General features: G+C 47.7%; 2 protein-coding genes and 2 pseudogenes across 2 annotated transcripts; 2 read left to right on the plus strand and 2 right to left on the minus strand.

Annotated features, from left to right (window-relative positions):
* The first annotated feature begins 44113 nt into the window (after positions 1–44113).
* PRPF6 (pre-mRNA processing factor 6) lies at positions 44114–171560 on the plus strand. The gene is made up of 20 exons (XM_029612461.1): positions 44114–44272; positions 44640–44757; positions 59595–59673; positions 64129–64305; positions 71762–71917; positions 72366–72460; positions 84604–84760; positions 87856–88018; positions 97201–97319; positions 97540–97758; positions 98225–98347; positions 119655–119776; positions 131285–131423; positions 142714–142833; positions 143350–143526; positions 143649–143782; positions 144546–144637; positions 153786–153900; positions 163643–163769; positions 170660–171560. Exons 3-20 carry the CDS (start codon positions 59632–59634, stop codon positions 170810–170812), a joined length of 2430 nt encoding a protein of 809 aa, XP_029468321.1. The 5' UTR covers positions 44114–44272; positions 44640–44757; positions 59595–59631; the 3' UTR covers positions 170813–171560.
* Positions 171561–198716: 27156 nt separating this feature from the next.
* Positions 198717–205255, plus strand: C8H20orf204 (chromosome 8 C20orf204 homolog). Its single transcript, XM_029613157.1, has 4 exons — positions 198717–199010; positions 201187–201261; positions 201480–201632; positions 203539–205255. The coding sequence occupies exons 1-4, from the start codon at positions 198906–198908 to the stop codon at positions 203707–203709; spliced, it is 504 nt and encodes a 167-aa protein (XP_029469017.1). The 5' UTR covers positions 198717–198905; the 3' UTR covers positions 203710–205255.
* Positions 205256–214516: 9261 nt separating this feature from the next.
* Positions 214517–239237, minus strand: LOC115096745 (annotated as a pseudogene).
* A 9705-nt stretch (positions 239238–248942) lies between these two features.
* The window catches only part of LOC115096746, a 36096-nt pseudogene continuing 19899 nt past the window's right edge, over positions 248943–265139 (minus strand).

Below are 265139 nucleotides of genomic sequence, written 5' to 3' on the forward strand. Positions count from 1 at the left end.
TGTGATGTCACTCAGCACAAGATAGAATTTAGAAACCCAGAAACATGACAGCAGAAAAAGCCTCATCACCCATGCAATCGGCACATCCGCCCAATCAATGCAGCATTACAATTCCCAGCACTGCCACAGAGATCCCCTGCATTTATCGGATCCTGGGAGGCCGCTCCCTCTCTCTAAGGAAATATTTCCCAAGATTACTCCTGAGCCTTCCCCCCTTCACCCTCATCCCATCGCCCCTTGTTCTAGAGCCTCCTTTCCATTGAAAGTGGGCACCTCCTGGGCAGGGATACCTTGGAGGTATTTAAAGGTCTCTATCATATCTCCCCCCATCTCACCTTGCCTCTAGGATATTTGTTATTCTTGCACCCACTTTGAGGAACGCGCTACATGGTGAGATGAGGAGGAGTTGAACTCAAGTCTTTTGCTCCTGAGGCTGCCCTGCTTATTTCCCTGATATAAGTCGGTGTCAGTGCGCTCGGCTGGGCTCACTGTGTAACCCTGGCTGAATACATACGGCCGATACAGTAAAGTGTGCTCGGCAGGTCAATCCAGTAAAGTGCGGCCGCGTTTACCCCGCTCCTAACCCGCGTTCTACTCACTTTCCGGCCGCGTTAGCCCTTCCTGCGATCCACAATCCCCTTTAACCTACTTCTATCGCGTCCTTAAACCCCCGGGTAACCCATTCCGCCCGCGGCATGTATATTGCATGCAAACGAGCGAATTAGCTATTCCCTAGCATCCCGTAACCCGCGCCCCGACTATCGCTATCTTTCCCTGCCGTTTTGTCCCCGCGTTTAACCTGCTAACTTACCGCCTACCCTTACCCCTGCGTTAGAGGCAGGGGTAAGGGTAGGCGGCAAACTTTCCCCCAGCCCCCGCTCACCTGCCCCGGCCACGATCATGGGTGCTGGTCTCCGGGGCAGCCCCAGTCCTCTCCCCTCCTCCGAAGCAACAAAAGGGAAAAAAAGCAAAAAAGAAAAAAAAAGCGAAAAAAAAAGTTGCAAGAGAGAGAGGGGAGAGAGGACGGGTAAATCCTATGCTCGGGATTGCCAGTCCTCCCTCCCCTCCTCCCGAAGCAAGGCGCAGGGAGGGGGGAGAGAGGACTGGCAGTGTAAAGCGACGAAGCGACTTACTTTTTTTGCAGCCCCCCTCCGGAGACGGACATCGGCGAGGACGACCGGGCTCAGCTGCCCGCGAAGATGGACGCCTGCACGGGCAAAAGCGGCCCCTGTTCGTGCAATTGGGCCGCTCAAGGCGTGATGTCACGACGTTTGGCGTCACGGCATGTGACGTCACGTCTTGAGCGGCCCAATTGCACGAACAGGGGCCGCTTTCGCCTGTGCGATGCGTCTATCTTTGCGGGCAGCTGGAGGCAGGGGAGGGGAGCCGCGGTCGTCCTCGCCGATGTCCGTCTCCGGAGGGGGGCTGCAAAAAAAGTAAGTCGCTCCCGAAGCAAGGCTGCTTTTTGCGCCTTGCTTCGGGAGGGGGGGGGGGACTGGCAATCCCGAGCGTAGGATTGCCCGTCCTCTCTCCCCTCGCTCTTGCTACTTTTTTTTTTTCGCTTTTTTGATTTTTTTTTTTTTCGCTTTTTTCCGCTTTCGTTGCTTGCTCGGGAGGAGGGGAGGGGGGACTGGCAATCCCGAGCGTAGGATTGCCCAGTCCTCTCTCCCCCTCGCTCTTGCTACTTTTTTTTTTTTCGCTTTTTTCGCTTTTTTTGATTTTTTTTTTTCGCTTTTTTCCGCTTTCGTTGCTTGCTTCGGGAGGAGGGGAGGGGGGACTGGCAATCCCGAGCGTAGGATTGCCCATCCTCTCTCCCCTCGCTCTTGCTACTTTTTTTTTCGCTTTACACTGCCAGTCCCGTCTCCCCTCCTCCCGAAGCAAGGCTGCTTTTCGTGCCTTGCTTCGGGAGGAGGGGAGAGGGCTGACAATCCCGAGAGTCGGAGAACTGGCCACTTCATGGTACCTGTCATTTGAAATGACATTTGAAATGACAGATACCAGCGCACCCAGGTTACTGTACAGGCGCTGTATAGCGCTCTATACAGTAAAATGGGTTGCGCGGGCCTAACGCTTCATGGACGCTTCTTAGACGCAGCTTGCATTTGCAAGCTATTTACATACAGGATCGAGCGGTAGGTGAGCTGCATTGTGCGTGCGGCAACCGCGGGTGCGTCGGGCACTAACGCAGCTCTTCCTACACTCGTTACTGGATTGACCTGTGTGTAACATGCGGTTGGAAGCATGTTTTCCATGCATGTCCAGTACACTTTATACTGTAAGGGGTTTAGCATGTCAAAAATATGAGTGCTATCAGTTTGGGTGTGGTCACTTATGTGTGGTGTGTGTTTACGCGTGAGAAGGTTCCCCTGACTCTGCCTCCTCTCCCCAGCCTTCACTTCCTTTTTTTCTACAAATGCATATTAATGAGGCTATTAGTTATGCACTCAGGACAGTGACAAAAAAAATGAGCAGCCCGAAAAAGTGTACAGAAAAGCAGAACCAAAAATGTAAAAAAAAAAAGTTTTTTTTAAATATGTGCCGGCCGTTCAGGTTAGGAAACGAATGCTCAATTTAACTGGCCCCCGTTTTCTTAACCTGTGGCTGTCAGCGGACTCGGATCACCGACGTTCGTAAAATTGAGCGTGCGTTTCCTGAACCCGCTGACGGCCACCTCTCCTGGGTTTCCGTTATTAAGGAGGCGCTAGGGACACGCTATTGTCCCTAGCGCTTCCTTTTTAGTGCGACCCCTCATTTAAATACAGGATTGCGCGCCCAGGAGGGGTGGCTGGGTGCGCGTTGGGGAGAGCGGGCGTTCAACACGGAGAGCCCCTTCTCCCACGCTTCTTACTGTGTCGGCCATAGAGCTGAGAGGATGCTCTGTCTATCAGAACGTCTCAGCAGCAGGCCATAATGCTGGAAAGAGCAGGCAGAGAGTCTAAGAGGCCCATCGCAGCCCCCTGCTGGCAGGAGGTAGAACTGCCCAACAGGCAAATCTTTGGTTATTCACCCCTGCCCCCATATTATGGATTGTTTTATTAATGCACACATAGAGAATATACAGAGGCATGTAAAGACAGGAGCCTACATTGATATCTGACAGATGAAAAGGCCACTGACCCTGTGCCTGCAATGGTAAGGCCTCTCTGCTAAATGTCTGCAGTAACCTGAAAGTTGTGATTAGGGTAAGAGAGGGGGGGCAGAGATACAACACCTAGGACACTGACAGCTATTGCTCTGAAACCTGTTGGAGGAGAAACTGATGGCCACGCTCTTGCTTTGAGGATTCCCAGATGCAAAATGCTAAACCCTGAAAACTATCAGATAAGAACTTGGAAGCTCCCGACATCAAAACATGACTAGAGTCCTTCTCCATGTTTTCAGGTCACCATCCTTACCCTGCAGCCATGTAAATGTTGTTTTAACTGTAAACCAGAATCAAGGCCTGTGCCAATCCTCACTATATAAAACTTCTAAATAAATATTTCCTGGAATAAATGAAGGCCAGGTGAGGTCAGAAAAGATCTGGGAGCCGTACACAACACCCAGGCATGTAAGAGACCCCAGAGATGGCAGCACCCACAGATCTCCAGAGCCCTTCTGGCTAGGAACGTAAGCTTTCTCTCTTTATATGTATATTTGGGAATTCTCTGTAGCAGGGCTTCATTTGTAGATAAAAAGGAAGGGGAGGCTGGGAAGAGGAGGCGGAGTCAGGGGAACCTTCTCACGCGTAAACACACACACACATAAGTGACTACACCCAGGAGCAAAAGAAGCAGCGGGGCTGGCAGGCATTCCCCTCCTATCTCTTCATCCTATCCCATCCTATCCTATCCCATCCTATCCTATCCCATCCTATCCTATCCCATCCTATCCCATCCTATCCCAAAGAGCCTACCCTGACTCTTAAAACAGTTGTTATCATTATTCTAAGCACTTCGTTCCTTAGTCTTTTTCTTTCCAGCAATCTTTGCTTCCAAGTTTACCTCCCTTGTTGAATGTAACTTTGTTCTTCCTGTTACCTACGGTTTCGTTACAGTTCCCCCCTTTTTGATGTAAACCGACCTGATATGGTCCCTACCATGAAGGTCAGTATAGAAAAGTGTTAAATAAAAAATAAAATCCTCCTTCATGGCCTCCTCAAATGTCCATACCTGGGAACCTTTCACTTCCAGTCACCCTGAGATTACCATGGATTAGTAGGGGGGGGGGGGGGGGGGGGGGGCAACTGCACAGTGGGACCGGATGCTCACAAATGTGCTCTCATAAACTCTCACATGTTCTCTCACATTCTCTCATGTCCATTTACACCTTTACTTCTGCCATTCTCACACCAGCACAAACACACTCACTCATGTCTCTCCCTCTTCCATACACACATGCCCACTCACTTTCACACCCATGCTCTCTTGCACTCAGCTCTCTCCTACTCACCTACATACACTCTCAGATCTCTTCTTCCTACACAAATACACCCTCACTCACTCTCACAGAGACGCTCATTCATTCTCTCTCCTCCTTTCAAAACACACTAACAACAGCAGACTCTGACTTGGGCACCTGGAGGAGCAGCAGCCTCTTCCTTCGCCTCCTGTGCTGCGGATGTGGACGCTGCCTGTTTCTTACTCCTCGTTTGATGCACGGGCAGGAAATCACAATGTCGATTGGCCAAGGCAAACAGGATGGGGTGGGCAAGTGACTGGATACAGGAAACAGGCTGTGCAGGAGCAGGTGGTGTCACGAGGGAGCGAAGTTAAGAGTTAAAAAGGTCCGGAGATGGTAGAAATCACTGTCGAGTTCCTCCTTTTTCCAGCCGTGCGAGACCAGTGATGTTCCTTTCTTCTTTCTGGGTCCAAGCAGATTGGTTTTGCTGCAGCACCCGGAGATTTCCGGTATTGGCCCGGAGACATGGTAATTCTTTTAGCATTCTGGAGTCTCCGGGCTAAATCCGGAGAGTTCCCAGGTATGCAAATGGGCCAGGAAATTGCACAAAATCAAGGCCATGTGCCTGCTTCCATCTCAGGGTAAGCAGCTCTGCTTTTTCTGGGGGCTAGGTAGCTAGAACTGATTTACACCACCAGCTCTACCCTTCTTCAAGTCCTGGAAAAAAGGTGACAGAGCACCCTGAGTAACAGCACAAAACGGGGCGGAATTAGCATAAGCACGAAACCTGAGAGCTAGGCCAGGGTTAAAGGGTTGACAATTGGCACTACTGCTCATAAATTTCAAACCCCTTTTTGTGTCAGTATCACCCTCTTCACCCTCCTGCAGAAGAGGGAAGGGGCTGGATTGGTGAGCAGAGTGGCTCTTCCTTGCTCTGCCTGCTCCAGCTCACCACTTCTTCTCCTCTTCCCTGTAGGTTGCCTGAAAGGGAGGGGCTAGAGCAGAACACCCTGGCTGCTCTGCCTCTTAAATCTGAAAATAAGTGGCGGCACTGCGCTCTGGGCCATTCCCCCACAAATTAAGCCCTGTTCTGTAATAGTTGCTATTATCTGCAAGCAAGCATTTAGTGTTATTTGTACGCTAATAATAATGTTTTAGTATTAAGGGAAGCCCTGTCTGGATCTGTCCTTCCTGTCCTCAGCAGTCCTCCTTTGGAAGTATTGGCTCTGGGACTGGTCCTGCACCCTCTGGACCTCACACTGGCTGTATTTTCCCCTCCCATAATCTAGGCGACCACCTCATTTGCCTGATGGAAGCACCAGCCCTGACCCCAAACAATCCTTCCGGAGATGCACCAGGGAAATAATTCAGCTGGGTTTCTGGCAACAAAAGCACCCAAAAAGAGGAAGCTCGCAGACCCTAAGATGGCAGACAGTCACGGGCAGCTGCAAGCGAGCCAGCAGCCAGTGAAGTGCTGGTGGCAGGGCTGACGCCAGCGCAGTGGTGCAGGCACTGGAAGAAATACACAGAGCACTGGTAAATTCTGGGGAGAGAGTCACCAAGGTGGAGCAGAGAGATGTGTAGGATGAGGCACACATGGTGACTGCTGAGCTAAGTTCAAGGAACCCCTGGGGTGACAGAAAGACAAACTATAGGGGCTAGAAAACAGGTCGCAGAGGAATAATCTGCAATTCCTTGGCCTTCCTGAGAACTTTTTTTTTTTTTTTTTTGCAAAGTACTTTTTATTAAAGCGGCATAAATAAACACACAATATCCATGAACATATCTGATAAAGCATCATAGGAACATATCATTAACAATTTCAGCAAAGCCCAGCACAATAGACAGCATCCTGTTCCCACCTTTAGAGGTCTGGAATGCCACTAAATTCTTATTATTCTCAGGTGTAAATAACTTCTCCCCGATTCCCATTCAAACCATTTCCCTCAAATCCTGCATGCTCTGCAGTCATTCATACCAGTGATGCAGTCTCCTTATTCCTTCAAGGATCTCTGCGGCAGAAACCTTGAGGAGCTGAATCAAGAAAAAGAAAACCAAAAGGAGCAACATTGGCAAGACCACATTTAGCAAATCAGCAGTGATCTATGTACTCTTTCTTTCTTTCTTTCATTAGGTATGACCTGTTCTTCTGCACCTAGACCCCCCTCCCCCCAGTTAACAGAGTACCGTAGAGTGAGAATGTGATTTCATGCATCTATTTTTAATTGTTCAAAAAAGGATATCCATGCTTCTAAAAACTAAAGAGTAGCAAGTCACCTGGACCGGATGGTATGCATCCCAGGGTACTAAAGGAACTCAAAAATGAAATTTCTGATCTATTAGTTAAAATTTGTAACCTATCATTAAAATCATCCATTGTACCTGAAGACTGGAGGGTGGCCAATGTAACCCCAATATTTAAAAAAGGCTCCAGGGGTGATCCGGGTAACTATAGACCAGTGAGCCTAACTTCAGTGCCGGGAAAAATAGTGGAAACTATCCTCAAGATCAAAATTGTAGAGCATATAGAAAGACAAGGTTTAATGGAAAACAGTCAACATGGATTTACCCAAGGGAAGTCTTGCCTAACAAACCTGCTTCATTTTTTTGAAGGGGTTAATAAACATGTGGATAAAGGTGAACCGGTAGATGTAGTGTATTTGGATTTTCAGAAGGCGTTTGACAAAGTCCCTCATGAGAGGCTTCTACGAAAACTAAAAAGTCATGGGATAGGAGGCGATGTCCTTTCGTGGATTACAAACTGGTTAAAAGACAGGAAACAGAGAGTAGGACTAAATGGTCAATTTTCTCAGTGGAAAAGGGTAAACAGTGGAGTGCCTCAGGGATCTGTACTTGGACCGGTGCTTTTCAATATATATATCAATGATCTGGAAAGGAATACGATGAGTGACGTTATCAAATTTGCAGATGATACAAAATTATTCAGAGTAGTTAAATCACAAGCAGACTGTGATACATTACAGGAGGACCTTGCAAGACTGGAAGATTGGGCATCCAAATGGCAGATGAAATTTAATGTGGACAAGTGCAAGGTGTTGCATATAGGGAAAAATAACCCTAGCTGTAGTTACACGATGTTAGGTTCCATATTAGGAGCTACCACCCAAGAAAGAGATCTAGGCGTCATAGTAGATAATACATTGAAATCGTCAGCTCAGTGTGCTGCAGCAGTCAAAAAAGCAAATAAAATGTTAGGAATTATTAGGAAGGGAATGGTTAATAAAACGGAAAATGTCATAATGCCTCTATATCGCTCCATGGTGAGACCACACCTTGAATACTGTGTACAATTCTGGTCGCCGTATCTCAAAAAGATATAGTTGCAATGGAGAAGGTACAGAGAAGGGCAACCAAAATGATAAAGGGGATGGAACAGCTCCCCTATGAGGAAAGGCTGAAGAGGTTAGGGCTGTTCAGCTTGGAGAAGAGACGGCTGAGGGGGGATATCATAGAGGTCTTTAAGATCATGAGAGGTCTTGAACGAGTAGATGTGACTCGGTTATTTACACTTTCGAATAATAGAAGGACTAGGGGGCATTCCATGAAGTTAGCAAGTAGCACATTTAAGACTAATCGGAGAAAATTCTTTTTCACTCAACGCACAATAAATCTCTGGAATTTGTTGCCAGAGGATGTGGTTAGTGCAGTTAGTGTAGCTGGGTTCAAAAAAGGTTTGGATAAGTTCTTGGAAGAGAAGTCCATTAACTGCTATTAATCAAGTTTACTTAGGGAATAGTCACTGCTATTAATTGCATCAGTAGCATGGGATCTTCTAGGTGTTTGGGTAATTGCCAGGTTCTTGTGGCCTGGTTTGGCCTCTGTTGGAAACAGGATGCTGGGCTTGATGGACCCTTGGTCTGACCCAGCATGGCAATTTCTTATGTTCTTATGTTCTTATGATATTGCAACTGGTTAAAACAGGAAACAGAGAGTAGGATTAAATGGACAATTTTCTCAGGGGAAAAGGGTAAACAGTAGAGTGCCTCAGGGATCTGTATTGGGACCCTTACTTTTCAATATATTTATAAATGATCTGGAAAGAAATACGACAAGTGAGGTAATCAAATTTGCAAATGACACAAAATTATTCAGAGTAGTTAAATCACAAGCAGATTGTGATAAATTGCAGGAGGACCTTGCAAGACTGGAAGATTGGGCGTCCACATGGCAGATGAAATTTAGGACAAGTGCAAGGTGTTGCAATGCATATAGGGAAAATAACCCATGCTATAATTACACAATGTTAGGTTCCATATTTCAGCAGAACCAGAGGACACAGGCTGAGGCTCCAGGGAGGAAGACTAAGAACCAATGTCAGGAAGTATTTCTTCACGGAAAGGGTGGTGGATGCCTGGAATGCCCTTCCGGAGGAAGTGGTAAAGTCTAAAACCGTGAACGACTTCAAAGGGGCGTGGGATAAACACTGTGGATCCATCAAGTCTAGAGGGCGTGAATAAAGTGGAGGCACTCAAACACTGCACGGAGCGGCAGTAGCCACAGCGGCATTCAAACACTGCACAGAGCGGCAGTAGCCACAGCGGCATTCAAACACTGCACAGAGCGGCAGTAGCCACAGAGGCATTCACGGAGCGGGATGCCAGTGGCCAGCAGTTGGTGTTCCACCTTCACGGAGCGGAAGGATGGAGGGCTGCTATCTCCAAAAAACCCCAAAAAAACAAAAAACAAACAAAAATAAAAACAGGGGCGGGTAAGAGTATGGGGCAAGGGGGTGGCCTGCTTGTTGCAGTGGTTGCTACCCCCCAATTGAGCTGGATGTTCACTTGGATGCAGATCCGGCGCTGCTCTCTAAATTGGTGGTGGGTGGAGGGGAATTAGGGCTGGAGGGTACTGGAAGCCAATAGTAACAGGTGGGAGAGAGAAAAAGGGGAAAAAAATGGATAAAGTGCGTAGCTTGCTGGGCAGACTGGATGGGCCGTTTGGTCTTCTTCTGCCGTCATTTCTATGTTTCTATGTTTCTATATTAGGAGCTACTACCCAAGAAAGAGATCTAGGCATCATAGTGGATAACACATTGAAATCGTCGGTTCAGTGTGCTGCGGCAGTCAAAAAAGCAAACAGAATGTTGGGAATTATTAGAAAGGGAATGGTGAATAAAAGGGAAAATGTCATAATGCCTCTGTATCGCTCCATGGTGAGACTGCACCTTGAATACTGTGTACAATTCTGGTCGCCGCATCTCAAAAAAGATATAATTGCGATGGAGAAGGTACAGAGAAGGGCTACCAAAATGATAAGGGGAATGGAACAGCTCCCCTATGAGGAAAGACTAAAGAGGTTAGGACTTTTCAGCTTGGAGAAGAGACGACTGAGGGGGGATATGATAGAGGTGTTTAAGATCATGAGAGGTCTTGAATGGGTAGATGTGAATCGGTTATTTACACTTTCAGATAATAGAAAGACTAGGGGGCACTCCATGAAGTTAGCATGGGGCACATTTAAAACTAATCGGAGAAAGTTCTTTTTCACTCAACGGATAATTAAACTCTGGAATTCATTGCCAGAGGATGTGATTAGTGCAAATAGTGTAGCTGGGTTTAAAAAAGGTTTGAATAAGTTCCTAGAGCATAAACTGCTATTAATCAATAAGGATTAGTAGCCTGAAATCTATTCATTTAGGGGTAGATTTTAAAAGGTTGCAGGCGGGTGTAGATGTACGCGCACTATCCGGTGCGCGCACGTGTACACCCGATTATATAACTTGTGCAAGCAGGCATGCGCAAGTTATAAAATTCAGGGTCGACGCACGCAAGAGCGTGCACAATTGTGCACCTTGCATGCGCCGAGCCGCGCTGCCTTCCCCCGTTTCCTCCCAGGCCACTCAAAACTAGGAGTGGCCTGGAAGGGAACTTCCCTTCCCCCTAACCTGACCTTCCCTTCCCATCCCTTCCCCTAACCTTTCCTCCACCAAGCACTACTCTAACACCCCCCAAAACTTTTATTTTACCTTTTGCACCAAGTTGCAATCCTCCGATACAGAGGCAATGGCCGTTCTGTCCGAGGCCTCTGGCCCCGCCCCCTCCCCACCCCTTTTGTAAAGCCCCAGGACTTATGCGCGTCCCGGGGCTTTTCACACGTCGCCAGGCCTTTTTAAAATAGGCCTGGCGCATGTGACCCTTTTAAAATCCGGCCCTTAATGTTTGGGTACTTGCCAGCTACTTGGGACTTGGATTGGCCTCTGTTGGAAACAGGATGCTGGGCTTGATGGACCCTTGGTCTGACCCAGTATGGCATTATGTTCTTAACTTTGTTTTATCACTTTTGTGTCTAACCAGTCCAACTGCATGACTGTTGACATGCTTGATTTCCATTGGTTTATGTTATCCAAATAGAGAAGCTGCACTTAAATGCCAATAACAAAGCCAAATGCATTAAGTAAGGGGATTCCTTGAGACTTAGTTGCCGAAGAAAAACATAACATGGACAAAAGTATTGGCTGGCTGAGAGGTGAATGAGCACATTGAATGGGACTGAGACGAGAATGATTCAAAGCTTATAGTAGTGACTGCAAGGCTCCTACCAGTGGAGATCCCATAAAGGGATTCAAATGGGACTTGAAGGAAATAGAATCCTTATTTTTCTGTTACATGTGGTGCCCGCGGCAGACCCGCGGCGTGGCCCTCACACCTTCTTTCATGGACTCCAGCTCCTGGTTCCTCTTCGCTGGCGGCGGTGAACCGCCAGCTCCGACCTTGGGCTGCCATCGGTGTCTCTGGCTCTGCCATGGTCTCCAGTGTTGCCAGCCAAGATGCCCTTGCTCATTGGGCCTCCTGTGTGGCCCGCAGAGAGATGCCACCATTGGCACCGCACCTCTCCCTAGGCATGCGTGCGCACGCATCGCTAATCCTTTTAAAGGACCCGCGGCAGGAACCTGGCCGCGGGCCTGGATGTTGACGTCAGACTCCTCTGTGTATATAAGCTCAGGCCTCGCTCCATAGCATTGCCTTTGCAAGAGGTCTCCTTGTACTCCGAATACTTGTTGCTGAAAGAGAATCCTCTCTACTTCGTGGTCCTGTCTCCCGTGGTTCCTGGTTCCTGTCTTTCTCGTTCTTGCCCTGTCTATGTGTTGGACTGACTCTCTGCATTTTGACTCTCCTATGCCTGACTACTCTTCAGCCTATCTCCAGTTCCGGACCTCTGCTACGTCTGACTAGTCTTCAGCCTTCTCCGTGCCCTGACCATTGCCTTGATTGACTACGCCTGCCTTCTCCGTGACCTGACCATTGCCTTGATTTATTCTGCTACAGACTTCTCCTTGTCCAGAATTCTTTATTGCTTGCCACGACCTCCACTTGCCGCCGGCCCTGATCCAAGCCTGTCAGTGATGCTTCCTCTAGCCTATTCCCTGGACGTGGACTTACAAGGCTCCGGCCTTTCTTTGCTTGAGCGCCCCCAGTTACTCTCTGTTCCTTTGGCGATTGAATTCCTGTACCGAACCCAGTCCAGGGTACGACTACACCACCTATCGACTGCTGTCTCTGGGCTGAGCCACCTCTCTTCTCAAACCAACCTCGAGGCCCACCTAAGTCCTGCTGGCCCCTGCACCCAAAGGCTCAACCTGCGGGGAATGAGGGCTGGTATAGGTGAAGCTCCAGCGGCCTCTATCTGCAGCCCACTCCACCTGCTGATGGTGGGGACCCATAGGTCCCTACCTAAGGGTTGCATCAACCCTACCTCGGCCCAAGGGTCCACCTCCAACGCAACATTTTCAAGATTACTTGGCAATGCTAAAGACGGAATTCACGTCACTTTGTTCCAAACTGTTCCTGCAGAAGATCAGATTCACTCTGCAATACCCAGTATGCGGTAAATCGATCCTGCTTAATATCCCAGGGGACGCCCAAGCATTTCTGGCTAAAGACAATGGAGACCACAGGAATGAGGAGGAGGTGAGCATATCCTGATCATCTGTAAATAGTTGATCATGAGGCTTCAGCAGGGAGCCATGCTAGAGGATGAATCTGGGAAAGGATTCAAAGGAATACACTCTTGGGAGCAGTGCCATTAGCATTCCAACAGCTTAATGGCCGAGTATGACTTTTCGTATGATGTGAACTTATGAATCAGGAAACAAGATGGATACTGACTTATCTGCTAGAAGGGGCTGCGTGCCAATATAGTTTAATGTCTACAAATGACTGAACAGTGGTCTCCAGATGACTTTATCTGATGAAGAGCAAGCAGGACAGGACAAACTGTTGGTCTAGATGAGAACCTCAGGGGCATCAGAAAATTCCCAAGAAACTTTGTTACATTATCTAGGAAATGGGGTTGAAATGCTGCGGTTTCACAAGGTCCTTTGAATAGGAGGAGAGATTTAAACTAAAAAAGGAGGTAGGGAATTCAAAATCTAAGTGCAAGATAGGGCAGTTCCTCATCACAGAACACTTGAGCACCCTGATATTAAGGAGGGAACAGAGGGGGAGAAGAAGGAGGGTTAAAAGAGGTGGAAGGAGATGGAGGTCCTTGGGATGGGGGAGATTTGGGAAGGTTTGAAACTTGGTTAAAGCTATTCTTGGTTAGGGGCAAGGAGTCTGATATAACTAATATGTGAAGAGATTCTGGGCTAGGAAGGCTTCCTCAGGGTCTTAGCTTGCATACATTTCTGGTCTAAATGTACATTCATAATGAGTAAGGAGTAAGGGGGACCTATAACATGGCTGGTTTGGGTCACCTTTGAAAAGGCACAAGATTTTATTTATTTGATTTATATTCCACTTTTCAGCACTTCAAGGTGGATTACATTCAGGTACTGTCGGTAAATTGCATGCCTTGAACAAGCATAATGCTGATGTAGCCATGCTGCAGGAGACACACTTAAATGACCTTGAACTTGGCAAACTTAAAAGGTGGTGGGTGGCAGAAGCACTAAGGGCATTGTCTGGAACAAGGAAGGCAGCCACTGCAATTGTCCTGGGCAAAAATATGGAGCTCAAAACCAAGGTGTGCTAAAGGATTTGAGAGGTTGACTTATTATAATGAAAGGCAAATTTGTGTTCTTTATAATGTCTATGCCCCTAACATTAACGAAGCAGTATTGAAGTAAAGGCTTGGAGGATACGTCTCGTGCTTTTTAATCCTAGAAGGGGATCGGAACCAGCTCTGGATAAGTGGTATTTGCCTGTCTGGTGAAAGGATCTGTTTGATGCATGAAGGATCCAGCATCCTCATGAGAGAGACCTAGACACGTATGTATCTAAGGCACATGAACCCAATCTTGTGTCTAAACAAATGTTCTCCAAGGTGGCTACTGTACAAATTGGACTTCCCAGATCTTGCATGATGCTTTAATATGGCTAGAACTGAATTGATGGGATGGTGAGGATTCCCTGCATATTTATATGGTGATCTGAGATTTCAGGAATTTTTGATGAAAACGTGGGGAGAGTTTCAAGAAAATAATAAGGGGCATATAGCTGTTCTGGAAGGTGACTAAAGGAGTAGAAAGAGGGCAAGTGATAATGTATCTTATAAAAAGAGAGAGAGAAGCATTGGCCAAGAGCCCTTCTGCTGCAACCAGGGCTAACTCTATTTCCCACAGGTGGCTTTGAACATGCTAATATATCAGATGGCAACAAACTCTATGCTTATCATAAATATAAACTATTCAAACATGGGAATAGATCCAGGAAGATGTTCACCTCTTGTTAAAAACGGGTCAGGGCAAAGATTTTTGGCTGCAGTGAAAGATAAACTAATTTGCTGGCCAGTTCTGGACAGCAAATTAGTAAGATCATCCAAGATTTGTCTGAAGAAAACAGTGATGTCATATCTGGGAGACTTACCCTGAATTAATAAGTCCCAGTGTGCAGCACTTAATGTGCCAATACCTACACAAAATCAACATATGTATCAAACAAGCCAAGCTCAACAAGACCCCAGGACCTGAAGGACTTAGAGTGATCTTACAGGACCACCTGATCACCCCACTGGGAAGATGTTTGAGAATGCTATTGAACCAGGTTTGGTTCCTTATAACGTCAAGAAGGCATTAATCACCATACTGCCTAAAGCGGCTAGAGACCTTCAAAGGCCAGAATCTAGTATAGACCAATATCACTGCCGGAAATATGAGCAAACATCATGGGATACAGGCGTGCCTTAAACTTGCCTGATCTGATTCTTGACAATCAGGCAGAGTTTCTGAGGAAGAGTCATCCAGTATGGTAATTAATTTATGGAAAATTATGACCTTACTCGAGTACTGCAAACATCAACATATCACATTACGTTTAGTCAGCTTCAATCCTGAGAAGGCATTCGACTGAGTGGATTGGAATTAATTTACCCTGGAAAAATGTGGATTAGAGAGGAATATTATTAAAAACAAACAGTGACCCTGTTATTACTCAGATCCTAAAACAAAGGTTTGAACCAATGGCATCAACTCAGAAGAGTTCAGTATTCAGCAGGGCACCCGTTTTGTCATTGCTGTTCCTATCATCTTTACAGCCCCTGCTGAAGAAAGACTAAGGAAATGAGAAAATTGCAGGAGTGCATTGGGGGATCAGGAATTCAAAATGGCAACTTTTGTGGATAATATCTTGGTTCATTTAATGGATCTGCACAATTCTCTAGCATCTCTGATATGGGAATTCTCTTTATTTGGCTCATTTTCAGATTTGAAATTTAATTTGGAAAAATCAGAAGCACTGGCAGTTCATGCAAACATGAGAAAAATATGGAGAAATGAGTTTTCCCTGAGATGAGCTGGTGGCTCATTCCCATACTTGGGTATGACACTTTCTTTGGACTCAAGGTTGTTGTAGAAATTCAACATAACTCTGAGGATTTCAGAAATGAAGATCAGATTACAGCAATGGCAATCCTTTCCACTTTCTCTAAAAGGGTGTTTGGTATTTTATTAAATTAGGAAGGGGACGGATGGAAAAAGGAATGGGACTGTGTGGATCTTATATGCTCAGTCCAGATTTACAGGGAAAAAATGGAAAATAACAAAATGTTTATTTTCTTTTGCTTAAGGAACAAATGTATGCATGCATGCAGTTGTAAACATAAAGCGAGTCTGCTTGCCATAAAGGGTTCTCTGTAGACAGCAGGATGAGTTAGCCATGACAAGAGTGATGTCATTTGAGAGAGCTGAGTGGACCCTTCTCTCCTATCTCACAGAGCTTTTGCACTACTGAGCACGTGCGCTGCCTCGTGAGCCCCTCAGCTGATTGCAGAGCCGAGCTTTAGCTAGGTAGTTGACTCTCTAGGGAGGCAGGTGGGTATTAAGCATGGCTAATTCATCCTGCTGTCTACAGAGAAGCTCACATATGCTTTCTCCATCAACAAGCAGGGCTGAATTAGTCATGTCACTTGGGGAGTCCTAAGCTGAGGGTTGTGTTGCAGAGCACTTACTGAAAAAGCAACCCATGGAGAGTGCACTACTTCTTGACAGCTTGTCTAGACTGTAGTGGGATGCAAAGGTGTACACTGATGACCAAGTTTCAGCTTTGCAAATGTCTTTGATAGGCAAGGCAAGCAGATGAGGCACTGAGGTAGCCACGGCTCTTACTTGTTGAGCACTGACCGTCTGTGATCTGGAAACCAGCCAGAGCATAGTAATGTGTGATAGTCCGCCAGCCACTTAGCAACTGCTCTTCCTAGTCTATTAGGATCATAAGAACTGAAAAGCTTAGAAGCCTAACAATGTGACTGAGTTCTCTTCAGATAATATTCCAGCGAATGGAGCGCCTTCTCCCCTTCATGTACATAAGGTCTTGGAAAGAACAGGGGCCAAACAATGGCTTGTTTCAGATAAAAAGCCAAAACTACTTTAGGCAGAATCTTGGGAAAAACTGCATTTATGGTGAATAATGAATCAATGCCTAAAGCTTACTGACTCTTCTAGCCAATGTCATGGCAACTAGGAACATTGCTTCCCAGGTGAGGAACTTTAAGGAAGCCAACTCGAACAGTTCATAAGGCACCTTTATTACTTGTGCCAATACAATAATGAGATCCCATGGCACTGGTGGTCTCGTATCCCAAAAGCATTTATGGATATTAGTTTTCAATCCACTTTGAACATGGTAAGCTACTGACATACACTTTGACCGATGACGTACTAAGACCTCAAAAATAGAGGGAGAATAAGTAATGAAGTAATGGTCCAGTTTTCCATTTAAAATTGCAAGCTCTTCTTGTTGAAGAGATCCTAGCGGAAATCACAATATCCTCATTGGGCAGTGACTGTGATGAGATTAGTGAGCACTCAACATATATTTATTTATTCTAGATTTTTATATTCCACTTTTGGGACTTTTTCAGCACTTCAAAATGGATTACATTTCAGGTACCTCCCTATCCCCGGAGAGCTTACAATGGAGGGTAAAGTGACTTGCCCAAGGTCACAAGGAGCAACAGTGGGACTTGAACGCTGGTCTCCTGGTTTCTAGCCCACTGCTCTAACCACTAGGCTACTCCTCCACTCCATGCTACCAAGTTGAGAGAAGGAAGGTTCGGATGACATAGACGAGTCTCTTCTTGAGTTAGCAAAGTCAGATCAGATCCAAGTGGGATAGAAGGCCTAAGAATATAAGAAGTTGCCATACTGGGTCAGACCAAGGGTCCATCAAGCCCAGCATCCTGTTTCCAACAGAGGCCAAAAACCACAAGAACCTGGCAATTACCCAAACATTAAGAAGATCCCATGCTACTGATGCCAGTAATAGCAGAGGCCATTCCCTAAGTCAATTTGATTAATAGCAGTTTATGGACTTCTCCTCCAGGAACTTATCCAAACCTTTTTTGAACCCAGCTACACTAACTGCACTAATCACATCCTCCAGCAACAAATTCCAGAGCTTAACTGTGCACTGAGTGAAAAAGAGTTTTCTTTGATTTGTTTTAAATGTACTACTTCAGAGCTTTCCAAACTTTTCATGTTGGTGACACACTTTTTAGACAAACATAATTTCGGAACACAGTAATTCAGTCTACTAGCAAACCTGAGGTTAAAGGTTAAACGAATGAAATGTATTTCGACAATTTATGTATGTTTCCTTAAATATATACATAATAAAATGTTTCATGACACAACCTATCTTGTGAAAACCTTTCATTTATATTAAAAATATATAATATTCCAAGATTAATGTTATTGTTCTAATTTATGAGTAACAATAATAAAACAAAGTTATTGTGTTATTCAATTTACCTCTTTAATGAGATATATGAGCTTGATGGGATGAACACAGATTTGAATATTTGGTGTTAATAAGAAAGTCCAAAGGATCTTCTGCATAATTTTAAAAAGCTGGCCAGTTTCACACTATATAATTATTTGATAGCCTCATTCAACTAATTCTATTTGGCTATGAGAGTGAAGTCTGGAATTTATAGGAAGGGACAGAATGTCAATATAAATCCTGCACCTCCAGTTCTGTAACTCTGTGCATCCACTGAAATTCCCCCAAACAATGGAGCTTGGATGTTTCCCTTACAGCTCATCATAGTAAAAGATATTTTCAAATGCTGGTGTCACCTCACAGTAACAGCAGCACAAACACCTTCCTCTGCCAGGCACATTGTGAACTAAAATAAAACCTCGCAAAAAAGACACTCAAAATCTATACTGCAATCCCATTGTAACATAACAGTAATAACACCAAGGACTCAAACAACAATACCCCTACCTGTGAAAAAGCAAGGGTAAATATTACACTGGGTCCTAGAATACAAATACACCACCTACTGAGGAAACAAAACAAACCCGATTGCTATAGATCCCTATGCTAGCAGAATCTCTCATCATGGTCACACACACACAGAGCAGAGGCAGACCCTCACCAAACACAGAATACAAAATAAAGGAGCACAAATTAAACAAAAACTGAAATGGAAACCCCAAGAAGCCAGACTCTGTGTATTAACAATGGAAAAACAGAACCACCATTCCTCATAAAACAAATAAAATAAAAAAACAAAGCATCAGTTATAATAGTAAAACCATACTAATAAAAGAATATTTTAAAACTACTGATAAATAGAATTTCTATTAATTAAAATCATATACATTTTTTACAATTTCCCAAACACCAATAAAATATTTCAAAACAGCACATATATCAAATAACACCCAATAATTAAAACTAATAAGGATTTTAAAAAGCCCCTGCTGTCCATACGTGGGAGTTCTTGATTTCCAGTCACCCTGATATTGTCCAGGATTAGGAGGTTATCCTCTCTCACACAGACTCACATGTCCATTCTCTCTCACACATACACTGTCACATACATACACATTCATGCTCTTATACCCACCATAACTTCTCGCTCTCACAGACACTGACACACTCTCAGGCTCTAAGACACTCTCTCCCCCTCCACACACAAACTCTTACTCCCCTGGATTTTCTCATACACACTCGCTCTGGCTCCCTCACATACACACACACCCAGGCAAGTTCCCAATCATTCTCACACAAACACACACACCCAGGCAAGCTCCCAGTCATTCTCACACACTGAAACTGACCCCCAGGCAGGCTCCCATTCATTTTCACACCACTCCCTCACCATCCCCCAGGCATGCACACATTCATTCTCACACACACACACACACATACACCACACACAGGCCGGCATCTATTCTCACACATACAAACCCCAGGAAGACACCCATACATTCTCATGCACTGACAAACCCTCAGGCAGGCACCCATGCATTCACACACATACACCCCCAGGCAGACTCCCATTCATACACATGCACACACTAAAGGCAGACCCCCTCTCTTTCTTTTGCCAGCAACCTCGGAGCCTCTCTCATTCCTCTGCTGCCACTGTCACTGCTGCCGCATGGCTATTGGGGAGGCACTGATTGCTGCTATTGGCACTGAAGCCCATTCTGCTGCCTCCTCTGTGCAGGCCCCGTGGGCTTCCACTTCCTCCATGTTGATCTCGTACATTGTGAGATCCGCATGGAGAAAATGCCACTCTTGCACATTACCAAAGATTACATGTGCCAATCAGTAAAAAGTAATTTATTTCTTTTTTTTTACCTTTGCTGTCTGATCTTAGTTTTCTAATCGGTTTTGTCACAGGTTTTTTTTTGTTCCACCTCCCCTTTCTTATTTTTTTGCCAATTCCTTTCATATTGTCTTTTTTTTCTATTTCTTTTCTCTCCATCTATCTTCTTCCCTCATACATTCAGTCAGGTTCTCATTCTCACATGCTTTCTCTCTCTCTCACACACACACACAGGCTCTCACATGCTCTCTCTCATACAATCATTCATACACAAGTCTCTCTCTTGCACATGCTGTCTGACTCTCACACACCCAGGCTCTCTCTCACTCCCTCATACTGTCTTGCTCAAGCACAGGCTCTCACTGTCACATGCTCTCTCATACAATCATTCATACACAAGTCTCTCTCTTGCACATGCTGTCTGACTCTCACACACCCAGGCTCTCTCTCACTCCCACATGCTGTCGTGCTCAAGCACAGGCTCTCACTCCCACATGCTGTCTTTCTCACACACACACACACACACACACACTCACATGCTGTCTCTGCAAAAATTCAGGTCCTCACTCCCACACCCAATCTCTCAATTCACCTCATACAGGCACCCAATCTCTCAACTCACCTCATACACGCACCCAAACTCTCAACGCACCTCATACACGCACACAACTCATCGGGCCCTCAGCCTCTCTCTTACCTCTGGGCCTCCTCTTCACGGGTTGCTGCAGGATGGGCTCTGCAGCGGCCCTGATCTTCTCCAGCCGATCGCGGCGACTCTGATCTTCTCGGGCCGATCCGCGGTGGAGACTCTGCTACCTGGCCTGCTCCTCTTCTGCACGTGGCTGATGCTCCACCTCCTTCCTGCCCGTACGGCTCCGGCAACATTTTTCTTCCGGGGCCGCGCAGGCAGGAAGGAGGCGGAGCACCTGCTCTTCCTGCTTTCTGCCCGCACGGCTCCGGCAACATTTTTCTTCTGGGGCCGCGTGGGCAGGAAGGAGGAGGAGCACCTGCGTGACATTTTTCTTCGGGCCGTGGTGACGTAAGCTCCACCACGGCCCCGCCGATCTTCCTGCTGTGCGTCTCTGGCACACAGCACAGCGATACTTTACTACTCAGCCGCCAGTGGGATGAGGTCCACCGGCGGCCGCATTGGCTCCCACTTGCCGGTGTGTCACGTGCACCGGGCTTGCGCGACACACCGGCACACTGCAGGCGACACACTAAAGTGTCGCGACACACACTTTGGAAAGCTCTGTACTACTTGATAACTTCATGGAGTGCCCCCTAGTCCTTCTATTATCTGAAAGACTAAATAACCAATTCATATTTACTTGTTCAAGTCCTCTCATGATCTTAAACACCTCTATCATATCCCCCCTCAGCCGTCTCTTCTCCAAGCTGAACAGCCCTAACCTCTTCAGCCTTTCCTCATAGGGGAGCTGTTCCATCTCCTTTATCATTTTGGTCGCCCTTCTCTGTACCTTGTCTCCGAAAAGGTTGTCCCCTGAATACATTACATTGGCCAACTTGTCATGAACATCTTCATGCAATCTGCTGGCCTTCAACCAAGCTATCCTGTATGCTCTGATCTTGCTGCAGCATCAAATGCTTCATACACCAAGCAGAAATGATGTTTGCACCGCTCCGTGCTCAGAAGAGTTTGCTGATAGTCTTCTTTTCTCTATCCTGTGATTTTATCAGAGGATTCAGCTTGTTGATACAATTGTGCATGTGCGTGCGCCAGGAAGCGCTGGGTAGCACGCATATGTACGCCCGCACGCAACCTTTTAAAATTTACCCCTAAATGAATAGATACCAAGCTACTAATCCTTATTGATTAATAGCAGTTTATGCTCTAGGAACTTATCAAACCTTTTTTTAAACCCAGTTGCAGTAACTGCACTAATCACATTTGCCGCTGTGTCAGAGGATCGCGTGCCGGCGTGCGCAACTTGCACCTGCCCAGAGGCAGGTGCAAAAGGGAAGACAAAGGTCATGGGGGATTAGAGTAGGGCTGGGGGGGGGGGAAGGTTAGGGGGAACAGGAGAAGGCAGCGCGGCTCAGCGCGCACCCCCTTGTGTGCACCGACCCCCGATTTCATAACATGCGCGCGCCTGCATGCGCATGTTATAAAATCAGGCGTACATGTGTGCGCTGGGTAGCACACGCACATGTACGCCGGCGCGTACCTTTTAAAATCTACCCCTGACAGCACAGGGGCTCAATGCATCGATGGCACTGGGTGCATCAATGGGACTTTGGTGGCCCTGACTGTGCTGCCAGCTCCAATGCTGACGCACGGTGCTTCTTTTTCTTATGCGACGATGAGCCCCGTGGGGCTAGTGAAGGACTCACAGACCCTTGTTTGCAATGCTTTTGTGCCTGTTCCTCTGGGACCTCAGTGACATCTGCCCACAGTCATAGCAGTTAGCTGGCCCCAGACATTTGTAACAAATATCCTAGCCAGCGGTGATGGACATCATTACATGCAATCCTTGAAGCCTTCTTGGAGCCGCACATTCCTCACACTTTTCTTTTGTGGAAACATTGAAAGGTGCTGTTGAGGGGCTGCTGAGGCGGAAAGGTACCACTTCTGTCACATTTTCTCTGCAGATGGATTTCGTGGATTGCAAACTGGCTAAAAGACAGGAAACAGAGAGTAGGATTAAATGGGCAATTTTCTCAGTGGAAGGGAGTGGACAGTGGAGTGCCTCAGGGATCTGTATTGGGACCCTTACTGTTCAATATATTTATAAATGATCTGGAAAGAAATACGACGAGTGAAATAATCAAATTTGCAGATGACACAAAATTGTGCAGAGTAGTTAAATCACAAGCAGATTGTGATAAATTGCAGGAAGACCTTGTGAGACTGGAAAATTGGGCATCCAAATGGCAGATGAAATTTAATGTGGATAAGTGCAAGGTGATGCATATAGGGAAAAATAACCCATGCTATAATTACACGATGTTGGGTTCCATATTAGGTGCTACAACCCAAGAAAGAGATCTAGGTGTCATAGTGGATAACACATTGAAATCGTCGGTTCAGTGTGCTGCGGAAGTCAAAAAAGCAAACAGAATGTTGGGAATTATTAGAAAAGGAATGATGAATAAAACGGAAAATGTCATAATGCCTCTGTATCGCTCCATGGTGAGACCGCACCTTGAATACTGTGTACAATTCTGGTCGCCGCATCTCAAAAAAGATATAATTGCGATGGAGAAGGTACAGAGAAGGGCAACCAAAATGATAAAGGGGTTAGAACAGCTCCCGTATGAGGAAAGGCTAAAGAGGTTAGGACTTTTCAGCTTGGAGAAGAGACGACTGAGGGGGGATATGATAGAGGTGTTTAAAATCATGAGAGGTCTAGAACGGGTAGATGTGAATCGGTTATTTACTCTTTCGGATAGTAGAAGGACTAGGGGACACTCCATGAAGTTAGCATGGGGCACATTTAAAACTAATCGGAGAAAGTTCTTTTTTACTCAACGCACAATTAAACTCTGGAATTTGTTGCCAGAGAATGTGGTTCGTGCAGTTAGTATAGCTGTGTTTAAAAAAGGATTGGATAAGTTCTTGGAGGAGAAGTCCATTACCTGCTATTAAGTTCACTTAGAGAATAGCCACTGCCATTAGCAATGGTTACATGGAATAGACTTAGTTTTTGGGTACTTGCCAGGTTCTTATGGCCTGGATTGGCCACTGTTGGAAACAGGATGCTGGGCTTGATGGACCCTTGGTCTGACCCAGTATGGCATTTTCTTATGTTCTTATGATGTTTAGGATATGTTTAGAAAATGTGAAACACATTCTGCATACCCATAATAACCTTTGTTACAAAGATGGGGCAGCTGCCTCAGAACTGGATTTCTGTGCAAGATTCGCAGAGCAGAGCAAACCACTCTTTTGAAACTCCACTTTATTGGCTACACAGAAAATAGAAAGAACAGTAAAGACTTAGCCTGGTTCTTAGCATAATCAGCATGAATTTTAAATAAATTCCATCTGTTGTTTGTAGAAAATAAGTAAAGTATCAAAATACTATCACCCACACAAACTATTTCCCTGCACGAGAGAAATCAAGATGTTTCTCTCTAGAAGATTTCCGGGATACAGAAGAGAACTTGATAATGATACATCTACACTCGACAAACCTGCCCCCCTGAAACCACACTCAATGAAAAGAAAAAATCTGCACAGTGGTACAACACTCCAAACCCAAAAATGCGAGCTAAGAAAATATAAAAGAAAATGGAGGAAAGACCCATCTCAGACAAACAAAACTCTCTACAATGAAAAACTGACATTATACCAAGAGGCCATCACCACAACAAAGAAATCCTACATCAGCCTCGCAGAGCCCCAGAGAATTATATACCTCTGTCAAGAATATAATCAACCCAAGCTTGACCTCCTCCACTCTTCCTTCCACCACCCCGGGGATGAGCATCTCAGAGACATTCGCCACCCACTTTTCTAACAAAACTGCATCTGTCATCAGCACTTTCAATTCCACCCCAATGAAGCAGACAGCGAACCAAAACTTCAAGGCCCAACCTGGGACATCACTACAATGGATTCATTAATTGCATCAGTAGCATGGGATCTTCTTAGTGTTTGGGTAATTGCCAGGTTCTTGTGGCCTGGTTTGGCCACTGTTGGAAACAGGATGCTGGGCTTGATGGACCCTTGGTCTGACCCAGCATGACAATTTCTTATGTTTTTATGGAGACCACCAAGTTCATTGACAACCTGAAACCCTCGCCCAACCCCCTTAATCGTCTAATCGATGCCATACGTCCTTACTCAAACTGATCAAATTTGCTCAAGCACCTTCAGTCAATCCTCATTCCTTGGTGCTTGGGTTCCTGTACTGGGACCAGTCTAGGATAGAACTACGCCACCTGCTGGCTGCTGTCTCTGGGCTGAACAACCTGCCTTTGACGTCCAATCTCAAGGCCCACCTAAGTCCTGCCGGCCCCGGCACCCAAAGGCTCAACACAAGGGGAACGTGGGCTGGTATAGGTGAAGCTGCAGCGACCTCTGTCTATCAGCCCACTCCACCTGCTGACGGTGGGGACCCGTAGGCTCTTGCCTGTGGGTTGTGTCAACCCCACCTCAGTCCAAGAATCCTCCTCCAGCGCAACACAGTTTTTTACTCGCTTGGAAAAAACTGAGTTAATTTCTGCTGCAGTAGCTAACAGTACGCTAATGCATCGGGAATTTTAAAAAAGCATGCTGAGCTGACATTGTTGTATCTGTGGACCCTTGGCCTGAGGCAGGATTGACTCCCACCGTTAGCAGGCGGACTCAGGCAAAGCAGAGACCATTCAGGAGTTTCACCTATAACAGCCTATGTTCCCCTCGGGTTGAGCCTTTGGGTGCCGGGGCTACCAGGACTTAGGTGGAGTCTCAGCTGTTGACAGAAGGGAAGGTCATAGTAGCTAGGGTCAAAGGCAGGTGGCAGTCTGGTGTATCCAAGGTCCAGGCAAGGGTCAGAGGCAGGCAGCGGTCAGGTGTATCCAGGGTCTAGGCCATGGTCATTGGCAGGCGGTGGTCAGGTGTATCCAGAGTCCAAGCTGAGGTATCCATCCGAGGGTGGAAAAGAGGAATGGCTAGGCAAGGCGCGAGGGCAAAGACAAGTACAAGCGGGCAGCATGGATGGGACAGACGTCTGGAGTGCAGGGAAGCACCGTGCACCGCTAGGAAGTAGCTGGACCTTTTGCTGAGGCAAGTTGCTTCTGGAAAGCTGCCCTTATCTAGGGCTGCGCTGATGGTGTCATCACTAGGGGCCACGGGGACTTTCCTGTCCAGTCCCTTTAAGTAGCAGCAGGTGGTGTGAGTACGCGCCTACGGAAGGCGCGGCGTGTGTAGTCGGCAGCGTCTCGCCAGCGGCCTCTCGCCCCGTTGAGGAGCAGCATCTCGCCACATGGACGGCTGATGGCGTAAGAAGGGCTGGCCCGGCCAGGAGAGGTAAGTGCAGGGGTTCGCAGGAGCAGCCCGCGGGCTGTCAAATGGAACAAAAATAAGATTTATAGCAATAAAACGTTTCCTACATAGAAAAACTTACATCAATTTATTTGATTTATGTTCTGCCTTTGGCACTTTAAAGCAGATTACATTCAGGTATTTCCCTGTCCCCAGAGCGATTACAATCTGAGGCCTCATTTACTAAGTATTTTCCCCTTAGACAGAGACTGGGAGGAAATCCTTAGTAAATCCGGCCTAATTCACCAAGGGGAAAATGCGTTGGGGTTCACTAAAGCCACAATAAGTAACCCAGCAGCTTCGTGACTCATCCTGATGCAGTGACAGTGAAAGAGTGGCAGACCCAGGACCCCCACGCTCTGCCCCGTCCAGGCCCTTGCAAGCCTCCCATGGCTGGAAATACATTTTAAAAACTCATTGAAAGTTTGGTGAGGTCCCGCTCCCCACTCCCACCCCTGGGAGATTGGGAAGACTCCCCCCAGGTCCCAGCTCACGTGCAGGGCTCCTTCCAGACCACCCCCTTATTTGAAATGCAGTCATTGGTGATCCCTGGGGGCCCAGAGCACCCCCTAGGCACCGGGCCTGGGAGAAGGACATTTTCCAAAATGGCACAGCCCAGTCTTTGCTCCTGGGAAGGGGTAAGCTGGGGGGGGGGGTCAGGTTTCTTATGAATAAGTAAGGGTGGGGGGTTTTTATTTACAATGGGTGGCAGATTTGTTTTTATAACACATTTTTATTGGAGTAACCTGTTTATACCGCCACATTTATTCACATAGTCTTATTTATTCACTTTGCTATTCTATTACACTAATTGGCTGAAATGTAAATATTGCTCTGTTCATTCTCTCCCCTCTTCCAATTCCAAGTTAATTTTTCCCTGTTTTATTGTAACTTTCTCACATCCTTTATCTGATTCACTGTATTTAAAGTTCAAGGTTCTTATTGAGAATATTGTTTATTACGTTACGTTATGCTTTACACTCCTTGTTATTTGTAAACCGGGTTGATGTGATGCCTGTCATGAAACTCGGTATAACAAAAACAATAAATAAATAAATAAATAACTGTAATCATACAATTTTAAACCAGTAACAATGCAAGTTGCTCAACAATTTTTTATATTGTTTACCTTACTTTGAGTCCCTCCCGTAGAGAACCTCTGGGGTAAATGCACATTTAGGAAACAACAAGCAACAAAACAGTTGACATTGATTTTCCCTGAATAAGACAGACCACAAACCTTTGTCAGAAGGGCCAGCCCCGATGGGCAGCTTCAAAATTCCCAGCAGTCACCTCCAAACGTTACCACTCACTTTCCCTCCAAGGGAGCAACTCGCTGAACAGTGTGAGATAGAGTCTGGTAAAAGTAGGGCCATATCTCAGGAAATGCCTGTTTTTTCTTAGCGATAAAGCTTTTATACATGGAGCCATGTTCCAACAGGTAAAGTTCCGTAAGTAAGGAGAGCCAGAAGACTTGAGTGGGAGGAGCAGGATCTAACCAGTTGAGCAGAATACATTTTTTGGCAATCAAACAAGCTTTGGATACAAAGCATATGTTCTCCACATTCCAACTTTGGTCTCCAACGTCATTGTTGAGAAGACAAAAGGAGGACGACCATCGGACTTCTGATTGTAAAATTGTAGATAGGCAGCAACGAATAGATTCCCAAAAAGTTTGTATAACTGGACACTCCCACAAACAGTGAATCAAGGTGGCTGTCAACCCAGGACATTTGAGGCATACCGCCGACGATGCACATCCCATGCGATGTGCATGGGCTGGGGAATATATTATGCGATGGAAAATCCTCTGCTGTAACTCTCGAAGGCCAACATTGTTAGTTATTTGGATGGGCGGCAGATTTTTAATTGCTTGGGTGGGGGCGTTCAGGCCACAGGTGCATCGAGATGTGCATTAATATGTTTGCATGCTAATGAGCTCATTTAAATACAGATGGTACCAAGGCTCACTTAAATGGCCTTAACCCAGCTTAGTGAATGAGGGAATAGAGGATGAAGGGACTTGCCCAGACTCACAAGGAATGGCAGGGAGATTTGAATCCTGGCTTCTCTGGTTCTCCACCTGCTGCTCTAACCACTAGGCTCCTCCCCCACTTGAACCCATGTGCCCTTCTCCATTTAAATCCCATGCTAATGAAGGGATTAACTATTACTGCCCCAATGCAGAAAGGTGAGTGGGCTTCTCATGGCTTCTTAATGCTGGAAATGTAACTTCTGCTCAGACCTGGAGTAAAGTTACTCAATCTAAGGGAGCTTATACAGCTGAACCCAGAGCGCATGGTGCAGTGGTCTCGTATGTTGAATTTATGTGCATAAAACACAATTTGTGCACAAATACAATTTTCTGACAATAAAGCTTATTTTTTGTGCACAAATTGCATGGGTACAAAAGTCTGCCTTCAGCTCATCGTATCCTATGTCAAAGCTAAGACAACTGACGGCAATTATTTGTTACCTTAACCACCAAGACTGTAAAAGGATGGAAGGGATCTTTTAGGTAAGAATCCTCTGACTAGGGGAAAGGGTGAAGCCTTCACAACTCAATCCAGGGAATGTCCTGGCTTCCCGTGCTCATGGCTGGACCAGGATATCTGAACCTCCTGGCTCCTGCTTTCCTTTTTCAGTTGAAGAACCTGCTCAGCTTGGCATTTCCATAAGCTGATTTGAAATCCAACCATGGAAGCAGGGGCAGATTGGCCTATCGGGGGATCGGGCATCCCCCCGGTGGGCCGGTCGCTCCAGTCGCGTGGTCTGCCATGGGCGGCCGTGACAGAGCCGCGCTCGGCAGACCATGTGATGTGTCCTGGGCCGGCCTGGGCGGCGAATACCCGGGCCAGTCGTCCTCTGGAATCTGCCGCTGCATGGAAGCACCCCTCTACCTGACCCTAGTAGGGTAAAGCAACAAACAAGGAATGCCACAAAAAATGAGAACAATGAAAAGGACCAAAATTCAAAAGCACCAAAGAACTAAAAAATGAGAAATCAAAAAATAGAAGAAATATGTATTCCTAAAATTAAGGGGTATTCTATGATTCTAATTGATATTGATGTTTTTCTTCTGATGCTTTATGGCTGACCTTTATTTATTCCAATACAGATGAATTTTTATTGTTGACTCTATCCAGACCATCGCTTGAACATTGTTTTCAGATTATTCAGGTACTATCTGCTGATTTTTTGCTCTGTTTTCTTCTATTTATGTATTTATTTATGTATTGGTTTTATGTTTTCTGATGTTTTGATTTTAATTTTTTTTGATTGTAATTTGTTTTAATTATTTATGTTTTATATTTATGTTATTAAACACTTTACATGTTTGTTTGTAGCCCCTGAGGCAGCCACCACATGTGGCGAAACTCGGCCAGAGTCGGGCAATAATTTTTTACGTCTCCTTGATTAAATTTGAGAAAGACACTCTTGTGGCATCCCTTGTTTGTTGCTTACCTACGGTTTCACTGGATCGCCTACCCTGCTGTTTTTTGGGTCCTTCCCTAGTAGGGTAAAGGCCATTTCTGCTAGTTCTTACACTTCAGGGTCTCAAAAGTGTCAGCTCAAAACCTTTGTCTTTATGTCAGTGTTGGCCATATAAGCTGCTGCTAGGTCCTGCAGGGGAATTCCATCCCAGACCAAATCTGACTCTCTTCCCAGGGTAACCGAGGGCTGCTAGTTCCTTCAGTTTGTTCACATCAGCCTAGGACATTCTATTGATTTTCTGGGCTCAGACCTTCAGTCTACACCTGGACCTGTTTGCTCTTCATTAATTTGATTCCTTGCCCTAATTCAGCTGTCCAGGGTCACAACTTCCTTCTTAACCTCTAAAGCTCATGTCTACAGCATAGAGAGACCTTGAAGGAGACTCAAGATCAATTCCCTGCAGGAGGAACTGTGAAAAACCATCTGCTCCTTTTAGCCCCCCTAGAGAGAGGGGAAAAATAGCTTTGCAACCCTGAGTTACTAAATATCTCCAAGGCTGAACTGAGTGAGATGCCTGTGGATCTGTACCTAAGGTACCACATTAGGTCCATTGCCCTGGAGCCTCCACATGCCTGTACCATCCGCTGGAGGCAGAGGAATACTGAAGAGCTGAAGGTAGCACCAGACCTTTAAAGGGGGGGTGATGTCAACTTTGAGCTTTTGTTCTCATCTCCGTCTGATGGCAGAAGGACACAACCTATTCATCTGGACTGGTCTGGCATGGGGATAAGGAATTGTTTGTACATAAATCATGCTTGATGCACAGAAGACAGTTTGCGTGCAAGCTTTTGCTGTGCAAAAGTCCTTGCTGAATCAGGCATAAAGTCTGCACACAAAAAAGTCCTTCCAGATCCCAGATCTGGTGATCAGTCTAAGCCCTTGGTCTGGCCCTTTTCCCAAGAGTCTAACAACATCCCTTTACCACCAACCATTTTCCTCCAAATCAGTGCCCGGTTTTCACTTGTATTTAGTGTTATAGCCACGAGCATGTTCACTAGCAAAACGTTATATATGAATTCATGCTCTTTGAATGAAGACTTCCTTCTTCTGAAGTTGGAGACATCTAGTTCCATTTAGCAGGAGCAAACAGACCAGGCCTAGGGCCCAGTAATGATCACAGCCAAAATGTTTCTTGACACCTAGTGATGAAGACCCGAGAGGATCAGATTCTTCTCATGTGCATTTAGTGGATTCTACAAATTGTGAAACTTTCCACTTTGAGCAGATGCATAACATGGCTGGATCAACTTATAAAGTTAGGGCTGTAGTGGAAAACCCACTGTGATCAAATCCATGTAACAAATCTGTCTCCTGGTGGCAAATATAAAGGATAGCAAACAGGCACATATAGTTTGGAGTGCATGCATGCGGTCATGCGACCACTTCACCCACAAGAAAACAAAACACGTACAGGGAGAATCTGCTTTACGGCAGATTTTATGTTTTTTAGAATGGATCTCTCTACCGGGATCTATATAAACTCTGCTCTTCCCATTTCTATCCGCCACTGACCCACTTCTTTTTCTAAAATAATTTACTTTATTATAGACTTCAACATAATAATGGCCAAACATCACACATTGCTGACTCTACTCCGCTTTCTCGGGTCCCAGAAAAAAAGGTGACAGAACGCTGCTCTGGGTTGTTCTGCCAGAAATGAAGCCCAGTGAGCAGTGAGGCCAGGGCTGAAGCCTTGACAACTGGCACTGCTGCTCACAAGTTTCAAACCCTTTTAGTGTCTGATCTTTGCAGCATCTGCTTTGGATGATTCTGGAGCCGCAAACGGTGGGGGGAGGGGGGAGAGATGCCACCATGCCGCTTTGTCACTGGACTTTGCCAAGCGCACTCAATGCGCCTATATTTAAAGGCCCCACGGCAGGGAAACAGACTGCTGCCACTTACACATGATGTCACGCGGCTGGGTATTTAAACCCAACAGCGCCACCAACACATTGCCTTGGCAACAGGTCTCCTGCCTAGCCTTCATGTGTTGCCTTCCAGCTTGTCTTGCTCCTTTGTCTCTCCTTGTTCTGCTGCCTTGTGCCCTCAGTCCTGCTCCTGTCCACCCTTGCTTGGTCCTGTGTCCATCTTGTCTAGCTCCTCCAGCCTGCCTCCTGTTGTGTTTGGGGCATCTTGTGGACCCTTAGTCGCAGTGGAGATGACTCCTCCCACAGGGAGGGGCCCCATGGGGAACCACAGCGATAGGCTAAACTCAGAGAGCAGACACTTGTAGGTGGAAAGCTTTATTGTACTGCTGTAGATGGTATGAGGCAGGAAGGAAAGGCACTGAAGTCCAGCAAAGTGCCAATACGCTCAGACAATCTCAGATGTAGAAGTCTCACCCAGATGCTCAAGGTAGGTAGGGACCCGCAGTGCGGTGGGTGAAGTAGGAGAACTGGATCACAGAGGTACTCACAGGAGCGTAGTGTGGACGTCTTCCTGGCAAAGGAGATGGTGGGACCGATGGTCCGTGATGCAGGATAAACTGGACTGATAGGCCCTCGAGGAGCGAGTACCAAATAGTGCAGAAGATCCTGAAATGAAATAGAGAAAAGACCCCCCGAGGAGCTGTTGTCTACTTAGTAGAAGCCCCGAGGGGTTGTAGGAAGCGAGAGGCCCCCAAGGAGCGGATGCCTAGAGCTTCATCAGAGAGAGATTCCCCATAGGGTAGAGAAGCGTCTAAGCAGCAGCTTAGAGCAGTCAGAGTAGCTTAAACCAAAGTCCTTGCTAACTCAACATAGGTAGCGTAGTGGAGGCTTAAATACCCAGAGGTATTGACGTCATGCGGTGGGGCCGCCCCCGAGGTTCCCGCCATGATGTGTATTTAGGCGTAGGCAACGTGCGCGTGCACACCCTAGGAGACCACGGGAATGAGCATGGCAGACTGGGACGCCCATGCTGCGTTGGAGACGCCGAGGGTTTCGGCACTCGGCACCGGAGGTAGCCATCTTGCCCACAGAGGAGGAAAAGGGTAGAAAAGAGGTAACAGCCGACTGCGAACGACGGACGTAACACCTCCTGTATTGACTTTTGCTACAGACCTGGACCACTCTCTTGCCTGCAGCCTGGTACTGACCCTTGGCCTGGTCCCGGATACTATCTATTTGCAGCCTGCCCTGACCCTTGGCTTAGACCTGGATACCTGCTACTCATGCCTGCCCTGACCACTGAACATACCTGGACTCTCTGAGACTGTTCTTTAAGGGGCACTTACCTAAGTCATGCTGGCCCCAGGAACCCAAAGGCTCAACCTACGGGGAACAGGACTGGTATAGGTAAAGCTCCAGTTCCAGTTCCGCCAGCTATAGCCATGGGCCTATGGGTTTGCCTACTAGGCAACATCAACTACGCCAGAGCCTAAGGGCTCACAATCGTGACACAATGTATATCATCTCTGCTCCTCTGTGGACACAGAACAGAGCCAGTACTTGCATGGATCATTTATAGCTCCTCAGCCCCTGGAGAAAGCAGAGAACAGAGAGTGTTGGAGCTGCTTACCTGAGAGAAGGGCAAACACATAGCTTTGATTTTCATGCAATTTCTCAGCTCAGTTTAGGAGGCTGTGAAGGACAAAGGCCAAGGTAAACAAAAAAAAAAGAGAGACGGGGTGAGTGCCTGTGAGCCCCATTGCTTCTGACACTCCTGGGTGTGCTGGCTTCCTGCTTATCACACCACCATCCCAGGACTTGCCACCTCTGTTGCTGGTGACACAAGTGAGGATGAAAGGGCCAAAAGAGTGAATGAGGGAATGTGGGGAGGAGGGTGAGTGAATGGATTGGAGGGAAGGGAAGAAGAGTGAGTGATGGGATGAATGGACCAGAAAGGTTGTGTGGGGGAGGGGGAGTGAGTCAGGGGTCAAAGGTGCTACGGGGTGTGAGTGATCAGAGGGATGGAGAAAGGGTGGAGGGGATAGGATTGGGTGTGGTGAGGAGAGAAGAGGGAGAGAGAGCGAGGAGAGAATGTGGCATCTTCTCTTCCTTCCATCCCAAAGAAGGTACAGAGCAGGTCATGCTTTTGAATTCAGGCCCCCACACTCCTGTATTTTACTGGCCGAGGAGGAAGAGGAGGAGAGCTGCTGGAGAGGGTAATTTCCAGGGGGAGGAAGGGCTCAGACTTAGGGGCTTTAGGACCACTGGGTGGGGGATTAGAGAGAAAGAGCCCCATTTTTCTGTCTGCCTCCTCCTCCTTAATCCCGTGATCCTGCATCCCCTACTCCCAGCTGTGTTCATCGAGCGTGATAAGAATGTGAAGAGAGAGAGTGTGAGTGTGTAAGAGTGTTCACACCCATCCTCGGTCCCGCTCCTTTCCACAGGCTCACAAATTAAACCCTGGGAACCATAAAGTAAATGATTTCCCTCTCCAGAACTGGCATTACAGCCCCCCAAATGGAGCAGTCAGTCTTCTGCCCCTTGGATGGCCGACTTCAGGCTGTAAGGGGTCTGGACATAGGCCTCAGGAATAGGGGCGGCCAATTCGAGGGCATAATCCTGTCAAATAATCTCCAGGATCCATGATAATGCAGGTTCACGCTTCATAAAGCTGTGCCAAACGGCTGCCACCTGCTGGAGGTGAAGCGTGGATCCTCATTCAAGCTCCTCCTCCTTGATTTCCTCTTCAGCTCTCCCAAAAGGAGTGGACTGATGTCAGTAGCCTAGATTTCTGAGGGATGACATATCTCATAGTAATGAGCATGAGAGGCTCTCATTGCACCCCTGCCCTGCCCTCTGCATTCCCCCAGGTCCCTTATTAGCTTTTCCAGCTCTTCCCTGAACAACCTGCCTTTGAAGGGTAGCCTACACAGATGGGCTTTGGAGGCCAGTTCCTCAACCATAGCAACCTCCTAGATGATACCATTGGTGCTACCTGTTTGGCCATTGTCCTGATTAAGTCATACAGTGTCCATTAAGAAGGCCGTCCCTGATTCCAGCTTAGCTACCTCATTATCCTGGGTGAGCTAAGGCTCCTCCGTGTCTAGTTACAGCTGCTGAGCCCACCGAATCAACAATCTAGCCATGTACCTCCCGCAGATGCCACCTGTAGGGACAAACTGGCAATTTCAAAGGATCTTTTCAGAGCTGCTTCAATCCTCCTATCTTGGTGGTCCTTTAGGACCATGAACCCTTCTACCAGGATTGTAATCTTTTATGTGAATGCAGCCACCTTTGGCATACGAAACAGGTGGTCCACGTCTACCTGTTGGATTGTCTAGAGTACTGGCATTGCTCTCCTGATCCAAAGGCAGGAGTCCAGGATCTCTCGTTCTGCTGTAATAATTGGACTGCTAGGTGAAGATTGAAGGCTTTAGAGGTTTTCTTACTCCCTGCTAAAATTGGATCTTCTTATGCAGCTGCTTCCCTTTCCTGTATATCTGAAAGTTTCAGAGATTGGATTACTTGGATACAATTGCCCCACGTTCAGCCTTTCTAAAGAGTCTCACCACATCTTTCTCTCCTCCAAGAGATGTCTGCTTCCAAGCCTTCCCCCAATTCCTGTGTCTTTCGTCCTCCCTCCCATGGGTCACTCTGGATGCTGTGGCAGGTCCAAGAGTGGTCCCAAAAGGACCTTTATCCAGTTCCATCCTGAGTCTCTTTAAACTGGAGACTGTTCCGCTCCAGGCTTGGGAAGTAGCTGAGCCTCTGCTAGGCCCTTACCTCCCCTTCTCTTTATTGTTAGTTAGTTAGTTAGTTAGTTATTTATTTATTTATTTATTTATTTAAAGTCTTTTCTATACCGTCGCTAAGTTAAATACCATCGCAACGGTTTACATGTAGGCACATAAGTAAGTTTGGAGTAAGCGTACTATAGTACTTTCTAACCGGTGCCATTCAGTTTCGGTTACATTAAATCATAAAAATACGTATAAATGTTTAGTGATGTAGGTTCTGGCCAGGTGTACCTAGAAGGTACTTTTACAGGTAAAAAAATAAAATAAAATAAAATAAATAAGTCACATTTACTGTGTTATCTTATTACATTCATTGTGTACTCAATATGTTAAAATATTGTAATGCACATTTATGAGAATAGTGCTGTGTGCCGGTGCTCTTCTGTTTATTCCAGTGTATTTTCTATTCTCCGGTCTCTTTATAAAAGGCTTGTTTAAAAAGCCATGTCTTTAGACTTCTCTTGAATGTTTTGGGGTCTCTCTGTAATCTGACCTCCAAAGGCATTGTGTTCCAGAGTGTGGGGCCTGCTAAAGACAATGCCCTCTCTCTAACCTGTGTTAGTCTCGCTGTCTTGACTGAGGGAATGGTTAAGAGAGCTTTGTTTGCCGATCGAAGGTTTCTGTGTGGTACGTATACTCGTAGTGCAGTGTTTAGCCAGTCCACTTTTTCATCATGTATTAGTTTATGTATGGTGTTGCGGTCTCTACCGCTTCCCTCCGCTTAGGGCTCAAACCCGCCTACCTCCGTTTCAGGAATCACCGCATTCCGCCCGCTCTGGACCCCGGGGGCTTCTCTCACTCCACGTGGTGGCCGCCATTACGTGCCTGCTTCTCCTCAGTCTCGCGCACGTGCGAGGACGCCCGTCTTGAGCACTCAACTCCCGGAAGCCTAGCCCCGCCCATGCTGCTGACGTCACGCCTGAGCCCCGATATAACCAGCGTCCAAACTCTCTCTCATCGCCTTGCAATGAGGTTCACAACTCCATAGTTGTACTTAGTTGTGTTCCTGGTGATCTCCACGTTTCCTGCTTCTGACTCTGGTCTGCTTCCGACTCCGCTTCAGCCTGCTGCCTGCCTCTGACTCCGGTTTGCTTCCAACTCCGCTTCAGCCTGCTGCCTGCCTCTGACTCCGCTTCTGCCTGCTGCCTGCCTCTGACTCCGGTTTGCCTCTGACTCCGCTTCAGCCTGCAGCCAGCCTCTGACCCCAGCCTGCTTCCGCTTCAGCCTACAGCCTGCTTCCGCTTCAGCCTACAGCCTGCTTCAGCCTCCGGTTTGCTTCCAACTCCGCTGCCGCCCGCTGCCCTGCCTTCAGCTGGCCCTCGGCCCTGTACAGCCGGTTCCCTGCTTCCCGGGTACCTTGGACTTCCTATCCTTCCTGTTTGCTCTGGTCCCGGTCTAAGCCTATCTCAACCCCTGGACTTTCAGCCTCTGTCCCAAGTCCCAAGGTCCCAGTGCCCTACGGGCTCCTCCCGGGGGGCTCCTGGTTCCCGGGTGAACACCTCCTGCCTGTGGCTCCGCCTCCCGGCCTACCCTGTCACCCTAGGTAGGCCAGCCCAAGGGTCCACTATCTCGCCAGCAGTGTCCAACTGCAACATATGGTAAATAGTGCTTTGTATTTTATCCTTTGTTCTATGGGTAACCAGTGAAGTTTGGCCAGAGTTTGTTATATGGTCTCTTCTTCTTTTTCCAGTTAGTATTCTCGCTGCTGTGTTTTGTAGAATTTGAAGTGGTCTTATTGTATTTGGGAGTCCTAGAAAAAGTGCATTACAGTAATCGGTACTGGCGAAAACTAATGCCTGAAGCACTGTTCTGAAATCTGCAGGAGTTAGTAACAGTTTAAGTTTTCTGAGGATCATGAGTTTAGCATAGCCTTCTTTTACTTTTAGCAATATGTGTTGTTTTAGATTAATTTTGGGGTCCATTATTATTCCTAGGTTCCTTACTTTTTTTGCTAGTTCTATTTTCTGGTTATTTTTGAGTATAATTGGAGTTTGAATGATTTCGATATTTTTTCTTTCTAAGTGTAGAAATTCTGTTTTTTCAATATTGATCACTAGTTCCATTCGGTTTAATTTATTTATTTTATTTTATTTATTTGTTATTTTTATTATACCGAGTTTCATGATAGGAATCACATCAACCCGGTTTACAATTAACAATGTGAGTAAAGGCAGAGAGTAACAAAGTAAAGAACATTTCCCAATACAAGAACAAATATAGTATGAAACTTAACAAATATTATAACAATATTTTGGATGTGAGAAAGTTACAAAAAACATGGAAAAATAACTTGGATATGAAAGGGGAGGAATTATAGAACGACTATAAGCATTTTAACCAGCCTTATCAATTAATAAATATGTATAATATTATAAAATGTAGATGTGTAGCAAAATGATTAGATAATATATTGTTGTGAAGTATAATAAAATGTTGCTGTGACTGCGTGTGAAGTTAGTGGGATTTTTTTTTTTTTTTTTTTTACAGTTCCTAACTTTTGTGTTTATGCTGATGATGAGTGGGGAATTTAATCCAGAACTGGGAAAGCTTTTTTAAAAAGCCAAGTTTTTAGTCTTTTCCTAAAAGTTGGAGCGCATGGTTCTTGTCTTAAGTCCGGTGGGATGGAGTTCCAAAGGATTGGACCTGCTGATGAAAGAGCTCTTGAGCTGTAGGATTTATGATGGTAGGTTTTGGCATGTGGAACCTGTAGTGATTCTTTGTAGTGTTCCCTGATGGGTCTGTCTGATGTGTGTTTTTTAAAAGGGATTTGTAGGTCCAGTTGAGTGTGTTGATGGATGTTCTTGTAGATAATCATGATGGTTTTATACATAATTCTGAAGTGGATCGGTAACCAATGAAGGTCTTTGAGGATGGGGGAGATGTGGTCGATTTTCCTGGAGTTTGTGAGGATTCTGGCTGCTGTGTTCTGTACCATTTGTAGAGGCTTGGTGTAGGAAGCTGGGAGGCCTAGTAGAAGAGAATTGCAATAATCTAGTTTGGAGAAGATTATTGCTTGCAGGATTGATCTAAAGTCATGCGCGTGGAAAAGTGGCTTTATTCTTTTCAGGATATGTAATTTGTGGAAGCAGTCTTTGGTAGTTCTGTTAATGAATGGTTTGAGGCTAAGACGATTATCTAAGAAGGCTCCTAGATCTCTTACATGGGTGGTTTGTAGGAGTGTTGGAGGCTTTGAAAGTGTATTGTTGTTTTCAGGTGCTATAAGGAGATATTCCGTTTTCGACGCATTGAGGACTAGGTTTAGGCTGTTGAGGAGGTGTTTGATTTCTAGTAAGCAATTGTCCCAGTATTCCATTGTTATCGAGATTGATTCTTTTAAAGGGATCACAATCTGTACGTCGTCAGCGAAGAGGAAGTGTTTCAGGTTTAATTTTGTGAGTAATTGACAAAGTGGTAGAAGGTATATATTAAATAGAGTGGGTGACAGGGAAGAACCTTGTGGCACCCCTCTGGTGGAGGGGTGATATTGGGATAGTTGTTAATAGTTGTTTTATGATGTCTAGGTACATGTTAGCTAGGTTTAATGTTTTTTCTATTGAGTCATCGATTGGTAGAATTAATTGAATATCATCTGCGTAGATGTAATGTATGATTCCTAATCCTGCTAGTAGATGGCATAATGGAAGCATGTATATGTTAAAAAAGGTTGCAGATAAGGCTGATCCCTGCGGTACACCTGTTTCAAGATTGAATTTGTCTGATAGTGTGTTGTTGATCTGAACTTGAAAGAACCTGTTTTTTAGATATGAGCAGAACCAGTTTGTTTCGTTGTGTAGTCCAATATCTTCTAGTCTTTTTAGTAGAATTTTATGATTTACTGTGTCAAAGGCTGCTGATAAGTCTAACATTAATAAGCCTTGTAAATAACCAGGACAATTACATGGAAAAGCTGTTCCACCACAGTATCTTGCAGAGATACCCCCAGGGTCGGGGGGCTGCGGTCTTCTCTCCACCTCACTGCTTCCCAGGCATGCCGATGCTACCCCTGCCCAGCCGTCAGCTCCTCTTTCAGATGCCACGGTGGTTATTGCCTCCTCCTGTGGTGCCTGACCAATGGCTGACTCCTCCAGGATCTTGCTGCAGGCCCCCACCCCTCCTCCCTCTCTCCATTGCTCTTCTGAGGGAATCTGCAGCTGTGCTCCTCTTCTCTTCTTTTGCACAACTTTATGCTTCCACTACCAAGTGCAGGTCCTTTGCAGACCAGGCTCAAATGGGAACTGGATTTTCTTTCTCCAGGGAAGGAACAGCAGCCAATCCTGGCTGTCATCCCCTTTTTTTTGGCTTGGTTTAGGCTGTCCCAGGAAGATCAACACTTCAGGCCATTATCCTGGGAGCTTAACAAATAAAAAAATCCTTTTTTTTGCAGTTCTTCCTCTGCTGGAGGCAGAGAACTACTGCTAGCTTTTCCTGCTGCACCGAGCTATTTATTTATAGTTTTTATCTGCCGACATTCGTACGTACATCATGCCAGTTTACATAGGAAAATGAGTTTCTTCCCTGATAATTTTCGTTCCTGTACTACCAGGATCAGTCCAGACTGCTGGGTTGTGCCTCCCCTCCAGCAGATGGAGTCAGAGAAAAGCTGAAAAGCACTCCCTAGATATCCCGGGGTGCCACCTGCGATCCCTCAGTATTTCTCTGACTCCAGCAGATTGAGAGGCATAACCTGCGGTCCTGATCTACTTCTACTAAATTGGTTATCCAGGTTTTTTTCACCTCAGTGATATCCTATCTGACTAGATCAATTAGTACAGTTACTTGTTTGTTGACTGGTTAGGTGATTTGCTGCTGTTATATATATATTTTTTGTGTCTAGCGCAGCGAGAAACAGGGGTGGCAGGCTGAGAAGGGCATCGTCCTCACATCAATTTTTCCCGGACTTGTGGTTTCCCCCCCACATTGGGGCTCCATGCGCGCATTAAAAGAGCGGGCGCTGACTGTTCAGCACCCGCTTTCTACGTGCCTTTATTGCATCGGCCCCTTAGTTATAAGTACCTGGTTAGTAACCAAACATTAAACAGATCCCAAGCTACTAATGCTGATACAAGCAGTGGCTATTCCTTATTGATTAATAGCAGTTTATGGTTTTCTCCTCCAGGAATTATCCAAAATTTTTTTGAACCCAGCTACACTAACTGCACTAACCACATCCTCTGGCAACAAATTCCAGAGCTTTATTGTGCATTGAGTGAAAAAGAACTTTCTCCGATTAGTCTTAAATGTGCCCCATGCTAACTTCATGGAGTGCCCCCTAGTCCTTTAGTATGCCCTATGGCATTCTCTCTGCTCACAATCTCACCCCCTTCTATTCCCCATCTCCCAAAGATGTGAAAGTATTAGAAAAAAACAAGTTATTCTCTTTTTGTAGGTTGCTATACCACATGACCTGTCTGTTTCGCTGTGCACCCCCCACCCCATACCCTCCCTCCCCACTTTGTAATCACCATGGCGCCATGGCGTTCCTGCTTGAGCAGGTAAAAGATACTGTGCACCATTGGAATGTAATAGCAACTTCCCCCTGACCACATAGTGCAGTGCCTTTGCCCACCATCCCCTTTACAGTGCTTGAAGTGATTGCTCCTCCTAGATATAATAGGTTATACTTTCCCAGTTATCTTAATCAAACAACTACTATAACTGTATATTCTGTTAGGTTGCATATAAATTGTTAGCAACCATGTCCAGTCAAGTCTCACAATTATCCTGTTTAATCCAGGTCATCCCGCTTCTTCCTGATCCCTGATTGCAAGCGCTTCATTTCGTCGCAATCTTCGTCCCCGCTTTTCAACCCGTTGCCATCTTGAGGACTCAGGGCGGCCTTTATTCTCCGCTATTGCTGCGTGCTTGATAGGAATGCCTGCTGATTTTAAAATGGCCGCTGCTTCATCCGGGGTAGTGGCACGAGATGTTATGCCTTGTATGCTTATGGCGATCCCTGCCGGGAACAGCCATCGATACTGGATTTTGTCCTTTCGGAGTAAGGAGGTGATCTGCTGGTAGGACTGTTGGCGTTTAAGGGTTCCAGGTTACAAATCTGCGAAGACAGAGGCGTTTTGCCCTTCCCACAACCACGATTGTTGTTTCCTCGTCGCCAGTAATACCTGCTCTTTTTCCGGATATCTCAAATAGCAGGCTATTATATCTCGCGGTCGGTTTCCTTTTCTCGGCCCGAGGGTTCTATGTGCTCTCTCTAGCTCTATCAGGTGATGGGTAGCCTCGTCTGCATTCTCTCCTCCCTGTTCTAAAAAGAAACGGCCTCGGTTTCAGGGACTCCCCGAAAACCGCAGGTTACTCCTGTGATTTCGGTTTTCCAAATCCTCGATTTTTAATAGGAGTTCGTCTCCCTCTTTGGCAATAAGATCGCACTGGGACTGAAGTTTCCCTAGCTTGTGCTCTTGTGATTCCAGCCAGATATCACAATCATCCACTCTGTGTCCAATGTCCCCCATTTCATCCCTCAGTTCTGCAATCCGTTCGAGCAACTCCTTTTTATTCTCTTTTAAGCTCTCCTAAGATCACTAAACCATTGTTGGAATTCAGTGCGAGTGGGGACCTCAGGAATCTGATAGCCTAGTTCTCCGTTTTGGGAGTCAGATTCATCTTCAGATGGAGCAGTCATTTCTGGCTCCGCTCCGTTGCTCAGGCCTTCCGAGTCTCCTCCTGATTTTAAATATGAAAATTTCCTTAGATCGGTCCCCTTTTTTTTATTAGTCATGGCTATATATGTAGAGGAATGTGGATCTCTGCTAATCTCCACAATGGGGATGAGCTGGATGGCGATTTGCTCTATTTAAAACTCGTGGTGCTCAGGAGTTCTCTTTTCAAGCTGCCATTCCATCCGATGACGTCACAGCTCCTCTGTTTCGTGTCTTTTAACCAGTTTGCAATCCACGAAAGGACATCATCACCTATCCCATGACTTTTTCGTTTTCTTAGAAGCCTCTCATGAGGGACTTTGTTAAACATCTTCTGAAAGTCCAAATATATCACATCTACTGGTTCACCTTTATCCACATGTTTATTCACTCCTTCAGTCCACCAGGCCTACCTCTAGTTGCTGTCCAACAGAATCAGCCACCGGCCAATAAGATACGCATTCTTGAGAAGTGGGGCTGCAACACTCTGACTAAGACATAAGGGAGTTTCCAGATTGAATGCAAATAAAGACAGGAGAGGCAGCAATCACACTCCGAAGAATGGAACAGACCAGATTACAAGACTTTACTATGGTCACATCATCTTTGCTATCAGCCTACCTGGCCTGTTCCATGTGCATCATGCAGCTGGGCTGGGGCTTGATGAGGTCATGCTCATCCCTCACTGATTTCCTCCTCCTCCTCCTCCTCTTGGACAGTAAAGGTGCAAGCAGTCTATGGCACTCCTAGCTGGAATTGCCAACTTTTATCTTAAGTCACTAGATCCACTGTGAAAAGTCTGTAGATTGGGTAAAAGTTGCTAGAACATGTTGCTGTACAGTGGTGCCACTATAGCTGGGAAACTTGATCAAGCTGAGTGGTGTACAGTGGCAGAAGAAGGCAGGAGGCAATACACACTTTTGTGGCTCTGAGTCAAACATTCTTGCTCGCTCTGACACACACACATTTTTAGATCCAGGAAACTTTATTGGCACACATAAACACACACACATGTGACACACATATACTCTCTCTCACAGGGCTGTGCATGGGGGGGGACGAATAGGAGTAACTACCCTGGGCCCTGGAGCGCGGTGGCAGCCCCATCCCCAACACTATTATTTCCTGTCTGCTTGGACCCTGATGTGGTTGGTTCACTTGGACCTCCCCGAGTTAGGAAACTTCACTGGAAGCCATTTTTGTGCTGCTGTTCATGTGCTCCCTCAGGACGGGCGAGCATCTTGTGCTGCTGCCACTCCTTCCCCATCCTTTCTGAATACTCACCAGCTCGGCCCCCACAGCCTGCGGCCTCTCACCTGGGCTGAGGGGGTAGGAAGGTTGCAGCTCCTGGGTTTGCTGCCTGTGATTCCTTTCTCCTCCCTGCAGAGAGAGCTCCTGACGTGATCTGATCCGCCAGCACCTCCTGGGGGGTCAGCACGGCCAGGCAGAGGAGATCTCGCCTTCCTGCGTCCAAACATGCTCAGAGGAGAGCACGAGAAAGTCGCGAGATTTGTAGCTAAAATGTTAAAAAACAGATGAATTAACTTTCTGGGACGTTCACAGTTCCGAAATCTCCATCGGATTAAAAAAAAAAAAATCGACAACTTTAAATTAGCAGCGCCATACCCGCGGTAACCATGGAAACCGTGACCTCAGGGGAAGTTCCGGCCGAGGCCACGCCCAGCCCCCCGCACAGTGCCGGCCTCTGCCCGGTAACCATGGAAACACGGGCCTCGCCGGAAGTGCCTGCGCCTGCTTCCTGCCGCGGTGCTTGCCTGGGACAGTGGCCCCAGTTTCCGGTGGGAGTAAGATGGCGGCTAGTGCTCCGGCTGCCAGCGGCTCCGGGGCTGCGGCCCCGGGGAATGCGCCTGTGCCCGGCGGACCCTCGGCACTCACCGCCTCCATTACCGGCACCATGAACAAGAAGAAGAAGCCCTTCCTGGGCATGCCCGCGCCGCTGGGATACGTGCCGGGCCTGGGCAGAGGGTGAGAGCAGGGCCCGGGAGGGACTCGGAACAGAGGGAATCCCGGGGGGAGGGAAAGGGAGAGTGAAGACTTGTTACGAGGAAAAGTGATAAACCAGCAGGAAACGTTCAAGAAATTATTGGCGTGATTTCGCTTAGTTTGGTTTTCTCTTTTGAGAATTTAATAATCTTAATGCATGTCAGTGGCTGGTTCAGGTCTATCCCTTAGAATAGTTTATACCTAAGGCTTCTCCAGTGCAGCATAGCAAGGATCCTGCATGCTCTGGCCCATCTGGTCTCTAACTTCATTGTTACTTATGACATCATTAGGAACTTTGTGTAACATAAGATGAGATACACTTCATTATAAAGCTCTGCTAAAAGTAGTGTATATAAGGTCTCCCAAACCAGTCATACCAGAGGTCAATCTCACCCATTGTCCTGTCTCTGACAGCAGTGAGCAGAAAGTGCTTAGGAGAAACAGGGATGGGGTTATTCATGTGCTATCAAACCCTTCCAGTTTATAGCTGTCAGATTAGAGATGCATTGCATTTGAGATGATATATCTTAAATAACTTCTGATAGGATTAGACAAAATTATGAAATATAAATCATTCTTGAGCTCAGTATTGAAGACATTTTGTTTCCTGCAATTCTGTGGCAGCAGAATCCATCGTTCCCTGTAAATTGCAGGGCCCAGCATTACTGATGCTGGCTGACTGCTATCTCCAGTATCTCCTGTCCTCCTAAAGGCCATCACTCTGTCACCTCTTCTTCAGCCTCCAGCCCTTTGCTGCAATCTTCCTTGTTTTTGCCAGCTGCCTCCATCGTCCTCTTCTGTCCACCACAATCTTTTTTTCCTTCTCCTGTCACTTGTAGAATATAGAATCCTAAAAAATCTTAAATAACAAACAACACTTTGTTCATCCACTTTCTAGTGGCCACTGGTTTTACAACTCGTTCTGATATTGGTCCTGCCCGAGATGCCAATGACCCGGTGGATGATCGCCATGCTCCTCCTGGGAAGAGGACTGTGGGGGACCAGATGAAGAAGAGTCAGGCTGATGATGATGATGAAGATCTAAATGACACCAATTATGATGAGGTATTGTTAATCCAGCAGCCATTAGTGCAGGCTGCTGTGTGGTAACTGGAGTCCCTTTCCCATCTAAGGCATGGAGAAGCCTGAGGATGTAAGGAGCATAGGTGCAGTCCACTTCTCTTTAGGCTTCATTTCATTTTGTTTTGAAATGGAAAAATTTCCAGGGGGACCCAAGTTAGTTTAGTCACAGAATAATGTTTTTTGTGTGTATCATTTTTTTTAAATAGTTTGATTTATTTGTGGGCTGGTAATCTGTCATTTACCTGTGCTGGCCATGTAAATATCCTTTCCATTGTAGCTGTTTTGGTTCTCTTAGTGATGTTTGTACTCCTTGTGATAAGCTCACATTAACATCTTTTGCTTCTCTCAGTTTAACGGGTATGCTGGAAGCCTGTTTTCTAGTGGACCCTATGAGAAGGATGATGAGGAGGCAGATGCCATTTATGCAGCTTTGGACAAACGGATGGATGAAGGAGAAAAGAGAGAAGGTACAGTTGCAGACTGGCTTGCACAGACTTCTTATCACCATCCTCAGTAGGGCTTTGGATGGGGGTTTAGCGGTATCCCTAAATTGGCAGCCAGTTTAAGCAGAGTTAATAGGGAACTGCATAGATCAAGTTAATTATTTTGTTGTAGATCAACTTCTTGAATATTTAAATGGTTGCTGAAAAAATATTGGGATATTCCAACTGGTGACTGCCTCCTTCAGCTTCCCTATGACCTGCAGTAGCACCCATTGAGGGGCACAGATTGTGTCTGGACTCACTGCCATGTTTGGCCTCTGCACTGACCCAGAGGTGAGAGAGTCAGCTTGCTATATATCAATGAGCTATTAAAATGTAAAACAGGGGTTGGGAGTTCAATTTTTAACACTAAGTAACATACCAACCTCTGTTTTACATTTTATAGCTCATTGATGTACAGCAAGCTGGTCTCTAATTATATCATTACCGATTGACCACTTTATATTAGTTATCAATCATAGACATACTTAGAATTGATTCGGTACAATTTTGTTACCATGCCTGTTAACTTGATTAGTTAAGAAATACCAATCCCAGTTTTGATACACAGCGGTTTTTTAATATAATCACTAGTTGACCCCTGCCACACTTATTCTTTCAATCATAGGCAAAGTTGGAATCAGTTCTGCATTCGTCTCACCACACCTGCTAAAATGATGGGTTAATATTTGTTTCATTTATTGTTCAGTCTCTTAATTAATATTGTTTATATATTTTTTTATTATTATGTCATGCATGGTTTTATATGTGTCTATCTATGTTTGTATATTATTTATTTGTTTCTATGTAGCCCCTGAAGCAGCTCAAAATGAGAGTGAAACTTGGCCTGAGTTGGGCTTTTTATTACAAGATATATTAATAAATTCCTTGGTGTTTGCCAAACTCTACCCCTTGCCAGAACAAACCTTTGGAGCTTTTTGCGCTTCCGCAAGTGGATGTGGCGGTTTCCCGCGGTCACTAAGAAGACTACGATTCCGGTGGTGGAGGCCGTGGCACTCAAGGATGGTCAGGATCGGAAGTTGGAGCTTCATCTTAAGAGAATTTTGAGGGGGCAGCCTTGGGGCTCCGGCCCGCCATTTGCTCTGGCTTTATGCGAAGAGCATGTTTACGCTCGGGTGCAGAGTTTCAGGATGGGCAAACGCTACCTGGATCCGACACGATCAAAATCAGATCGTGTGGAGGCGTCTGTTACGTATGTGGCTGATGCTCTTTATGATTTAGTGGTGGTCGCTATCTCGAGTTATGAGTTTCTGAGGTCGCGGCCCGACGTTTGCTGTGGTTCCGTCCCTGGTCTGCGGATGTGTCTTCTAAGGCCCTGTTCCCTGAACGTACCCGGATCAGTCCAGACCATGGGTTAAGCCCCTGTTCCAGCAGGTGGAGACAGACCAGAGTTCTGAGGCTGCCCATATAAGGACGGAACCCACCCAGGAGCCCTCAGTATTTGTCCGTCTCCAGCAGTTGGAACAGCTCACCCTTTGGTTCCCTGTTAGCTTGCCCTCTGGGTTTTTCTTCTTTCTTAGGGGCAAGCTCACGCAAGTACTTTTTTAATTTGCTTCTTATATATTGGAAAAAAAAAAATGTGTATCTCTGACTGTCTGTGTTAGGGCAGATACCTTTGTCTCCCTCGCTCTTGGGGTTCCTAGGGGGGCTTTGCCCCTTGATATTTACGAGGGTAAGTCAGTAAGTAAGCCACAAATCTCTCTACTAAGGTAATAAAACATATATCTGTAATGTTGTCATATTCCATAGATGGCAGCACCTTAGAAGTGCTTATGTACATAAATAGTTATTTAAACTGTGCATGCGCAGGGGCTGTGTACACAAGGAAAATGGCTGCCGTGTTGACAGATTGTACGGTCGAAGAACAACGTGCTGTTGTCTGATTTTTATGGGCTAAGGGCTTAGTGGCAAAAGACATTCATAAAGAAATGTATCCAGTATATGGAGAGAAATGTCTCTCGCGTAAAGCAATTTATAACTGGACCGATAAATTTGCACAAGGAAGTGCCAATGTGAACGACGAAACCAGATCTGGTCGACCTGTAGAAATTGTGACAGAGGCAACTGTGAAGCCGGTTGAAGAGATGGTTCACGCTAACCGGAGGGTAACAATTGACGAAGTTGCCAAAGAAATTGGGTGTTCTCACGGATTAGCATATTCCTTAGTGCACGATGCATTGAACTTTTGCAAAGTCTGTGCAAGATGGGTTCCCAAACAGCTGACCGAAGACAATAAGAACAACCGGATGGGTGTGTGTTTGGAAAATCTCTGCCGTTCTGCAAACGAAGGTGAATCAATGATGGCACGTATTGTTACTGGTGACGAGTCGTGGGTGCACCACTATCAACCAGAAGCGAAACGCGATTCCACGCAGTGAAAGCATCCACTATCACAGACACCGAGAAAGTTCAAGCTTGTGCCTTCTGCAGGAAAGGTGATGTTGACTGTGTTTTGGGACCGAGATGGGATCCTCTTAACCAGTTTTCAGAAGTGTGGTGAATCTGTTAATTCGGCTTCCTACTGTGCTACTCTATTAAAGCTTAAAGAAGCTATTTGTAGAAAACGCTCAGATCTGGAAAAAAGGGGAGTGCTGGTTCTTCACGATAATGCCAGACCACACACTTCGAATGAGACTCGTCAGACAATTGCGAACCTGCACTGGGAAGTTCTTGAACATCCAACCATACAGTCCGGATTTGGCACCCAGCGATTTTCACTTTTTTGGCAAACTGAAAAGCCATTTCAGTGGTAAACATTTCACCAGCGATGAAGAAGTGGAATAAGAGGTGAAGCGCTGGTAATGACGCCAGTCAAAAGACTTTTACACAGTAGGTTTTGATGGATTTTTCAAACGCTGGGACAAATGTATAAATGTTTGCGGCGATTACGTTGAAAAGTAGTTGGTTTTTCCAGAAAAACTGTTTGTGACTATATTCTGTATATTTCACAGTAAATAATTCATCTTTTGCATTTAAATAAATTTCATGAATATTAATCACATGTATGTTTGTAACTTACTTACTGACTTACCCTCGTATCAGCCTAGGTTCCCTTCCCGGTGACCTGTGTGGGTGATACTGATGGTGCCAGTCCCTCTCCCCGCTTTTATGCTGCCGTGCCCCGAGATGCCCATTCCTCGGTTGTGCCTTTCAGGGAAGACTTACATTCCCCTGACTCTGTGAATAAATTAAAATTTGCTCTGAGATTTATTGAATTTTTTTATTTTTACAGTTCTTTCTTTGTTTAAAAAAAAAAAAAGGCAGCAGTTTTATTTAGTGAGGAGAGAGCGGGGTTCAATCTCCCGCCTAACTCCTCGGGGGCTCCCAGCTCAGCTGTTTCTCATTAGTTTCGTGGCTCCTTCCTCATGCCGCGGCCACTTTGCTGTGTTGCTTGTGGAGTCGGCCTTCTGGCTCTCCCGCGATGGGGTTTGTTCTAGGTGCCTTTCAGGGGGTGAAGGCTCCTCTCTTGAATCGCTAGTAATTAAACCGCCTGGTAGGACTCCTCGACGTGCTGCCAAGCCGTTTTCGTCCTGGGATCGCGTGGGAGCGGCGGCCATTTTAGGTTTTTCTGAACATTCTCTTCCTGCTTCTCCGGGAGCAGGGGACTCGATTTCTCCACTTTTCCCCCCCGATTTGAGCCCGGTTTGCTCTCGGGGTGTTGGCTCTGGCGCGCCCCCCCCCCCCCCCCCCATAAAAAATTCGGTCCGGGCCCGTTTTTCCTCAGAATTTGTTCTGTTAATGCATGATTCTTACCTGGCCAGTTTACAGAGGGAGGTGGACCCCCCCCCTATTGTTCCCCCCCCCTTCCAAACCCTCCTAATTTTCCTTTGCCTTCCCCTGAGGATCCTCAGGGCCCTATAAGGGTTCGTGTAGTCCCAGGACCTCCCCCTCCCCTGGTGGACCCCGCTCCCCAGCCTCCTTTGGACCCTTTTGATGTAGGGGATGATGATTCCACTGCCCCCCCCTTAGAGGGCGATGATCCCCATGTCCTGCACTTATTTCGGCGGGAGGAGCTGGAGCCTCTTATTCCCTTCGTTCTTCAAGAATTGGGAATTGATGCCCCCCAGATGATTCTGCGGCGGCGATGACGCCAAACCCGGACCCGGTCCTGGCGGGACTTAGGGCCTTACCGCTTACTTTTCCTTTTCATCCTATGCATCGCTTGCTCCTCCTCAGGGAATGGGAGTCCCAAGAGACGGGTCTTCGCGTTGGAAGAGCTATGGATAAATTATACCCACTCCCTGAGGACTGCCTGGACATGTTAAAAATTCCTATGGTGGATTTTTCTGTCACCGCTGTGACAAAGCGCACTACCATTCCGGTAGTGGGCGCTACCGCATTACGGGATGTACAGAACCGTAAGCTTGAATTTTATTTGAAACGCATTTTTGAAGTCTTAGCTCTTGGTGTCTGGGCGACAATTTGCAGCGGGCACGCCTTAGGTGGATGCAGCAGTTACTCAGCACCCAGGACCTCCCGTCTGCAGAGGCTGAGCAAGCTGAACGTTTGGAGGATGCTATAACCTATGGTGCGGATGCACTATATGATTTGCTTCGGGTCCAAGCTAAAATATGGTTTCAGCGGTATCTGCCAGACGTCTTCTCTGGTTACGCAATTGGTCCGCTGATGCTTCTTCTAAGGCTCAGTTGGGCACTCTTCCTTTTAAGGGCAAGTTGCTTTTTGGTGAGGACCTGGAACAGCTTATTAAGTCCTTGGGGGAAAACAAGGTCCATAAGCTGCCAGAGGACCATCCCAAACAGTCAGTCTTTTTTTTCCCCCAACTCGCACTCTCTTAAGGGGGAATCACCGTTATGTTAACAGGGCCTGTGGATCCTTCCCCAGGGGAGGGGTATCCAGGTCACAGTCTTGGTCCCATTCCTTTCGTGGCCGTCGAGGTTTCCGAGATGGCCATCAGCAGTCCACCACCTCTGTCAGCACCCCAATGAGAATTGGCCGGTCCATTCCTCCGCACGAAACTTAGGTGGGCGTCTTTCTCTGTTTCTCGAGGAGTGGGCCAAAATCACTTCCAACCTCTGGGTCCTCGATGTGATAGAACACGGCTACGCGTTAGAATTTGCCAGACACCTGCCATATCTCTACATTGTCTCCCTTTGCGGCCGTTCCAAGCGGCCTGCGGTTTGTCACACCCTGTTGAAACTTCAGGAATTGGGGGCGATCCTTCCGGTTCCGGTACACGAAAGGGGCGCCGGCCAATATTCAATTTACTTCGTTGTTCCCAAAAGGACGATTCCTTCCGTCCCATTCTGGATCTCAAAAGGGTCAATTTAGGCCCTCAAGGTTCCCCGTTTCAAAATGGAAACCCTGCGAGCAGTAATTGCAGCGGTTCGTCCCGGGGAATTTCTCGCTTCCCTAGATCTGAAGGAGGCTTATTTTCACATCCCCATTCATCAGGAAAATCAGAAGTTCCTTCGTTTTCAGATCCTAGGTCAGCACTTCCAGTTTCGGGCTCTCCCGTTAGGTCTCGCCACTGCTCCCCGCACTTTTACCAAGATCATAGTAGTTGTTGCAGCAGCTCTTCGTCGAGAAGGGATTTTAGTCCATCCTTACCTGGACGATTGGTTGATAAGGGCCAAGTCCGTCTCTCTCTGCGCGCTCGTGGTAGACAGTTTTAGCCCTTCTCACATCTCTCGGTTGGATAATCAACTACTCCAAAAGCACTCTTCAGTCCTCGCAAGAGCTGGAATTTTTGGGTGCATTTTTCAACACTCGGATCGGGAAAGTTTTTTCTTTCAGACCCTCGGACAATCAGTCTGATAGATCAGTTGAACATTTTTGTCTCTCTCCCTCTTCCCACGGCGTAGGATTACCTCCAGATTCTAGGGACCATGGCTTCCATGATCGATCTCGTCCCCTGGGCGTTTTCTCATATGCGTCCTTTACAGAAAGCATTGTTGTCCCGTTGGAAACTGATGTCTGAGCAGTATCAGGAGATTCTCCCTCTCTCCGACTCTACCATCGCCAGCTTACAATGGTGGTTTTCCCCGGCTCACCTTCTCAGGGGAATGCCTCTTTTGACTCCCTCTTGGGTCATAGTAACGACAGACGCCAGCCTCTCCGGATGGGGAGCGGTCTGCCAATCTCAAATGACTCAAGGGTTCTGGTCCTTGTCCCAGTCTCGGTGGCACATCAATCGCCTAGAAGCCCAAGCGGTTCGCCTGGCCCTCAAGTTTTTTCTTCCTCTGATTCGTCACAGAGCTGTCCGGGTGCTATCAGACAATTCCACCATGGTAGCTTACATAAATCGACAGGGAGGAACTCGAAGTCGTCTAATGGCGTTCGAAGCCAGCAAACTTTTTCTCTGGGCAGAAAGGCACTCGGATCGCCTGGCAGCTTCTCACATAGCGGGAAAGGAGAATGTTCAAGCCAACTTCCTCAGTCGTCAATATCTCGATCCCGGCGAGTGGGAGTTATCAGACATAGCGATATATCTAATCGTGCGCAGGTGGGGTCCTCCCCACCTAGACCTCATGGTGACGCTAGCCAACGCCAAATCTCCCCGGTTCTTCAGCCGGTGGAGGGAGCATTGTTCAGAAGGGGTGGACGCGTTGGTTCTTCCCTAGCCCTCCGACGTTCTTCTCTACGTGTTCCCACCGTGGCCGTTAGTGGGGAAGGTTCTTCAGAGAATAGAACTCCATCGCGGTCCGGTCATTCTCGTGGCTCCCGATGGCCGTGGTTCGCAGACCTGGTGAATCTCTCGGTGGACGGACCTCTTCATCTCAGTCATCTGCCCCATCTTCTCCCGTATTTTCCGACCAGGCGGATCGCTTCTGTCTAGCGGCATGGCTTTTGAACGGAGACGTTTGAGACGCAGAGGATATAAAGAGGAAGTTATTGCCACCCTTCTCAGGGCTCGCAAACAATCTACTTCCCTTACTTATGTTAGGGTCTGGAAGGTTTTTGAACATGTCTGTGAAGAGTTGGGTGTTTCGGCTCGCTCGCCTTCTGTTGCGGTTTTACTTTCCTTTCTTCAGCATGGTCTCTCCAAGGGTCTTTCGGTTAGCTCTCTGCGTGTTCAGGTCTCAGCTCTTGGTTCTCTCCTGGGCGCCATTGAAGGTCGGCGGTCGCCTCTCATCTGGATGTCGTTCGTTTTCTCAGAGGCGCTAAGCATTTAAAGCCACCTGTCCGGTCTATTTATCCTTCGTGGAATTTGAATTTGGTGCTTTGAGCTCTTTGTACGGCTCCGTTTCAGCCTGTTCGTCGTGCCACTCTCAAGGACTTGACACTCAAGACTGTTTTCCTGGTTGCTATCTGTTCACCCAGGATAGTGTCTGAGCTTCAAGCTCTATCTTGTAGAGACCCTTTCTTGCATTTTTCGGACTCGGGAGTTTCCCTAAAGACCGTACCTTCTTTCTTACCTAAGGTTGTTTCGTCTTTTCATATTAACCAGTCTGTTGAACTCCCCGCTTTTTCACCAGAGGATATCGCAGTGTCTGGTAATAGTGATCTTCGTCGTCTCTACGTCAAACGAGTCTTATTGCATTATCTTGAGGTCACTAATGATTTTCGGGTTTCTGATCATCTTTTTGTCCTGTGGAGTGGACCCAAAAGGGGGAAGCAAGCTTCTAAGGCTACGATTGCTCGCTGGTTGAAGGAGGCGATTTCTTCAGCCTACATTTGCAAGGGCCGACCAGTTCCTGAAGGCCTAAAAGCTCATTCTTTACGTTCTCAAGCAACTTCTTGGGCGGAGTCCCAATTGGTGTCACCGCAAGAAAAATGTAGGGCGGCTACATGGAAATCTCTTCATACTTTTGCTCGTCATTACCGACTCTATGTTCAGGCTCCAGCCTTTGGTTCCTTTGGTCGGCAGGTGCTTCGAGTGGGACTGTCTGGGTCCCACCCTTTATAGGGAAGCTTTGGGACATCCCATGGTCTGGACTGATCCGGGTACGTACAGGGAAAGGAAAATTAGTTCTTACCTGATAATTTTCGTTCCTGTAGTACCACGGATCAGTCCAGACACCCGCCTGATCGTATTCTGTCCGCTCAAATTCATTCCTGTTATTCTTGTTTTTTGGTTTTTTTCCTTCTTACAGGTTTTTCTCTATTTTTTGTCTCTTGCATCATTTTTCTGGGATTTACTGTTAGGCACCGGAAGCATCTTTGCGATGATCGGGGTAGATATACAAGAGCGTTTAGTTACACAGTTCATTCAATTGTTATGTTATTTTGTTATTTTAAATTAAATTTACTATTTATCCTGGTACTTGCTTGATCTTATACCTTTTCTGCTTTGACAATAGCTATACTGAGGGTTCCTGGGTGGGTTCCGTCCTTATATGGGCTAGCCTCAGAACTCTGGTCTGTCTCCAACTGCTGGAACTGGGGCTTAACCCATGGTCTGGACTGATCCGTGGTATTACAGGAACGAAAATTATCAGGTAAGAACTCATTTTCCTTTAGGTTCCTTGCCCTATAAGGGTAGTCTGTTGTTTGGGGAGCAGCTGATAAAGCAATTGAGTGAAACGAAGGTACACAGGTTGCTGGAGGAAAAGCCTAGGAATCATCAGGCTTTTCAGTCCTGGTCATGTTTTAGGGACAGCAAACGATCTCGTCCTTCTAGAGGTCCCGTGGGGTCGCAGTCACAGAAACCCTTTCAGCCTTGGGGTTTGAATTGGAGTCAGTCCCTTTGTGAAGGCCGAAGATCTTTCAGGGCCCCCTCGGCTGGGGGACCAGCTGGGGTCAAGTCCTCCCAATGAAGCGAGGCCGGTTCACTCCGCCATTCCCTATATAGGGGGCCGTCTGGCAGAGTTTTACAGGGAGTGGACCAAGGTTACACAGGATCAGTGGGTCCTCTCGGTGATGAGAGATGGTTACGTGTTAGAGTTTGCACGTCCCGTTTGCGACCTCTTCTTAGTCTCCCCTTGCAGGTTCTCGGCGAAGCGTCGCGCGGTTCGGGAGACTTTGTGCAGGTTGCGCAAGTTGGGGGCGGTGATCCCAGTACATTCACACGAACGGGGCAGGGGTCATTAAGCCATCTATTTCTTGGTTCCGAAAAAGTAGGGTATGTTTCCACCCACCCTGGACCTCAAGTTGGTCAACGCATCCTTAAAGATACCACGCTTCTGAATGGAGACTTTACATTCAGTAATTGCGGTGGTGCGCTCTCAGGAGATTTTGGCCTTCCTGGATCGTCCAGAGCACCAGCCTTTTCTGAGGTTTGCAATGCTGGCACAGCATTTCCAATTTTAGGCTCTCCCCTTCGGACTGGCCACGGCTCCTCGCATGTTCACCAAGGTAATGGTGGTGGTGGCGGTGGCGGCAGCTCTTCAGCACGAGGGGATGTTGGTGCACCCTTAACTTGACGATTGGCTAATTCGGGAGAAATTGTTGGACTGATGCCATTCTTCGGTTCAGAAAGTTATTTGTCTGCTAGAGTCTCTCGGCTGGGTAGTCAATCGGGCGAAGAGTCATTTGGAACCATCCCAGACACTAGACTAGACTAGAGGGAAGTGGAATAGATGAAAATCCTTTTACAGTAGAAAATGTGTGGGAAGAGCTAAAGAACCTGAAAGTGGACAAAGCCATGGGGCCTGATGGGATACATCCAAGGATATTGAGGGAGCTCAGAGATGGTCTGGCGGGTCCGCTGTGTGACCTGTTCAATAGATCCCTACAAACGGGAGTGGTGCCGAGTGATTGGAGAAGAGCGGTGGTGGTCCCCGCTTCACAAGAGTGGGAACAGGGAGGAGGCTGGCAACTACAGACCGGTTAGCCTCACTTCGGTGGTGGGAAAAGTAATGGAGTCACTGCTGAAAGAGAGAATAGTGAACTATCTACAGTCCGGAGAATTGATGGACCAGAGGCAACATGGATTCACCAGGGGAAGATCCTGTCAGACAAATCTGATTGACTTTTTTGACTGGGTAACCAAGGAATTGGATCGAGGAAGATCGCTCGATATCATATACTTGGATTTCAGCAAAGCTTTTGATACGGTTCCGCACAGGAGACTGGTGAATAAAACGAGAAGCTTGGGAGTGAGTGCCGAGGTGGTGACCTGGATTGCAAATTGGTTGACGGACAGAAGACAATGTGTGATGGTAATTGGAACCTTCTCTGAAGAGAGAGCGGTTTTAAGTGGTGTACCGCAAGGATCGGTGTTGGGACCGGTCCTGTTCAATATCTTTGTGAGCGACATTGCGGACGGGATAGAAGGTAAGGTTTGTCTTTTTGCGGATGACACTAAGATCTGCAACAGAGTGGACACGCCGGAAGGAGTGGAGAGAATGAGACGGGATCTAAGGAAACTGGAAGAGTGGTCGAAGATATGGCAGCTGAGATTCAATGCCAAGAAGTGCAAAGTCATGCATATGGGGAGTGGAAATCCGAATGAACTGTATTCGATGGGGGGGGGGGGGGGGGGGGAAAGGCTGATGTGCACGGAGCAGGAGAGGGACCTTGGGGTGATAGTGTCTAATGATATGAAGTCTGCGAAACAATGCGACAAGGCGATAGCAAAAGCCAGAAGAATGCTGGGCTGCATAGAGAGAGGAATATCGAGTAAGAAAAGGGAAGTGATTATTCCCTTGTACAGGTCCTTGGTGAGGCCTCACCTGGAGTACTGTGTTCAGTTCTGGAGACCGTATCTACAAAAAGACAAAGACAAGATGGAAGCGGTACAGAGAAGGGCGACCAGGAAGGTGGAGGATCTTCATCGGATGACGTACGAGGAGAGATTGAAGAATCTAAATATGTACACCCTGGAGGAAAGGAGGAGCAGAGGTGATATGATACAGACTTTCAGATACTTGAAAGGCTTTAATGATCCAAAGACAACAACAAACCTTTTCCGTAGGAAAAAAATCAGCAGAACCAGGGGTCACGATTTGAAGCTCCAGGGAGGAAGATTCAGAACAAACGTCAGGAAGTATTTCTTCACGGAGAGGGTGGTGGATGCCTGGAATGCCCTTCCGGAGGAAGTGGTGAAGACCAGAACTGTGAAGGACTTCAAAGGGGCGTGGGATAAACACTGTGGATCCATAAATTCAAGAGGCCGCCAATGAAGAGTGGGGGACTTGCCAGAATGATGGCTACTGCCTGGAAACAATACCCTTATTCAATAAACATATACATGGTTACTGTGACTCCAACATCACTCTAAGCTTCAACAGCAAGAGGAAATATGGAAAAAAGGATTTGCACTCACAAAGAGGGGAGTAGCTGGCTTGCTACGGCGGTTACTACCCCAAACCAAATAAGCCTGATACTTCACTTTCAATGCATATCCAGCATAGTTCTCTGCTTCAACGGCAGGGGAGAAGAAAAACTGATACTTCACACATCCAGCAGAGCTCTCCGCTTCAACGGCAGGGGAGAAGAAAAAAGGGTTCGCACTCACAAAGCGGGGAGTAGCTGGCTTGTTACGGCGGTTACTACCCCAAACCAAATGTGCCTGATACTTCACTTTCGATGCATATCCAGCATGACTCTCTGCTTCAACGGCATGGGAAAAGAAAAACAACCAATAAGGGCTGTATAACATAGTCTGGGTAAAACAAATAAGCATGGGTGTAGCTTGCTTATTGCGGCGGTTACTACCCCTACTACCCCTAACTAATCAAGCTAGACATTTCACTTGGATGCAGCTCCATCACTGCTCTCTACATTAATGGTGGGGGTGGAAGGGAAATAGAACCAAGAGCTAAGAGAAACAGATAAGTATGAGAGAAAAAATGTGTGAGGCTTGATGGACAGACTGGATGGGCCGTTTGGTCTTCTTCTGCCGTCATTTCTATGTTTCTATGTTTCTATCTTGGGGCTCGTTTCGACACAAGGCAAGGCAAAGTGTTTCTCACAGAGGACAGAATGATCAAGCTACAGTCACAAGTTCGCTGCTTGTTGGCATTGAAGGTGTCCCGAGCCTTGGATCAATGGCCTCAACGCTGGAATTGGTGCCATGGCCTTCGTGCATATGCGTCCACTTCAGAGGGCCCTGTTGGAGAAGTGGAATCCTCTGTTGCAGGCTTTTCATTTACTGGTCTTGCTGGATGTGACGGCATGGAGCAGCTTCTCGTGGTGGCTACAGTCCAATCTGCAGCGTGGTGTCAATCTCAAGGTTCTGGATTGGGTGGTTCTCACTACCGATGCCAATCTCTCTGGTTGGGGGGTGGCAGTCAGCCCAGGGCACTTGGTCGGCGGTAGGAGCCTCGTGGCCTTTCACTCAGTTGGAGACCAGGGCGGTGTGGCTGGCACTTCGAGCCTTTCTCCCCCTCGTTCAGGGTCGTTCGGTCAGGGTTCTGTCAGACAATGCCACAATGGTAGCTTACATCAATCGTCAGGATGTCACCAAGAGCCAGAGGATGGCCCTGGAAGCCCAGGAGCTGTTTCAATGGGCGGAGCTGTTCTTGGTTCAGTTAGCTGCGTCTCATATTGCGGGTGTCGACAACGTCCAGGCAGATTTTCTCAGTCGTCAGAGCTTAGATCCAGGCGAGTTGGAGTTGGCAGAGTCCGCAATGCGGCTCATTCAGAAGAGATGGGGTTGTCCTCACATCAATTTGATGGCAAGTTGGCTCAATGTGAAAGCTCCTCGGTTTTTCAGTCACAGGAGGGAGTACAGGGCCGAGGGAGTCGACGCTCTGGTAGTGCCTTGGCCTCGGGGGATCTTGCTTTATGTTTTCCTTCCGTGGCCTCTAGTGGGCAAGGAGTTGCGCCGCATAGAGAGGCACCCCGAGAAGGTGATCCTAGTAACTCCGGAATGGATGCTTCGAACGTAGTTCACAGATCTCGTCAATCTAGCGGTGGACGGTCCATTGCACCTCAGTCATCTTCCGGATCTTCTCCATCAAGGTCCTGTACTTTCCGACCAGGCAGATCGCTTTTGTCTAGCAGCTTAGTTTTTGAAAGGCATTGCTTAAGGCGGAGAGGATATCCAGAGCCAGTGATCACTACACTTTTGCAGGCTACTTCCCTCTCATATGTTTGGGTTTGGAAAGTGTTTGAGGCTTGGTTTACCGACCGAGGGATACAGGCAGTTCATGCCTTAGTTTTTCAAGTCTTGTCTTTTCTACAAGAGGGTTTATCTAAAGGCCTTGCTTTTAATTCCCTTAGGGTGCAGGTAGCGGCTCTAGCCTGCTTGCAAGGGAAGATTGAGGGTTATTCCTTATCTTCTCATCCGGACGTACAGAGGTTTCTTCAGGGAGTTAAAAATTTGCATCCTCCAGTGCGGAAGGTCTGTTCTCCCTGGAACCTTAATCTAGTTCTGCGAGTATTGTGTGATGCTCCATTTTAACCAATTCGGAGAGCAGCCCTTAAGGATTTGACTCTCAAGGTTGTGTTCTTGGTGGCCATCTGTTCCTCCAGGAGGATTTCTGAATTGCAGGCCTTGTTGTGTAGGGAGCCATTTCTTCAAATATCTGATTCTGGAATCAAGTTGCGTATGGTTCCTTTCTTTGTCCCGAAGGTGGTCTCTGCCTTTCATGTTAATCAGACTATCGAGCTCCCAGTGTTTACAGAGTTGGAGGATTCTATGCAGCATGCTCGGGAGCTTAAGGTGTTAGATGTCCGCAGGGCCTTGCTTCGCTATCTCAAGGTTACTAATGATTTCAGGAGGTCTGATCATCTTTTTGTTTTATGGAGTGGATCAGAGAAGGATACCCATGCCTCCAAAGCAACTATTGCCAGATGGCTTAAGGAGGCTGTTGGGTCGGCATATATTTTCAAGGGCCATCAAGTCCCTGAGGGTTTGTGGGCCCACTCGACGCGGGCTCAGGCCACTTCTTGGGCGAAGGCTCAGTTGGTGTCCCACAAGAGATTTGCAGGGCGGTGACTTGGAAATCTCTGCATACCTTTGCAAGGCATTACCGATTGGATTTGGGAATTTCTGATTCCCAGTCTTTTGGTGAAGGTGTCTTGCGAGCGGGACTCTCCAGGTCTCACCCTCTCTAGGAAGCTTTGGTACATCCCAGGTACATCCCAGGAGTCAGGGAAAAGAAAATTGGTTCTTACCTGCTAATTTTCGTTCCTGTAGTACCAACGGATCAGTCCAGAACCCACTCGGGTTGGAGGGGGAGAGTCTTCCACTCAGCTTTAATCATTTCTGAATACTTCTGTTCTTGGTTTGTTCATAACTTATGAATTTTTTCAAGTTTTTTGACACGTTTTTTAGTCAGTTTCTTGCAGATAATGTTTCAGCTTGGGTACAGATTAATACTGAACTACTGCAGGTGGCACCAAGGCTTATCAAGCAGTGTCAGCGAGGCTTTTCTCTGTCTCCATCTGCTGGCAGGGAGGAATAAACCCAGGAGTCTGGACTGATCTGTTGGTACTACAGGAACGAAAATTAGCAGGTAAGAACCAATTTTCTTTTTTTCTCCATTTGCTCTAAATAATGTCTCAGTTGCATATAACAGAAAGTCTAATATCTGTAAGTTATATAATTTTTACAGCAGTGTGAAGCTCTGAGCTCCCCTCTGGTCCTGTACCCGGATCATTCTACTTAAACCCTCTTCCTCCCAGTTTTAAAAGATTCATGAGAGCATCACCGGGTAAAAGTCTTTATTATATCTAATCAAGGATAAACGAATACATCATCTTCATTTCCGTATTAATCGGATGTGAAGTGAGTCCCATATTCATGTATATGGTATAAATATGGGTTATTTACGTTCTTAGGTTCCTGATTATCTTATGGCAGCCATAAATAGTATTTGATAGGATTTCCCCCTAGAAATTCTTACTCTGTATTCACCCATTGCTTTGCCTTGCCTTCCACCTGATATCTCAGAAAGAGGTCTTAGTTGAGATACCAAGTAATATGGTAAAACGGCTGCTTTATTTTCCAGGGAGCAGCGTGAGAAAGAAGAGATTGAAAAATACCGTATGGAGCGCCCAAAAATTCAGCAGCAATTTTCTGACTTAAAGGTAGGGACTCAGCATTGTACTTCTTTTATTGATACATTCTGTGGAAATCTTGAAAGGGAAGTTCCCTGTATGTACCCAGATCAGCCCAGACTGTGGGTTATTCCTCCCTTCCAGCAGATGGAGACAGAGAAAAAACTTGAAGGGCACCCCCTCTTAACCTGGTGTGCCTCCTGCATCTCCTCAGTATTTCTCTGTCTCCAGCAGATGGAGGTGGTGCAAACCCTGCAGTCTTGCCCTGATCTTGATTTAAGGCAGTCTCTTCCTTAAAAAAAAAAAAATTCTTTATACAGAAAAGAAATCAAGCAGGACAAAGCATAACCTCCGGGAACAAAATGGCCGCCGTGAGAGAAAGATGCGCTTAGAGCGCTCTCCTGACTCGTCTACACTTTTACTTGCTACTGAAATATGCCGCACACAAAAAGAAAGGGTAAGGTGAGGGAGGTATCCTCAACCCCCCCAGACACCTACCCTACAACAGACGAGAATAAGGGAGTTCTTTACCGCTGCGGGAATAGCTCTGGGAGAGCCGGCTGCAGCATTAGAGGGAGAGCAGGCTCTAGTGCTGCTCGGCGAAACAACTCTGAGCCCCAGAGCTCCGGCAACTCCTTCTCCTCCTGTCCACTCAAGCCCGCTGGGCCCGACCCTAAACCACGGACGGATGTCGTTCAGTGGGGAGGAGGCCGTCGAGGGGGCTCCAGCTGCCTGTCCGGTGGGGCAGACCCAGGGCGGGGATATGTTAGCCGCCCTGTGTGAGGCTAATATCGGAGAATTAAGTAGCGCCAATGGAAGTTTTCCAGTCGGGCCTACGCAAGAAAGGAGCCAGATGGAACACCCCAAGGAAGCCATGGATCAACAAAAAGGTTTGCCTTTAAAGTTACTTGTAAAACCTTCGGTAGTGACTCTGGAGACAGTTTGGAGTGCCCTAACTATGCTTGAAAATGCAATTATGTCTTTAACAACAGTGATTAAAGACTCACAAACACGACTAAACACTGTAAACCCGTTGGTGTTAAGTCACTTAAATAAGATCCAAGAGATGGATTTGCAAATTCAACAGATTAACTCTGTGCAAGCTAATTTAATACAAGGAGGTACAAGCATTGAAAAGCGTATGGAGATGTTGGAAAATAATGTACGTTATAACAACCTACGAGTACTAAATTTTCCGAAATGCAAGTTAATATCCCCTAAAGAGCAGTGTAAAAAGCATCTACAAGATGTACTGTCTTTTCCAGATGGAGAATCTTTGAATATTATAAAATTTATTTCCTAAATGAGCAAAGACAAGATGGTATAATTGTAAATACACAAGTGGAACTGCCTCAGATGGAATCACCAATAAGGGATTTCACAGGCTTCTTGGAAACTACTCAAGAAGAGGAAGTAGAAAAAAGAGGGACTTTAATTGTTAGATTTTTGACCCCTACGGAGCGAGATAGTGTGCTAAGACTGTTTCTCAGAAATCGCAATCAAACCTACTTAGGAGAAAAAATGTGGGTATACCCCGATATAGTGAGAACTACGCTACGTAGAAAATAATTTCTGGCACTATGTCCCAGAGCTCGCCAGATGGGAGCTTTGATAATTATAAGATTTCCCTGCAATTGTTTTATGAAAATAAATGATGAACGTTGTGTTTTTATGGAACCTGATCAGTTAGAAAAATTTTTGAGTTCACGTGGGGATAATGGAGATGGTTCTATTAGAAATGCCAGTGTGTAATAATCTCCGCAATTTCTCTCTTTCCTTAATTTTCTTTTTGAAAATATACATTGCATGATTGCTCTAACTCCACTTTGTTCTCCCTATTACATAGTAATCGCAGGGAAAGTCAAAATATGTGTATACCACTTTCTGGATTGTTTATTGGAAAAATGTATGTAATGATATTCCCTGGAAATTCTCAGACATGTTAATATTGTCTTGTTGTTCATTATAAAAACTAATAAAGATTAAATAAAAAAAAAAAAAGCATAACCTCCGAGGGGGTAGTCAGGTCCTGGTGGGACCATCCCCCCCTGGTAGCAGGTTTGAGGAGCTGGGGTTGGTGACCCCGTGGGGCTCCTGTGAGGTAAGATGCCTAGGGGGGGGATTACCGGTGGTCTGGTCCTTCCCCCCTGGTCCAGTTGTGGAGTGTTTTGTGTATGAGGGTTAGGGCTTTGTACTGGATTCTATAAGGAATGGGTAACCAGTGTAGCTCTTTAAGAATAGGTGTGATGTGGTCCGATCTTTTGCTGTTTGTGAGTGTTCTGGCGGCGGCATTTTGTAATAGTTGGATTGGTCTTAGGGTGGCTGCTAGGAGGCCCAATAGTAGGGCGTTGCAGTAGTCGAGTTTTGAGAAAAGTAGGGCCTGTAGTACAGTTCGATAATCTTGGCTGTATAGGAGCGGTTTAAGTTTTCTTAAGACTTGGAGCTTGTGGTATCAGTCTTATTGCTTAGTGCCTTATTGCTGATAGATGAGTATCCCACAGTTTTAGTGTATTCTCAAGGGAGTTTTTTAGGGGGAGCAGAATTTGAACGTCTGCATATACATAGTAGGATAGTCCTAATCCGTTTAGGGGATTGCATAGGGGCATCATGTATATGTTGAAGAGGGTAGATGATAGGGATGAGCCTTGTGGGACGCCGTGTGGGAGGGGAATCTGTTTGGATTCTGTCACGTTTAGTCCTACTTTGTACGATCTGTTAGATAGGTATGAGTTGAACCAGTTGATGGTAATGTCGCGAAGGCCATGGCCACCGGGGATTCTTCTTTACGTCTTTCTCCCATTGCCACTGCCTGGGCAGAGTGCTACGGCGCATAGAGAGGCACCCAGGCAAAGTGATTCTCGTGGCTCCAAAATGGCTATGTCAGCCATGGTTCGGGGACCTGGTAAACTTGGCAGTGCACTTCATGGTGTATCTAGGGTGATGTCAGCTTTGAAACCTGACTCAGTCTCCATCTGCTGGCAGGGGAGCACATAACCCATTGGTCCTGAGTCCATCTGGCTACATGCTAGGAAAGGTGTGTTTTTTGGTGGAAGAATATCAGAGCTTCAGATGTTGTCTTGTAGAGATCCTTTCTTCAGTTTACAGAGAATGGGTGTCTTTGCAAACGGTGCCCTCATTTCTGCCGAAGGTTGTTTCGGCCTTTCATTTTAGACAAACAGTGGAACTTCCCGCCTGTCCATATTTGGGTTCGCCTGTGCTGCACGTGAAGGAATTTCGTGTGTTGGATATGCAGCAGGGTTGCTAAGGTATCTCTAGGTGACCAATAGTTTCCGGAGACTGGATCATATTTTTGTGGTTTTTTGGAATGGGCCAGGAAAGGGGTGCAGAGCATCCAAGGCTACTCTTGTGAGATGGCTGAAGGACATGATTAGCTCAGAGTATGTTTGTAAAGGTCGTCCAGTCTCGGAGGTTCAAAGGATTCATACGACATGGGCACAGGCAACTTCATAGGCTGAATGTCAGTTGATTTCTTCACAATAAATATGGCTGGTGGCTACTTGGAAGTCGTTACACGCTTTCGCTAGGCATTCCCGGCTTGATGTCCAAGTTCTGTAGATTTTGGAGAGAATGTATTGCGATCAGGTCTATCAAGTTCCCGCCCAATACAGGGGAACTCGGGTACATCCCAGGAGTTTGGACTAATCTGGGGTATGAACAGGAAAGGAAAATTGGTTCTTACCTGCTAAGTTTTATTCTGGCATTACCACAGATCAGTCCAGAACCCCATCTGTACAGTAAAGCCTGCTCCTCATGGCAGTTTGGTTACATCAGCTTCTGCTTAATGTTGTTGGAACGAGTTTTTCATAGAGGCTTTGCCTCCCTTCTGCTCGTTGAGGGTCTCCATTATTATTATAGTTATTCTCATCTTGTTTGGGTACAGATCATACTCGGGGTCTGCAGGTGGCACTCTAGGTTAAGTAGCAGTGTCTATAAAGCTTTTCTTCTCTGCCTCCATCCGCTGGCAGGGAGACAAAACCCAGGAGTCTGGACTGATCTGTGGTATTCCAGAAACTAAAATTAGCAGGTAAGAACCAATTTTCCTATTTGGAGACATTCTCCCAGCTCCCCAGAAAATATAAGTGCGAGCTTTTCCAGTTTATATCTTGTGAGTATGACATACAGATGCTTTTTCTTTTGCTTGTGAAGTTTTAGGCTTTTTACTGTTGAATTGTGGCTGATTAATTTTATAGTCGGTGATGCAGCTTTTAACAATTTGTAAAATTTTGCCAGCGTTCCATTTTGGAGCAGGTGCCTGGCTTCACTTCTCTGGCATGATGCTGTTCTCAGCGCATGCATGTTGTGACAGTAAGCTGCAGTTCTCTTTGTGGTATGCTGTCAAGCCTGCACAGTGCCCTGTCATTCCTCGTACAACGCCTCTCAGGGTTCTGTTAACTGGCGCCAAAGTCTGCTCTGCTAATTTGTGCCATTCTCTTTGTTGTGTTCCCGTGACTTTGCTTCTTTCAGAGGAAACTGGCTGAGGTGACAGAGGAGGAGTGGCTAAGTATTCCTGAAGTTGGTGATGCCAGGAACAAACGGCAGAGGAACCCACGTTATGAGAAACTGACGCCCGTTCCAGACAGCTTCTTTGCAAAACATCTACAGACTGGGGAGAATCACACCTCTGTAGATCCCCGACAGACAGTGAGTTTGACTTGCCTGGCAGGCACAGGAAGAACTGATTTTGGAAAATCTATGGACTCTCTCTCCTGTTGTTGCTGCAGTCGTAGCCAAGATGTGAACTTTACCTAAAGGTGATGGTCCCTGATCCGATGGAGCAGTTGGGCAACAGATAAATTCAGCCTTTTATAACGTTGCCAGTGGTGCCGCCATCGTATAGGGTGAGGGAGGGTGAATGGAGGATCCCACGCTGCTGTAAATTTAGAGCCACCTGCTTGTGGGTAACTTTATAAGAGCCCAAGGAGCCTCAGTGAGGCGGCAAATGTGCACAAGTTACACCAGTTTTCAGAATAGACTTTTCTCACATAAGTCCGTTGTGAAAATGATCCCCCCCCCCCCCCAAGTTACCTGCACATGCTTTCACCTGCACACTGCGCATGGGAAGTTTTATGTTTGAAAATCCAAAAGTATGCACATAAATGCAAACTCTTTTTCAACTTCGTCATCAGGAACACCTCCAGGTATACTTCAATGGAATGGGAAGTATGCCTGGAAGTTTGATGTGCGAGGATTTGAAGAAATCCCTCAGGTTGTGTCAAATTCTGTATACCTGGGGGGGGGGGGGGGCAGTGTGTGTGTGTGTGAATCCTTGCAACCACTATTGTGTCAACTTATGAGAACTGATCACGGATTTATCTACCTTCCCTCCTCTGCCTGTCTGTGTTATTTCTTTTTTTTTTTTGTCTGTTATATTTCTATATAAACAGCAATAATACTCAGAGAGGGTAATTGTAGGTAAAAATTGAATATATTTTTCTTTTAGCTATAATAAGATAATATATTTCTTCTAGCAATAATAAAATAGATTGCAATAGAACATAATATAAAATACAGATAGTTAAGATAGAGAACTAAGCTGAGCTTTGTATAATCGGTGGCAAATTACTTCCTGGAGAAAATCAACTCTAGCAGGCGATCACTGCAGACAGGATCTCTAGGCAGGTAAAGTAACTGCACAGAAACAAGATTCAGGGAAAACCATTGCTGGGAAGTGCCTCACACGACCTGCCATGTCTTCAGTTTTCAGTGGCCATTCTGCACTTGAATTCCTGTCCTTTCTCTCCATCCTTTTATGCAGGCTGGGTGTATCACCCTGTCGCTATGTCTGCTCCTCTTGCGATACAAACTTTTCCGGTCTCTGCCCCTCTTATTGGTGGTGCTATGCAATAATATGCCTCCTTCCCTGTACGTACCTGGATCAGTCCAGACAGTGGGTTATGTCCCCAATCCAGCAGATGGAGTCAGCACAAGCTTTGAGGGGGCGTATCCATATATACTACTACCCCCTCTGCAGGAGTTCTGACTCCAGCAGATGCGAGTAGGGGAATCAGGCTTCCCCTCCTTTTCCTTTTTCTTCACTTTTTTGCTTGATTATGGCTTGTTGTTGTCTTTTTCTGTGGATCAAGTTTGTATCAAGTTTGTATTAAGTTAAAAAAAAAAAAAAAAAGGCAGAGTTCTTTCAACTTCTGGGGAGTGGCTTATCTTCCTTGTCTCTTCTCTGCGGCCTTGCTGTTTATTTCTCATTGCAGCCAGGGGTAAGTTTGTTTTTCCTTTGTAGTTTTTTCCTTCACAGCTCAGCCCCCGGTGCCTGTGAAAGCCGGTGGAGCCGGCCTCTTCGCTCTTTACTCCCTCATCCGCAGCCATTTTACAGCTCCTCATGGGCTGCTGAGCCATTTAGGGAAAGATGTCTGGGGTGGGTCGTGTGGCCGGGAAGGCCCCCCCGCGGCACCCTCCTCTATTTTCGGACAGCGGGCAGTGCGGGCCGACCGGGCCCCCCCGCAGCGGCGCTTTTGTGCGCGTGGCCCCCCCCCGTGGCTTTTTCTTTTCTCCTACAGCGATCCCGATGCCGCGGCCGTCCCGCTGTGCGGCCTGCGGAGACCCGGGGTCCCGGATTTCCCGGGAGGGCATCTGTGCACGATGCCTTCCCGGGGGGGAAGGTACCTCACAGTCCCTGACTGATTTCTCTTTTTTGCCCGGGCGGCGCGGGCCGGCCACTCCGCCATTTTTGGCGGGAACGGCGGCCATTTTACATTCTGAGCGCCCTGAGGCGCAGGCCACGAGGGGGAACGGATCCCTGGAGGCCACGAGGGAGAACGGATCCCTGGAGGACTCTACCAGCGGGGGTGTTCCATCGATTTTGGTGCAGGAACCAAGCACCCAGAGCCAGGGAGCAGGAACCACGCCGCCCCCGAAGCGCACCCGAGCAGGCCGGGGTTCTCTCCGGAGTTTATCCTGCTCATGCATACCGCTTATCTGCAGGGGCTGGAAGCACCTGTGGGACCCCCCCTCCTAAGATCCCTCGGATGTCGCCCTCGACGCCGGCCCCCCCCCGACCCTCCGGGAGTGGGGGCCTCCCGCCTTCCTACCCGGGTCCGATCCACGCCCGCGGCAGTGGGGGCGGTGCCAGACCCAGCGGGACATGGACTTGACCTCCCGGACAAGGGGACGGCACGCAGGAGGGGGATGATCCGCGTACCCTACGCCTCTTCCAGAGGGAAGAGCTGGACGACCTCATCCCGCAGATCATCCAAGAATTAGATTTGGACCCGCCACCAGACCCGCCTGCCCCAGTAGCTCCCGCTGTCGTCACTTCTTCAAGGAAGGGAGATCCTGTCCTGGCGGCACTCCGGCCGAGGGCTCGGGCTTTTCCCATTCATGACTCGTTTTTACAACTTCTCACCAGGGAATGGGACACCCCGGAGGCCTCCCTGAAGAGCAGCCGGGCTATGGAAAAGCTGTACCCGCTCCCCGAAGATTTCTGGACCTCATCAAGGTCCCAAAGGTGGACTCCGCAGTGTCGGCGGTCACGAAGAGGACGACTATCCCAGTGACGGGAGGTGCGGCGTTGCGGGACACACAGGATTGTAAGTTGGAAGTTTTCCTTAAGCGGGTTTTCGAGGTCTCACTCCTCACGTCTCAGAACCTGCCGTCCGATGAGGCTGCCCAGGCAGATCGGCTAGAAGCCGCAGTGGCGTATGGGGCGGACGCCTCGTACGACCTTTTTCGGGTCCTCGCAAGATCCATGGTTTCGGTAGTGGCAGCACGACGACTACTGTGGCTACGCAATTGGGCAGCTGATACGTCCTCTAAGTCGAGTCTGGGCTCTCTTCCCTTCAGGGGCAAGTTCCTCTTCGGGGAGGATTTGGACCAGATCATCAAGTCCCTGGGGGAGAACGCTGTTCATCGGCTGCCGGAGGATAGGTTTCGACCATCCAGAGCATTTTCTTCTTCTCGGACCAGAGCCAGAGCGCAACGGCGCTACAGGGGATACAGACAGGCGGGCTCCTGGTCATCCGCCCCCAGGTCTCAGCCCTGGTCGCGCTCCTTTCGCGGGCGTCGGCCCGCACGCACTACTCCCGGAACCGGGAACCCCTATACCAAGTCTTCACAATGATGCCAGTCTCGCCCACTCCCCTGTCCCCAGGATTGGGGACCGACTAACGTATTTCTACGCGGAGTGGGCACGGATCACCTCGGACCAGTGGGTCCTGGATACCATAAAACACGGCTACGCATTGGAATTTGTCCGCCCCCCCGCAGGGAAGGTTCATCTTTTCCCCCTGTGGCTCGGACCTCAAGAGAGGAGCGGTGCTGCTGACTCTGGACAGACTCCGGGAGATAGGCGCTATTGCGCCCGTGCCCTTCGGAGAGGTGGGCTCGGGCCACTATTCCATCTATTTCGTCGTACCAAAGAAGGACGGTTCCTTCCGGCCTATCCTAGACCTCAAGGAAGTCAACAAATCCCTTCGAGTCGTCCGGTTCCGCATGGAAACGCTCCGGTCAGTGATTGCGGCGGTGCATCGGGGGGAGTTCCTCTCCTCCCTGAACTTAACGGAGGCCTACCTGCACATTCCCATCCGCCCGGACCACCACCGTTTCCTTCGTTTCAAAATTCTGGACCAGCATTTTCAGTTCACGGCTCTCCCGTTCGGATTGGTGACGGCGCCGCGCACCTTCACCAAGATCATGGTAGTCGTGGCGGCAGCTCTCCGGAAGGAGGGCATCCTGGTTCATCCTTATCTGGACGATTGGCTCCTCTGGGCGAAGTCATTCGATCATGGACGCTCAGCGGTGACTCGAGTAGTACGGTTTCTACATTCCCTGGGATGGGTAGTGAACTTCTCCAAGAGCTCCCTCATGCCCTCGCAACGCTTGGGTTTTTTTGGGGGCGACCTTCGAAACCCTACTGGGCAAAGTTTTTCTGCGCCAGGACAAAGCTCAATCCTTGCGGGATCACACACGACGGTTCTCTGCGTTACCAGAGCCCACCTCCTGGGACTACCTGCAACTCCTGGGAGTGATGGGGTCCACCATCGACCTTGTACCTTGGGCTTTCGCGCACATCAGGACCTTACAGTGGGCACTCCGCTCCTGTTGGAAACCAGTATCGCAGGACTACCAGATGATTCTCCCGCTCCCGCAGAATGCCAGGGACAGTCTGGGCTGGTGGTTGGATCCGCCGAACCTGGCCCGTGGCGTGTCCCTCGATCTGCCAAATTGGGTGGTGGTGACCACCGATGCCAGTCTAGCAGGCTGGGGTGCAGTCTGCGATCGAAGCGCCACGCAGGGGACGTGGTCCACGGTGGAGGCGAAGTGGTCAATCAACCGTCTGGAAACCAGAGCGGTCCGGCTAGCTCTGCGACATTTCCTCCCGCTTCTTCGGAACCGGGAAGTCAGAATCCTATCGGACAACGCTACCACCGTGGCCTACATCAACCGACAAGGAGGCACGCGCAGCCCGCAGGTCGCGCTCGAGGCGGCGCTGCTGATGCAATGGGCAGAGCGTCATCTCGTCCGGCTAGCGGCCTCGCACATCGCCGGTGTGGACAACATCCAGGCGGACTTCCTCAGTCGTCAACTGCTGGACCCCGGAGAGTGGTCTCTCTCCGACAAAGCGATGCAACTTCTCGTCCATCGGTGGGGGGCCCCCCACTTGGATCTGATGGCGTCCGCTCTCAACGCCAAGGCTCCACGCTTCTTCAGTTGCCGGAGAGAGCGCGGTGCGGAGGGAGTGGATGCCCTGGTCCTCCCGTGGCCGCCATATCTTTCTTTTCCACCATGGCCCCTGGTGGGCAGGATGCTCCGCAGAATAGAAAGCCATCAGGGGACCGTGGTTTTCGTCACCCCGGAATGGCCCAGGCGACCCTGGTTTGCGGACCTGCTACAGCTGGTGATCGACGGGCCAATCAGGCTGGGGCACCTCCCCCAGCTCCTACATCAGGGCCCGGTATTTTTCGAGCAGGCAGAACTCTTCTGTCTTGCGGCCTGGCTTTTGTGAGGCACCGCCTCCGGCGTCGGGGCTACCCGGAGGCGGTAGTATCCATGCTATTGCGGGCACGAAAGACATCGACGTCGGCGGCCTATGTTCGAGCTGTGGTGTACCAGCCAGGCCACGAGACCCGCTAAGGCTTCTGTACCTCAGATCCTTCAGTTTCTACAGGCGGGGGTGGAAAAAGGGCTCGCCTATAATTCACTACGGGTTCAGGTGGCCGCCCTTGGCTCGCTGTTGAGCGATGGGGGCTCTCTTCTACAGTATCCTGACATTGCTCGTTTTCTCAAGGGTGTCAAGCATATGCGTCCTCCGTTACGGGACCCTTGTCCCTCCTGGAGTCTTAACCTGTGCTTCGCTCCCTGTCGGGACCACCGTTCGAGCCGCTGCGCAGCGCAACGATAAAGGATCTCACTCTCAAGACTGTATTTCTTGTGGCCATCTGTTCCGCTCGACGCATCTCGGAGCTGCAGGCTCTGTCGTGTAGAGAGCCCTATCTCCGTTTCTCCGACTCTGGAGTTTCGCTTCGCACCATTCCCTCCTTCCTTCCGAAGGTGGTTTCTGCATTCCATGTGAACCAGACGGTGGAGTTGCCGTCCTTCTCTTCCTCAGAGCCGAAGTCTCTCCGTCTCTTGAATGTCAAGCGCACTCTGCGCCTCTATCTGGAGGCTACAAATGAGTTCCGGACCTCTGACCTTCTCTTCGTACTCTGGGCCGGTCCTAAGAAGGGGTCTCAGGCCTCGAAGACTACCATTGCCAGATGGCTGAAGGCCGGCATTGCTGCTTCCTACATTGGGTCGGGTCGGACTCCCCCACCCGGAATCATAGCGCATTCTACACGTTCTCAGGCGGCTTCCTGGGCGGAGGTTCGCTCGGTATCCTCGCAGGAAATTTGTAGGGCAGCCACCTGGAAATCGTTACACACGTTCTCGAGGCACTATCGTCTGCACCTCGCCTCTTCAGTCTCTGGACACTTTGGCGAGCAGGTTCTCCGAGCAGGCCTCGCAGGACCCCACCCAGTTTAGGGAAGCTTGGGTACATCCCACTGTCTGGACTGATCCAGGTACGTACAGGGAAAAGAAAATTATTACTTACCTGCTAATTTTCGTTCCTGTAGTACCATGGATCAGTCCAGACGCCCACCGCGTTTGGGTTCTTGATCCTGCTCAGCTCTGCGCTACTTCTTGCTCGCAGTGTTCTGTGTCTTTACAGTCGTTTCTTTTCGCTGTTTTTCACAGCTCCCTACAAGTTGGTAGGATGTTTGCAGTTACTTGTTGCGGTTACAATTGTTTTCATTATCTGTTTCCACAAACTTGATCCTTCGGGGGTTTCTACTCTGGCTTTGATATACTCGATACTGAACTCCTGCAGAGGGGGTAGTAGTATATATGGATACGCCCCCTCAAAGCTTGTGCTGACTCCATCTGCTGGATTGGGGACATAACCCACTGTCTGGACTGATCCATGGTACTACAGGAACGAAAATTAGCAGGTAAGTAATAATTTTCTTTTTTCCTGTCTAGCATTTGCCCCCCACCCCGTCTGCTTTCTATTCCATTTCCTGGCATTGCCATCTTTAACCTCTCCAGTACCGTTATTCACGGTTTACTCTTTTTTACCAACTATGTATATATATATGATCATAGAAGTATGAAAAGATGTTTTCATTTTCCTGCCCCCTTTGTTCACAGTATTAGAAAGTATTTTAAAAAGTGACGCAATGTCATTCCCTGCCATGAGTTTTCACAGACTTACAAAAACAATCAAGAAATTAGCACTAATTATTGTAAACAAAGAAAAGCTCACAGCAGCTTCAAAGACAGATATTGCCTTGCATTAAGCATTTAAACCTTTTGCTCCTCTGTTTGTTATCAAGCATTCTTTAAACACAGCCCCGTCCCTGTATCAAACAATTTAATCCTTTAGGCACTATATCTTTTTCTCTATGAGCTGTGTGCACTACACAACTTGCACATTGGGCAGCATTCCTATTTTACCTACAGAAATACCTTCGAAGTTGCCCTTCCTGTGTTTGTTCTGCAATATTTTGACAGTGCTGAGAGACAGGATTCTGTGTAATGCACCCTCTGTATGATCCAAGCCCTGCACCCTGTGACGGGAGTACTGATTTTCCTTCAACTTATTTTCCAGCAATTTGGTGGCCTGAACACTCCCTTTCCTGGGGGGCTGAACACCCCGTATCCAGGAGGCATGACACCTGGACTGATGACTCCGGGCACTGGTGACCTGGATATGAGGAAGATTGGACAAGCCAGGAATACCTTGATGGACATGAGACTGAGCCAGGTAAGAAAACCGGAATACACAACAGGTTTGAGGTCCACATTGTAGGAAGGTGGAAGACATCAAATCTCCATCCTTGCAAGTTACATGGCAGAGAGAGCATCTGTATGAGATTTCTAGCTTACTAAATGTAGTTAGATGAGTTTCTTCTTTCTCCACGTTCCCCTAAGATTAGATGCAGTCCCATCATTATAAGCTCTGTACAGTTGTAGTATAGATAGTGGACTTCCTCACATACCAGCAATAGGAAATCTGCCTCTGTTTCCCCAGTGAAGCCCTTGCTCTGCGCTGCTGCTGCTTTGGGATCTCACTGGGCATGTGCTGGAGCAGGTTAGGTGTTCTTTGCTGAATAGCGCATATCTAAGGGTACCCAGCAGAGAAATATTAGTGGTCTTAGCTTTCTACTAGTGGTCAATTGTCTCTCTTCTAATGCACTGAGCTTCTGTCCCAGGTGTCGGACTCTGTGAGTGGCCAGACTGTGGTGGATCCCAAAGGTTATTTGACTGACTTAAATTCAATGATCCCAACACATGGTGGAGACATCAAGTAAGTGTCGCTTCCAGAGCCTCTGTTGCTGCTTTTTTAATGGGTGCCAGGGAAATCTTTTGACGCCAAAAGAGCAAGCAAGCAGCTGTTGGCATGTCACATGATGGCTGTGCTGGTAGGTGTGGGTCACAGAACCGCTCCTGCAGTTCTTTGAGTTTTGATAAGATTGGAGGAAACTGGTGCTGGATCCCCTCCTTCGAGGCCAGAGCCCCTGTATTCTCTGTGCATCGTCCTCCCTATTACTGAAGAAACGTTTTCCCAGTCTCATTTATTCAGGAGTTTCTCAAGTATTGGATGGGAACAGCAAATGGGTTTGTAACTTCATAGAGTGAATCCGGAAGGCAAGGCGCTTTTCTAGCAGCTGAATCCACAGTGACTTTTGTACAGACCTTGTTATATTTAGAGATTAGAAGCTTGAAGTGAGGGAGGCTGGCACCTTGTTACAGAATTGGTCAGGTTGAAAGAAGGCTGGTTGTCCATTGAGACTGAATATGTTGCATACGAATAGGCAAAGCAGATCTGACTGTAGCTGAATTGTGTTATGAAAGGTTTCATTGCTTGCAAATGGGATAAACTTTTTGATGTTTTAGTTCCTCTGCACTGTCAGGCCAATCCGCACCAGTGGGTTATACATTCTTACCAGCAGATGGAGATGGAGTAAAACTGACTCGTTGATGTCATGGACACATAGCCCTGCCCAGACATCAGCCCCGCCAGTATTCTCCGTCTCCAGCAGATGGTGCACATGCATCTCCTGTGTGAGGATTGCTTGTGGTTTAAAAAAAAAAAAGACTTAAGAGAAGATTCAGAGGCGCTGCTTGAGCTCCTGAGGTGACACCCGTTTGCTCCCTCCCTCAGTTGAGTACTTTAATTCTGGAAACTTGACCAGGCGTAGACTGAAAAAAAAAAAATCAGAAAAGAGGACAAGGGCTTGTGCTCTCTCCCCCGTAGCCGGGGACCCGATCATGCTGTCAGCCAGGGAGGGCTGAGCTAAGGTTAAAAAAAAAAAAAAAGAGTAGGGAAGTTTTAGGCTCCCTGTTTTTTCCTTACCGGGTCCTTCTTCCCTCGGCTTTTTTCCTCTGCATCTCTTAATCCCATTCCTGTTCATACCCCAGATCAGTCCAGATTCCTGGTTCCCTGTACGTAACCCGAATGAGTCCAGACAGCGGGGTTTTGCCTCCCAGCAGATGGAAACAGTGAAAAACTTCAAGAGCGTCCTCTCTTAACCTGGTGTGCCACCTGCTGCTCCTCAGTATTTCTCTGTCTCCATCAGATGAAGGTGGTGCAAAACCTCTGGTTCTGACCCAAGCTTAAAAAAAAAAACCAACCCAGAAACTCTTGGAACGCAGCGGCCTCCAAGGGAGTTTGTTAGGTCCTGGTGGGGCCAACCTCCCTGGTCGCAGGCAAGGAACGAGCAGGGGTTGGGAACCTCATCTTTAACTCCTTGGGGTGCAGGGGGTGATATCTGGTGGTCCAGTTCACACCCCCCCCCCCCCCCAAAAAAAAACCAAACCCAGAAAGAGCGCTGTCTCTCTAATTCTGCCTGAACTTGTTAGGAAATAGAAAGCGCACAGTGCAGGCGGTCGGAGCGGGCGGCAGTGTTTGCTTGCAGCAGGTCGGCTGCGAGTCTCCAGTCAGCAGTGAGTGTGTTGCCGGCGCCTTCCCCCCTTTCTCCCCGCGGCTCCTCCAACGGCATGCCCCGCTCGAGCCGTTGCTCGCGCTGCGTGCAGTGATTTTCGGGCCCAGATTCGGACTGCTGCACTCATCTCCCTGGTGGGGAGCCTTTTTCAGGCAGGTCTGCGCTGCTTTCCTCAGGCTCTGGCAGAGCTGTAACTGCCGCGGAGGTGCAGGCCGATCCGATCCCTCTCAGCACGGGAATGGTGGCCATTTTGGATACTTTTCGTAGCAACAGAGGCTGGTGCATTAGGGGGAGGGGATTTTCCTCTGGCACTCTCTCCTGCCGTTGAGGCCCGGGGGGCTGTAGGGGGACGTTCTGAGGGGGGACCCCAGTACCCTGGGAGGGTCTCTAGGGGGACAGTCTCTTTTTTTTTTTTCCCCCCGGAATTTATTCTTTTAATGCGCCAGTCTTTTTTGGCCAGTGGTGCTCAGAAGAGGATTTCCCGGGGATCAGTTTCCTGAGGGCCCACCTGGAAAGGTGGCTAGGAAGGAGGATCCGCTGGTGGTGACGCAAATCCGGATTGTTTCACAAATCTGGAATCCCGTGGAACTTCCTGGGAGTCTGAGATGGATAAGTCTGATCAAGAACAGGGTCGGGAGTATCCTCCTCCACCCTCCGATGGCCCGGACCCCGGACGTGAGGCTGGCGCTCTCCCCTTGGTTGAGGGTGACGACCCAAAAGTGGTCTGCCTATTCAGACGGGAGAAGCTGGCTCCCCTTATCCTGTACATTCTGCAAGAATTGGGGATTATGGCAGTTCCTGTGGACCCAGCCCTGGACAAAGTGGATCCCATCTTAGTGGGGCTGCGGGGCCCCACGCAAACTTTTCCTCTCCACTCCATGTTGCTGCAAATGATGGCATGGGAGTGGGACACACCGGAGACTGGGCTTAAGGTTGGCAGAGCAATGGACAAACTCTACCCTCTTCCGGAAGACATTTTGGATCTCTTTCGGGTTCCAAAAATGGATGTGTCCATTTCGGCGGTCACGAAGCCACTGGAAGATCTCCATGACCCCCGTGACCGTTGAAAGATCTCCATGATCGTAAGCTGGAAGGTCACCTCAAGAGGATTTTTGAAGTGTCTGCCCTGGGTATTTGGGCTGCAGTCTGCAGTAGCTACATGCTCAGAACGAGACTCCTCTGGGTGCAGCAGTGGCTCAGCTCCAAGGATTTGGAGCCCCCAGAGGCTAAGCAGGCAGAATGCCTCGAAGCTGCTGTCACTTATGGTGCGGATGCCTTGTGTCACCTGCTTCGCACCTCATCGTGGACAATGGTGTCTGCAGTCTCTGCCAGGAGGCTCTTGTGGCTCCATAACTGGGCTGTGGATGTATCTTCAAAGCCTCAGCTCGGTGCTCTTCCTTTCAAAGGCAGGCTGCTCTTCGGAGAGGACTTGGAACAGCTAATAAAGCAGCTGGCTGATAATAAGGTGCATGAGCTCCCAGAGGATAGGCCGAAGGGGCAGAATATTTTCCCCTCGGCTCGCCCTCGTTTTCTTAGCCAAAGGTGTTTCCGGCAGAGCAGGGCGCAGGCCAAAGACAGACCTCATTGGAAGACGGTGAAATTCCCCCAGGCCTGGAGCCATATCAGACCATGCTATGGTTTTTCCACAGAGATGAATTGCCAGCCCTGGTCTCCCAGACCCTGAAGACTCTGGGAATTTCCCAGCACAGATCCTATGTCGGAACCAATGAGGAATTCCATCCTGGTGTCTCTACGGAAAGCCTCTTGCTGTTTCCAGATGCTGGAAGCGATCCAGGAGTTGATTGACCTGGAGAGAGAAGCCAGTTTTAAAGGAGGTCGGGCCTTGGAGGCCTTGTGCCCTCTGGACCTGGCGGCCAAAGAACGCCTGCATTTCCCAGAAGTGGACACCCTGGTCTGTGCCTTCTTGAAGTGAACAACTATACCAGTAGAGGGAAGAGCGGCCTTGAAAGATGCACACGATAGGCGGTTGGAGTCCATCCTTAAGCAAGCCTTTGATTCGACAGCAGTGGCACTGCAGATTGCTTTCTGTTGTGCCCTGGTGGCTTGTTTGTGTCTGCTTCTCTCGAGAGAGGTAGATAGTTCAGGGGCGCCTCCCAGAGAGGTGATGGAGCCTGCCGCGGCCTTCCTAGAGGATGCAAGCTCTGACCTAGTGCGTATCTCGGCCAGAGGAGTAGCCTCAGTGGTGGTGGCCAGAAGACAGCTATGGCTGTGAAATTGGTCAGTGGACATGACCTCTAAGGCAAACCTCACAAAGATGCCCTTTAAGGGATCCCTCCTGTTCAGAAGTGAATTGGAAAAGCTAGCCAGTAAGTGGGGTGAATCTCCAGTGCCTCAGCTACTGGAAGATAAGAAAAAGAGGTCACAGTGCCCATGAGGGGTCGGGCCAGGGGCTCCCAGCACTTCCAACCCTACAGAAATTCTTCATTTCAGACATCTCAGCCCTTGGGAAGGTCTCAGTCCTTTCGGAGCCGACAACCAAAAAGAGGAACGGTTTTAGGCTCAGGTTCGACCCGAACTTCCTGATGAAGTTTGGCCGACCCATCCACGGGTCGGCCAAACTTCTATCAGAGGTGGGTCGAGATCACGTCAGACAAATGGGTACTGTACATCATATGAGAACAATATGCTCTAGAATTTCACAGCATCCCTCGGGACATGTTCATGATATCACCTTGCCACTCCCAGCACAAAAAACTGACAGCAGAATCCACCTTGATAAGGCTTTTCAGTTTTAGGGCTTTAACCCTGGTACCTACACCCCAGGAAAATATGGGGTGTTATTCCATTGTACCCAAGAAGGTAGGGTTCATTTCACCCCATCCTGGATCTCAAGAGCGTCAGTCGTCATCTGCAGGTAATTCACTACCGCATGGAAACTCTTCGCTCCGTCATAATGGCCGTACAACCAGGAGAGTTCCTAACATCCCTGGACCTCTCGGAGGCCTACTTTCATATCCTAATCCATCAACATCACCAGTGTTTCCTGTGCTTTGTGGTACTGGGCTGCCATTATCAGTTTCTGGCGTTGCCCTTCAGCCTGGCAACCGCCCCCAGAACATTCTCCAAAATTATGGTGGTCATTGCAGCGGCACTGAGTTAAAAAGGGATCTTGGTGCACCTTTACTTAGACGACTGGCTGATTCGGGTGAAATCATTGGAAGAGAGCCTTCAGGTCCCTGCTTCAGGAAGTTGGTTGGGTCGTGAACATGGACAAGAGCAGTCTCAAGCCCTCCCAGTCCTTAGAGAGTATCTGGGAGTCTGGTTCAACATCAAGGAGGACAAGGTCTTCCTCCCTCGATGATAAGGAAACTGATGTGCCAAGTGCATCAGTTGACGACCGCAGTGCGCCCCAGGGTGGTCCTGGTCCTCGGCCTGGGGGTAGTACCCTGGGTGAGGGCACACATGCGGCCACTCCAGCGCTCCTTGCTATCACATTGGAACCCACTGTTTCGAGACTACTCAATTCGCCTCTACCTACCGAAAAAGTATGTTCTTGGTTCCAGTGGTGGCTACAGGAAGTGCTTTAACTCCCTCAGGGTACAGGTAGTGGCCCTAGGCAATCTGGTTGGTAACTCTGTGGCATCACATCCTGATGAGGTACGTTTCCTCAGAGGAGTAAGGCATTTGAAGCCCCCTGTCCATCCGATATGTCCATCATGGAGTCTTAATTTGGTTCTTCGCGGATTGTGTGAACCACCGTTTGAACCCCTTAAGTCAGTGACATTGAAGGACCTCACCTTGAAGACTGTGTTCTTGGTAGCCATATACTCAGCTCGCAGAATTTCTGAGCTGCAGGCTCTCTCCTGTAGAGAACCTTTTTTGAGAATCTCTGACTCGGGGGTTTCTCTTCGAACGGTACCGTCGATTTTGCCCAAAGTGGTATCTTCTTTTCATTTAAGCCAGTCAGTTGAGCTTCCAGCTTTTCCTGATTTATCAAATAACGTACAACACGCAAGAGAGCTTCGTCGGCTGGATGTTCGACGTTCTTCGATCCGTTATTTGGAAATCACAAATTCTTTCAGACTCTCAGATCATTTATTTGGGTTTGGAGCGGTCCCAGGAGAGGTCAAAAGGCTTCTAAGACCATGATTGCTAGATGGTTGAGAGAAACCAATTCGTCTGCATAAATTTGTAAAGGGCAACCTGTTCCTGAGAGCCTGAAGGCCTATTCTGTTCACTCTCAAGCAGCTTCTTGGGCCAAATGCCAGTTGGTATCGCCTCAGGAGATTTGCAGAGCTGCTACTTGGAAGATACTCCATACATTTGCTCGCCACTACCGCTTGGACGTTCAAGCACCTGGAGATTTTGGCAGTGGTGTGTTGCGCGCAGGACTCGCGAGGTCCCACCCGGTTTAGCGAAGCTTAGGTACATCCCATGGTTTGGACTGATCCGGGTACGTACAGGGAAAAGAAAATTGGTTCTTACCTGATAATTTTTGTTCCTGTAGTTCCACGGGATAAGTCCAAACACCCGCCCAAAGACTAGGAGCGGGTAACAGGGAGATCTCTATAGTCCGCGCGCTCATGTTCCAGTTATGTTAAAGAAAGCTACAGTTTACATGTTTATATGTTCATGTTTACAGTTCTGTTCTTGCTTGATTCATTGCTAGTCCTTTTCTGCTTTGATATTCTAAATATTGAAGGGATGCAGGTGGCACACCAGGTTAAGTAAGGGTGCCTTTCAAGTTTTTCTCTGTCTCCATCTGCTGGAAGGGAGGCATAACCCATGGTTTGGACTGATCCGTGGTACTACAGGAACGAAAATTATCAGGAAAGAATCAGTTTCTTATGTCATTGCGAATAGTACCCTCATTTCTACCAAAGGTAGTTTTGGCTTTTCATCTTAGTTAAACAGTAGAACTTCCTGCCTTTTCTTAATTTGTATGTGAGGTGAGCGTTGTTGAGGTATCTCAAGGTGACTAATAGTTTCCGGATATCGGACCATCTCTTTGTACTTGGGAATGCAGCAAGGAATGGGTGCAAAGCATCCAAGGCTACTATTGCATGCTGGCTGTAGAACGTGATTGGCTTGGCGTATATTTGCAGAGGCCGTCCGGTGCCAGAGGGACTAAGGGCTCATTTGACTCGGGCACAGGTGACTCAATGGGCCGAGTGTTAGCTGGTGGTTTCTTGGAAGTCTTTTCACACTTTCGCAAGACATTGCCAATTGGTGGCTCGGGCTGGTTTACATTTCTCTCATGAGATACAAGGAGCGCGGGTATGATGGCAGATCAGTAATGAAACTGGGAGCCACATTCTTGACCAATGCGGGCTGTAACTTTGTGTTTGATCAGCCGCTAGCGAGGTGGTTTCTGTGATAGCAGGTAGGTGCCAATTGAGGCTGCAAAATTGGTTGGCAGACACTATTTTCTTGTCCAATCGAACAAGGTTACCCTTTAAGGGTTCTCTTTTATTTTTAAGTGAGTTGGAGAAGATGGCGAATATCTGGGGTAAATCCAAGGTTCCTCAATTGCCGGAGGATAAGAACACGGTGTTGTGTCCTTTTGGGGCAAAGGGCCACTCCAGGGATTTCTGTTTTGTCCTTACAGAGGAGCAACTGCTCGAAGGTCTTGTCCCTTTGGAAGATCTCAATACTTTCATCCTAAAAAGCCGGAGCACCTCGATCTTCACAGTGAAGGTATGTGGGCTCACCTACTGGATCAGGAGATAGGCGGGCATCTATCTAGCTTTTATCAAAGGTAAGCCCAGATTATGTTGGACCAATGGGTCCTAGAAGTGGTAAGGGATGGCTATGCTCTAGAAATTCTCCAAATTCCTCTGGCTGCATTAATAGTTTTTCTATGCAACTCTCTACAGAAGAAAATATGGAGTGCTATTCCATTTATTTTCTCATTCCCAAGAAGGCAGAGGGGTCCTTTTGGCCTGTCCTGGATCTGAAGGGAGTCAATCAACATTTGCATGTGACTCATTTCATAATGGAAAATTATGTTCCGTAATAATGGCAGTAAAAAAGGAAATTTCTCACATCTCTTGACTTGATAGAGGCCTACCTACATAGTCCCATTCGCCAGGATGCCCGTCGGGCTGGCTATTGTGCCCAGGACCTTCTCCAAGGTCATGGAGGTGGTAGCAGCATCTCTGCGCAAGGAGGGCAATCTGGTTGATTCGGGCCAAACGTGCAGATGAGAGTCACTTGGCATATTGCAAGGTGATCTCCTTGCTTCAGGAGCTAGGCTGGATGGTGAAAATGGCCAAGAGCAGTTTACAGCTGTCTCAGATGCTAGAGTATTTCAGCGTGCAATTGAATACGGAACAGGACAGAGAGGTTCTACCAGAGAGTAACATTCACAAGTTAATTACTCATACTTGGGCCTGAGACAGACTATTCAGCACGTGTTGCTCTCCTGGTGGAATCCACAGACAGCAGTACACAGTGAGACTCCGCTTGACATTGGAGATGAGCGTCCAGTTGCAAGTGTATCGTCTCAGGGGTTTTCTTGGAGACACCGGACTGGTTAGTGCTCACAACAGATGCGAGCTTTCTGGGTTGGAGGGCTCACTGTCAAGAGTTTGTGACACAAGGTCAATGGAATGCCGAGGAGCGGCAATGGACCATCAATCAGTTGGAAGTGCGTGCAGTTCGACTGGCATGCTTGTGGTTTGCGAGCGGCTGGAGGCTCAAGCAGTAAGGATAATGTTGGACAGTGCCATGACAGTGCCCTGTATCAATCATCAAGGCAGAACCAGAAGCCAACAGATATCGGTGGAGATAGATGCACTCATGGTGTGGGTTGAGAGACATCTCCAGGACATATCCGCCTCCCACATTGCTGGGAAGGACAATATACGGGCCAACTTCCTCAACAGGCAAGACTTAGACCCAGGGGAGGGGGAGATAGCAGACAAGGTTTTTCAACTCCTTGTGGCACGCTAGGGTTGCCTGTATCTGGATTTGTTGGCAAGCTCCAACAACACAAAGGTACCACAGTTCTTCAGTTGCAGAAGGGATCCGAAAGCGCTGGGCATCGATGCTTTCATTCAAGATTAGTGCGGAGTGGGGTGTTATATGCCTTCTCATCATGGCCAATGATAGGCAGGGTCATTTGGAAAATTGCTAGTCAGATCGAAACTGTACTTCTGGTGGCTTTGGATTGACTGCAGAGGCTGTGGTATACTGATCTTCAGAGGCTGTTGATGGACAGTCCTGTCGGACTACTACTCAGGAAGCATCTATTGCATCAGGGGCTCATAATGCACAACAATCTGGGTCTGTTTTGTCTTATGGTTTTGCCCTTGAGTGGGTTTGGTTGCTGAAGCATGGTTATTCTTCTTCAGTGATGTCCACTTTGCTCCGGGCCAAGACATTTTCTACATCTCTTGCTTATGTTAGGGATTGGAAAGTGTTTGAGAGCTGGCATGAAAAGCGAGGTTCTGACACTCTCTTAAAGTTGAAATTCCACTAATATTGGATTTTTGCAGGAAAATTTGGTTAAAGGCTTGGCCTTAAACACTCTGATGGTGCAAGTAGCAGCTCTTGTTATAGGGGGCAGATCTATGGTGGACCCTTGTCTTACTATGTAGATGTGTCCAGGATTTTGAAGGGAGTTAAGCATCTACATCCTTCCTTCCGACAGTGGGTGCCTCTTTGGGACCTTAATCTGGTCTTGCGTTTTTTGGCGGGTCCTACATTTTGGCCATTGCATGATCTCTTTGTGGCTGCTCACCTTGAAAAGTTTTTCTGGTAGCAATCTGTTCAGCATGGAGGGTCTTCAAGTTTCAAGCTCTTTCTTGCAACTTGAAGACCCTCAAGTGGAAAAGGGTAAACAGTGGAGTGCCTCAGGGATCTATACTTGGACCAGTGCTTTTCAATATATATATATAAAAACATAGGATAAACATATCCTATGTTTATCCTATGTTTTTATATATATATATATATACATAAAAATATATATATATATATATATATATATATATATATATATATATATATACATAAAAACAAAAAAAAAAAATATATATATATATACATAAAAACATAGGATAAATATATAAAAACATAGGATAAACCTATGTTTTTGTATCTTACAGTTTTTGTTGATTTATATATTTATCTCTCTCTAATTGTTTCTTAGTTTAAACTCTGTACTGTCTTCCATTGCCCAGGTTTTATGCTCCCTGTTTAATGTAACTTTACTTTCTACCTTGATGTTAATTGGTTTCCCCTCAGTTACATTGTAAACCGGTACGATAAGACCTAGTCTTGAGCATCGGTATAGGAAAAGAAATTAAATAAATAAATAAATAAATAAATATATATAAATGATCTAGAAAGGAATACGACGAGTGAGGTTATCAAATTTGCAGATGATACAAAATTATTCAGAGTAGTTAAATTACAAGTGGATTGTGATACATTACAGGAGCACCTTGCAAGACTGGAAGATTGGGCATCCAAATGGCAGACGAAATTTAATGTGGGACAAGTGCAAGGTGTTGCATATAGGGAAAAATAACCCTTGCTATAGTTACACGATGTTAGACTCCATATTAGAAGCTACCACTCAGGAAAAAGATCTAGGCGTCATGGTGGATAATACATTGAAATCGTCTGTTCAGTGTGCTGCAGCAGTCAAAAAAAGCAAACGGAATGTTAGGAATTATTAGGAAGGGAATGGTTAATAAAACGGAAAATGTCAAAATGCCTCTATACCGCACCTTGAATACTGTGTACAATTCTGGTCGCCGCATCTCAAAAAAGATATAGTTGCGATGGAGAAGGTACAGAGAAGGGCAACCAAAATGATAAAGGGGATGGAACCAGCTTCCCTATGAGGAAAGGCTGAAGAGGTTAGGGCTGTTCAGCTTGGAGAAGAGACGACTGAGGGGGGATATGATAGAGGTGTTTAAGATCATGAGAGGTCTTGAACGAGTAGATGTGAATCGTTTATTTACACATTTAAGACTAATCGGAGAAAATTCTTTTTCACTCAACGCACAATAAAGCTCTGGAATTTGTTGCCAGAGGATGTGGTTAGTGCAGTTAGTGTTGCTGGGTTCAAAAAAGGTTTGGATAAGTTCTTGGAGGAGAAGTCCATTAACTGCTATTAATCAAGTTTACTTAGGGAATAGCCACTGCTATTAATTGCATCAGTAGCATGGGATCTTCTTAGTGTTTGGGTAATTGCCAGGTTCTTGTGGCCTGGTTTGGCCTCTGTTAGAAACAAGATGCTGGGCTTGATGGACCCTTGGTCTGACCCAGCATGGCAATTTCTTATGTTCTTTTGAACTATTTCTAAGACTCACTCCGGGGAGGTATAGCTTAGTATTGTACCTTCCTTTTTGCCAAAAGTGGTTTCACAGTTCCATTTGAATCGGTCTATTGCCCTGCCCACGCTGGACAGGGATAGAGTTGAGCATGGTTATTGTCTGTTGCATGCCTTGGATGTCAAGTGGCATCTGGTGCGGCTCTTGAATATTACTAAATCTTTCACAAAGTCTAATTGACCGTGCTGTATGGTGGAGGTAAACAAGGAGAACCAGTGACGTGAGTGACTATAGCCTGTTGGTGAAAGAAATCATCTCGGCCACCTGTGTGAATGCAGATGTCACATTACCTAGACAGGTCAGGGCGCATCCCACTAGAGTTCAGGTGGTTTCGTGGATGGAGCTTCGCTGGTCTCCTATCAAGATTTGCCAAGCAGCGACGTGGTCCTTCTTACATGCTTTCTCCAAGCATTGCCGCTTGGATGTTAGGGCTCAGGAGGACATGGCTTTTGCACGTGCAGTGTTGATGGGATCATGGGCAGCCTTCCGCCCTTTTCAGGAATAGTTTTGGTACATCCCACTGGTGTGGATTGGCCTGCCTGAGTGCAGAGGAAGGAGAAATTACTACTTACCTGATAATTTCCTTTCTTCTAAGGAAAGCAGGTCAGTCCACAACCCGCCCTGGGCTGCCTAATTGCTTTTAGTTCATCCTTTATATGCAAACAATGAAGAGTGTTATTTCTCTTATTTCGTTTGAAGGTTTGATAAGTGACATATCCAGCTCCTAAGATTAGTTGATGTTAACGTTTTTGCTGAGCTCAGTGTTTCCTGGTTGGTTGGAAGCATGAGTGGTTAACTGTTAATAGTCATGTTCAAGTATAATCGGTTTGTGCACAGTTTGGCTTTTCTAGAGATACTGGCAGGCTGATGTCAGGGCAGGGCTATATGTCAGTGACGTCAGCTTTACTCTGTCTCCATCTGCTGGTAGGAGTGCATAACCCAATGTGTGGATTGGCCTGCCTGCCTGCCTTAGAGGAAAGGAAATTATCAGGTAAGAAGTAATTTCTCCTTGTAACTCACCTGGAGCTCTCACTTCTACAGGTGGGAGAGAAGTGCAATAAATGAGAAATATAGGAAAGGGCTGTCTGGCCTGACATGCTTTGGGATGGGGTTATTGTAACATCCTTTTGATCTCAGACTCCTGAGCTTGGCTGTAGCTGCCTCCACTGAAAGCAGAACATTTTCTCCTCCCCTAGTGATATCAAGAAAGCCCGGCTGCTTCTGAAGTCTGTGCGAGAGACCAACCCCCACCACCCTCCGGCGTGGATTGCTTCAGCACGTTTGGAGGAGGTCACTGGCAAACTACAAGTGGCTCGAAATCTCATCATGAAAGGAACTGAAATGTGCCCCAAGGTACAGTGTCCAGCCAGCCGTGAGTCTTCATTCCCAAGCAGCGGGGGTTTGCGAGTGTCATTGACCAGGGAGCACAGATTGCGATACTCACCGGAGAGTGATATGCATGCACCCTGAGTCTGGGCAGAGGTGCCACTAGTAAGCAATGGGTGAGGGTCACGTTCCCCTAGGGGCTGGGAGTTCTGCCTTCCAAACCTACATCAGACTGTTTCTTAATCTTTCTCTTTTTCAGAGGAAGGGGCAGGTGCTTTTCTGAAGTTTAAAAGCAGTTCCTACTTCTACACCACATTCATGTCAGTGCTGGTGCAGGCCTGGGGCTTGCACCGATAGACCCAGGATCAACTTAAATGGGCAGAAGGAGCTGTGCTGTTTGCACAAGAAACTGAAAGGCAGCCTGTCAGACTCTGATTTGACGTCCTGCTGACACTTCATAGGATTGATCACTTTTAGGTATTGGCACACTACAGTCATGAAAACCTGGAAGTGAAACATCCTTGTTTTGCAGTACACCATAGAAACATAACATAGAAATGACGGCAGAAGAAGACCAAACAGCCCAGCAAGCTTTCACACTTTTTTTTCTCTCATACTTCTGTTAGGCTTGGCCCTTTATAATCTTTTGGTTCTATTTCGCTTCCACCCCCGCCATTAATGTAGAGAGCAGTGCTGGAACTGCTTCTAAGTGAAATATCTATGCTTATTTATTTACCCAGACTATGTAATTTGGACTTTGTTGGTTATTGTCTGTATATGGATTCACTTTACTTCATTCGCCCCTGCCGTTGAAGCAGAGAGCTGTGCTGGATATGCATTGAAAGTGAAGCATCAGGCTCGTTTGGTTTGGGATAGTAACCGCCGTAACAAACAAGCTACTCCCCGCATAATTTCTGAATGCAAATCCTTTTTTTTTTCACATTTCCTCTTGCCATTGAAGCTTAGAGCTCTGTCAGAGTCGCATTAACCGCTTGTATGTATATTGAATAAGGGTATTATCTCCAGGCAGTAGCCGTCATTCCCGCAAGCCTCCCTCTCTTCATTCACATCCTCTAGACTTTATGGATCCACAGTGTTTATCCCATGCTCCTTTGAAGTCCTTCACAGTTTTGGTCTTCACCACTTCCTCCGGAAGGGCATTCCAGGCATCTACCACCCTCTCTGTGAAGAAATACTTCCTGACATTGGTTCTGAGTTTCCCCCCTGGAGTTTTAAATTGTGACCCTTGGTTCTGCTAATTTTTTTCCAACGGAAAAGGTTTGTCGTTGTCTTTGGATCATTAAAACCTTTGAAGTATCTGAAAGTCTGTATCATATCACCTCTGCTCCTCCTTTTCTCCTGGGTGTACATATTTAGATTCTTCAATCTCTCCTCGTACGTCATGTGATGAAGATCCTCCACCTTTTTGGTCGCCCTTCTCTGGACCGCCTGCATCTTGTCTCTGTCTTTTTGGAGATACGGTCTCCAGAACTGAACACAGTGCTCCAGGTGAGGCCTCACCAAGGACCTGTACAAGGGGATAATCACTTCCCTTTTCTTACTCGATATTCCTCTCTCTATGCAGCCCAGCATTCTTCTGGCTTTAGCTATCGCCTTGTCACATTGTTTCCCCGACTTCAGATCGTTAGACACTATCACCCCAAGGTCTCTCTCCTGCTCCGTGCACATCAGCCTTTCTCCCCCCATCGAATACATTTCTTTCAGATTTCCACTCCCCATATGCATGACTCTGCACTTCTTGGCATTAAATCTCAGCTGCCATATCTTCGACCACTCTTCCAGCTTCCTTAAATCCCGTCTCATTCTCTCCACTCCTTCCGGCGTGTCCACTCTGTTGCAGATCTTAGTGTCATCCGTAAACAGACAAACCTTACCTTCTATCACTTCTGCGATGTTGCTCACAAAGATATTGAACTGGACCGGTCCCAACACCGACCTTTGCGGCACTCCACTCATCACTGCTCTCTCTTCAGAGTAAGTTCCATTTACCATCACACATTGTCTTCTGTCCGTCAACCAGTTTGCAATCCAGGCCCCCACCTCAGCACTCACTCCTAAGCTTCTCATTTTATTCACCAGTCTCCTGTGCGGGACTGTATCAAAAGCTTTGCTGAAATCCAAGTAGATGACATCGAGTGCTCTTCCTCAATCTAATTCCCTAGTCACTCAGTTGAAAAAGTCGATCAGATTTGTCTGACAGGACCTTCCCCTGGTGAATCCTGCTGCCTCGGGTCCAGCAATTCTCCACACTCTAGATAGTTCACTATCCTTTCCTTCAGCAGAGTCTCTATTCATTTTCCCACCACCGAGGTGAGGGTAACTGGCCTGTAGTTTCCATTCTCTTCTCTGCTCCCAGTCTTGTGAAGCAGGACCACCACCGCTCTTCTCCAATCTCTCGGCACCACTCCCGTTTCTAGGGATCTATTGAACAGGTCACACAGCGGAGCCGCCAGCACATCTCTGAGCTCCCTCAGCATCCTGGGATGAACCTCATCAGGCCCCATGGCTTTGTCCACTTTCAGTTTCCCCAGCTCTTCCCATACATTCTCTTCTGTAAATGGAGTTTCATCTACTCCACTCCCCTCCAGTTTCTTGTTAACTAGTGAGGGTCCTTCTCCAGGGTCCTCTTTAATGAACACCAAACTGAAGTATTTGTTTAATATTTCTGCCATTTCTTCATCTCTCTCCACACATTGATCCTGGTCACCTTTCAGTCTCACTATACCACTTCTGACCTTTCTCTGTATCTGAAAAATGTTTTGTCACCTCGCTTTACCTCTTTGGCAATCCATGAGGTCCATGTTTAGGAAGATGCTGTGCATGTGTGGAAGAATGGGAGCGTGCGTTAGAAGCTGGGCACTGTTAAGGCATTGGTGAGTTCGTTATCTAGACACTCAAACATCAGAAAAGTATCAAAAAATTGAACGCTGGTGTGCTAAAGCTGTCTTGAGGCCAAGCAAGCCCTCCAGCCTCCTGTTGGCGGGGAGCAGTGTTTACCACCAGTCCACAAAGGCAGGCCTCAGACTGCAGAATGGAGGGGTGAGCTGAAATGTCAGGTTAATCATTCCCTCACCCCCCAGACCTGTTTGTGTTTTAAACAGAGTGAAGATGTTTGGTTAGAAGCTGCCCGTCTGCAGCCTGGTGACACAGCTAAAGCTGTGGTAGCCCAAGCAGTGCGTCATCTGCCACAGTCTGTGCGGGTTTATATACGAGCAGCAGAGCTGGAGACCGATATCCGAGCAAAGAAGCACGTGCTGAGGAAAGGTGAGTTAGACGAAGGTGCAGGTGTCTCTTTGGAGCATGAGCTGAAGAGCAGATATGTGCAGCTATAGGACATATTTGTAAGACCTAAATTGTTTTTCTATGGTATAACCAATTTTCAGTTGCACTTTCTAGGACAACAAGATGTTTTGTCAGTATATTGTGTTTAAAAAGTGGTGGAATGAGGAGCAATAGGCAACTTATTGTGGCCTCTTAATGTCTAATGATATGGATGAGATAATCTTTTTATCTCCCGTTCTTGTTCCTAGCCCAGATCAGCCCTGAGTTTTGCCTCCCTGCAGGCAGTTGCAGACATGACCCTGCATGTAACCTAGTGTGGCGCAAGCAGTCCCTCAGTATTTCTCTGTTTCCATTCCTGTTCAAACTCCAGATCAGTCCAGACAACGTGGGTTTTGCAGTCCCTACCAGCAGATGCAGGCTAATGGAACAGCGGCCCTTTTAGAGACACGTGGCAGAAAGCAGTCAGCTTTAAGGGAGTCCAGAGACTCCCCTCTCCCACTGGTGCCGATGGTCCAAACCAGGGAGGTAGGGTAGAATCTGCCAAGGACATGGTGGAGAATGGGTCCAATGATTTTAAGGGCTTCACGGATTTTGTGCTGCTGCTCCACAAGGCCAGTTTGGCCAGGAGGGTAGCAGGGAGTAAGCCACTTCCGGCTGGGTGCAGGAAAAGGGGGTCCTTCCCTCCGGGTAATTCCAAGCCGGGGTGGCCTGTAGGGTGGATGCGCTGTATGTTTTGGTCTGGACGTCTGCCAGGAACATGGTCTCAGCGGTGGCAGCCCGGAGACTCCTGTGGTTGTGTAATTGGGATTTGTGCTCCAACTCACAACTCTGCAATCTTCCCTTTAAAGGGAAACTATTGTTCGGGGGAGGACCTGGAACAACTGATAAAGCATTTTGGGGGAGTTTAAGGGGCATAGGTTGCCAGAGGATAAGAAGAGCAGGAAGAAGGTTTTCCTGGGATATGAGGAGTTTTTGCTCCTGCCCGAATTGTTCAATTTCATTGCAGATGCAGGGCTCAAGAAGGCAGCAAAGAGTCCCCCGGGATCCCTCCAGTCAGGGAGCCGGAGGGGAGAGAGCCTGACAATGAAGTCACACAGATCCTTTCTTCCTTGGAAGCTGTCAGAGGGAGGCGCGCGCTCTCTTACGAGGAGTGCACCAAGATCACGTTGGATCAATGGCTCCTGAAGGTGATAAGAGACAGCTGTGCTTTAGAATTTTCTCAACTGGTCCCATTGCACATCTCGCACCAAACGAGAGGTGGCGTGGGATACGCTGCGATGTCTAGATGTGATTGTGTCAGTTCCACTGGAAGGAGGTACTCTGTTTACTTCGTGGTTCCCAAAAAAGAGGGCATTCTGGATCTCCAGAAGGACAGTGTGGTGCTGTGGGTTCCACGTTTTCAGATGGAGACGTTGCGGACAGTGATATCAGCGGTCCACAAAGGGGAATTTCTTGCGTCATTGGATTTAACAGTGACCTATCTGCATTTCCCTGTATGTACCCGGATCAGTCCAGACTCCTGGGTTTATTCCTCCCTGCCAGCAGATGGAGACAGAGAAAAGCCTCGCTGACACTGCTTGATAAGCCTTGGTGCCACCTGCAGTAGATCCATATTTCTCAACCATTCCCTGTTCGGTTGAGGTGGACCAGCTGAGGTCCAAATTGTTCCGTGGGTTGTAAATCTGATGGTCCAGATCCTTCCCCTCACGAGGCTGGTCTAGAAGCTTTCAGCTTCCTTTTCTTCTTCAGGGTTTTCTTTTCTCTCCTTGTTTGATTGGTGGCTGAACTGAGCTGGACAGCTCCTTTTAGCTTTAGGAGAGGAATTCCCCTGCTATTGTTCTTTTTAGTAAAGTTTAAAAAAAAAAAAAAAAAAGAGGAACAGAGGTTAAGGACAGCTGACTGTTAAGGCTCTGGGTCGACAGCCCCCCTCCCCCTCCCCCCTTGTTGGTCGTGCCAGTTTTTGTTTTTGTTTGCTATTATTCTTTAGTTGTTTTTTCTCTTTGACTTTGACTCGGGGAACATGGTTTGCGGCTCGGCTTGCCGCGCATGTGGGGCAGTCCCGGCGCGTCTTAGGCCGGCCTGTGTTGTCGTGCGTTTCAGGGGGGAAGGGCCCTCCCTTCTCCCGGGGGTCTCAAAACGTCAGCGCTTAGGAAAGCGCGCGGCTGCTGCGGTCGGGCCGGTTTTTGATGCGGCTGCTGGCTCCCTCGAGGCGGGAGTGGTGGCCATTTTGGCGGTGGATTCGCACGTGCTGCCATGTTTGGTGGGGGAGGGGGATTTCCCTCCGCAGCTCTCCCCGGTCCTTCCGAGTCCCCTAGAGGAGCAGGGGGTCTCCGGAGGGGCTATTAGGCAGGTCCCCTTGCCTCAGGGGTCTGGTTTCGGGTTTGTGCCCCTTCTCTCCTGATTTCATTCTCCTGCTTCATCAAGCCTTTGCTTGCACAAGTTGCCGGAGGACAAGCCTCGAAATCATCAGGCTTTTCAGTCAAGGTCGCTTTTTCAGGACGAAGGATGATCTCGTCCTTCTAGAGGTCCCATGGGGTCGCAGTCGCAAAAACCTTTTCAACCTTGAGGCTCGAGTTGGGGTCAGTCCTTTCGGGGCGACCAGAGGCCTTTCAGGGCTCCCATGGGTGGGGGAACCACTGGGATCAAGTCCTCCCAATGAAGCAAGGCCAGTTCACTCCGCCATTCTTTATATAGGGGGCCATCTCGCAGGATTTTACGGGGAGTGGACCAAGATTACGCAGGATCAGTGGGTCCTCACTGTGGTAAAAGATGGTTACACGTTAGAGTTTGCATGTCCCATTCGCGACCTGTTCTTGGTCTCCCCCTGCGGGTTTTCGGCAAAGCGTGGTGCAGTTCAGGAGACTTTGCGCAGGCTGCGCAAGTTGGGGGCGGTAATCCCGGATCTTCTGCACGAACGGGGCAGGGGTCATTACTCCATCTACTTCATAGTGCTGAAGAAAGAGGACACGTTTCGCCACATTCTGGACCTCCAGTCAGTCAATACGTCTTTAAAGATACCGTGGTTTCGCATGGGGACTTTACGTTCAGTGATTGTGGCGGTGCGCACTCAGGAGTTTCTAGCTTCCCTGGATCTGACCGAGGCTTATCTACGTATCCCCGTTCATCCGGATCATCAGCGCTTCCTGAGGTTTGCAGTGCTGGGTCAGCATTTCCAGTTCCAGGCTCTCCCCTTCGGGCTAGCCACAGCTCCTCGCATGTTCACCAAGATAATGGTGGTGGTGGCGGCGGCTTTTCATCGCGAGGGAGTGCTAGTGCACCCTGATCTCGACGATTGGCTGATTCGGGAGAAATCGTTAGACGGCTGCCGTTCTTCGGTACAGAAAGTTATTCGTCTGCTAGAGTCTCTCGGCTGGTGGTCAATCGGGCGAAGAGTCACTTGGAGCCATCTCAGACACTCGACTATCTCTGGGCTCGTTTTGATACAAGGCAAGGCAAAGTGTTTCTCACAGAGGACAGAATGATCAAGTTGCAGTCTCAAATTTGGTGCTTATTGGCATTGAGGGTGCCTCAAGCCTGGGATTTTTTGCAGGTTCTGGGGGTCGATGGCCTCAACGCTGGAATTGGTGCCGTGGGCCTTCGCGCATATGCGTCGCCCGGAAGTCTCTGTCGCAGGCTTTTCATGTACCGGTCTTGCTGGATGCGTCTGCATGGAACAGCCTCTTATGATGGCTACAGTCAATCTGCAGCGTGGTGTCAGTCTCAGAGTTCCAGATTGGGTGGTTCCCACTACCAATGCCAGTCTCTCTGGTTGGGGGGTGGCAGTCAGCCCAGGGCACTTGGTCGGCAGTGGAAGCCTCGTGGCCTATCAATCGGTTGGAGACCAGGGCTGTGCGGCTGGCACTTCAGGCCTGCCTTCCTCTCGTTCAAGGTCGATCGGTCAGGGTTCTGTCGGACAATGCCACAATGGTAGCTTACATCAATCGTCAAGGCGGCACCAAGAGCCAGGGGTGGCCCTGGAGGCTCAGGAGCTATTTCTCTGGGCGGAGCTCTACCTGGTTCAGTTAGCTGCGTCTCATATCGCGGGCGTCGACAACGTCCAGGCCGATTTTCTCAGTCGCACGAATTTGGATCCAGGCGAGTGGGAATTGGCGGAGTCAGCAGTGCAGCTCATCCGAAAGGTGGGGTTCTCCTCGCGTCAATTTGGCAACTCGGCTCAATGCGAAAGCTCCTCGGTTTTTCAGCCGCAGGAGGGAGTATGGAGCCGAGGGGGTCGACGCTCTGGTACTGCCCTGGCCTCTGGGGATCCTGCTCTGTTTTCCCTCTGTGGCCTCTCGTGGGTAAGGTGTTGCGCTACATAGAGAAGCATCCAGGGAAGGTGGTGTTGGTAGCCCCGGAGTGGCTGTGTCGACCATGGTTTGCAGATCTCGTCAGTCTAGCAGTGGACAGTCCGCTGCGCCTCGGTCATCTTCCTGGTCTTCTCCGTCAGGGACCCATATTTTCCGACCAGGGAGATCGCTTTTGTCTAGCAGCTTGGCTTTTGAGAGGCGTCGCTTGAGGCGAAGAGGATACCCAGAGTTGGAGATCGCTACGCTTTTGCAGGCTAGGCAGAAGTCTACCTCCCTCTAGTAGGTTTGGGTTTGGAAAGTGTTTGAGGCTTGGTTTACCGCTCGAGGGATACATACGGTTCAGGCCTCGATTTCTCATGTCTTGTCTTTCCTACAAGAGGGTTTAGCTAAAGGCCATGCTTTTAATTCCCTTAGGGTGCAGGTAGCAGCTCTAGCCTGCTTGCAGGGGAAGATTGAGGGTTACACCTTATCTTCCCATCCGGATGTGCAGAGGTTCCTTCGGGGAGTTAAGAATTTGCGTCCTCTGGTGCGGAAGGTCTGTCCCTCCTGGAACCTTAAGCTAGTTTTACGGGTATTGTGTGATGCTCCATTTGAGCCAATTCAGAGAGCGACCCTTAAGGACTTGACTCTCAAGGTCGTTTTCTTAGTGGCCATCTGTTCCGCCAGGAAGATTTCTGAATTGCAGGCTTTGTCATTCAGGGACGCTTTCCTTCAAATATCTGATTCTGGAATCACGTTGCATACGGTTCCTTCCTTTGTCCCGAAGGTGGTCTCTGCCTTTCATGTTAATCAGACTATCAAGCTCCCAGTGTTTACAGAGTTGGATGATTCTATGCAGCATGCTTGGGAGCTTAAGCTATTGGATGTCCACAGGGCCTTGCTTTGCTATCTCAAGGTTACTAATGATTTCAGGAGGTCTGATCATGTTTTTGTTTTATGGAGCGGATCAATGAAAGGTACCCATGCCTCCAAAGCAACTATTGCAAGGTGGCTTAAGGAGGCTATTGGGTCAGCATACGTTATTAAGGGCAGTTAGGTTCCAGAGGGTTTGCAGGCCCACTCGACTCGGGCTCAGGCAGCTTTGTGGGCAGAGGCTCAGTTGGTGTCTCCGCAGGAGATTTGCAGGGCGGTGACTTGGAAATCGTTGCATACTTTTACGAGGCATTACCGATGGGATTTGGGAGATTCTAGTTCCCGGTCTTTTGGTGAAGGTGTCTTGCGAGCGGAACTCTACAGGTCCCACCCTCTCTAGGAAGCTTTGGCACATCCCAGGAGTCTGGACTGATCCGGGTGTGTACAGGGAAAGGAAAATTGGTTCTTACCTGCTAATTTTTGTTCCTGTAGTACCAACAGATCAGTCCAGAACCCACCCGGGTTGGAGGGGGAGAGTCTTCCGCTCAGCTATAATCCTTTCAGCATACTTCTGTTCTTAGTTTGTTCATACATTACAAGTTTTTAGAATGTTGTTGTCAAGTTTTTGGCACATAGTGTGTTTGACTTGGGTGCAGATTAATACTGATCTACAGCAAGTGGCACCAGGGCTTATCAAGCAGTGTCAGCGAGGCTTTTCTCTGTCTCCATCTGCTGGCAGGGATGAATAAACCCAGGAGTCTGGACTGATCCGTTGGTACTACAGGAACGAAAATTAGCAGGTAAGAACCAATTTTCCTATCCCCATATGCTCACAGTATCAGAAGTTTCTGCGGTTCATGGTGCCAGGGCAGCATTTTCAGTTTCGAGCTCTTCCTTTCGGGTTAGTGACAATGCCACGGACGTTCACAAAGGTGGTGGTGGTGGCTGCAGTACTGAGAAGGGATTCTAATTCACCCTTACTTTTAGATGACTGGCTTATTCAGGTAAAGTCAGAATGGGAGTGTTGGCGGTCAATTCGGTGGGTCATGGAGATATTGCAGTCTGTGGGCTGGGTAGTAAACTTAGCAAAGCAATATCTAGCTCCATCCCAGTCATTGGAGTACCTGGGGGCGTGGTTCGATACCCATCCTGGCAGGGTGTTCCTTACCTCAGAAATGCTGGCGAAGCTGCCAGCACAGGTGACTCGTCTCCTATGGCTTGTGGTGCCCAGGATATGGGATTATTTGCAAATCCTAGATTCTATGGCATCTACACCAGGATTGGTTCCGTGGGCTTTTGCTCACAGACGACTGCTGCAGAAGGCGTTTTTGTCCCGTTGAAATCTGCTGTCAGAGGAGTTTTACCTTCTTTTACCACTTCAGGGGGGTTCCAGATCCAGCCTCTCGTAGTGGCTGTCTCGCCCCAGTTTCGAAAGAGAGGTGAATCTGGGGTTCCGGACTGAGTGGTGGTGACCATGGCTGCCAGTCTTAAAGGGACGGACGGCTCGAGGTCGTGGTGCAAGCGTCCTGGTCTATCAGCTGTTTGGAAACGAGGGCTGTTCGCAGGGTTTGCTTTCCTTCCTTCCACAAGTACAAGACAGGATGATGAGTTTTCTTAGACAGTGCAATGATAATGGTGAATAACAATTGTCAGGGCAGGACGAAAAGTTGCTTTGTGACTCAGGAGGCCCAAGAACTGTTTGTCTGGGCAGAGTGGTATCTGGCTGAGATAGCGGCGACACATGTTGCTGGAGTGGACAGTGTGCAGGCGGATTATCTCAGCAGGCAGAAATTGGACCTGGGGGAATGGGAATTGTCCGCAGAGGCCTTAAACCTCATTTGAACCAGGTGGGACCCCCCCTCTGGATCTGATGGCGTCACGAGGCAATGACAAGGCAGATCTCAGTCACATGTGAGAGTCTGGTCAGAGGGATCAACTCTGTTGCGGTACCTTAAAGTCAGTAACAGTGTTTGCTGTTTGGATCATCTGTTTGTCTGGTTCTGCAGAGCAGAGAAGGATGTAAGGTGTCTAAAGCCACAATTGCTCAGTGGTTGAAAGAAACTATTTTTTACGCCTAGCTCTTCGAGGGTTGGTCAGTTCCAGAGGGGTTGCGTGCGCAGCCTCTTGAGTGAAGTGTCAGCTGGTGTTGCTGCAGGAAAGCTGTAGAGCTTTACACTTTGACCAAATATTACCGATTGGATACTAGGGGGGTTGGAGGAGGTGGCATTTAGGGAGCGTGTGATACGAGCTGATCTTTCGGGTTCCTGCCCAGTGTAGGGGGGCTTGGGTACACCCCACTTGTCTGGACTGATCTGGGGTATGAATAGGAAAGGAAAATTGGATCTTACCTGCTAATTTTTGTTCCTGGAATATCACAGATCAATCCAGAAGCCCATCCACTTGCTTGCAAAAAACCGTGGTTGCTTCAGTATGTTTATAGTGCTGAACTTACTATGTGTATATAAGTAGATCCTATAGGACTGAAAGTTAGAAGTGAGGGCTCTAGTTCAGGGGGCTCCAGTCTTTTGTTCTCTTTTCACTCTGTTTTGGCTTGGGTACTGGTCAATACTGAGGGACTGCAGGTGTCAGTCTGTTTGGTTCTCTGTCTCCATCTGCTGGTAGGCATGCAAAACCCACTTGTCTGGACTGATCTGTGGTACTTCAGGAACGAAAATTAGCAGGTAAGAACCGGTTTTCCTTTTGTTGCCCTCTTTTGTACACCTCCACTTCAGGTGGCTGTGCTGGGCTATAGAGAATTCCCCATGACAACTAAATCTCAGTCCTGCTGCTTTGACCAGCTGTGGTCATCTAAGTAGCCACAATTTCCTTCCCTCCCACCCCAGGGCACCCATGATAGTGGCATTGGGATGAGCTGGATGTGATTCCTGCTACCTCGCACCCACATCACGGAGCAGTCGATGCTGGTCTGTTTGTGATCCTGACAGGTTGCAGAGTGAGCAGGTGTTGCACGTAGGTAGCCGTGTCGTCTGCTGACAGGGCACTTTCCAGCAGGGGTTCAGGACACGAGCGAGGTAACGTGAGCTGAATCCCTACCGGTTGATGTGACAGTGAGATCGTGTTACCATACTGACAGTGGGAGCCCTGCAGAACTCTGGCTTCAGCCCAGAGTTGTGCTATTGAAAATGGTTTCCACAACAGCAATCTTTTTTTCCTGGCTTGGAGATAAATGACTTTGGAAAAGTAAAACTTGTGTCCATTAAAGCTGTCAGCAGGTTCTTAGGAGAGCTCTTCAGTTCTGTGGGAGATGACAATCAGGATATATAGTGTTTAATATCTGTGCTCTGTCAGACCACAAACTTATTATTGTGGGGTATGCAGCATATATCACTGGATCATGATGACAAGGCAAGCCCAAACGCACTTCCCATGGGAGCAGAGAAACAGAAAGCTTTGAGTTTTGCTTTTTCATAAACTTTGATAAATAGTGTTTCAGAGGGGTACTGAGCAGTGAAAGGTTTTGCAATAGTGGAATAATCCATCACAAGATGACTGCTTGCAATTTCGAGGCTAAAACAGAGACCCTCTTTAAGTGATAAGTGATGTTTCAAATTCTTTTTACATGCTAACACAGGAAAGCGAGAAGTGAAAGCCCTCTTCTTGTTATAATAGGATCTGTCTCATTTCCACCGGTATGTTGTTCAGAGCAGAGTAGGAGATGGCAAAGCCTTCCTTATTCTGAGAAGAGTGGCATTTCACTTTTTGTGTGTTATTGACACCTGGGGAGCAGCATCCTGGCATTGCCTTTTTCCCAGGAAGCCCCTATACGTGTCTGAGGTCCTGGGAAGTAACATCTTCAGAGCCTTTTATCTGGGAAAATTGGCCCATGGGGTAATTGCTCTTCTGTAGCCAGCTAACGTGCAAGCACGATCCTCAGAGCTGTTGCCAGGGGTGAGGAAAGGTGCACCGCCTGCGCAGATAACCGCTGCAGAGTGTGCAGAGGCTGCGTGGCTGTTTGAATCCTGTCCTCTTCTCCCCCCCTTACAGCTCTGGAGCATGTTCCCAACTCTGTGCGTCTGTGGAAGGCGGCGGTGGAGCTGGAAGAGCCTGAGGACGCCCGCATCATGCTCAGCAGAGCCGTGGAGTGCTGTCCCACGAGCGTAGAGGTGAGGCGCTGTCTGGAGCTTCCTTTTCTTGCAGCTAGGTATATTAAATGATGGAAGAGTAGGAAGTGTTTGTTTAGACGGGGTATGCATTATACTGCATGCATTTGTGTTGTGTTGTACCTCGCTTTGATGCATTTTTTGAGAAAGACAAGTCGTCAAATTGAATAAATGACATTAACGCAGCTGTGATTAATCTGGCGTTTCCTTGATTATTCTTCAGCTGTGGCTTGCGCTAGCAAGGCTGGAAACTTATGAAAATGCCCGGAAAGTTCTTAACAAAGCTCGAGAAAACATTCCCACAGACCGGCACATCTGGATTACTGCTGCCAAGCTTGAAGAGGCCAATGGAAATACACAGATGGTGGACAAGATTATTGACAGAGCCATAACATCCTTGCGGGCAAATGGAGTAGAAATCAACCGGGAGCAGTGGATCCAGGTACTGCCAGATCTCCCCTCCCGAGGAGCTCCTAGGGCTCTGGACATTTATTCTCCCTTTTACCATGATAAAATTGCTTTACAAAAGTGCAAGTTTGTGGTTTCTTCAAGCCACATGTGGGAGGGAGTTGGGAAGAAAGGATGAGCAGTGGGGTGAATAATTAAAAGAGAGACGAGGTTGTTGTGATGAGTTGACAGAGGGGAGAGTGAGCTGCTGGGTTGGGGTTGTGGAGAGGGGATGGGCTGTCGAATTTAGGGAAGAGCTGGTGGTGAAGTGCGGCATTGAGTTCATGATGTGCAGGAAGAACCCACGGTAAGTCTGGGACCTGGTAGGAGATATCCACAGGACGCTGGAAGTTCCTTGGTACTTGGGTTCCCATTAGCAAGTGTTGGACCTATCTAAGCAGCAGTTGGTATGAGAGCTCCACTGTGCAGTGAGCACCTTGTGTGTGTTTTTTTGTTCCCAGGATGCAGAGGAATGTGATAAAGCTGGCAGCGTGGTGACGTGTCAGGCGATTATCCGAGCTGTGATTGGGATTGGGATTGAGGAGGAGGACAGAAAGCACACCTGGATGGAAGATGCCGACAGTGTGAGTGGACAGAGATTGGGATGTGTTCTACCACACTACTTAGGTTATTTCTGCTTAGCAGGGCACATGGCAGCTTCTGAAGAGTAAACAGAGCTGTGGAAAGTGAAAGTTGCTAAGGAGCACAGAGAGTTAATGGCAGAGTTGGGATTAGAGCTTGGCGGTCTGTTGTGCTTGGAATATGGTTAGTGCTGATTGCAGGACCTTCAGAGTGCTGACACTGTGGTGCGCCTCCTCTGGAAGGTGGTTTGTAAATATCTATGTGCAGGCCAAGCAGGCGACCTCAGAAGCTTCCCTTTGCCATCAAAGCAGCCGTGAGTGTATAATAAGGTTAAGTCACACTGAATGCTGAATAGAATGGGGTTATAACTTATAAAATGTTCTACAGTGGCACAGTAGTTGTAGTCGGCATAAAAGATCCTTATCTGCCCAATTCCCTGTACACGTACCAGGATCAGTCCAGACTCCTGGGTTTTGCCTCCCCACCAGCAGATGGAGACAGAGAAGTTTTGACGGACTCTGTCCTATACACCAAGGTGCCACCCACAGTCTGTCAGTATTTGTCTCCAGCAGATGGTGGAGGTGCAAAATCCCTGCAGTCTGTAGTTAGAGTTTAGTTGTGTAAAAAAAAGAAGAGAGAATAAATTAATTTAATAGTGAGTTAGTTATCATAGGACTATTCTAGCTACTTTGTTTAAAAAAAATAAAATAAAATAAAAAGAGACAGTTTAGGGTGAAGCCTCCCAGGGGGTTGGCAGGTCCTGAAGGGGCCATCCCCCCTGGTATCGAGGCTAGAGGAGGCAGGGGTTGAGGATCCTGCTGAAGCTCCCTCAAGCCGCTGAGGTGATACCGGGGAGCCCGGCTCACTCTCCTCAGGCAGTTCAGGACCCGCGAAGGGGACAGCACTGGCCAGGTTGTACAAAAAAAAAAAAAGTCGCTGGCCGTTTTCCTTTTCTTGCGGCTTTCCTTTTGCTTCGCGCAGTCTTCTTTATTGTCGCAGTGGCTTCTTTTCGGTTGGGTTCCCGTGTCTTAGTTGTCGCATGGTCAGGCTGGCCTTAAATTTGTCCCGATGCCGCGTGATATGGCCTGTCAGGCCTGTGGCGATACGCGCGCTCGCGTGTCCCGCGAAGGTATTTGCTCAGCTTGCCTTCCCGGAGGGGAACATAAGAACTTGCCATGCTGGGTCAGACCAAGGGTCCATCAAGCCCAGCATCCTGTTTCCAACAGAGGCCAAACCAGGCACAAGAACCTGGCAATTACCCAAACACCAAGAAGATCCCATGCTACTGATGCAATTAATAGCAGTGGCTATTTTGGTTCTTTTGGGCTATGAGTGCTTTGAGCGGGACTGTCTCGGTCCCACCCGGGATAGGGAAGCTTGGGTACATCCCAGGTGTCTGGACTGATCCGGGTACGTACAGGGAAAGGAAAATTGGTTCTTACCTGTTCATTTTCGTTCCTGTAGTACCACGGATCAGTCCAGACGCCCTTCCCTGTTTGTCTTTTTCTTACTGTCCTCTCGAAGCTTGTTTCTCTTGCAGATTCACAGACCTTGATACTTCATTTTTGTGCAAGAACACTGGGTAATTGCACCAGAAGCCTTGGTTGTTCCAGCACCAAGTACATGCCAGAGCGCTTAGTCCTACCGTATCTCTCACATTGTTCTGGAGTTGCTCAATTGAACTTTATGGTTACTTGCTTGATCCTATTCTGGTTTTGTTATTTTCTGCTTTGACCATGGTTATACTGAAGGGTTATAGGATAGGCTCTGTCCTCATGAAGGATATCCTTTCAGTTTTAGTCTATCTCCACCTGCTGGAAAGGAGGCTCAACCCACAGTCTGGACTGATCCGTGGTACTACAGGAAAGAAAATTAACAGGTAAGAACTAATTTTCCTTCGGAAAGGACCTGGAGGATATAATTCAATCTTTGGGAGAAAACAAAGTCCATAAACTTCCAGAGGATAAGCCTAAGTCGCAGAGTTCCTTTCCCTCTAGGTCTCGTTCGCGTGGAAATAGAAAATTTCGATCCTCAAGGTAGTCTGGTCCTCTTTTCGTCAAAATTCGAGCAGACAACATTCCTGGTCGCAGTCCTTTCGAGGACGTCGCTTCGGAAGAGAGGGGCTTCTCAGCCTTCAGGAGGACCCAAATCTTCCCAATGATGCCAGCCTGGCCCCTTCCTCAGTCCTGGCTGTAGGGGGCAGGTTGTCCCTGTTCTACGAGGAATGGGTCAAATTAACTTCAGACTAGTGGGTCCTCAGCATCATAAGACAAGGCTACACATTCAATTTTGTACGACGTCCTCACGACCGGTTTCTGGTCTCCCCGTGCTCGTACGCAGAAAAGCGATACAGGACACCTTGCAGCGGCTCCTAGATCTAGACGCAATTTGTCCGGTTCCCTTCGCGGAGTGCCACCGGGGGGCGCTACTCCATTTACTTCGTGGTGCCAAAGAAAGAAGGCATTTTTCGACCCATACTCGATCTCAAAAGGGTCAACAGATGCCTTCAAGTTCCCTGTTTTCGCATGGAGACTTTCAGATCAGTCATTGCATCAGTTCACAGGGGAGAATACCTGGCTTCACTCGATCTCACAGAAGCATACCTGCACATTGGCATCAGGGCCAGCCACCAGAAGTTTCTGTGCTTCTTCATCATGGGAAAGCATTTCCAGTTTCGAGCCCTCCCATTTGGACTAGCCACAGCGCCCAGGACCTTTACCAAAGTTATGATTGTGGTGGCTGATTCGAGCGAAATCAAAATCTTTGCCTGTCTGCAGTGCAACGAGTTGATAAACATGAAGGTAGGCGATCTAAAAAAGCTGTGGGGGCAACACACACAATAGATGCCTGAGAATGTCCGTTGAGAAGGAGACTGGTGCGCCGTTGGATTCAACGTTTTGATTTGATATTCGCATCCTTGCGTGCCGATTAGCCTTGGTGTGCACAAAAGTGCATTGACAAACACTTTCTTTATAAAACTCTGTGCAGAAGACCAGTTTTACATTATTGGTGTCTAAACTTCAATTTAAAACCTTTCAGAAAAAGTAATTGGCAATAAGATCATCCTTATACGCATATGAGATTATCTTATACAGCCCCTGAGGCAGCCCCCATGAGGGGGGCGAAACTCGGCCTGAGTCGGGCATTGTTTGTATTGGATCAACAAGTCTCCTAAATAAAGCATTTTAATGGACATTCTCAGGCATCTATTGTGTGTGTTGCCCCTGCAGTGCAACAAGTACTTCAGCTGTTGCGATCTCTAGGGTGGGTGGTCAATCCCGCCAAGAGTCATCTTATCCCTTCCCAGACGGAGTTTCTGGGAGCCCGCTTCGACATGAGTTGGGGGAGAGTTGTTTTGACGGACGAGCCAATCGTCAAACTATAGGGGCAAGTCCGAGATTTGTTATCCAAACAACTGCCCAAAGTTTTCAATTATTTACGAGTACTGAGGTTGATGGAGTTAGTCCCATGGGCCTTTGCGCATATGAGACCTCTGCAATCAGCATTACTCTCCCATTGGAATCCGGTATCCGAACGCTTTGACCTTCAGCTTCCCCTCACGGACTCGGCACGGCTCAACCTAGACTGGTGGCTCCTCACGTCCAATTTGAACTGCGGGGTTCCCCTGGAGGTTTCCGAATGGGCGGTGGTAACTACGGATGCCAGTCTATCCGGTTGGGGAGCGTTGTGTCAAGAGAAGTCTGTGCAGGGACAGTGGTCGGCAGAAGAGGCTAGATGGTCGATTAATCGCTTGGAAACCAAAGCGGTCCGGTTAGCCTTACAGGCTTTACTCCCTCTCCTGCAGGGGAAGTCTCTCCAAGTTATCTCCGACAACGCAACTGTGGTGGCATACATCAATCGCCAAAGCGGAACTGAGAGTCAGCCGGTTGCGGGGGGGGCGCAACTGTTGATTTGCTGGGCGGAACAGCACCTGCCCAGGATTGCAGCCTCTCACATAGCCGGAGTAGACAATGTTCAGGCCGATCTCCTCAGTCACCGCAAACTAGATCCAGGGGAATGGGAGCTCTCTCCCGAGGCGTTCCAGATCTTTTGCGACAAGTGGTCCATTCCACGGATGGATCTGATGGCAACTTTCCGCAATGCCAAAGCTCCTCATTTCCTCAGTTGACGCAGAGAGCCGGGAGCCGAAGGAGTAGATGCCCTGGTTCTCACCTGGCCAAGAGACATTCTCCTGTACGTGTTTCCGCCGTGGCCTCTCATAGGCAAAGTGCTGCGAAGGATAGAGATTCACCCGTCGGAGGTAATCCTGGTAGCCCCGGTGTGGCCGAGGCGTCCATGGTTCCTGGACCTGGTCAACTTAGTAGTCGAGGGTCCTTTGAGTTTCTGGGTCCTTCCCAACCTTCAACGCCAGGGACCTGAATGTATGGACGAGGCGTATCGCTTTTGTCTCGCAGCATGGCTTTTGAGAGGAAATGTCTAAAGGGCAAAGGATATTCGGACGCTGTGGTCTCTACACTTTTACGGTCACGGAAGCCTTCTACTTCCCTCGCTTATGCTAGGGTGTGGGGGGTTTTTGAGTCTTGGTGTGTCGAACACACAGTGAGACCCTTTCCGGCTTCAGTGTCAGATATCTTGTCATTTTTGCAGGCTGGCTTATCTAAGGGCTTATCAAGCAATTCCTTAAGGGTGCAGGTGTCGGCCCTAAGTTGCTTTCGGGATAAAGTTCAAGGACTACCACTAGCGGCTCATCCGGACGTGGCACGTTTTCTCCGGGGGGGGGGGGTGTGTGAAACATTTGCGCCCACCAGTTTGGAATCCGTGTCCTTCTTGGAACCTTAACCTGTTTCTCAGGGCATTATGTGCGGAGCCATTTGAGCCCCTGAAAAGGGCAACTTTGAAAGACCTTACCCTAAAGATTGTTTTCCTTGTGACTATTTCATTGGTCGCCGGGTGTCGGAGCTTCAGGCGTTATCTTGCAGGGAGCCCTTTTTGAGAATTACGGATTCGGAGGTCTCTTTACGGACGGTTCCCTCATTTCTCCCTAAGGTTGTCTCATCGTTTCAGCTCAACCAGTCGGTGGAGCTCCCATCCTTTCCAGATTTAGATCGTTCCGATCCTAAATCCAGAGAATTGAGAAAGCTGGATGTGCGTCGCGTTCTGTTGCGCTATTTGGAGGCTACTAATTCCTTTCGTGTTTCGGACCATCTGTTTGTGCTTTGGAGTGGTCCTAAGAAGGGTCATAAAGCATCTAGAACAACGATTGCTCGCTGGTTAAAAGAGGCTGTTAGCTCAGCGTACTTATTACAGAGCCATCCGAGTCCAGTGGATGTTCGAGCACATTCTACCCGTTCACAAACAGCTTCGTGGGTGGAATGCCAACTACTGTCATCGCAAGAGATTAGTAGGGCAGCTACTTGGAAGTCCTTGCACACCTTTGCTAGACATTATCGTTTGGATGTCCAGGCCCCAGATTCTGGAGGTTTTGGCGCTGGTGTGATTCGAGCGGCTCTCTCAGGGTCCCACCCAGGTTAAGAGCTCTGGTACTTCCCAGGAGTCTGGACTCATCCTAGTACGTACAGGGAAAGGAAAATTGGTTCTTACCTGCTAATTTTCGTTCCTGTAGTACCATGGATCAGTCCAGAGTCCCGCCTGGGTTGAGAGTCCGCTCGTTCTGATGTATATTACTAGGCAGAGTATTTTCTTACATGTTCAGTAGTTTTCGCTGGTCCTATTCCTTTTGAGGTTTGTGAGTTAAGTGGCGAGGTTTCTCTCCCCCTGGTTGGGGTGGGGGTGTAGTTGTTTGATGCTACTGTTTAAGAGTTATGCTTTGATACATGGAAATACAGACAGACTGTGGGTGGCATCTTGGGGTATAGGGCAGAGTCCTTTAAAACTTCTGTCTCCATCTGCTGGTGGGGAGGCAAAACCCAGGAGTCTGGACTGATCCATGGTTCTACAGGAACGAAAATTAGCAGGTAGGAACCAATTTTCCTTTGCTCCTCCTTACTGTGTCAGTCTCTGCTCATCTCCTTCCTTTACCCTTACTGCCATCGTCTGTATCTGGCCCCACACATTGTTTTGGCTGCATCGCTTCTGGTAAGAGATTCCAGGCACTCACCACGCTCTGTGTAAAGGATTTTCCTAGCGTGTAGCCAGATGGACTCAGGACCAATGGGTTATGCTCCCCTGCCAGCAGACGGAGACAGTCGGATTTCAAAGCAGACGTCACCCTACATACACCCCTGCAGTGACCTCAGTCCTTCAGTATCTCTCCATCTCCAGCAGATGGTAGACGTACTTCTTCCTATGGGGATTGCTGTGCATTTTGGAAGGAGAAATTCTACATTTAAACTGGAGAAAAAATTGAGCCCCGCTCTCCTGCGGTGATACCTAAAGATCCCTCTCCTAGTTGAGAATTCCTGAGACGATTTCCGAGATCCCTCAGATTTGTGCCTTGGTCCGATAGCCGGTTCCCGGCAAGGACTTTGCTGCTTAAGCAGCTGAAAGGCAGCGGGTGCAGGAAGCCGAGCGCGGCGGTAATGGCCGAAGCCCTCTCCCCCTGCAGCCTGAGACAGTCTCTGTACTCAGCCGGTAAACGCTGAGCCCAAGTAAGTAAAAAAATTTCAAAAAGAGAGAAGAGGATTTCCCGTTATGCCGCGTGGTGTGGCGTGCAGGGTTTGCGGGGAAGCGCATGCGATGGTGTGTGCACTCACTGCCTCGGGGGGGGGGGGGGGAGGGTTCGGCGAGTGCAGCTAAGGGAGAGAGATCAAAGAAGCCCTGTGAGCATGGGAGGCTCTCTGCATTGCAGCAGCCCCCGGAGGACCCCTTCCCGCTGGGCGTGGGAGTGGAGGCCATTTTGTCCACATTCAGGGCTGCCGCCTCCATTATTGCCGCAAGCTGGGGCTTCTGGCAGGGGCCGGGTGGCCCATACTGGCTCTGAACCAGGCAACGGAGAGCCTGAGGAGCTCTCTGATCTTCCTCCTCCTCCTCTTCCTTTGCCTCTAATTTCTTGCGCCTCATGCAGAAGGTGTTCAAAGCCAGCAAGTCAGCCAAGCAGCACCGGGGCAAGCCTACTAAGAGGGCAGGAATCCTGTCAAGCACAGGGACCCGAAGCAGCAGCAGATGAGGTCTTCTCTGCTCGCGCTGATAGTGGACACCTCCTTGGAGGGTTCGAAGCTGGATGATCTGCAGGAGCAGGACCCCCGGGACTGGATCCTGTGCTGAGTCCTCAGGATCTGGACAGCGATTCCTCACAGACGGCTGCAGTCGGGGGAGATGATCCCAAGGTGGTCTGACTGTTCCGCAGGGAGGAGCTAAGCCTGCTAATTTCAGCAGTCTTGGAGGAGCTGGGTATTGACAATCCTCCTGAAAGCTCGGAGCTGAGCGCAGTGGACCCAGTTATGGTGGGGCTCCGAGGTCCCACCAGGGTGTTTCCCTTCCATCAGTCTATGACTGCCTTGCTTTTCTGCGAGTGGGATACCCCAGACACAGAGCTGAAGGTCACGCGTGCCATGGTCAAGTTGTATCCGTTTCCGGAGGAAGAGCCTGACCGGTCACTGGCGCAGCCATGCTCAAGGATCTTCAGGATAGAAAGCTGGAGAGTCACCTTAAAAAGATTTGAAGTGTCAGCGCTGGGTGTCCGAGCTGCTATGTGTAGCAGTTTTATGTTGAGAGCGGACCTACGCTGGGTTCAGCAGCTGCAGATGGACAGGTCTTTATCACCTGCGGAGTCCGGTCAGGCTGAGCGGCTGAAAGTTGTCGTGGCCTATAGTGCGGAAGCTCTTTATGTGACCCTCTATGTACGTCTTCCAATCCATGGTAGCAGCAGTGTCAGCTTGCAGACTCCTCTGGTTGAGGAATTGGGCGGCGGATATTTTCTCCAAGACGCAGCTTGGTTTGCTGCCTTTTAAGGGGAGGCTGCTTTTCGGAAAGGAGTTGGAAGAGATGATTAAGTCCCTCGGAGAGAACAAGGTGCATAAATTGCCAGAGGACAAACCGAAGGCTTGAAATTCCTTTCCCTCTTGCCCTTGTTTTCGTGGAAATCAGCAATTCAGGTCCTCCGGGTCCTCTGTGCGGCAAGGTGCCAGTAGGCAGCAGTCGTGGAACCAGTCCTTTCGTGGCCGCCGGCATGGAAGAGATAACTCTTCCCAGGGGCAGGGCAGAGTTAAATCTCAATGAGGCGAGGCCGGCTCACTCCTCAGTGCCCGCAATAAGGGGGCACGTTGGTTCTGTTCTATGAGTGGGTCAAGATCACATCTGACCAGTGGATCTTAAATGTCATAGAAAAAGGCTTTGCTTTAGAATTTGCTCGGCCTCTCTGAGATCGTTTATTGCTTTCCCCATGTTCCTACAAGCAGAAGAGGGTGGCGATTCGGAACACTGTCCTCCGCCTCCGAGACATGGGAGCCATTGTGCCGGTGCCTCTGGCAGAGCGAAGAAGGGGTTGTTACTCCATCTATTTCGTGGTACCAAAAAAGGAAGGTACCTTCCGTCCCATTCTGGATTTAAAAAAGGTGAAAGGTCTCTGCGAATTCCCCGTTTCCGTATGGAGACTCTGCGGTCCGTCATTGCATCAGTTCACAGAAGAGAGAATCTTGCCTCTTTGGACCTGACAGAAGCATATCTGCACATAGGGATACGGCGCGATCACCAGAGATATCTGAGGTTCATAGTTCTGGGGGAGCATTGCGCTCTGCCTTTTGGATTGGCGACAGCTCCCAGGACCTTTACCAAGGTCATGGTCGTGGTGGCAGCAGCTCTCCGCAAGGAGGGGGGTTCTGGTCCACCCCTACTTGGACGACTGGCTGATTCGAGCGAAGTCGGAATCCTCGTGTCAAGCAGCGGTGGATTAAGTTCTCCAGCGCTTGGTGATGTTGGGATGGATTGTCAATCTGGCCAAGAGTCATTTGGTTCCTTCCCAGAGATTGGAGTTCCTGGGGGCACAATTCGACATGAGCATGGGGAAGGTTTCCTCACCGAGGAAAGGATTGTCAAGTTGCAAGCTCAGGTTCAATCGCTGTTAGGCAAATCGTTGCCCCGAGTATGGGACTATTTGCAGGTGCTCTGATTTATGGCATCCACCTTGGACTTGGTACCATGGGCGTTTGCTCATATGAGACCTCTACAGTCTGCCTTACTATCCCGTTGGGATCCGATGTCCGAGCTTTTTCATCTGTCTCTCCCCTTCCCGGACTTGGCAAGATCCAGTCTCTGTGGTGGTGGCTTCAGCTGGACATGTTACGAAGGGGAGTAGACCTGGATGTCACGTCTTAGACAGTTGTTACCACGGATGCCAGCCTTTCCAGTTGGGAAGCGGTCTGTCAGGAGAGATCAGTGCAGGGCCAGTAGTCTCCAGAGGAGGCCTCATGGTCAATCAACCAGTTGGAAACCAGAGCAGTGCGGCTGGCTCTCCAAGCCCTCCTGCCCCTGGTCAGGGGAAGGTCAGTGAGGGTGTTGGACGATGCAACCATGGTGGCATACATCAATTGACAAGGCGGAACGAAGAGCTGTGAGGTGGCCCAGGAGTTGGTCGCCTGGGCCGAGCTCAATCTGGAGAGATTGGCAGCATCCCACATCGCAGGCGTTGACCATTCAAAAGCTGATTTTCTGAGCCATCATCACTTGGATCCTGGGGAGTGGGGTTGTCGGACGAAGCATTTTGACTCATTTGTCTCAGGTGGTTTGCTCCTTGTGTGGATCCGATGACATTCCACAACGCCAAGGCTCCTCGGTTCTTCAGCAGGCGCAGGGAGATGGGTGTGGAAGGAGTGGACGCCTTGGTCCTGCCCTGGCCGGTGCATGTTCTCCTGTATGTCTTCCCGCCATGGTCCTTAGTAGGCAAGGTTGTGCGCCGCATCGAAATCCACCCGGGCGAGGTGGTTCTCATGGCTCTGGTGTGGCTGAGACATCCGTGGTTCACAGATCTGATCAACCTGGTGGTGGACGGGCCCCTGAGGTTGGGGCACCTCTCGAATCTTTTGCATCAAGGCCCCGTTTGTTTCGATCAGGCAGATCGCTTTTATCTAGCAACTTGGCTTTTGAGAGGGAACGTTTGAGGAATGAGGGTTATTCTGATGCAGTGATAACTACCCTGCTCCAGTCTAGGAAGACCTCCACATCTTTGGCGTATGTCAGGGTATGGGGGATTTTTTGAGTCATGGTGGCTTGAGCGCAAAGTGGATCCTCTTCGGGGCTCTGTGGGGGATGTATTGTCCTTTTTACAGGAAGGCCTAGTTAAGGGTTTATCTTTTAATTCCTTAAGGGTTCAGGTGGTGTGGCCCTAGGTTGTTTTCGTGGCAAAGTACAAGGTGTTGCTTTGTCGGCACATCCGGATTTAGCCCGTTTTCTCTGGGGAGTGAAACATCTGAGACCTCGGTTCAGAATCCTTGCCCTTCCTGGAGCTTGAATGTCGTCCTGAAAGCCTTGTATGCTTCCCCGTTTGAGCCTTTGAAGCGGGCGAATTTGAAAGATCTTACTTTGAAGGTGATCTTCCTGGTGGCTATGTCGTCTGCCAGGCGGGTGTCAGAGCTTCAGGCCTTATCCTGCAGGGAGCCCTCTTTGCGAATTTCGGACTCGGGAGTATCCTTGAGAACGGTTCCTCTTTTTTGCCTAAGGTGGTATCATCCTTTCATGTAAATCAGTCGATGGAATTACCTTCTTTTCCAGACTTTCCATCTCAAGAGCTTTAGGTTTTGTTTTTTTTTTGAAACCTTTATTTATTACATTTTCAATAACATGAAACATATCACCAACCATCAGTAAAGCAGGTGTTCAATTTCCCCCCCCCCCCCCCCGTGTTCCCCCCCCTCACCCCGAGCGCTAGTTAGGTTAACAGATAAATAATAATAATAGCACAAACTTCAAATAATAATAGCACAAACTTCAAATTGTGACTTCGTGGATAAACAGAAGAGAATCCTATGCATCTCAACAATAATTGAACATTCGGCATGGGAAATTAAAAGTTCGATATCCCATTAATCATGTTGATCAAATTGATCCTGTGCACCAGAACCAAAGTCCACCTCAGTTCTCCATAGTAGCAGCAGGCCATGCGGTCCCTTGATGGAAGCTTTTGTAGGCAGAAATAGGCAGAGCAAATGGGAGAAACAGACTTTGAAGACTTGAAATTTAGGAGAAAAACTCCAGTGTGACATGGAGAGCACCCGCATAGTCAAACTGAGGAGGCCAGTATTTTACTGCGAGCTCTAGAGTTCAGGGATAATAGATATGGGTTCCATATTTCCAAGTAAAGGTCATAGCGGCGTTGGGATGGCGAAGACTTTGCTGACATATGCTCGAAGATAGCCAGTCTGTGCAGCCTTAACCTCCACTGCGTTAGAGAGGGAGGTTCCTTCGCCAACCACTGAGTGAGGATTGTCTGTGTGGCTAACAAGAAGGCTTTGCATAGGAATTGGCACGTCGAATATTTTGGCGGACTGGCCAGCGTGTTTTTGATGAGATGCAGTAAGCACAGCTGCGGGTGCACAGGCAATGGTAAAGCCAAAAGGCCACTCAGATAATGAAGGAGCTTGGCCCAGAATCTCTGAATTGCCTCACATTCCCAAACATTATGAATCAAGGTCGCATGTTCCGTGCCACATTTAATGCAAGCGGCTGATAGAGTCAATTTCCATTTATAAGCAAGAATAGGCGGAATGTAGAGTCTGTGCAATAGCTTAAACTGGGTTTCCTTAAGCTGTACGTTTTCAACACATTTAGCTATGCTTTTGAACCCATGAGTGATATGAGATGGAGAGATTTGGCAATGCAAGTCTTGAGTCCATAAATCTGCCAGTTTGATAGCCTTATCCGAGATGGTCAAGAGGTTAAGTTTCTTTACCAAAGTAGAGCATTTCCTGGTGATCGATGTAGATGCGAGGAACTGATCTAATGGCTCGTGGAAAAAGGTAGTAGTATGTGTCCGGCTCCTTGTCTGTAGAAAGTGTCGAATTTGTAAGTAAGCAAAAAATGTAGCTGAGGGTAGCTTAAAGCGAGATTGTAAATCCTCAAAGGAGTGGAGATGGTTGCTCACCGGATCCCATAATTGATGCACGTGTTTCAGGCCTGCAACTGCCCATTGTGCAAAAGCTGAAACCTCCCAGCTTGGGGAAAACGCCGGCAAACCCACAATGGTCGCAAAGGTTAAGGTCCCCCAGGTGGTATGAAGTTGTGTGCATAGTCTTTTCCATGCTATTCGACAAGCTGCAAAGTAGGGAAAAGCTTTAATATGCGCAGGTAGTAAAGATTGCGGAGCCACCAGTATATTGCGCAGATCAAAAGGTTTACACCAAGCCTGAAGGAGGGGTCTTGGTATCAAAATCTCCGTGGCAGCAACCCAGTCCTGGAGATGACATAATAACATAGCAACATTATACAAATGTATATTGGGGCACATCAAACCTCCCTCCGACAATGGGCGCATGAGCTGTGGCAGACTGAGCCTGGCCTTTTTCCCTTTCCACAGAAAGCGGCGAAGTGCCTGGTGTAAGTCCGTGATATGTTGACGTTTTATCCATAAGGGCAACATATGTAATATATATAACCATTTTGGGAATTCAATCATTTTGAAAAGTTGTATCCTCCCAGAGAGCGACAGAGGCAGGTCCAGCCAGTCTTTAAGCTTCTGTTTAGTTTTGGCAAGTAGAGGTGGGACGTTGGCATCATAAAGATTGTTAATATCAATCGGAATGTGAATTCCCAAATACTTCATCGTGACCGTCACCCAACGCAGTGGAAAAGCCCCCTTGCCAGCAACTTCACACCTGATTAGTAACATCAATAGCCTCGGATTTGTCTACATTTATTTTTAAACCAGAAAACTGACCAAATAAAATTTGCAGCTCCAGTACCCTGGGTAAGGAGGACAAGGGATTGGTAACAAATATGAGTACATCATCGGCAAATGCCGCGACTTTAAAACAGATTCTTCCCATTTGTAAACCCTCTACCACTGGATCAGAGTTGATAGCCCTGAGAAGGGGATCTAATGTGAGTATGTATAATAAAGGGGAGAGCGGGCAACCCTGTCTGACTCCTCTACTTAACTCAAAAGGGGCAGACAATAATCCATTGGCCACAATGATGGAGTGTGGCTGCTGGTAAAGTTTGGATATATTTTGGACAATCGACCCTTGAAAACCAAATCTTTGTAAAACAGAAAACATGTACTCCCAGTTTACCCGGTCGAAAGCTTTCTCAGCATCAAATCCCACTGCCAGTGCTGGGAGTGCCCGAGTCGTGCAATAAGTCATAGCAGCCCACAAACTTAAAATATGTTTACTGGCTTTCCGGCCTTTAACAAAATCCACTTGGCTAGACGATATGAGAAGGGGTAAGATGGCACTCATCCTGGTGGCAAGAATCCTTGCAAATAGTTTAACATCATAATAGTTTAACACGTCACAATATGGTTTCCGAAAAGAACACAATACGGAAACCCTCCTCACCTCCCTCCTGGATCAACTATATATTGGTTTTGATAAAGGACAGTCATTTCTCTTAGCCCTCCTCGACATCTCTGCGGCTTTTGATACGGTAAATCACAACATCCTCCTAAACCGACTCTCAGACATAGGAATTACAGGCTCAGCCCTCAGATGGTTCGAATCTTTCCTCAGTAATAGAGGCTATAAGGTAAAAATTAAAAACATGGAATCACCTCACACTAATGCTCCTTTTGGCGTCCCCCAGGGCTCCTCCCTATCACCCACCCTGTTTAATATCTACATTCTCCCCCTCTGCCACCTACTTTCAAACCTCAAACTCAAATTTTATATTTACGCAGATGACCTTCAAATTTTAATCCCTATATCCAAATCATTGGACTCAACACTCAGGTTATGGAACTCTCATCTACAAACTATAAACCACTACTTATCCAGCCTCAACCTTGTGCTCAACACTTCTAAAACCGAAATCTTGCTAATTACTCCAGAAGGTAGTCCCATACTTCTCCAATCACAAAATATTCCACATATATCACACGCCAGAGATCTTGGAGTCCTAATCAACAGTCACCTGAACCTAAAGCATTTTATAAAACACACTACTAAGGAGTGCTTTTACAAGTTACAAGTACTCAAAAAGCTCAAACCGCTCCTATTCCACTACGATTTCAGATCCGTCCTCCAAGCCATTCTGTTCTCTAAGATTGACTATTGCAACTCCATTCTGCATGGTCTTCCAGCCTCTACCATTAAACCGCTCCAGCTGCTACAAAATGCAGCGGCAAGGATCCTGACAAACACCAATCGGAGAGAGCATATTTCTCCTATTCTAAAAGATCTCCACTGGCTCCCAGTAAACTTCCGGATCCTCCATAAATCTCTCACAATCATTCATAAAAATATCCACCATCAAACCCCGCTTGATCTGTCTCATCCTCTCAGACTGCACTCGACAGCCAGGCCTTTAAGGGATGCTTACAAGGGATCTTTACACGTTCCTACAATCAAATTAGTGCACCACGCAAACATCAGAGACCGGTCATTCTCTACCGCAGGCCCCTCCATGTGGAACGCCATGCCTCCGGACCTCAGACTGGAGACTTGTCTAACAACTTTTAAAAAGAAACTAAAGACATGGCTGTTCAGCCAAGCCTTCCCCACTACAAACTCCATTCCCTGATCTAGAATTGTACACCACACATCTCTGTAAACAAAATTTTCCAAATTCTCATGCATAATATCCATTAAAGAGAGGTTGGCTCCTTGCCCCCTCCTCTGTATATAGTATTTATTCTATTTTATTGCACTTTATATATTTATTGCTCCGTTCACCCCTTCTTTATTTTCCTACTCCTAGTTAAGGCTTCCTTGTTATAATGTAACTGTATGCTCTGTATCTCTTGTTGATTGGTTAATTGTATATTCTACTTAGTTCATTGTAAACCGAATTGATTTGATTTGTATCAAGAAAGTCGGTATATAAAAAGCCTTAATAAATAAATAAATAAAAATAAATCATAGTTTAAGAGTGAAATTGGGCGGTACGAGGCTGGGCTCAGTGGGTCCTTACCACTTTTTGGAAGTACCGTGATATAAGCCATAGTGGCTTCAGCAGTGAACCCTGCTTGTGCTACCGAAGAGAAATAAAGTTGTAGGGGCCCCGCAACATCGGTTTTCAATAATTTATAATAGTCCGCATTAAGACCATCTGGGCCTGGGGCTTTGTGAGACTGGCTGGCCCCTATCTCATCCCAAATTTCTCTTTCTGTAAATGGGGCGTTCAGGAAATCCAATTGATTCTGAGAAAGAGTAGGCAAGGACAGAGAGCTAAAAAAATTGTCCTCAATTTGCTTCGCTTGGGGCCGTGGTTCCTCTGCAAACAGAGTTTTATAAAATTCCCTGAATAATGCACATATTTTGGGGCCTGACGTGTGTCTAGATCCTTGCGGATCCTTAAGGGCTGCTATAAAAGCTGTTCCCCGATGTGCTCTCACTTGGTTAGCCAACAACTTACCCATCTTATTGCCAAACCTATATAATCTATGGGAATGGAAAAGAATGTCATGCTGTGTTCTCTGATGGATGTAACAATTCAAGGTGGTCGCTAGGTCCCTGTAATTCTGTTTGGATTGGGGAGTGGGATGGGCTATCATGGCCCTTTTCGCCAGGTGAACGGCGTGACCAAGATCAATTAACTGTTTGCTAGCGGCTTTTCGTTGTCTGATAACATAGGCAATTATCTCTCCTCTCATAGTGGCTTTCCCCGCTTCCCATAATAAAGCTGGATTACTTTGATGTTGGGAATTGTGGTACATATAGTTATCCCATTTCTCTTTAAGATATATTTGGAAATCCTTATCCTCAGAGAGATGATCAGGAAAGCGCCATCGCGCCTTAGAAGTTTTTGGGCCCCCAATATATGCCTCTATCCATATTAAAGCATGATCAGAACACTCTGCAGGCCCAATTTCCGCAGTAGCTATTTTGTTAAAGCCATGTGGTGTAGTGAATATATAATCTAGGCGGGACATTGAGTCATGTGCTCGAGCAATGTGCGTGTAGTCTCTCTCTTCTGGGTGTAATATTCGCCAGGGGTCCACTAGGTGCAATTGATTACATAGAAATGGTATCCCTTTTCGGGTGGAGTGCCGAGATTGGGATGATTGATTGGAACGGTCCAGAGTCGGGTCCGCCACTTGATTAAAGTCACCAGCCAATAAGACCAGCCCCCTGCTGTGTTGAGTAATGATTTGGGTTAAACGTGTGAAGAAACTATGTTGGTATACGTTTGGCGCATAAACACTACATAGCGTGACCTCTTCACCGAATAATTTCCCCATAGTGAGCACATAACGGCCCTCCCCATCCGCCAGTACTTGAGTCTCTTCAAACACTACACTCTTCCCCACCAAAATGGCTACCCCTCCTTTTCTGTTCAGTGCAGGAGAATAAAACACCTTTCCCACCCATTCCCGGGACAATTTCTGGCTTTCTGAAGCATTCAGGTGTGTCTCTTGTAGGAAGGCGATTTTTGCCTTGTGCCGCCACAGTGCTTGTAAAACTTTAGCCCTCTTAACGGGCGAACTCAGTCCTGCTACATTCCAAGAGACACAGCGAAGCTTTTCAGCCATAGTTCACCTCTGAGCTGACCATGTAGTGAGTCCTTAGGCCATAAATCAGAGCCGTGGAGCGTACCCCTCCCAGCCTAGAGGTACTGCTACCCGGGTCCCTAAGCCCGTGCTCTGGTACCAACCTAGTCTATGTAACACGTTCCCATATATCCACAAAATATGTAGTGCTATTGCATAACAAGAAAGAGCGCTCCCCCAATATCCCCTCCCCCCCTCTACCCCCCTACCCAACCTTATAGAGGTAAGATCCCCTATCTCCCTCGTAAAACAAAGGACAAAGACCACAATTGTGCCATACCGGCTCCCCCGTCATCCGTCACATATAAAATAATCAACCGGGCCTAAAGCCTAACCAGAAACATACAGAGCTGGAATTCTCTGTTACAAATAGTGTGCAGAGAGAATAATTACAGAAAGTTAAACTGGTAGTTCTTACAGTTCCAGTGTCCCAAAAAATGAGAAGAAAAGTGAGCACTGAAAGAGCAAACGTGCCAGCTTCATTGCGGAGTGGAGTCACTCGCCAGATAATTTTTGGCAGCTTCTACTGAGTCAAAACTTTGCCAGGACCCATTATGTTCCAGCCAGAGTCTGGCCGGATATTGGAGCATAAACCTGATTTTCCTGTTCACCAACTCGGCACACAATGGTGAATACTCTCGGCGTTTGGCAGACACAGCCGCGGAATAATCTTGGAAGATTATAATTTTGCAACCTTCATATGTTAAAGTGGCATTGCGCCGAAAGGCTTGTAGGATCGCGGTTTTATGACAAAAATTTTAAAAAACGTGCAATCACCACCCTAGGCCTCATGGCGTCTGGTTTTTTGATCCCCATTCTGTGCGCTCTTTCCACATTAACACTGCCCAGGAGCTCCGTTAGGCCCAATTCAGTGAGCAACCAGGTTTCCAAAACTTTCGTCAGCTCTCTATCAGGCACCACCTCGGGAAACCCAACAAATCTTAAATTATTTCTTCTGGACCTATTTTCTAAGTCCTCCACTTTATCTTCTAGGGAGTGTACCTGTTTTAGAAGCTTTTCTTGTTTTTGCAGGAGGGTTTGAGTTTCCGTTTCCACATCAGCTATGCGCTGCTGCGTGTCAGCCACTTGAGTTCTTATTTCCTGTAAAGTTTCATTACCGGAGTTAATTTTTTGAGCCAGCTCCGTGAATCGAGGTTCCAAGGCATGTACCACCGCTTTTGTAACCTCTCCCACAAGGTCTGCAGGTTCCGTCGGTGCGCCGGGGCTCGGAGGTCCGGCGGCCATTTTGCCATCAGCCTGCCGACTCGTGATTTTTTCTCGGCGTTGCGGCTTGGACGCCATCCCGGATTCACCGCTGTTAAAAAAAAGAATCGAGGGTGGTTTGATGTGGATGTATGTCCGCTGGAGCCGCCACGATGCACGTAGAAAGCGCCGGTTTAAGGGCTATTTTGGACGGGGGAGCCGGGAGCGCGGTGAGCGTGCTGCCTACCCACTCATCAGGTCACGTGGTCTCCGAGCTTTAGGTTTTAATAACAAAAACTGGCATCTTCTCCTCTGGGTTTGCTTGAAAGGTCGGAGAACATTTGAACTTTACAGTTCAGAAAGAGCTCAGTTCAATGTGCAAAATATTTTTTGAATATCCATTCCCTTTCAGAGTCAAGGAAAAATGTAACAATCAAAGTTGAAGGTGTAGCCAAATTTTCATCTGATTGTTCCTAAACTGCCAAAATGTGCATCTTAGGTGACTCAGTAGGTAGTAAAACGTGCATGATGCTATTCTGCAATGGCCTCTTCTTTAACTGGGGAGCCTGGTGGTTTTGGCGAAAGTGTACTCCGAGTGGGATTCTCGCAGTCCCACCCCATTTAGGGCAGCTTGGGTACATCCCAGCAGTCTGGACTGATCCGGGTACGTACAGGGAAAGGAAAATTGGTTCTTAGCTGCTAATTTACGTTCCTGTAGTACCACGGATAAGTCCAGATGCCCGCCTGGTACAGGAAGAGGGGGTATTGGAGAGTCCACTTAATCACTTGTTGTGTTCCTATGAAGAATGGATCAGGTTCTCGATAATCCTACACTGGGGGTTGGTACAGGCAATGTTCATTTTCTTGTAAGATAGTTCATTTGGTTCTTAAAAGGTTTTTTGTATCTGGTTTGGGTACAGTTCCATACTGGCAGACTGCAGGTGGCACCTCAGGTTAAGTGGCAGAGTCTGTCAAAATTTCTCTGTCTCCATCTGCTGGATGGGAGTAAAAACCCAGCCGTCTACTACAGGAGCGAAAATTAGCAGGTAAGAACAAATTTTCCTATTGGCAGCCTGCAGCTCTCCCTTCTGCTTTATCACGCTGACTGGCAGCCTGCAGGTCTCTCTGCTGCTTTATCATGCTGGCTGGCAGCCTGCAGCTCTCCCTTCTGCTTTATCATGCTGACCAGCAGCCTGCAAGTTTACAGGTTTACTGGTTTACAGGTTGCTTCATCACACTGACTGGCAACCTGTAAACCATTTTATGTGCCTTTCCAGTTAGATGGCTACCCTTTTTTGTCCCCCTAACTAATAAGTGGCTATGGACTTTTGTGCCCCAGATGCAGGATTTTACACTCTCTTGCAGTAAACAAATCATACTAACCTGGAAAAAAAACCAACCCTATCTCCTGGTTCTTCTTGATCTCTGTGCGGCGTTCGACACGGTAAACCATTCAACACTTGTAGAGCGTCTTGCTGACATAGGCATCAAGGGAACGGTCCTCAACTGGTTCAAGTCCTTCCTGTCTAATAGACATTTCAAGGTAAAGATAAACAACAAAGAATCTCCTCCGTCCTCTCCAACTAGGGAGTCCCCCAAGGTTCCTCCCTCTCACCGACCTTTTTCAACATTTACCTTCTCCCGCTCTGCTATCTACTCACCAAGCTAAAGCTAACTCATTACCTCTACGCTGACGACGTACAAATTCTCATCCCGATCACAGAATCCTTATTCAAAACTATGACACACTGGAACAATTGCCCGCAATCGATCAATCGTCTGCTCTCCAGCCTCAACCTAGTCCTTAACAACAAGACGGAGATCCTAATCAGCTCACAAGATGACAACATCGGGCTTCTCAACCCATCTGGCACCCCCTATCAACCATCCCAAAATTAAATCAATCTCCTTATGTTAGAGATCTAGGAGTCATTCTTGACAATCAGCTAAACTTAAAAAATTTGTAAACCCCACCACCAAGGATTGTTTCTACAAACTGCAAGTCCTTAGAAAGCTGAAACCACTACTTCACTTCAATGATTTCCGTATGGTACTACAATCCATCATCCTATCCAAAATCGACTACTGCAACTCCCTTCTGCTTGGGCTCCTGGCCAGCACCATCAAAACTCTCCAGATGGTTCAGAACTCCGCAGCCAGAATCCTTACCAACACCAACAAAAGAGAAACACATTACCCCCATCCTTAAGAACCTCCCCTGGCTGCCCATTAAATCCAGGATCCTCTTTAAAGCTCTCACAACTATCCACAAAGCCACGCACAACATCTCCCCACTCCACCTAAGCTCCCAACTGCGTCCACATACATCAACCAGACCGATCAGGGGAGCATACAAAGGCACACTCTACGCCCCCCCAGCAAAACCTTCCCTAAGGAAATGCGCCCTATCTACAGCAGGCCCCACACAGTGGAACGTGCTCCCTCCAGACATCCAACAAGAACCGTGCCACTCGATTTTCAGAAAGAAACTCAAAACTTGGCTTTTCTGCCAAGCTTTCACAGGAACAAAATCTCCTTGTTCACATCCAACTTCTTCGGTCCTCTGCTTATTTTCACTTTTTTTTTTTTTGTTGTTCAACATAAAAGTTTACTGTAACTTAAAAAATAGGATCCAAGGCAAAACAGCAAAAATCATAAGCATACAAAGAAGAATGAAAACCCCAAGGCCACAAACTTTCTCCATCTTTGACCTCTGAGTCACTGTCCCTTTCCCAGTGTTGTGGAAAAGAAAAATCTCTTCTCCAAGTAGGTAGGGAAGTGGCGGTGGTGCCCCCCCCCCCCCAATCCAAGGTAAAATGAAAATCTTCTCAAAAACTGGTTCTCAGGCGCCCACTAACCCTACTCTTCACTGGACACAGGGCAAACGCGGCTGCCTTTCCAATCCCCTCAGGTAGGGGTGTTTGCCCTCCTGAGCTGGGAGCAGGTCAAGAAAACAACCAACTCTCTTTAAAGACAAAAATCCTCTCCTCTCAACTAGCGGGTCATTTACTTTTACTGTTTAAACTTAAGGCTGCTCTGGGCACGATGTTCCCTACTAGTATTCTCCTATGTAGGTTATCCACACCCCATTATCATTGCACAACAAACTATTTTATGTAGTTAACTGTTTGCTTTTCTGGATCAATACTTAACCTAGCTAGAATTGTTTCCCCTATCCCAGTTTCTTGTACTCCTTGTTCCATGTACCGCCTCCGGGCGAATTTCTCTGTTTCAACGTTTCAATGTAAACCGATGTGATTTGTATGTCATACAGGAACACCGGTATATAAAAATTAAAATAAATAGTAAAGCACAGCTTCTGAACCTTGGATCCATCCCTCCATATTTGCTTCCAGTTAGAACAAGAAGATCTCTTTCTGTTATTGAGTGTCGCTGAGTATTGTTTTACTGATTGAGAGGAGAATCTGTTTCAGACTTCTATAATGAGCAGTGCTGGTAGACCGTGTTATGTGCGGTGGATACGTATCTCAGTGCTTTATCTGTAACGGGCATCGTGCTAAGTACTCTCTCTTCTGGATCTCTTGCAGTGTGTTTCCCATAGTGCCCTTGAGTGTGCCCGTGCGATCTACGCCCATGCTTTACAGGTCTTCCCAAGCAAGAAGAGTGTCTGGCTGAGAGCAGCCTACTTTGAGAAGAACCATGGCACCAGGTAAGTCAGCACTTAATGCAGGAAAATGAGGCAGGAGGCTGCTTCTGGTCTAGTGATTGACCAGTCAGGGATTTTTGCTTGTTTAAATTGGGTGGGTGGAGAAAGTAAGAATTCTTTTTCATATCACAGGTCAGTCCCAACGCATGGGTTTTGCCTCCCCTAATAGAAGATGGAGACAGAGAAGAAAAGCTTTACTGACACTGCACTACTTATGTTAGCGTGCCACCTGCAGTCCCTCAGTATTTCTCTGTCTCCAGCAGATGGGAGAGGGTGAAAACCTGTACTCTGGAGTTAAGAGAAAAAAAGGAAACAGCCGTCTGACTCCCTGGGGTGCTAGGCTTCGAGAGGGCCATCCCCTGGGTTGAGTTGCTGAGCAGGAAGGGACCCTGACTTGCCTCAGCTCATCTATGAAGGGGGCACTGACAGCCAGTGTTGTGGCTTCCTCTTTGTTCTCCAAGCAACCTGCACTCCCTCTGCCAGGTCTTCGGACGACGAAGGGAACTATTGCCTCCTGTATGGTTTTTGATTTGATTGAAAAATAAATAAATGAAAATAAGTGAGAATGGCAGAAGGAAGGACCACATGTGCTGGGCCTGGGAGGAGACAGGATAGGCTCAGGGGCCTGGTTTTGTGTGCACATAGCTTTTGGCTTATCAGCAGGGACCATCCAGGGGGCCAGTGAGGGTTCAGCACGGTGACGCTGACCGACAGGAGAGGCAGCCAGTGCATTGTGCACGCAGCTGCGTGTGTTGCAGCAGAGCCAGTCATGGTTTTGGCAGCAGGGCGTGTAAAACGCTGCTGCTTGTGTAGGAACAAGGTGGCAAGACTGTTATTAGTCAGGCTGTGCGGGAGATACAAGTCTGATGGTGAAGGTAGCATGGCATTGACTGCAGTGGATGAAAGAAGATTGGCCCGAATGGCAGGAGTGAGTGAGATTCCCTCTCTCCAGGAGCATGGTAATGGCGGCCATTTTGCCTTTGGCTCCCATGTTGCAAGAGACCTCGGGGAAGATGTCTTCTACTCCCAAGTTGTTCATGGCTGCACTAGATAAAGAAGGGTCCCCTTCGGACTCGGGGAGTGATGAGTCCCTGGGGGGGGGTGGGGGGGTGGAGGGGGGGCCTCTGATTCCGAGGAAGCCTTCTCAACGGAGTTTGTGCTGTTAATGCACAATGCGTTTCTGGCACGAAAAATCTCATCTGGGAAGTGGGCCCAATCTCCAAGTCCCCTGAAGCACTCCAAGCTTTAGATGTTGGCCTCCATGGGAGGGGCCGAAAGGGGGTGGAAACCCTGGGACAGGGATTGTGCTTCTCAGGCGCCGTCATTCGTTACCATGAGATATCTCAACAAAACTCTCCTCACATCTAAAAGCTTAAGCTCCCTCACATGAGGTGCGGAGGAGTCAACACAGGAAAAGCTGGAAGAACATAAGATATACCATACTGGGACAGACCAAGGGTCCATCAAGCCCAGCATCCTGTTTCCAACAGAGGCCAAACCAGGCCACAAGAACCTGGCAAGTACCCAAACATTAGATAGATCTCAAGCTACTATTGCTCATTAATTACCTTCATAGCAGTTTATGGATTTTTCCTCTAGGAACTTATCCATATCTTTTTTAAACCCAGCTACACTAACTGCTGTAACCACATCCTCTGGCAATGAATTCCCGAGCTTAACTATTTGCTGAATGAAAAATAATTTTCTTCAATTTGTTTTAATGAGCTACTTTCTAACTTTCATGGCGTGCCCCCTGATTCTTCTATTTTCTGAGAGAGTAAATAACCAATTTACATTAAGTTGTTCAAGTCTATTCTCCAAACTGAACAGCCCTAACTTTAGCTTTTCCTCATAGGGCAGCCATACCATGCCCCTTATTTAGGTCGCCCTCCTCTGCACTTTTGCTAGTGCAGCTATATCCTTTTGAGATGCGGCGACCAGAATTGTACACCGTATTCAAGGTGCGGTCTCACCATGGAGTGATACAGAGGCATTATGACATTTTCCGTTTTATTCACCGTTCCCTCCTTAATAATTCCTAACATTCTGTTAGCTTTTTTGACTGCTGCAGCACACTGAGCCGACGATTTCAATGTATTATCCACTATGATGCCTAGATCTCTTTCCTGGGTGGTAGCACCTAATATGGAACCTAACCGAGTAACTTCTACAAGGGTTATTTTTCCCTATATGCATCACCTTGCACTTGTCCACATTAAATTTCATCTGCCATTTGGATGCCCAATCTTCCAGTCTTGCAAGGTCCTCCTGTAATGTATCACAGTCCACTTGTGATTTAACTACTCTGAATAATTTTGTATGAGCCGCAAATTTGATAACCTCACTCGTCGTATTCCTTTCCAGATCATATATATATATATATATATATATATATATATATATTTATTGATAAGCACCGGTCCAAGTACAGATCTCTGAGGCACGCCTCTGTTTACCTTTTTTCACTGTGAAAATTGACCATTTAATCCTATTCTCTGTTTCTTGTTTTTTAGTTTTCTTAGAAGCCTCTCAAGTGGGACTTTGTCGAACGCCTTCTGAAAATCCAAATACACCACATCTACCAGTTCATCTTTGTGCACATGTTTATTTACCCCTTCAAAACCATGTAGGAGATTTGTGAGGCAAGACTTCCCTTGGGTAAATTCATGCTGGCTGTGTCCCATCAAACCATGCCTATCTAAATGTTTTGTGATTTTATTCTTTATAACAGTTTCCTCGATTTTTCCTGGCTCACCGGTTTTAGTTTCCCGAATCATCCCTGGATCCCTTTTTAAATGTAGGGGTTACATTGGCCATCTTCCAACTTCAAGTATATTAGATGATTTTAATGATAGGTTACAAATTTTTACTAATAGGTCTGAAATTTCATTTTTTAGTTCCTTCAGAACTCTGGGGTGTATACCATCCGGTCCAGGTGATTTACTACTCTTCAGTTTGTCAATCAGGCCTACCACCTCTGCCAGTTTCACCCTGATTTGGTTCAGTTGATCTGAATCATCAGCCATGAAAATCTTCTCCAGAACGGGTATCTCCACAACATCCTCTTCAATAAACACCGAAGCAAAGAAATTGTTTAATCTTTCTGCAATGGCCTTGGTGTCCTTTTAACTCCTTGATCATCCAACGGTCCAACCGACTCCCTTGTAGGCTTTCTGCTTCGGACATCTTTTAAAAAGTTTTTATTGTGAGTTTTTGCCTCTACGGCCAACTTCTTTTCAAATTCTCTCTTAGACTGTCTTATCAATGTTTTACATTAAACTTGCCAATGCTTATGCTTTTATCCTATTTTCTTTTGATGGATCCTTCTTCCAATTTTTGAATGAAGATCTTTTGGCTATAATAGCCTCTTTCACCTCACCTTTTAACCATGCTGGTAATCGTTTTGCCTTCCTTCCACCTTTCTTAATGCATGGAATTCATCTGGTCTGTACGTCCAGGATGGTATTTTTTTAATGATGGCCACACCTGTTGCATACTTCTTACCTTTGTAGCTACACCTTTCAGTTTTTTCTATTTTTCTCATTTTATCAAAGTTTCCCTTTTGAAAGTTTAGCACGAGAGCCGTGGATTTGCTTACTGTCCCCCTTCCAGTCGTCAATTCAGATTTGATTATATTATGATCACTATCACCAGGCAGCCCCACTACCGTTACCTCTCTCACCAAATCCTGCCCTCCACTGAGATTTAAATCTAAAATTGCTCCCTCTTGTCGGATCCTGAACCACTTGCTCCATAAAACTGTCATTTATTCCATCCAGGAACTTTATATCTCTAGCATGCCCTGATGTTTCACTTACCCAGTCAATATTGGGGTAATTGAAAGCTCCACCATCTGATTCACATGAAACACCAATACTGCCTTAGATAAAATAAAAAGAAGGTACTGTCTGTAACGACACCCCCAAGTCTGAAATCTGAAGGAATGGATTACAGTAAGAAAAGCCTGCAACTCAGAAATTTCCTAGCTGAACATATTGCCACCAAGAAAAAGACCTTATGAGTCAAATTCTTAAGAGTTGCTCTCCTTAGAGGTTCGAAAGGCACCTCACACAAAGCCCTGAGGACGAGATTAAGATCCCAAAGGGAGGAGCACAAAGAAGAATATCTGGTAGAACTGATTCTTCTTTCTGGTAGAAAGATATTCTTCTTTGTGCTCCTCCCTTTGGGCAAAAAGTCAAGCAGAAGAAAGGATTGTCAAAGAGGTAAAGATACTGCAGGGACTGTGACCGAATTAAGTTACTCTGTGCCAGAGTTCACTACCCAGCCTAGCAACTCGAGTGTACTGATCACTTTCCGAACCGACTGACAACAAAGGTCCTCCGACTTTGACCTGATAAGCCAGTCGTCTAGATAGGTATACACCAGAATGCCTTCCCGATGCAAAGCTGCCACCACCACCACCACCATAACCTTAGTAAAGGTGTGTGGCGCCATGGCCAAACTGAAGGGAGAAGAGCCTGAAACTGAAAATGGTGACCCAGAACCATGAACCACAGAAACCGTTGATGGTCTGGTCGGATGGGTATGTGCAGATAATCCTCTGTCAACTCTAGAGAAGCCAGAAACTCGGCTTTGCGAACTGCTACTACAGCTAACCTCAGGGTCTCCATCCAGAAGCGTGGTACCTTGAGCGCTGCATTTACTCTTTTCAAGTCCAGAATTGGATGAAGTAAATGGAATACCTTCCCATGCCTCGCTCCTCGCGGGGGACCGGAATTATCACCCCTAGCTTCTGCAACCAGTCCTGCGATTCGCGAACCACAAGTTGCTTGCCTAAGGATCCACAAGGGGAAACTAGAAACAAATCTCAGACAGGCCAAACAAATTCTAATGTGTAGCCATCTCTTACCACACTGAGAACTCGCTGATCCTTGGTAATTTTGGCCCACTTCCCGTAAAACCGCGCCAAGCAACCTTCTACAATAAGAACAACGGAGTGGACGAGCCTTGCCTCATTGCGAGGACTTAGTCCCAGCTGCGCTAACACTTGTGGTGTCCCAGAAGGGTCTTCGGCCCCTCGAAGGGACTGACCCCAAGATTGGCACCGGAAAGAGAATTGCTTCTGCGGACCTGGAGCTCCCCATGTCAGGCGAGATCTCCTACTATCCTGAAAGCGGGACTGAGCCTGAAAAAAACATTTCCCTTAGGTTTATCCTCAAGCAACCTGTGCATCTTATTTATGCCCAGATTCTTAATCAACTGCTCCAGCTCCTCACCAAACAAGAGTTCACCTTTGAAAGGCAGAGACACCAGCTGACACTTGGATGACACATCCGCTGACCAATTACGCAACCATAACAACCTCCTGGCTGATGCCGCCGACACCATAATCAGACACGATTACTAGGTAATACCGAGCATCTGCCCTGTAAGCCACTGCTGCCTCAAAATGCTCAGCCTTACTCGCCTCCTCACCAGACTTTTATTGGCCATCTTGGAGCTGCTGCACCCAACACAGACAAGCCCTCTGCATAAAACTGGAACAAATGGTCGCCCATAAACTCAGAGCCGACACCTCAAAAATTCTCTTAAGATGCACCTCCAATTTAAGATCCTGAACATCCTTCAAAGCAATGGACCCTGCAACCGGAATAATCGTGTTTTTGGTAACAGCAGATACTGCAGCATCAAACTTAGGGAGGGAAAGAAGGTCCAACGTCCGCTCCAGCAAAGGATAAAGCTTCACCATAGCCCTCCCTACCCTCAAGCCAGCGTCAAGAGTATCCCATTCCCGATCCACCAGCTTCTTCACCAACTTATGATATGGGAAGGCTTTTGCTGGTCCCCGAAGCCATCCAGGACCGGATGAGCCCCTTCCAGATCAGAGTCCTCCTGTGGAACCTTGATACCAAGCTCCTCAAGCGCCTGAGGAGTCAGCAGCCCTAACTCCTCCTTGCGAAAAGGATGGGACCGCCTTAGGGTCATCACCCTCGGAAACTGGAACCTCCTTAGGATCATCCCCCGGAGCTGTGCCATCTGCATCCAGATCAACTGCCAGATCGTGCGCTGGAGGCACCCTGGGCCCTCGGGAGCCTCATCAGAGTCATCTGATCCATCAGTAGTGACTCCTAGAGATGGAGCCAGGCCCAACAAATGCTGGACTAAAGAAGGTCGCTTTCTCTGAAACTGATCTGGGCTGGAACCTGCATCCAGACCCTTAGAAGGCCGGGCCTGGTTCCCCAGACCGGACGCAGCCGCCTCAATACACAATCTGTGGAAAAAGCCTTGGAGGCGCAGGGAAAGGCTAAGAAGAACCAGGAATAGGCAGAATGGGACCATCTGTGTCCCCCCCCCCCCCCCCCACACTTCTCCCTGGAGTCTGAGCAAGCCAGGGAAAGCCTCGGAGGAAAATCCTCCTCCCCCTCCTTCGGCGTGGCATGGGCCGAATGAACCTTCAAAATGACCAACGTTCCTGCTCCGATGGAAAAAGGAGCTTTGGCCCAGCACAAACCCCGATGTTCGGGAGAAACAGGGGCAGGCAACAGCCTCCTCTTTTTCGCGGTCATCGGACAGCCATTCACTGCCAGAAGAACAACCGGAGCAAAGGCTGGCAAGTACCCAAAAACTAAGTCTATTCCATGTTACTGTTGCTAGTAATAGCAGTGGCTATTCTCTAAGTGAACTTAATAGCAGGTAATGGACTTCTCCTCCAAGAACTTATCCAATCCTTTTTTAAACACAGCTATACTAACTGCACTAACCACATCCTCTGGCAACAAATTCCAGAGTTTAATTGTGCGTTGAGTAAAAAAGAACTTCCTCCGATTAGTTTTAAATGTGCCACATGCTAACTTCATGGAGTGCCCCCTAGTCTTTCTACTATCCGAAAGAGTAAATAACCGATTCACATCTACCCGTTCTAGACCTCTCATGATTTTAAACACCTCTATCATATCCCCCCTCAGCCATCTCTTCTCCAAGCTGAACAGCCCTAACCTCTTTAGTCTTTCCTCATAGGGGAGTTGTTCCATTCCCCTTATCATTTTGGTAGCCCTTCTCTGTACCTTCTCCATCGCAATTATATCTTTTTTGAGATGCGGCGACCAGAATTGTACACAGTATTCAAGGTGCGGTCTCACCATGGAGCGATAGAGGCATTATGACATTTTCCGTTTTATTCACCATTCCCTTTCTAATAATTCCCAACATTATGTTTGCTTTTTTGACTGCCGCAGCACACTGAACCGATGATTTCAATGTGTTATCCACTATGACACCTAGATCTCTTTCTTGAGTGGTAACTCCTAATATGGAACCTAACATTGTGTAACTATAGCATGGGTTATTTTTCCCTATATGCATCACCTTGCACTTATCCACCTTAAATTTCATCTGCCATTTGGATGCCCAATTTTCCAGTCTCACAAGGTCTTCCTGCAAATTATCACAATCTGCTTGTGATTTAACTACTCTGTCCCAAATAGGTAAATTGGTAAATAGGTTGCTGTCCCAAATAGGTAAATTGGTGATAAGCCATAAAAGATGCCAGGGGGAACAAACGAGGTTGGCGCTCGAAGTTGCTTTTCAGGAACTGAAGGCCCTGGATCTGGAAGAAATTGTGTCTCAGATGGTGCAGGTTAAATAGAGGTTCTTAGAATTTGGCAATAAGGCAGGCTGCATCTTGGCCAGGCATCTTAAAGATCATGCTAGGCAAAATCAGATTCTTAGGATAAAGGGGGTAACACTGTATGATAGTAAGAAGATTTCAGATAGATTTGCCCAATTCTATGGGGAACATTACACGTTAGATAGGGGTATTAAGGATATAGACATTGAAAATTATCTGGACTTGGACACTTTGCCCAGCTTGCCAGAGGCAGCCAGAGAACACTTAAACGCACCAATTAAGAAGGAAGAGATACTTGAGTTTATTTTGGATTTAAAATTGGGGAAAGCACCGGGTCTTGATGGATATTCAACTAAATTTTATAAAGTATGTAAATCAGTAGTTGTAAAATCAATGGCCTCTAAGTTTAACTTTCTTAGAGAGTGTGGACGTCTGGCAATGGGGACAAATGTAGCCGGCATTACAGTACTGGCAAAGGGCAGTCGTGAACCCACACTTTGCAGATCTTACAGACCTATCTCCTTTATTAATCTAGATCTTATGATTATAGCAAAGGTTCTGTCCCTTTGCCTAGGTTTACTTGCTCTTTTCCTTATTCATGGAGATAGGTTTTATCGCAGGCAGACTTGCGGCTGATAACATTTGATGGGTCTTGGACCTCACTTGGTGGGTACAGTATCGTAATATCCCGACAGTTCTAATGGCAGTAGATGCTAAGAAAGCATTCGATAGGGTTCACTGGGCCTATCTATTTCAGGGGCTTCATAAAATGGGCTTGGGACCTTTCTACTTGATCTGGATTAAAGTGCTTTATGATCATCCGAAAGCTTATGTCAGGGTTAACGGGGATTAATTACTCTGACCCTTTTTTGGCTGGTAGAGGCACAAGGCAGGGGTGCCCACTATCCCCCCTTATTGTTTGCGCTTTCATTGGAACCTTTTGCCAAGAAAATCCGGAATAATGATAACCTTAAAGGGGTAGATGTTTCAGGGAAAGCTAACAAAATGACTTAATTTGCAGATGATTTGGTGTTTCCTTTGACAGCTCCTGAATGATCTCTGTTTACTTTACTTGAGGAAATGAGACATTTCAGATCAGTATCTGGATTTAAAGTCAATGAAGACAAATCTGAAATTTTGAATCTAACTTTGGATGGGGATCTGCCAACAACCTTCGTCAGTTGCTACCCTTTAAATGGACAGCTGAGAGTGTGAATTATCTTGGGGTTAGATTGGGACCGGGTCTGTCAAGATTGTTTGACCTTAATGTTACTCCTTTATACAAGGGGATATTACAGGATATAGAGAGATGGGACCTTGGTTCAGCAGAATCTCTGTTAAAATGTCTATCCTGCCAAGATTCTGCTACTTTTTCAAACTCTGCCTGTAGCTATACCGAGGAGAATCTTAAGAGTGGCAGAAAGCCCTTCTTCATTTTATCTGGAAGAGAAGACATCCTAGGGTAACAAGAGAAGTGCTATACAGACCGAAAGATCAGGCAGAGCTGGGCATCCCAAAATTAGCATTTTATTCTGCTGCCTCTCAGTTAAGAATGATAAGGGAATGGCATTACAGATCCAAGCACAAGGTTTGAATAGATTTGGAGCGGGATATATTTGGGATACTTATATTGCGGTCAGGAAAATTAGAGGGTGGACTTAGTGGAGGTTCTCCTTTCACATTGCACTCATTGAGAATTTGATATCAATATCGTGCTAAGCTGTTTGAGGATAAGCGATTCTGGCATCCTTCTTCTACACTAAAGAATTTCCACTGAGGGAATCATTGTAATCGGTGGCCTTTTTGGAAGGCTATAGGCATTGAGAGGTTAGAACAGGTTTGGGAAGGGAGTTCTACTGTTTCTTTTGCAAAACTGTGACAGGCTTTTCCTTTGCAGGAAAAGGATAGATTTCACTACTTGCAATAAGCTTCCTAAGTTGGCTCCAAAGGGATTGTTGCGGATCTTCGCAAAAGCAAATCTATGTTTGATGTTTATTGTTCTCAAGCTGATAAAATGGACAAGATGATTTCTAAACTTTGCGACATGCTACTTGGTATCAAAGGGTCTAAACCAAACTATATTTTAGCGTGATAGAGGGAATTTTTGGAACAATTGGAAGATTTTAAATGGGACAATTGCTTCCATTTGACAGGGAAAAGTTCTGTGTCTACCTTGGTATTAGAAAATGGCTGTACGTTATTATATAGGTGGTACCTAACTCCAGTCAAATTAGCTAAGATGTATAAGGGAATCAATGTGCTTTGCTGGCGAAACTGTGGTGAAGAAGGCAGTTTCATCCACCTGTCCCAAGGTGAGGAAGTATTGGGAAATGGTTAGAGTCCCGATATCCAGTAAATTACTTTTGGTCACGATTGGCTTTCAAGGTATTGATAAACGGTTTAGGTATTTGATATTTCATGTCGTAGTAGGGACGTGTTGCGAGCTTGCAGGCTGGTGGCGAAAGATTGAAGTGCCTCAGAAGCTGCATTTACGATTGAGATTAACATGTCTTGTTATTATGTACAAGTTAACAGCTCTTCTTCATGATGATATTCAGAAGTTTGAGGTTATCTGGGTTTCGTTTATTCATTGGCGGGAATCCATAGAAACGGGGCTGGGAGTGTCTGAGGCGTCTTCTTTAGGATCTGGGTAGAGTTATTTATTTATTTATTTTTAATTTTTATATACCGATGTTCCTGTATAATATACATATCGCACCGGTTTACAAGGAACTAAAACTGTCGCCTCAGGGGCGGAATACATTGGAACAAATAACAATAAAGAACTTACAGAGAAAAAAGGCCTAATTTAACTCAAATATAGTACTACTCAGAAACATATGTACAGATGGAGATAGGGGACTGGGGTCTATAATGTCAACGTATTCCTCGGTTATGAGAGTCATTGATTATGCTGAAGATTGCTATGGAAAGGGGAAAGGATGGGATAAGGGGGGAAAAAGAAAATATGGTTCAGTTATACTAATAGGTGGGTTACACCCCGTATCCTGCCTTAGGTTATGGATTTTCAGGAGAATACGTATGCATACATTTTTTATATGTCTGCATGCTATTTCTTCTCTGTTGGAGTTTAAAGTTCTTGTAATGATGTTTTGCAGATAATTTGTATTGTTGATCTTTTTCTGCCAATAAAAAGTAAATTAAAAAGAAAAATGTTAAAACTGCTGCCCCAGCTGAGCCCATAAAAATAACTGAGCAGTAAGACAACTTTGTCAAATAAAAGTATTTCTTGGGAAATGGCCCCAGCTCTGCATGCTGACGTCGATTAAAGAGAACCCATCGTTAGGCAACTGACTGAGGATTCCTGTCCTGGCCATGTCTGATACCCCCAGGGGAGGTCCTCACTCCTATTCTCTTAATGAAAAAAATAGTTTTGCTCTTCTGACATGACTGATGTAAATTGTTATTAATTGAAATGTTGCAATTTCCATTTTGCTCTGTGGTGCTGCCCAGCCCAGCTGTTCAGGGCCTGATTTATTGCAGCTTGTGCTATGGGGCTGGTCATGTTTCTGCCATTTTGCTGCTCAGACACTTGGAAGCAGACGGAAATAATAAGTGACGGGACATCTGCCAGAGGGCACCGACTTTGACTTCCTGCCTCGAGCACAAAGCCCTCCCAGCCCTGCGTGCGCTGCAGCAGAGCTCTTTGTGCTGCAGATTGCAGATTTCTTCCCTCTAGCAAACATCTCTCCATGGCACCCCCCCCCCTTCCTTGGTGGTGTGAAGGGGGTGCCATGTTTTTGTAGGCTGTGTGTGAAAGGAGCTCCTGGATAAACCTTTCATTGGCTCTGGGGTTATGGGTTGGGGGTGGACTGTACCCACGAAGCAGCTTCATGTAGCTTGGAGATAACATGATGATGTCCGTGTTGTGATGTGCTTGTCTGCTTGTTCTCCTGTCGCAGGGAATCGCTGGAGGCGCTCTTGCAGAGGGCTGTCGCTCACTGTCCCAAGGCAGAGGTCCTGTGGCTGATGGGGGCAAAGTCAAAGTGGTTGGCCGGAGATGTGCCTGCTGCCAGGAGTATTCTGGCCCTAGCTTTCCAGGTCTGTATGAAGGACTGCCCCTCTCCGCAGATTCATTTCTCCCACCTGAGCTGTGGCCCTTCCTCCTCTCAGCTGGTGTGCATAAGTGAGATCAGACTTTCCTCGCACATGTCACGCCCCCCTCCCCATATTTTAAACAACTTGGCATTCAGACCATTCCTCCAGTGCAATACTAAATAGAGCAGAAACAAGAATATTCAAGTGTTCATAAAAGAAAGTTTCTGTTCATACCCCAGATCAGTCCAGAGATGAAGGCAAAGAATAAAATGTTTTCAGGCACCGCTAATTAACAGTCACGTGCAGTCCCTCAGTATTTCTCTGTCTCCAACAGATGGTAGAGATGCTAACCTGCAGTCTGAATTTAGTTTAAAAAAAAAAAAGTAATAAAACTTAGAAGACAGAAGTAGTGAAGACGGCGCTCCCAGAGGTGGTAGGTTCCTTCGTGGGCCATCCCTCTGGTTGAGCAGGGCAAGCGGGGGACATGAAATCCCTGGCCAGGCTCGACCCTTGATTCCAAGGGGAAGGAAAGCCAGGGGTCCTTGTTCCCCTCGCTCCCCCTGAAGCCTTCTCACCCAGTCTGGCCGTCCGCAGCAGCCAGGAGCACCCAGAAGCAGAAAAGTATAACTTCCCTTTGTTTTTCTGGGCTGCTCGGGGGCTGTTTCTTTAAGAGAAAAAAAATAAAGTTGAGCTTTCTTTTCTCGGCAGAGGCGGTCTGCTCAGTGGGGGTGAGGAGGAAGGCGCACGCTGCTTGTGCGATTTCAGCATCCGGGGCTGGGACAGCGTCGGCAGCGGCGTTGGAGCTGCCTTTCTCCTGCTTGGAGTATTTTTCTGCATGCCACCTCCTGCGGAGCACGGGAAAGTCTGTCAGGACTGCGGGGGGAGGCGATTGTGCCTCAATGCAACCCTACTCTGCTCTAGCTGTGCCTCTGGAGGCGAAGGGGCCTCAGCAGAGGGCTCATCAGGCGGACGCTGCACCAGTTCTGCAGGTCCTGCCCAAGAGGCCCTTGGGGGGGGGGGGGGGATGTTTAAGAAGATGGCGGCCATTTTGTTTCTACATGGCAGGAGGCCTGCCATGAACAGGGAGTGCAGGGACTCCCCTCCCCCACTTTCTCCAGTACAGCAGGAGTCTGGAGAAAGTAGAGAGGTGGCAGCGAACCAAGAGAGGACCTGGAAGCTGTAGAAATGGGGAGCGCGATGGATTTTCCACGGATTTTGTATTGCTGCTGCATGAAGCCTAACTCGCCAAAAAGGAAGCGGTAGGTAAGCAGTCGGCCACCCAGAAGTTCTAGAACTCTGCTAAGAAGCCTCAAGCTGAGGCACCTCCCAGGTTGGGGGATATTTTTCACCTGCTGGGCCTGGGACTATCAGGAGTAGAGGAGTACTCCTCTGAATAATCTGAAGGATATGGTACTCAGGAGGATCCACGTATTGGTCAGGGCATGGATCCTGTGGCTGACCCAGTGGGTAGTGACCCGGATGCGGAGGACATTCCTCTCGAGGGGGATGACCCTATGGTGGTGAGATTGTTCCGAAAGATGGAGTAATGGCCTTTCATCCCTCAGGTTCTTGAAGAGCTGGGGATCAAAGTTGCGCAGAAAGATTCGGACAACAAGGGGGATGGCCTGCGTGGACCACAGAAGGCTTTCACTTTGCCAAAGAAGTTGAAGAAGCTGATTGACCAGGCATGGGATTTCCCAAAGCTAGACCTGAAGGCGTTTAGGGCTATGGGCAGTTTATATCCCTTTAGAGCCTTGGAAGCTTCCAAAGGTGGATGTGGCGGTGTCAGTGATGACTCAGATGACAACCATCCCCGTGGCAGGGTCAGCAGCGTTGAATGATGTCCAGGACCAGAAGCTATTTATTTAAATATTTTTCTATACCGTCGTTCAGTTGTATTCCATCACAACGGTTTACAGTGAGGCACATAAATACATCTTTGATTATTTGTGTAGATTAGTATTATCACTAGGGAGTGCCATTAGATTTCAGTAACAAAGTTTCATAAAAAATACTGTTAGTATAGTGATATAAATCTTGTCCTTTTCTACCTTTATCAGTCTTAGTTACGTGTATAACTCTACCGTAATGTATATTTTGTTTTAAAAGACACACATAATGCACAATACAGGGTTCTGCATGCTGATGGTCTGCTGCCAGATTTCATATTCCACTATTCTCCTTTCTCTTTGTGGAAGGCTTGTTTGAAAAGCCAGGTTTTTAAACTTTTTGAAAAGTTTGAAATCTCTCTGAAGTCTAGTTTTTAAGGGCATGGTGTTCCATAGTTTTGGTCCAGCTAATGATAAAGCCCTCTCTCTCACTTGGGTCAGTCTGGCTGTTTTAACAGACAGAATGGTTAGGAGTGCTTTGTTGGCGGATCTCAGGTTTCTATGTGGGACATGAACACGTAGGGCTGTGTTCAGCCATTCTGCTTTTTCGTCATGAATCAAGTTGTGAATTGTGCAAAGTTTTATACTGAACTCTGTATTCAATTGGAAGCCAGTGTAATTCTGCTAAGGTATCTGTAATGTGATCATTTTTTCTTTTACCAGTTAGTACCCTTGCGGCAGAGTTTTGCAGTATTTGTAGTGGTCTTATTGTTGTGTATGGTAGTCCTAGGAAAAGGGCATTACAATAGTCTGTGCTAGCAAATATTAGTGCTTGTAAGACTGTTCTGAAGTTTGTCATTGTTAGTAAAGGTTTTAATTTCCTGAGTACCATAAGTTTGGAGTATCCTTTTGACTTTTAAAGATATCTGTGTGGTTTGAGACTGAGTTCCGTATCTATTATTACATCGAGGTTCTGTACTTTTTCGGCTAATTCTATCTTCTGATTATTCAGCAGTATTGGAGTTTGGATGATCATTAAGTTTTTACGTTCTAAATGTAGAAATTCAGTTTTCTCTATGTTGATGACTAGTTCCATTTGGTTTAGTAACTGTTTGATGATGTCTGGGTACATGTTTGCTAGTTTAAGTGTTTTTTCTATTGTGTCTTCAATGGGAAGTAGCAGTTGAATGTCATCTGCAGAAAGGTAGTGTATGATTCCCAGGTCCGCTAGGACGTGGCATAGCGACAGCAGATAAATATTAAACAGGGTTGCAGATAGAGCTGATCCCTGTGGTACTCCTGTTTTTAGATTTACTTTTTCTGATAATAAGTTATTTATGCAGACTTGGTAAAATCTGTTACTTAGGTATGATTTGAACCAGGCTAAAGTTTTTTCCTGTAGGCCTATTTCTTCCATTCTTTTTAAAAGTATGTCATGGTTTACTGTGTCAAATGTGTCAAATGTGTCAAATGTGGCAACTCGACCTACAAATACCACTTAAAAAATTCACCTCCGCCAGGCCTATCAGGGAACACTACAAAGAGTCACTCCAAATTCCAAAGGCCAAAACCTACCAACATAAATCCTTGAGTCTCAGAGCCTTCTCATCAGCAGGTCCAGCTCTCTGGAACTCGATCCCACCTGATTTGAGACAAGAGCCATGCTCTTTAACATTTAGGAAAAGACTAAAAACTTGGCTTTTCAAAAAAGCATTTCCAAGCCTTGAATAAAACCTCCTCTCACTAGCACTAACTCGTATGCAATAATGGAATGTAAACACGAATCAACCAACCTCAAACCCTCTCTCACTAATTCCTGCTGAATATTTATCATACTATTACCATTCACAACTGTGTCATATTTATTCATTTGATTACCTATGTACCGTTTCATAGTCTTATTTTTTCACTTGCTATTCTAATGTATCAATAGGCTGAAATGTAAATATTGTGCTGTTCAATTTCTCCCCTTCCATCCCAAGTTTATTTTCCTTGTTTTTTGTAACTTTCCCTCTCCCTTTTTCTGATTCACTGTATTTAAAGTTCAAGGTTCTTATTGAAAATATTGTTTTTACGATACATTATGCTTTACACTCCTTGTTATTTGTAAACCGGGTTGATGTGATGCCTATCATGAAACTCGGTATAACAAAAACAATAAATAAATAAATAAATGCTGCTGAAAGGTCTACAACATCAGAATGTAGTGTTTTCCACTATCAAATCCTCTCAGAATGTTGTCATTCAGTGAGAGCAGCAGGGTCTCGGTGCTGTAGTGTTTGTGAAATCCATGCTGTGAGGGGTATAGTATATTATTGTTATCTAAATGCTCAGCCAGTTGTTTTTGTACAGATTTTTCTATTAATTTTGCAATTAGTGGTAAGTTTTATACTGGTCTGTAGTTGCTCAGAGTAAGGGGGTCACTGTTTTTTTTTTCTTCACAATTGGTTTGATGATTGCCCCTTTTAGTGTGTCAGGCATGTATCCTTCTTCTAGGGATAGGTTTATGATCTTTGTTAGTGTAGGGGTAACTCTCAGGTCAATACAGTAAAGTGCGGCCGCGGTTATCCTGTTTCTAACTCGCCTTTTACTCACAATTTGGCCGCGTTAGCCCAACCCGCGATTCACTATCCCCTTTAACCCATTCTTATCGCCTCTTTAAATCAACGGGAAACCCCTTCCGCCCGCGGCATGTATATTAGATGTAAACGATCGGATTAGCTATTCCCTCCCATACAGTAACTCGCGCCCCGACTATCGCCTTTTTAACCTGGAGTTTAGCCGCGTGTTTAACCTGCTAATTTACCGCCTACCCCTACCCCTGCGTTAGAGGTAGGGGTAAGGGTAGACAGCAAACTTTCCCCCAAAAGGAAACCTAAAAACCTAAAATCCCCTCCTCCCGAAGCTACTCGACATGTTATCAACTTACTTTTTGTTGCTTTCAGCCCCTTCAACCTTCTCTGTCGTCCTCCGAAGGGGGCAGCCGGCGGCGAAAGCAGCTTGCAGCGGTCCCCCCCCGCGCAGGTCCCGGTTCTCCTGGCTCTCTATGATGTTCCAGCAGGTACTCCACGGCGCGGTTTCCTTTAACCATCTACAGGCAGAGATTATGGCAACGGGATCCATAGCAAAGCTCCTCTGTCTGGGACAGTGCACGGCCCCACTTAATAACATTTCCCAGCTAAACTCGAGAGGAGCTGGGAGCCAGCTCGACTTCTGGCTGACAGCTAACCCCCCCCCCCCCCCAAAAAAAAAGACTGCTGAGTTACGGCCTTGGAAGCGAAGCGTACTTTCATGGGCTTGAGCGCCCAAATTGAAAGCACGCCGTGACGTCACGCACGCCCGTCCATGTGCTTTCATTGGCTTGAGCGCCCGTCAATTTGGGCGCTCAAGCCCATGAAAGTACGCTTCGCTTCGCTTCCAAGGCAGTAACTCAGCAGTCTTTTTTTTGGGGGGGGGGGGGTTAGCTGTCAGCCAGAAGTCGAGCTGGCTCCCAGCTCCTCTCGAGTTTAGCTGGGAAATGTTATTAAGTGGGGCCGTGCACTGTCCCAGACAGAGGAGCTTCGCTATGGATCCCGTTGCCATAATCTCTGCCTGTAGATGGTTAAAGGAAACCGCGCCGTGGAGTACCTGCTGGAACATCATCGAGAGCCAGGAGAACAGGGACCTGCGCGGGGGGGGGCCGCTGCAAGCTGCTTTCGCCGCCGGCTGCGCCCTCCGGAGGACGGCAGAGAAGGCTGAAAGGGCTGAAAAACAACAGAAGGAAAGTTGATACATGTCGAGCCGCTTCGGGAGGAGGGGATTTTAGGTTTTTAGGTTTTCATGGGTTAAAGTTGGGATCCACTTCCTGGTGCCTGTCATTTCAAATGTCATTTGAAATGACAGGTACCAGCGCACCCAGGATACTGTATAGGCGCTGTATTAAGCGCCTATACAGTAAAATGGGTTGCGCGGGCCTAACGCTTCATAGACGCTTCTTGGACGTGGCTTGCATTTGCAAGCTATTTAAATACAGTATCGAGCGGTAGGTGAGCAGGACTGTGCATGCGGCAAACGCGGGTGCGCCCGGCACTAACGCAGCTCTTCCTACCGCTCCTTACTGTATCGACCCGTATGTTTGTTAATTTTTTAATGTCAATAGTGGGCAACTGGACCATGGCGTGTTGTCTCTTTTTTGCATATTAATTTCTTATTTGGTTGAATTTGGGATTTTGGTTCTTAGATTTATTACTTTGTCATTAAAAAAAACTGTGCTATTTCATTGCACTTATTTTCAGGTAAATTCATGGGGGACTCTGTTTTATCATTGGTGAGATCTTTAACTATGGTGAATAATGTCCTTGGGTTATTTGCAAATTTTTCAATTTTTGAGCTGTAGTAATGTTTTTTTGCGTCAAAAATTGTTTGTAATAGGCTAGGTGTTTTCTGAATCAAGTTAAGTTTTCATTACTTTTGTGTTTTTTCCATTCTTTTTCTTTTTTTTTTCCAAGGTTACGTTTTATTTCTTTTATCTTTTTGTTGTACCAGGGGTTTGTTTGTTTCGGTTCATTGATGCGTTTATATTTTAAGGGGTTGATTTCATCGGCTATTTTGTTGGTAGTTTCTATCCAAGCTAGAGATCTTTTTAAAGAGGCTGTTTGAGGTCTCGGCTCTGAGCCTTGGAGCTGCGGTCTGTGCTAGCCTAATGCAGAGAGCTTTTTATGTACTCTGTGCAGAAGGCGCAGGAGAAGACATCGGAGACCTCTGCTGATTCTAGCCAGGAAGCTCAATTGGAGGCGAGGGTGGTCTATGTGGCAAATGCCCTTTATGATATAGTTCAGACTTTAGCCAGGACTATGGTGTGCCTTGGTAGCCGCTCAAAGACTCCTGCGATTGCATAATTGTTCGGCAGATGTGTGGTCAAAAGAGCAGTTTTATAATCTCCCCTTCAAAGGAAAGCTGCTGTTTGAGAAGGATCTGGAGAAGCTAATGAAGCATTTGGTGGATTCTAAAGGGAATAGATTGCCCAAAGATAAAGGGAGTAAGAAGACCTTCCCATTGTGTGCTCGCTTTTATGAGATAAGGAGATTTCACTCCAACTGAAGTTCTTCCGGATCCAGACAGAAGCAGGGTTCAGGAAGGCAGCAGTCCTTTCTGGGGACCCATAGGCTGGCCATAGACAGCTTCGGTCAGAGCTCCAGAGATGCAAAATCCATCCAGTGAAGTTGGGCTGGTCAACTCTTCCCTGGAAGCTGTCGGAGGATGGTTGTCACGTTTTTACAAGGAGTGGATCAGAGTCATTTCTGACTAGTGGGTTCTTTTTTAACATGAACAATTTTTTATTGACACAGCAAGTAACAACAAAACAGCAATAAAGTAATCAACACAAAGGAATGTGTCACAGTGTCATCATTTCATACCTTCCCAGATTCCTTTCCCCCCACCCCTCCCCTGGTCCCAGAAGGAAGGAAGCCCCCACCCAAGGTTCTGACTAGTGGGTTCTGGAAGTAATAAGGGATAGCTGTGCCTTAGAATTTTCTTGTCCCCTCAAAGAGGACTTTGTGGGGTCCTGTTGGGCTTCGCCCTTCTATGGCTGCAGTGATTGAAAGCCATCATCTTTGTGCCTCAGGAAGAGCATGATCGAGGAAGGTATCCTGTGTACTTTGTGGTCCCCAAAAAGGAGAACTCTTTTGGCCTATTCTAGATCTGCAAAAGGTCAATGCAGCCTTGCGGGTGCCACATTTTTGGACGGAGACGTTGCAGACAGTGTTTGTAGCGGTGCGCAATGGGGAGTTTCTCACTTCCTTGGATCTAACAGAGGCATATCTTCATTTTCCCATCCGAGCAGACCATCAAAAGTTTCTGCACTTCACAGTGCTAGGAGAGCATATTCAGTTTCTAGCTCTTCCCTTCAGACTGGCTGCCTGCCACACCAAGGTGATAGTAGTGGTAGCAGCAGCCCTCAAAAAGGAAGGGATACTAGTGAATCCATACCTGTATGATTGGCTCATTCGGGCAAAGTCGGAAGTTGAGTGTCACTGTTCCTGTTCGATGGGTGACGGCGTGTCTAAGGTCCCTGGGCTGGGTGATAAACCTGGCAAAGAGCCATCTGGAGCCATCCCAGTCACTGGATTATCTGGGAGCGCAATTCAACACCCAGTTAGGGTGTTTCTTACACCAGACAGGGTGATCAAGTTGTAGTCTGTGGGATCTGGTGGTCCCCAAAGAGTGGAATTATTTACAAGTGCTAGGTTCCATGGCCTCTACATTGGATTTGGAGCCATGGGCCTTTGCTCACATGTGACCTCTTCAGAAGGCACTCCTGTCCCATTGGAATCCATTGTCAGAGGCGTTTCAGCTACTGTTACCGCTCTAGGAAGAATTCAGGTCCAGTCTCTTGTGTTGGCTGTAGTGTCCCAATTTGGAGAAAGGAGTGGATCTGGAAGTTTTGAATTGGGTGGTAGTGACCACAGATGCCAGCCTCAGCAGCTGGAGAGCGGTATGTCAGGGATATACAGCCCAAGGGCAGTGGTCACTGGTGGAGGCGTCCTGTCAGTCAACCATCTAGAAGCAAGAGCAGTCCACAGGACGTTGCTGTTCTTTCTTCCTTGGATTCAGGGATGTGCAGTGCATTTGTTCTTAGACAATGCGACAACAGTGGCCTATATCAATCGACAGGGCAGAATGATCTTCTTGGTGTTTGGGTACTTGCCAGGTTCTTGTGACCTGGTTTGGCCTCTGTTGGAAACAGGATGCTGGGCTTGATGGACCCTTGGTCTGATCCAGCATGGCAATTTCTTATGTTCTTATGAAGAGTCATTTGGTGGCTCAGGAAGTTCAAGAACTCTTTGCCTGGGCAGAACTTGCACTAGCAGCTTCCCACGTGGCAGGTGTGGACAATGTGCATGTGGACTATCATCAGATAATAGCTGGAACCGGGCAAATGGGAGCTGTTAGCGGAGTGCCCTCATTCGGTGCAGGTGGGGAAAGCCTCAGTTCGATCTCATGGCAATGCGAAAGGAATGCCAAAGCGAACAGGTTTTTCAGCTGCTGGAGGGAGTTCGGCTCTGTAAGGATCAATGCTCTGGTTCAGCCATGGCTAGTGAGACTTCTGCTATATGTTTTCCCACATCCGAGAAGTAATCTTGGAGGTGCCGGAGTGGCCATGCCAACCATGGTTTGCGGATCTATTTCAGCTGGCGTTAGATGGGCCCTTTCCGGTTAGGCCACCTGAGGGGAGTGCTGTGTCAGGGACCCATCTTTTTGGAACAGGCGGATCACTTCTGTCTAGCGGCCTGGTTTTTGAGAGGCAATATTTCCGCTTGAAAGGGTATTTAGAGCCTGTGATTACTACTCTACATCAGGCTAGAAGATCCTCTACTTCTTTTGCATATATCAGAGTTTGGAGAGTGTTTGAATCCTGGTGTGAGGTCCATGATGCTGATCCCTTGCAGGCGAACATTGCCCAGATCTTGACCTTTCTGCAAGATTGTTTGTCAAAGGGTTTAGCCTATAATTCTCTCCGAGTCCAGGTTGCAGCCTTGGGTTGTTTCAGAGGGAGATTACAGGTATGACCTCTAGCATCTCATCCATACATAGTATGTTTTCTTAAAGGAGCGAAACATTTGCGTCCTCCAGTCTGTAGACTTTGTCCATCTTAGAATCTTAATTTGGTTCTTTGAGTATTGTGTGTGCCTCACTTTGAACCTTTAAGAAGGGCTTCTTTGAAGGACCTTACCCTGAAGACGGTGTTTCTGGTGGTGATTTGTTCAGCGGGACAGATTTTGGAGCTTCAAGCCTTATCATGCAGAGACCCTTTTTTTGTGGATTTCCGATGATGGAATTTCATTGCATGCAGTGCCTTCCTTTTTGTCCACATTTGTTTGTCTTTTAATCTTAGCCAGACGGTGGAATTACGGGGCTTTCCGCACCTGACGTCTGATTCTCCCCATGCAAGGGAGCTTCACCTTTTAGATGTGCGTCGGGTTCTTTTGCAATATCTCAAGTTGACAAATGGATTTCGGAGGTTGGACCACCTCTTGTTTTATTCAGTGGACCTAAGAAAGGTTGCAGAGTGATTAAGAGCATGATTGCATGGTGGTTAAAGGAGGCAATTGTGTCAGCCTATATTTGTAAAGGTCAGTCGATTCCTGAGGGATTAGGAACACATTTAACTAGGGCTCAGGCAGCCTCCTGGGTGGAGTGACAATTGGTTTCTCTGCAAGAGATTTGTCAAGCAACAACTTGGTCCTCTTTGCACACTTTTACTAAACATTACTGTTTGGATGTGAGGGCCCTGGAAGAGGCCTCCTTTGCTGAACGTGTACTGCGTGCAAGTCTTTTGGGATCCTGTCCAATGTAGAGGAGCTTGGGTACATCCCATTCGTCTGGACTGATTTAGAGTATGAACAGGAAATGAAAATTGGTTCTTACCTGCAATTTTTCATTCCTGGAATATCCCAGATCAGTCCAGTCTCCCATCCCCTTATTATAATTGACTATTTCGAAAGACTTTTCCAGCTCCTGGATGCTTCTGGTGATGCAGAATTTGGAACAAGATTGTACATAGTTCTCAGTATTTTGGGATTGGAAGTTTCTTTATTACCCCAACTTGAGGGTTCAGTTTTGTTGGAGCATTCCAACTTATTCCTTAGCTCGTTCTAGGGGGAGAAATCCTTGGGGTTTGGGAAGTAGCCATCCTGGCTTGGGTACAGGTCAATACTGAGGGGACTGCAGGTGGCACTCTCGGTTATGTAGGAGTGTCTCAGAGTCTTTGGTTCTCTGCTCCATTTGCTGGTAGGGATGCAAAACCCACTTGTCTGGACTGATCTGTGGTATTCCAGGAACGAAAATTAGCAGGTAAGAACCAGTTTTCCTTTTTTAAGTTGCAGCTCTTTCTGAATATCTGACTATTTCTCATGATTTATAGGGAAATAAAGATTAATAAAAACTATAAGGAGCTGCCTTTTGATTGGACCAACTTAACACGTTTCTTGATTAGCTTTGGGCATTAACACTTCCTTAATGAGCAGAAGATGACGTTACAGTGGGAGTGGAAGGGGAAGAATGCTTCATGTATTAGTGATAAGAAGGTGACCGAGAGGCAGAAGGATTACTCCTGGCAATTTTACTTATTACTAGTTGCTGGGAGGACAGGCTTGATGGTACAAGTTGGTTTTACTTTCAAAAATCCCATCCAAACTTTACCCAGTGACCTGATTTCTGATAGGACTTTGTCTATGGCAATCTCCTGTATGATCAAGGGCTATTGCGAGATTATTTTCTGTCAGCACCCAGCCTATGTAGGTGGCTAACACAGGGAGAGCATGAGAGCGTGGTCTGCATTCACCCGGCAGCCAGCACTCAGAGCCCCTGACACTTTACTTGAAATCCAGCCTTGTCTCTTCTGAGCCATAGGCCGGGCTGGACACTATGGGAAGAGCAGTGTTTCATAACCAGCATTGCTGACTAAGTCTGTCTTCTCCCAGGCAAATCCCAACAGCGAGGAGATCTGGTTGGCTGCCGTGAAGCTGGAGTCTGAGAACAATGAGTATGAGCGAGCTAGGAGACTGCTAGCAAAGGCTCGGAGCAGCGCGTCTACTGCCAGGGTGAGGAAGGGAAGAAAGAGGTGGGAGGCCTGCAGTGAGGCTGCTGCGTCTACTCATGTTCCCAGTTTCAGGTGGGGGGAGAGGGTGAAGTGACGCTGACCTTTTGCTGCCCGCACAGTGGGGGGAATGGAGGGGATTGAGATCACACTGCATTGGGGAGAGGTGACTTTGCTGCCCTCTTGCTGTCCTCGCAGTGCTTGGGAAGAGGGAGTTGTGATCACGCTGCCCCCTTGGTGTCCTTGCAAGGGAGATGGGGTGAGATCACGCTGTCCTCTTATTGTCCTGCCTCCTTGCTGTCCTTGTGGCATTGGTGGGAGTAGGAATGTGTGTGCATGATATCACATCACTTCCTTGCTGTCCTTGTGGCATTGGTGGGGGTGGGAGTGGGAATGTGTGTGTGTGTGTGCATGATATCACATCACTTCCTTGCTGTCCTGGGTGTGAGGTCACGTTCCCTACTTTGCTGCTCCAGCAGTGCAGGGTTGAGGTTATGCTGCCCCCTCGGTGTCCTTGCAGGTCTTCATGAAGTCGGTGAAGTTGGAGTGGGTTCTGGGAAACATCAAAGCCGCCCAGGACCTCTGTGAAGAGGCCTTGAAGCATTATGAGGATTTCCCTAAGCTCTGGATGATGAAGGGACAGATTCAGGAGCAGGAGGAGCTGCCAGAGATGGCTCGTGAAGCATATAACCAGGGGGTAGGGTTGCAACTTTCCATTTCTCTTCTGTGTGTAGTTGGTCTCTGCTCTGTTGTGGAAGGATAAAGTTGCGCTCTTTTGCTGATCAAACTCTTTGAGTCTCTTGTATGGTGTCTCACTAGCTAAAGAAGTGTCCCCAGTCCACCCCACTGTGGCTGCTGCTGTCCAGACTGGAGGAGAAGGTCGGACAACTGACTCGTGCCAGAGCCATCCTGGAGAAGTCTCGCCTGAAGAACCCAAGGAACCCGGAGCTTTGGTAATTTCTTCAGAGCTTGCTGCTGTACAGCAGAATAGTTGCACACGTTGACGTAGCTATCCCTTTCCGCACATGCAAAGGCTGGCACTGTCACCACTGTAGTCCCAGTCATTGTTGCACGCAGTCATGTTTGAGTTGTGCTTGGAGGCCCCATCACTGTGGAATGCGGCCACCCTTAAGGTGTTCGCCTCAGAGCCCCTCATAGCTATGAAATATTATTTATATATAAATTTTACATTGTCATTGAGATGATCACCACAACGTGGCCCTCCCTCGAGGTATTCTCTCTGATTTTCCTATCATTGCAAGACGTGACCCGTCCTCCAGGTCTTCCCATTGTAGCCTCTTTTGTTCTTGGACTCATCCTGCCCTTGGTGTTCTTCTTGAAGCCCTGCCCTTGTAGGGTTCCCCTCAGAGCCCGCCATGGCTAGGAGACACAGGTTGCACTTAGTGTTCATCTCAGTGTTTCTCTCCCCCCATTGCTATGCGACTTGGCCTGCCCTCAAAGCGTTCCCTTCCGAGTCCACCTTCACTGTGAGACATGGCCTGCCCTTCGGTGTTCCCTCAGTGTCCCCCATCGCAGTGGGACTTGGCTCAACCTTGAGGTATTCCCCTCAGAACTCCCTCACCTCCATCACTTTGAAGCATGGCCTGCCCATGAAATATTCTCCTCATAATGGGATATGGCTACCTTAAAGGTATTCTGGTCATCGACGTATTTTGGCAGGTCGCAGTATAAAGCCATCTCCCCTCCCTCCTTCAGGTTAGAGTCTGTGCGGCTGGAGTACAGAGCAGGACTGAAGAACATTGCCAATACACTGATGGCCAAAGCCTTGCAGGAGTGTCCCAGTTCAGGTAAGCAGGAGCTGAATGCCAGGCTGTGACATAAAGAAAGGTATCTCACTGGCATTGGGAGTTACCATGGCATGTTGCTTTCTTCATTACACTACCACATAAAATAAGGGGCATGGCAGAACAAGTGGTATTGTCTAGCTCTCCATGGGCTATGCTTCCGCTTCCAACTCAGTGCAAAGCAGGGCAAGATTTCCTGTGTGGCCATGAGAGGTTAAAGCTGTGACACAGGCAAGAGTGCTTGAGCAGATCCAGCCCCTCCTGTTTGTCCCATACATGAAGAGATCTCTTGCTGTTGTGTTGTTTCCTGCATGGTCATTGAAATGCTCAGACAGTCCTGTCCAGCAGTGATTAGTTCCCTGACCGTACCCGGACCAGTCCAGACCGTGGGTTATGCCTCCCTTCCAGCAGGTGGAGACAGAGAAAAACTTGAAAGGCAACCTCAGGTGTGCCTCCTGCATCCCTTCAGTATTTCTCTGTCTCCAGCAGATGGAGTTGGTGCAAACCCTGCTTCTGGGGTGTAGGCTATCCCTTGAAATAAGTAAGAGTGAGCTAGCTATAAGATCTGAATCAAGCAAGTTTAAAAAAAAAAAAAGAAGAGGTTCTTGTACTGAAGGGAGTGTTTCCCAATCCTCCCAGGGGGTTGTTAGATCCTGCAGGGTCATCCCCTCTGGTGGCAGGTTATTGGAGTTGAGGTTGGCAACCCCGCGGGGCTCCAGCCAGGTAAGGAGCTAGGGAAGAGATTACTGGTGCTCCGGTCCCTCTCTTACCCTGTGTGATCCTCAGCGTTTGGGGGAAAAAAAAAAATCTAAATTTAAAAAAAATTTTCTTTTTTGGTCAGCTGCACTCCAGGACCCCAACCTGTCCGAATCGCCGCATTTTTGATTAATTTTGCTGCGTTTTCGCTGCATTTTGGGCTGTTTTTCCCGCAACCATCTTTTTGTGTGTAATGTGGAGAATCGACCGCTTGGTTTTCCCGGGCCAGTAGTTGCTCCCGCTGCCTTCCTGGAGGGGAAGGCAGCTCTTTTTCTGGGTCTGCAGCATTAGATAAGCCCCGAGGGGCTCAAAAATTATCTACTCCACGGGAGCCTCGGGGCTGATCCTTTTCCCCTCAGTGCAGGGTCGGCAGCCATCGTAAACATCTTTGCTGAAGCTCAGGCAAGGGCTATGGGGGCGGGGAGCTTCCCCCAGCGCTGTCACCGGTCCCTGCCACTCCTGATGATACTTTTGATCAGGACCAGGATTTTTTGTAGGAGGACCCTGATATCTCAGGGGGAGATAATGTTGATTCTAATTCTCTTTCTTTTTTTTTTTTTTATTTTGCAAATTTCCATTGATACATTTATTTAGTATAATGTTTAAAGGAAAACAGGATATACATAATTATTAAATTTTACATTCAGTTAGTTATCCTGAAAAATATAAGAACCAAAAGAAAAGTGTAATCAAAATATAACTTCTCTTTACAAATTTAGGGTTACCAAAGTATTCCTGTGTACAAAACAATTGTGGGAGATCCAAAGAATTCAAAGGAGCACTTATTACCATAAAGATATACACCATATATAGTGAGGTTAGCAGAAACAAAACATTAAACCAACTGTTGGGAAGTTGTGATTGCTTGCGCAGTTCCTTGACTACGTCGGGTTTCCAGGAATTTCTCCAGTTGCTCTGGATCAAAATAAGAATATTTTACACCATCTACGCGCATAGCGCACTTACAAGGGAATCTAATCATGATCTGTATCCCTAATGTTCTGGCTTGATTTGCCAAAGCCAAAAACCTTTTCCGTCTTATCTGGGTTTCCTTAGAGACATCCGGATAAATCCATAATCTTTGACCCAGATAAAGAGAGGTGCGATTTTGCAAATACAATTTTAACAGGCCATCCCTCTCAGAGGATGACTTAAATTTTACTAGTAAAGTACCTCTTCTTTCAATCTGGGATGTATAAGAAGACTCAATTAAGTCAGTTACATTCAATAATTCTCCTTCCACTGGTTGATTTTCCATTTCTCCAATATTTTTCCAGGAAACAAAATAAGCTGATGTTATCTTAGGCAATGCTTCTGTAGATAATTGTAACACATCTTGGAAATAGTTCTTCAATTGTTCTCTTGGAGAAACTGACCTGCACTTGGGAAAATTTATAACTCTAAGGTTGTTATATCTCTGTAAGTTTTCCAGGTTTTCCACCTTCTTACTCAGAAGTGTTTCTCCTTTTATTATTGCAACTTGCACTTGTTTAATTTGATTAATCTCCTTATCCAGTGTCTCTATGGTCTCCGTGTGTTGAGATATCACGGGGTTAACATTATAAAACGCTGTTTGTAGTTCTTTTATAGATGATGTTAAATTTAACACATTATTTTGTAGAGCAGATATTGCTTGCCAAAGTACCTCCATTGTAACAACCTTTGGTTTCTCAAACTTAGTATAAGGTAATATGTTTACCGTCTGCACTGGAGTCATTTCCTGGAGATCCAGAGTCTTTCGGGGCTGTGTTTTCTTCCCACCCGAAGCGGCCATTTCTTCACCGCTGCGGTTTCGAGCGTCCTCAATTTCGCCCTCCATCAAAGGCGAGGAAGTTAACAGTCCTCGCGCAGTCTTCGCCGCCGAAATCTCTTCCACTGACCTCTCCCCGATCGGGCTTATCGCAGACGACGCCATCCGTTGCTGAGACCAGCCTGAGCCAGTGGCTTCATCGGCGCTTGGTGGTTGAGGCGCAGTTGGGGCCCCGGGACTGAGCGTGACTTCTCCCATGAGCGTTGGCGCTTGCTCCTCACCTAACGCTCTCGCGGGACTCTCCGGGGTTAAGCATTCTGCTTGTGGATAGAAACCCTCTATCGTTGTTTGAATAAAAGAGGGTCGCGATGGGGTCGGGGCATCCTCTCTGACCCTTCCTTTACGTTTCGTATGGGGCATCGCTCTCTGCTAAGCCCCAAAAACGACGGCAAGTAATTTTACAATGCAAACAGATCAGGAGCTCCTTTTTCCACTCCTCTCACATCGACGCCATCTTGGATCTCCCCGAGCGGCCTAATTCTCTTTCTTTAGATTTTGTCCTCATGCATAAAGCCTTTTTGGCTTCCAGGTCTCCGCAAGGTGGTGCTTTGCGAGTGAGACCTGTGCAGGGACTGTCCCCCAAGGTAGCCAAGTGCACGGACGTGCCTGCATCTCTACGGGTCGTGAAGTTAAAAGGCGCTTTGGCTTCAGGGGGAACAGCTGCTCTGGAGGTTCTGGGCAGTGCGGTTGCAGTTGCGGGGTCCTCTATTCCAGTCGCGGGTTCAGCGGCTCTCAAGGATCTTCAGGATCGCAAGCTGGAAGTCCTGCTTAAGCGCATCTTTGAAGTGTCGGCCCTGGGTATCCGGGCGGCTGATGTAGAAGTTATATGCTGCGGGCGAGCCTGCACTGGGTCCAGCAATTACTGACGTCTAGGTGTCTTCCTCTGGGAGAGTCGAGAGCAGGCGGAACGATTGGAGGCTGTGGTGGCATATGGAGTGGATGCACTGTATGACCTGCTCCGCACATGGTGGTTGTGGCAGCGTCCCTCTGGAGGCAAGGCCTTCTCATTCATCCCTACCTGGACAATTGGCTCATCAGGGCGAAGTCTAGGGAGTGCTGTGTGGAGGCCATCCACAAGGTGACCACTCTCTTGGAATCACTCGGATGGGTAATCAATCAGGCCAAGAGCAACTTTATCCCGTCTCACACTTTGGAATTTCTGGGAGCTCGGTTCGACACTGTGGCGGGAAAGTTTTTCTCCCGACAGACCAGATGAACAAACTGATGGGGCAAGTTCGTCACTTGTTGGCTCTTCTACTGCCCAAGGCCTGGGACTACCTTCAAGTTCTTGGCTCGATGGCATCTACTCTGGAGGTGGTTCCCTGGGCTTTTGGTCATATGAGACCGTTACAATGAGCATTGCTTTCCTGGTGGGATCCCAAGTCAGAGAATTTCCAATTCCCTCTGCCACTCACCAGTCACGCCAGGTCCAGTCTTGTGTGGTGGCTTTGCTCACACAACCTATCTCGAGGGGTGGATCTGGAGGACCCGAACTGGATAGTGGTGACCACAGATGCCAGTCTCTCCGGCTGGGGAGCTGTTTGCCAGTATCTTTCAGTATAGGGCAGCTGGACCCCGGAGGAGTCCGGTTGGTCGATCAATCGCCTGGAGACCAGAGTGGTTCGCTTGGCCTTGCAACACTTTCTTCCCCGATTATGCCATCAAGCGGTTCGCGTCCTCTCCAACAATGCAACAACAGTGGCCTATATCAACCGTCAAGGAGGCACCAGAAACCAAGCCATAGCCGACGAGGCGGAGCTGCTTGTGGTTTGGGCGGAACGAAATCTTGCGATGCTAGCGGCATCTCACATCGCCAGGAAGAACAACATACAAGCAGAGTTTCTAAGTCTGAGGCACATAGATCCTGGAGAGTGGGAACTTTCGGACTGAGCAATGGATCTCATTTCTCGCAGGTGGGGGACTCCCCACATGGACTTGATGGCAATGCGTTGATGCCAAGGCTCCTCGTTTCTTCAGCAGCAGAGAGGGTCGATGCACTAGTACTTCCCTGGCCAACGTCTGTTCTCCTTTGTGTTTCCTCCTTGGCCTCTGGTGGGCAAGGTCCTTCACAGGATAGAGGTCCACCCAGGGACCGTAATCCTAGTAGCTCTCGAATGGCCCCGACGTCCATGGTTCACAAATTTAATTAATCTGGCTGTGGACAGGCCTCTACGACTCAGACATCTTCCACATCTTCTTCGCCTAGGTCCTATATATTTCGACCAGGCCGATCGCTTTTGTCTAGTGGCCTGGCTTTTGAAAGGAGGAGATTGAGGAAGAAAGGGTACTCTGAGGAAGTTATCACTACACTGCTGCAAGCCAGAAAAATGTCTACCTCTCTCTCATATATTAGGGTGTAGAGAGTTTTTGAGACATGGTGTCAGGAGTGAGAGATTCTTCCCCGACATGCTACTATTGCTCAGATGTTAAGCTTTTTGCAAAATGGTTTAGCCCAAGGGCTTGTCTTTTAACTCCCGGGTACAGTAGCGGCCCTAGGCACTCTGGTTGGCAGCTCGGTGGCGTCAATTCCAGATGTGGTGTGTTTCCTCAGAGGAATAAGACATTTGAAGCCCCCTGTCCGTCCAGTATGCCCTTCTTGGAGTCTTAATTTGATACTGTGCGTATCGAACGAGTAGATGTGAATCGGTTATTTACACTTTCGAATAATAGAAGGACTAGGGGGCATTCCATGACGTTAGCAAGTAGCACATTTAAGATTAATCAGAGAAAATTCTTTTTCACTCAATGCACAATAAAGCTGTGGAATTTGTTGCCAGAGGATGTGGTTAGTGCAGTTAGTGTAGCTGGGTTCAAAAAAGGTTTGGATAAGTTCTTGGAGGAGAAGTCCATTAACGGCTATTAATCAATTTTACTTAGGGAATAGCCACTGCTATTAATTGCATCAGTAGCATGGGATCTTCTTAGTGTTTGGGTAATTGCCAAGTTCTTGTGGCCTGGTTTGGCCTCTTTTGGAAACAGGATGCTGGGCTTGATGGACCCTTGGTCTGACCCAGCATGGCAATTTCTTATGTTCTTATGTGATCCGCCGTTTGAGCCCATTAAAACGACGACATTGATCTCACGCTGAAAACGGTCTTTTTGGTGGCTATATGCTCAGCTCGTTGAGTGTCTGAATTACAGGCTTTCTCTTGTAGGGAACCTTTTTTGCTGATTTCTGAGTCGGGGGATTCTCTTTGAGCTGTTCCGTCTTTTTTGCCGAAGGTGGTCACGTCCTTCCATTTAAGTCAGTCAGTTGAGCTGCCAGCTTTTCCTAATTTATCGAAAGAGGTTCCACAAGCACGAGAGCTTCGTCGGCTAGATGTGCGACGTTCATTATTACGCTACTTGGAAGTCACAAATTCTTTCAGACTCTCAGATCATTTGTTTGCCCTTTGGAGCGGTCCCAGGAGAGGTCACAAGGCTTCTAAAACGATGATTGCTCACTGGTTGAGAGAAGCAATTTCGTCTGCATACATTTGTAAAGGACGACCTGTTCCTGAGGGCTTGAAGGCCCATTCTATTCGCTCTCAAACAGCATCTTGGGCCGAGTGCCAATTGGTGTCGCCTCAAGAGACTTGCAGAGTGGCTACTTGGAAGACGCTCCACACATATGCTCGCCACTACCGCTTGGACGTTCAGGCGCCTGGTGATTTTCTCAGTTTCCTGCTGCGCGTAGGATTCGTGAGGTCCCACCCGGTTTAGGGAAACTTTGGTACATCCCATGGTCTGGACTGATCCTGGTACGTACAGGGAAAAGAAAATTGGTTCTTACCTGATAATTTTCGTTCATGTAGTATCACGGATCAGTCCAGATACCCGCCCAAAGATTAGGAGTGGGTAGCAGGGAGATCTGTAAAGTCCGTGCGCACGTGTTCCGGTTCTGTTATTGCAGCATACTAAGAAAGAAAGTTACATGTTTATATGTTCGTTATTACAGTTCTTTGCTTGATTCATTGCTAGTCTTATTCTGCTTTGATAATCTATATACTGAAGGGATGCAGGAGGCTCACCAGGTTAAGTGAGGGTATCATTCAAGTTTTTCTCTGTCTCCACCTGCTGGAAGGGAGGCATAACCCATGGTCTGGACTGATCTGTGGTACTAGAGGAACGAAAATTATCAGGTAAGAACCAGTTTTCTTTTGGACATGGACTTACTGATGGCAGCCTTTCATTGGATCAGAACAGCAAGCAATGCACATCACGGCCTCCCAATGTTTTACTGCCCTTGTGAAGTATTGATGCCACGTCTAGTGGTACATGAAAGTTGTAGGAGGGCATATTAACCCCATCATGCCAGGAATCTGTATGTCGAGTAACTCAGCACCTCCACTGAAGATCATGGAGGAAACTCTGAGATGTGATCTTGTCACAGGAGATGGATGTGCCATGTCTCCATACAGAAAGCCATAATGTAATCCACTAAAGACTGAGATGATTTCACTGAACAAGGCAAAGGGAAAAACATTAGATGGCAGGAAGATGATAGCAAAATTCTTGTGTGTGAACTGAATGGGAAAATTTCTTCTCTTTTTTGTGTGTGTTGAATGCTGTGCAGAAATCTTTCCCTAGCTCTCCACATCGGAAAGAATCAGATTCTTGGTGACAGAAGTGTTAAGCAAATGTGATGGGAGCTGGGAGCAAGGCTTGATGGAAGAGTCTTTTTTAGCAAAACAGCAATGTATGTGTGCTGGAGAAGGATGAGAGTGTACAGGTGAAGGATAGATTTTATGGGCCTGACCTCAGAGCCTAGAGATGTTAATTTACCACATATTATTTATTATTTATTTATGCACTTCTTATATACCGTGAGTCAGAACACATGATTCTATCTTTACGGTTTGCAATATAACTAAAAAACAAGTAGGAAACAGAAAATACAATAAAATAGATAAAACAATAAGAATAATTAATTAAAATTAAATATAGTAAGCTAAAAAATAAAATCTAAAATAAGATTAAAATAGTTAAGAAATAAATAGATAAGAAATAGCATGTGGATTCCCGCTTTCAGTGGTATTTTAAGTCTCAGATCCATAGGCTTGTTGAAAGCACCATGTTTTCAAGTCTTTCTTAAATCGTTTTAAATCATCCTGCATTCGCAAATCTGGTGGCAAACCATTCCAGTGTTTCGGTCCTGTGACCGAAATTGCCCTTTCTCTAACCTCACTCAGGTGCGCTGATTTTATATTTGGTATTGATAATAATCCTTTATTGGAAGATCTGAGATCCCGTTGAGGCACATGCAGCTTGATGGTAGAGTTCAGCCATTTATTTTTGTCTTCATGTATAATCTTATGAATCATACACAATGCTTTATGTTTAATTCTGTACTCTAATGGCAACCAGTGTAATGATTTCAATACTGGAGTAATATGATCCCTTTTCTTCGTGTTTAACAGCCTTGCTGCGACATTCTGTATTACCTGAAGAGGCCTCAGAGTAGATTTAGGGAGTCCCAGCATGGTTGAATTACAATAGTCCAGTCCTGTAAACACTAGTGTTTGTAAAACATACCTAAAATTGTTTAATTAAAGCAAAAGTTTAAGACGTTTCAATAGCCTCAATTTATTAAAACCTTCTGACTTTTGTAGATACGTGTGCCCTAAAATTTAATTCATAATCAATGATTAATCCTAAGTTCTTGGTTATATCTGTTAAATTAAAACTGGTTTGATCATCAAGTGTTATCTTTTTTTCCAGGTTAAAATTTTTTCTATCTAAAACCATAAAAACGGATTTGTCCATATTTAGTACTAATTTCATCTGTGCAAGGAGTTGACTTATAATTTTAAAATACATATTAATCATTCTAAAAGTAGACCAAGTGGAATCAACTGCTTGCTATCAGTATGAACTTGTCAAATGGGGATTTTATAGTCTAGGCTGTGTCTTTATCTGCAGCCTGGGAGACAGTAGATGGGAAAGCCAGTTGTAAGCTTTCTTTCTCTCTCCTTTTTCGAGGGTGAGGGGCGGGCACAGCTCAGCACCTTTCTTGCCTCTGCTAGCGGGCTGCTTGTTTGCACTTGTGCCCCTGTCTTCTGGTGATGGATGCTCTCCATGCATCAAGTTGCACATAAGTGGGCGAGTGGAGCTGTCTGAGCCTGGAGCCTGCTCCCTTAGGAGGGAAGGCTTCAGGGCTGAGTAGTGTAAGTTCACAGATGGTGCCTTTTTGCTCTTGTTCTGTGTCCTCCCACTCATTAGCCCCTATTAAGGTTTAAAGGGGGTTCTGAACTCACTTTTTCTCTATAAATGGTTGTGATCCTAGCATTGTTTTTCTGTAAGAAGAAATGGTTTCAAAAGGCCAGATTCCAGAATCTGTTCCAGCACAATTACTGTGATTAAAAGACCAAGAAGATAGAAGAAAGGAAATATTTTTTGGGAATATTTATGCTTGAGATGAGTTTGGAATAGGGTTTCTAAACGAGCAAGTAGCCAGAATTTCAAGTCAAGCTGACAGCCTCAGAGTGGAAAGGGCATGTTTATAGAAGGCCCTTTCTTCTGCCAGTGATTTTCTATACTGCAAAACATCACAATCCTTGCTCCTAGATAAATTGTTAATCGATTTCATTTCTCTTTTTGTTTTAGGAATATTGTGGTCAGAAGCAATTTTTCTGGAGGCGCGGCCGCAGCGTAAGACGAAGAGTGTGGATGCGCTGAAGAAATGCGAGCATGACCCTCACGTGCTCTTAGCTGTGGCCAAGTGAGTGGACACCATACAGCCCAGGGGCATCCCAGGGAGCTCAGTTCCCTTTTATAAGTGCATATCACTGCGGCCCCTTTAAGAGTTAAAGCAGAAGATAAACATGCAGCAGTTGTTCCCTGTACTTACCAGGATCAGTCCAGACTGCTGGGGTTATGCCTCCCCTCCAGCAGATGGAGTCAGAGAAAAGCTGAAAAGCACCCCCCAGATATCCCGGGGTGCCACCTGCGATCCCTCTGTATTTTCTCTGACTCCAGCAGATTGAGAGGCATAACCTGCAGTCCTGATCTTTGCAAATTTCTACTTTGATTATACAGGTTTGAGGGATCCTGACTGGATCAAATAGTTTGTTTAGACTGTGTGTAAAAAAAAAAACAACAAAAAACAACGGATGTCAGGATGGGGGGCTGGTTGTCAGTCTCAAGCAGTGCAGGGGCGATGGTCCTCTCGACAGGCCACTTGGTTCATCAATCGCCTGGAGACCAGGGCGGTCCGTCTAGCCTTACGTCAACTCCTCCCGATGGTGCACCGTCGGGCGGTGCGAATTCTATCAGACAATGCGACCACTGTGGTATATATAAACAGACAAGGAGGCACAAAAAGTCGTCCGGTGGCGGCCGAAGCGTCTTTGTTGATGGCCTGGGCGGAACGCCATCTGTCCCACATCGCGGCCACCCATATTGCAGGCGTGGGCAACGTTCAGGCGGATTGTCTCAGTCGCAGCACGAGGTTCGAGCTGCATATGACATCTTCAACACTGCTTCTAGAGTGTCTACAGCGGGAATAAGTGCCAGGAGATGGGCATGGCTGAAGTCTTCAGATCTCCGGCCCAAAGTTCAGAAGAGGTTGGCGGACCTCCCCTATACAGGTGATAATTTATTCGGGGACAAGATACAGGAGACAGTCGCACAACTCAAGGACCACCACAAGACATTGCGCCAGCTCTCTGCTGTACCCTCCGATTTTCCCTCTACTTCCAAATGGCCGTTCAGAAGAGAGGCCAAGAGGACGACTTATAAAGCTCATAGGTATTATCCTCCTCCATCTCGTGCTCGCCCAACCAGATCATACCAGAAAGGTCAGGCCCGCCAATCCAGACCTCAGAAAACCCAGCCAGATCCACAGCCTGGCCCTGCTTCTGGGTTTTGACTCCCAGCTAGAGAGCAAGTGTCAACTTCCGCCTCTACCATCTCTGCCAGTGGGCGGCCGCTTGTGCCGTTTCACCAACACATGGCGCACAATCACCACAGACCAATGGGTCCTCTCTGTAGTGGTTCAAGTTTACCATCTCAACTTCCTTTCAGTACCATCGGACTTCCCGCCTCATCAGGGGTGGGGATTAACTGACCACTCACCACTTCTGGAGGAGGAACTAACAACCCTCCTTCAATCCAATGCCATAGAACCAGTATCCACCTTACAGTGGGGAAAAGGGTTCTATTCTCGATATTTCCTAATACCAAAAAAAATCAGGAGGCATTCGACCAATCTTGGATCTTAGTGCCTTAAACAAACATATGCAAAAGGAAAAGTTCAGAATGGTAACCTTGGGCTCCCTACTCCCTCTTCTCCAGAAGGAAGATTGGCTTTGCTCTCTAGACCTACAAGACATTTACATGCATATAACGATTACCCCATCCCACCAAAAATACCTCCGTTTCCTAGTCGGATACCGTCACTAGTTGCAGCGTACTTAAGACGGCAAAGCATCCACGTCTACCCCTACTTGGACGATTGGTTGCTAAGGGCTCCGTCCGAAAAGGCAGTTTTAAACTCCCTTCATCTAATCCTACAGTTGCTACTGTCATTGGGATTTCTCGTAAACTATCTGAAATCCAACCTGACTCCTTCACAGATCCTTCCCTTCATTGGTGTGGATTTAAACACCAGTCAGGCAAAAGCTTTCCTCCCAAAGGATCGGGCACACATGCTCGCTACCCTTGCGAAACTAATGCAGACTCGTCGATCCACATCGGCTCATCATTTCCTAACTTTGTTGGATCACATGACATCCTCAGTTCATGTTACCCCAATGGCTCGTCTGGCCATGCGAGTAATACAATGGACCCTAAAGTCCCAGTGGTCTCAGGCCCCCACCATCCAATTTCCAACATTGTCCATGTCACCAGGCAGCTTCGCCTCTCGCTAGCTTGGTGGATTCAGGAGTCCAATCTTCTCAGAGGCCTACCCTTTCAGCCTCCAGAACCTCAAATAACACTGACTACAGATGCTTCCAACCTAGGTTGGGGAGCACATGTCAACAACCTGCAAACTCAGGGAACCTGGTCTACAGCAGAATCGCAACATCAATTACATTTTCTGGAGCTCAGAGCGATAAGGTATGCCCTCATGGCCTTCCAGGATTGCCTATCCCACAAGACAATCCTAGTCCAAACAGACAACCAGGTTGAGATGTGGTACATCAACAAACAGGGTGGAACGGGCTCGTACCTTCTGTGTCAGGAAGTAGCACAGATATGGGCCTGGGCACCCTCTCACTCCATGTTCCTGAGAGCAGCTTACCTGGCAGGCGTGGACAATGTGATTAAGGACAAATTGAGTCGGACCTTTCATCCTCTCGAATGGTCCCTGAATTCCGAGGTAGCAGAGAAGATCTTCCAGCGGTGGGGCTATCTACACACGGATCTCTTTGTGTCACTTCACAACCGCAAAGTGGAAAACTTCTGCTCCCTACATTGCAGTTCCAGGACACCCCCAAGGGATGCTTTCGCCATCTCATGGACAAAGGGTCTCCTGTATGCTTACCCTCCACTTCCACTCATCAGCAACTCGTCTTAGCTTGGGTACATAGTAATACTGAAGGACTGCATGTGGTATGCCAGGTCATATACCAGTGGCTGTGAAAATTTCTCTCTCTCCATCTGCTGGAGGGGAAGCAAAACCCAGGAGTCTGGACTGATCTGTGTTACTACAGGAATGAAAATTAGCAGGTAAGAACCAGTTTTCCTTTTCGCAGCCTTTTCTTCCAAGAAAGCATTGGGGTAACTTGCACGGAGTGGGGGTTACTACCCTAGCAGCCTTTACTTCCAAGAAGACATTGGGGTAATCTGCACGGAGTGGCGGATACGTCTTTTGCAGCCTTTGCATCCTAGAAAGCATTGGGGTAAGCTGCACAGTGTAGTGGTTACAACCCTAGCAGTCTTTGCATCCTAGAAGGCTCTGGGGTAACCTGCCAGAGTGGCGTTATGTCTCTAGCAGCAGTGGTATGGCTGCATCAGGCTTCCATGAAGGGACTGTGCTTAAAATTCAAACTAAAATCGGCATTTTATTTATTTTTATTTTATTTAGATAGATTTATATTCCCCTTTTCGCACTTTTTTCAGCGCTTCAGATTGTGGGGATGTTGGATGTTTTGGCATTGCTATCGGCCATACTCCGGCTGCTGGTGGCAAGTGGATGACCCATACCCTCTGTCGTCTTGTTTTACAAGTTCAGTTCTAGATACTCCTGAAGCAAAGAGAGCGCTGAGCAGCCCTGTCCAACATCTCCAGCAGCAGTGACGGATTTAGAAGGCTTCCATGGGATTGATTTAGGTGGGAAACATTGGTGGGACTTAGTTTTTTAGACATATGCCGACAAGCTGCGCTGGCCCAGTTTCAGGACACGCTCAGTAACGGCTCAGGGCAAAGCAGCCATAATCTCTGCATAAGGACCAGCAACTGGGTAAATATTGCCACTCGGAAAATCCTTTTGTTTGAACCAAATGAGCTCCTACCAGGCAACACTTCAATCCGCCTCTGCCTCAGATCACGCCAGCTCACATTTTACTGCAGAGCAGGGCTGACAGAAGTAATTTATATCTATCTGGAGGTTTAGAAATATAAGCCATTAAAACCCATAAGAAGCTGTAGAGAATTAAATCAGAATTAAATTGATTAAAAAAACTCAGATTGACACAGAGCAGAGAGGGATGTCAAAGCCACAGCATGAAGTGATTATAACCCAAGTGGCTTTCGCAGGGTGATCAGTACAGCAGCCGTGGCCTGCAGTATCAAAGCACCAACCACAAAGAGCTCAAACCTCAAGCAGGATTTGTGTCCTGGTGATATGACAGCTGTGTTGCTGCTGTGATGTCCCAAGAGCTTTTAGAGAAACTGGAGCCTCGCGGAAGAGCCTGATCTCCATCACACAAATAGCTGCGTTCCTACCTGTCTTTGTATTCGTTTCTCCATTTCATTCACCTGCAGATGGAAACCATGGAACTGTGTGCACAGATTATACCAGAGAGCCGCGGGCCTACACATCTCACCTTAAGTCCCCTTTCCATTACTGTAGGTGGGTGGGTGTGTGTGTGACCTGGACACAATTATCATGTAAGCTTTTGGGAGCAGGGACGCTGAGACCATGTGAATTATATTCTGTAGGGTGGTGGATGCCTGGAATGCTCTACCAGAGGAGGTGGTGAAGACAAAAACAGTCAAAGAATTCAAAGGGGCAAGGGATAGGCACTGTGATCCCTAAAGGCTAGAGGATGGGCATGAAAAGGGTGCACGAGGTTACTCCCCATAACCAATAAGCTTGGATGCTTTGTTGCAACTGCTGTACTGCTCTCTGCTTCAGCGTCATACAACAACCAACGGCCCTGACTTTTACAGTCTGGGAAACTGAGAAGCATGGGGTGAGCTGCACAGAGCAGCAGTTACCACCCTTAAGGCAAGGGATTACAATTCTTAACAATAAACCTTGATGCTTTTGATGCAGCTACAATATCGCTCTCTGCTTTGATGGGGGTGGAAAAGGAATTGGATTCAGACAACAAACAACAGGGGCCGTGATTTTTATGGTCTGGGGTTCTGATTCGCAGACATAAGTGAAAAAGCACAGGACTGCTTCTAAGGCCAAGTCTAGAAGCTAAGCACTGTCTGAATTATCAAGAAGCTCATCACCCAGTAAAAATGCCGCTAGCAGTAAATACTTTTCTGGGTTATCATAAGGCTTGGGGATAAGTGCAGGGCGCGGCAGTTACTAGCATAGGAAGCTCGCTGGGCAGACCGCATGCACCATTTGGTCCTTTTCTGCCCGCATTACTATGTTACTGGGTTGTAAATAATAATAATAAGTGCAGGGTGCGGCAGTTACTAGCATAGGAAGCTCGCTGGGCAGACCGCATGCACCATTTGGTCCTTTTCTGCCCGCATTACTATGTTACTGGGTTGTAAATAATAATAATAAGTGCAGGGCGCGGCAGTTACTAGCATAGGAAGCTCGCTGGGCAGACCGCATGCACCATTTGGTCCTTTTCTGCCCGCATTACTATGTTACTGGGTTGTAAATAATAATAATAAGTGCAGGGCGCGGCAGTTACTAGCATAGGAAGCTCGCTGGGCAGACCGCATGCACCATTTGGTCCTTTTCTGCCCGCATTACTATGTTACTGGGTTGTAAATAATAATAATAAGTGCAGGGCGCGGCAGTTACTAGCATAGGAAGCTCGCTGGGCAGACCGCATGCACCATTTGGTCCTTTTCTGCCCGCATTACTATGTTACTGGGTTGTAAATAATAATAATAAGTGCAGGGCGCGGCAGTTACTAGCATAGGAAGCTCGCTGGGCAGACCGCATGCACCATTTGGTCCTTTTCTGCCCGCATTACTATGTTACTGGGTTGTAAATAATAATAATAAGTGCAGGGTGCGGCAGTTTACTAGCATAGGAAGCTCGCTGGGCAGACCGCATGCACCATTTGGTCCTTTTCTGCCCGCATTACTATGTTACTGGGTTGTAAATAATAATAATAAGTGCAGGGCGCGGCAGTTACTAGCATAGGAAGCTCGCTGGGCAGACCGCATGCACCATTTGGTCCTTTTCTGCCCGCATTACTATGTTACTGGGTTGTAAATAATAATAATAAGTGCAGGGTGCGGCAGTTACTAGCATAGGAAGCTCGCTGGGCAGACCGCATGCACCATTTGGTCCTTTTCTGCCCGCATTACTATGTTACTGGGTTGTAAATAATAATAATAAGTGCAGGGTGCGGCAGTTACTACCATAGGAAGCTCGCTGGGCAGACCGCATGCACCATTTGGTCCTTTTCTGCCCGCATTACTATGTTACTGGGTTGTAAATAATAATAATAAGTGCAGGGCGCGGCAGTTACTAGCATAGGAAGCTCGCTGGGCAGACCGCATGCACCATTTGGTCCTTTTCTGCCCTCATTACTATGTTACTGGGTTGTAAATAATAATAATAAGTGCAGGGCGTGGCAGTTACTAGCATAGGAAGCTCGCTGGGCAGACCGCATGCACCATTTGGTCCTTTTCTGCCCGCATTACTATGTTACTGGGTTGTAAATAATAATAATAAGTGCAGGGCGCGGCAGTTACTAGCATAGGAAGCTCGCTGGGCAGACCGCATGCACCATTTGGTCCTTTTCTGCCCGCATTACTATGTTACTGGGTTGTAAATAATAATAATAAGTGCAGGGTGCGGCAGTTACTAGCATAGGAAGCTCGCTGGGCAGACCGCATGCACCATTTGGTCCTTTTCTGCCCGCATTACTATGTTACTGGGTTGTAAATAATAATAATAAGTGCAGGGCGCGGCAGTTACTAGCATAGGAAGCTCGCTGGGCAGACCGCATGCACCATTTGGTCCTTTTCTGCCCGCATTACTATGTTACTGGGTTGTAAATAATAATAATAAGTGCAGGGTGCGGCAGTTACTAGCATAGGAAGCTCGCTGGGCAGACCGCATGCACCATTTGGTCCTTTTCTGCCCGCATTACTATGTTACTGGGTTGTAAATAATAATAATAAGTGCAGGGTGCGGCAGTTACTAGCATAGGAAGCTCGCTGGGCAGACCGCATGCACCATTTGGTCCTTTTCTGCCCGCATTACTATGTTACTGGGTTGTAAATAATAATAATAAGTGCAGGGCGCGGCAGTTACTAGCATAGGAAGCTCGCTGGGCAGACCGCATGCACCATTTGGTCCTTTTCTGCCCGCATTACTATGTTACTGGGTTGTAAATAATAATAATAAGTGCAGGGTGCGGCAGTTACTACCATAGGAAGCTCGCTGGGCAGACCGCATGCACCATTTGGTCCTTTTCTGCCCGCATTACTATGTTACTGGGTTGTAAATAATAATAATAAGTGCAGGGCGCGGCAGTTACTAGCATAGGAAGCTCGCTGGGCAGACCGCATGCACCATTTGGTCCTTTTCTGCCCTCATTACTATGTTACTGGGTTGTAAATAATAATAATAAGTGCAGGGCGTGGCAGTTACTAGCATAGGAAGCTCGCTGGGCAGACCGCATGCACCATTTGGTCCTTTTCTGCCCGCATTACTATGTTACTGGGTTGTAAATAATAATAATAAGTGCAGGGCGCGGCAGTTACTAGCATAGGAAGCTCGCTGGGCAGACCGCATGCACCATTTGGTCCTTTTCTGCCCTCATTACTATGTTACTGGGTTGTAAATAATAATAATAAGTGCAGGGCGCGGCAGTTACTAGCATAGGAAGCTCGCTGGGCAGACCGCATGCACCATTTGGTCCTTTTCTGCCCGCATTACTATGTTACTGGGTTGTAAATAATAATAATAAGTGCAGGGCGCGGCAGTTACTAGCATAGGAAGCTCGCTGGGCAGACCGCATGCACCATTTGGTCCTTTTCTGCCCGCATTACTATGTTACTGGGTTGTAAATAATAATAATAAGTGCAGGGTGCGGCAGTTACTAGCATAGGAAGCTCGCTGGGCAGACCGCATGCACCATTTGGTCCTTTTCTGCCTGCATTACTATGTTACTGGGTTGTAAATAATAATAATAAGTGCAGGGTGCGGCAGTTACTAGCATAGGAAGCTCGCTGGGCAGACCGCATGCACCATTTGGTCCTTTTCTGCCCGCATTACTATGTTACTGGGTTGTAAATAATAATAATAAGTGCAGGGTGCGGCAGTTACTAGCATAGGAAGCTCGCTGGGCAGACCGCATGCACCATTTGGTCCTTTTCTGCCCGCATTACTATGTTACTGGGTTGTAAATAATAATAATAAGTGCAGGGCGCGGCAGTTACTAGCATAGGAAGCTCGCTGGGCAGACCGCATGCACCATTTGGTCCTTTTCTGCCCGCATTACTATGTTACTGGGTTGTAAATAATAATAATAAGTGCAGGGTGCGGCAGTTACTACCATAGGAAGCTCGCTGGGCAGACCGCATGCACCATTTGGTCCTTTTCTGCCCGCATTACTATGTTACTGGGTTGTAAATAATAATAATAAGTGCAGGGCGCGGCAGTTACTAGCATAGGAAGCTCGCTGGGCAGACCGCATGCACCATTTGGTCCTTTTCTGCCCGCATTACTATGTTACTGGGTTGTAAATAATAATAATAAGTGCAGGGTGCGGCAGTTACTAGCATAGGAAGCTCGCTGGGCAGACCGCATGCACCATTTGGTCCTTTTCTGCCCGCATTACTATGTTACTGGGTTGTAAATAATAATAATAAGTGCAGGGCGTGGCAGTTACTAGCATAGGAAGCTCGCTGGGCAGACCGCATGCACCATTTGGTCCTTTTCTGCCCGCATTACTATGTTACTGGGTTGTAAATAATAATAATAAGTGCAGGGCGTGGCAGTTACTAGCATAGGAAGCTCGCTGGGCAGACCGCATGCACCATTTGGTCCTTTTCTGCCCGCATTACTATGTTACTGGGTTGTAAATAATAATAATAAGTGCAGGGTGCGGCAGTTACTAGCATAGGAAGCTCGCTGGGCAGACCGCATGCACCATTTGGTCCTTTTCTGCCCGCATTACTATGTTACTGGGTTGTAAATAATAATAATAAGTGCAGGGCGCGGCAGTTACTAGCATAGGAAGCTTGCTGGGCAGACCGCATGCACCATTTGGTCCTTTTCTGCCCTCATTACTATGTTACTGGGTTGTAAATAATAATAATAAGTGCAGGGTGCGGCAGTTACTACCATAGGAAGCTCGCTGGGCAGACCGCATGCACCATTTGGTCCTTTTCTGCCCTCATTACTATGTTACTGGGTTGTAAATAATAATAATAAGTGCAGGGTGCGGCAGTTACTACCATAGGAAGCTCGCTGGGCAGACCGCATGCACCATTTGGTCCTTTTCTGCCCTCATTACTATGTTACTGGGTTGTAAATAATAATAATAAGTGCAGGGCGCGGCAGTTACTAGCATAGGAAGCTCGCTGGGCAGACCGCATGCACCATTTGGTCCTTTTCTGCCCTCATTACTATGTTACTGGGTTGTAAATAATAATAATAAGTGCAGGGCGCGGCAGTTACTAGCATAGGAAGCTCGCTGGGCAGACCGCATGCACCATTTGGTCCTTTTCTGCCCGCATTACTATGTTACTGGGTTGTAAATAATAATAATAAGTGCAGGGCGCGGCAGTTACTAGCATAGGAAGCTCGCTGGGCAGACCGCATGCACCATTTGGTCCTTTTCTGCCCGCATTACTATGTTACTGGGTTGTAAATAATAATAATAAGTGCAGGGCGCGGCAGTTACTAGCATAGGAAGCTCGCTGGGCAGACCGCATGCACCATTTGGTCCTTTTCTGCCCGCATTACTATGTTACTGGGTTGTAAATAATAATAATAAGTGCAGGGCGTGGCAGTTACTAGCATAGGAAGCTCGCTGGGCAGACCGCATGCACCATTTGGTCCTTTTCTGCCCGCATTACTATGTTACTGGGTTGTAAATAATGCATTGCAAGGATTCTCCCTTCTGTCCTCCCCTCAGGTTGTTCTGGAGTGAACGGAAAATAACAAAGGCTCGGGAGTGGTTTCATCGCACAGTCAAAATAGACTCCGACCTGGGGGATGCCTGGGCTTTCTTCTACAAGTTTGAGCTGCAGCATGGACTAGAGGTAAGGGCAGGGCTCTGAAGTGCCTGTTCCATCTGTGCATTGTGATTTACATCTTCTCCCTTGTGTGACCTTCATTATGGGGTCTGACTTGGCATGGCTATGGACTCCAGCGCTCTACAGCTCCTGTCCTTTATCTGCTGATGAAAAACTAAGGACAAATGAGCCTGTATTAGGTGCCCATTGAAGTGAGTGGGGGAAGACCTCCTGTTTCTTACAGTGGTAGCCAGCCTTGTTCAAAACTTCTACTCGTTTATTCAATCAGCACTACGTCTTGAGTTCTGTGCTGTCCTAATCATTGAAGGGGCTTGATAGGAGATCCCAACACCACCCTTTAGCAGGCAGAAGTCTGTAGGTTTTCCAGATGTTGTTTTGAGTTTGAATGAAGTAAATGTGCGTTTTCTTGTCTCCTCTTGCTCCACCAGTCCAGAACAATTGGGTTTATCACCCCCTCCCAGCAGATTTATTTATTTATTACATTTATAGGCTGCTAAATACCGAGCTCCGCAGCGGCTTACAAGTAAACATGCAAGAAGGCTGTGAAAGATGAAATCTTAAACTAGACAGAGGCAGATCTCCCGAGCTTTTCCTGTGCATCATCTCCTGTTAGCAGCTAAAACCCATATTCTCTGCCTCCAGCAAACAGAAGAGGACCAGTGATGCAGCAGCAAATTCCATAACTGTCTTAAATAAAAATAGCTCAAATAAGAAGAGCAGCTTTACCTGCAACTTATAGAGCTGTCTGTGGGCCAGGTGCCTGTTTGACTGTTCTAGAGGAAAGGAAATGATCAGGTAACTATTGTATGGAGGCAGCGGAAGAAAAGGATTTTAAATAAATAAAGTAAGAACTAATTTCACATTTGAAAGCCCTGATACTATTAGCTCCCAGTCCCATTGACAGGCTGATGCAGTAAGCTGTGCGATAAGAGCCTGTACACTGAATTGCAGCACAGTTTTAACGCACAGGTTTCAATTTTTTAAAATTTCCAATGCAGTAAGCTAATTCTATGCTAATGCTATGTTATGCATCAGGAGTTAAAATATTTGGTCAGCACAGGCTGACCGCACATTTTAACTCAGGCAGACAGGAGCTGAACAGGAGCGAATGTTTAGGAGCTGAATCTGGAAAGCCCCTTATTTTAATAAGGTACTAATGTCGGAGCAAGACTGCCTTGGTCTCTCCTGCAATGGCAGATGAGTCGTGGGTACAATAGGCTCTCTCTGTGTGACTTGCTTCCACGACGAAAATTATGACTCGGAATAAGAGGCAAAAACAACTCAAACGAATGAGTTAATGGCTTCAGAGGCTGGGACAAGTTCTTCATTTATACCCCAGCATGAAGAGAGAATAGTAGGGCATAATGAGCCAGCCATTGATGAAGGAATGGCGGGTAAATAGAAACAGAAATTCTGAACTTCCAGTTTTACCTTGTGAGGTCAGTCATGCATTGGATTCATAGATAGATACTAACGTGTTGAAGGAACATTATCTGCAATTCCCACAGTATAAAAGCTACAGGGCTGCACCCAAATGTATTGTTTTTCATTTCAAGAAAGAAAGAAGCTTTCATCTAACACAGGCGCAGAGTAGGTTTTTCTAAATCCTGAGTCTCTCCATTTTTGTAATATGAAGATCCATATCAAGGGGAGTAGCTGTGACTATTCAGGAAGACGTTCAGTGTGAAGGAGAGGAAGATCCATTTAGATGCTTCCATACGGTTGAGGTTGCAGCATTAATTCACAAATGGTTTCATCACTTAGAAGCTCAGACAACAAAGAGTGTTAAGCGCTAAACAGACACAAGGATACCATACCAAAATCTGTAGAAACAAATATCAATTTTGTATTTATATTAATAAGCAATACAGATATCCTTGGGAGGAGCAGAAGGGCAGGACTTCTGACCAGACGCTCATGAGAAGCACTACTCTGTGTCTCTCCCTGTGCATTAGTGAAGTCTTCTTTTTATAGATAACAGAGACGGTCTCAATCCCTAAATTCTATGAACCTATGGGAGTATCACATATGCAGTTTCTCAGGTCAAAACAAGATAAATTTAGACCTATATTATCCTGATGCCCTTCCCAAATTGAGGCCTAATTGCCTGGTGGTCATTAATCTTCCATTAGTCTTTTGTCCTGTCATTTTCTTCACCTCCAGAGATATCTCCAAGACCTAAGCTGTTGTTCAGGTGCTACACTAATTGGGATATTAGCCTGAGATGCTGACCTTTTCCTTCTGCTTTTTTGTAACCCTATGACCCTCCATCACAAGTTTTAGACAGCTCTGGCTGCTGTTCAGATGTCTCCTGTAATTTCTCCAGGTCAGCCTCAATAGTGCATTTAGAGTTCACATGGCCAGAACTGCAAACAGCCAAGGCAGCAGAGGATTCTGGGTAAATCAGTCTCCATGTTGGTCTCAGACTCAAGCACACATATCAAGAGGAAGAAATCCCAGATTGGAATATAATTGTTAAAGTTGTTCACAAAACATCTAGGGCATGTCTCCTTCATTTTAAAATAGAAAAAATATTATTAACCTCATGGGAGTCACCACAATCTGGATACAGAAAACCAAAGTCTTTCTCAACACTATATCCACTTCCTCATGATGTTTTAGAATGCCTCTTCCAGATGCCAACAGTTGACATTATAGTCTCCACATTAACCTGAAAAACAACTATCCTGTGGAAGGAGGTGCAGCAGTTAAGGATCCCCAGGATAGAAAGAGATAATATTGAAACATGTTTTCTCAAGTCAGGTCTATCATTACAAATTGCTATTTGTAATAGTTTCGTAGCTAGAGAAAATCTTGCTCTGAGTGCAACTACTCCCAGAAAATGAAGAATCAGCTTGACTGGAATTGGCAGCAGCATATCTTTCAAATAGCATGAATGAGCTTATAAGAACTTCTTCAAAGTCACTGGCTTCATCAGTGGGCATCTGGCTCTTGGTCAAAAATATGCTTATGCAAGCTTCCCTTTAGGGGAAAACATTTGTTTGGAGAGGAACTCGAAAAGGTAGTCAAAAGCTTGAGAGATCAAAAACGCCAAAGATTGCCGGAAGAAAGAGAGAGAATACATTTTCGGATATACAGAAGTTGAGGGCAATTGCTTAACATCAGAAGATATCGACCGGGAAGCAACTTTTCACATGGGACAGGAGATTTAGGAGAAGAATACAGTCCTTTCGAGGAACAAGAAAATTAAACCTGAAATGGGTTCATTAGCAACGATATGTTCATTCCAGTGAAAGTTTACGGATCCACTCTTTGGTGCAGTTGATAGGCAGTCAATTTCAACAGTTTTTACCAAGAGTGAATTTAGATAACCTCAAACTAATGGGTCTTTGAAATTATTCAGAAGGGATATGCATTGAAATTAGAAAATTGAATTCAGGAAGCTTACATGATTTCATCATGTGGATTGCCCACAAAAATATTCACAGTCAAATACACACTAAACAAGTTGTTGATGTTGAAGGCAATGTATTCTGATCCATTTTAGGAGCAAAGAAAAGGATGCTAGTCTTTATATTTCACGATTCCAAAAAAGGACAACATTCAGACCAGTACTGAACCTTAAAGGGAGTGAACAGAAATCTACGTGTGCCAAGTTTCCATATGAAGATTCTCCAATTGGTCATTTTGTCCATATAGTAGGGTGAAGTTCTAATTTCACTAGCCCTATCCAGAGGCATGTTTTCATATTCCCATCCGAGAAGATCATTGGAAATATCTTCATTTTTATATAATGGGATAACATTATTAATTCAGGGCACTCCCTTTTGGACTGGCAGTGGCTCAAAAAACATTCATTAAAAGTAGTAGTAGCATTTTTAAGAAAAGAAGGGATTGTAGTTCATCCATATTTGGACAATTGGTTAATCAAGGTAAAATATCAAGAAAGTGTCATAGGATCCATCAGAGTGGTACAGCTTTTACAAAGTTTAGGGTGGGATAATCAATTATGCAAAAAGCAATCTTACCCAAACCAGTCTCTGGAGGTATCTGGGTGCCCAGTTCAATACCAAGGAAGGTTGCATATTACTGACTTCAAAGAGGGGTGACCAAGATAATCGAACAAGTAAACAAATTCTTGAAGCAAGGAACCTCAAGAGCATGGAACTACCTTCAACTGCTAGGGATAATGGCAGTATTTCCAGACCTAGAGCCATGGGCCAGATCTCACATGTGACCTCTATAGAATTCTCTTCTTTCCCTTTAGTCTCTTTAAACTCAAGACACAAGCATCATCTTCTCCTTCCTGTTCAAGTAAGAGAGTGTCTGTTTTGATGTTCAGAGATGCGCAGTCTGTTAAAACAGTGAACCTAAAAGCACCATTGTGGATTTCAGTCACCACAGATGTGAATAAAAGTAGAGGAGCACATTGCCAACATTAAGTTGTTCAGGGTCAAAGGAGAAGGAAAGAAGCCTCTTGGTCAATCAACAGATTAGAATCCAGACTGAGCAATGAGATTAGCACTCTTATTTTCAACACAATGTTCGCAGACCATTTGAAGATTGGAATAACCATGGATTACTTCTCTCTCAAAAATTTATATTCCACCCAGAACACTATGTTCTTTTCAAGTAAGGCTTTGAAGGCTGCACACATATCTGAAACTAGAGATTGAGCTTTCTCAGCATTGGGAGTCATTTTATGGAGTTCTGAGGAATGCTCCATGCTTAAAAAGCTTTAAGAAATTACTAAAAACACATCTTTGCCGGTTGGCATTCGACATTGAGAATTAATCCTATTCTTAGTCGCTCAGGCCACTCTGGAATATTACATTTGCCAGACCTAATATGTTTTTGAAGAATATTTGTTTTAATGTCCTTATGACCTTTGTTTTTTATTTGTTTTTATTATGTATTTTACTGTAAACCACCTTGAATCTCTAACTAGGCAATATAAAAATTCTTTTAAATAAATATTGTGAAGGGGAAAGAGTGAGAATACTAAGCGACAATGCAACTTCAGTAGCATCTGTGATCGAACAAGATAGAACTTGAAGTCTATCAGAGGAAATAAATATCTTATTCAACTGGGTGGAAATACATTTTCTTTTTTACAGATTTTGGCACATTTATAAATCAAGTAAATATACAAGCTGATTTTCTAAGCAGAAATCTTCTGGATCCGGATGAGTGGAAACTCAGTCAAGAGTGATTGAAAGGGGTTCACCTCAAATGTAGCTTATGGTAATTCAGAATTACATTAAAAAAGGCTACTCTTCCTCCTTGACTTCTATTTAGTTAAAAGCAAGAAAGAATTTGAGATCACTGGCATATGTACTTGTGTGACATTTATTTGAGGAACTTTGCAAATTGTGAGCAGATATACCAAATATTTTATCTTTCTTCCATTAAATTCTTTAAAGGTTCAGGTAGCAGCAGTGCCGCGTTAGAGGTAGAATTAAAGGAAATTATGTTGGCTCTCATCCGGATGTCATTCATTTCCTGTGTGGGGTCAAAATCTTGCATCCCCCATTTTGAGCAATTGTGCTACAGTGGAATCTAAATTTGGTATGAAAACTTTTCGAACCATTGAAGCATGGCAGAATGAAGTTGTAAAATTAAAGACAGTCATTCTGCATGCAGTAACCTCGCCAAGACACATTGCAGAGATTCAGGGATCCCCTTTAGGAATCCATTTTTAAATTTAACTCAAAATTTAGTAATAATTCATCCAGTTCCTTCATTTTCACCAAAAGTGATTTCATTTAAATCCGACTATATCACTGCTGACATTTTCAGTGGAGGAATGTGAAAGAAAAAATAAGTGTTGAGGTCATCTGGCTGTACGATGTATCCTTATTAAGTACTTGCAAATTAATTTTGTACATTAGATGAATTGTTCATTTTATTTGGAGGACCACATAAAGGTTAATCAGCATCAATAGCAACCTTAGCAAGGTGGATTAACCCCTTTCAGGACGAATATATTCGGGGTGGACCGGAAAGGGGTTAAGGAAAGAATATATTCAGCTCCATAAATTATCAGATCCCTTTCCACAGGAGCTCAGAAGCAGTGGCTGTACAAATTTGTAAAGCTGCGATGTGCTCTTTTGTAGCAAGCGTTCTCAGAGCAGGTTTTAACATCATCCCACCCAGAATAATTGGGCTTTGAGACTTCCCAATCATTCTGGACCGGTATAGCAGGATGGGAAAGGAAGGAAAAATGTATACTTGCCTGTAATTTCCTTTCCTTCGGTCCTGCTATACCAGTCTAGAAACCCACCCAGGAAGCTAAACATTGTATTGGTTACAGACAATTTGTTAGTTAGCAAGCATCTCAACTTAAAAAATACATATTTGGCATTACAAAAATGTATTTCAGAAACAGAGCTTCCTCTTCTAAACCTTTATAGTTGCCTTAGAAAAAAAATCTTTCATTACAAATTGTAATTATTTTAAGGTTTCATAGACTGCTTTGTCAGGGGAATACTGACTTGAACTGCCCTGCACCACATGTAAATCGAGATGTTGCAGAAAAAAGTCATGTGATCTGCCTCACTCTCCTGGGAGGGGGAGAGAAACCCAATTGTGTAGTAGGACTAAAGGAAAGTAAATTATCAGGTCAGTATACATTTCTCCCCACTCACCCTGTGTCACTTCAGCTAGTGCAGTACATTTCTAGTTTTTCTTTTTTTTTTTTACCATTCTACGTATCCAAAGTTACTGAAATTAATGTTTTGGGGACATTTGCCCACTTAAAAAAAATTGTTTATTAATCTGATAAAACTACAAATATAAAAATGAAGCGTTAATGAAAGCCGTTGAGATGCTGCTTTGTGCTGCTGAGTCTCCTGCCTGCGGCGCAGGCACTGCTGCTGATGTTTTAGGAAGACACAGAGGATGCAGTTCCGTGTTTGCTGTGTTTCCCCCTGCAGGAGCAGCAGGAGGAGGTGCGGAAGCGCTGTGAGAACACCGAACCTCGCCATGGTGAGCTCTGGTGCCAGGTCTCCAAGGATATCCAGAACTGGCAGCATAAGATTGGTGAAATTCTGCTGCTTGTGGCTGCCAAGATTAAAAATACCTTCTAACCCCCTCCCCCTGGCCTGCTCTGGATTCCGCCTCTCTTTCTATTAAAGGCGTGTGTGCTGTATGTGTGCCGTGAGCTGCTCAGTAACTCACATTCCCATAAGGGGAGAGGGCACCTGTCTGAGGAAGGAATGGGGAGGGGGGTACCTTAATAAGGAAGGGAGAGAGGGCTTAGGAGCAGATGCCCCTCCTCTACCAGACCTTTGGCACCTCCCTCCCGATCCTGACCTCCATTAAATTCATGGACTTTATGAAAGGAAGAGGACAAAAAAACAAGTGTAAATAATTTGAGGTGGAAGTGTGGTGTTAATCCTGATGGGGAGAAAGGGATGAAGAATGGTGCTGGGTCCAGTGCCTAACGGCAGGGACAGTGGGGAAACTCCTGCTGCACACAGCACCGACACTGAACGAGACCCATCTGGACCTCATTAGTCAGACCCAGATGTGAGTGCCTGTGGCCAGCGTGTGTGTGTTATCAGTGAGAAATGATTGTGTAGACGTTTTATGTACTGTCTGCGCTGCTCTGATCCCCTCGCAGAGCTGTTCCAGCTGGAAGGAGCTGGCATTCTGCTGCTGAGGAGCAGGACCTTGCCTTCACTCTGTGCAACATTTTATTCTCTATTGTAGGATAGGATTTTATCTTTTTGCACTTCTGTACTGCTACCATCAAACCCTGGGTTGGACTTTGGCTTGTTTCAAATGTACAGTTGTAATGTGACTCTGTAGAATATAAAGTGCTTTTGGACAAACCCTTGGGCCTGCATTTTTCACGTGGTTTCCTGACTCTGTTCACTAGCCTTGTGGCTGTTTCTGGTGAGATCCAAGCTGGGTCTCCTGGTGATGACATTAATGATACCATGGCCCTGTGTAACTGCAGCGGTAAAGCTCTTCGCAACATGACTGTTCCCAGGAGTGCAGCAGAGCTTCAAAGATTAGCAGCTAGGCCTGGCCTACTCGTCTGCACCCCAGTGCTTTAATAGAAGGAGCAGAGGCCTCCCTCACAGCACTGAGTACTCTGTGTCTGGGCTTTGGAGGGACAGTGACCCAGCATATGGTGGTTTGATGAATCATTGCCATTACTGGTGCTAATGAAACACAACCAGTTTGTCTCGTACCATCTCCTACACATTTCCTTCTAACCTGCTTGCTTTGGTATTTCCATTGCTCAGGTTCATCTGTCTTTCGTGACATTTGTGATGCTCGGTCAGGACCTCTCAAACGTGACCTGTGATCTAGTGTCAGTTCTCTGGCAGGGGGAGAAGGATGCACAGTGGGCTTTCTGCTGCGACACTAGTGTTACAGGTGGATGATAGCATCATTAATATGATATATTTTTTTAAACGGACGTTTAATCTTCCTGCTTTGGCAGTGGTAGGTTCTCAATCTCAGCCATCCTCGGCTCATGCCTTAGCCTAAACCTCGGAGTAGGTTGTTATGGGACTGATGGATCTCTTGGGGACTCGGCCCTCTTTCTCCACATCCTCAGAAGAACGTAAGAAATTGCCGTGCTGGGTCAGACCAAGGGTCCATCAAGCCCAGCATCCTGTTTCCAACAGAGGCCAATCCAGGCCATAAGAACCTGGCAAGTACCCAAACATTAGCTAGATCTCAAGCTACTATTGCTTATTAATTACCTTCATAGCAGTTTATGGATTTATCCTCTAGAAACTTATCCAAACCTTTTTTATTTTTTTTTATTCTTTATTTATAAATTTTCCAATAAATTCCAAGAATTACACTCTTGAGAAAGAAAAGGAGAGAAGTAAGGAAATGTTATAACGATACAAAAAAAAAAAGGAAGTAAATTATATTATCATTCTCTCCATAAAGTCCACAATATGGGATCCAGTATACAAAAACAATTATCATTAGAAGAATTTACAAAGGAAAAATAGAGCCAGTGTTATTACTGCAGGTTACATTATACATAACACAGGGTACTCGACCTGCTAAGGGGAAAATAGGAGGCGCAGACTCAATACCTGCAGGCTGGAGCGGTAATTTATCACATAAAAAGGTAGAAAGCTGAGAGGGAACAGAAATCCATAAGCAGATCCTTTATAATGAACTAAACATTTACAAGGAAATCTCAACGTAAACGTTGCTCCAATCTGCAATGGCCTTGGTCGCGTTAAAAGAAACAGACGACAATTCTTTTGTGTCTTCCGAGCAACATCTGGGTATGCTGTGACCTTCAAATGCAAAACAGGCTCGAGGCGATGTTTGAGAAAGAGACACAAACCCCGGTCTCAGTCAAACTCCAAAGCAAAAGTGGCCACCATAGTCGCCGGCTGAGCTAAGGCAGTGTCCAGCAGTGCTGAAATATCCAAATTAGGGGACAAAATGTCCAGTCCTTCATCCTCGTCCTGTTCCTTCTTTTAGAGCAGTGGCCTAAGCCCCAGAGAAACCAGGGTTCAAATCCTTGTCCCCTTGGGAAGGTCACTTTACCCTCCATTGCCTCAGGTACAGACTTACGGGCCGATACAGTAAAAGTTGCGGGCCCCTCTCCTGTGCGCGCGATTTAGTATCGGCCCACATGCAAATGAGGGCCCGCGGTAAAAAGAGGCGCTAGGGACTCTAGCGCGTCCCTAGCGCCTCTTTTTGGACCGGAGAGGTGGCTGTCAGCGGGTTTGACAGCCGACGCTCAATTTTGCCGGCGTCGGTTCTCAAACCCGCTGACAGCCACGGGCTCGGAAACCGGACGCCGGCAAAATTGAGCGTCCGGTTTTCAAGCCGTGAGCCGATTTTAACTTTTTTTTTTTATTTATTTTTAATTATTTTTAACTTTTGGGACCTCCGACTTAATATCGCCATGATATTAAGTCGGAGGGTGCACAGAAAACATTTTACTGCTTTTCTGTGCACTTCCCCGGCGCCTTTGGGCAGGCGTTAATTTCTGAAAGTAAAATGTGTGGCTTGGCTGCACATTTTACTTACTGAATCGTGTGGGAATAACTAATAGTGCCCGCAACATGCATTTGCATGTTGCGGGCACTATTAGTTTCGGGGGGGTTGGACGCGCGTTTTCGACACGCTATTACCCCTTACTGAATAAGGGGTAAAGCTAGCGCGTCCAAACGCGGGTTATAACAGTGCGCTCCGCCGGAGCACACTGTACTGTATTGGCCTGTTAGATTGTAAGCCCTGTGGGGATAGGGAAATACCTGCAGTACCTGAATGTACACTGTGAAGTGCTGAAAAGTGGAATATATAAAATAAAAGGAACCGCAGACTCAGGTAACTTGAAGAAGAACAACTACATATTTTTTAAACATATCTTTACCTGTCATATGGAAAAGTTCAGGAAAATGAATAAAGCGAATTTTCCTACTACGAATCACATTCTCAAGATTTTCAATTTTAAATTGCAACAATAAATTTTCCTTGATCAAATGATCTTGGAAGACTGCAACCTTTCAAAACACTGTTTTATATCAGCAATCTCTTCCTGAGTAGCGATTTTAAATGGTTCCAACATAGAAATGTTATTTTCCTTAGAATGAATCCTATCAATGACAGGATTACACTGCAAGGAAATAGAAGTTCCCAGATTAGTAACGGCATCCCAAATAGTGTCCAAAGTCATGTGTCTTAGCAAAGTCAGCACAGAAATCTCCTTGAGAGGAGTAAGGGTACGGGCACGAGGTTTACCAGGGGATAAGGATGTTAAAGGGTCCGGAGATGGGGGCAGGAAACTCAACTTCTGCCTCCGTGTCTGAGGACAAAGCCTCTGACCTGGTTACCCACAGAACGTGAGTGTCCATTGGACCCGGGGGGGGGGGGGGGGGGGGGGGGGGATCCAGAGGAACTGTGGGGTTGGATCATTCTTTCGCCCGCCATTTTCGGGCAGAGTGCAGCATTTCAGGAAGTAAAACCTTTGAAACAAGAAATAAGGTAAAGCTGTGCTCACGCAACAGACTCTACGGCAGCCATTTTGGATCCATCCAAACCTTTTTTTAACCCAGTTACACTAACTGTAACCACATCCTCTGGCAATGAATTCCAGAAATTAACTATGCACTGAGTGAAAAAGAATTTTCTTCGATTTGTTTTAAATGAGCTACTTTCTAACTTAATGGAGTGCCCCCTGGTCCTTCTACTATATGAGAGAGTAAATAACAGATTTACATTAACTTGTTCAAGTCCTTTCATGATTTTGTAGACTTCTATCATATCCCCCCTCAGTCGTCTCTTCTCCAAACTGAACAGCCCTAACTTCTTTAGGCTTTCCTCACAGGGCAGCCGTTACATGCCCCTTATTTAGGTAGCCGTTCTCTGCACTTTCTCCCGTGCAGCTATATCTTTTTTTGAGATGCGGCGACCAGAATTGTACACAGTATTCAAGGAGCGGTCTCACCATGGAGCGATACAGAGGCATTATGATATTTTCCATTTTATTTTCCATTCCCTTCCTAATAATTCCTAACATTCTGTTTGCTTTTTTGACTGCTGCAGCACACTGAGCCGACTATTTCAATGTGTTATCCACTATGATGCCTCGATCTTTTTCCTGGGTGGTAGCTCCTAATATGGAACCTAACATCGTGTAACTATAGCATGGGTTATTTTTCCCTATATGCATCATCTTGCACTTATCCACTTTAAATTTCATCTGCCATTTGGATGCCCAATCTTCCAGTCTCGCAAGGACCTTCTGCAATTCATCACAGTCCACTTGAGATTTAACGACTCTGCATAATTTTGTCTCATCCACAAATTTGATCCCCTCACTCATACTCCTTTCCAGATCATTTATAAATATATTTTTTTAATCACTCCTCCCCCCCCCCCCCTAATTTTCCTTTTCCCTCTTCCCTTCCTGCCACTACTTATAGACATATAGACTCCCATTTATCTCCGCCTTGTCCTTTTTACACTCCTAAATACTTGGCGGAACTGATGGCACTGGATTTTGATTTAATTATATTTTTAAATTAGTCGTAGATATTCTTTATTTTTATTATTTTTTAGATATACAGTTTTTTGTAAATTTTATATCTTTATTTTATGTTTATCTTTTTATTTTTAATATCTTTGTAAACCGTTTTGATCAAATCTCTTTTGTAAAAGTATATAAATACTTTAAATAAATATTAAAAAGCACTGGGCCAAGTACAGATCCCTGAGGGGACCCCACTGTTTTCCTTTTTCCGCTGAGAAAATTGACCATTTAATCCTACTCACTGTTTCTTGTCTTTTAACCAGTTTGTAATCCACGAAAGGACATCGCCTCCTGTCCCAATACTTTTTAGTTTTCTTAGAAGCCTCTCATGCGGGACTTTGTCGAATGCCTTCTGAAAATCCAAATACACCACATCTGCCGGTTCACCTTTCTCCACATGTTTATTCACCCCTTCAAAAAAATGTAGCAGATTTGTGAGACAAGACTTCCCTTGGGTAAATCCATGTTAGCTGTGTCCCATCAAACCATCAGCTCGATACAGTAAAGTGGGGCCGCGGTTACCCTGCTCCTAACCTGCTTTCTACTCACTTTTCGGCCGCGTTAGTCCAACCCGCGATACACTATCCCCTTTAACCCATTCTTACCGCCTCTTTAAATCCCCGAGTAACCCCTTCCGCACGCGGCATGTATATCAGATGTAAACGATCAAATTAGCTATTCCCTCCCATACAGTAACGCGCGCCCCGACTATCGCTATTTTACCCTGCCGTTTTGCCGCGCATTTAACCTGCTAACTTACCGCCTACCCTTACCCCTGCGTTAGAGGCAGGGGTAATGGTAGACGGCAAACTTTCCCCCAAAAGAAACTGAAAATCCCCTCCTCCCGAAGCGGCTTGACATGTGGCAACTTACCTTTTGTTGCTTTTCAGCCCCTTCCCTTCTCTGCCGCCCTCCGGAGGGGGCAGCCGGCGGCGAAAGCGGCTCGCAGCGGTCCCCCCCGCGCAGGTCCCTGTTCTCCTGGCTCGGCAACAGCTAGGGCTCCATCGGCCCGTCGATTTGGGCGCTCCAGCCTAACCTCTGCACAGCTCCCAGACTTTGCCAAAAGATGGCACCCAACTTGCCTCCCCTCCCCTTACAGCGTCCATAAAATTTATCTAGCATGAGTCTGGAAACCCACCTTACTAGCCCTCCCCCCCTACACAGCACCTAGAAATCTGCCCAGTGTACCCCAATCTAACAATTCTCACTGTCCCCATTATCCAAAGTACACCGAACACTACAATCACCTGCGATTCAACCTCCATCATCCAAACGTATTTCAGACCCGCAGTTCATTTCCTCCCCTGCACATACCCTCCAAACGCACATAGACGGGCATGCTTTCATTGGCCGGAGCGCCCGTCAATTTGGGCACACCAGCCAATGAAAGCACATAGACGGGCGTGCGTGACGTCACGGCGTGAGATCTGTTGATCTCACGCGGGAGCGGTAAAAGTCCTTCTTCTCACATCTCTCTCTGCTGTGCAAGCAAATGTAGAGAGCTGTCGCCAGGTTTCGAGGTGGCTTGCAATTGAGGCACTGTCTGCTGGACCTTGTGCATGGCAGATCAGCTAGTGTATCTGGGACTTCAAGCCATAATCAGGGTCCAGAAGCCAGATTATTATTGAGTACGGAGTCCTGTTGTTGGCAACGGGAGGACATCTCGAAGCAATCCCAAGTTGCTGGCAGAGAGGTCCTTTGGTGTTGTCAGACATAGCTGATAAGAGCAATATGTAACACCAGTATGGTTCTTGGAAGATGACACGACCTAGAACCTTCCGAAAGCATCTGGTCCATTTTAGTGACCAGGTCTTGATGGGATCGGTGCTGAAGTGGGATTAGAGTGCCCATCGCCCTTCGTGGTGGAGGCTCAGAAGGACGAGTCGGCGGCGATGACTTAGCCTGTCGTTGGTAGGTATCACAACGAGGCGGTGCGAATATTGATGGCTCCAGTGTTAGTAGATTTCAGGAGGCATCGAGGACAGCCTGAGGGATGTAAGTGTCCAGCTCCACCCTGTAAGCTGGTATGGTAGCGTAGCTACAGAGGAGACAGGCTAGGCATTACTGGCACTTCCACATTATTTTGTGGTGGCTTAGTACCTGGCACCGGTGTTGGTGGGGAACGCCTCAGTTGCAGAGGAGCACAGGACTCGTGTACCCGGGCCCGCTTCACAACTGGCTCAATGGACATTGATGCCGGTGCGGTATAAGTGCTGGCACCAAACGTGGAACCACGTCGGTGCTGGCTGTTTCCCTCGGAGCTCGGCCCGGTCATTCTCCAGCACCGAGGAACTGCAACAGATGTCCAGAACGGCGTCGGCGACAGTTGTTTACTGTGGCAGTAGCGATGTTTCCCTCTGTACTCGGCCTGGTCATTCTCCAGCACCTAGAAAGATGTCACCGATGTCCTGGATGGCGTCGGTGGTGGACGATCACCGTGCCAGTGACGATTCCCACGGTACTCGGCCCGGTCATTCTCCAGCACTGAGGAAGATGCCCTCACTGTCTCGGATGGCAATTGGTGATGGACTGTCACCGTGCCGTCACTGCTCCTGGCACAGTTTATCACCCAAGGGTTACATGGGGCTCTGGTTTAGAACCAGAAGTATGGAGTGTTTTGTTTAGTCGAAGGCATTGATTGAGGTTCTTCGGTAGTATCGACGGTATCGATGGCGGCATTGAAGGCAGCATTGATGGCATGGGCAGTGCACTGATGGCATTGACGGAAGGATCGATGGAATCGATGTGGCATCGATGGAATCTATGGGCCAACGGCGGCATCGAGGTCATCGACAAGGGCATCGACGGCAGCGATTGAATTGATGGAAACATCAATGGAATTGACGACGGCATCAATGGAACCGAAGTGGGCATCGATGGCGGCCCTGGCGGCAACGGTACCCGTGGACGTCCCTATCCCTTTAGCCCTGATTAAACTGGTGGAGGATCGCAGGGAGGACACTTGCAGGCATCGTGGGGCTGACCAAGGGTGTTAGACATAGGGAGAAAGAAGGCCGCAATTCGATTGGTAACCTGGGGAACCGTTAGTGAGGTGACAGGAACCGACCAAAAAATAGGGCATAGTACTCATCGAGCGTCGATGAAATGTATGCGAAGGGAGACCCGTGTAGGAAAAAATTATTTGTGAAGTAAAACTTCAAGTGTTTCCGTGAGGAAAGGTTGTGAGAAAAATCTCACAGAGCTCCTAAACGCGAGACAAACTGCATCAGGGAAAAAAAGAGACTGAAGGGAGACCCCTGTGGACACAGGGATCATGGCATGCTGGGCATGTTCAGTGCACTCAGTGTGCTAGTCAAAGCTGTCTAGAAACTTTGACAGAAAAGTGTTCCATGATTGGGCTCCGTCCAGTGACGTCACCCGTATGTGAGGACTACCATCCTGCTTGTCCTGGGAGAACATAAACTCTCTCCTCTACCAGGAATATTGTATAATAATACATAAACTGTAAAAAAAAAAAAAATAAATAAAAAAAAATTACTCTGAGCCTGTCAGAAGCCTCTTATACCATAACCCCCTAACTGCCACATTCCAACAATAACAACCCTACCTATGAAAGGCAACACTGCAAATATTACACCAGGCCCTAAACACCAATACACCTCCTATTAGGCAAGCAGAACAATTCAGGCTGCTATAGATCCACTACTCAACATTTCTATCGTGCTATTTGACGTATGCAGCACTGCACAAACAACACACAAACATTCCCTGCTCAATAGAGCTTACAGTCTAATCAAGATAAATATACAGGTCAACAGACAATTGTTAAAATTAATTAATGATGCTGAAGTTGAACCAATAGGCTTAAGATTTAAAAGCAGCCTCAAAAAGATGAATCTTTAGATGGGATTTAAACATGGCAAGAGAGGGAGCCTGGCGCAGCAGCTCAGGAAGACTATTCCAAGCACACAGCGCAGGCTGGTGAAAAGCACGGAGTCTGGAATTGGCAGTAGAGGAGAAGGGCACGGATATGAGTGACTTATCCAATGAGCAGAGTGCACGAGGACGGGGTGTAGAGAGAGGTGGTGAGGCGCTGCAGAGTGAAGGCATTTGTAGGTGAGTAAGAGGAGCTAGAACTGTATGCAGGAGTGGATAGGGAGCCAATACAATGACTTCAGAAGAGGGGTTATGTGAGCATAGCGACTCTGGGGAAAGATAAGTTGCACAGCTGAATGTAGGACAGATTGCAGGGAGAGAGATGGATCACTAGGAGACCTGTGAGGAGCAGGATGCAATAGTGTAAGCAGGAGGAGATGAGAGAGTGGAAAGGGTTCTGGTATGGGTGTAGTGACTTTGGTGAAAGATAAGTCACACAGCTGAATTTAGGACAGATTGCAGGGAGAGTGATGGATTACTGGGAGACCTGTAAGGAGCAGGATGCAATAGTCTAAGCGGAATGTGATGAGAGAGTGGATAATGGTTCAGAAAGAAAGGAACATATTTTGGCAATGTTATAGGGAAAGAAATGGCACGTTTTAGCAGAATTTTGGATATGTGTAGAGGAGAGAGAGAGGAGTCAGAGATGATTCATTCCTATGTTATGGGCTGAGAGAACTAGGAGGATGACCATGTTATTCCCAGAAATAGAGAAAGGAAGAAGTGGGAGAACAGGAACTCAGTCTTAGCCATGTTGAGTTTAAGGTGGCAGTGGGACATCCAGGCAACAATGTCAGACAAGCATGCTGAAATCTGGGACTAGATTTCTGATTAAATTTCTGCTGTAGATTGGTAGATGTGAGAGTCAATGGCATGAAAGGAAATTAGAGCACCAAGATAATTAGTATATAGGGAGAAGAGAAGAGAGCCCAGGACAGAACTCCGAGTCACTCCAGTTGACTCCAGTTGACCTTATTCCCACCAGTTCCTCAATCTTATTCCCACTTAGAGGAGGAATAGATAGAGGAGGCAATAGAGGAGGAACCACCAGAGAAAATACTAAAAGTGTGATGCGAGATTTAAGAAGAGAACCAAGACAGGATAGAGTCCCGAAATCCAAGTGAGGGCAGAGCATCAAGGAGTAGGTGGTGATCAACCATGTCAAAAGCCGCAAATAGGTCAAGGAAGATAAGGACTGAGTGTAAAGGCTTTTGGCTTTAGCCATAAACAGGTCTTGTGGGACTTTCACAAGGACTGTTCGTTGAATGTAAAGGGTGAAAACTATACTGGAGTGGATCAAATATGGCTTGAGATGCAGGAAAGTCAAGATAGTGGCAGTGAGCAAGCAGGTTCAAGTAGTTTGGAGACAGAAGGGAGATAGGACAGTAGTTGGCAGGACAGGTAGGATCCAGTGAGGGTTTTTTAAGGAGCCCTTAAGCATGTTTGAATGCAGCAGGGCAGAAGCAGTGGAGAGTGATAGATTGAGGATGTGACAGATGGAAGGGATGACTGCAGTTGAGATAGATTGAGGAACTGGTGGGAATAAGGTCGGAGTAACAAGTAGTGAGTTTGAAGGAAGACATAAGATGGGCAGCTTCCTCCACTGTGACTTTAGGAAAGGAAGAGAGAGTGGTGGAGACCAGGGAAAGGGAGGTAAAGGTGACCGGGTTGAGAACTCAAGGCTAATTTGGTTAATCTTGTCATGGAAGTAATCAGCCATAGTCTGAGCATATTGTGAAGGGGGGGGCAGAACCTCTCACCTTGGTAACTCACAGAACACAGACAGATCCTCACCAAATACAGAATAAAGGACAACAAATTAGAATCAGAAACATGCAAACAAAAACTGAAATGGTAACCCCAAGAATCCAGACTCTGGATACAATGTAACAATGGAAAAACAGAAATTTTATTCCTCATAAAACATCAAGCAATAAAATCAAGAAATATAAAACAATCATAATAGTTATTTATTTATTTAGAATTTTTATATACCGACATTCTTGAAAAAAATATCAAATCATATCGGTTTCCATTGTAACAGAACAATTGCGGCTATGGCGTTACATTGAAACAGGTCGTCAGATAACAAATAACATATAATATTACGTATTATATGTGTAATATGTAAATAACACAATGAGTAAAACAAGTCGTCAAAAACGAATAACAAATATAGATAGAACAGCAAAACAGTGGTAATAGGCGTTACATAAAATAAAGACGTCTAAAGATGGAGGGAAGGAGGAGGAGGAAGAGGGGGGGGATGAGTGGCACTAAATCATGCTAAGGGGACATGCAAAGGTGGTAGGGGACGGTAATGTGTCTCTCTGATGTCCTGTTATGTCTTTTGACCAGTGTCCGAGTGTTCTTGAGACTCCGGGAAGGCTTGTCTGAAGAGCCATGTTTTGAGGTGTTTCTTAAATGTTTGAAGACAGGGTTCTTGGCGAAGCTCCGGAGGTAGTGAGTTCCAAAGGGTAGGCCCAGCTGTAGAAATGGCGTGTTTTCTTAAAGTGGTTTTGACCGGTGGTGCGTATAGAGTTCCTTTATAGGCGTTTCTGATTGGTCTGTCAGATGTGTGTGTGCGGAATTGAGAGCTTAGTTAGAGATGGGTGGTGCCGTGAATGTCCTTGTGAATCATCATCAATATTTTGAAGGAGATTCTGGATTTTATGGGAAGCCAGTGAAGGCCATGTAGTATGGGTGTGATGTGAGCTCTTTTGTTTGAGTTAGTGAGTAACCTAGCCGCAGCATTCTGGACCATCTGTAAGGGTTTAGTAGTTATCGCAGGGAGGCCTAGGAGGAGAGAATTGCAGTAGTCTAACTTTGTGAGGATGATAGATTGAACTACTAGCCGGAAGTCGCTGAAATGTAGGAGAGGTTTCAGATTTTTGAGAACTTGAAGTTTAAAGAAACATTCTTTAGTAGTGTTGAGGACGAATGATTTTAAGTTGAAAAGGTTATCGAGCCGAACCCCTAGGTCTCTGACAGAGGAGGAGTGGTTGATGAAAGTTTTAGCGAATTGGGATGCGCTTTGTGAGTTGAGATTGTGGTTATCATCTGGAGAGATAAGGATTTCGGTCTTATCATTGCCTTATTATCTTATTATCATTGCCTTATTATCTTATTATCATTGCCTTATTATCTTAATAGTAAAACCATACTCATAAAATAACTCTTTCAAAACAGATGACAAATAGAATAACATGTAATAATTAAAAATCATAAAAATGTTTAAAAATTTACCAAACAAAATATTTTCAAATAATTAAAATTAATAGGCATAAAAAATCATCTTGTGTCCATACCTGGGAACTTATGATTTCCAATTACCCTGAGATGTCTCAGATTAGTGGGGTGGGTAGGGGGTGCAACAACTTTCTCCACTCTATCATATATACACATTCTTTAACACACATGTTCATTTTCTCTGAAACATACACACACTTCCTGTCTCACACATATGCTCTCATATACACACTCCCTCTCTCCCTCATACACAAACACACTCTCCATAGACCGTTTTATATACACACACATGTGCTCAACCCCAGTAGCTAAACTTTCAAAAGGGAAACTTTGATAAAATGAGAAAAATTGTTAGAAAAATCTGAAAGGAGCAGCTACAAAAGTAAAATAATGTGCAAGAGGCATGGTCATTGTTAAAAAATACCATTCTAGAAGCACAGTCCAGATGTATTCCACACATTAAGAAAGATGGAAAGAAGGCAAAATGATTACCAGCATGGTTAAAAGAGGAGGTGAAAGAAGCTATTTTAGCCAAAAGATCTTCATTCAAAAATTGGAAGAAGAATCCAACAGAAGGAAAACAGGATAATACATAAACATTGGCAAGTTAAATGTAAGACATTGATAAGACAGGCTAAGAGAGAATTTGAAAAGAAGTTGGCCATAGAGGCAAAAACTCACAGTAAAAACTTTAAAAAATATATCCGAAGCAGAAAGCCTGCGAAGGAGTCAGTTGGACCATTAGATGATCAAGGAGTTAAAGGGGCACTTAGAGAAGATAAGGCCATCGCGGAAAGATTAAATGATTTCTTTGCTTCGGTGTTTACTGAAGAGGATGTTGGGGAGGTACCCGTACTGGAGAAGGTTTTCATGGGCAATGATTCAGATGGACTGAATCAAATCACGGTGAACCTAGAAGATGTGGTAGACCTGATTGACAAACTGAAGAGTGGTAAATCACCTGGACCGGATGGTATACACCCCAGAGTTCTGAAAGAACTAAAAAATGAAATTTCAGACCTATTAGTAAAAATTTGTAACCTATCAATAAAATCATCCATTGTACCTGAAGACTGGAGGATAGCTAACATAACCCCAATATTTAAAAAGGGCTCCAGGGGCGATCCGGGAAACTATAGACCGGTTAGCCTGACTTCAGTGCCAGGAAAAATAGTGGAAAGTGTTCTAAACATCAAAATCACAGAACATATAGAAAGACATGGTTTAATGGAACAAAGTCAGCATGGCTTTACCCAGGGCAAGTCTTGCCTCACAAATCTGCTTCACTTTTTTGAAGGAGTTAATAAACATGTGGATAAAGGTGAACCGGTAGATATAGTATACTTGGATTTTCAGAAGGCGTTTGACAAAGTTCCTCATGAGAGGCTTCTAGGAAAAGTAAAAAGTCATGGGATAGGTGGCGATGTCCTTTTGTGGATTGCAAACTGGCTAAAAGACAGGAAACAGAGAGTAGGATTAAATGGACAATTTTCTCAGTGGAAGGGAGTGGACAGTGGAGTGCCTCAGGGATCTGTATTGGGACCCTTACTTTTCAATATATTTATAAATGATCTGGAAAGAAATACGACGAGTGAGAATCAAATTTGCAGATGACACAAAATTGTTCAGAGTAGTTAAATCACAAGCAGATTGTGATAAATTGCAGGAAGACCTTGTGAGGCTGGAAAATTGGGCATCCAGATGGCAGATGAAATTTAATGTGGATTAGTGCAAGGTGATGCATATAGGGAAAAATAACCCATGCTATAATTGTTGCGGCCCCGGTCGCAAGACTTGCGACCGAGCCCTTACCTCTCATCCTCCGGCAACTGCAGCGGGCAGTTTGGGATGGCTCGGGGTCTCCTGGGGCTCCACAGCGTGAGCCGCGTCTTGCCGGCCTGGTTCGAGCCTTCTCGCGGCGGCGTCTCCACGAGGGAGATGCCACCGAAGCTCGGAAGCTAGCCCCTTCTCCTCTAGGCGTGCATGTGGAATCCCAATTTAAAGGGCTTTTCCCGCCAGACCGCGGCCCGCCCACTTTAGTGACGTCAGACGCTGGCTAGTATTTAAGCCGGCGTCTGCTTCCTTTCCCTGCCTTGCAACAAGGTTCCTCTTCTGAGTGCTAGTTGCTTGGTGTCCCTGCTTCTGATCCTGATCCTGCTCCAGCTCCTGACATTCCACTCCAGCTCCTGCTTCTGATCCTGATCCTTGGTTCCGGCTCCGGCTCCAGACTTCCCAGTCCTGATCCAGCTCCCGGTACTCCAGCTCCTGCCTTCCGTGCGTTCTTCCTCCTGTTTGATTCTTCTGGCTTGACTCCGGCTTGCTCCTGACTCCACTTCTGCCGCCTGCCTCGACTTCGGACTGTATCTTCTTCCTCCGTGTTCTGGTTCTCCTAAGTCCCAGCGGTCTGGGACCTCACAAGCTCCTCTCGGGGGGTCCACGGGCTTCCAGGGTGAAGACTTTGGATCTTTGTGTGACCTGACACCGCCCATCGGTCTTCTCTATCTCCACAGAGTGCTGTTCTCCTCTTCCATTCCACTCTGCCAGGCCGGCCCAAGGGTCCACTGCTCTGCTGTCAACAATAGTTACACGATGTTAGGTTCCATATTAGGTGCTACCACCCAAGAAAGAGATCTAGGCGTCATGGTGGATAACACATTGAAATCGTCGGCTCTGTGCTGCGGCAGTCAAAAAAGCAAACAGAATGTTAGAAATTATTAGAAAGGGAATGGTGAATAAAATGGAAAATGTCATAATGCCTCTGTATCGCTCCGTGGTGAGACCGCACCTTGAATACTGTGTACAATTCTGGTCGCCGCATCTCAAAAAAGATATAGTTGCGATGGAGAAGGGCGACCAAAATGGTAAAGGGAATGGAACAGCTCCCCTATGAGGAAAGACTAAAGAGGTTAGGACTTTTCAGCTTGGAGAAGAGACGACTGAGGGGGGATATGATAGAGGTGTTTAAAATCATGAGAGGTCTAGAACGGGTAGATGTGAATCAGTTATTTACTCTTTCGGATAATAGAAAGACTAGGGGGCACTCCATGAAGTTAGCATGGGGCACATTTAAAACTAATCGGAGAAAGTTCTTTTTTACTCAACACACAATTAAACTCTGGAATTTGTTGCCAGAGGATGTGGTTAGTGCAGTTAGTTTAGCTGGGTTTAAAAAAGGTTTGGATAAGTTTTTGGAGGAGAAGTCCATTACCTGCTATTAATTAAGTTGACTTAGAGAATAGCCACTGCTATTACTAGCAATGGTAACATGGAATAGAGTTAGTTTTTGGGTACTTGCCAGGTTCTTGTGTTATTAATCAAGTTTACTTAGGGAATAGCCACTGCTATTAATTGCATCAGTAGTGTGGGATCTTCTTAGTGTTTGGGTAATTATCAGGTTCTTGTGCCCTGGTTTGGCCTCTGTTGGAAACAGGATGCTGGGCTTGATGGACCCTTGGTCTGACCCAGTATGGCATGTTCTTATGTTCTCGCACACACACACACACACACACACGCTTTCTCCCAGAGGCTCCCTCACACACACAGGCTCTCTCTGCCGCAGGCTCCCCCTCTCCCACACAGTCTGTCTCACCATGCACACATACAGAGTCTCACTCCCACAGGGTATCTTACACAGAAACATTCTCACATACACACTCATACTCTCGCGCACACAAACACAGGCTTTCTCGCACAGGCTCCCTCACACACACATGCTTTCAACACCAGAGGCACGCTCTCTCTCTCTCTCTCACACACACACAGGCTCTCTCTCCCACACACACAGGCTCTCTCTCCCACACAGTCTGTCTCACTATGCACACGTACAGGGTCTCTCTCCCACAGGGTATCTTACACAGAAACATTCTCACATACACACTCATACTCTCGCGCACACAAACACAGGCTTTCTCGCACAGGCTCCCTCACACACACATGCTTTCAACACCAGAGGCACGCTCTCTCTCTCTCTCACACACACACAGGCTCTCTCTCCCACACAGTCAGTCTCACCATGCACACGTACAGAGTCTCTCTCCCACAGGGATTCTTACACAGAAACATTCTCACATACAAACCCTAGGCTCCCACTCTCTCTCACACACACACAGGCTCTCTCTCCCACACACACAGGCTCTCTCTCCCACACAGTCAGTCTCACCATGCACACGTACAGAGTCTCTCTCCCACAGGGAGTCTTACACAGAAACATTCTCACATACAAACCCTAGGCTCCCACTCTCTCTCACACACACACAGGCTCTCTCTCACACACACACAGGCTCTCTCTCACACACAGTCAGTCTCACCATGCACACGTACAGGGTCTCTCTCCCACAGGGATTCTTACACAGAAACATTCTCACATACAAACCCTAGGCTCCCACTCTCTCTCCCACACACACAGACAGGCTCTCTCTCCCACACAGTCTGTCTCACCATGCACACGTACAGGGTCTCTCTCCCACAGGGATTCTTACACAGAAACATTCTCACATACAAACCCTAGGCTCCCACTTTCTCTCACACACATGCATAGGTTCTCGCTCTGGGTCTCACCCCTGTTCTGGATCTCTGTGGCTGCTGTGGGATGGAGGGGGCACCTGCTGGGCCTCTTTTTTGGCTGCCACATGTGCTCTTCACAAGGCAGTCCTGTTCTGGTCTGGCAGACGGCCTAGGAGTCCATGGGCCACAGGTTGGGGAGCACTGTAATAAAGGGGTTTGGTAAATAGGGGCTTAGGGCTGTTATCTTCTGCCCCCCAGGAAGGCCTCCCCTCAGGCAGCTAAAAGTGTCGGCGCTGTGCAGAAGGTAATTTGTCCTTTGCTAAGGTCTGAATATAGTGGAAGTGAATTTGGGTGTGCAAGCCCTCCAGCAGCCAGAGGGTCCCGTTGGCCTTCCCTAGCCGTTAATCCTTGATAGTTTGAAGTCTCACGTGAGAGGGATACTCGCCAGGCTGGGGCCGGAGCTGCTGCTGCTGCTTGCACTGTCCCCTTCTCCCTAAAATCCAGCTTTTGCTTTTGGGATCTGTGTGCGTGGGAGAAGGGGCCGAGCCGGAGAGACGTCCCCTCCCCCTGAGGGAATCTCCCTGCAGCTGGATATAAGGGAACTGCTGAGAGGCGAGAGCCTGGCACTGGGGCCTCAGCGGAAGAGAGAGGATGAGCCTTGGACAGATAAATGGTAAGTGCAAAGGGGTGGGGGCTGCTCCTCTTCTGTCCAGGATTGGGTAAAGCTGTCCAAGCTGGGAGGGAATAAGATCCTGGGCCGTTCACTCAAAAGAGAGCAGCGCCAATTCATCCACTGGGTGCAGGATGCTGGAGATGAGCTAAGGCAGCTCCCCTCCTCATCCTGCACTGATTTCATGCTCCAAACCTGTCCCAAACGTGTTCCAAGGTCTCACGTCCCTTCTCTTTCTAGCAGCTCCTGCCCCTGGGACATTATCTCTTCACTCTACAATAGGAACATAGCTTGCAATGAATTTCAGGACTGCACAGGGGAATTTGGGCTATCGTGGTGCCACTTTGGATCCTAAGCAGTAAGAGCTGTTTCTTGGGTTATGACCAAGGGGGCAATTTAGTATTGTGATGAAAAGAAAATCTTTTGCAAAAACCAAATAACTTACTCCAGGGGTCTTCTCTAAGCAGCGTGCCGCTGGCTTGCATGGAATAGGAAACAGAACCAGGATGCATAGCACATCTTAAATATTATCAGCAATAGCAAAATGTTTTCTTGTAGTTCAGAGGCTGAAGAAAAGCTGTTGTGTTATTGTGTAATTACGGTAAGTAGCAGCTGGGTCTGTCTGGCAGGCTGCGTTGTCTGTAATAACTAAGAGTGGAAACGCAGCTCACCCTGTGAAGATCGTGGGCAGTTCAGGGCACCCTCTCTCTCAAAAAGACACAGAAAAGGGTGACACAAATAATAAACAAACAGCGTCTTCAGCCTGGAGAAGAAACGAATGAGGAGGGATAGGATAGAGGTCTCTACAATCCTGAGTGCTGTGGAAGAGATGCAGAGGCAGTTATTTACCTTATTAAATAGTATTAGGACGAGGGGACACGCCATGAAACTAACTCATAGCAGATTCAAAACAAATTGGAGAACGTATTTTTTGCACTCGGTGCACGGTCAAGCTTTGGAATTTCATGCTGGAGGATGTGGTCAGGGAATTGAGCAGAGTTGGCTTTAAAAAGGTTTAGACAAGTTTCTGGAAGAAAGGGCTTGGGGAAGGCACGGCTGATCCCTGGGAGTGGATCGGCCAGGGAATTCAGAGCCAGGACGCTGGGCTCAATGGACATTGGTCTGCCTGACGATCACTCACACAGCTGGGCAGGGGACCTTGCAGGCTGCATGTTCATATGGGAAGTGAGAGGCAGGAGGAGGATGGAAGAGAGATCCTACAAGTACTCACAGTCCAGGGCTGGCAGCAGGGTTAGATCCTTAGGAGGATGAGTAAATGTGCAGGCAGGAAGATCCCAATAGCTTCCTCCGATATAACAGTAGATTGTTCCATAGTCACAGGCATCAAATAACTATTACCCTAAACCACTAACCTGGAACCTGCTTACAGTAGCAGAGAGAGGAATTAACTTTTCTAATCCACAACAGTAATCATTACGGGCAAAGGAAATGTCCAAGGCCTTTTCACGTTTTGCTTTGCAGTGTTCCTGCTGAATTCTGGTCTCCCCATATTCTCCCACAGCCCAGGACTCTGCAAACCTCCACCCCTCACCCCATCTCATGTTTGTAATTTAACTTGAATTAATCTGTTCCCACATCCAGATGATTTAGCCCCTTTGCACTAAAACAGTTTAGAATAACTAATTAGCTTTTAGGAAAAATAAAATGATCTCTAACTATGCTGGTAACCAGCTTCTAGATCCAGTGAGATAAAACCTGAGAATACACGTTCTAGACTGCCTCAGGTGATAGGCTGAGGTACACGGTATAGAAACACCTGAGATTGCTCTTTATCCCTTGCAGCCTGTGATACAGTGAGGTAGAAGGGATAGGATGCCTGGGGATGGTCTTTATTCCCTGCAGCCTGTGATACTGTGAGGTAGAAGGGATAGGACGCCTGGGGATGGTCTTTATTCTCTGCAGTGTGTGATACAGTGAGATAGAAGGGATAGGACGCCTGGGGATGGTCTTTATTCCCTGCAGCCTGTGATACAGTGAGGTAGAAGGGATAGAATGCCTGGGGATGGTCTTTATTCCCTGCAGCCTGTGATACAGTGAGGTAGAAGTGATAGGATGCCTGGGGATGGTCTTTATTCCCTGCAGCCTGTGATACAGTGAGGTAGAAGGGATAGGACGCCTGGGGATGGTCTTTATTCCCTGCAGCCTGTGATACTGTGAGATAGAAGGGATAGGATGCCTGGGGATGGTCTTTATTCCCTGCAGTGTGTGATACAGTGAGGTAGAAGGGATAGGATGCCTGGGGATGGTCTTTATTCCCTGCAGCCTGTGATACTGTGAGGTAGAAGGGATAGAATGCCTGGGGATGGTCTTTATTCCCTGCAGCCTGTGATACAGTGAGGTAGAAGGGATAGGATGCCTGGGGATGGTCTTTATTCCCTGCAGCCTGTGATACAGTGAGGTAGAAGGGATAGGACGCCTGGGGATGGTCTTTATTCCCTGCAGCCTGTGATACTGTGAGATAGAAGGGATAGGATGCCTGGGGATGGTCTTTATTCCCTGCAGTGTGTGATACAGTGAGGTAGAAGGGATAGGATGCCTGGGGATGGTCTTTATTCCCTGCAGTGTGTGATACAGTGAGGTAGAAGGTATAGGATGCCTGGGGATGGTCTTTATTCCCTGCAGTGTGTGATACAGTGAGATAGAAGGGATAGGACGCCTGGGGAAGGTCTTTATTCCTTGCAGCCTGTGATATAGTGAGATAGAAGGGATAGGACGCCTGGGGATGGTTTTTATTCCCTGCAGCCTGTGATATAATGAGATAGAAGGGATAGAAATGCCTGGGGATGGTCTTTATTCCCTGCAGCCTGTGATACAGTGAGGTAGAAGGGATAGGACGCCTGGGGATGGTCTTTATTCCCTGCAGCCTGTGATACTGTGAGATAGAAGGGATAGGATGCCTGGGGATGGTCTTTATTCCCTGCAGTGTGTGATACAGTGAGGTAGAAGGGATAGGATGCCTGGGGATGGTCTTTATTCCCTGCAGCCTGTGATACTGTGAGGTAGAAGGGATAGAATGCCTGGGGATGGTCTTTATTCCCTGCAGCCTGTGATACAGTGAGGTAGAAGGGATAGGATGCCTGGGGATGGTCTTTATTCCCTGCAGCCTGTGATACAGTGAGGTAGAAGGGATAGGACGCCTGGGGATGGTCTTTATTCCCTGCAGCCTGTGATACTGTGAGATAGAAGGGATAGGATGCCTGGGGATGGTCTTTATTCCCTGCAGTGTGTGATACAGTGAGGTAGAAGGGATAGGATGCCTGGGGATGGTCTTTATTCCCTGCAGTGTGTGATACAGTGAGGTAGAAGGTATAGGATGCCTGGGGATGGTCTTTATTCCCTGCAGTGTGTGATACAGTGAGATAGAAGGGATAGGACGCCTGGGGAAGGTCTTTATTCCTTGCAGCCTGTGATATAGTGAGATAGAAGGGATAGGACGCCTGGGGATGGTCTTTATTCTCTGCAGCCTGTGATACAGTGAGATAGAAAGATAGAATGCCTGGGCATGGTCTTTATTCCCTGCAGCCTGTGATACAGTGAGGTAGAAGGGATAGAACGCCTGGGGATGGTTTTTATTCCCTGCAGCCTGTGATATAATGAGATAGAAGGGATAGAAATGCCTGGGCATGGTCTTTATTCTCTGCAGCCTGTGATACAGTGAGATAGAAGGGATAGGATGCCTGGGGATGATCTTTATTCTCTGCAGCCTGTGATACAGTGACATAGAAGGGATAGGATGCCTGGGGATGGTCTTTATTCCCTGCAGCCTGTGATTCAGTGAGATAGAAGGGATAGGACGCCTGGGGATGGTCTTTATTCCCTGCAGCCTGTGATACTGTGAGATAGAAGGGATAGGATGCCTGGGGATGGTCTTTATTCTCTGCAGCCTGTGATACAGTGAGATAGAAGGGATAGGATGCCTGGGGATGATCTTTATTCTCTGCAGCCTGTGATACAGTGAGATAGAAGGGATAGGACGCCTGGGGATGGCGTTTATTCCCTGCAGCCTGTGATACAGTGAGATAGAAGGGATAGGACGCCTGGGGATGGTCTTTATTCCCTGAAGCCTGTGATACAGTGAGATAGAAGGGATAGGATGCCTGGGGATGGCGTTTATTCCCTGCAGCCTGTGATACAGTGAGATAGAAGGGATAGGATGCCTGGGGATGGCGTTTATTCCTTGCAGCCTGTGATACAGTGACATAGAAGGGATAGGACGCCTGGGGATGGTCTTTATTCCCTGCAGCCTGTGATTCAGTGAGATAGAAGGGATAGGATGCCTGGGGATGGTCTTTATTCCCTGCAGCCTGTGATACAGTGAGATAGAAGGGATAGGACGCCTGGGGATGGCGTTTATTCCCTGCAGCCTGTGATACAGTGAGGTAGAAGGGATAGGATGCCTGGGGATGGTCTTTATTCCCTGCAGCCTGTGATACTGTGAGGTAGAAGGGATAGGACGCCTGGGGATGGTCTTTATTCTCTGCAGTGTGTGATACAGTGAGATAGAAGGGATAGGACGCCTGGGGATGGTCTTTATTCCCTGCAGCCTGTGATACAGTGAGGTAGAAGGGATAGAATGCCTGGGGATGGTCTTTATTCCCTGCAGCCTGTGATACAGTGAGGTAGAAGGGATAGGATGCCTGGGGATGGTCTTTATTCCCTGCAGCCTGTGATACAGTGAGGTAGAAGGGATAGGACGCCTGGGGATGGTCTTTATTCCCTGCAGCCTGTGATATAGTGAGATAGAAGGGATAGGACGCCTGGGGATGGTCTTTATTCTCTGCAGCCTGTGATACAGTGAGATAGAAGGATAGAATGCCTGGGCATGGTCTTTATTCCCTGCAGCCTGTGATACAGTGAGGTAGAAGGGATAGAACGCCTGGGGATGGTTTTTATTCCCTGCAGCCTGTGATATAATGAGATAGAAGGGATAGAAATGCCTGGGCATGGTCTTTATTCTCTGCAGCCTGTGATACAGTGAGATAGAAGGATAGAATGCCTGGGGATGGTCTTTATTCCCTGCAGCCTGTGATACTGTGAAATAGAAGGGATAGGATGCCTGGGGATGGTCTTTATTCCCTGCAGCCTGTGATACTGTGAGATAGAAGGGATAGGATGCCTGGGGATGGTCTTTATTCTCTGCAGCCTGTGATACAGTGAGATAGAAGGGATAGGATGCCTGGGGATGATCTTTATTCTCTGCAGCCTGTGATACAGTGACATAGAAGGGATAGGACGCCTGGGGATGGTCTTTATTCCCTGCAGCCTGTGATTCAGTGAGATAGAAGGGATAGGACGCCTGGGGATGGTCTTTATTCCCTGCAGCCTGTGATACTGTGAGATAGAAGGGATAGGATGCCTGGGGATGGTCTTTATTCTCTGCAGCCTGTGATACAGTGAGATAGAAGGGATAGGATGCCTGGGGATGATCTTTATTCTCTGCAGCCTGTGATACAGTGAGATAGAAGGGATAGGACGCCTGGGGATGGCGTTTATTCCCTGCAGCCTGTGATACAGTGAGATAGAAGGGAAAGGACGCCTGGGGATGGTCTTTATTCCCTGAAGCCTGTGATACAGTGAGATAGAAGGGATAGGATGCCTGGGGATGGCGTTTATTCCCTGCAGCCTGTGATACAGTGAGATAGAAGGGATAGGACGCCTGGGGATGGCGTTTATTCCCTGCAGCCTGTGATACAGTGAGGTAGAAGGGATAGGACGCCTGGGGATGGCGTTTATTCCCTGCAGCCTGTGATACAGTGAGATAGAAGGGATAGGACGCCTGGGGATGGCGTTTATTCCCTGCAGCCTGTGGTACAGTGAGATAGAAGGGATAGGACGCCTGGGGATGATCTTTATTCCCTGCAGCCTGTGATACTGTGAGATAGAAGGGATAGGATGCCTGGGGATGATCTTTATTCCCTGCAGCCTGTGATACAGTGAGATAGAAGGGATAGGATACCTGGGGATGGTCTTTATTCCCTGCAGCCTGTGATACAGTGAGATAGAAGGGATAGGACGCCTGGGGATGGTGTTTATTCCCTGCAGCCTGTGATACAGTGAGATAGAAGGATAGAATGCCTGGGGATGGTCTTTATTCCCTGCAGCCTGTGATACAGTGAGATAGAAGGGATAGGACGCCTGGGGATGGCGTTTATTCCCTGCAGCCTGTGATACAGTGAGATAGAAGGGATAGGATGCCTGGGGATGGCGTTTATTCCCTGCAGCCTGTGATACAGTGAGATAGAAGGGATAGGAAGCCTGGGGATGGTCTTTATTCCCTGCAGCCTGTGATACAGTGAGATAGAAGGGATAGGAAGCCTGGGGATGGTCTTTATTCCCTGCAGCCTGTGATACAGTGAGATAGAAGGGATAGGACGCCTGGGGATGGCGTTTATTCCCTGCAGCCTGTGATACAGTGAGATAGAAGGGATAGGACGCCTGGGGATGGCGTTTATTCCCTGCAGCCTGTGATACAGTGACATAGAAGGGATAGGATGCCTGGGGATGGTCTTTATTCCCTGCAGCCTGTGATTCAGTGAGATAGAAGGGATAGGATGCCTGGGGATGGTCTTTATTCCCTGCAGCCTGTGATACAGTGAGATAGAAGGGATAGGATGCCTGGGGATGGCGTTTATTCCCTGCAGCCTGTGATACAGTGAGATAGAAGGGATAGGATGCCTGGGGATGGTCTTTATTCCCTGCAGCCTGTGATACAGTGAGATAGAAGGGATAGGAAGCCTGGGGATGGTCTTTATTCCCTGCAGCCTGTGATACAGTGAGATAGAAGGGATAGGACGCCTGGGGATGGCGTTTATTCCCTGCAGCCTGTGATACAGTGAGAGAGAAGGGATAGGACGCCTGGGGATGGCGTTTATTCCCTGCAGCCTGTGATACAGTGAGATAGAAGGGATAGGACGCCTGGGGATGGCATTTATTCCCTGCAGCCTGTGATACAGTGAGATAGAAGGGATAGGATACCTGGGGATGGTCTTTATTCCCTGCAGCCTGTGATACAGTGAGATAGAAGGGATAGGACGCCTGGGATGGTGTTTATTCCCTGCAGCCTGTGATACAGTGAGATAGAAGGGATAGGACGCCTGGGGATGGTGTTTATTCCCTGCAGTGTGTGATACAGTGAGATAGAAGGGATAGGACGCCTGGGGATGGTCTTTATTCCCTGCAGCCTGTGATACAGTGAGATAGAAGGGATAGGATGCCTGGGGATGGTGTTTATTCCCTGCAGCCTGTGATACAGTGAGATAGAAGGGATAGGAAGCCTGGGGATGGCGTTATTCCCTGCAGCCTGTGATACAGTGAGATAGAAGGGATAGGATGCCTGGGGATGGCTTTTATTCCCTGCAGCCTGTGATACAGTGAGATAGAAGGGATAGGAAGCCTGGGGATGGTCTTTATTCCCTGCAGCCTGTGATACAGTGAGATAGAAGGGATAGGAAGCCTGGGGATTGTCTTTATTCCCTGCAGCCTGTGATACAGTGAGATAGAAGGGATAGGACGCCTGGGGATGGCGTTTATTCCCTGCAGCCTGTGATACAGTGAGATAGAAGGGATAGGACGCCTGGGGATGGCGTTTATTCCCTGCAGCCTGTGATACAGTGACATAGAAGGGATAGGATGCCTGGGGATGGTCTTTATTCCCTGCAGCCTGTGATTCAGTGAGATAGAAGGGATAGGATGCCTGGGGATGGTCTTTATTCCCTGCAGCCTGTGATACAGTGAGATAGAAGGGATAGGATGCCTGGGGATGGCGTTTATTCCCTGCAGCCTGTGATACAGTGAGATAGAAGGGATAGGATGCCTGGGGATGGTCTTTATTCCCTGCAGCCTGTGATACAGTGAGATAGAAGGGATAGGAAGCCTGGGGATGGTCTTTATTCCCTGCAGCCTGTGATACAGTGAGATAGAAGGGATAGGACGCCTGGGGATGGCGTTTATTCCCTGCAGCCTGTGATACAGTGAGAGAGAAGGGATAGGACGCCTGGGGATGGCGTTTATTCCCTGCAGCCTGTGATACAGTGAGATAGGGATAGGACGCCTGGGGATGGCGTTTATTCCCTGCAGCCTCTGATACAGTGACATAGAAGGGATAGGATACCTGGGGATGGTCTTTATTCCCTGCAGCCTGTGATTCAGTGAGATAGAAGGGATAGGATGCCTGGGGATGGCGTTTATTCCCTGCAGCCTGTGATACAGTGACATAGAAGGGATAGGATGCCTGGGGATGGCGTTTATTCCCTGCAGCCTGTGATACAGTGAGATAGAAGGGATAGGAAGCCTGGGGATGGTCTTTATTCCCTGCAGCCTGTGATACAGTGAGATAGAAGGGATAGGAAGCCTGGGGATGGTCTTTATTCCCTGCAGCCTGTGATACAGTGAGATAGAAGGGATAGGACGCCTGGGGATGGCGTTTATTCCCTGCAGCCTGTGATACAGTGAGAGAGAAGGGATAGGACGCCTGGGGATGGCGTTTATTCCCTGCAGCCTGTGATACAGTGAGATAGAAGGGATAGGACGCCTGGGGATGGCGTTTATTCCCTGCAGCCTGTGATACAGTGAGATAGAAGGGATAGGATGCCTGGGGATGGTCTTTATTCCCTGCAGCCTGTGATACAGTGAGATAGAAGGGATAGGACGCCTGGGGATGGTGTTTATTCCCTGCAGCCTGTGATACAGTGAGATAGAAGGGATAGGACGCCTGGGGATGGTGTTTATTCCCTGCAGCGTGTGATACAGTGAGATAGAAGGGATAGGACGCCTGGGGATGGTCTTTATTCCCTGCAGCCTGTGATACAGTGAGATAGAAGGGATAGGATGCCTGGGGATGGTGTTTATTCCCTGCAGCCTGTGATACAGTGAGATAGAAGGGATAGGAAGCCTGGGGATGGCGTTTATTCCCTGCAGCCTGTGATACAGTGAGATAGAAGGGATAGGATGCCTGGGGATGGCTTTTATTCCCTGCAGCCTGTGATACAGTGAGATAGAAGGGATAGGAAGCCTGGGGATGGTCTTTATTCCCTGCAGCCTGTGATACAGTGAGATAGAAGGGATAGGATGCCTGGGGATGGTCTTTATTCCCTGCAGCCTGTGATTCAGTGAGATAGAAGGGATAGGATGCCTGGGGATGGTCTTTATTCCCTGCAGCCTGTGATACAGTGAGATAGAAGGGATAGGATGCCTGGGGATGGCGTTTATTCCCTGCAGCCTGTGATACAGTGAGATAGAAGGGATAGGAAGCCTGGGGATGGTCTTTATTCCCTGCAGCCTGTGATACAGTGAGATAGAAGGGATAGGAAGCCTGGGGATGGTCTTTATTCCCTGCAGCCTGTGATACAGTGAGATAGAAGGGATAGGACGCCTGGGGATGGCGTTTATTCCCTGCAGCCTGTGATACAGTGAGAGAGAAGGGATAGGACGCCTGGGGATGGTGTTTATTCCCTGCAGCCTGTGATACAGTGAGATAGAAGGGATAGGACGCCTGGGGATGGCGTTTATTCCCTGCAGCCTGTGATACAGTGAGATAGAAGGGATAGGATGCCTGGGGATGGTCTTTATTCCCTGCAGCCTGTGATACAGTGAGATAGAAGGGATAGGACGCCTGGGGATGGTGTTTATTCCCTGCAGCCTGTGATACAGTGAGATAGAAGGGATAGGACGCCTGGGGATGGTGTTTATTCCCTGCAGTGTGTGATACAGTGAGATAGAAGGGATAGGACGCCTGGGGATGGTCTTTATTCCCTGCAGCCTGTGATACAGTGAGATAGAAGGGATAGGATGCCTGGGGATGGTGTTTATTCCCTGCAGCCTGTGATACAGTGAGATAGAAGGGATAGGAAGCCTGGGGATGGCGTTTATTCCCTGCAGCCTGTGATACAGTGAGATAGAAGGGATAGGATGCCTGGGGATGGCTTTATTCCCTGCAGCCTGTGATACAGTGAGATAGAAGGGATAGGAAGCCTGGGGATGGTCTTTATTCCCTGCAGCCTGTGATACAGTGAGATAGAAGGGATAGGAAGCCTGGGGATTGTCTTTATTCCCTGCAGCCTGTGATACAGTGAGATAGAAGGGATAGGATGCCTGGGGATGGTCTTTATTCCCTGCAGCCTGTGATACAGTGAGATAGAAGGGATAGGATGCCTGGGGATGGTCTTTATTCCCTGCAGCCTGTGATACAGTGAGATAGAAGGGATAGTAACCCTGAGGATAATTTTGTTCTGCAGTTTGATACAGTGAGATAGTGCAGTATACTTCTAGCATGCCTATACAGTATGTTTCCTTCTAGGTCCTGTGTATCTAGAAGTGATCCCTGACTGCCTCCTGTCTTTGGATTCTTAATTAATTTAATGTGTATTTGGAGTCAGGCAGATTCTCATAGTGTTGGTGCCCTGCCACCACAGGATCCGGCTGCCCTGTCGCTGTAGTGTCCTAAGAGCCATTGCAGAGCCAGCAGGACCCTGTTCCAATGTTCAGTTATCTAATCCCCTTAGCGAATGCCTTTTTCAGTGTTAACTCCTGGTACATTCACCTTGAAAGGGCAGGTGAGAGAGAGGTAAGGTAGGACAGGCTGTGTGGAGAGCAGGCCCCCAGCCACTGACTGAGATCAGAGCTCCAGCCCACGTGAGCGGCAGGAGATCTGCTGGTTTTGCTGGAGACTTTAGCAGAAGGAGTTAAAACCAAGGAAAAGGGACCCCGGGAGAGTTAGAGGAGGATGAGTGGCTCGGCCCCAACCTTCCCTCTCCATGAAAGAGCTCCTGATGCCTGATTGTCCCCCCCTTAGGTTCTCCTCCATGTCTTCCTCTGCATGCTGACGGCTCTGTCTGTGCCCAGTGAGGGGCAGAGTGATTGCAACATTGCAGAGATCCTGCAGCACTACAGAGCTGTGCTCTTCCAGGATCTGCAGACCCTGGTGAGTATGCGAGAGCGCCCTGGGGGCTTGGGCGCTCGTTCATCCCTCCTCCCCAGCTTCCCTGAGCTCAGCGCCCCTCTGGGCTTTCTCCTGGTGGGAGTTTGCTGCCCCTGGACGTTTGGCACTCTGAGGCAAATACCTGGCTCAGCTGATGGAAGCGCCGGTGCTGGTGTACGGGTAGGGAGTTCCCCTGTGGGGAGACTCGGCACTGGAAGGGAGAGGCCTCCCCAGAGCCTGCAGCTGGGGATACTTCTATAGCTATCATACAGGCCGATACAGTAAAGCGCGGCCGCGCTTACCCTGCTTCTAACCCGCTTTCTACTCACAATTTGGCCGCGTTAGTCCAACCCACGATTCACTGTCCCCTTTAACCCATTCTTCCCGCCTCTTTAAATCAACGGGAAACCCTTTCCACCCGCGGCATGTATACGAGATATAAACGATCAGATTAGCTATTCCCTCCCATTCAGTAACGTGCGCCCCGATTATCGCCTTTTTAAACCTGCAGTTTTGCCGTGCGTTTAACCTGCTAATTTACCGCCTACCCCTACCCCTGCGTTAGTGTGGAGCGTCAGGCAAGCCGAGATGAAATTTCACGGGCCACGGAGCAGCCACGGAGCAGCCCCGCTTCACTGCCTGACCCCCTCACTCCCCGGGACAAGACCGAAGTGAATCGGGCAAACTTTCCGCCAGCCCCCGCTCACCTGCCCTGGCCGCATCCATCTCCCGTGCTGACAGCTCCGGAGCAGCCCCAGTCCTCTCTCCCCTCCTCCCGGGGACAGCCGGCGGCGGCGAGAGCGGCTTCGGCAGCCCAGGGCGGATCGGGCGCTCCCCATGGCTCCCTATTCTCTAAAAGGTAATGCGTGCACGCCATGACCTCGGACGTCGCACGCCGGGACCAGAGCGCCCGGCTGGACGTCCGAGGTCACGGCGTGCGACGTCCGAGGTCACGGCGTGCACGCATTACCTTTTAGAGAATAGGAATCCAGGGAGCCATGGGGAGCGCCCGATCCGCCCCGGGCTGCCGAAGCCGCTCTCGCCGCCGCCGGCTGCCCCCGGGAGGAGGGGCGAGAGGACTGGGGCTGCTCCGGAGCTGTCAGCGCGGGAGATGGAGGCGGCCAGGGCAGGTGAGCGGGGGCGGGCGGAAAGTTTGGGGGGAGTCAGGGGGGGAGTCAGGGAGTGGCTGGGGCTCAGGGGGAGGATGGCCTGGCCTGTTGAGAAGGAGGAGTCCTGGAGGGGGAGGAGTTAGGGGGTCAGTCAGCCCTTCTCCTGTACCCACTTCCTGGTACCTGAAATGACAGGCACCAGCGCACCCAGGATACTGTATAAGCGCCGGTACAGTAAAATGGACTGCGCTTCATGGACGTGGCTTGCATTTGCATGCAATTTAAATACAGTATCGAGCGGTAGGTGATCCGGACTGTGCCTGCGGCAAACGCGGGTGCGCCCGGCACTAACGCACCTCCTCCTACCGCCCCTTACTGTATCAGCCCGATAGAAAGCTGGACCCAGGCCTGCATTTCCCATGCAGTAGCATCCCTGGGAGGGACCAGGGCTCAAAGTGTTTATCTCATTAGAAACAAATCAGCCGTCAGTGAGAATCCACAGTAAACCCCGAGGGTTACATCAGTGCCATCCTTAACCTCCCCACGCCCCGTGGGAGCAGACCTCCCTCCCGTGGGCTTTCGGGGACCCCCGCACCACATGTTCAGATTTCACACTGAGGTCGGCAGAGGAGAAGGCACAGCTGGGTCCGAATATCTGCCCCCGGGGCCGTAAGATGTACAAAAGTGAACTGGGTAGGCAAAAAAGGGGAAAAGCTATTGGAATCTGGAACTGGGAGTCTGGGGAGCTCCTAGAATGTGTGGGTTCTAATCCTAGCTCTGCCTCCATTTTTCTATGCCTGTCTCACTTTACCAGGGCTTTGTTTATTAAGTTAAAATCTGACCCATCTTATTTGTCCCCTCTTCTCCGTTGTGTACAGCAGTGTCTGCGATGTGCCAGCTTTGAAGTGCACACCAGAGGGGGCTGCTTGTGTGTTTGGGGGCAGCATTTTGGGGTCCTGTTTGCAGCATAAATAGCAAGGCGCACCTCAAACTCTCCGGCATTGCTAAAGGCTGCTTGTGCCTTAGGGCGACAGATTATTCCCAGGATTGTTCTTTTACTTTTCATGCAGAAAATCTTGGCTGGAGCTGCTCGCAGCAGACCTGGAGTGAAGGGGCGAGCCGGGCCGTCCTGCAGGCCTCAGAAGGTAGACAAACACCCACGTGCACAGAACATGCCCTGCTCATGCACACGCACCCTGCCGTTCACACGCGTGTAATGCAGGCGGGCTTGCTCCCTGGCGGGGAGGGATTCACTGCCGGGATCTTCTGCTGGATGGGAGTCTCAGCAGGGCCTGCTAGTGAGTAGCCACTGATTCTGCTGGGTTTTAAGCTTTTGCATGACCAAACTCTCTCCCATTCCTAGGAGCAGAGGATCCTGCAGTCGCTCCACACCCTGACTCTGTCCCTGGGCTGTGAAGTGAGCGCCCCAGGGAGAAGCTTGCTGGAGAAGGCTGTGCAAAGGGTGGTCTTACAGATGGCCAGCCTCGTTCACCAGAGCTGCAGGACCACGCACCAGGTCAGGACAGGTGAAAGAGCTGTGGTAAGCCGAGCTCCTCCGGGAGCAGGGGGCAGGGAGGAGGCTCTCCATCAGCTCTAACCGAGCCTTGAAAGCCGATCGAAGCCCTGTTCTTAGCTTCCAGAACCTTCCAGAGCGAGAGAGGTTTAAAAGGAGCGGCAGTGTTTGCAGGGTGCAGGGGGCCAGTACTTGGTGCCCCTGGAGAGAAGCCACCTCCCGAGCAGAAAGGGGGGGCCGTTGCATGTATGATGCCATGTGTGTCCCTTTGGGTGGAGGATGAGACACGGGGAGGAGGAAGGGAAGGGGGATCCCCACCGGGGTGGGCAGGGGTGAGGAAAACCTCACATTCAGTCTCTTTTGCAGGCAGCAAATTTTAAATACTTTTAGCAGATTTTTCATGAACCCAGTATGTGGTTCACAGCATTAACAACTGCAGAAAAAGCTGTGCCAACTCTGTCCATTCCCGTGAACCCCCAGCACCTGCACCCCCCTGCTGTTTCATCTTCCTGCCGCCATCCTTCAGCCTCCCCCAGGCCTCTCCCCTCACTCCAACTCCTGCTGCTATCTCCAACCTCCTCCCCAGATAAAGACCCAAATGGTCCATCCAGTCTGCCCAACAAGTAGTCAAGGGTAGTAACTGCCGCTCCATGCATTTACCCCCATGCCCTCTGTTAAGGGTAGTAACTGCCGCTCCATGCAGGTTACCCCCAAGCCTTCTGTTAAGGGTAGTAACTGCCGCTCCGTGCAGGTTACCCCCATGCCTTCTGTTAAGGGTAGTAACTGCCGCTCCATGCATTTACCCCCATGCCCTCTGTTAAGGGTAGTAACTGCCGCTCCATGCAGGTTACCCCCAAGCCTTCTGTTAAGGGTAGCAACTGCCGCTCCATGCAGGTTACCCCCAAGCCTTCTGTTAAGGGTAGTAACTGCCTCTCCATGCAGGTTACCCCCATGCCCTCTGTTAAGGGTAGTAACTGCCGCTCCGTGCAGGTTACCCCCATGCCTTCTGTTAAGGGTAGTAACTGCCCGCTCCATGCATTTACCCCCATGCCCTCTGTTAAGGGTAGTAACTGCCGCTCCATGCAGGTTACCCCCAAGCCTTCTGTTAAGGGTAGCAACTGCAGCTCCGTGCAGGTTACCCCCATGCCTTCTGTTAAGGGTAGTAACTGCTGCTCCATGCATTTACCCCCATGCCCTCTGTTAAGGGTAGTAACTGCCGCTCCATGCAGGTTACCCCCATGCCTTCTGTTAAGGGTAGTAACTGCCGCTCCGTGCAGGTTACCCCCATGCCTTCTGTTAAGGGTAGTAACTGCCGCTCCATGCAGGTTACCCCCATGCCTTCTGTTAAGGGTAGTAACTGCCGCTCCATGCATTTACCCCCATGCCCTCTGTTAAGGGTAGCAACTGCCGCTCCGTGCAGGTTACCCCCATGCCTTCTGTTAAGGGTAGTAACTGCTGCTCCGTGCAGGTTTCCCCCATGCCTTCTATTAAGGGTAGTAACTGCCACTCCATGCAGGTTACCCCCATGCCTTCTATTAAGGGTAGTAACTGCCACTCCATGCAGGTTACCCCCATGCCCTCTGTTAAGGGTAGTAACTGCTCCGTGCAGGTTACCCCATGTTTCTGTTAAGGGTAGTAACTGCCGCTCCGTGCAGGTTACCCCCATGCCTTCTGTTAAGGGTAGTAACTGCCGCTCCGTGCAGGTTACCCCCATGCCTTCTGTTAAGGGTAGTAACTGCCGCTCCGTGCAGGTTACCCCCATGCCTTCTGTTAAGGGTAGTAACTGCCGCTCCGTGCAGGTTACCCCCATGCCTTCTGTTAAGGGTAGTAACTTTCATGGAGCAGCAGTTAGAAATGAAAATAAACTTCTCACTTTCCCTTCTGCCTTCTGTCTTATCAATATCTTTAGCAGCACAAGAAAGAGAAGAACGTGGGCTGCAAGACTCAAGATTTGACAACAGAACCCCACAGCAAGACGCGGAAGAGAAGGTTGAAAGTAATCAGACACACAGCAGCTAAACTGGCAGTGTGCTGGGAGAAGCTGCACTACCTCCATCGCAAGCCTGGCAGCCTCTCGTAAGGGCTGCATCCCCCTCCCCTCTGCACACCCCTCGCCTGTCTCCTGACGCCGGAACCTCGTTCCCTGGCATCGTCTGCTTTATGTCCAAAGAGATCCGGCAGCCCTGGGACTCTGGGATGGCTGCGCTGCACGGACTGAGCCCCATGCCCTGGCTTCTCACTTCTTGGAGTCCCTGTTCACCTTTTTTCCTTTCATGCTCCTTGGAAAGCCAAAGCTGGATTTGCAATGTGACCCAAAAGCCAGCTCAGGTTTGCATTTTCATAGGTATAACTTGTGCATTAAATGCAAAGGGGAACAGAGACACAGATACTGCACACCAAAGAGATTTCTGAGCCCAGAAACTGTCCCTAATAGAAAGGTCTCCTTTGCATACCCTGGGAGCTGGCACACTCAGAAATGCAGGAGTTCCAGTGCTTTTCGGCCAACTTCCTCGGGAATAAAACTCCATTTCCCTTCGTGTAGCCAGATGGGCTCAGGACCAGTGGGTATTGTGCTCCCCTGCCAGCAGATGGGAGTCAGAGTCAGATTTCAAAGCTGACACCTCAGCTCCTCAGTATCTCTCCGTCTCCTAGGAGATGCGGACACTGTCCCAAGCGCTAGAATAGTGTTAAGAATTACAGCATAAAAAAGATTGAGCCCCGCTCTCCTGCAGTGATACCTAAAAGGTCCCTCCTCGAATCGAGAATTCCTGAGGTTGATCTCCGATATCCCTCAGAGGTGAGCCTTGGTCCGGTAGCCGGTTCCCGGCATGGACTTAGCCCCCAGAGTGGCTGAAAGGCAGCGGGTGCACATCCGAGCGCGGCGGTGAAGGCAGAGCCCTCTCCACCCGCACCTGGAGACCGTCCCAGCACACGATCGGTAAGCGCCGAGTCCAGGTAAGCAGAAAACCTTAAATTCAGGTCTCTGGTCTCTGAGGCTCGTATTGCCGTGCCGATTCTGTTTTTCCTTCCGGCGAGGTAAAAAAAAGGGAGCACTGACGGGTTGAGCAGCCCTGGTTGGGCTAAGCCCCGTCCCGGTGCAGGGATCCACCTGGAGGCCCTCGGGGGCGCCATCTTATGCGCGGGGGGGTCAACGCGTCATCGTCCCTTCTCGACCGGCGGTACACGTGGGGCAGGCCGGGCGGCCGATGCGCCTAACTTTGTGCGCATCCAAATACAGACGTACGCATAACCGCGTGCACAAGTGAGCCGCGCGCACAACTACAAGCACAGCCGCGCTTACAACCTCACGTGTGCATTGAAGCTCTTTACCTGTGCGCCTAGACATAGAGGCTATGGCACCGGCATCCAAGAATGTCAGAAGGCACTCTCTTTGCACAGCCTGAACTGAAGTCCTGCCTGTGTCATCATTGTACAGGATCCCAGGGGGAAACCAAAGCCTGGTCCATCACTGTCAGGGGATGGGTCCGGAACTGCTACAGACGATAGCTCCCCGGATCTATGCATCTCCGAGATGGCTTCTCCACAAGAGGGCCCCTACTCCGACTCCTCCTGGGATTAACATGGACCCAGGGACCTTCTCCTGGTTAGAATTTTTCCAGGGACTGCAATCCTTCGTTCAGGCACAATCAGCCCCAGCTGCAACCCGGGTTCAACCCCTGCCGGAAGCACAAGAACCTCCCAGCCCTGCTCGGATGCCTCGAGACCTGCCTCGCCTAACCAAGAATTTTCCTAACAGGGACCCGGACACCTCAGATGATGATGGCGGCTCCCTGGAAGAAGGAGAAATCCCTCCAGGCCTGGAACCATACAGAACCATGCTTCGCTTCTTCCTCAAGGATGAACTACCAGCCCTTGTTTCCCAGACTCTGGGGATCCCAGGCACAAACCCTATGGCGGAACGAAAGAAGAACCCCATCTTGGTGTCCCTTCGTAAGGCCTCATGCTACTTCCCAATGTGGAAGCCATCCAGGAACTGATTGACCTGGAGTGGGATGCCCCGGAGGCCAGCTTTAAAGGAGGTTGGGCCTTGGACCCTCTGGAACCAGTGACCAAGGAACGCCTGCGTTTCCCAAAAGTGGACACCATGATCTGTGCCGTCTCAAAGAGAACAACCATTCCCGTTGAAGGAGGGGCTGCATTGAAGGTTACTCAGGATAGACGATTGGAATCCATTCATAAGCAGGCCTTCGACGCAACAGCAGTGACACATTAGATTGCTTCCTGCTGTGCACTGGAGGCACGTTCCTGCTTGCTCCTCTCGAGAGAGACAGATAGTTTCAGAGCATATGCCGGAGAGGAGATTGAGCCTGCCGCGGCCTTCCTGACAGATGCAAACTTAGATCTGGTGCGTACCTCAGCCAGAGGCGTAGCCTCAGTAGTGGCAGCCAGAAGACAACTATGGCTACGGAATTGTTGGGAAGCAAATTGGAAAGGTTAGCCAGCAAATGGGGCGAATCCCCACTATCTCGGCTACCGGAACACAGGAGTAAAAGTCTCAGCTCCCTTCCCCCAGAAGAAGCAAAGGCAGAGGCTCGTAATGCTTTAGACTCTCCAGGAACTTGCAGTTCCAGTCACCTCGTCCCTCCAGAAGTTCCCAGCCCTTTCGGAACTGACAGACCAAGAAAGGAACAGGCCAGGGGGCAGGCTCCAGCTGTGCTCCCCAAAGAGAATTGACTGACCCATCCACAGGAAGAGGAAATAGGGGGTCGACTTGCCCTCTTCTACCAAAGATGGGTCGAGATCATGTCAGACAAATGGGTACTAAACATCATTCGAGAAGGTTAGTCTCTGGAGTTCTGCAGCATCCCTCGAGACAAATTTATGATGTCACCCTGCCACTCCCACACCAAGAGACTGGCAGTGGAAGCCACTCTGACAAGACAACTCAGTCTGAAGGCAATTACTCCTTTTCCTATGCCCCAACAAAATATGGGGCATTATTCCATCTATTTTATAGTTCCCAAGAAGGAAGGATCATTCCGACCCATCTTGGATCTCAAGAGCTTCAACCGTCATCTACAGATACCACACTTCCGCATGGAGACTCTTCGCTCTGTCATAATGGCAGTACAACCAGGAGAGTTTTAACCTCCCTGGACCTCTCTGAAGCCTACCTTCACATTCCAGTCCATCAAGATCACCAGCATTTTCTACGCTTTGCGATACTGGGTCACCATTACCAGTTCCGAGCACCTCCGTTCAGCCTAGCAAACGCCCCCAGAACATTCTCCAAAATGATGGTGGTTGTGGCGGCAACACTGAGGAAGGAAGGGATTTTGGTACACCGTTACCTGGATGACTGGCTGATCAGGACAAAGTCTTCAGAAGAGAGCCGGCAGGTGACCAGCAGAGTCAAGAGCCTACTGCAGGAACTCAGTTGGGTTGTGAACACGGGCAAGAGCAGTCTGCAACCCTCTCAATCTATAGAGTACCTAAGGGCCCATTTTGACACTAAACAGAACAAAGTTTTCCTCCCTCCCCTGAGGAGGAGGAAGCTAATTGAACAATTATGACGATTGATGACCAATGCACGCCCCAAGGTATGGGACTTTCTTCAAGTCCTCTGCCTCATGGCATCAACCCTGGAGGTCGTCCCGTGGGCAAGGGCCCACATGCGACCGCTCAAGCTCACCTTACTGTCATGATGGAACCAACTGTCCCAGGACTACTCAATTCGCCTCCAACTACCAGCAAAGGTATGTTCTCAGCTTCAGTGGTGGCCTCAGGAAGACCACCTAAGCAGAGGGGTAAGCTTATCTCCACCGAACAAATATTGCTCACCACAGATGTGAGCCTGCGAGGGTGGGGAGCCCACTGTCAGGAACTGACGACCCAGGGACAATGGAACAAGGAAGAGGAGGAATGGAACATAAACCGCCTGGAAGCTCGAGCAGTCAGACTAGCATGCCTGCGATTCAGCCACAGACTCTGAGGCAAAGCGATTTGAGAAATGTCTGACAACGCTACAACGGTTGCTTACGTCAACCACCAGGGAGGAACCAGGAGCCAGCAGGTGTCTCTGGAGATAGACTCTCTCATGGCATGGGTGGAGATAAAATAACAAGGGATCTCGGCCTCCCACATCACAGGAAAAGACAACATCTCAGCAGATGTCCTCATCAGAGAGAGACTGTATCCGGGTGAATGGACGCTGTCGACCACAGCCTTCCAACCGATAGTAAATCGCTGGGGCCTCCCAGCCATGGAACTACTGGCCACCTATCTCAGTGCCCAAGTCCCCAGGTTCTTCAGCCGCAGACGAGAGCCACACTCCCAAGGGATCGACGCTCTCGTCCAGACTTGGCCAGAGGAAGACTTACTGTACGCCTTCCCCCCATGGCCACTACTGGGCAAGGTCATCTGCAAGATAGAACATCACAGGGGACTAGTTATACTAGTGGCCTTGGATTGGCCAAGATGCCCATGGTATGCAGACATGCAAAGACTCCTTGCGGGGAGCCCTCTGTGTCTACCTCCACACAGGGGCCCTTCTCCGACAGGGTCGATTCTCTCTTACGGTCTGGCCCTTGAGAGGACTCTCCTGAAAAAGCACGGTTACTTGAAGGCCGTGATTGACACCGTACTCCACACACGCAAGTTTCAACATCTCTGACATACATACGGATCTGGAGAGTATTCGAAGCCTGGTGCGAGGGCCGCGGGATACTCCCGTGGATGGCCAAGATCCCCATGATTCTGGAGTTCCTACAGGACGGTATGAAGAAGGGGTTGTCACTCAACTCCCTCAAGGTACAAGTAGCCGCACTCTCCTGCTTCAGAGCCGAAGTGGACAGTATCTGGCTATCAACTCATCTGGATTTGTCCCGTTTCCTAAAAGGGGTTAAACAACTCCGACCACCCCTAAAGAGGTTGGTGCCCCTATGGAATCTCAATCTATTATTAGACTTCCTAGCGGGGTCTTCCTTCAGACCAACGCACGGTCTGTCACTACACTTTTTAACATTGAAGACGGTATTCCTGGTGGCAATATGTTCAGCTCTTCGCATCTTCCTACCGCAAGTGGTTTCAGAGTTTCATTTGAACCAGGCCATCTCCCTGCTATCTCTGGATGAACATAAGGACTCTGAAGACTCACGTCTTCTTCGCTATCTAAATGTCGGCAGACTCCTGGTGCAATACCTGGAAAGATCGGAACCAGTGAGCAAAACGGATCGCTTGTTCGTCCTTCACAGCGGGAAGAAACAAGGAGACGCAGCCTCGTGGGTGACCATAGCCCGCTGGATCAAAGAAGTAATCAAGGCAGCCTACATAGAGGCAGGAAAGCCTTTACCACTACAGGTTAAGGCTCATTCTACGAAGGCCCAGGCAGTTTCTTGGGCAGAAACCAAGCTGCTGTCGCCTGCCGAGATCTATTGGGCGGCGACATCCTCCCTACACACCTTTTCCAGGTTCTACCGCCTGGAAGTTCAGGCCCGAGAAAACACAGCCTTCACAAAGGCAGTACTAAGTGGGCCACTGGCAGCCTCCCGCCCTGTCCAGGAGTAGCTTTTGTACATCCCACTGGTCCTGAGTCCATCTGGCTACACGCCAGGAAATGGAGACATTACTTACCTGATAATTTCGTTTTCCTTAGTGAGGACAGATGGACTCAGCATCCCACTCACGGCTGCCCCAGAGAAGGAGGACCTCTGACAGTGAACCTCGAGACTAAGCAAATACGGGTAAGCCGCTACCTACCCTTAGTTCAAGACACCCACAGTTTGTCCGGTGTTGGTGTTAATTGGTTGAATGCACTGGCGGTCTTCAGTTTGGAAATTAGTTGAACCAGTTCAATCAAGTTTAATCAAGTTATTTAAGCAAAGATATATCCACATTGGCTTTTCGAGGAGAATACTGAAGAGCTGAGGTCACTGCAGGGGTGAATCTAGGGTGATGTCAGCTTTGAAATCTGATCCGTCTCCAACTGCTATCAGGCGCACACTATACCCATTGGTCCTGAGTCCATCTGTCTACACGAAGGAAAACAAAATTATCAGGTAAGTAATTTCTCCATTTATTAAGCTGAAGAGAGTGCGAGGCTGTGAGTGCAGGGGCCACATCCCAGGGGGTGAGCGGGGAGCAGTCAGGGGAGGGCTTATTGCACCCTAAGGTTAGTGGGATGAGTGTCATCTCTTTCCCATAGACCTCCTCTAGCTCTCTCTGCCACATGGACCCTTCCCCCTCCCCTGCTCCACAGCTGGACAGGGATCCTGGGAGCAGTGCAGAGTGTCTGGAAGGGAAGCTGAGAGGATCTCCCTCCCTGCGAGCTGTGCAGGACGCTTTCCTTGCTCTCTCACTGTAGCATTTTGCAGTTCAGTTGCTTGGGTAATGATGGCAAAGGACTGAGAGCCCAGCTAGGGCTGCCAACTGGCTCCAGATTTTCAAGACAGGTTGATTCAGGACTGGTTTTACCCCATTGCTTGCTGGGACTTGTAGTCCTGCTTTTACTAGGAAACTAAAAACACAGGTCCCAGCAGGCAATGGGAACAAACCAGGCCTGGCTTACTCAGTCCAAAAAACATGGAGCTACTTGCCAGCCCTCCCCCTGTGCAAGGTGCCCAAGGAGCCTCCAGGACTGCCACCTCCTGATTCCTCTCTCTGACCAGGAAATGCATGCAAGGAACTGGGGAAAAGGGCACAGAGAGACTGCCCTGGAAAATGGAATCAGACCAGGAGAGCCTGCAGATAATGAACAAAAGGACACATCCAGTCTGCCCAGCAGTGATTTTATGTGCCTTTACTCAAAGTAGCAGAACAGAGCATAAGAACATGCCATACTGGGTCAGACCAAGGGTCCATCAAGCCCAGCATCCTGTTTCCAACAGAGGCCAATCCAGGCCATAAGAACCTGGCAATTACCCAAACACTAAGAAGATCCAATGCTACTGATGCAATTAATAGCAGTGGCTATTCCCTAAGTAAACTTGATTAATAGCCATTAATGGACTTCTCCTCCAAGAACTTATCCAAACCTTTTTTGAACCCAGCTACACTAACTGCACTAACCACATCCTCTGGCAACAAATTCCAGAGCTTAATTGTGCGTTGAGTGAAAAAGAACTTTCTCCCATTAGTTTTAAATGTGCCCCATGCTAACTTCATGGAGTGCCCCCTAGTCCTTCTATTATCCGAAAGAGTAAATAACCGATTCACATTTACCCGTTCTAGACCTCTCATGATTTTAAACATCTCTATCATATCCCCCCTCAGCCGTCTCTTCTCCAAGCTGAACAGCCCTAACCTCTTCAGTCTTTCCTCAGAGGGGAGCTGTTCCATTCCCCTTTATCATTTTGGTTGCCCTTCTCTGTACTTTCACCAGTGCAACTATATATTTTTTGAGATGCAGTGTGATCAGAATTGTACACAGTATTCAAGGTGTGGTCTCACCATGGAGCGATACAGAGGCATTATGACATTTTCCCTTTTATTCACCATTCCCTTCCTAATAATTCCCAACATTCTGTTTGCTTTTTTGACTGCTGCAGCACACTGAGCTGACAATTTCATTGTATTATCCACTATGATGCCTAGATCTTTTTTCTGGGTGGTAGCTCCTAATATGGAACCCAACATTGTGTAACTACAGCAAGGGTTATTTTTCCCTATATGCATCACCTTGCACTTATCCACATTAAATTTCATCTGCCATTTGGATGCCCAATCTTCCAGTCTCGCAAGGTCCTCCTGCAGTTTATCACAAACCACTTGTGATTTAACTACTCTGAATAATTTTGTGTCACCTGCATATTTGATCACCTCACTCTTCGTACCCTTTCCAGATCATTTATAAATATATTAAAAAGCACTGGTCTAAGTACAGATCCCTGAGGCACCATTTAATCCTACTCTCAGTTTCCTGTCTTTTAGCCAGTTTGCAATCCATGAAAGGACATCGCCTCCTATCCCATGACTTTTTAGTTTTCGTAGAAGCCTCTCATGAGGAACTTTGTCAAACACCTTCTGAAAATCCAAATACACTACATCTACCGGTTCTCCTTTATCCACATGTTTATTAACCCCTTCAAAAAAATGAAGCAGATTTGTGAGGCAAGACTTCTCTTGGGTAAATCCATGTTGACTGTGTCCCATTAAACCATGTCTTTGTATATGTTCTGTGATTTTATTCTTTATAATAGTTTCCATGATTTTTCCGTCACTGAAGTCAGGCGCACCAGGCTGTAGTTTCCCAGATCACACCTGGAGCATTTTTTAAAGAATCAGAGTTACATTGGTCACCTTCCAGTCTTCAGGGCAACAGATTATTTTGATGATAGGTTACAATGTTTTACTAATAGATCTGAAATTTTATTTTTGAGTTCCTTCAGAACTCTAGGATGCATACCATCCGGTCCAGGTGATTTTCTACTCTTTAGTTTGTCTATCTGGCCTACCATATCTTCCAGGATGAAAATGAACTTGTCTCTGGAACGGGTATCTCCCCAACATCCTTATTAGTAAACAAGAAAGCAAAGAATTTATTTAGTCTTTCTGCAATTGTTTTATCTTCGCTAAGTGCCCCTTTAACCCCTCGCTCTAACTGTCCAACTGATATATTTTAGAAAGTTTTTATTATGAGGGTTCAGTTTGGTTAGAACTTATGAGGATGGATGCCCAAAATGAAACATGCAAGGGTGGTCTGACAAATGCCCCTACAGGGGTCAGATAAGATGTTTACTTCTACTCTCATCCAATGCATGCTGGCATGCATTCAGTTTGGGCTTTGCTCACTTATTCCAAGTTTTTTAACTGATACCCACCCCCCAAGTTTTGACTGCATTAGTGACTATTACCCCATTCAAAATACATTGCTGCCAAATTTTGGGCCACAGCCCTCTGCCCCTGGTTGCATTATATGTTATCTGCCCCTCTTCCCAGGATGCTTTGCACTTCCAGAGATCTGCAGAGGATGTACACGGGGAGACGAGGAGCATTTCATGCATGTTCCGATTCTACATTGGGCATGAAGCAGAGGACTGAGCGATTAAAAGCAGATTAGAATGAATTGTTGACAATAGGATGTTGCTTCATTTTATGAATTCTGCATGTTATCTGTTTGTTTAAGTCAGGGCAGTAGGTTATAAATATTGTAGATTCCTTCACACACAGTTGTGTTTATATATTGAGCTTTGTATAAAGAGCTGAAAGTGAACATAATTCCCCCTCCCCCTCCACCCACACACGAGAAGGCTCTGGAAAATAATGAGGGAAAGAGGAAAAACTGTGGATAATCCTTGGGGAAAGGGGAATGAGCAACAAACGATGTGGGATCCTGCCTGCAGCAGGCCAGAAATGAAACCTGAGCAGGGATGTTAGGGACCTGTAATTTTGCTTTACTGATATTATTATTCTGTAATTGGTTTCTTTTATTATAATCATTCTATGTAATACTTTTGGCAACCCATGTTGAATTGTGATGCCAATAAAGAGATCTGAATGTGAATCATGGTTGTGGTGGGCTGCTGCTGCCACCTAGTGGTTTGCAAGAGGAGGAGCTCTCTGTGAAAAGAACCACGGGCAGATCCCTGCAGAGCAGGCTGAGAAGAAGTCGGGGGCTCTCCAGACATATGGCAGGCAGCAGGAACACTCTTCAGCTGTCTGTGCTGTATTCATGGTTTACATGCACTAACTATTGAGATTAATCACATGTTCCTTTTTAACTGTAAACCGATGCGATGTGTAAACGGTCATCGGTATAAAAGAAACTTTAAATAAATAAATAAATAAATAAATAAATAAGTCAAATAAACCTCACTTCTTTTAACCAGCTGCGCTGGGCTGGAGTGCAAACAGCATTTGGACGGTTTCAATAAGTCCAAACCTTTGTTAAGACAGACGTGAGAAATAATAGGGAATTTCACCACAACCCCATCATCTTTGCTATCTCCGTCCACTTCCCTCCCTTTCTCCGAGATCCTCTGGACCTGAACTTGCAATAGCTCAGTGTTTCCCAACCAGCGTGCCACGGCACAGCGCCTTCAGACCTGATCAGGCGTGCCACGGAAAGTCACCACTGTCAGCTGCTCTGATCCAGGCCAGCAGCTCGCAGCAACAGGAGACACCCGTGATGGTCGTCTCTGAGAGTCTGTGTAATCATGCGAGCCCAACGTCTGGTAATTAATGGTCAGCATGGAGAGCTGGACCCCGATCAGCAGAGCTGGGAACTCTCAGGATTTCACCCTGAGACTTCAGGGACTTTGCGTCAGTTGCAGGGTCTCGGGGGAAACACTGGAAATCTCTCTGTATACAGCTCAGCCACTCCCCTTCCTCAGTAAACCTGCAGAGAACAGAAGTGGGGGCCGAGCCTGGAGCGGACGCTGCAAGCAGCCTGTGGGGAGAAACTGGAGAAAGGCTGCAAGACACAGTGACAGTCTCAGTCTCTGGCTGTGCTTCCAGGACGTGGGACTCCCTCAGCCCAGGGTAGAGTGAGGATATGCAAGTCATGGAGCTGAGACCTATAGGGGGAGGGAGCAGCAAAGAGAGTGCTGGGATCAGGGAGAGAGGAAGGAGAGGTTTGCTGGGATAATCTGGGGAGGATGGACAGGTGATGGTGGGTGGAAGAACGAGAGAGAAACTGTGAGGGTGGGGGATGGAAGAGAAAAAGATGATACATATTCAATTCCTACCTCTCCCACTACCCCCTGCCCTCTGCTAATCAACAGCAATCTCAGGGTGAGCACAGGTCTGTGATTAGTGCAGCACATGCAATGCGCCCAGCACCTCCTCATCTTCCACCTTTGAATCCTTCCAACCTCCGTCCTCTCCCCAGTCAGGCTGAGATGGGGAGAGCAAGCACTGAGCCCTGGATGTGACTCCCTCTGACTATAGGGAGGTAACCCACGGAGCCGGCTGCCCACCCTTGCACTTACCTAGGGAGGGAGCAGGGCCATCGGGCTGGGATCCTGCGTGTCTCTGTCCCTGGGATCCCGCGTGTTTCTGTCCCTGGGATCCTGCGTGTCTCCGTCTCTGGGATCCTGCGTGTCTCTGTCCCTGGGATCCTGCGTGTCTGTGTCCCCGGGATCCTGCGCGTCTCCGTCCCCGGGATCCTGCCTGTCTCCGTCCCCGGGATCCTGCCTGTCTCTGTCCCAGGGATCCTGTGCGTCTCTGTCCCCGGGATCCTGCGCGTCTCCGTCCCCGGGATCCTGCGTGTCTCTGTCCCTGGGATCCTGCCTGTCTCCGTCCCCGGGATCCTGCGTGTCTTCGTCCCCGGGATCCTGCCTGTCTCCGTCCCCGGGATCCTGAGTGTCTTCGTCCCCGGGATCCTGCCTGTGTCTGTCCCCGGGATCCTGCGTGTCTCCGTCCCCGGGATCCTGCCTGTCTCCGTCCCCGGGATCCTGCCTGTCTCTGTCCCCGGGATCCTGCGCGTCTCCGTCCCCGGGATCCTGCGTGTCTCTGTCCCTGGGATCCTGTGTGTCTCTGTCCCCTTTCTTTTACATTTGGAAGAGGGACTGGTGGGGCTTTTATGCTTTCCTAGCTCTCCGTTTGGCCACGCATCCTCTCCATGTCCACGCTGCCTGCTCCGTGGATGCCGCTGTGCCACGCACAATCTTTCAGTTAAAGCAGGTGCACCTTGAGCTTGAGAAGCTGGGAAGCCTGCAACAACCTAACCTCTCCCTCTCCTAACACCTAACCTCTCCCCCTGCTCTCCCTCTCCTAACAACACCTAACCTCTCCCTCTCCTAACAACACCTAACCTCTCCCTCTCCTAACAACACCTAACCTCTCCCTCTCCTAACACCTAACCTCTCCCCCTAACCTCTCCCCCGTGCTGTAAGAAGCTCACTTTCTGACACAACATATCAGCAGCTGGACACAACGGGGCCGATTGTAAAAGGGTTAAGCGCGTGATATACGTGCGTAACCCTTTACAACCCTCTCCTGCGCGCACCGAGCCTATGTCCCAGGGCTTGAAGAAAGGGGCGGGGCAGGGGACCGAGGCCTTCGTAGGCGTAGGTTGCACGTACTCGGCTGGTGCGCGCAACCTACACCTGCCGTAAATAAAATAAATAAAGGTGGGGGATTTAGGTAGGCTGGGGGGGGGGGCATAAGAACATAAGAAAATGCCATACTGGGTCAGACCAAGGGTCCATCAAGCCCAGCATCCTGTTTCCAACAGAGGCCAATCCAGGCCATAAGAACCTGGCAAGTACCCAAAAACTAAGTCTATTCCATGTAACCATTGCTAATGGCAGTGGCTATTCTCTAAGTGAACTTAATAGCAGGTAATGGACTTCTCCTCCAAGAACTTATCCAATCCTTTTTTAAACCCAGCTATATTAACTGCACTAACCACATCCTCTGGCAACATATTCCAGAGTTTAATTGTGCGCTGAGTAAAAAAGAACTTTCTCCAATTAGTTTTAAATGTGCATCAAAAAAAATTCTTGAATTATCCCTTCTTACAACTAACTCCTCTCCTAATCTTGAATTTTCCGTCTTCAAATCATCTCACCTACAATTAGGCCTCATCTATGGTCCTCCAGGCCGTCTTGACTCTGATCCTTCTCCTTTAATAGAATATATAGCTACCCACATCAACACGGACTCACCAGCCATATTGCTTGGAGATTTCAACCTTCACATAGATGCTAATCCCCGTTCCTCCAACTGTGAAATTTTCATCAACACTCTCAACTCCATGGGCTTCCATCAACTAATAAACGAACCTACCCATAAAGCTGGTCATACCCTAGATCTTATCTTTATTAATCAAGGTTTATCCCTCTCGGCTCCAGCAGTTTGCTTGCCAATCCCATGGTCAGATCACAAGTTGATCCACACCTCTTTAGCAATTCACCTCCCAAGCACTACTACCTCACTAAAAAACATCGGTTCAATTCAGAAAACTATGCAACCAGGAAACCCTCATTATTCATCTATCGGAGGAACTAAAACACATTAACATATCTGATGCTGACTCAGCCCTCGCATCCTGGTCCTCTATAACTAAAAAAGTTGCAGATCAGACATGCCCTCTTATCTCCAAAACCATCAACTCTAATAAAGAAAAGAAAAAGCCATGGTATACCCCTGAACTTAAACATTTAAAGTGGGAACTTAGGAACAAAGAACACATATGGAGAAAAAATTAGGGATGTGAATCGTTTTAGGACGATTAAAATTATCGTCCGATAATTTTAATATCGTCTTAAACCGTTATGGAACACAATACAATAGAGATTCTAACGATTTATCGTTATAAATCGTTAGAATCGTGAGCCGGCACACTAAAACCCCCTAAAACCCACCCCCGACCCTTTAAATTAAATCCCCCACCCTCCCGAACCCCCCCCCAAATGACTTAAATAACCTGCGGATCCAGCGGCGGTCCGGAACGGCAGCGGTCCGGAACGGGCTCCTGCTACTGAATCTTGTTGTCTTCAGCCGGCGCCATTTTCCAAAATGGCGCCGAAAAATGGCGGCGGCCATAGACGAACACGATTGGACGGCAGGAGGTCCTTCCGGACCCCCGCTGGACTTTTGGCAAGTCTTGTGGGGGTCAGGAGGCCCCCCCCAAGCCGGCAGGAGATCGACTGCAGGAGGTTGTTCAGCGAGGCGCCGGAACCCTCGCTGAACGACCTCCTGCAGTCGATCTCCTGCCGGCGCCATTTTCCGTACGAAAACGATTCGCGGCGGGAAATCGCTCCCTGACCCCCGCTGGACCTCCAGGAACTTTTGGCCAGCTTGGGGGGGGCCTCCTGACCCCCACAAGACTTGCCAAAAGTCCAGTGGGGGTCCGGAAGGACCTCCTGCCGTCCAATCGTGTTCGTCTATGGCCGCCGCCATTTTTCGGCGCCATTTTGGAAAATGGTGCCGGCTGAAGACAACAAGATTCAGTAGCAGGAGCCCGTTCCGGACCGCTGCCGTTCCGGACCGCCACTGGACCCGCAGGTTATTTAAGTCATTTGGGGGGGGGTTCGGGAGGGTGGGGGATTTAATTTAAAGGGTCGGGGGTGGGTTTTAGGGGGTTTTAATGTGCCGGTTTTGCGATTTTACGTTTTTTTCGATTTTTCACGATTTTTCACGATTTTTCACGATATTTTACCCCCCCAAACGGCAACAATACGATTCCCTCCCCCTCCCAGCCGAAATCGATCGTTAAGACGATCGAGGACACGATTCACATCTCTAGAAAAAATCCTACTTCAGAAAACAACTCAGCCTTCAAAACCAGCATGCACCAATACCGGATCGCCATCCTACAGAAAAAAAAAGATTTCTACTCTCGAAAAATCCACCACTTCATCTATGATCCAAAAGCCCTTTTCTCCCTGGTCTCATCCCTCACTAAACCACCCACTACCATCATTCCGGACGAAAAATCTGCAAACAAAGCCGAGGAACTTGCAATCTTCTTCAAGGAGAAAATATCCAACCTACTGAAACCACTCCGGAATCATAAAAATACTTCCCCCCAACCACCTCTCTCAACATCAACTCCACTTCAGACTTCAAGCCTGGAAGCCTTCGATCCAGCATCCTCTCTAGAGATTGAAAATATTCTTAAAAAACTTAAACCTGCATCCCACCCGCTTGATTCGATTCCTGCTAATCTGCTCATAGCTAGTGCCAAAGTTATTGTAAAGCCTATTGCTCAAATCATCAATGCCTCCCTTACACAGGGCTTAGTGCCATCCCCACTCAAACTCGCTATCCTAAAACCCCTTCTAAAAAAGCCAAATCTCTCTCCGGAAAATCCAGCCAACTTTCGGCCAATAGCCAATCTCTCTTTTATAGCTAAAATCCTGGAAAGATTAGTCAACCATCAACTCTGCGAATTCTTAGATGACAACAACATTCTCGCCACAACACAATTTGGCTTCCGCAAATCCCGAAGCACTGAATCCCTTCTCATTTCACTAACCGACAACATTCTTTTCAACCTGGAGAAAGGGCAACCTTGCCTTCTGATCCTCCTTGATCTATCAGCGGCATTTGACACTGTAAACCACAAGATCCTCTTAGACCGACTAGCAGAGATTGGTATCAAAAACACTGCATTCAATTGGTTTAAATCCTTCTTACAAGACAGGTTCTATAAAGTTAAGATCAACAACTATGAATCTCAACCGATCAGTTCTAACCTTGGCATCCCTCAAGGATCCTCATTGTCTCCGACCTTATTTAACATTTACTTGCTTCCTCTCTGTAACCTACTTTCTAAGCTAAATCTAATCCATTACCTTTACGCCGACGATGTCCAAATTCTCATTCCTATCACCAAATCCTTGCAAGAAACTCTTCACTTTTGGAATTCATGCTTCCTCTCCATATCAAATCTCCTTGCTGATCTCTGCCTAATTCTCAACACCAACAAAACTGAATTCCTCCTAATCACCCAAGAAGGCAACTACCAACTCTCCAACACTCTTCCTTTGGCATCACCTCCTCTATCTCCTCGGGTCAGAAACCTAGGAGTCACTATGGATAACCATCTGAATTTCAAAAGCTTTATCAGTAACACCGTGAAAGAATGCTGCTTCAAACTCCAGGTTCTAAAAAGACTCAGACCCTTACTACACCCCCAGGATTTCAGATCAGTCTTGCCAAGCAATCATATTTTCCAAAATTGATTACTGCAACTCTCTGTTACTTGGGCTCCCAGCTGTCTCCCTAAAACCTCTACAAATGCTCCAAAATGCCACTGCCAGGATTTTAACCAAAGCAAAAAAAAGGGACCACATAACCCCAATCTTAAAGAATCTCCATTGGCTCCCTATAAAATATAGGATCTTCTACAAAACCCTCTCATCCATCCATAAATCTATTTACAAAGCCACACACCTCGACCTCAGGATCCCATTCCAGCTACACTCATCCTCCCGTTCATTGAGATCAGCGCAAAAAGGCTCTCTAAAAACCCCTCCACTCAAAATTTCGTCAAACAAAAGAGCCCTATCCACAGCAGGTCCTATCCACTGGAACTCTCTACCATCAGATCTTAGACTTGAACAATGTCCCATCACATTCAAAAAAAGACTTAAAACTTGGCTTTTCACTCAAGCCTACGCCTGAGTTGATTTTCACAATACTCTCCCTCCTGGACAATTTCATTTCATACCACTTTATTCAATAATACTAGAATTAATTGCAAATCCATCTTGTCAAGTTTCAAATACTAGATACTCGATTGATTCATTCTAATCGCCTGTCTATAAGATTGCTGTTATTTATTTGTTGTCTTATTATGTGTTATTTAATTCAATTTTCTCCAAGTTCATTTTCCTGTTCTATGTAAGACTCATATGTTAAGTCATCCCAATGTTATATGTAAACCGAAGTGATTAGTAACATTGTTACCAGAACCTCGGTATATAAAAAAATGTTAAATAAATAAATAAACAAATAAATAAATAAATAAATGCTAACTTCATGGAGTGCCCCCTAGTCCTTCTATTATCCGAAAGAGTAAATAACCGATTCACATTTACTCGTTCAAGACCTCTCATGATCTTAAACACCTCTATCATATCCCCCCTCAGCCGTCTCTTCTCCAAGCTGAAAAGTCCTAACCTCTTCAGCCTTTCCTCATAGGGGAGCTGTTCCATTCCCTTTATCATTTTGGTTGCCCTTCTCTGTACCTTCTCCATCGCAATTATATCTTTTTTGAGATGCGGCGACCAGAATTGTACACAGTATTCAAGGTGCGGTCTCACCATGGAGCGATACAGAGGCATTATGACAATTTTCTTTTATTCACCATTCCCTTTCTAATAATTCCCAACATTCATTTTGCTTTTTTGACTGCCGCAACACACTGAGCCGACGATTTCAATGTGTTATCCACTATGATGCCTAGATCTCTTTCTTGGGTTGTAGCACCTAATATGGAACCCAACATTGTGTAATTATAGCATGGGGCGGAAGGAAAGTTCCCTCCAAGGCCTCTCTAATTTCAGAGCGGCCTCGGAAAGCCATCGGGGCTCCCCTAGGGCTTGACGAAATTTTATAACATGTGTGCAGTTGCTCAGAAGATCCATTTTTCAGCTTTCTGTGCTGTATTCAGGAATGAATGTATCAGTGAGACATTTGTATGGGGCTCTGAAAATTCACTCTTCAGCTGTCCATGTGTGTGATGCCTGCACAGGGCTCTGAGGACAATCATCATATGCCATATTTTACTTAAATTCCTAACAATTTTTTATTTTATTTATTATTTTTATATACCAACATTTTGATCTCAATTGAGATATCGCACCGGTTTACATTCAGGTACTGTAGGTATTTCTCTATCCCCAGAGGGCTCACAATCTAAGTTTTGTACCTGGGGCAATGGAGGGTAAAGTGACTTACCTAAGGTCACAAGGAGTGACAGCAGGACTCGAACCCTGGTCTCCTGGTTCATAGACCACTGCTCTAACCACTAGGCTATTCCTCCTCCCCCAATGGAAGCAGTAAAACTAGTCTGAGGTTGGATCCTCTTTACACTCTAACATCTCTTAAGAATTAAATCAGAGCTAGAAGGAGAATTTAATTATCTGATGTATTTGCTGGTGGTTTTTTCTGCTTTATTTGTAGTAAAAGAGATGCCCTGGATAGTCCCCAGTCTTAGACTCAGGAAAAAGCAAAATGTCTTGGGTAATCTGGAAGAAAGTGTTCGTTTCCCGGACGTGTGCTCACGATGGCTGTGCTAATACCTCACATAGATTGTGCATGAGGAATGGGAGTCGAGGATGCAGGCATTAGGTCCTGGGTGGACAGTTGCATGTGTAACACTAGATGGCAGAAGTAAACTACATTTACAATACAGCGAGCTTAACAGTACAAAAAGACACAAATAAATTGTGTGATTTCTCTTGCAAGCAAAGAACAAGTCTGGATGCCTCTTGCAAGAAGAGCTCAGGCTGCAACATGTTCTCTTACAACAGTAACACAGAGGCCAATATTCAGAGCCTCTGTCTGGTTAAATTCCGACTTAGCCACACAAACCACGAAATTTAAAAATCCCACCATGCTGACTGGCCCTCAGTTTTTATCTAGCTAAAAATGTATCTGGCTTTGTCAGGGTGAGGTGGTGCTTTCTGGAGCACTGCCACTTATCTGGCTAAAATCGTCAGAGGGATAGCTGTGTTAGTCTGATGAAGCAAAAATGAAAAGAGGCAGGTGGCACCTTATAGACTAATCAGTTCATTCAGGTATGAACTTTCTAGGACAGAGCCCACTTCGTCAGATGCATCTGACACAAGGTGGGTGGCACCTTATAGACTAATCGATTCATTGAGGTATGAGCTTTCTAGGACAGAGCCCACTTTCTGATACATCTGACATGAGGTGGGTGGCACCTTATAGACTAATCAGTTCATTCAGGTATGAACTTTCTAGGACAGAGCCCACTTCCTGATGCATCTGACATGAGGTGGGTGGCACCTTATAGACTAATCGATTCATTCAGGTAAGAGATTTCCAGGACAGAGCGCACTTCCTCAGATGCATCTGACACAAGGTGGATGGCACCTTATAGACTAATCAATTCATTCAGGTAAGAGATTTCCAGGACAGAGCTCACTTCCTCAGATGCATCTGACATGAGGTGGGTGGCACCTTATAGACTAATCGATTCATTCAGGTAAGAGATTTCCAGGACAGAGCTTACTTCCTCAGATGCATCTGACACGAGGTGGGTGGCACCTTATAGACTAATCGATTCATTCAGGTATGAACTTTCTAGGACGGAGCCCACTTCCTCAGATGCATCTGACACAAGTTGGGTGGCATCTTATAGACTAATCGATTCATTGAGGTAAGAGATTTCCAGGACAGAGCTCACTTCCTCAGATGCATCTGACATGAGGTGGATGGCGCCTTATAGACTAATCAATTCATTCAGGTATGAACTTTCTAGGATGGAGCCCACTTCCTCAGATGCATCTGACACGAGGTGGATGGCGCCTTATAGACTAATCGATTCATTGAGGTAAGAGATTTCCAGGACAGAGCCCACTTCCTCAGATGCATCTGACACGAGGTGGATGGCACCTTATAGACTAATCGATTCATTGAGGTAAGAGATTTCCAGGACAGAGCTCACTTCCTCAGATGCATCTGACATGAGGTGGGTGGCACCTTATAGACTAATCGATTCATTCAGGTAAGAGATTTCCAGGACAGAGCTCACTTCCTCAGATGCATCTGACACGAGGTGGGTGGCACCTTATAGACTAATCGATTCATTCAGTTATGAGTTTTCTAGGACAGAGCTCACTTCCTCAGATGCATGAATTGGAGTACTACAATAAATTGGTTAATCTATAAGGTGCCACCTGCCTCATCATTTTTATCCAGCAAAGTTAGGCAGATAAATGCCAATATTCACTATTATACAGCTAAGATAGCTGGCTAAATTTAGGTCTGCCAGAAAGCAGATAAACTTATCCAGCTAACTTTCTGATACCTGGGTATGTTCAGCGGCATGCCTGCAGTGCTGAATATCCAGAATCAGATACATTTATTCAGCTAACTCTCTGAATATTGAGCTCATAGCAGATTATGGCAGAAAGTAACAGAACATAAGATGTGCCATGCCGGGTCAGAATACGGTCCATCAAACCCAGCATCCTGTTTCCAATAGTGGCTGGTTCGGGTTACAAGTACCAGGTATATCCCAAAAAGTAGATCTATTTCTTACTCACTCCAAGAGATAAGAAGTGGTTTTCCAGAAGTCTACCTGGCTAAGAATGTTTTATAGACTCCCTCCAGTACCTTGTCCAAACCTCTTTTAAACACCGCTATGTTTGATGCCTTGACTACGTCCTCTGGCAACAGATTCCACAGCTTGATAGTGCACCAAATGATAAAGTACTTTCTACCATCTGCTGGTTGTTAGTTTCACGGAGTGTCCCCTTCTTTTAATATTATTTGAAAGGGTAAATAACCATCCTTTATTTACCCTTTCCACACCAATCATGATTTCATAAACTTCTATCATGTCCTCTCTGTCATCTCTTCACCATAAAGATTCCAATGTGCATTTTGTTTCTTGCAGAATATCCTGCTTGACTCTGTGCCACCCGTCCACTATTTGATCTGCCCTGTCAATGTGGCCCCTGCTTGACCACTAGATGGTTACTGGTCAAGTAGGTTACTGGGAGTGCAGAGGTATTCTATAGTGTATAATGTAGTGCTTGCTGCAAAAGGAAGCTCACTAAGAGGACAAGCGGGCGTGAGGGCCATGAAGCTGAGTGACAGAGTGGTCTGGCTCATTAGGGTGTAGGTAGATACTAAGGGGGGCGTATAAAATGCGCTTTCCATGAAGATTTTGGTGTTATGGAGTTGGGAAGACTCTGAGAGAGTAGAGAGATGTAATAGGTATCACCCTCAATGGTGCCACTTTTGTTGAGGAGTTCAGGTGCTTCCACAACCCTCAAGGAAGCCTGTGAGAAGTGAGAGAAGTGAAGAAGCTGGAAATGTAATAGAGTCCTACAGGACCACAGAAAACGTGGTCCCTTGTGTGGAGCTTCTGTGGAGGGCCAGGGCAAGTGCATCTCCCTCAGTACAGGGGAGGAGTTTTCATGGACTCCTTCCTGGAAAAAAAGAACTTAGGGAAGAGACTGTGTGTTGTTTTGGGGCCACAGAGGACCTGGAAGGTTAGAGAAAAGAAGAGCTAACCTTGGGCGAACTGTGATTTTATGAGTTTTGAATTGGTATTCCTGCAGTTTTCTGCTGTACTGAACTGTGGACTCTGGGTGTTGTTTTTCTTTCGCTGAACTGGTTATTTTCAAAGTAAACTGTTCTTTTCTTTTGGAGCACAACTTTGGTTGGACTTTGTGGTTTTTTGAAGTTAATCCTTGGCCCAGGTTGGTCTTGCAAGTGAGACTGCCCCCAACCCATGGACCTCAGAGAAATGTCCCCCACCCTGGTTGAGTGGTGCCTAGTGGCTCTCCAGGGCTGGAAAAGCAGACCCTAGCACAAGTGGGGTTACGTTGATATAATTTCTACCCTGGTATCGCAGTGTCCCGTTAGTAATCCTCCTTCCACCAGGTCTCGGAGATGCCAATTATATCCACATCTTCATTCAGGCTGGGCATTCTGACTCTCCAGGCTTACAAGTCAGACTTCTAGCTTCACATAAAGACATTTCAAAGTATATTTTTTTTATTTGGGAGTGGATTACTATCACAATGCAAGAAAGGCTGTCTGATGGACTAGTGTGTTTATATTATTTATCTGAATATAGAACATAAGAAAATGCCACACTGGGTCAGACCAAGGGTCCATCAAGCCCAGCATCCTGTTTCCAACAGTGGCCAATCCAGGAAATAAGTACCTGGCAGGATTCCAAAAAGTCAATTGATTCCATGCTGCTTATCCTAGGGACAAGCAATGGATTTTCTTCCAGGATATTGTCCAAACCTTTTTTTAAACCCAACTGCACTAACATCTTTCACCACATCCTCCAGCAATGAATTCAAAAAAGATTCTGAAACAGTTCCAGACATGCACCTGTCAAGAGAGAAAGGTGACTTGACTTCCTCCTCTATCACCTAAATTCAGTTGCAGGCATGAGTCCTGCCCCAGCGAACTCAATTTGTAACCTATCATTAAAATCATCCATTGTACCTGAAGACTGGAGGATAGCAAATGTAACCCCAATATTTAAAAAGGGCTCCAGGGGCGATCCGGGAAACTACAGACCGGTTAGCCTGACTTGAGTGCCAGGAAAAATAGTGGAAAGTGTTCTAAACATCAAAATCACAGAACATATAGAAAGACATGGTTTAATGGAACAAAGTCAGCATGGCTTTACCCAGGGCAAGTCTTGCCTCACAAATCTGCTTCACTTTTTTGAAGGAGTTAATAAACATGTGGATAAAGGTAAACCGGTAGATGTAGTGTACTTGGATTTTCAGAAGGCGTTTGACAAAGTTCCTCATGAGAGGCTTCTAGGAAAAGTAAAAAGTCATGGGATAGCTGGCGATGTCCTTTCGTGGATTGCAAACTGGTTAAATGGACACATAAGTAGCTTGAGTGTATAAGGCTAAAGAGGTTTCCAGGCTTCCTTAAAATAATTAGTAGGTACAGTACAGTTCACCAGATATTGTCTCACAATGAAATAAAGTAAAATGAACACAAGGTTAATAAATGTAGAGAATTTTATAAGTAAAGGTTTTTATTTTTTTTCAGGTAAGAATTAAATTGGCAGATGGAAATAGTAATATCCAGATTCAAAATGTGTAATATCTCAATAGTCAAAAAGATAATCGTAGAACTGGCTACCAGGAAAGAAGTCAGCAAAATATAATAAACAACAGCACATTTTTCAGATAAGTAACCATGTTTTCTCTTACTGTGTTCTTGTATTTCAGTGAATGTGTCTTTTTCTATGTTTTATTTAAGAACGGATTCTTTATGTGCTTTATCTCTTAACAGTGACTCGAGGGAGTTAAAGGATTCTCACTGCAGGTCAGTATTGTTTTGTGTGTAAACTCCTACTCTTTCTATTTCTTTGTCTTTATGTCTGTCTCTTTGTCTTTCTTTCACTTCCTCTTCTTTTACTAACTAATGTCTTTCTCTGCTGGTGCACATTTAGCTTGGTCTCCCTTGACGCAGAAGCTTGGGGATGGGGCTTTAGGACCCCAAGAAGTAGAGAAGCTTTAGATGGAGGGGTCCGAAGCTGAGGTTTGTTGTTAGAGAGCTTTGCAGTACTTACTACACTAACTTTAACAACTGAAAAAGAAAAACAAACTATCCTTTCCCCACGCTCGTTGCCTTCCACTTACTGGATGTATACTCAGTGTGTCCAGGTGGCTAAGTGTACTGATGCTGCTAGCTAAGTAAAAGAAAAGATAATTAAGTATCCGTAACTAAGGGGGTCATTTTCCATAGCTTTCGCACACGAAAGATAGGGGGATCGGGGCGAGTCGGCCCCAGAAGAGGAGGAGTCGGGGCGGCACTGGGGCCGACGCGGCGGAGACATCGCCGGTGGCGAAAGGTAAGGACCCTTATCACTGCCAGTTTCGTGTAGTTATTCGGTGTGAAAGCCGGCGGCCGGCGCACCGCAGTGGTGCGTGGCTGCCGGCTTTCGCAGGCCCGCCCCCCGCTTCACCCCTCCCCACCCCCCGGTACCATGTGATTCTCCCATCCTGTGTCTATGGAAAAATACAGTAGTGCAGTGAGGGGAGGGCCAGGGGGGCCATGGGCCCCCAGGTGCCAGGCTGTAGGAGGTGCGCGGGATAGAAGAAGACGCCCATGGCCGCTGGGGAGCCCATCCTGCCTGGAGACTGAAGAGGAGGAGGCTCGCAGCCATCAAGGGATCCTATCCCACCCAGCGGCAGAAGAGGAGAAGGCCCATGGCTGCTGGGAGAGCCCATCCCACCTGGTGGCAGAAGAGGAGAAGGCCCATGGCTGCTGGGAGAGCCCATCCCACCTGGTGGCAGAAGAGGAGAAGGCCCATGGCTGCTGGGAGAGCCCATCCCACCTGGTGGCAGAAGAGGAGAAGGCCCATGGCCGCTGGGGAGCCCATCCCACCTGGTGGCAGAAGAGGAGAAGGCCCATGGCTGCTGGGAGAGCCCATCCCACCTGGTGGCAGAAGAGGAGAAGGCCCATGGCTGCTGGGAGAGCCCATCCCACCTGGTGGCAGAAGAGGAGAAGGCCCATGGCTGCTGGGAGAGCCCATCCCACCTGGTGGCAGAAGAGGAGAAGGCCCATGGCTGCTGGGAGAGCCCATCCCACCTGGTGGCAGAAGAGGAGAAGGCCCATGGCTGCTGGGAGAGCCCATCCCACCTGGTGGCAGAAGAGGAGGAAGCTTGTAGCCACCTAAAACAGGGGGGCACCGACAGCAGTGAGTCGGGATGTGGCGCACCATGGGGGAAGGTGCAAGCGACTGCCAGTGGACCCAATCTGACCAGCGGCTGAAGAACAGGGAGAGAGGCCATGCAGCCACCAGTGGACCTCATCTAACGGCAGCTGAGCAGAGGACACCCTTCCCCTTGTCTATGCAGGCCTGCTGTATTACAATTTGCAAGAGTAGCACGTTCTGTATGCTGATCTCGCCATGCACATCATCAGCATGGAGGAAGTGCTAGCCCCGCAAATTTTTAATATCACGGGGCCTGCACAGAGGAGGCAGAAGCAGCGATGAGTGAACAACTTCTCTCCAAGAGCCATGCGGCAGCAGCAGCAGCAGCAGAGGACAGAGAGGCTCTGAGGCTGCCGACAAAACAAAGAGAGGGGGGCCTACCTTCGGTGTGTGAATATGTATGAATGGGAGCATGTGTGTGTGTGTGTGTGTGTGTGTGTGCGTGAGAGAATGGGTGCCTGCCTGGGGGTCTGTGTATGTGAGTGAGAATAAATGAGTGCCTCCCTAGGAGTCTCTCTGTGTGTGAGAGAATGAATGGGTGGCTGCCTGGGGGGGTCTGTGTGTGTGTGAGAGAATGAATGGGTGGCTGCCTGGGGGGGGTCTGTGTGTGTGAGAGAGAATGAATGGGTGCCTGCCTGGGGGGTCTGTGTGTGTGTGAGAGAATGAATGGGTGGCTGCCTGGGGGGGGGGGGGGTCTGTGTGTGTGTGAGAGAATGAATGGGTGCCTGCCTGGGAGTCTGTGTGTGTGTGCGTCTGATTATGAATGGGTGCCTGCCTGGGAATCAGTCTGTGTGTATGTGTGAGAGAATGAATGGGTGCCTGCCTGGGAGTCTGTGGTGTGTATGTGTGTGAGAATAAATGGGTGCCTGCCTGGGTGTGTGTGTGAGAGAGAATGAATGAGTGCCTGCCTGGGGTCTGTGTGTGTGAGAATGAATGAGTACCTGCCTGAGGATCAGTCTGTGTGTATGTGTGAGAGAATGAATGGGTGCCTGCCTGGGAATCAGTCTGTGTGTATGTGTGTGAGAATAAATGGGTGCCTGCCTGGGTGTGTGTGTGTGTGTGTGTGTGTGTGAGAGAGAATGAATGAGTGCCTGCCTGGGGGTCTGTGTGTGTGTATGTGTGTGTGAGAATGAATGAGTGCCTGCCTGGGGTCTGTGTGTGAGAGAGAGAATGAATGAGTGCCTGCCTGGGGGTCTGTGTGTGTGTGTGTGTGTGAGAGAGAGAGAGAATGAATGAGTGCCTGCCTGGGTATGTGTGTGTGTGTGTGTGTGTGAGAGAGAATGAATGAGTGCCTGCCTGGGGGTCTGTGTGTGTGAGAATGAATGAGTACCTGCCTGGGGGATGTGTATGTGTGTGTATGTGTGTGAGAATGAATGAGTGCCTGCCTGGGGGTCTGTGTGTGTGTGAGAATGAATGAGTGCCTGCCTGGGTGTGTGTGTGTGTGTGAGAGAGAGAGAATGAATGAGTGCCTGCCTGGGGGTCTGTGTGTGTGAGAATGAATGAGTGCCTGCCTGGGGGTCTGTGTGTGTGTGAGAGAGAGAGAGAATAAATGAGTGCCTGCCTTGGGGTCTGTGTGTGTGAGAATGAATGAGTGGCTGCCTAGGAGTCTGTGTGTGTGTGAGAGAGAATGAACGGGTGCCTGCCTGGGAGTCTGTATATGTGTGTGAGAGAATGAATGGGTGTCTGCCTGGGAGTCTGTGTGTGTGTGAGAGAATGAATGGGTGTCTGCGTGGACGTCTGTATGGGTGACAGCCTATGTGTGTATGTGGGAATCTGGAAGATAAGTTTTTGTGTGTGGGGAGGAGAGGGTCTTAGATCCTGTGTATGAGAGTGTGAGGGTGTGTATGAGAACATGTATGTATGTATGTATGTGTATGTGATACTGTATGTGTGAGAATAAACATGCAAGTGTAAGTGTAAGAGAGATAGAGGATATAGTTTGTGTGTCCCTCTAACCCCCCAATCCTCAACAATCTCAGTGACTGGAAATCAAGAGTTCCCAGGTATGGACAGCAGGGACTTTTTAAAAATCCTTTTTAGTTTTAATTATTGGGTGTTATTCAATATGTGTGCTGTTTTGAAATATTTTATTGGTGCTTGGGAAATTTTAAAAAATGCATATGACTTTAATTAATAGAAGTTAGTCCATTTGTCACTAGTTTTAAAATATTCTTCTATTACTTATAATTGATGCTTTATATTTCTTGATTTTGGAATGGTGGTTCTGTTTTTCCCTTGTTACACGCAGAGTCTGGCTTCTTGGGGTTTCCATTTCAGTTTTTGTCTGCATACTGCTGGTTCTAATTTGTGATCCTTTGTTCTGTGTATGGGGTAGATCTGACCGAGATGAGAGATTCTGCTAGTGTGTAGTGTCTGTGTGGGGATCTGTAGCGATCGGGTTTGTTTTGTTTCCCCAGTAGGTGGTGTATTGGTATTCTAGGGCCCAGTGTCATATTTACAGTGCTGCTTTTTCACAGGTAGGGTTCTTGTCTGAGTTCTTGGTGTTACCACTGTTACGTTACGATATGTTTGCTGTATATATTTTGAGTGTCTTTTTCCTAGGGTTTTGTATTAGTTCATAATGGGTTTGGCAGTGGAAGAGGTTTGTGCTGCCTGTTTGGATGTGGTGTTGTATCTGCTTCTCTTTGTGTTTATCCAATTGCTCCTTTCAACAACCTGAAGAGAAAGAAAACTGGAGTTGGGTAGCAGTGTGATTGCCTGCTGTTTGGCAAACAGTTTAACAGCTGATTGGTTGGTGAGAGACATATACGTACATCATATACCTCCACCCTCCCAACTTTGATGGGTGGAGGGCCCAACAAATTGTATGGATGGAAAGGGGGTCCATGGCTCAAAACGTTTGCTCACCCCTGGCCTAAAATGCCATGGTCTTTCCTTCTCACCTGCGCAGCCCAGAAAAGGAAGTGCTGGGTCTATGCAGGTGGGAAGGAGAGGTCATGCAGTCGTGGCTAGAGAAAAGAACAGCGTGTCCTCTGTGCCTTATTAGCCCTGGGCCTGCAAGGTGCTGGACCTCAGGAGGAGCAACAGCGTGTGCCTCCCCCCTCCACCGCATTTGCAGGAAACAGTGCGGCATCAGCCCCTGTGGCTTCAAGAAAAAGAGGCTGCTGCTAGACTTCTGCTTCTGATGGGAGGAAGTGAATGTGTCTGATGGGGAGGGGGGAGGAACTGAGCATATTTGTGTGTGTGTGTGAGAGAGAAAGAGAGCATATCTGTGTGTATGTGGGAGACAGAGCTTGTCTCTGTGTGCATGTATGTCTGTGAGAGCAGGTCTGTGTGTGTGAGAGCATATCTGTCTCTGTATGTGTGTGAGAGCATGTCTGTGTGTGTGAGAGCATATCTGTTTCTGTGTGTGAGAGAATGTCTGTGTGTGAGAGCATATCTGTCTCTGTATGTGTGTGAAAGCATGTCTGTGTGTGTGAGAGCATATCTGTTTCTGTGTGTGAGAGAATGTCTGTGTGTGTGAGAGCATATCTGTCTCTGTATGTGTGTGAGAGCATGTCTGTGTGTGTGAGAGCATATGTTTGTGTGTGTGAGCATGTCTGTGTGTGTGAGAGCATATTTGTCTGTGTGTGTGTGAGCATGTCTGTGTGTGTGAGAGAGCATATCTCTGTGTGTGTGTGAGCATGTCTGTGTGTGTGTGAGCATGTCTGTGTGTGTGTGAGAGCATATCTGTCTGTGTGTGTGAGCATGTCTGTGTGTGTGAGAGCATATATGTCTCTGTGTGTGTGAGCATGTCTGTGTGTGTGAGAAAGCATATCTGTTTCTGTGTGTGTGTGAGCATGTCTGTGTGTGTGAGAAAGCATATCTGTTTCTGTGTGTGTGAGCATGTCTGTGTGTGTAAGAGAGCATATATGTCTCTGTGTGTGTGTGAGAGCATGTCTGTGTGTGAGAGAGCATATCTGTTTCTGTGTGTGTGAGAGAGTGTTGTGTCCATCGCGGCTGCGGCATCTCCACATCGTCCTCCTACGGCGTCCTCGGACCAACTCGACGCTGCAAGCCGCCATGTTGACCAGATGCCTAAGGGCGCGCATGCGCACGTGGCCTGACTGATATACCGGCGTTGGCGCGTGCCTCAGGGGCGTCCCTCTGAGATGATGTCATCAGCTCCAGATATTTAAGGTCTCAGGTTTTGCTAACAAGACGAGTTAGCAAGGGATTGGTTTACCCGGCTTCCTCCAGGTCGCTGTGGATGGGATTCGCTCTCCGCAACCCTAGCTACTCTGCCTCCTCGGACTTCACTAGAGGTACCTGCTCCTCAGGGGCCTCGCTCTCTTTTTCTTTTCAGGTCGCAGTCAGGAACTGGTACTCGCTCGAGGGCCCACGTCCCGGACCAGCTCCTGAAATACCACTTCTGCTAAGAAGTCATCGCTGCTTACAACATCAGTTTCCATCTCTCTCTCAGAGCTTTCCCTCGGTCCAGGTACTCGCTCCTCGAGGGCCCACGTCCCGGACCAGCTCCTGAAATACCACTTCTGCTAAGAAGTCATCGCTGCTTACAACATCAGTTTCCATCTATCTCTCAGAGCTTTCCCTCGGTCCAGGTACTCGCTCCTCGAGGGCCCACGTCCCGGACTTGTTCCTGGATACCACTTCTGCTAAGAAGTCATCACTGTTTACATCAGTGAGTTTCCATCTATCTCTCAGAGCTTTCCCTCGGTCCAGGTACTTGCTGCTCGAGGGCCTAATGCATACCAACTCCTGGGCTGCCTCAAGAAACTATTATGTGTTACCATCAAGGACTTGTTCCAGAACTCTGCATCCCCTGCCTCTCACTTTCCCTACAGCTCAGCCACCTTGGGATCGCTGTCCCAGTACCTGAGGGACTGCAGCCCAGCCGGGCGCTTCCAGCTCACTACTGCCACCTCTGGTGGTTTAATATACTGTCTAATAAAAGAACTGGTGTGTGTCTGTCTCCTACACTAAGCCTGACCAGTGCTCCCTCTCGGGATCTCCCCCGAGGGCGTGGTCACCTGCCACTGGTCCAAGGATCCACCCACAACTATTCTAAAAAGTAACAGATTGCCATCTCCAACAACTCCGTTAATAACAGATTGCTAATTCCCAGTTTAACAACAGAGCTCTAATAGCAGAGAGCATATCTGTCTCTGTATGAGCATGTCTGTGTGTGTGAGAGAGCATATCTGTCTGTGTGTGTGTGTGAGAGCATGTCTGTGTGTGTGTGAGCATATCTGTCTCTGTATGTGTGTGAGCATGTCTGTGTGTGTGAGAGCACATCTGTCTCTGTGTGTGTGTGAGAGCATGCCTGTGTGTGTGAGAGAGCATATCTGTCTGTGTGTGTGTGTGAGAGCATGTCTGTGTGTGTGTGAGCATATCTGTCTCTGTATGTGTGTGAGCATGTCTGTGTGTGTGAGAGCACATCTGTCTCTGTGTGTGTGTGAGAGCATGTCTGTGTGTGTGTGAGCATATCTGTCTCTGTATGTGTGTGAGCATGTCTGTGTGTGTGAGAGCACATCTGTCTCTGTGTGTGTGAGAGCATGTCTGTGTGTCTGAGAGAGCATATGTGTGTGTGTGTATGTGTGTGTGAGAGATCATGTTCTGTGATTTAGCATGTGTGTATATATAAGAGAGAGGAGAAGACTGTGAGTAACAATTCCTCTCCTCTCCCCTGCTAATCCACAACAATCTCAGGACATCTGGAAGTCAAAAGATCTCAGGTATGGACAGCAGGGGTTTTATCTTTCTTTTAAGTTTTAAGTTTTGGGTGATGTATGTGACTGCTGTTTTGAAATATTTTATTAGTCTTTGGAAAATGTATATGAGTTTTATATTATTGGATGTTATTCTTTTTGTCAGCTGTTTTGAAATATTCTTTTCATTAGGATGGTTTTACTTCTATTGATTTATATTTCCCGATTTTATTGTTTGATGTTTTATGAAGATTTGTAATATTTCTGTTTTTCCATTGTTGCACTGCATAATAGTCTGGCCTGTTACGATTTACAGTTCAGTTTTTGCCTGCATGTTTGTATGACTACTTTATGATCACTTTATTCTGTATTTGCTGAGGGTCTGACTGTGTTCTGCATGTGTGATTGAGGTTATGTATTCTGCTAATATGTCGTGTCTATGTAGGGATATATAGAAGCTTGGATTGTTCTGTTTTCCCAGTAGGAGGTATATTGGTGTTTTAGGGCCTGGTTTAATGTATGCAGGGTCACCTTTTCAGAGGGTTGCAACTGTTTGAGTGCTGGCGGTTGGTGCTGTGTGGACTGGTAGGTTTATTATATTGTAAATGTAATTTAGTTTGCTTTTTGCTTTCTGAGGACCAAGCCCTCAACATGCATTACAATAGTCCTACCATATGTGTTACAAGGTCTTTTGGGCTTTTATGCAGGGTTTTCTGGTTGACACCACAGCTGTGCATGTAAATATAATACACATGCTGTTGTGATATGTTTACTTCAAAAGACTGTACTTTGACTGTGTTTTTTCATGTAAAAACTTTTATTACAAATGCACAATTTGAAATTGTGTGTGGAGAGGGCCATGGTAGGGGCAAGACTGGGCACAAAGCTGTAAGATTCACTTAGGGTGCCTAATACCCTTGCACTGACCCTGATTCATAAAAGAATACAAATTAAATGTAAACAAAAAAAAGCAGAATGAGGAGGGGCCAGCCCAGTAATTGTTTGCACAGGGATGCAGAAAAGTTAGCACTGGCCTTACATGGCGGCGCCCTATGGTGATGCGCTGGCGGGGTTCCCATCCCACCCCAGTGAAGAGATCCCGTGTGGTGATGCGCTGGCGGGGTTCCCATCCCTCCCCATTGAAGAGACCCCTGTGTGGTGATGCGCTGGCGGGGTTCCCATCCCTCCCCAGTGAAGAGACCCCGTGTGGGGATGCGCTGGCGGGGTTCCCATCCCTCCCCAGTGAAGAGACCCCGTGTGGTGATGCGCTGGCGGGGTTCCCATCCCTCCCCATTGAAGAGACCCCCGTGTGGTGATGCGCTGGCGGGGTTCCCATCCCTCCCCAGTGAAGAGACCCCCGTGTGGGGATGCGCTGGCGGGGTTCCCATCCCACCCCAGTGAAGAGACCCCGTGTGGTGATGCGCTGGCGGGGTTCCCATCCCACCCCAGTGAAGAGACCCCGTGTGGTGATGCGCTGGCGGGGTTCCCATCCCTCCCCAGTGAAGAGACCCTGTGTGGTGATGCGCTGGCGGGGTTCCCATCCCTCCCCATTGAAGAGACCCCCGTGTGGTGATGCGCTGGCGGGGTTCCCATCCCACCCCAGTGAAGAGACCCCGTGTGGTGATGCCCTGGCGGGGTTCCCATCCCTCCCCAGTGAAGAGACACCGTGTGGTGATGCGCTGGTAGGTAATGGGAGGAGAAAGTGGGAGCCCTGCAGGAGAGACAACACTGAACACTTTGTGCAAGGAAGTTGCAAATATAAGGTAGCGATGTCTTTTCATGGATTACAAACTGCTTAAAAGACAGGAAACAGAGAGTAGGATTAAATGGACAATTTTCTCAGTGGAAAAGGGTAAACAGTGGAGTACCTCAGGGATCTGTATTGGGACCGGTGCTTTTCAATATATTTATAAATGATCTGGAAAGGAATACGACGAGCGAGGTTATCAAATTTGCGGATGATACAAAATTATTCAGATTAGTTAAATCACAAGCGGATTGTGATACTTTGCAGGAGGACCTTGGAAGATTGGGCATCCAAATGGCAGATGAAATTTAATGTGGACAAGTGAAAGGTGTTGCATATAGGGAAAAATAACCCTTGCTGTAGTTACATGATGTTAGGTTCCATATTAGGAGCTACCACCCAGGAAAAAGATCTAGGCATCATAGTGGATAACACATTGAAATCGTCGGCTCAGTGTGCTGCAGCAGTCAAAAAAGCAAACAGAATGTTAGGAATTATTAGAAAGGGAATGGTGAATAAAACGGAAAATGTCATAATGCCTCTGTATCGCTCCATGGTGAGACCGCACCTTGAATACTGTGTACAATTCTGGTCGCCGCATCTCAAAAAAGATATAATTGCGATGGAGAAGGTACAGAGAAGGGTTACCAAAATGATAAGGGGAATGGAACAACTCCCCTATGAGGAAAGACTAAAGAGGTTAGGGCTGTTCAGCTTGGAGAAGAGACGACTGAGGGGGGATATGATAGAGATGTTTAAAATCATGAGAGGTCTTAACGAGTAGATGTGACTCAGTTATTTACACTTTCAGTTAACAGAAGGATCAGGGGGCACTGCATGAAGTTAGCATGGGGCACATTTAAGACTAATCGGAGAAAATTATTTTTCACTCAGCGCACAAAAAAAGCTCTGGAATTTGTTGCCAGAGGATGTGGTTAGTGCAGTTAGTGTTGCTGGGTTCAAAAAAAGGTTTGGATAAGTTCTTGGAGGAGAAGTCCATTAACGGCTATTAATCAAGTTTACTTAGGGAATAGCCACTGCTATTAATTGCATCAGTAGCATGGGATCTTCTTGGTGTTTGGGTACTTGCCAGGTTCTTGTGGCCTGGTTTGGCCACTGTTGGAAACAGGATGCTGGGCCTGATGGACCCTTGGTCTGACCCAGTATGGGTCAGCTAGCTAAGCTGAGAATTCCACGGTTCAGCTTTATTTTAATGTTTAACTTGCCTTTAAACTTTATTGAGTCAAATACTAATTTTTGCATGCGCACCCGCACACTCTCTCTCTCTCATTCTCAAGCAATCCTGAGTAATTAGTTTCTCCCAGTAAGTGGGCGCTCCAGCAGCGAAGCCTCTCCCCCCCCCGGCTCCCGCCCTCTCACCTCAAGCTGCTTTTCTCCTTCGTGATGTCATCATCCTATCCACGTCATACAAAATAGTACCTGACCTGGGTAAATGTATTATTTAGTACCTCCGCATTTCAATAAAAAGTACTCTTGGGCAGCTAAAGTAGGACGAAAGGGGAATTTAGGAGATTTCTAAAGTGGGGGATAATTTGGACACCCTTACTGGGCTTTGATGCAAGCAAAGGAGGTCGCACGAGCCTGCAGGCTTCTCATCCCCGGGCAAGCGTCCCGTTGCCATGGAGTCGCCATGGCATCTCCGCGGTGACGGTGGCGGAATCTCTGCTCACGGATCTCGTTTAAGCGCCTCGCCCCATTCATTTCAATCGTAAAGGGAACCCCCGCCCCCCACACGGAAATCAATGAAAATAAATCACCACTAACGAGAGCCGCGGTGCATCCCCAGCTCATTCACGCCGCCCCTGCGTCCACTTTTATTAATAAGAAAGAAATTAAAAGCGTTAAAAAAAAAACAACCACCACTGTGCAACTCTGGGAAGAGCTGGTGCCAGGTGCGCCATGAGGAGTCCTGGCTTTACCGAGCTCACGTGGCAGCCTCTGCCCTGGTTGCCACCCGAATCGCCAGATTTTTAACTTCTTAAAGCGCTGACTTTATCTAGCGTGAGCTTAAAAAGTGCCTTCAGGCAGGACCGTGGCCACCCTCTCGCTGACATCATCGCTGTCCTCCGGGAGGACCCCCCTGGGCCTTCCCTTGTACGGCGCCGGGTGCCCCTCCCCGGCCACGTGCGCGGGCTTCACATCGCTCTGCACCCTCCTCCTCCCCCCCCCCCCTGCCTGCTTTATTTCTGCCGCGCGCAGGGACCTCGGCCTTCTCGCGCTCGCAGCCACGAGGCACCCGGGCTCTCCCACCAGCACCGGAGTGACCCGCAGGCTCATACATAGCACGAGAGGCCGCTCCCCGTAAAGAGTTCCAGTCCCGTGCTTGCAAAGCTGCCCTCAATAGCCGCGTTGTAAAGCTCTAGTTACGTATCAGTTAATGGAATAAGTTGCCACGGGGTATTCTAGCTTGCAGTTAAATTAGGAAGATAATTTATCCGACTAACGGGCCGATACAGTATAGTGCGCTCCGGGTTTGGACACACGTTTTCAACGCGCTATTGAAAACGCGCGTCCAACCCCCCGGAAACTAATAGCGCCCGCAACATGCAAATGCACGTTGATGTTATTCCCATGCGATACAGAAAGTAAAATATTTAATTTCGGCCGGCACCGGGGAAGTGTATAGAAAAGCAGAAAAAACTGCTTTCTGTAACCCGCCGACTTAATATCAGAGCAATATTAAGTCGGAGGTTCCAAAATAATAAAAAAAAAAATTTAAAGCGGCCCGTGTAATGGACGCCGGCAAAATTGAGTGACCGTCTTCCAACCCGCTCTCCCGACGAGCGCCCAGGCCTCTCTCCCGGGCGCGTGATTCAGTAAAGATATGCAAATTAGGGCCCACGGTAAAAGGCTCTAGGGACCCTAGCGCGTCCCTAGCGCCTCCTTTTCGACAGAAGCAACGGCTGTCAGCGGGTTTGACAGCCAATGCTCAATTTTACCGGCATCAGTTCTTGAACACGCTGACAGCCACGGGTTCGGAAAACGGACGCTGGCAAAATTGAGCGTCCGTCTTCCAACCCGCGGGCAGATTTAACATTTTTTTTTACATTTTTTTTTATTTTTGGGGCCTCCGACTTAATATCGCTATGATATTAAGTCAGAGGGTGTACAGAAAAGCAGTTTTTTCTGCTTTTCTGTACATCTGCCTCGGGCAGGCGTAACTTTTGCAATAAAGGTGGGGGGGGGGGGGGAATTAGGACCGGGGGGTGGGTTAGTTAGGGGAAGGAAAGGGAAGGTGGGGGGCGCTGGAAAGAAAGTTCCCTCCGAGGCTGCTCCGATTTCGGGAACGGAGGCAGGCTGCGCGGCTCAGCACGCGCAGGCTGCCAATTTTGCGCAGCCTTGCGCGCGCCGACCCCGGATTTTAAAAGATACGCGCGGCTACGCAGTTATCTATTAAAATCCGGCGTACTCTTGTTTGCGCCGGGTGCGCAAACGCGTACTTTTTAAAAATCTGCCCCAAATTGTGCAGCCAAGCTGCACATTTTACTCTCAGAAATTAACGCCCGGCCAAAGGCAGGAGTTAATTTCGGCCAGCACCGGGAAAGTGTACAGAAAGGTCTGTCCCAGTAATCCCTGACGGGCCTTGCAGATTATGAATGCCACACTGGTCCTGAATTTTCAGCTTTTTAGCCAGGAAAGGAGTCGGGTAATGGAAAGCAAAGATGCATGCCCAAGGCACCAGCACACTCCCTATCACAAACTCCAAGCAGGTTGATCATCATGTCAGCCGCAACCCCGACTGCCACCCCACCCGCCAGGGTTGCATTCTGTCGGAGCCCTTTTTATCCATCAGACTGGACATGGCAAACGCAGTTAATGTACAGGCGCTTGGGCCAGTGAAAGTGTGCAGGGCAGCCTGGTGCAGCTCAGCTCCAGGATGTGCAAGTACCAAGTTGGCCAAAAGATCCAGAGGAAGAGGGTACCTATCAGAGATAAAAGGTCAGACTGGGAGTAGCTGACCGCCTTGGGATGCTAAGTCCTGGTCAATACAGAACTTGTAGGACGCTCAGACCAAAATAGCAAGCAAACGTGGATAGAAATGGCCCCTCCGCCATCAGCGACCTGGAAGAATTCATTGAACTATTCGTTGACAGCAAAGAGGGGAATTTCAAACATTGTCATGAAGAGGAGCTGTACAGGACTAGTTCTGCCCAGCACAGCCGCTACAGAGATCAAGAGGGTTACCCAGGCAAACTCAGCACCCAGGGTATGCTCTGGGGTGATACAGATCTTGCTATCCCAGTAATGGTAGAAGAACCCCTGAACAAGCGGCGCCCCCACTGGATGGAGGAGCTGGCAGCGAGAACATTGAAAGCATCGGCACTAAATCCATAGATCTTCCTGCCAGAAGGACGCATTGTCTGTACATCCCTGACGTGTGGAAAGACGACGCACAGCCGGCTGCCGCCCTGGTTTGTGTTGTTGGTCTGGGTGATGGTAACAAGGTGTTAGGAGCGCGGCTCGTCACCCTGACGCCACCCATGCCGACTTCCCAGCGCCGCCGAGCGTGGCCTCTCACGCCACCAGCCTGCTCCTGCCCCAGGCATCCATAGGTGCACGCACACAGCTCCTCCCTTTAAAGGGCCCTCGTCGGGGGGGGGGCCCCTCGATGACGTCATTCAGCCCTTACTATATAAAGGCTCCTCAGACTGTGCTCCAGTGCCTCAGCAACGGGTCTCCTACGCTGGCCGTGCAGTGCTGGTGCTGCTTCCTTCCTGCGGTCCCCAGCTTTACCTCGTCTCCTCGCCTGTCCTTCGTATGACTGCTGGATTTGACCCTTGCCTGGACCTTGACCAGTCTCACCTGCCTCTGACCCTGGATCAACGCCTTCCCTATAGCCACAGAGACTCTCACCTTTGACCTGCTGGCCCCCTAAAACCCCAGGGGAAAGGGGTTGGAATAGGTGACGCTCCCAGTCTGTCTCTTCCCTGCGTGGCTCCGCCAGAGCATACAAGGCCTTTCCCCGTAGGTTGAGCCCATCTCGCCACAGCAGCAAGGGCCCACAGATCTTACACAAGGCTCCCTAAAGCAACATTAGTAAGACAGGCAAGCTCCAGCGCCAGCATAGGGAAACCATTCTGCATACTCTGCACACAGGGAAGTCAGCCTGCGTTATTTATGTGTTCTGCCCCCAGACACAGGAAACCCACGGGCTCTTCCCACTGACTGACAGGGGTCCTTAAGCAATTAACGGATTCTAGATGTGACCTTTCACCACCAATACTTCAGTGCTTATTAAAGATTATCTCTTTATCACCAGCCCAGCTGGGATAATTTAATGCTCCAGTAAGCAAATGCTTCATTATTATTCTTATTTTTGTAGAACTCCTGTAATGTACAAATTCTTTTCTACATCTGCTGGTAAAACTGTAAAAGGTCCGTGGAGTGAAACATCTCCACGTGTACTCTGTGGCCGACTCCTTACAGTCACAATTCTCAGAAATCACCTTCAGCCCTCACAACCTGTCGTAATCACTGTGGCCGGTGCAAAATGTTACCTAATGCAGGGTCCCCTGGTCTGGGACCCGCCCTCCCCAGCAAGGTTGGAGGCAGTGTCCACATTAACTCTGAGCTGCCGTCTCTTAGCCCAGTTTCAGGAGGGAGATCTCATGCCAGTGCATCCCCATCCTGATGCATTCTGGGACCTGCAGTGCTGACGTCAATGGGTGGGATCAGACTATACGTCCCACACTGCACTGGGAAGTGGAGAACTCACTGGCTCTGTAACAGACCTGGGCCCCCTCTCATTATTCCTGAGTGCAGCTCCAGTACGAATGCTTTGAAAATCCCCTCAGGCTTGGCGCTTTCTTTGCTGTGACGGGACGGCGAGGCGCTGGCAGAGGAAGGGGCTCGGGAGAGGCTGCCTGCTATTCTGCTCATGGCACGGGCTCCTTTTTTGCTCTTCCCTGGCTTCTTCTGTCTTTCTTTCCTTGGGTTAAAAACCCTGAGTCCGCCCTGGAGCTGTAGAAAGATGATTCTTCTCTGCCCAGTCTCCTAATCTAGGGGATCGCTGAGTCCAGAGAAAGGCAACTGCAGTGCGCCAGGCCTGCTTTTCAGGGCATCCACAAGGAATCTGCATGCACTGCCTCCACTGCGTGCAAATCTCTCCCACATCTCTCGAAAGCCAGGACCAGAGCTGCCAACCCCTGCTGGAGACCCTGATTCTGCTGCTCCAGCCCATCCCAGAACTGTGTCTCTTGCTGCTCCCTGCTGTGTTCCTTCCTGTTTCTGTCCTTACCCTGCTCTGGTATTTGTTTGTTAGAGAGGAAATCTCCAACCTTGCTTTTTTTGAAAAAAAGGATGTAACACAACAGGCAATAAGAGGAAAACAAACAAAGCCCCCTCTTCCGTCTTCCAGCTGAGATCTTAAATCCATTCCTGTAGGCCCTGCCAGGTGCTTGCCGATGTCACAGCGATGGCGCAATGCAGCAGAGTCCTGAGAACCTGTCTCAGTCGCTCCCTATCCAGGAAAAAGCTGCACTTTGCAAATAGAAAAATAAACAAAGCAAACAACAAAAATCCCCCAAGACCACAATTCAGGGAGCAGTGCACCTGCTGAGGAAATGCTACAGTGGGACAGAGAGAGGAAAAAGTAACCTCATCATTACATTGGGGCCTCCTGCCAGCAAGCATGCAGGATGGCACACTCTAATTCCAAAAGATAGCCCGAGTCCCTAACGCCAGAGGATAACCTGAGCCCCTAACGCCAGAGGATACCCCGAGTCCCTAACGCCAGAGGATAACCCGAGTCCCTAACTCCAGAGGATAACCTGAGCCCTAACGCCAGTGGATAACCTGAGCCCTAACGCCAGAGGATACTCTGAGTCCCTAACGCCAGAGGATAACCTGAGCCCCTAACGCCAGAGGATACCCCGAGTCCCTAACGCCAGAGGATAACCCGAGTCCCTAACTCCAGAGGATAACCCGAGCCCTAACGCCAGTGGATAACCTGAGCCCTAACGCCAGAGGATACTCTGAGTCCCTAACGCCAGAGGATAACCTGAGCCCCTAACGCCAGAGGATACCCCGAGTCCCTAACGCCAGAGGATAACCCGAGTCCCTAACTCCAGAGGATAACCTGAGCCCTAACGCCAGTGGATAACCTGAGCCCTAACGCCAGAGGATACTCTGAGTCCCTAACGCCAGAGGATAACCTGAGCCCCTAACGCCAGAGGATACTCTGAGTCCCTAACGCCAGAGGATAACCTGAGCCCTAACGCCAGAGGATAACCTGAGCCCCTAACGCCAGAGGATACCCCGAGTCCCTAACGCCAGAGGATAACCTGAGCCCTAACGCCAGAGGATACCCCGAGTCCCTAACTCCAGAGGATAACCTGAGCCCCTAACGCCAGAGGATACCCCGAGTCCCTAACTCCAGAGGATAACCTGAGCCCCTAACGCCAGAGGATACCCCGAGTCCCTAACGCCAGAGGATAACCCGAGTCCCTAACTCCAGAGGATAACCTGAGCCCTAACGCCAGAGGATAACCTGAGCCCTAACGCCAGAGGATACCCCGAGTCCCTAACGCCAGAGGATAACCTGAGCCCCTAACTCCAGAGGATAACCCGAGCTCCTAACGCCAGAGGATAACCCGAGTCCCTAACTCCAGAGGATAACCTGAGCCCTAACGCCAGTGGATAACCTGAGCCCTAACGCCAGAGGATAACCCGAGTCCCTAACGCCAGAGGATAACCCGAGTCCCTAACGCCAGAGGATAACCCGAGCCCCTAACGCCAGAGGATACCCCGAGCCCCTAACGCCAGAGGATAACCCGAGCCCCTAACGCCAGAGGATAACCTGAGCCCCTAACGCCAGAGGATACCCCGAGTCCCTAACGCCAGAGGATAACCCGACCCCTAACGCCAGAGGATAACCCGACCCCTAACACCAGAGGATAACCTGAGCCCCTAACGCCAGAGGATAACCCGAGCCCCTAACGCCAGAGGATAACCTGAGCCCCTAACGCCAGAGGATAACCCGAGTCCCTAACTCCAGAGGATAACCTGAGCCCTAACGCCAGAGGATAACCCGAGCCCCTAACGCCAGAGGATAACCCGACCCCTAACGCCAGAGGATAACCTGAGCCCCTAACGCCAGAGGATAACCTGAGCCCTAACGCCAGAGGATAACCTGAGCCCCTAACGCCAGAGGATAACCCGACCCCTAACGCCAGAGGATAACCTGAGCCCCTAACGCCAGAGGATAACCCGAGTCCCTAACTCCAGAGGATAACCTGAGCCCTAACGCCAGAGGATACCCCGAGTCCCTAACGCCAGAGGATAACCCGACCCCTATCACCAGAGGATAACCTGAGCCCCTAACACCAGAGGATAACCTGAGCCCCTAACGCCAGAGGATAACCCGAGTCCCTAACGCCAGAGGATAACCCGAGTCCCTAACGCCAGAGGATAACCTGAGCCCTAACGCCAGAGGATACCCCGAGTCCCTAACGCCAGAGGATAACCCGACCCCTATCACCAGAGGATAACCTGAGCCCCTAACGCCAGAGGATAACCTGAGCCCTAACGCCAGAGGATAACCTGAGCCCCTAACGCCAGAGGATAACCTGAGCCCTAACGCCAGAGGATAACCTGAGCCCCTAACGCCAGAGGATAACCTGAGCCCCTAACACCAGAGGATACCCCGAGTCCCTAACTCCAGAGGATAACCCGACCCCTATCACCAGAGGATAACCTGAGCCCCTAACACCAGAGGATAACCTGAGCCCCTAACGCCAGAGGATAACCCGAGCCCCTAACGCCAGAGGATAACCTGAGCCCTAACGCCAGAGGATAACCTGAGCCCCTAACACCAGAGGATAACCTGAGCCCCTAACGCCAGAGGATAACCTGAGCCCCTAACACCAGAGGATACTCTGAGTCCCTAACACCAGAGGATAACCTGAGCCCCTAACGCCAGAGGATACTCTGAGTCCCTAACACCAGAGGATAACCTGAGCCCCTAACACCAGAGGATACTCTGAGTCCCTAACACCAGAGGATAACCTGAGCCCCTAACGCCAGAGGATAACCCGAGCCCCTAACGCCAGAGGATAACCTGAGCCCCTAACGCCAGAGGATACTCTGAGTCCCTAACACCAGAGGATAACCTGAGCCCCTAACGCCAGAGGATAACCCGAGCCCCTAACGCCAGAGGATAACCCGAGCCCCTAACGCCAGAGGATAACCCGAGCCCCTAACACCAGAGGATAACCTGAGCCCCTAACACCAGAGGATACTCTGAGTCCCTAACACCAGAGGATAACCTGAGCCCCTAACACCAGAGGATACTCTGAGTCCCTAACACCAGAGGATAACCTGAGCCCTAACACCAGAGGATAACCTGAGCCCCTAACACCAGAGGATAACCTGAGCCCCTAACGCCAGAGGATACTCTGAGTCCCTAACACCAGAGGATAACCTGAGCCCCTAACACCAGAGGATAACCTGAGCCCCTAACGCCAGAGGATAACCTGAGCCCCTAACACCAGAGGATACTCTGAGTCCCTAACACCAGAGGATAACCTGAGCCCCTAACACCAGAGGATACTCTGAGTCCCTAACACCAGAGGATAACCTGAGCCCCTAACACCAGAGGATAACCTGAGCCCCTAACACCAGAGGATACTCTGAGTCCCTAACACCAGAGGATAACCTGAGCCCTAACACCAGAGGATAACCTGAGCCCCTAACACCAGAGGATAACCTGAGCCCCTAACACCAGAGGATAACCTGAGCCCCTAACGCCAGAGGATAACCTGAGCCCCTAACGCCAGAGGATACTCTGAGTCCCTAACACCAGAGGATAACCTGAGCCCCTAACACCAGAGGATAACCTGAGCCCCTAACGCCAGAGGATAACCTGAGCCCCTAACACCAGAGGATACTCTGAGTCCCTAACACCAGAGGATAACCTGAGCCCCTAACACCAGAGGATACTCTGAGTCCCTAACACCAGAGGATAACCTGAGCCCCTAACACCAGAGGATAACCTGAGCCCCTAACGCCAGAGGATAACCTGAGCTCCTAACACCAGAGGATAACCCGAGCCCCTAACGCCAGAGGATACTCTGAGTCCCTAACACCAGAGGATAACCCGAGCCCCTAACGCCAGAGGATAACCTGAGCCCCTAACACCAGAGGATACTCTGAGTCCCTAACACCAGAGGATACTCTGAGTCCCTAACACCAGAGGATAACCTGAGCCCTAACGCCAGAGGATAACCTGAGCCCCTAACACCAGAGGATAACCTGAGCCCCTAACGCCAGAGGATAACCTGAGCCCCTAACACCAGAGGATACTCTGAGTCCCTAACACCAGAGGATAACCTGAGCCCCTAACGCCAGAGGATACTCTGAGTCCCTAACACCAGAGGATAACCTGAGCCCCTAACACCAGAGGATACTCTGAGTCCCTAACACCAGAGGATAACCTGAGCCCCTAACGCCAGAGGATAACCCGAGCCCCTAACGCCAGAGGATAACCCGAGCCCCTAACGCCAGAGGATAACCTGAGCCCCTAACACCAGAGGATACTCTGAGTCCCTAACACCAGAGGATAACCTGAGCCCCTAACGCCAGAGGATAACCTGAGCCCCTAACACCAGAGGATAACCTGAGCCCCTAACCCCAGAGGATACTCTGAGTCCCTAACGCCAGAGGATACTCTGAGTCCCTAACACCAGAGGATAACCTGAGCCCTAACACCAGAGGATAACCTGAGCCCCTAACGCCAGAGGATAACCTGAGCCCCTAACGCCAGAGGATAACCCGAGCCCCTAATGCCAGAGGATAACCCGAGCCCCTAACACCAGAGGATAACCTGAGCCCCTAACACCAGAGGATACTCTGAGTCCCTAACACCAGAGGATAACCTGAGCCCCTAACACCAGAGGATACTCTGAGTCCCTAACACCAGAGGATAACCTGAGCCCTAACACCAGAGGATAACCTGAGCCCCTAACACCAGAGGATAACCTGAGCCCCTAACACCAGAGGATACTCTGAGTCCCTAACGCCAGAGGATACTCTGAGTCCCTAACACCAGAGGATAACCTGAGCCCCTAACACCAGAGGATAACCTGAGCCCCTAACGCCAGAGGATAACCTGAGCCCCTAACACCAGAGGATACTCTGAGTCCCTAACGCCAGAGGATAACCTGAGCCCCTAACACCAGAGGATACTCTGAGTCCCTAACACCAGAGGATAACCTGAGCCCCTAACACCAGAGGATACTCTGAGTCCCTAACACCAGAGGATAACCTGAGCCCCTAACACCAGAGGATACTCTGAGTCCCTAACACCAGAGGATAACCTGAGCCCCTAACACCAGAGGATACTCTGAGTCCCTAACACCAGAGGATAACCTGAGCCCCTAACACCAGAGGATACTCTGAGTCCCTAACACCAGAGGATAACCTGAGCCCCTAACACCAGAGGATACTCTGAGTCCCTAACGCCAGAGGATAACCTGAGCCCCTAACACCAGAGGATACTCTGAGTCCCTAACACCAGAGGATAACCTGAGCCCCTAACACCAGAGGATACTCTGAGTCCCTAACACCAGAGGATAACCTGAGCCCCTAACACCAGAGGATAACCTGAGCCCCTAACGCCAGAGGATAACCTGAGCCCCTAACACCAGAGGATACTCTGAGTCCCTAACACCAGAGGATACTCTGAGTCCCTAACACCAGAGGATAACCTGAGCCCCTAACACCAGAGGATAACCTGAGCCCCTAACGCCAGAGGATACTCTGAGTCCCTAACACCAGAGGATAACCTGAGCCCCTAACACCAGAGGATAACCTGAGCCCCTAACGCCAGAGGATAACCTGAGCTCCTAACACCAGAGGATACTCTGAGTCCCTAACACCAGAGGATAACCTGAGCCCCTAACACCAGAGGATACTCTGAGTCCCTAACACCAGAGGATAACCTGAGCCCCTAACACCAGAGGATACTCTGAGTCCCTAACACCAGAGGATAACCTGAGCCCCTAACACCAGAGGATACTCTGAGTCCCTAACACCAGAGGATAACCTGAGCCCCTAACACCAGAGGATAACCTGAGCCCCTAACGCCAGAGGATAACCTGAGCCCCTAACACCAGAGGATAACCTGAGCCCCTAATGCCAGAGGATAACCTGAGCCCCTAACACCAGAGGATACTCTGAGTCCCTAACACCAGAGGATAACCTGAGCCCCTAACGCCAGAGGATAACCTGAGCCCCTAACACCAGAGGATACTCTGAGTCCCTAACACCAGAGGATAACCTGAGTCCCTAACACCAGAGGATAACCTGAGCCCCTAACACCAGAGGATACTCTGAGTCCCTAACGCCAGAGGATACTCTGAGTCCCTAACACCAGAGGATAACCTGAGCCCCTAACACCAGAGGATAACCTGAGCCCCTAACACCAGAGGATAACCTGAGTCCCTAACGCCAGAGGATAACCCGAGTCCCTAACGCCAGAGGATAACCTGAGCCCCTAATGCCAGAGGATAAAGCAGGAATGAGAGAAAGGGAGGATAGAGAAAGAGGAATGAATGAAAGCAAGAATGAGAAAGAAGAGGGAGGGAGATCAGGAAGGAGAGAGAAAGAAGGGAGGAAGAGTAGGAATTAGAAAGGAGGAGGGAGGTAGAAAAGGTACAGAGAAGGGCGACCAAAATGATAAAGGGGATGGATCAGCTCCCCTATGAGGAAAGGCTGAAGAGGTTAGGGCTGTTCAGCTTGGAGAAGAGACAGATGAGGGGGGATATGATAGAGGTGTTTAAAATCATGAGAAGTCTTGAACGGGTAAATGTGAATCTGTTATTTACACTTTCAGATAATAGAAGGACTAGGGGGCACTCCATGAAGTTAGCATGGGGCACATTTAAGACTAATCGGAGAAAGTTCTTTTTCATTCAATGCACAATAAGCTCTGGAATTCATTACCAGAAGATGTGGTGAAAGCTATTATTGTAAATTGGTTTAAAAGCGGTTTGGATAAGTTTCTGGAGGAAAAGTCCATAAACCAGTATTAGCCATGTAGACTTGAAGCAGTCACTGCTTTTCCCTGGTTATGAGCATACTTTGGGATCCTGCCGGGAGGGAGGGAGAGCAGGGATATGAGGGATGGGGACTGGCTCCACTTCCTCTCTGGCTGCTCATGGTCCCTCCTCCCTCTCATTCCTGCTCTCCCTTCCTCTCTCTCTGCTTCCCACATCCAATCTGTTCAGTGGGGCCTGGGCTGCTCTTTCTTTGTGCAGGGACTCGGGGCTGAGGTTGGGGATGCACTGGGGGGAGGGTGACACCTAATGGCTGGATTTAGGGCCTCTCAAGGTGCCCTGGTGCCTGCGGCTGCAGTGAGGGTGCTAGGGGAGGGGGAAGGATATAGAAGAGGGGAAAGCCCCCGCGGAGTTGTGAACGAAGGCTCCTGGGGGGCTGGAGCTGAGCAACCTTTGGTTGTTGCTTTTTTATTTAAAATGTGTAACTCGCTTTCCCACGAATGGCGCCCCAGGCAAGGAACAGAAATTCCACTTTCAGATCATCACAAGTCTCTCAGAGACCCTCGCAGGCAGATTAAAGAAATTACCGTACAAAAGAGCGTTCTCAGGTACCAAAAAGCCAACATTAAAAGGAAGAAGAAGAGTACTCCTGTCACAAAACTCAGCCAGAGGAACTGCCAGAGCCCTTCCCCTCAGCCCCCCCCAAAAAAGGGGGTTAAGTGGCCGAGTTGAAAGTCCGCAGCTTTGCTTTCAGAAGCCAGGTTGGCTCTGCAGTGTCCGAAAAGCCCCTGGCTGTCCCTGGGGAGGGGAAGTGCCTCTTGGACCTCTTCCTCGCTGTGAATCAGGCTGAGGGTTTCACGATTGCTTTCCAGGGCTAAGTTTGTTTTACTTGGAATGGTTCTCATGCTCGGGACAGTCCTGAGCCGGGGGTGGCAGAGAGAGGAAGCGGAGCAACAGCAACTGAAGCTACACTGAGAAGGAAACGGAGCCGGCGTCACAGGAGCCGCAGGTGATCCTGCAAGAACTGGGCTGAGGTTCAGGGAAAGCCCCCGGGGCCCGGGAGCAGCCTCAGCTGCGCGCCGCAGGACTCCCAGCACTCGTGCACCGCAGGACTCCCAGCTCTCGTGCACCAAGCACTCGTGCACCGCAGGACTCCCAGCACTCGTGCACCCAGAACTCGTGCACCGCAGGACTCCCAGCACTCGTGCACCGCAGGACTCCCAGCACTCGTGCACCCAGCACTCGTGCACCGCAGGACTCCCAGCTCTCGTGCACCAAGCACTCGTGCACCGCAGGACTCCCAGCACTCGTGCACCGCAGGACTCCCAGCACTCGTGCACCCAGCACTCGTGCACCGCAGGACTCCCAGCTCTCGTGCACCAAGCACTCGTGCACCGCAGGACTCCCAGCACAAAGGAAGAGCGGGATCTGGGGGTGGTTGTTGCTGATGATTTTACGGTGCCCAAACAGGTGAATAAGGCGATGGTAAAAGCCAGAAAGCTGCTTGGCCACACAGGGAGAGGAAAGGTCAGCAGAGAAAGGGAAGTGATATTGCCCCTGTGTAGGTCCCTGGTGAGACCTCACTTGGGATACTGAGTACAGATCTGGAGACCTCACCTGCAAAAGGAAACATTACAGGACAAAAACTCGGAGCTTTGAAGAGGGACAGGACATGTCTTAGTTTCATGGGATTTCTCTGAGGGACAGAGCTGAAAAATCGGTGCATGGGGGTAACTTGCTGAGGCAGCTGTTACTACCCTCAACCAATGAGCCTTTACGCTATTGATGTAACGCCAACTCTGTTCTCTGCTTTAACAGGGAATTGGATTCGGACAGCAACCGACAAGGGCCCTGACTTTTACAGCCTGGGAAAGTGATAAGTAATGGGGGTGACCTACACAGCGCAGCAGATACTACCATAAGCTTGCTGGGCAGACTGGATGGAGCCGACATTTCCATGTTTCTGTGTTGATCCCAGAATGATGGCGAATCCCATGTATGCATGCGTGTACTGAAGCATGGGTCTGATCTTGTCGGGAGCGAAGGTTTATAGATGGCTTTTGTTTTAGGGTGTCTGAAGAAAATGTGATTCTAGTTTCAAATTAAAACAGCATATTTGTGGTTTGGGAATTTCCAAATATTTTATTTATTTATTTATTTATTTATTTATTTATTTCTTTCTTTCTTTCTTTTGTATACCGACATTCGATCGAGATATCACATCGGTTTCCAGATAACTAAAGGAATAGGGTGATAACAGCCCTATTTTACATTATAACATGGTATTAAATAGATATAAGAATATTTTACATTATAACATGGTAATAAATATAACAAGAATATTTTACATTATAACATGGTAATAAATATAACAAGTTGTAACAGAACTAACAGGAGTACATGGAACATTAGACTATAGTATATAACATATGTACATAAATGGCTTGTTGATGAGGATAAATTATGGTAAGGAGAGCAGGGAGTGTAGAGGGGGGAGGGGAGAGAAAGGGATGTGTGGGAAGAAGGTAGTGATAGGGAGGGAAAGGGTGGTGGGAGATGCTTGTGTAGGGAGGGAAAGGGTGGTGGGAGATGCTTGTGTAGGGAGGGAAAGGTGTGGGGCGAGATGCTTGTGGAGGGGGCATGGAGTGGATGGTGCGATTGGGCGGGTTATGTGTCGGGTGGGAAAGCTTTTAAAAATACCCTGATTCAGTCTTAAAGTGCTTGGCAGATGCCCTTCACCAGCTTGTGGATTCCCCGTTCTCTCCACACCTGCCCATTACCTGCTCTGACCAGCCTTTTCCTTAAAGAGAGAGAATTTTCACGTGCAAAACCCAAAAACCTTTAATGTCAGCTAGGACTGGGCAGAAACATTCCCCAGCCGGCAGGGCTTGGGATCCTAAACCCATCAGCAAAGGGTTTCCCCGTGGAGTAAAATCCCTGGGAATGGGTCACTCATGCACCAGTGGAAGAAGGTGCGCTTGGCTGGGCACATTTTCGGGTTAGCGTGCATTTGTATACCGTTAGCTTACAAAAGCAAATCTCACTTAACCATACACAGATGTGTGATAAAAATGTAATTTCTAATTAAGAAGAATGGCCACCGTATGGCACAATGAAAGTCGCATCATGCTGGGGCTATAGGCTGCTCATTCCAGTGCACTCGTTTTAATCATCAGCCATTCGAAAACTAGCGTGAAGACATTCAAACCCACCTCGTGCACAGCCCACATTCCCCTTCATTTAAAGATGTATTGGATCAGCACATAAAACATGAGTTCTCATATGCAATAAATTATATGTCCAGTAAGGGCATCACACAGCATTCCCTTTTGTCTTTGCAAGGATTACGCTTAAGTGCTTCTGGACTTATTATATATTGCATATGAGAACTCATATTTTATGAGCATATACAATATATCTTTAAAAAAAGGGGGAATTTGGGCTGTGCACGAGGTGGGTTTGAATGTGTTCACTCTAGTTTTAGAATGGCTGATGATTAAAACGAGTGCATTGGAATGGGCAGTTTGTAGCCCAGCACGATGTGTGTTACGATGCTGCTCGCGGGCCCCAGCCATGAGCGGCCGCGCCTCTCTTCTATAGTAAAGAGCCCGCGGCCCTGTCTGATGATGGCTCCTGTTCGGCCTTATAAAAGGGCTCTTCAGCAGATCCTTGTTGCCTTCGCAAGAAGCCTGTTTCTTTCTGGATTCCTGGTTTCCATCTCACCCTTCCAGGAGGCTTCTGAGGTCCATCGTCTCTCCTTCAAGCTCCTTGTTCTACACGGGAGCTCCCTTGTCTTCGTCCGTGGGCACACTCTCTTTCCTGAATAGGGAACGATCCCAAGTGCTCCCAACAATGTGCCTTTCATTGTGCTACATGGTGGTCATTCTTCTTAATTAGAAATTACATTTTTTCACACACCTGTGTGTGGTTAAGTGAGATTTGTTTTTATTGGTTTGTATTATTCTTACACTTCTGGGTTTTTGATTCTTAACTTTACCATAGGCTTGCTGCATTGGAAGTTAACTCTTGCTGTAGCTCATGAGTTAATAGACTTCAGCACAGGCCTTTTACTCATATCTTACTTCATTGTGCCTGAGGCGGTCACGGTCTGATTTACTATTCCACGTTCACAGGGGTCTTCTTCCTAAACCTAATAATCGAGCGAGCGCCTTCCCAGATTCTAGATACCATTGTTCCAGATGTGGCTGCAGGGTGAGCCTGAGGGAGGACCTCTGTGTCCTGATGCATTCCAGCACCACCAGCAGAGGGCGGCAGTGGGGATCTCAGGAGCTGGCGTGGGAGCTCTCCTTCAGATTCAGAAACCTCCTTGTATTAGGGTCTGAATTACAGGGGAAAGCCAAGTCCTACGCCATCTCCTGAAAACTGCGGATGGGTGATTAAAAGGATACAGTAGCTGTACACTGTGGTCAACAGTGCAAGCTCTTCGGATGGACTCTGGAAGTCAATGACATATGAAAGAAGAAAATAAAACACATTTCAAGGATTAGATTCTAAGAGAGCTGGAAGAGAATTGCTGATGCCCTCGCCTGCTTGTTATTTGTACTCTGTGCAGACTCCTTGCTTGCTTGCAATGTGTGTATTCAGATTACATGTTATATTGGGGCATGAATGTATAATATGACTGGAGTTTAGCAGATAGTGTCATTTGTCAATTTGCTGATATTTCTGCTCTGCCTTAGGATTTGAGAGGCAGACGTGTACATAACCACTTTACCTTTGCTGACCGCTGAGTCTATTATAAGATTGTCTCCCGTGTCAGGGGCAGCTCAAGGCTACCTGCCGCCTGAGGGAAGGGATGACATGGCACCCCCACCCCCCATCTCTCCTCCCTTCAGCTGCCGCCGGCCTGGGTTGGCTGCCGTGGTAGGGGCAGGCAGTGTGAGGCGGACGTCACAGCAGCGTTCTGAAAGAGATATTTTTTACTGCCTCAAAATTCTGCCCCTGGAAGCAGCTGCCTCACCCTGCTTCAATATAAAACCACTCCTTTCCTGTGTATTCCACTTTGGTATGTGATTATAGTCTATTAAGAAACATACAAACATGACGGCAGGAAAAGACTGCACGGCCCATACATCCAATTAATTTAGCTTTATAATTCCCATCACTTCCTTAGAATAGAAACATAGAAACATGATGGCAGGAAAAGACCGCATGGCCCATCCAGTCTGCCCATCCATCCAATTAATTTGACTTTATAATTCCCATCACTTCCTTAGAATAGAAACATAGAAACATGACGGCAGGAAAAGACCGCATGGCCCATCCAGTCTGCCCATCCATCCAATTAATTTAGCTTTATAATTCCCAACACTTCCTTAGAACAGAAACATAGAAACATGACGGCAGGAAAAGACCCCATGGCCCATCCAGTCTGCCCATCCATCCAATTAATTTAGCTTTATAATTCCCAACACTTCCTTAGAACAGAAACATAGAAACATGACGGCAGGAAAAGACCCCATGGCCCATCCAGTCTGCCCATCCATCCAATTAATTTAGCTTTATAATTCCCATCACTTCCTTAGAATAGAAACATAGAAACATGACGGCAGGAAAAGACCCCATGGCCCATCCAGTCTGCCCATCCCCCCAATTAATTTAGCTTTATAATTCCCATCACTTCCTTAGAATAGAAACATAGAAACATGACGGCAGGAAAAGACCCCATGGCCCATCCAGTCTGCCCATCCACCCAATTAACAGGTCGATACAGTAAAGTGTGCTCCGTCGGAGCGCACTGTCAGCCTGCTCTGGACGCGTGTTTTCCCTTACCCCTTATTCAGTAAGGGGAGGAAAACACGCGGCCCACCCGCGGCACCTAATAGCGCCCTCAACATGCAAATGCATGTTGATGGCCCTATTAGGTATGCGCGCGGGATACAGAAAGTAAAACGTGCAGCCAAGCCGCACAGTTTACTTTAAGAAATTAGCGCCGACCCAAAGGTCAGCGCTAATTTCTTCCGGCGCCAGGAAAGTGCACAGAAAAGCAGTAAAAACTGCTTTTCTGTGCACCCTCCGACTTAATATCATAGCGATATTAAGTCGGAGGTCCCCAAAAGTAAAAAAAAATAAAAAAAAAAAATTTGAATTCGGCCCGCGGCTGTCGGGCCGAAAACCGGACGCTAAATTTTGCCGGCGTCCGGTTTCCGAGCCCGTGGCTGTCAGCGGGCTCGAGAACCGACGCCGGCAAAATTGAGCGTCGGCTGTCAAACCCGCTGACAGCCGCCGCTCCAGGCCAAAAGGAGGCGCTAGGGATGCGCTAATGTCCCTAGCGCCTCCTTTCCCTCGTTTGCACCGCGTCGCTTAATTTGCATGCTGGAGCAAACTGGATAGCTCGCACCGGCAAAGGGCCGGTGCGTGCACCGGGAGAGCGGGCGCTCGTCCGCTCTCCCGCGGTTTTACAGTATCGGGCTGTAATTTAGCTTTACAATTCCCATCACTTCCTTAGAATAGAAACATAGAAACATGACAGCAGGAAAAGACCCCATGGCCCATCCAGTCTGCCCATCCATCCAATTAATTTAGCTTTATAATTCCCATCACTTCCTTAGAATAGAAACATAGAAACATGACAGCAGGAAAAGACCCCATGGCCCATCCAGTCTGCCCATCCATCCAATTAATTTAGCTTTATAATTCCCATCACTTCCTTAGAATAGAAACATAGAAACATGACGGCAGGAAAAGACCCCATGGCCCATCCAGTCTGCCCATCCCCCCAATTAATTTAGCTTTATAATTCCCATCACTTCCTTAGAATAGAAACATAGAAACATGACGGCAGGAAAAGACCACATGGCCCATCCAGTCTGCCCAACCATCCTATTCATTTAGCTTTATAATTCCCATCACTTCCTTAGAATAGAAACATAGAAACATGACGGCAGGAAAAGACCACATGGCCCATCCAGTCTGCCCATCCCCCCAATTAATTTAGCTTTATAATTCCCATCACTTCCTTAGAATAGAAACATGACGGCAGGAAAAGACCGCATGGCCCATCCAGTCTGCCCATACATCCAATTAATTTAGCTTTATAATTCCCATCACTTCCTTAGAATAGAAACATAGAAACATGACGGCAGGAAAAGACCACATTTATTTATTTATTTATTTATTTAAAATTTTTATATACCGGCATTCATGATACAATCACATCATGCCGGTTTACATAGAACAGGGGTGTACAAAGAACAAATGAGTAACCTTTTAGTGAGGAGGAAGCAGTTACAAATAACAAGGTACTAGAACTGGGAGTAGAGAAGAAAGGGAGAGGATAACATTAGATAAAGATATTTACATTAAATTAACATTTTTACAATGGGAGGTAGTTCAACAGGCTGCAAGGGTTAATCAGTGTCCGGGAATGCTTTTTTGAACAGCCAGGTCTTAAGTCTTTTCCTGAAGATTGGGAGGCTGGGTTCTTGTCTGAGGTCTGGTGGGATGGAGTTCCATAAAAGGGGGCCGGCTGTTGAGAAGGCCCGATCTCTTAGAGTGATGTGTTTAGTAGTTTTGGCTGGGGGTACTTGGAGGGATCCTCTGAGTGCGTCTCTGGTTGGTCTGGAGGAGTTATACTTTTGGAAAGGGATTTGTAAGTCGAGTGGGGGGGGGGGTGTTGATGAATGGTTTTATGTATTATGGAAAGAGATTTGTAGAGGATTCTAAAATGAATCGGCAACCAATGGAGATCTTTTAGGATTGGAGTAATATGGTCCTTCCTCCTGGAATTTGTCAGTAATCTTGCCGTAGCGTATTGTAACATCTGTAGGGGTTTAGTGTAGGAGGAGGGTAGGCCCAGAAGGATAGAGTTACAGTAGTCGATCTTAGAGAAAATGACAGCTTGAAGGATGGTTCTGAAATCTTGAGTGTGGAAGAGTGGTCTAATTCTTTTCAGAACTTGAAGTTTATAGAAACAATCTTTGGTGGTTCTGTTGATGGAAGCTTTAAGGCCCATCCAGTCTGCCCAACCATCCTATTTTCTCAGTGGGAGGGAGTGGGCAGTGGAATGCCTCAGGGATCTGTATTGGGACCCTTACTTTTCAATATATTTATAAATAATCTGGAAAGAAATACAACGAGTGAGATTATCAAATTTGCAGATGATACAAAATTATTCAGAGTAGTTAAATCACAAGCAGATTGTGATAAATTGCAGGAAGACCTTGTGAGACTGGAAAATTGGGCATCCAAATGGCAGATGAAATTTAATGTGGATAAGTGCAAGGTGATGCATATAGAGAAAAATAACCCATGCTATGATTACACAATGTTGGGTTCCATATTAGGTGCTACAACCCAAGAAAGAGATCTAGGCGTCATAGTGGATAACACATTGAAACACATCGGTTCAGTGTGCTGCGGCAGTCAAAAAAGCAAACAGAATGTTGGGAATTATTAGAAAGGGAATGGTGAATAAAACGGAAAATGTCATAATGCCTCTGTATCACTCCATGGTGAGACCGCACCTTGAATACTGTGTACAATTCTGGTCGCCGCATCTCAAAAAAGATATAATTGCGATGGAGAAGGTACAGAGAAGGGCAACCAAAATGATAAGGGGATGGAACAGCTTCCCTATGAGGAAAGACTAAAGAGGTTAGGACTTTTCAGCTTGGAGAAGAGATGGCTGAGGGGGGATATGATAGAGGTGTTTAAGATCATGAGAGGTCTAGAACGGGTAGATGTGAATCGGTTATTTACTCTTTCGGACAGTAGAAAGACTAGGGGGCACTCCATGAAGTTATCATGGGGCACATTTAAAACTAATCGGAGAAAGTTCTTTTTTACTCAACGCACAATTAAACTCTGGAATTTGTTGCCAGAGGATGTGGTTAGTGCAGTTAGTATAGCTGTGTTTAAAAAAGGATTGGATAAGTTCTTGGCGGAGAAGTCCATTACCTGCTATTAAGTTCACTTAGAGAATAGCCACTGCCATTAGCAATGGTAACATGGAATAGACTTAGGGGCGGATTTTCAGAGCCCTGCTCGCCTAAATCTGCCCAAAACCGGGCGGATTTAGGCGAGCAGGGCCCTGCGCGCCGGTGAGCCTATTTTACATAGGCCTACCGGCGCGCGCAGAGCCCCGGGACTCGCGTAAGTCCCGGGGTTCTCCGAGGGGGGCGTGTCGGGGGCGGGCCCGGTCGTCGTGGCGTTAGGGGGCGTGTCGGCAGCGTTTTGGGGGCGGGTACGGGGGCGTGGCTACGGCCCAGGGCGGTCCGGGGGCGTGGCCGCACCCTCCGTACCCGCCCCCAGGTCGCGTCCCGGCGCGCAACAGGCCCGCTGGCACGCGGGGATTTACTTCTCCCTCCGGGAGGCGTAAATCCCCGGAGAAAGGTAAGGGGGGGGGGTGTAGACAGGGCCGGGCGGGTGGGTTAGGTAGAGGAAGGGAGGGGACGGTGAGGGGAGGGCGTTAGAGGATTCCCTCCAAGGCCGCTCCGATTTCGGAGCGGCCTTGGAGGGAATGGGGGTAGGCTGCGCGGCTCGGCGCGCGCCGGCTATACAAAATCCATAGCCTTGCGCGCGCCGATCCAGAATTTTAGTGGATACGCGCAGCTCCGCGCGTATCCACTAAAATCCAGCGTACTTTTGCTTGCGCCTGATGCGCCAGCAAAAGTACGCCTATTCGCGTTTTTTGAAAATCTACCCCTTAGTTTTTGGGTAACTGCCAGGTTTTTATGGCCTGGATTGGCCACTGTTGGAAACAGGATGCTGGGCTTGATGGACCCTTGGTCTGAACCAATATGGCAGGTTCTTATGTTCTTATGTTCTTATTAATTTAAGAACATTTAGCTTTATAATTCCCATCACTTCCTTAGAATAGAAACATAGAAACATGAGGGCAGGAAAAGACCACATGGCCCATCCAGTCTGCCTATCCATGCAATTAATTTAGCTTTATAATTCCCATCACTTCCTTAGAATAGAAACATGACGGCAGGAAAAGACCACATGGCCCATCCAGTCTGCCCATCCATCCAATTAATTTAGCTTTATAATTCCCATCACTTCCTTAGAATAGAAACATAGAAACATGACGGCAGGAAAAGACCGCATGGCCCATCCAGTCTGCCTATCCATCCAATTAATTTAGCTTTATAATTCCCATCACTTCCTTAGAACAGAAACATAGAAACATGACGGCAGGAAAAGACCACATGGCCCATCCAGTCTGCCCATCCATCCAATTAATTTAGCTTTATAATTCCCATCACTTCCTTAGAATAGAAACATGACGGCAGGAAAAGACCGCATGGCCCATCCAGTCTGCCCATCCCCCCAATTAATTTAGCTTTATAATTCCCATCTCTTCCTTAGAATAGAAACATAGAAACATGACGGCAGGAAAAGACCACATGGCCCATCCAGTCTGCCCATCCATCCAATTAATTTAGCTTTATAATTCCCATCACTTCCTTAGAGTCCCTTGCTTGTATTGACCAGTTCTGAAGTTTTGATCCCTGGTAACTTTATGAGGAAGAATAGACAATAAGTAGTTTTGGCTCATAAAACCAACACATTTCTTTCTTTTCAGAAACTAATCATATCATGATGTAAAATATAATTTCTACATATCCTCAGACTACTTTGGATTACAAAATGTCTGGCAAAATTAGTTAAAGACAAAAGTTGAAAGTTGCTGAAGTTACTTCCTAGCAAAGCAGTTAATCTCGTCCAGGGGTAGCCAACTTTTACCAGCCCATTTTCGTTAGGGCGAGGAGGCACATCCTGAAGTGCAAAGTCTGTGACAAGGACAGAACAGGAAAGCGTGGGACATGCTCTGTGTCTGGAGCAGCTCTGAACGCTCATGCAGTACTCGCTCCTCTCATTCTCATGCAGTACTCGCTCCTCTCATTCTCAAGCAGTACTCGCTCCTCTCATTCTCATGCAGTACTCGCTCCTCTCATTCTCATGCAGTCGCTCCTCTCATTCTCATGCAGTACACGCTCCTCTCATTCTCATGCAGTCGCTTCTCTCATTCTCATGCAGTACTCGCTCCTCTCATTCTCATGCAGTACTCACTCCTCTCATTCTCATGCAGTCGCTCCTCTCATTCTCATGCAGTACTCGCTCTTCTCATTCTCATGCAGTACTCGCTCCTCTCATTCTCATGAAGTCGCTCCTCTCATTCTCATGCAGTACTCACTCCTCTCATTCTCATGCAGTACTCGCTCCTCTCATACTCATGCAGTACTCGCTCCTCTCATTCTCATGCAGTCGCTCCTCTCATTCTCATGCAGTACTCGCTTCTCTCATTCTCATGCAGTCGCTCCTCTCATTCTCATGCAGTACTCACTCCTCTCATTCTCATGCAGTACTCGCTCCTCTCATACTCATGCAGTACTCGCTCCTCTCATTCTCATGCAGTACTCGCTCCCAGACCTTCCTCTCCTCTCACTCCCACTCCATCTTTCCATGCATTTTGTGGCTGCATCCGTACAGAGGGGTCTGACTGGGCTGTGGCCCTTCGGGATGCTGAGCTACGCTCTGGCCCTCTCCAGCCGGCCCATGGCTGAAGTGCTTCACTCTTTCCCTGCCAGGAAGGCGCCAGGCCTGGCGGCTCCAGCATTCCCGTCTCTTTCTTCTGGAGTGGGAGCACGGAGGAGCTCACAGCACCGACGATCCTCCTCGCTCACAGCGCTGCCTCCCTGCAAATGTTTCTTATTTCTAAGCAGGAGTTTGTGGGGAAGATTTTTCCACTTCCTTAGCTCCTTTCTGTAAGCTCCCTGGATGACTCTGGGGACTCCCCGCTGCCTGCTTTACGGTGCACCCTCAGTGCCAGTCATTGGTCAGCTGGGGTCATCTCCTCCATGGTGTATTCAGGCCAGACCTACATCCCTGAGCCATAGGGCCCGACCCCATAAATAATCTAAGTACATGCAAATGGGAGGGTGAAATTTCTAGCTGTCTCAGTCACGCACAGGGAAGACGAGAGCCCCCCACCTCCATGGCAGACGCTGGGCTGCGGCCCTGCCCAGCCCGGCTGGGGGATCGCAGGCTGGAATTTGCTTTGGCTTTCTCTCCTGTTCAGAAGTGTGCTGGGGGTAAGGGGAGCAGCTGGTTCTAATATTCCTCTCCTCCCATCCCGCGTCTTTCTCAGGCTCCGTACAGTGCGTCGGCTTGCTGAATGCATTGAATTAAAAGCTTGTATTCTGCCCACGAGACATTTAAAAAAGACAATTCATGTCTCTCCTGTGACAGGCAGAAACCAGAGAGAGCTTGAAGGGAAAGACACACTTACAGCTCAACAGTGAATACCCCGAGACGCATACCAGCCCTGCCCTCTACTCCAGATCACAGGTCAACACAGAAAGGTAAAATATAACAGGAAAGACTGTAAAACCAATCTACTAAGAGCAATCATCTTCATGCTACAACACCATCATAATCACTTCATCCCAGGCTTTACCCCTCACTCCCTCACAGCTAAGGATCCTCTGTGCTTATCCCAGGCTTTACCCCTCACTCCCCCACAGCTAAGGATCCTCTGTGCGTATCCCCAGGCTTTACCCCTCACTCCCCCACAGCTAAGGATCCTCTGTGCTTATCCCAGCCTTTACCCCTCACTCCCCCACAGCTAAGGATCCTCTGTGCTTATCCCAGGCTTTACCCCTCACTCCCCCACAGCTAAGGATCCTCTGTGCTTATCCCAGGCTTTACCCCTCACTCCCTCACAGCTAAGGATCCTCTGTGCTTATCCCAGGCTTTACCCCCTCACTCCCTCACAGCTAAGGATCCTCTGTGCTTATCCCAGGTTTTACCCCTCACTCCCCCACAGCTAAGGATCCTCTGTGCTTATCCCAGGCTTTACCCCTCACTCCCTCACAGCTAAGGATCCTCTGTGCTTATCCCAGGCTTTACCTCTCACTCCCTCACAGCTAAGGATCCTCTGTGCTTATCCCAGGCTTTACCCCTCACTCCCCCACAGCTAAGGATCCTCTGTGCTTATCCCAGGCTTTACCCCTCACTCCCCCACAGCTAAGGATCCTCTGTGCTTATCCCAGGCTTTACCCCTCACTCCCTCACAGCTAAGTATCCTCTGTGCTTATCCCAGGCTTTACCTCTCACTCCCTCACAGCTAAGGATCCTCTGTGCTTATCCCAGGCTTTATCTCTCACTCCCTCACAGCTAAGGATCCTCTGTGCTTATCCCAGGCTTTACCCCTCACTCCCTCACAGCTAAGGATCCTCTGTGCTTATCCCAGGCTTTACCCTCTCACTCCCCCACAGCTAAGGATCCTCTGTGCTTATCCCAGGCTTTATCTCTCACTCCCTCACAGCTAAGGATCCTCTGTGCTTATCCCAGGCTTTACCCCTCACTCCCCCACAGCTAAGGATCCTCTGTACTTATCCCAGGCTTTACTCCTCACTCCCTCACAGCTAAGGATCCTCTGTGCTTATCCCAGGCTTTACCTCTCACTCCCCCACAGCTAAGGATCCTCTGTGCTTATCCCAGGCTTTATCTCTCACTCCCTCACAGCTAAGGATCCTCTGTGCTTATCCCAGGCTTTACCCCTCACTCCCTCACAGCTAAGGATCCTCTGTGCTTATCCCAGGCTTTACCCCTCACTCCCTCACAGCTAAGGATCCTCTGTGCTTATCCCAGGCTTTACCCCTCACTCCCTCACAGCTAAGGATCCTCTGTGCTTATCCCAGGCTTTACCCCTCACTCCCTCATAGCTAAGGATCCTCTGTGCTTATCCCAGGCTTTACCCCTCACTCCCCACAGCTAAGGATCCTCTGTGCTTATCCCAGCCTTTACCTCTCACTCCCTCACAGCTAAGGATCCTCTGTGCTTATCCCAGGCTTTACCCCTCACTCCCTCACTGCTAAGTATCCTCTGTGCTTATCCCAGGCTTTACCTCTCACTCCCTCACAGCTAAGGATCCTCTGTGCTTATCCCAGGCTTTATCTCTCACTCCCTCACAGCTAAGGATCCTCTGTGCTTATCCCAGGCTTTACCCCTCACTCCCTCACAGCTAAGGATCCTCTGTGCTTATCCCAGGCTTTACCCCTCACTCCCTCACTGCTAAGTATCCTCTGTGCTTATCCCAGGCTTTACCCCTCACTCCCCCACAGCTAAGGATCCTCTGTGCTTATCCCAGGCTTTACCTCTCACTCCCTCAGAGCTAAGGATCCTCTGTGCTTATCCCAGGCTTTATCTCTCACTCCCTCACAGCTAAGGATCCTCTGTGCTTATCCCAGGCTTTACCTCTCACTCCCCCACAGCTAAGGATCCTCTGTGCTTATCCCAGGCTTTACCTCTCACTCCCCCACAGCTAAGGATCCTCTGTGCTTATCCCAGGCTTTACCCCTCACTCCCTCACAGCTAAGGATCCTCTGTGCTTATCCCAGGCTTTACCTCTCACTCCCCCACATCTAAGGATCCTCTGTGCTTATCCCAGGCTTTACCCCTCACTCCCTCACAGCTAAGGATCCTCTGTGCTTATCCCAGGCTTTACCTCTCACTCCCTCACAGCTAAGGATCCTCTGTGCTTATCCCAGGCTTTACCTCTCACTCCCTCACAGCTAAGGATCCTCTGTGCTTATCCCAGGCTTTATCTCTCACTCCCTCACAGCTAAGGATCCTCTGTGCTTATCCCAGGCTTTACCCCTCACTCCCTCACAGCTAAGGATCCTCTGTGCTTATCCCAGGCTTTACCTCTCACTCCCTCACAGCTAAGGATCCTCTGTGCTTATCCCAGGCTTTATCTCTCACTCCCTCACAGCTAAGGATCCTCTGTGCTTATCCCAGGCTTTTACCCCTCTCTCCCCCACAGCTAAGGATCCTCTGTGCTTATCCCAGGCTTTACCTCTCACTCCCTCACAGCTAAGGATCCTCTGTGCTTATCCCAGGCTTTACCTCTCACTCCCCCACAGCTAAGGATCCTCTGTGCTTATCTCAGGCTTTACCCCTCACTCCCTCACAGCTAAGGATCCTCTGTGCTTATCCCAGGCTTTACCTCTCACTCCCTCACAGCTAAGGATCCTCTGTGCTTATCCCAGGCTTTAACCTCTCACTCCCCCCACAGCTAAGGATCCTCTGTGCTTATCTCAGGCTTTACCCCTCACTCCCTCACAACTAAGGATCCTCTGTGCTTATCCCAGGCTTTACCTCTCACTCCCTCACAGCTAAGGATCCTCTGTGCTTATCCCAGGCTTTACCTCTCACTCCCTCACAGCTAAGGATCCTCTGTGCTTATCCCAGCTTTACCTCTCACAGCTAAGGATCCTCTGTGCTTATCCCAGGCTTTACCCCTCACTCCCTCACAGCTAAGGATCCTCTGTGCTTATCCCAGGCTTTACCCCTCACTCCCTCACAGCTAAGGATCCTCTGTGCTTATCTCAGGCTTTACCCCCCTCACTCCCTCACAGCTAAGGATCCTCTGTGCTTATCCCAGGCTTTACCCCCTCACTCCCTCACAGCTAAGGATCCTCTGTGCTTATCCAGGCTGTTATCCCTCACTTCCCCACAGCTAAGGATCCTCTGTGCTTATCCCAGGCTTTACCCCTCACTCCCTCACAGCTAAGGATCCTCTGTGCTTATCCCAGGCTTTACCCCTCACTCCCTCACAGCTAAGGATCCTCTGTGCTTATCTCAGGCTTTACCCCTCACTCCCTCATAGCTAAGGATCCTCTGTGCTTATCCCAGGCTTTACCCCTCACGCCCTCACAGCTAAGGATCCTCTGTGCTTATCTCAGGCTTTACCCCTCACTCCCTCACAGCTAAGGATCCTCTGTGCTTATCCCAGGCTTTGCCTCTCACTCCCTCACAGCTAAGGATCCTCTGTGCTTATCCCAGACTTTGCCTCTCACTCCCTCACAGCTAAGGATCCTCTGTGCTTATCCCAGGCTTTAGCTCTCACTTCCTCACAGCTAAGGATCCTCTGTGCTTATCCCAGGCTTTACCCCTCACTCCCTCACAGCTAAGGATCCTCTGTGCTTATCCCAGGCTTTACCCCTCACTCCCCCACAGCTAAGGATCCTCTGTGCTTATCCCAGGCTTTACCTCTCACTTCCTCACAGCTAAGGATCCTCTGTGCTTATCCCAGGCTTTACCTCTCACTTCCTCACAGCTAAGGATCCTCTGTGCTTATCTCAGGCTTTACCTCTCACTTCCTCACAGCTAAGGATCCTCTGTGCTTATCCCAGGCTTTACCTCTCACTCCCCACAGCTAAGGATCCTCTGTGCTTATCCCAGGCTTTACCTCTCACTCCCTCACAGCTAAGGATCCTCTGTGCTTATCTCAGGCTTTACCCCTCACTCCCCCACAGCTAAGGATCCTCCGTGCTTATCCCCAGGCTTTACCCCTCACTGCCCCACAGCTAAGGATCCTCTGTGCTTATCCCAGGCTTTACCCCTCACTCCCTCACAGCTAAGGATCCTCTGTGCTTATCCCAGGCTTTGCCTCTCACTCCCTCACAGCTAAGGATCCTCCTGGTGCTTATCCCAGGCTTTACCCCCTCACTCCCCTCACAGCTAAGGATCCTCTGTGCTTATCTCAGGCTTTACCCCTCACTCCCTAACAGCTAAGGATCCTCTGTGCTTATCTCAGGCTTTACCCCTCACTCCCTCACAGCTAAGGATCCTCCGTGCTTATCCCAGGCTTTACCCCTCACTCCCTCACAGCTAAGGATCCTCTGTGCTTATCTCAGGCTTTACCCCTCACTCCCTCACAGCTAAGGATCCTCTGCGCTTATCTCAGGCTTTACCCCTCACTCCCTCACAGCTAAGGATCCTCCGTGCTTATCCCATGCTTTTACCCCTCACTCCCTCACAGCTAAGGATCCTCTGTGCTTATCCCCAGCCTTTACCTCTCACTCCCCTCACAGCTAAGGATCCTCTGTGCTTATCCCAGGCTTTACCCCTCACTCCCTCACAGCTAAGGACCCTCTGTGCTTATCCCAGGCTTTACCCCTCACTCCCCCACAGCTAAGGATCCTCTGTGCTTATCCCAGGCTTTACCCTCACTCCCCCACAGCTAAGGATCCTCTGTGCTTATCCCACGCTTTACCCCTCACTCCCTCACAGCTAAGGATCCTCTGTGCTTATCCCAGGCTTTACCTCTCACTCCCTCACAGCTAAGGATCCTCTGTGCTTATCCCAGGCTTTACCCCTCACTCCCCCACAGCTAAGTATCCTCTGTGCTTATCCCAGGCTTTACCCCTCACTCCCTCACAGCTAAGGATCCTCTGTGCTTATCCCAGGCTTTACCCCTCACAGCTAAGGATCCTCCGTGCTTATCCC

The sequence above is a fragment of the Rhinatrema bivittatum genome, chromosome 8 (assembly GCF_901001135.1).
Source record: "Rhinatrema bivittatum chromosome 8, aRhiBiv1.1, whole genome shotgun sequence".
Lineage (NCBI taxonomy): Eukaryota > Metazoa > Chordata > Amphibia > Gymnophiona > Rhinatrematidae > Rhinatrema > Rhinatrema bivittatum.

Coding starts and splice junctions, on each gene's coding strand:
- PRPF6 (XM_029612461.1), top strand. CDS start 59,632: ATGGAGCGCCCAAAAATTCAGCAGCAATTTTCTGACTTAAAG. Junction 98,348..119,654: donor GGATGGAAGATGCCGACAGT/GTGAGTGGACAG, acceptor GATCTCTTGCAG/TGTGTTTCCCATAGTGCCCT. Junction 142,834..143,349: donor GCAGCGCGTCTACTGCCAGG/GTGAGGAAGGGA, acceptor GTGTCCTTGCAG/GTCTTCATGAAGTCGGTGAA.
- C8H20orf204 (XM_029613157.1), top strand. CDS start 198,906: ATGCTGACGGCTCTGTCTGTGCCCAGTGAGGGGCAGAGTGATTGCAAC. Junction 201,262..201,479: donor CGTCCTGCAGGCCTCAGAAG/GTAGACAAACAC, acceptor TCCCATTCCTAG/GAGCAGAGGATCCTGCAGTC. Junction 201,633..203,538: donor GCTGCAGGACCACGCACCAG/GTCAGGACAGGT, acceptor CAATATCTTTAG/CAGCACAAGAAAGAGAAGAA.